This window comes from Mus caroli, unplaced genomic scaffold, assembly GCF_978045245.1.
Source record: "Mus caroli unplaced genomic scaffold, Mus_caroli_1 scaffold_18, whole genome shotgun sequence".
NCBI classification, from domain to species: Eukaryota; Metazoa; Chordata; class Mammalia; order Rodentia; family Muridae; genus Mus; species Mus caroli.
Genome location: NW_028227273.1, coordinates 18,424,655 through 18,713,012, shown reverse-complemented (window position 1 = coordinate 18,713,012; position 288,358 = coordinate 18,424,655).

Below are 288,358 nucleotides of genomic sequence, written 5' to 3'. Positions count from 1 at the left end.
GGAGTCTCTGGACACCCGCAAGGACCCACACAGGATCCCCCACGGGATCCTAAGACCTCCGGTGAGTGGAACACAACTTCTACCAAGAGGCAGGTTGGAACACCAGATATCTGGGCACCTTCCCTGCAAGAGGAGAGCTTGCCTGCACAGAGTACTCTGACCACTGAAACTAAGGAGAGAGCTAGTCTCCCCGGTCTGCTGATAGAGGCTAACATAATCACCTGAGCAACAAGCTCTAACCAGAGACAACAATAACAACTAGCTCCAAAGATTACCAGATGGCAAAAGGCAAACGTAAAAATCCTACTAACAGATATCAAGACCACTCACCATCATCAGAATGCAGCACTACCACCCCATCTAGTCCTGGGTTCCCGAACACAACTGAAAAGCTAGACGCAGATTTAAAAGCATATCTCATGATGATGGTAGAGTCATCAAGAAGGACTTTAATAACTCACTTAAAGAAATACAGGAGAACACTGCTAAAGAGTTACAAGTCCTTTAAGAAAAACAGGAAAACACAACCAAACAGGTAGAAGTCCTTAAAGAAAAAAAGGAAAACACATCCAAACAGGTGATGGAAATGAACAAAACCATACTAGACCTAAAAAGGGAAGTAGACACAATAAAGAAAACCCAAAGTGAGGCAACGCTGGAGATAGAAACCCTAGGAAAGAAATCTGGAACCATAGATGCGAGCATCAGCAAAGAACACAAGATATGGAAGAGAGAATCCCAGGTGCAGAAGATTCCATTGAGAACATCGTCCCAACAATCAAAGAAAATACAAAACGCAAAAGGATCCTAACTCAAAACATCCAGGAAATCCAGGACACAATGAGAAGACCAAACCTACGGATAATAGGAGTTTATAAAAATGAAGATTTTCAACTTAAAGGGCCAGCAAATATCTTCAATGAAATTATAGAAGAAAACTTCTGAAACCTAAAGAATGACATGCCCATGAACATACAAGAAGCCTACAGAACTCCAAATAGACTGGACCAGAAAAGAAATTCCTCCCGACACATAATAATCAGAACAACAAATGCACTAAATAAAGATAGAATATTAAAAGCAGTAAGGGAGAAAGGTCAAGTAACATATAAAGGCAGGCCTATCAGAATTACACTAGTCTTTTCAACAGAGACTATGATAGCCAGAAGATCCTGGACAGATGTTATACAGACACTAAGAGACCACAAATGCCAGCCCAGGCTACTATACCCAGCCAAACTCTCAATTACCATAGATGGAGAAACCAAAGTATTCCACAACGAAATCAAATTCACACATTATCTTTCCACAAATCCAGCCTATCAAAGGATAATAACAGAAAAAAAAAAAAACCAATACAAGGACAGAAATCACATCCTAGAAAAAGCAAGAAAGTAATCCCTCAACAAACCAAAAAGAAGACTGCCACAAGAACAGAATGACAACTCTAACAACAAAAATAAAAGAAAGCAACAATTAATTTTTTTTAATATCTCTTAATATCAATGGACTCAATTCCCCAATAAAAAGACATAGACTAACAGACTGGCTACACAAACAGGACCCAACATTCTGCTACTTACAGGAAACACATCTCAGGGAAAAAGACAGACACTACCTCAGAGTGAAAGGCTGGAAAACAATTTTCCACGCAAATGGTCTGAAGAAACAAGCTGGAGTAGCCATTCTAATATTGAATAAAATCGAATTCCAACCGAAAGTTATCAAAAAAGACAAGGAGGGACACTTCATACTCATCAAAGTTAAAATCCTCAAAGAGGAACTCTCAATTCTGAATATCTATGCTCCAAATGCAAGGGCAGCCACATTCATTAAAGACACTTTAGTAAAGCTCAAAGCACACATTGCACCTCACACAATAATAGTGGGAGACTTCATCACACGACTTTCATCAATGGACAGATCATGGAAACAGAAACTAAATAGGGACACAGTGAAACTAACAGAAGTTATGAAACAAATGGACTTAACAGATATCTACAGAACATTTTATCCTAAAACAAAAGGATATACCTTCTTCTCAGCACCTCAAAGGACCTTCTCCAAAATTGACCATATAATTGGCCACATAACAGGCCTCAACAGATACAAAAATATTGAAATTTCCCATGCATCCTATCAGACCACCATAGATTAAGGCTTATCTTCAATGACAACATAAATAATGGAAAGCCAACATTCACTTGGAAACTGAACAACACTCTTCTCAATGATACCTTGGTCAAGGAAGAAATAAAGAAAGAAATTAAAGACTTTTTAGAGTTTAATGAAAGTGAAGCCACAACATACCCAAACCTATGGGACACAATGAAAGCATTTCTAAGAGGGAAACTCATTGCTCTGAGTGCCTCCAAGAAGTAACTGGAGAGAGCACACACTAGCAGCTTGACAACACACTTAAAAGCTCTAGAAAAAAAAGGAAGAAAATTCACCCAAGAGGAGTAGATGGCAGGAAATAATCAAACTCAGGGGTGAAATCAACCAAGTGGAAAGAAGAAAACTATTCAAAGAATTAACCAAATGCGGAGTTGGTTCTTTGAGAAAATCAACAAGATAGATAAAACTTTAGCTAGACTCACCAGAGGGCACAGAGAAAACATCCTAATTAACAATATCAGAAATGAAAAGGGAGACACAACAACAGATCCTGAAGAAATCCAAAACACCATCAGATCCTTCTACAAAAGGCCTATATCCCTGAAAGAAATAGAAAAGAAAAGAAATAGAAGCAGTCATTAATAGTTTCCCAACCAAAATCTGCCCAGGACCAGATGGGTTTAGTGCAGACTTCTATCAGACCTTCAAAGAAGATCTAATCCCAGTTCTTCACAAACTATTCCACAAAATAGAAACAGAAGGTACTCTACCCCACTCATTCTATGAAGCCACAATTACTCTGATACCTAAACCACAAAAAGACCCAACAAAGATAGAAAACTTCAGACCAATATCCCTTATGAATATTGATGCAAAAATCCTCAATAAAGTTCTTGCTAACCAAATTCAAGAACACATCAAAACAATCATCCATCCTGACCAAGTAGGTTTCATCCCAGGGATGCAGGGATGGTTCAATATACGGAAATCCATCAATGTAATCCAGTATATAAACAAACTCAAAGACAAAAACCACATGGTCATCTCTTTAGATGCGGAAAAAGCATTTGACAAGACCCAACACCCATTCATGATAAAAGTCTTGGAAAGATCAGGAATTCAAGGCCCATACCTAATCATGACAAAAGCAATCTACAGCAAACCAGTAGCCAACATCAGAGTAAATGGTGAGAAGCTTGAAGCAATCCCACTAAAATCAGGGACTAGACAAGGCTGTCCACTCTCTCCAAACCTATTCAACATAGCCAGAGCAATTCGACAACAAAAGGAGATTAAAGTGATACAAATTGGAAAAGATGAAGTCAAAATATCACTTTTTGCACATGATATGATAGTATATATAAGTGACCCTAAAAATTCCACCAGAGAACTCCTAAACCTGATAAACAGCTTCAATCAAGTAGCTGTATATAAAATTAACTCAAACAAGTCAATGGCCTTTCTCTACACAAAGAATAAACAGGCTGAGAAAGAAATTCGGGAAACAACACCCTTCTCAATAGTCACAAATAATATAAAATATCTTGGTGTGACTCTAACTAAGGAAGTGAAAGATCTGTATAATAAAAACTTCAAGTCTCTGAAGAAAGAAATTAAAGAAGATCTCAGAAGATGGAAAGATCTCCCATGTTCATGGATTGGCAGGATCAACATTGTAAAAATGGCTATCTTGCCAAAAGCAATCTACAGATTCAATGCAATCCCCATCAAAATTCCAACTCAATTCCTCAACGAATTACAAAGTGCAATCTGCAAATTCATCTGGAATAAGAAAAAACCTAGGATAGCAAATTCTCTCCTCAAGAATAAAAGAACCTCTGGTGGAATCACCATGTCTGTCCTAAAGCTTTACTATAGAGCAATTGTGATAAAAACTGCGTGGTTCTGGTATAGTGACAGACAAGTAGACCAATGGAATAGAATTGAAGACCCAGAAATGAACCCAAACACCTATGGTCACTTGATCTTCGACAAGGGAGCTAAAAACATCCAGTGGAAGAAAGACAGCATTTTCAACAAATGGTGCTGACACAACTGGTTGTTATCATGTAGAAGAATGCAAATCGATCCATTCCTATCTCCTTGTACTAAGGTCAAGTTTAAGTGGATCAAGGAACTTCACATAAAACGAGAGAGACTGAAACTTATAGAGGAGAAAGTGGGGAAAAGCCTTGAAGATATGGGTACAGGGGAAAAATTCTTGAATACAACAGCAATGGCTTGTGCTGTAAGATCGAGAATTGGCAAGTGGGACCTCATGAAACTGCAAAGCTTCTGCAAGGCAAAAGACACCATCAATAAGACAAAAAAACCACCAACAGATTGGGAAAGGATCTTTACCTATCCTAAATCAGATAAGGGACTAATATCCAATATATATACAGAACTCAAGAAGGTGGACTCCAGAAAATCAAATAACCCCATTAAAAAATGGGGCTCAGAACTGAACAAAGAATTCTCACCTGAGGAATACCGAATGGCAGCGAAGCACCTGATAAAATGTTCAACATCCTTAATCATCAGGGAAATGCAAATCAAAACAACCCTGACATTCCACCTCACACCAGTCAGAATGGCTAAGATCAAAAATTCAGGTGACAGGAGATGCTGGCGATGATGTGGAGAAAGAGGCACACTCCTCCATTGTTGGTGGGATTGCAAGCTAATTTTCCACTCTGGAAATCAGTCTGGCGGTTCCTCAGAAAATTGGACATAGTACTACCGGAGGATCCAGCAATACCTCTCCTGGGCATATATCCAGAAGATGTCCCAACCGGTAAGAAGGACACATGCTCCACTATGTTCATAGCAGTCTTATTTATAATAGCCAGAAGCTGGAAAGAACCCAGATGCCCCTCAACAGAGGAATGGATACAGAAATTATGGTACATTTACACAATGGAGTACTACTCAACTATTAAAAAGAATGAATTTATGAAATTCCTAGCCAAATGGATGGACCTGGAGGGCATCATCTTGAGTGAGGTAACACAATCACAAAGGAACTCACACAATATGTATTCACTGATAAGTGGATATTAGCCCAAAACTTAGGATACCCAAGATAAAAGATACAATTTGCTAAATGCATGAACCTCAAGAAGAATGAAGACAAAAGTGTGAACACTATGCCCCTTCTTAGAATTGGGAACAAAACACCCATGGAAGGAGTTACAGAGACAAAGTTTGGACATGTGATGAAAGGATGGACCATCTAGAGACTGCCATATCCAGGGATCCATCCCATCATCAGCTTCCAAACGCTGACACCATTGCTTACACAAGCAACATTTTGCTGAAAGTACCCAGATGTAGCTGTCTCTTGTGAGACTATGCCGTGGCCTAGCAATCACAGAAGTGGATGCTCACAGTCAGCTATTGGATGTATCACAGGGCTCCCAATGGAGAAGCTAGAGAAAGTACCCAAGGAGTTAAGGGAATCTGCAACCCTATAGGGGGAACAACATGATGAGCTAACCAGTACCCTGGAGCTCTTGTCTCTAGCTGCATATGTATCGAAAGATGGCCTAGTCGGCCATCACTGGAAAGAGAGGCCCGTTGGACTTGCAAATGTTATATGCCCAAATACAGGGGAATGCCAGGGCCAAAAGAATTGGAATGGGTGGGTAGGGAAGTGGGGGGGGGTATGGGGGACTTTTGGGATAGCATTGGAAATGTAATTGAGGAAAATACGTAATAAAATAAATATTAAAAATTAAAAAAAATTAGAGACACTGAAACTTGTAGAGGAGAAAGTGGGGAAAAGCCTCGAAGATATGGGCACAGGGGGAAAATTCCTGAATAGAACAGCAATGGCTTGTGCTGTAAGATCGAGAGTTGACAAATGGGACCTCATAAAGTTGCAAAGCTTCTGCAAGGCAAAAGACACCATCAATAAGACAAAAAGACCACCAACAGATTGGTAAAGGATTTTTACCTATCCTGAATCAGATAGGGGACTAATATCCAATATATATAAAGAACTCAAGAAGGTGGATTCCAGAAAATCAAATAACCCTATTAAAAAATGGGGCTCAGAACTGAACAAAGAATTCTCACCTGAGGAATACCGAATGGCAGAGAAGCACCTGATAAAATGATCAACATCCTTAATCATCAGGGAAATGCAAATCAAAACAACCCTGACATTCCACCTCACACCAGTCAGAATGGCTAAGATCAAAAATTCAGGTGACAGGAGATGCTGGCGATGATGTGGAGAAAGAGGCACACTCATCCATTGTTGGTGGGATTGCAAGCTAATTTTCCACTCTGGAAATCAGTCTCGTGGTTCTTTAGAAAATTGGACATAGTACTACCGGAGGATCTAGCAATTCCCCTCCTGGGCATATATCCAGAAGATGTCCCAACTGGTAAGAAGGACACATGCTCCACTATGTTCATAGCAGCCTTATTTATAATAGCCAGAAGCTGGAAAGAACCCAGATGCCCCTCAACAGAAGAATGGATATAGAAAATGTGGTACATTTACACAATGGAGTACTACTCAGCTATTAAAACGAATGAATTTATGAAATTCCTAGGCAAATGGATGGACCTGTAGGGCATCATCCTGAGTTAGGTAACAAAATCACAACAGACCTCACACAATATTTATTCACTGATTAGTGGACATTAGCCCAAAACTTAGGATACCCAAGATATAAGATACAATTTGCTAAATGCATGAACCTCAAGAAAAATGAAGACCAAAGTGTGGACACTGTGCCTCTTCTTAGCATTGGGAACAAAACACCCATAGAAGGAGTTAAAGAGACAAAGTTTGGAGCTGTGACAAAAGGATGGACCATGTAGAGACTGCCATATCCAGGGATCCACCACATAATCAGCTTCCAAACGCTGACACCATTGCATACACTAGCAAGATTTTGCTGAAAGGACCCAGATATAGCTGTCTCTTGTGAAACTATGCCTATGCTGGGGCTTAGCAAACACAGAAGTGGATGCTCACAGTCAGCTATTGGATGGATCACAGTGCCCCCAATGGAGGAGCTAGAGAAAGTACCCAAGTTGCTAAAGGGATCTGCATCCCTATAGGTGGATCAACATTATGAACTAACCAGTACACAGGAGCTCTTGACTCTAGCTGCATATGTATCAAAAAATGGCCTAGTCGGCCATCACTGGAAAGAGAAGCCCATTGGACATGCAAACTTTATATGCCCCAGTATAGGGGAATAATACCAAGGCCAGAAGAATGTGAATGGGTGGGTAGGGAAGTGGGGGGTATGGGGGACTTTTGGGATAGCATTGGAAATGAAATTGAGGAAAACACGTAATAAAAAAAAATATTAAAAAAAAAAAGAAAACCTTGTGGTGTGGCTCACCCCTAGCACATACCTTTAATCCAGGAGCTAAATAAGATCCACCCTAGGTCAAGAGACAGGGTGTGTAACTAGCCTACAGGGCATGAATAGAAGTAAGTAGAAAGAATGGCCTTTGAGAAGAAGAGTGTTTAAGACAGTGTGGAGGAGGAGAAAGAGCTTTTTCCTTCTGGATGTTGGTGGAGTAGGAAGGTCATCTGGGTGCTTTCTCTGCTTCTCTGAGCTAGTAGGCTTTTACCACAGCATCTAGCTCCTGAGATATCCATTTGGTTAATCCAAAGTTTGGGATTATTTTTGTTGTTTTTTTTTTTTAAATAACACTTCTTTCTTCCCAGCTCCCCCTCCACCCACTTCTCTGTTATGTCCTCTCCTCCCTAGAGATATCATGGATATCAACCCTCCCTAGCATATCTAGCTGCAGTGGGACCAGGAGTATCCTCTCCTACTGAGCTAAGACAAGTCACACCAGCTAGAAGAACAAGATTGAAAGGCAGGAAACAGAGTCATAGACAGCCCCTGTTCCAGTGTCTAGGGACCCACATGAAGACAAAGCTACACATCTTCCATACACGTTCAAGGGGCCTAGGTCTTACCCATGCATGCTCTTTGGTTAGTGGTTCAGTCTCTGCAAGTCCCATGGTACCAGGTTAGCTGATTCTTTAGGTTTTCTTGTGGTGGCCTTGACCTCTCTGGTTTGTTCAATTATTCCTTCCTGTCTTCCACTGGATTCCCTGAGCTCAGCCTATTGTTTCAATATGAATCTTTATGCCTGTGCATCTGTTTCCATCAGGTGTCAGAGCAAGCTTCTCGGGTGACAGTTATGCTATGTTTCTGTCTGTAAGTATAGCAGAATATCATTAATAGTGTCAGGGGTAGGGTCTTTCTCAAGTGGGACTAGACATGGATTAGCCATTCTTATAATTTCTGCTCCATCTTTATCCCTGAACATCTTATAGGGAGGAAGAATTTAGAGTTGAAAGTTTTATAGGTGGGTTGGTGTCTAATTGCTAATATGAAATGTCTTGGTGTAACTTTGACAAAGCAAGTGAAAAACCTGTATGACAAAAATTTTTACATCTCTGCAAAAAAGAAATTGAAGAAGATGGAAAGACCTCCCATGCTCGTGAATCAGGACTAGCTTTCTAACAATGAGTAGCTTACCCAAAGCAATTTACAGTTTCAAAATAATTCCCATAAAAAGTCCAACACAGTTCTTTACAGACATTGAAAGAACAATACTCAAGTTTATATGGAACAACAACAGCGACAACAACAACACACACACACACACACACACACAAAACTAAACAAAAACAAAAACAAGAACAAGAACAAAGTACAGGATTGCTAACACAACCTTGTGTAATAAAAGAACTTCTGGAGTTATTACCATCCTTGATTTCAAGCTGTACTACAGAGCAATAGTAATTTTGCCTGGAATTGGTATAGAAACAGACAGGTTTCTCAATGGAATGGATGTGAGGACCCAGAAACAATCCCTCACACCTTTGGTGGATACTTGGGTTTTGACAAAGAAGCCAAAACTATACAATGCAAAAAAAAAAGAAAGCATCCTCAACAAATGGTGATTTTTTGTTGTTGTTGTTGTTGTTGTTGCTATTTTTGTTTGTTGGTTTTGGGTTTTTGTTTTGTTTTGTTTGTTGGAATTTCTAAGCACCTGATGCACACCAGGCAGGAAATAATGAAGCCAAGTTGGGAATGGTATGCCACCAGCAGTTCCTTCTAGCAGTGAATGGCAAGGGGAGGAGGCCTCCAAAGATTTTAATGGTAGAGCTCTTCAACGTACAGCTTTTTAGAAAACAGCTCTCTTAGACAACAGTCAATGAAACAGCTTTTGCTCTTTATTTGGGGTGAGCAAGGACTGTGTAACCTGAGTGTGAAGGGATTTTTCTTAGGGTGACATTTCATTGACTGAGGTTTAAGTTTCTGGGCGTACCTCCTTTTCATGGAGAGGCATTTCAGGAATTTGAACCTGTAATTTTGCAAAGGATTACATGACATTCTTCAGGTAGAGTGTAAGGATTTTGCTCCCCATATAGGGTAGAGAAGAGGAAGCTCTGCTAGGAAAGGGAATCCTCTGTTTTGCACCCAGCTCAGGGAAGCTGTCTGGACATGGGCAACTTGAACCTTAAGTAGCAGGGTTTCTCAACTATACAGGTCTAACTGCATGTTTGCTTGTAGAAGAAAGCAAATAGAGTCTATTTATCACCCTTCACAAAACTCAAGTACAAGTAGATCAAAGATTCAACATAAAACCAGATATACTAAATCTCAAAGAAGAGAAAGTGAGGGGTTGCCTTAAACACATTTACATAGGAGACAACTTCCTGAACAAAGTACCAACAGCTCAGGCACATCGATCAACAATTAATAAATGAGACCTCATGAAACTGAAAATCTTCAGTAAGGCAAATGATACCTTAAATAGGACAAAATGACAGCCTACAGAATGGGGAAAGATTGTCATGAGGCCTATATCCAAAAGAGATGATGTCCACATTCTTGTGGTGGGCCTCTTACTTCCACTTTCTAGAAAAAGATTTCTGTTAGCTACTGTAGGTTCTTAGCTGTCATGGGTGCTATAGTATCTGCTTCATAAAAGGCCTATTATTTTCTTAAATTGTCAAATTCAGCTTGAATTCATTGAATAGATTGCTCATTTTATGCTAATAAATCTAAGGGCTCCCAAGAAATCTACCAATTCTAAGGACATTTCAGTATAGGAAATAATTGTCCCTTTTTTCTCCTCTTATGGCTGTGATGAAAATTGTGTTCTTAAGTTCACATGGCTCCTGGGTACCTTTGTGTGTTTTCCTGGCAAACTTGCAAACCTGTATAGACATTAGCATGACACTAAGTGTGTTTTTAGATTTGTGGCCCTACATAATTCACAATAATACAGAAATATCCCCTAAAGGCAAGGTCCACCATTTTTGTCTTTCCAGAATTTGGAACAGTGCCTAATAGCAGATATTCTTAAGGAGTTGTAAAATGAGAGAGGTTTCATCTAAAGGCAGACTGCATTTTATTAACCCTTAGAACCATAGTATGGAGCACGGGCCTCTCAAGTGAGAATGTTTTATTATTTTTCTAAATGCAATTTTTCCTGTTCTTCTATGCTACTCCACTAGGACTTACAAACTTCCATACCAGTGTTCAAATTTCTAACAGCTCCTTTGACTCTTCTGCCATGTTCTTCCAGACTTCTTACACTGCTGCACAGCCAGAGATGATACAGATTTTTGTGACACTCCACATAGACTGTTTGTGATCTTCTTCATCCACAAAACACAGACTGAGAGAAGACATTTACCAGTCTACCTGTTTACCTGTTTTATGACAAGTAAGGGAAATGAAGTAGGGCAAATGATGTATCTTTTCTTACCATACCCAGGACACAGAGAACAATTCCCTTATTAGAAAAAAAACCATTGTTTTCTGAACTATGGGTTATGTAGATCAGAAGTCTAGAGATCAGTTTGTGCTTGAGACACAGTTGATTGCAAAGAAATGCCTTTATAGTAAACCTACATATTTTAATACCAGTGAATATCAATGCTACAATATGTAGAATTTGGAAATATGAAAAATTGTACATATGTCTATCTCTCTATCTCGATCTATTTATCTATCTATCTATCTATCTATCTACTATCTCTTTATGCTATATCACATTTTTTAGGAATGGAAAAAATATCACATATTAATTATAGCAAAAAGAGATCCAAAGGATAGAAAGTAAAATTAGAAAAAAAAAAAACAAAAACTGGATTTTGGGATTCACAGGTCTCAAATAGTAACTTAATTGTAAGCAGACTTTGGCTTGACTTTATACTTGCGTTTTCCTTCAAACCAGAGTTTATATGTGTGCATCTCAATTACTATATAAAGACAGGAATCCAAAACAAGCTATTGGATGCGGGGTAGGAAGAGGAACAATGAATGGAATGTAAGGTGAATAAATAAAAACTCAAAAAACAAAAACAAAAAAACCCACCAAATCAGCCAACAAACACAAATGAACAAACAAAGAAACAAAACAAAACAAAACATACTGACCAACCACATCTCAACTGTACCCATGAGTCAAAGATAGCTTTAAAGGATATTATATATTTCATTAAGTCTAATATTTTCACCTAAGTTATGGTTAGAATATTAAGTAAGGAAATACTTCACAGTATTTGTTTCATCCTGTCACTAAAATTATATCACTTTTATATAATGTAACCTTTTTATATAGTGACTTACTGGGGAAAAAGCAGAGAACTTCCCTACTACTTGAGATAGCACAAATGTAATCTCTCTTTTTCTTTCTGTCTCCTTGTCTCCCTGTCTCTGTCTTCACTTTGTTCTGTCTCTGTCTGTCTCTCTGTTTCTCTGTCTCTCTCTTTCTCTCTGTCTCTGTCTCTCTCTGTCTCTCTCTCTCTGTCTCTCTCTCTCTCTCTCTCTGTCTCTCTCTCTCTCTCTGTCTCTCTCTCTCTCTGTCTCTCTCTCTATATATATATATATATATATATATATATATATATATTTCCAATGATGTGTGTATGTGTGTGTGTGTGTGTGTATACTTTAAACTTGTCTTGATACATTTTTATTAGTACATACTCATCATCAATAGTAATTGGATTCATTGTAAGATTTTTATATATTCATCATTTCCCCCCTAATTTTCTTTCTTTTCTCAAATATAATCCTCTTGACTTTCAAGTCAAGATGCTACATGTCTTTTTGTCACTGGGATGGATCCTTGAGAGAAAGAAGTTGCAGAATGAAAGGTTTATTTTACTCATAGTTTTCAGGTATTCCATTCATGATGGAAGGGCATGGCAGAGCAAACAGCTCATAGTTTTGCAGCCTGGAGGCAAAGAGGAAAAAAAAAAAAGCCTTTGCAACTGGGATCTCTTCTTCTCTTCATTTTTATTTTACCAGCACCATCACTCACACTTTCAGTAAGAGTCTCAAGGCTAAGTTAATGCTTTGTGAAAGCACAGACACCCCTGGTGGCATCCTTTACTTATTTCTGATGCACATCTCAGTCTAACCAGGATTAACAATGTTTGACTCCTTTTATTTGACATGATCATCTCCAATTTTACTCACTTACCTGTAGATAACATAACTCTATTTTTCTGTCCATTGGGTAAAGGCACAATATACTTGATACGCAGAATTCGGGTAGTTGTTGAAGCTATATATACAACTCATCAAAGGTGGGATTGCTACAGATTTAATGTCATATATGAGGCAGTTTAGGAACACTGAAGCCCAATATCAAAACAAAAACAAACAAACAAACAAACAAACAAAATGATAAAATAAGCTATTGACCTGAAAGGGGCCAGAGTCACATCAACTCTAGATCATTCTGATCATTCAAAGGTCACTCTCTTCAGTAACAAAATTAGATTCTGGGAAATGTTGAAAGGTTTATTTAGGTTTGAAAAAGAAATACAGCATATCTTCAGTAACATGCCTTTTTGGAGAATGATAATGAAGTATTCAGTTTTTTTTAAATATCATATTATAATAAACGTGTTTTGAGTAAGAAATAGTAAAAAATGAAACAAAAGGTTTGAGAGAAGATAAATAGTTTTATAAAATAGTGACCATACAAAAAAAATCAAACTCGAATACTTCAAATTTTCATTTCAGGAAAAGAAAATATGAAGTTATGAGAATAAGGGTGTACTTAAACATAAATGATAAATTATAAATATATATTTGATACTTATATAATGTTTAATATCACCCTCTTTCATTTAAAAGACATTAGCTTATGCCTAAACTAATCATGGACACAATTAAATCTTCAAGGTTTTAAATTAATTTATGTAAATTGCCAAAACATGCAAGATATATAGAAATTTAGTCTGAGATATACAGTATGTGGAAAATTACCCTAAACTTTGGTTGCTTCCTCAGAGTGAATTAATCTCCCATATACAATGTGCATACGTAGGCATTTTATTCTGAGAAAAATTCACTGAGACAGATGGGCCAAGATCAGTTTCAGAGGGTGTTTGTCATTTTAATATAACTTACAATTTATAGAATCAGGATAATAGTTATTTTGAGTGGGTTGAGACATGGTAACTGAGAAGACATTGTTCCCTTCACTAAATGCTTATCTCTCTCCTCCTGTTTACAAATACCTCCAGGCTATACACTGGATGCAAACAGATTGGGAGGAAATTTGTGTTAATTGGGTAGAACTTTCTGCCGTTCTACAATGGGGAACTTTGGGGGAGAGAGCAGAGGCCTTCCTGGCTGTTTGAGATATTAAAAACTTTCAATCTTTGGGTTCTAAAGACCAATATGCTTAGATGAATCAAAAATAAGTACATTTGTTAAGTCACTTTATGTGTCAAACCTTTTCAAAACAAAATACAGACAGAGATTTTTACTATCACACCTGTCTGTTTTCTGCAGTTCTAAGTGAAAAGACATAAGTAGAGATATGTTTTGACTCATTGGGTTTGACTCTGCAAGTATATATCTAGCTGTGTCAGCCACCTCCTAACAGCAAACACTGTTCTTCATCTTTTTAAAAGTATTCAGTAACACCTACCTAGGATGAACTCAGGAATTTTAGATTAATCCATATACAGGAGTAATGCAAAATGAACTCTCCTCTGTTCATCTTACTCAAGGACTGTCTGAGTTCCAGAGTTCACTCTGTATTATCAATCTAAGGGATTGAAATGGGCACATTTTTCCAATGTCTATGGAAGTTAATGAGTAACTATGAAATCAAAATTCCACGACATTTTTAGTTTCTCTAAGAGCAGTCCATCAATGCATGATGGACTCAAATTAGTTTGAATAACAGGTGTATTTTATTTCTTTAACAGTTCAAAATTTTAAGAATGCAGTGATACAGTTACACTGTTCCAATAAAGAGTTATTTCTTGTGCCTACTGTGATTGGTTTTGTTTCCTTGATTTCTTTTTTTCCAAATGTCAGTTGAGTAAAGAAGTAGCTGACAGAATGGGAGAAAATCATAGCCAGCTATTCATCTGGCAGAATACTGACAAGATGAAAAGAAACTGAACTCCAACCAACCAACCAACCAACCAACCAACCCCAGAAAAACAGCCATTTGGATGGCAGCTGTGTTCACCACTATACCACCAACCAAAGAGTACACATGGAGGTACTCATGGCTCCAGCTGCTTATATAGTAGAGGATGGCCTTATCTGGCATCAATGGGAGGGGAAACCCTTGGTCCTGTGGAGACTCACTACACAGTTTAGGGGAGGAGAATGCCAGGGCAGTGATGGGGAAGTAAGTGGATGTGGGTGGGTGGAGAGCACTCTCCTTGAAGCAGGGGGAGTAGAGATGGGATACAAGGTTTGCAGAGGGGAAGGTTGGAAAGGGGATAACATTTAAAATGTAAACAATATATCCAATAAAAAGAGAAAAGAAAGGAAAGAATCGTCACTCAGGATGATATTTTCTAGTTCCATTCATTTGCCTGCAAAACTTAGGATGTCCTCATACTTAACAGATCTGTAGTATTCCATTGTGTAAATGAACCACACTTTTTGTATTTATTCTTCTGTCATAGGACATGTAGGTTGTTTCCAGCTTCTGGTTATCAAAAATAAGGCCACTATGAACATAGTGGAACACGTGTCCCATAGCATGATGGAGCATCTTTTGGGTATATCCCCAGGAGTAGTATAGCTAGATCTTCAGGTAGATCTATTTACATTTTTCTGAGGAACCTTGAGATTGATTTCTAGAGTGGTTGTACCAGTTTACAATCCCACCAGCAATGGAGGAGTGTTCCTCTTTCTGCACATTTTCTCTAACATGTTTTGTCAACTGAGGTTTTGATCTTAGCCATTCTGATTTGTGACAGGTGGAATCTCAGGGCCATTTTGATTTTCATTTCTCTGATCACTAAGAACTTTGAACATTTCTTTAGGTGCTTCTCAGCCATTCAAGATTCCTCAATTATGAATTCTCAGTTTAGTTCTATACTCCATTTTTGACTTGGTAGAGAGAAGAAGCAATCACAAGTCAGGAGAGAGGAAGGGATCTGGGAGGGAAAGTGGATGGGGTGGGGGGAGTGGAGAGAGTCGGGGGTTGGGGGAGAGGAGAACTTGATCTAGTATTAGGTGAGGGAAAATGACTGAAGCCCTGAGGGCTAGCAGAAAGAATGTAAAGAGGTAATCTCAGGAAATAGGAGGTTGGGGGGAACCTTCCCAGAGTGCAGAGGTGAGAGAGTCTCAGGACTCAAAGGGAGGACCTTAGATGAAATTTCCAACAGTAGGAAGAGGGAACTTATAGAGCCCTCCTCTAGCAGGAAGACAGGACATCAAATGAGGGAGGGGGTTGACATGACACAGTCACACCTTTGACTATAATTGTTCCTGTCTGAAAGAATTACAGGGATGGAAATGGAGAGTAGCCTAAGAAAAAGAAGGTCCAGCGACAGACCCAAAGTGGGATCCAGCTCAAGGGGAGGTCCTAAGGCCTGATACTATTACTGAGGCTATGGAGTGCTCACAAAAAGGGATCTATCATGATTGCCCTCTGAAAAACACAACAAGCAGCTGAAGGAGTCAGATGCAGATATTTGCATCCAACCAATGGACAGAAGCAGCTGACCCCTATTATTAAATGAGGGAAGGCTGAAAGAAGCTGAGGAGAAGGGTAATCCTGTAAGAGGACCAGCAGTCTCAATTAATCTGGATCCCTGAGATCTTTCAAACACTCAACCACCAAACAGACATCATACACCAACTAATATGAGGTCCTATCACAGTAGAGGACTTCTGGGTTTATGTTCATTCAGCGATGATGCACCTAACCTTCAAGAGAATGGAGACCCCAGGGAGTTTAGAGGTCAGGTGGGATGGGGGATGGGAACATCCAAGTGGTGATGGGGTTGGGTGGGGAGGAGTTGTGGCATGTGGAGCAGTCAGAAGGTGGATGGGGAGTGGGGAATGGAATATGGAATGTAAAACACGAATGAAAAATAAAATAAAAAATTTTAAAAAAGATTCTATCTCACTCTAGTCAGACTGACCATGATAAGTACAATATGAATGTCAATAAATGCTGGTATAGACTTGTAGAAAGAGGCACTTTGTGGAATTATAAGCTAATGTCACTACTTTAGAAATCAATGTGGCAGTTTCTCCAAAACCTGAGAAGAAGAATGACTTTATGACCCTGAAATACCACTCCTGAGCATGCACACAATGGACTTTAAGTCTTAGTATAGATATTCTTGCACTTCTATTTTCATTTTTTCTCACTTCACAATAGCAAGGAAATAGAATGAGCCTAAATACCCATTAGCTAACGAATGGGTAATGAAAATGTGCTACATATAAACAATGATCCCAGCCGGGCGTGGTGGTGCACACCTTTAATCCCAGAACTCTGGAGGCAGAAGTAGGCAGATTTCTAAGTTCGAGGCCAGCCTGGTGTACAAAGTGAGTTTCAGGACAGCCAGGACAATACAGAGAAACCCTGTCTCAAAAAACCAAAACCAACCAACCAACCAACCAACCAAAAACCCAATGATCCCCAACAAGAACAATCTATATCACTGGTTTTTTTTTTTTTTTGTTTTTTGTTTTTTTTTTTTTTTGGTTTTTCGAGACTGGGTTTCTCTGTGTAGCTCTGGCTGTCCTGGAACTCACTCTGGAGACTAGGCTGGCCTCGAACTCAGAAATCCACCTGCCTCTGCCTCCCGAGTGCTGGGATTAAAGGCATGCGCCACCACGCCCGGCTCTATATCACTTTTTGATTTGGTGTAGAACCTACTAAGATTCCATATCAGGGCACTCCAGGAGAACAATGAGGAACAGTGTCCTTTGTGTGTACTGTAGTGTTAGTCATGCCTCAGGCAGCCTTCAATGTCCTCTTCTGATTTTAATCACCATGTCTCTTTCTCCAAAACACTTTACCCACAGGACTTTAGTGCATTTCCCTTCTTCAGTGGTCCATTGTTATTCATCTGAGATGTGAGGGAGATGCCTACTTCTGTAACAGCATCTTTGGATTCTGAGTTGTATCTCTATTTATTCCTTAATGTTATTTCTTAATTTTGTAGTTCAATTAAAATTAAAATGTGCTTAAGTTGTCACCGAAATGACATTTTAATAATAAGATAATTGGTTTTTTTTTTCCTGTGATCACCTGCCAATATTTCCTGGAAAATCCTAAAGATTTGTAATTTCCTATTTCGACCATCCCTTCTTCTTCTGTTCTCAGATAAATATCTGAATTCCACGGTTTCTATGTATCCTATATAACCTTAAAAAAGAAATTAGAAGTGCACTGCAGTGTCAATGTCCTGTAATCTTCTCCACACATCAGAATGTCCCTGTACTGGTGAAAACAAATGCTGGTGCCTCAGTCCGTGCTCTTATTATTTCTCAACAAATCAGACACATGTGATTGACTTTATTTGGATTTGGAAAATTTTACATATATTTTTTTATAGATATTTTCAGTAACTTCTTAGACATGAAGGTGAATGCTAAAATACACGTGTTGTGTTGCATGCCTTGACTTCCCTATGTGAAAATTTGTAGTAGCTATAAGTTACAGTGCTAATACCATAGCACAGAACTATGTTTTAAAGTTCCTAAGTAGTAGACATTCTTTAAGGTTTAGAATAGAGACTTAGCCTTTCTGCCTCCTAAATGAGGTGAACTTAGCTTACGGCCAGCCCCATCCCCAGGCATACACCACTTCAGTATTCATTCTGAAGCTTAAACTTCCTCTTTCCTGTTCCTTGGGCAGTATCCAGGCAACAGTGAAGAAACCTGCCCTTTGTAAATATTTCAGTATTCGCCCAGAGTGTCTTCCAGTGACATACTTTATTCCTTTCATTATCCCCTGACTTCCTTCTGGCCTTGAGGATTACCCTCTATTTATTCTGGGTTAACTAAATCAAAGACACAAAGATAAAGTACTTGATCAGCTCACCCGGATCATCCCCAACTCTGCTTCCATCTCTCAAGTCTTTCCATATCTCATAGCCATATCCAGGTTTCCATATCATTGGTTGCATTTTCTCATTTCTGTTCTCTCTCTCTCTCTCTCTCTCTCTCTCTCTCTCTCTCTCTCTCTCTCTCTCTCTCTCACACACACACACACACACACATACACCAACATACACCACACTCCTCTCTTTATCATATTCCTTGCCATGCCAGTCTATCAACTTGTTCATTCATGTTTCTCTGAAACAAAAAGGTGACTCTGATTCTACCTTCATGCTCAGGAAGTCTTATTGTTCCATCACTATGGAAAGATTTCAAAAATGGTTTTATTTAGGTTTTCTTCACCTCTCAGTCAACTTGACTCCCATGTAGATTCCTATATCTAAAAAACTCACTCAGCCATCTATAGTAATTCTGCTACTGCCAAAGTGAAGGAGGTCTTGGGGAATTGTATTCTCTTTTCATTTCCCACCACATTCTAAAATTCTGCAGCTGAATGAAGTTCTCCGCTCACTTAGATCTGATGCTGGCAACAGCAGTTCCAATGTTTAAAAAATCCATAATGAGTATTTTGTTCCACCTTCTAAGAAAGACTGTAGCATCCACACTTTTGGATTCCTTCTTGAGCTTCATGTGGTCTGTGAATTGTATCTTGGGTATTCTGAGCTTTTAAACTAATGTCCACTTATCAATGGGTGCATACCATGTGTGTTCTTTTGTGGCTGGGCTATCTCACTTAGGATGATATTTTCTAGTACCATCCATTTGCCTAAGAATTTCATGAAGCTATTGTTTTTAGTAGCTGCGGAGTATTCCATTGTATAAACATACCACATTTTCTATATCCATTTCTCTGTTGAAAGACACTTGGGTTCTTTCCAGCTTCTGGCTATTATAAATAAGTCTGCTATGAACATAGTGGAACATGTGTCCCTGTTATATGTTGGAGCATCTTTTGGGTATATACCCAGGAGGGGTATAGCTAGGTCCTCAGGTAGTATGTCCAATTTTCTCAGGAACCACCAGACTGATTTCCAGAGTGGTTGTACCAGCTTGTAATACCAACAACAATGGAGGAGAGTGCAACTTTCTCCACATCCTTGCCAGCATCTGCTGTCACCTGAATTTTTGATTTTAGCCATTATAATTGGTATAAAGTGGAATCTCAGGGTTGATTTCATTTGCATTTCCCTGATGACTAAGGATTTTGAATATTTCTGTATTTGAGTTTCCTCAGTTGAGAATTATTTGTTTAGCTCTGTACCCTGTTTTTAATAGGGTTATTTGGTTCTCTATTTTATGAGATCCCATTTGTTGATTGTTGATCTTAGAACATAAGTGTCCCATTGGTGTTCTGTTCAGGAAAATTTCCCCTGTGCCTATGTTTTCTAGGCAAAGTGTGGAGCAAGGACTAAAGGAAAGGTCATCCAGAGACCATCCCACTTGGGGATTCATCCCATATACCAAATCTAGACACTATTGCAGATGCCAACAAGCACTTTCTGACAGGAGCCTGACATAGCTGTCTCCTGAGAGGCTCTGGCAGAACCTAGCAAACAGAGGCAGATGCTCGAAGCCAACCATTGGACTGAACATGGGGTCCCCAATGGAGCAATTAGAGAAAGGACTTAAGGAGCTGAAGGTGTTTGCAACCCATAGGAAGAACTACATATCAACCAACCAGCCCCCCTCCCCCACTCCGCTCCCCACAGCCCTCAGGAACTAAACCACCAACCAAAGAGTACACATGGAAGGTCCTATGGCTTCAGCCAATATGTAGCAAAGGAGAGCCTAGTCAGACATCAATGGCAGGAGAGGCTTTTAGTCCTGGGAACACCTGGGAACACTTGATGCCCCGATGTAGGGGAATGCCAGGGAGGAGAGGCAGGAATGGGTGGGTGGGTGGGTAAGCACCCTCATAGAATTAGGGGGAGGGATGATGGGATGAGTTTGTGTGTGTGTGTGTGGGGGGGGAAGCAGGGAAAGAGGACCACATTTGAAATGTCAATAAATAAAATATCCAATAAAAGATAAATACATTGTGACAAAAATGTAATTTCATTCAAAGCCCCAATCTCAAGCATGATAAATACTGAGATCGTTCAGAAACTCAGAGTCCCATGCAGACCTCTACTGAGAGAAATTCTTATTGAACCGTAGGAAGGACAACTTTACCTGCAAAGTTTTAGCTTAAGAATGACCACATATTTCCAAGGTCTCTGAGGTAACCAAGGAAAATAATAATAGCTTGTATTGCTTTGGAAGTCTCCTGTACCTACTGATTAACAATTTAAGGGAGATTTTTTTTTTCATGCATGGAACAGGGAGTTTTCTTAGACAGTGTGTGTGTGCTTCTTGGGGTGAAATAGTATTTCTGTGGCATAATCTATTAAAATATATAATACTTTATTTTCATTAAATTGAAATTATAGATTTTATTATTAAAATACAGAATCTTGTTATCATACAAATTTTAATGGAAGCTTGTATATTCATTCTGGCTTTTCCAAAAATCCTTAGCATTATCCTTCCTCCCTTCTTTTCCCCATTTAAAGTCATCCCCCATTTTTGTTATTTCCTCATTCATAACTTTCTCCCCCACCTTTTTTCATTGTCTAATTCCACCTCCCTGGATTGTACAGTCACATTGTGTTATATGTTCAAATCCAAAGATTTAGAGTCAGGATCCACCAATGAGAAGAATCCATGATGATTGTCTTGCTGGATCCTGGTTACCTGTGTCAACACAGTGTTTTTCAGTTCCATTAGTTTTCTAAAAATTCCATGATTTTATTATTCTTTATACCTGAATAGTATTCTACTGTATGTTTATAGCTTGTCAGTTGGTAGACAGTTAGGTTGCTTTCATTTCCTAGTTCTTGTGCATAGAGCAGTGATAACTATAACCCTATGGAAAGGTATCTTCTCCTTTAGGTATATGCCTATATTCGTTAGGGATTCTATTGCTATGATGAAACACCATGGCGAAAATACAAGTTGCAGAAGAAAGAGTTTATTTGACTTACACTTTTACATTATAGCCCATCATTGAAGGGAGTCAGGATGGGAACTCAAACAGCAAAGGAATCTAGAGGCAGAAGCTAATGTAGGGTCTTTGGCAAGGTTCTACGTACTAGCTTGCTCTCCATGGCTTGTTCAGCTTGCTTTTCCATATAAACTAGGACTGCAGCCCTATGCATAGCATGACCCATATTAAGATATTCCCTTCTCCATCATCATTAATTAAGAAAGTGCCCTATAGGTTTGCCTATAACCTTATATATGGAGCTGAAGGTCCCTCCTCTCTGACGATTCTTGCTCCTGCCAAGTTGACTTAAAACTAGCCAAAGCAATGTCAGATAATGGTATAGCTGGACTATGTGGTTGATATCTTTTTTGAGTTTTGAGAATTTCCCACACAGATTTCCATAATAGCTGTACCACTTTACAGTCCTACCAACAATTAATGAGGGTTGCTTTCTTTTCCTTACACCCTCTGCTTCCTAAAGTCTCATGTCTAGTTGAAGAGGTAAGATCGGTGACTAGAGAGAAAGAGAATCTATTTTTTCTCAATAACAAGCTCCATGATGTTTATCTTGAGCCTAAGTGGACATGCCCTAAACACATACCTATGAGCAACACTAAATAGACACTGTGGTATATATTTCATATTTTATATGTCACAATTGTATTGATGGAGCAATACTAGAGAAGATGTCATATATTTTAGACTGAGTTCAGGGGATAAGAGGAGTTGAAAGACAGAGAAAGAGGGCTCGAAATGTTGTAAGTATAGTACACTTGTATGACATTCTTTAAACTTATTAAATTATATTTTTCTTCTTCATGTAATTTATTATATTTTACTATGTCTACATTGTTCATTTCCAAAAGGAAGACTTTTTCTGAAGAATAAAGTGAGGTTCTATTAAAAACTAAGCTAGCGTAACAGTCATACAACAGCACAATGTGGGAGAATCATGATGAATGACCAATGAATATGGGTATCTAAAACTCAGTACGCCCCATAGAAGTAAACAAATCAAACTTTGTTTCAAATATATCTCACTCCTATATTCTGGTCATGCAGTAGTAGTATTCATTTAGTATGATGGTTTGAATAATTTGGCCCCAATTGTCTCATGTGTTTGAAAGCTTGATTCATAGAGTGTGGGACTATTAGAAGGTGTGGCTTTGTTGGAGTAAGTGTGGCCTTGTTGGAGAAAGTGTCACTGTAGTTGTGTGCTTTGAAGTTTCCTATGCTCAAGCTACACCCAACGTGGCACACAGTCTTCTGCTGCGTGCTATTGGCGGCTCCTCTAGCACCATGACTGTGGGCATGCTGCCATACTTCCTGCCATGATCATAATGGAATAAACCTCTGAAACTGTAAGCCAGCCCCTATTAAATGTTTTTTTTTGTTTTTTTTTTTTTTTTAATAAGAGTTGTCATCTTCATGGTCTCTCTTCACAGCAATCAAACCCTAACAAAGACAAATACTAATCACATAATGAAGAGCTAGCAATTCTGGCTTTGTTCCTCTTATTCCTTCTTCTCACTTCTAGAAGTCCATCTTATGAACACAACCATGCTATTTATCTCTCTCCATGTCTGCTCTCATTACTGAAGTACAGACTGTTATTGCTGGCCTGTAATTGCTCAATTGCTCTCCCAACAGACTTGTTCTTCTTCAACAAGCTGTCAGAATGCAGTCTTACTGCATCATGCTTTTGAGACCCCATTACTGTTTTCCTTCCTTTGAAACAGAATGCTCTTGTCATTTCTAGACAGATTGATATGTAGATAGATAGATAGATGATAGATAGATAGATAGATAGATAGATAGATAGATAGATAGATAGATAGATATAGATAGATAGATGGATAGATAGATAAAAACATCCCAAAGACAAACCTTAGTACACCTTGAGCTTCTAATACTGAAAACGTGTGAAATACATGGCAATATCAAGGCTAGTGTCCATTTGACCTAAGCTTTCAGACAAATTTCTAACTAGCTAATCAATGAAGATTTAAAAATATTGAAAGACAAATTAAGTTTCTTATGCTCTTTTCAACTTAATTTTGATTCCATATGTGGACTTTAAGATTGTATTAACTTATGGCCCTTTGAGGATCTCCTTCTTGGTTGAAAAACAGTTGCAGCCTTCCTGGCTTGCCACAGTAGACTTATGGTTCACCCCTACTCATCTGATAGCATTTGATAAATGTTTTTGCAAGAAAATACTTAATGAGGAGAAGCTTTAATTTTGTCAGTGAGATTTTGAGAGCTCTGGGTTCTTTCTAAATCTTTCTATTTAACACTGAAATTTTATTATAGAAGAAATACATAAAATATTTTAACTGATTCCAAGAAGTACTTGCTGATAGGAACCTGGTATGGCTGTTCCCTGAGAGCTTCTACCAACACTTGACTAATAAAGATGCAGATAATGACAGCCAACCTTGACCACATAGAGACACCAATGCAAGAGCTAAGGGAAGGACTGAAGGCACTGAAGGGAATTGCAATACCATAGGAAGAACAATGTCAACTAACCGGATCACCCAGAGCTCTCAGAGTCTAAACCACCAACCAAAGAATGTACATGAAGGGACCCATGGCTCCAGATACAAATGTAAGGATGTAATGTAAGGATGGCCTTATCTGGCATCAATGAGAGGGGAGGGCCTGGATGCTGTGGAGGTTTGATGCACCACCATAGGGGAATGCTAGAGCAGTGAGACAGGACTTGTAGTGAGGGTGGAGGAGTATTCTCATAGAAGCAAAGGGAGGGGTAATAGGATGGGGGGCTTATGGAAGGGTAACTGGGAAGGGGGATATCATTTGAAATATAAACAAATAAAATCATTAATAAGAAGAAATTTAAATGAATAAAATTACTAATAAAAATTCTAATTTCTACTCTATGAATCCTGTTGTCTGCTTTCTCATTTAAGCATCTTAGAATCTGGCTTTCTGCTCTGTGACTTACTCTCCACATCCTATCAAGTTTTACATTTTGTTAGTCCTCCACAGCACATGTACTAGAGCCCAGCTCTAGTAGCCCAGCATATTTTTCTATGTCCATCAAAATTTTTATTCTAACTTATTGACTGCACACTTACAGTCCTATCCTTCCTCGCATCTAAACAATTTGCTTGGCTTAGTTCTACTTTTTAAAATCTTATATTCCTCAAGAATCAACTGAAGTAACCCAGTAGAAGGCCCACTTGAGAACTTAAGCCAAATTAATTCCTCCCCTTCTGAACTCCTATAAATGTTTAGTGAGTCATGCAGCTTGTCACAGGTGGAAAGAGCATGATCCTTGAGCTGTAGATTCCTAGTTTTGAATACTGTTTCTGACAGTTATTAGCTGTGGGCAGATTATTCTATACTTCAAATCCCTCATGTGTAGAAAAATATGTAACTAAAAGTCTTGGTTCTACAATAAAATTCTACTTTAAAAAAAATCTTGCCTGTCTTTCTTATGAATTTTTTAAGTGTAGACAACATGTCTTACATTCTGACTCCATTGTCAGATTCAGTGCCTTCTCAGCAGTTGGCTTACTGATTGGCATTCATTTTCAGACAGAAAATCTACAGATTTTAAGCTCCCTTTCCAACTTCTTGAATAGGAGTAATATGTATAGATTAATTCAATTTCTTTAATATTCTCTGGTCTCTCAGAATTATGCTCATTGATTATGCAGACCTTGTTTCCTAGACAGCCCTTTCTTCTATTCCTATATACCTGTTAATATTTATAACTTTCATAATTACTACTTATCCTCATTTTCTCAGCAGTACCATACTATGAACAAGATCTTTTTTGACATTTGGATCTCTTATATCAAGTAGAAATCAGGCACTCAGTTGGCCACTATCCAATTATAGTGGGTTTTCCTAAATCAATTAACATTTCACATTTTTTTAAACTCAAGCTTTTGTTTGAGTAATTGGTATAAAGCAAAAAGATAGCATTAATAGATAGTGGTTTGAAAGTATTTCTTTGGCAACTAGTAGAAATTTAAGTACTATGAAGATGCATCATCTATCACTATGACAACCTATATAAAATAGAATACACCAGATTAATATTTATTGTTAAGTAGATATTCTCTCCTCTCCTCTCCTCTCCTCTCCTCTCCTCTCCTCTCCTCTCCTCTCCTCTCCTCTCCTCTCCTCTCCTCTCCTCTCCCCTCCCCTCCCCTCCCCTCCCCTCCCCTCCCCTCCCCTCCCCTCCCCTCCCCTCCCCTCCCCTCCCCTCCCCTCCCCTCCCCTCCCCTCCCCTCCCCTCCCCCTCTCTCTCTGTCTCCCTCCCTCCCTCCCTCCCTCCCTCCCTCCCTCCCTCCCTCCCTCCCTCCCTCCCTCTGTCTCTCTGTCTGTCTGTCTTTCTCTCTCTGTCTCTCTGTCTCTCTCTCTATGTGCATGTGTGTGTGTGTGTGTGTGTCTGTGCTTGTGTGTGTTTGTGTTTTTTGATGTCAACATAATTAAATCCTAAATCATATTTAGGAAAGAGTAAAACATTATGTCATTGAAAGAGGTGATAACGGGAAACAGAAAGCCAGGGTGAGACAGCTTTCAAATGTACTTTGGTACAAAAATAATAATAACAAAACAGCCTATATTCCTTGGTATAGTTTCTGGCACTTCTCTCAGGAGATGCAATTATTGTTTGCATTGATTTTCATTTGTAAAGTTTTCCTCTTCTGTGTCAATGAACAGACCCCAACTAGTAAATAATTACACATCACACAAAAGTACTCTTTGTCTTTTTGATGTACGCTTCATAGTCCCAAAGCAAATTAATCTTCTGATTATGTACTCTGTCATCTACAGTAAATGCATCACAAAATGTAATATAAAAATATAATGAGCCCTTTCTGACTGCCAGAGATAAACTGTGGACAAAGCAGTCTGATTATCATCAACTGCTGAGGCATGTTTGTGTTCCACAGTTAGAAAGCATACTTTAGAAAGACAGCACATGTCCAAGGTTGCCCACATTGTTGCTTCCATAAATCTGTCATTAGGGAATAAAATAATTTTAATAAAGGTATATAATTAATGTAGAAATAATGTAGTTCTTTCTTTCAAGCAGCTGAAAGAATCAGATGCAGATATTTGCACTCAGTCAACGGACAGAAGCAGCTCACCCCCGTTGTTGAATTAGGGAAAGGCAGAAAGAGGCTGAGAAGGGCGATCCTGTAGGAGGACCAGCAGTCTCAATTAATCTGCACCCCTGAGATCTCTCAGACACTGAACCACCACACAGACAGCATACACCAGCTGATATGAGACCCCCAACACACATACAGCAGAAGATTGCCTGGTATGTGCTCATTCAGAGATGATGCACCTAACCCTCAAGAGACTGGAAGCTGCAGGGAGTTTAGAGGTCAGGTAGGGTGGGGGGTGGGGACATCCACGTGAAGACAGGGGGAGGAGGAGGAGGTATGGGATGTAGAGCTGTCGGAGAGTGGACAGGGTAGGGGGGAATAAAATATGGAGTGAAATAAATAAATACATACATAAATAAATCCAAAAAAAGGAAAAAGAAAACGTCTTAGAGATAGCATACTGCCTTCATCTTTAGTACCAAGCATGAGTGTATAAAACATTCCTTTTACAAATTTAAATCAAGTTATGCTTTGGTGCAGACACTTCTTTTTTGTTGTTGTTTTTTCGAGACAGGGTTTCTCTGTATAGCTGGCTGTCCTGGAACTCACTTTGTAGACCAGGCTGACCTCGAACTCAGAAATCCACCTGCCTCTGCCCCCCGAGTGCTGAGATTAAAGGCGTGCTCCACAAAGTTCTTAAATCCCTGGGGCAGACAGATCCAAGTCAGCTGTCTGCCCTGGCTGTCCTGGAACTCACTTTGTAGACGAGGCTGGCCTCGAACTCAGAAAACTACCTGCTTCTGCCTCCCGAATACTGGGATTAAAGGCGTGCGCCACCACACCTGGCGGTGCAGGCACTTCTTAAAGAAAACTGTAAATGTACCCAAATAAACGTTTGTTGATATTCCAGGGACCCCTTGGTTGTGGACAGAGGCTGTGACACTTGATTCATGTCACTCCTTTCTTTGCTCATTTCCCATGAGCCACATTGCTCTTTTTTTTTTTTTTTCCTGAAACATGTCAAAAGATGCTGGAGTTGACAGTTTGTGCCTTGAAGCTTCATGTACTTACTTCTTGGCAAGCTTTTACTCAGCTTTACATGGGCCTGTTTAGCACAAATATGCCATTGTCAGGATTATCGAGGCTCCACTGTCAGAACAAACCCTCCGTATCCTTCCTTGTTAATCCTTAGTCTTTTCTCTTGCTTTAATTTATTTGTGGCACTTATCTGAACTCTAATGACTTGATTCTGTTGTCAGTTCATTCATGCACTGTTGTCTTTTTGTTTCTAACTATTTGTAAGCCAGAAGAACAGGGATCTTGGTCATGCTTTTTCTTACCTTATTGTGGTTACCTTAATCACTGTCTTGTACACTCATAGCTATAATGTGAGTGAGATGCCTAGGCTTTTTCAACATCGCTTCTCTCATGACATTTCTCTTCCTTTCTCATTAACTCTTCATTTTTGATAACTTTTAATGTTTATGCATCAACTGAATTCCTTCTTTTCTTTAGTCTAATCCAGAAAATGATACTGACAGTTGCATCCAGAAAAAGTTATGAAAATTTTGTTGAATTCCTTTGGATATCATTTTTAAAATGAAAATATTTCCACTCTAATGGACAAAGTGGGCTAGGAAGGAATGGGCTAGTTTGTGAAGAGTCAGAAGATTTAGTTTGTGATTTATAGAATCAATGAGTTTTAATCCAGTGAGGTAGAAACCAATGGTAGGAGTTATATATTAATTCTTTTTTTTTAATATATTTTATTACGTATTTTCCTCAATTACATTTCCAATGCTATCCCAAAAGTCCCCCATACCCTCCCCCCTCTCCCCCATTTCCCTACCCACCCATACCCATTTTTTTTTTTTTTTTTTTTGGCCCTGGCGTTCCCCTGTACTGGGGCATATAAAGTTTGTATGTCCAATGGGCTTCTCTTTCCAGTGATGGCCGACTAGGCCATCTTTTGATACATATGCAGCTAGAGTCAAGAGCTCCGGGGTACTGGTTAGTTCATAATGTTGTACCACCTATAGGGTTGCAGGTCCCTTTAGCTCCTTGGGTACTTTCTCCAGCTCCTCCATTGGGAGCCCTGTGATCCATCCACTAGCTGACTGTGAGCATCTACTTCTGTGTTTGATAGGTCCCGGCATAGTCTCACAAGAGACAGCTATATAAGGGTCCTTTCAGCAAAATCTTGCTAGTGTATGCAATGGTGTCAGCGTTTGGAAGCTGATTATGGGATGGATCCCTGGGTATGGCAGTCTCTAGATGGTCCATCCATTCGTCACAGCTCCAATATTTGTTTCTGTAATTCCTTCCATGGAAGTTTTGTTCCCAATTCTAAGAAGGGGTACAGTGACCCCACTTTGGTCTTCATTCTTCTTGAGTTTCATGTGTTTAGCAGATTGTATTATATATCTTGGGTATCCTAAGTTTTGGGCTAATATCCACTTATCAGTGAGTACATATTTTGTGAGTTCCTTTGTGATTGTGTTACCTCACTGAGGATGATGGTAAAAACAGAAAAAGTAGGGTAATTGTTTGATCGAAGCATAGGAAAACATTATATTATAACCCTGCTTTCTTCATTTGAGAACTTTTAAATGCACAGTATTAAAATAGAAGTCCAAATGCTGTTTGGGACTGTGAGAAAATTCACCCTGTATGTTTGTCACCCTTGGCCTCACACTTCTCACTATCGTTTTGGTATTTGTATTGCCCTACTTTGGGCAAAAAAAAAAAAAAATGGGGCAGATGGAGAGATGATCATTTCTTTAATATATCAGCTCAAGCAAGAATTAATATCAAATACAAATTCTCTAAATAAAATTGCATCCATTACACTGGTAGTTTTGTGCTAAGAAGAATACTTTTTGAAATGTAACACTTTAATAGGCAGATTTAAGGGAAAAGTTAACCTTGTGATTCGAATTTAAAATGGACAGTGAGTAATTGCTTTAGATATGCAAATTACCAAAACTAAATATTATAATGATAAATTCAAAGTACTTTAAGAATCATCATATTTATAGTTTTTAATTCTGCTGGTTTAAAAAAAAGAGAAGTTATTTTAATTTATCCAGAGTGCTTAAATAAGAAATTAACTATTTTAAATTTATGAATACAATTTAAAGCATTGCAAATATTGCTTTTATAAATGAGAGCATTGCTAAATTTAATGGAAATATAAATAGAATGAAATTTTGTATATTAGGTCTAAATCATAGATGTAAAAATGGTGTTTTAAATATTACTAGTAATTCACTAAATAAGTTTGACATCTTAAAGTTATTCCCTGGGGCATTTTCTTTAATGAAACAATGTAGGAATATGTTTATACTAAAATAAACAAACTGTCAAGTTTGAAAGCATAGTTGAGACAAAACAAATGTCATTGTTATGGGAAAGTATCAGCAAATAGGGACAGCAGATAGACTAATATACTATGAGATGTAGCTTTGGTTATAGCTTATAAACTCTGTGGTCTAGAGTTTGCTGTATGTCTCAAAACCATCTGCTATTGAGGAAGTGAGTCTCCATTTATCTAGAAATCATGTGTACATAGACATAGACATACAGACCCAGACACATAAGCCAACAGACATACAGACACACATAGAGAACCTTTATTCTGAAGGGAAATCATAATGTTACTAATATTAGCCTCATTTTTAAATAATTTAACATGATTAAGTGACTTGATTATGCTTTCTCCAGCATAGATGCAATGTGGCCAGCTGACTTGGGCTCAGTTTGCCTACCTGGCCATGATGCACTATTTTCAAACTGTGAGCAAAATAATATTTTCCCATAAATAAATAATAAAAATAAGTATTGTATCTAGGATCATCGCATAGATAGAACACAGAAAGAGTCATCAATAAAGCTCTCCTTCCATTGTTCTCAATTTTATCACCTTCTCCTTAGCTAATTGCTTAGTATATAGCTTCTCAGTGTATGAGTGAGTTGGCCACATATTAGATTGCACTTTCTTAGCTCTATATTTCTAGTTAACATTCAACTATACATCATTACCCTTTCAAATATTCAAAGTGGCACATATGATTATGTTTTGACCCTATCACAATTTAAATGTAAGTTGTGAAGCAGGGTTAAGGTTTCATGGACATGTGTCAGAGGAGACCAAGAAGAGGAAAAGGAGGAAGAAGAAGCTGCCATGGGATAAAAGGAGAAGGTGCAGGAGAGGAGAAAGAAGTGGCTATTGGTTAAGAGAGGAGAGTGTGTCCCTTAGAGCTGCCATATTGGAGCTAAGAGCAGCCCAGATGAAACATAGTAAGCAATAACTTGTGGTTATCAATAGGGAAATAGATTCTAACAACATGGAGGGTAGGCAGATGCCCAACTTTTGGGATGCTTAAGGCTTATATTTTTCAAATATATAGACTGTGTGTGTGTCATTCATCTGGGAACTCAATAAACAAAGGTGGGGAAGAAGACCAGGGCTGAGTTGTAAATAATATAACAATAAAAAAAGCCAAGTGTATAGAAAAAAGGAAGGATATTAAAAGCTGAAAGAAAAAAAAAGACAAGTAACATATAAAGGCAGATCTGTCAGAATTACACAATAGTGACATTAAAACAGAATTCTTAACAGAGACTTTAAAAGCCAGAAGATCCCGGACAGATGTTTTGCAAACCGTAAGAGACCACAGGTGCCAGCCTAGACTACTCTTCCCAGCAAAACTCTCAATCTCCATAGATGGAGAAACTGAGATGTTTCAAGACAAAGACAAATTTAAACGATACCTTTTTATTAATCCAGCCCTATAAAGGATAATAGAAGAGACACTACAACACAAAGAGGGTAACTACACCCAAGAAAATGTAAGAAATTAATCACTTCACAGAAAAACCAAAAGGAAAAAAAAAACACACTCTCTCTCAAACACAGTAATACCCACAACAACAAAATGACAGGAATTAACAATCATTGGTCATTAATATTTCTCAAATAAATAGACTCAATTCACCAATAGAAAGACACAGGATAACAGACTAGACACACAAACAGGATTCCTCATTCTTCTGAATAAAAGAAACACACCTCAGCAACAAAGAGACACTACCTCAAAGTAAGGAGCTGGAAAAAAAGTTTTCCAAGCAAACAGAACTTAAAAAACAAAACAAAACAAAAAAACTGGAATACCTATTCTATGATCTAATAAAATACAGTTCCAACCAAATTTTATCAAAAGAGATGGTGATGGACACTTTATACTCATCAAAGTAAAAATCAACTAAGATGATTTTTCAATGCAAAATATCTATGGACCAAATGCTCACATTCATAAAAGAAACTTTAATAAAGCTCAAATTACTCTTTCAACCCATTGAACCCAACACAATAATAGTGGAGAACTTCAACTCCCACTCTCATCAATGCACAACTCATTCAAACAGAAACTGAGTAAAGAAACAATGAAACCAAAAGATATTAATCAAATGAATTTAATATATATTTATAGAACCTTTTATCCAAAAGAAAAGAATATACCTCTTCTTAGCATTCCCTGGAACCTTCTTCAAAATTGACCATATAATTGGGCACACAGCAAGCCTCAACAGATACAAGAAGATGAAAATAACTTCTTGCATTCAATTAAATGATATCTAATTAAGTTTTTCCTTCAACAAGAACAGAAACAGCAGAAAACCCATATACTCATGGAAACTGAACAACTCTCTACTCAATGATTACTTGAAGAAAAAAAAAAAGATATTAAAGACTTTCTAGAATTCACTAAAAATGAAGTCACAACATACCCAAAATTATAGGACATAATGAAAGCAGTTCTAAGAGAAAAATTAGTAGCACCAGTGCCTTCATAAGAATATTGGAGAGTAACTTAACAGTAACTTAACAGCATACCTGTAAGCTTAAGAACAGAAAGAAGTAAAATACCCAAGAGGACTAGGCAACAGAAAATAATGAAACTCAGGGCTGAAACGAACCAATTAGGAACAAAGAGAACAATACAAAGATCAACAAAAATAAAAGCTGAATCTTTGAGAGAATCAACAAGACAGACAAATTGTTACCGAAACTAAAAGGCACAGTGACAATATCCAAATTAACAAAATCAGAAACAAAAGGGGAGAGATAATAGTAGACACTAAGGAAATTTTAAAAAGCACTGGATTTTTACTTCAAAAACCTATACTCCAAAAAAATTGGAAAATCAAAATGAAATGGGTGATTTTCTAGGCATATATCACTTACAAGCTAAATCAAGATCAGATAAACTAACTGTCCCATAACCACTAAGTAAATAGTAGTAGTCATTAAAAGTCTCCCAACCAAAAGGCCAGGGCCAGATAGTTTTAGTGCATAATTCTACCAGACTTTCAGAGAAGAGCTAATATCAGTACTCTTTAAACCATTTCACAAAATAGAAATGGAAGGAATACTACCTAATTCATTCTTTGAGGCCATAGTTACCCTGGTTCTTAAACCACACAAAAACTTAACAAAGAAAGAGAACTTCAAACTATTTTTTTTACTTCAGACTAATTTTGTTTATGAACATCTATGCAAAAAGACTCAATAAAATTCTTGCAAAACAAATCAAAGAACACATCAAAAACATCATTCACCACAATCCAGTAGGCTTTATCCTAGGGATGCAGATATGGTCCAATATACTGATATTCATCAACATGATCCACTATATAAACAAATTGAAAAAAATCACATGATAATCTCATTAGATGCTGAAATAGTCTTGGACAAAATCCTATACCCCTTCATCTTAAAAGTCTTGAAGAAATCAGGGATTCAAAGCAGAATTCTAAATATAATAAAAGTAGTATAGAGCAAGCTAATAGCTAACCTCAAATGAAATGGAGAGAAATTTAAAGCAATTCTTCTAAAATAAGAGACAAGACTCTGCTCACTCTCTCTTTATTTAATATAATACTTGAAGGTCTAGCTTGGGGAATAAGACAACCAAAGGAGATGAAGGATATTCAAATTGGAAAGAAAGAAATCAAGTTTCACTATTCATGAATGATATGATAGTATTCAAAAGTGATCACTAAAATTCTACCAGAGAACTCTTACAACTGAGCAAATTTAGTAAAGTGTGTAGAGAGAAAATAAACTCAAAGAAACCAGGAGTTCACTTTTATATAAATGATAAATGGGCAGAGATAGAAATTAGGGAAAGAACACCCTTAACCATAGCCACAAATAATATAAATTACCTTATTGTAACTTTAATCAAGCAAATAAAAGATCTATATTATAAGGCCTATAAGTCTCTGAAAAAAAGAAATTGAAGAAGATATTAAAAGATAGAAAGATCTCCCAAGTAGATCAGTAGAAATCACAATGAAAATGACTATCTTACCAAAAGCAACCTACAAATTCAGTGCCATTCCCATCAAAATTACACCACAATTTCTTATAGATGGTGCAAGAGCAATTCTCAACAGCAACTGCAACCCCCCCCCCCAAAAAAAAAAACCATGGACAGCTAAAATAATCCTTAATAGTAAAATAACCTCTGGAAGAATCACCATCCCTGACCTTAAGCTGTACTACACAACAATAGTGTGATTAAAAACTGCATGGGGTTTGTACAGAAACAGAAACATTGATCAATGGAATGGAATTAAAAACCCAGAAATACTCCTGCATGTAAATACTCCTGCATGTAAATACTCCTGCATGTCTATGGACATTTGATTTTTGAAAAAAAAAAAAGCCTAAAAAACAAAACCACACCATGGAAAAAAGAAAGTATCTTCAACATATGGTACTGGTCTAACTGGATGTCTGCATGTAAAGTATGTAAATAGAGTCATTTTTATCAGCCCTCACAAGATTCAAATCCAAGTGGATCAAAGTTCTCAATATAAAACCAGGTTATATTGAGCCTCATGTATTAGAAAGTGGAAAATACCCTTAAATGCATTAGTACAGGAGACAAATTCTAGAGCAGAACACCCATGACTCTAAGAACAATTGACAAATGAAACCTCATAAAAATGAAGGGTTTTTTTGTAAAACAAAAGAAGATGCTGTCAATAGGACAAAATGGCAGCTTTTGGATTGGGATAAGATCATCACTAACCCTGTATCTGACAGAGAGCTAATATACAATATATATATATATATATATATATATATATATATATATATATATATATATATAACTGAAGAAGTTAGACTCTGACAAACTAAATAATTCAATTTAAAAAAATTAGGTACAGTGCTAAATAGAGAGTTCTCAACAGAGGATTATAGAATGGCAGAGAAGCATCTAAAGGAATGTTTGGCATCCTTTAGTCAACAGGGAAATGCAAATCAATATGACTATGACATTCTGCCTTACACCAATCAGAATAACCGACATAAAACCTCAAGAGATGGAAAGGATGTGGAGTAAGGGGAACACTCCTTCATTGTTGATAGGATTGCAAACTGGTGCAACCACTTTGGAAATCAATCTGGCAGTTTCTCAGAAAATTGAAAATATTTCTACCTAAAGACCCATCTATTATAATGCCCCTAGGGATATACCCAAAATATGCTACACCATACCACAAGGACACGTACTCCACTGTGTTCATAGCAGCTGTATTTCCCTGTATTAGAAAAATAACCAGATGTTCCTCAACCAAGGGATAGATATAGAAAATGTGGTTCATTTGTACAATAGAATAATATTCAGATATTAAAATCAAGGACATCATGAATTTTGCCGGAAAATGGATGAAACCAGAAAATATCATCCTGAGTGAGGTAAACCAAACCTTCAAATGATAGGCATGGTATGTAAGCACAGATAAGTGAATATTAGTCATAAGTACAAAATACCCCACAGACCCAATAAACATAAACAAGATGGAAGGTTCAAGCATGTATCCTTGATCACACTTAAAGGGGGAAACAAAATTGCCATAGGAGACAGAGAGTAAACTAGATGGGAGAGGTGAAGCAGGGGTGGGGAGGATCAGGAATCGGGGTCAGGTATTGGGAGAGACAGGAGAGAGGACCAGAGGATCAGGAGAATGAATGGAAATCTGCAATCTCTAAGAGGTACTGTGTGGTAGGGCAACAGTTTTTAGGACATTCCAGAGCCATGTGATAAGGTAGGATCACAGGTGCCAATGTGGGTGACTTTATCTAAGATGCCTAACAGTGGGATCATGGAATGTGAAGAGGCTTCTGTAGCCAGGTAGACCCCTCAGTGGAGGGATAAAGACAACAATTTATCCAGGAAACTTTTGACCCCCAATTTTTCTTGTCCTCCATCTTCAGGGATGGAGCAGAGACTAAAGAAAAGACCAACCAATAACTGGCCCAATTTGAAACCAATCCCATGCTCAAGCACCAATCCCTGACATTTTTATGATGCTCTGTTATGCTTGCAGACAGGAGTGTAGCATAAGTGTCCTCTGAGAGGTTCTGCCCAGCAGCAGACTGAAACAGTTGCAGATACCCACAGCCATACAATGGACAGAAGTCAAACACATGGAAGAGTTGGGGGAAGAATTCATTGAAATGGAAGGGATCTCTTCAGGAAGATCAATAAAGTCAACTTAACTGGACCCTTAGGAGATCTCAGAGACTGAGCCATGAACTATCTGGAACATATGTAGCAGACTTGCGTCTTAGTCTCCATTGCTGCCTTGTTTGGCCTCAGTAAGAAAGAATGTGTCTAATCTGGCAAATATTTGATGTGCTTGGGGTAGCAGGGGATACCCAGGGGAGGTCCTACCTTCTAGGAGGAGAAGAGAACGGGAACAGGATGAGGGACTCTACGATGTAGGGACTGGGTGGGGGGGGGCGGCAGCCTTTAGGATGTAAATAAGTAAATAATAAATAAATAAATAAATAAATAAATAAATAAATAAATAAATAAATAGTTTAGTAAAAGAAGACCCACTTAAAAGGCTTGCAACCAGTTTTTTTTTCCTTTTGATTTCTTATTGTGAAAAATAAAACATAGTTTTGTTTTCTTTCCTGTTCGGGCTTCCAACATCATCTAGTTGTAGAAATCTGGTACTACATTCAGGCAGGTTGTAAACAAAAAATAAATGAAATGCTTTGCAAATCTTAAAATTGATAATGTTAAAATAGTGGGAAAATGTTACTTCAAACCTTGCATATCAAGTCTAGCGGCTGTTGTCAGTGACTTTTAAAGCCTTCTATATCTAATGACTTGTATAACACTATAGAGTCTGCATGTGGTTACCGAGACCCTTACCTCTGGATAGAGCATACAGACAGAACCATCTAGCCAAGATATCTGGGGTTGACAGCACTTAGTCAGACACCCTAGACTGTTCTCATTTCAATAATTTAACTATAATCAAATCTATGTCTTCTGTTATATTAAAAATTAATCTCAAATCAGGGATTTCTGCATTTGCCTTTGGTCATTAAGATCCCAGATAAAAGACACAAAAGTTTTATATTGTAATAAGCCTTAACAACAGTAGATCTGGGCAGATATCCACCCTCTAAGCTATTAGTATCTATTTCCTTATCAATAAAACTGAGTTATAACTTGACATGTTCGATCTGGAATGCTCTTAACTCCAATTAGCCAGCCCTCAGGGCCATGTTTTCATGACTCACCTACCCCATCGTTTCTGAACCTTTCTCTACTTCTGTTTTTCTCCTCTCATAGCCCTCCCTCAGACCCTAAGCCAGTGAACTCAAACCCATCTACCTCCCTTCTGCCTAAAGATACACTGTAGGCATCTTTACTGACCAGTAAGGGATGACTTGAGGGTCCAGCTTACATAACATCATTTGGTCTACATAAGGATTTTCTAGTCCCTGGGCAACCAGTGCCAGTATTTAGCATTATAATATAGTGCCGGATCAAACCTGAATAGTTTTAAATTAAGGAGCAAGGTTTGCACATAAAATCTGGTAAACATGAGGATTCACTTGTAGGCCTAGACCTTTGGGTATAGAATTTGGCATGATGATACATAGCAACAGACCAAATCTCAAGAATCTTTACAAGCAAAATGAAAAAGATTGCATTTATCTCACAGAGTGAGATAATGGATCTAAAATCACGGCATTTTGTGGAACACCTGAACTCTACCTAATGAAATCTGACGAAGACGAACCACCAACTCAAGACTCATGTAAAATTATCTGATCAATTATTTATAAAAGAGTTGTAATACTGTATTCCAACTAGACTTTCTTATGGTAGATTAATATTGTGAACCTCACAATTAGTGAAACTGTATTTTATTTGCAAACTTTTTTCCCCTCATTTTTTAGAAAATGTAACAAGCTGTTTTGCGCTGAGCTCCTGAAGAGACTTTAATTGCTATTGTTCTGGTTAATGAGCGTTTTAGCAACGATCCCTGAGTGCCAATGGAAGAGGACTGTTGCATAAAGTAGTGAGTTTCCTCACTTAGGTAGGCTTTGTAAGAATTAATGTTTCTGAGAAACAGAGAAATAAAAATAAATCTATATTTAGTAGGAGCCTGGATTCAATAAGCTTCGGACGCTTTCATCTAAGCTGTTCTAATCATGAAACTGAAACTTCACTGAATATTAAGCTCTGAGAGTTTGATATAATGACATCCCTGTGGATTGATGGGTGAAATAAAAGCCTGTCATTACCAGCATCATGCTTATGCATCTATCTACCTGAACATCACACTGCACAAAGGAAGACAGTGATTTCATTCCTTTGATACCGCCTTCCCATCATTATACTCATTTGGCACTTGTTCAAATACAATGTACATTTTACAATAGGTTTGTTTGCTAGTGCAATGGATAGTGCATGTATTATCAATTGCCATGACAACAGGTTTATGATTCTGCAGTCACATCAGAGCTCATTAATGCCAAAAGCACCCATAAGAATTTTCATACTTCAAAATGAAAATTTTGACTCTTCTTGATCCAGTTTTTTATATCTTCCCTATGAAGTGATTTTTCAAGCATATTTTTTTCTTCTGAAGATTCAAATAGTCTTCCTCTTCTTACTTGTATTATCCAGATTTCTATCAGAAACATTGTTTCTTCTCACAAAATCACAAGTGAATCTTATTTAGCAATGTTCAAAGTCAACAAATTAACAACAAATGTACATCCTGTATGATTCTAACTCTAGTCAGTCAGTAGTGGCACACAGTTAAAGGAGTGCATTCTGGGTGATATATTATTGTGCTGCTGTCCATCCACTTCAATAGAAATATAAAGTAAATCTTCATTCCTGAAAGTACTTCCTATAAGAGGATTTTGCAGTGCCTTGTGATCATTTTCAAGTGTCACCTTTGTTTTTCAATGAACTCACTCACTTTCTTTTATTGTTGTACCTTTCCTCTCATTGAGTACAAGCAAACCTCAAGGCAAAGTCTCATCTTGCAAGCCCATTCATCAGCAGAGGATGTACAAATGAAATTGCTTGCATCTTATTTCAACTCAGTGCAGGAAGCACTTTGACATGAGTTTCACTATGTGCTAAAGTGGGACCTATGGAAACAAAATGTGAATAGACCTTTTTCAGAGAATTTAGCAAGGATATGGATATGTAATAGAAGGAAAATACAAAATATTATAAACATTGGAATGTATCTACAGTGTATTATATTATATCTTATAGATGTTAAGCATGGTGGTTATTGGGTTGGCTTCAAACCCAGAATTGTCAGGGTTCATGCTTAACATTGGGACTTGTTAGGTATGTGACTTTGGACAAGTAATTTATCTTGTCTTTGTCTCACTTTTTAACTAGTAAAGTAGGCCAATATTTTGTACCCTATATACAAATTAGGTGATATTTATGAAAGCTTAATATAGTGTTGTTACATAGTAGATGGAAAGTAAGTTTTGATGGAGAGAAATAGAGGAGAAGCACTCAATACTTGGTAGGTGAAAGGTAGTACTAGTTGGATATTGGGAAAGGTGCTTCATAGTGCAGATATTATATCATAAGAGTGTCTGAAAGCTGGGTCTATAGTTTTGGTTATAATACTGAAGATCAATTGTACAGGAAGTCTTGATGGTATTGGTTTAGTTATGGAATCACTGTGGTGGTTACTATAATACTCTAGAAGATTTCCTGGACAAGGAGTATTAGACACCACTAATAGACATGAAATAAACCAGGGTGTATTATGATGAAGGTGGGAAAATTCTCGTGAGGGAAAGGACATGAGTTACTCTTCTCATCTCTGTGATAAATACCAGACAAAAGCAACTTAAAGGAGGAGAGATTTGTGTTCTTCTGTTTTCAGGTTGATCAGAACAGGGAAGGCATGCCACTGGAATAATTTTATTTCTGTTGATGATTCCACATTGTGGAAACATTTTTACATGAAAAAAAAAAAGACTGGAAGTAGAATTGTGACAAATGCTAAGACTTTTCCTAAAGAAAAATAAAATAGAATAATCTGTAAAATTCCCAAACATTTACAGAAATATGTGATTGAATGGAGACTAACACAGAGAAATTGCCTCCCACCAACCTAGCTAATTACCAGACCAAACAATTACATTTAAACCATTATTTATTTTATGCTCTCATATAAATATAGCCAGGGCTATCTATATTTTTAAAATAAAATGTTCTAACAAACAGGAGGTGTTTGGATTATTTTTTTCTAAATTTTTCTCCTTAAAAGAACTCTGAAATATAACTTAAGCCATGTCTGTTACTATTTCAAAGAAAAAAATGGCAAAAGACAAAGAAAACAGAATTGAGAAGAAAGTCTCCTGCATTGAGAAATGAGTTTAATTAGCATCTGCTAATTAAAAACAAAAAACAAAAGTCAAAAAACCAAACTCATGTTTTTGTGAAACATACACAAAATTTGTTCCATTCTCAAATTAAAGTTTAAAACTCAAATATAAGATAGCTGGGCATCAGAATGGCCATTTAATGGGCATTTAATACAATTAAAACCACTTGGAATTGGTGACTTTTGGAAAACTTACCAAGCCTCGGAGTCCTAACTAAAAGATGGAAATATTTGTCTTATAAATTTACTATGGATGTATAAAAAATATTTGTCAAAATTTTGTACAGGACTTGACTGCAATTCAGAATCAGGGCAAAGAAGTAAAATAATCAATGGCAGTCCTTTCAAGGTCACCCGTTTTCTTTACTGACTTAAGTTAGGAAAGTCTTTGTGGAGAACTCACACTTGATATTACAGCAAATCACACACACACACACACACACACACACATACACACACACACACACAATCACAAGCACATAATTGGTTCAAAAATGGATTTAGTGTCATGTACTATGTAAAATTTTCAAAGAAATGTCAGGCAATGTTGTATTGTATTTATGACCAAATAGTAGTTGAGCAGTATGGGGTACTTTTGGGATAGCATTGGAAATGTAAATGAAGAAAATACCTAATAATAATAATAATAATAATAATAATAATAATAATAAAAGAAAAATGATTTCAACCAATATGAATTGCTTATAAATATTAATAAACAATGCCACTATTGTCATATTTTAATAAACAAACAAAAACATGCTTCATATAAGACCAGTTCAAGGTTTATTCCTATATTTGGTTTGACAGATGAATATGAGATCTGTAGCTGCAGTTTCTCTGTTGAATTAGGTTGACAGTGGTGGATCATTTTGCATCATCTTAGTATGTAAGGATGAGGTTTAGCAAGTATGGGACCCTGGTAGTTATAACTTCTGGTTGCATGACAGTGTGACCAAGCTTCTGCAGTGCTTATGATTATGAATGATAAGAAATCAGAATTCTTGGAAGACTGTGAGAAATAATGTCATCCCAACATTATAGGTCCATTGCACTCAGTACAGATGTTGTCATTACTGGCACAAGATGTGAACAAGTTAAGCTCATCAACACTCATACATGAGATTATAAAGGGCATGTGGATATAGCTAAGAGGATACATGTGGTTGGTGGCCTGTAGGGAAGTCAAGTCCTCAGGGATATTGCCCATCCTTTAGTGGATGTTGTCCTGCACTCATCTACATAGAGGCATCACTGATTGGACTTAGTGAACTATCTGCAATAATAAGAAAAGTGACATGAAATTGGAAGGGAGACATAGGAGATCAAAGAATTGGTGGATGGTGCAAGGATGGGATTAATATGGTATAAATATACTGTACTTATGTATGGCATTAAAAAGAATCAGTTAAGGAAAGAATTATAAGAATGTTTGACATCTTTTGGACATATTTTACTTTTGAAGAAAATCCAAGTATTATACGATTAAACAAACAAACAAACCAAACAAACAAAAACAAGAGCAAGATTGAATTGGGAGGAAATGAGCTCATTTTGAGATTTTATTTAAACAAACAAACAAACACAAAATCTTAGACATCTCTAAACCAAACTACTGTCTCTAGCTATCTATTTTCAATTTGTTTACCAAAAGCCTTCCTGGCATCTCTTAACATTGTCATGGATTCATTGCATTCAAAACTGAAAAATTCCACTCATATTCTTTTACAAATGTCTTCAGGTCTACAAAAATATGCCAAACATTCTCAAAGAAAAGAAAATTCCCTAAAGTGCCTATGAGACAATACTAGGGTTTGTAGCATTAGTTATAATACTACACTGTCTATCTTAACTATGTAAAACTCAACCACCATATGTTTGTATGTATATCGGTCACAAAAATCTACCCTAGTACCCAGGCTTGATAAAACTGAGCCTCTGCTTGTTACTCATGAATGTATTATATGGTTACTCCCTTACATACCATTTTTCATTAGGCACTAACAAGTATACATGACTAGCAGTACTAGTTTTCCACTCATCACTCAACAGTTTTCATTTGAACACTAGCTACTGCCTTAGGTTCTGGGATGCTCTGTGAATTTCTGAAGACATGTATTTTATTTTTCGTTCACCCTAGAGCAGAGAGACAGTTTGGCACACCAGGGTTCTCAGTGCTCTTGACTTTGCATTAAATGTTCCCCATGGAGTTCTTTTTACATTTATATTTCTAACCTGTTCCTTCCTCACTACCACTCCATGGAGCTCAGAGAATTTCTTTCATACGTGTTTGAGAACCATAAAGTCAGGATGTTTGTGAAAGGTATGGCAACCATTTCTGAAAATGATACTAACAAATACTAGGCCAGTTTTCATTTTTTCTTATTACAAACCAGCAAAAATTTAGACTTGTGTAGTTACCCTACAAAATCCCTACTCTAGTCCTTACCTCGTGGTACTACTGAATGAGGAAAGATAAATGACACACTCTCTACTCCTGGTAAAGGAAAGTTATGTATAGAGTGGCAGAATAAGGATGTAATTTTTCAATTAATATTGAGAAATTTTACATGAGAGAAATGGGATCTAGGGAAATTAGCTCCAAGGTGAGTTGTCTGGAGATTTCAGCTTGAATTCAAGCTGAATTCTGGGGCTAACACCTATAGTTTAGTGGCTCTGAATCTCAGACTGGTCATCACATCTGAACTTCATAGAGATTGACGTTCGTAATTTAGATAAAGGTCTGTTTTCTACTGTACATAAAGAGATTGTTAATATCGTAAAATTGGTAAGATAACTTATATGGATTTTAGTTCAGGCTCCATGAAGTATAGCTTCCTGATCCTTACCTATCTATTGCTACAGTGAGAAGATCATGTGTTCAGTGATGACGTCTGCACTGGTTTGGAGCTATATCATTACATATTCAGTGCATATACAGTTCTTATCCTAGTGTGAGAGGCAAGTAAAATAAAAAGGAAGCTGCTGTTTCTGTCCTCAAATAGCATGGGATCTAGTTTTGAAGACAAGAAATATATATAAAAATAGTAAATAATGAATTCAGTCTCTTCTATTCCTAAGCATCTTACTAGTATTATGTCCCACAAGCTCGATATAGCCTTGTGATGGAACTAATGCCATCTAGATGCAAAAGATGGGAAAATGTCTAGGGAGGTTAAGAATCGAGTTTGGATTCGTATGAATGACTTTCCTTTCTCAAACAGATTTCAAATCTGTTAGCTTCCAAGATTAAGCATTCTGTCCAATGCTTTGTTGAGCTCTTCTCAAAGTCTGCAGCACTTGGTTTTTCAGAGAACTGGAGAGCCACAGTTAGACATAACTAGTATCTGAACCTTATGCAAGGATACAAATGTATAGCTTTTACATAGAAATCCTGTTTAACCACAAGTGATATCAACAATGCTGAGGACATGTTTGTAGCTCTCTACAATGTTCACCTGAATACTTTCCACTAATAGATGGTCAGGAATCAGGAAAGGAAAGCAAGGCCTTGCATCCTATATGATAATCCAGGGAATAAAAGCATGTCTTCACTTGTGAACAAGTCAGAACTTCAGATGCCTGGGCCCCAACACAGATGTAGGAGCTTAGATTCTGAAATGTCGACCGAGATCTGGCACAAAGCAAATCAATCTATTTATTTTCTTACTTATTACATATATTTATGTGTTCATGTATGTGCGCACACATACTTGTATGGGTACATATGAACCTGTTTGTCGATCCGGTTTGTCAGAATTTGACAGACCACGTATTTCTCACCTACTTTCTAGTTCTTAGGTTATGAAAGAAAATGGGGAGGTCTCATTGAATGGGGGGCTCACTGTTTAAGCTAGACTGACTGACCAGCAAGTCTCAGGGATCCTTCTGTACAGATCTCCCCCAAACTGGGCTCACAAGCTTATGATGTTGGTCATTTTCCATGGATTCAGGAACAGGTATTCCAGCTCCCTATACTTGAAGGATAATTGCTTTACTGACCAAGCTGTCTCTTTATCCCTATAAACTAATAAACGTATTTCAATGATACACACCAGTGCAATGGAATTTTAACTGCTGTTATATTAAGACTGAACTGACAGAAATAAGGAAATTTGCCCTTTCTAGGTGGCTATGCACACTCAGCTCTCAGACATGCATAAATTGCATTTTGTATTCTGATTCTTAATTCCCCACAGTTGGAAGGAACCCATAAACCTCCCAGTTTGCTTTTGACTGTCACTAGAAACTCTGCCCAAAATTACAATCTATAAAATTTGTTTTTTGTTTTTTTAATAGAAGGAAGGGTTCATTGGGGCTTATGATTACAGAGGGATGAGAGTCCATCCTCACCACAACTGAGTTGCAGGCATGGTGATGGCTGGACCAGAAAATAAAAGATCATATTTTAAACTACAAGCAGAAAGCATAGAAAATGCACTAGGAATTTTATGTGGTTTTGAAACATCAAAGCTCATGCACACTGGCATACTTCTTCTGGCAAGGCAACACTTTATGAACCTACACAAACCTATCTACAATCTGGAAACTAAAAAAGTATTCAAGTATCTATGACTAGAGTCTCATTTAAAACATCATAGCCACACATCTCTAGATTTCTGATAAATAGACACAAATTAGGGAAACAACACCATTCACAATGGCTACCAGTAATATAAAATTTCTTTCTTATAACTCTAAAAAAACAAGTGAAAGAACTTCAAGTCCCTGAAGAAGGAAATTGAAGATGTCCCATGCTTATGGATAGGTAGGATTAACATAGTAAAAATGCCCATCTTACTAAAAGCAGTCTACAGATTTAATACAATTCCTATCAAATTTCCTGTACAATTTTTATAGAACTTGAAAGAGCAATTCTCAACTTCATATGGGAAAACAAAAACCCAGTATAGTCAAAACAATCATGAATAATAAAAGAACCTCTAGAGGAATAACCATCCCTGACCTCAAGTTGTACTAAAGAACAATACTGATTACAAAACAAAACAAAACAGAAACCACTGCTTGGTATTTGTACAGAAGCAGACAATAGATTAATGGACTAAAGTCTAAGACCAAGAAATAACCCCCCACACCTATGGACATTTGATTCTTGAAAAAGAAGCCAAAACCATACAATAACAAAACAAATGCATTTTTAATAAATGCTGCTAGTCTAACTCGATGTGTACATGTTGAAGAATGCAAATAGATTTATATTTATTACCCTTCATAATGCAAGTTCAAGTGGATCAAGGACTCAATATAAAACCGGATACACTAAATCTCATAGAAGGAAAAATAGTAAATAGAAATGAACACATTGGTACAGGAGACAACCTCCTAAATAGAACACAAGTGGCTCAGGCTCTAAGATTAACAATTGATAAATGGGACCTCATAAAATTGAAAAGGTTCTGAAAGCAAAGGACAATGTCAATAGAAAAAAATGGCAGCCTACAGATTGGGAAAAGATGTTCCCTAACTATATGTCTGACAGATGGCTAATATCCAAAACACATAAAGAACTGAAGAAATTAGATTCCAACAAACCAAATAACCAAATTAAAAAAGGGGGGGTATAGAGTTAGAGAGTTCTCAACAGAGGAATCTTAGATGACTGGGAACCACTTAAGAAATGTCCCATGTCTTTAATCATCAGGGAAATGAAAATCAAAATGACCCTGAGATTCCACCTTACACCAATCAGAATGATAAGTTCAAAATCTCAGGTGACATGTAGGCAAGGATGCAGAGAATGAGGAACACTCCTGTACAATCCTGGGATTGCAAACTGATACAATCACTCTGGAAATCAATCTGGAAGTTCCTCATAAAATTGGCACTAGTTCTACCTGAAGTCCCAATGATACTACTTGTGGGCATATGTGCAAAATATGTTCTACCATATGATACAATAAGCACACATGTTCTGTTCAAAGCAGCTTTATTCATAATAGGAAGAAACCGGAAGCAACCCAGATGCCCCTTAACCAAAGAATGGACACAGAAAATGTGGTTCATTTACACAATAGAATGCCATTCAGTTACTAAAAACAAGGATACCATGAATTTCATAGACAAATGGATGGAACTGGAAAATATCATCCCGAGTGAGGTAATATAGACTCAAAAGGGCAAGCATGGTATGTACTCACCAGTAAGCAAATATTAGCCTTAAAATACAGAATACCCATTATATGCCCTTCTGACACAAAGAAGTTAAACAAGAAAGAAGGGCCAAGCATGGATGCTTGAAGCACACTTAAAAGGGGGGGCAGGCAAGAAGGTAAAGGGAGAGAGATAAGTGGATGGAAGAGGAGATGGGAAGGTGAATGTGTGGTAGGTGTGGAGAGAGACAGGAGACACAGGAGGCCAGGAGCATGAATGGAAAGCTGCATCTGTAGACGTGAGGATAGTGGAGGACATCTTCCTGAAGTCCCAGGGACCTAAGATGAGGGAGGCTCCCAGGTGTCAATGTGACAGATCTTAACCTAGATGCCTAAAAATGGCAACATGAAACTTGAAGAAGCCACCGTCTGTAGCTAGGAAGGACTCCCAGTGGAGGGCTAAAGTCCCCGGACTCACCCTCAAAACTTTCCACCCGTAAGTAGTTTTGTCTAAAAGAAATGAAGAGCCAAAGATGGAAAAGAGACTGAAGAAATGGCTGACCAATAAATGGCCCAATTTGGAACCCATCCCATTGCCAAGCATCAATCCCTGACATCATTAATGATACTGTTTTGAATGCAGACAGGAGCCCAGCATAACTGTCTCCTGAGAGTCTCTATCCAGCAGCTAACTGAGAGAGTCAAATATTGGATAGAGTTCAGTCAGTTTTATGGAAGAGTTGGGGGAAGGAATGAAGGCTCTAAAGGTGATGGGAACTCCACAAGAGGACCCTTATCTGATTTAGGATAGGTAAAGACACTTTCCCAATCTGTTGGTGATTTTTTTGTCTTATTGATGGTGTCTTTTGCCTTGCAGAAGCTTTGCAGTTTCATGAGGTCCCACTTGTCAATTCTTGATTTACAGCACAAGCCATTGCTCTTCTATTCAAGAATTTTCCCCCTGTGCCCATATCTTCGAGGCTTTTCCCCACTTTCTCCTCTATAAGTTTCAGTATTTCTGGTTTTATGTGGAGTTCCTTGATCCACTTAGATTTGACCTTAGTACAAGGAGATAGGAATGGATTGATTCCCATTCTTCTACATGATAACCACCAGTTGTGCCAGCACCATTTTTCGAAAATGCTGTCTTTTTTAAACTCAATGGTTTTAGCTCCCTTATTGAAGACCAAGTGACGATAAGTGTGTGGGTTCATTTCTGGGTCTTCAATTCTATTCCATTGGTCTACTTGTCTGTCTCTATACCAGTACCATGCAGTTTTTATCACAATTGCTGTGTAGTAAAGCTTTAGGTCAGGCATGGTGATTCCACCAGAGGTTCTTTTATCCTTGAGAAGAGTTTTTGCTATCATAGGTTTTTTTGTTATTCCAGATTAATTTGCAGATTGCTCTTTCTAATTTTTGAAGAATTGAGTTGGAATTTTGATGGGGATTGCATTGAATCTGTAGATTGCTTTTGGCAAGATAGCCATTTTTACAATATTGATCCTGCCAATCCATGAGCATGGGAGGTCTTTCCATCTTCTGAGATCTTCTTAAATTTCTCTCTTCAGAGACTTGAAGTTTTTATCATACAGATCTTTCACTCCCTTAGTTAGAGTCACGCCAAGATATTTTATATTATTTGTGACATTTTGAAGGGTGTTGTTTCCCTAAATTCTTTCTCAGCCTGTTTACTCTTTGTGTAGAGAAAGGCCATTGAATTGTTTGAGTTAATTTTATATCCAGCTACTTCACCAAAGCTGTTTATCAGGTTTAGGAGTCCTCTGGTGGAATTTTTAGGGTCACTTATATATACTATCATATCATCTGCAAAAAGGGATATTTTACTTCATCTTTTCCAATATGTATCCTCTTTATCTCTTTTTGTTGTCGAAATGCTCTAGCTAGGACTTCAAGTACAATGTTGAATAGGTTGGGAGAAAGTGAGCAGCCTTGTCTAGTCCCTGATTTTAGTGGGATTGCTTTCAGCTTCACACCATTTACTTTGATGTTGGCTACTGGTTTGCTGTAGATTGCTTTTATCATGTTTAGTTTGGGCCTTGATTTCCTGATCCTTCCAAGACTTTTATCATGAATGGGTGTTAGATCTTGTAGAATGCTTTTTCTGCGTCTAAGGAGATGATCATGTGATTTTTGTCTTTGAGTTTGTTTATATAATGGATTACATTGATGGATTTTCCTATATTAAACCATCCCTGCATGCCTGGAATAAAACCTACTTGGTCAGGATGGATGATTGTTTTAATGTGTTCTTGGATTCTGTTAGCAAGAATTTTAATGAGTATTTTTGCATCGTAATTCATAAGGGAAATTGGTCTGAAGTACACTATCTTTGTTGGATCTTTCTGTGTTTTAGGTATCAGAGTAATTGTGGCTTCATAGAATGAGTTGGGTAGAGTTCCTTCTACTTCTATTTTGTGGAATAGTTCATGCAGAATTGGAATTATATCTTCTTTGAAGGTCTGATAGAACTCTGCACTAAACCCATCTGGTCCTCGGCTTTCTTTGGCTGGGATGCTATTAATGACTGCTTGTATTTCTATAGGGGATATGGGGTTGTTTAGATCATTAACTTGATCCTGATTTAACTTCGGTACCTGGTATCTGTCTAGAAACCAACAGTTGTGCCAACTGTTTTTTGTAGAAGTATCTGATGGTGTTTTGGATTTGTTCAGGATCTGTTGTTATGTCTCCCTTTTCATTTCTGATTTTGCTAATTAGGATACTCTCTCTGTGCCCTCTAGTGAGTTTAGCTAAGGGTTTATCTATCTTGTTGATTTTTTCAAAGAACCTGCTCCTGGTTTGGTTGACTCTTTGAATAGTTCTTCTTGTTTCCACTTGGTTGATTTTGCTCCTGAGTTTGATTATTTCCTGCCATCTACTCCTCTTGGGTGAATTTTCTTCCTCTTTTTTTTTCTAGAGCTTTTAGGTGTGTTGTAAAGCTGCTAGTGTGTGCTCTCTCTAGGTTCTTTTTGGAGGCACTCAGAGCTATGAGTTTCCCTCTTAGAAATGCTTTCATTGTGTCCCATAGGTTTGGATGTGTTGTGGCTTCATTTTCATTAAACTCTATAAAAGTCTTTAATTTCTTTCTTTATTCCATCCTTGACCAAAGTATCATTGAGAAGAGTGTTGTTCAGTTTCCACCTGAATGTTGGCTTTCCATTATTTATGTTGTTACTGAAGATCAGCCTTAGTCCATGGTGGTCTGATAGGATGCATGGAAAAATTTTAATATTTTTGTATCTGTTGAGGCCTGTTTTGTGACCAATTATATGGTCAGTTTTGGAGAAGGTCCCCTGAGGTGCTAAGAAGAAGGTATATCCTTTAGTTTTAGGATAAAATGTTCTGTAGATATCTGTTAAGTCCATTTGTTTCATCACTTCTGTCAGTTTCACTGTGTCCCTGTTAAGTTTCTGTTTCCAGGATCTGTCCATTGATGAAAGTGGTGTGTTGAAGGCTCCCACCATTATTATGTGTGGTGAAATGTGTGCATTGAGCTTTACTAAAGTTTCTTTAATGAATGTGGCTGCCCTTGTGTTTGGAGCATAGATATTCAGAATTGAGAGTTCCTCTTGGAGGATTTTACCTTTGATGAGTATGAAGTATCCTTCCTTGTCTTTTTTGATAACTTTGGGTTGGAAGTTGATTTTATTCGATATTAGAATGGCTACTCCAGCTTGTTTCTTCAGACCATTTGCTTGGAAAATTGTTTTCCAGCCTTTCACTCTGAGATAGTGTCTGTCTTTTTCCTTGAGACGGGTTTCCTGTAAGCAGCAGAATGTTGGGTTCTGTTTGTGTAGCCAGTCTGTTAGTCTGTCTTTTTATTGGGGATTTGAGTCCATTGATATTAAGAGATGTTAAGAAAAAGTAATTTTTGCTTCCTTTTATTGTTCTTGTTAGAGTTGGCATTCTGTTCTTGTGGCTGTCTACTTTTTGGGTTGTTGAGGGATTACTTTCTTGCTTTTTCTAGGGCATGATGTCCATCCTTGTATTGTTTTTTTTCTGTTTTTATCCTTTGAAGGACTGGATTTGTGGAACGATAATGTGTGAATTTGTTTTTCTCATGTAATACTTTGGTTTCTCCAACTATGGTAATTGAGAGCTTGGCTGGGAATAGTAGCCTGGGCTGCATTTGTGGTCTCTTAGTGTCTGTATAACATCTATCGAGGTTCTTCTGGCTTTCATAGTCTCTGGTGAAAAATCTGGTGTAATTCTGATAGGCCTGCCTTTATATGTTACTTGACTTTTCTCCCTTACTTCTATTAATATTCTCTCTTTATTTAGTGCTTTTTTTGTTCTGATTATTATGTGTCAGGAGGAATTTCTTTTCTGGTGTAGTCTATTTGGAGGTCTATAGGCTTCTTGTATGTTCATGGGCATGTCATTCTTTTGGTTTGGGAAGTTTTCTTCTATAATTTTGTTGAAGATATTTGCTGGCCCTTTAAGTTGAAAATCTTCATTCTCATCAACTCCTATTACCAGTAGGTTTGGTCTTCTCATTGTGTCCTGGATTTCCTGGATGTTTTGAGTTAGGATCTTTTTGCATTTTTTATTTTCTTTGATTGTTGTGCCGATGTTCCCAATGGAATCTTCTGTACCTGAGATTCTCTCTTCCATCTCTTGTATTCTGTTGCTGATGCTGGCATCTATGGTTCCAGATTTCTTTCCTGGTGTTTCTATCTCCAGTGTTGCCTCATTTTGTGTTTTCTTTATTGTGTCTACTTCAATTTTTAGGTCTTGGATGGTTTTATTCAATTCTATCACCTGTTTGGTATTGTTTTCCTGCACTTCTTTAAGGGATTTTTGTGTTTCTCTTTAAGGTCTTCTCCCTGTTTAGCTGTGTTCTCCTGTATTTCTTTAAGTGAGTTATTAAAGTCCTTCTTGATATCCTCTACCGTCATCATGAAATATGCTTTTAAATCCGTGTCTAGCTTTTTGGGTGTGTTGGGGTGCCCAGGACTAGGTGGGGTGGAGTGCTGCTTTATGATGATGGTGAGTGGTCTTGATTTCTGTTAGTAGGATTCTTATGTTTGCCTTTCTCCATATGTTAATCTCTGGAGCTAGTTGTTATAGTTGTCTCTGGTTAGAGCTTGTTCCTCTGGTGATTATTTTAGCCTCTATCATTAGACCTGGAAGACTAGCTCTCTCCTTAGTTTCAGTGGTCAGAGTACTCTCTGCAGGCAAGCTCTCCTCTTGCAGGAAAGGTGCCCAGATATCAGGTGATGGAGCCTGCCTCCTGGCAGAAGTTGTGTTCCACTTACCAGAGGTCTTAAGAAACCGTGGGGGATCCTGTGGGGGTCCTTGATGGGGTCTGGACACTCCACGGGCAAGGAACCCCAGTGCTAGCATGGACCAGAAGGGACTTGTGCCCCTGATCAGGCTGGGTTTTCGGCTTCCCTAATTAATGCAGCCTCAGGTCCAGTGTGATTGGATTGGAGCAGAAGCTGTGTTCCACTCACCAGAGGTCTTAAGATCCCGTGGGGGATCCTGTGGGGGTCCTTGAGGGGGTCCAGAGTCTCTGTGGGCAAGGAACCCCGGTGCTGGAGTCAAATGTTTTATTTATTTTTTATCTTTTACTGTAGTTTTATGATTTTTTTTATTACTTTCATTTTTTACAGTCCATCTATCGATCCCTCCCACAGTTCCTTATTCGATCCTTCTACCCCTCTGTCTCCAAGAAGATGTCCCAGTCCCCCTTTTTTCCCCTAACCCCACCAGGCCTCCCCACTCCCTGGGGCCTCAAGTCTCTTGAGGGTCACACACTTCTTCTCTCACTGAGGCCAGACCAGGTAGTCCTCTGCTATATATGTGTCAGGGGCCTCAGACCAGTTTGTTTATGTTACCTGTTTGGTGGCTCAGTGTCTAAGAGATATCAGGGATGTGGGTTAGTTGAGACTGTTACTCTTCCTATGGGGCCACCCTCCTACTTAGCTTCTTCCAGTCTTTCCCTAATTCAACCACAGGGGTCCCAGGCTTCAGCCCATTGGTTGGGTGTATGAATCTACATCTGACACTTTCAGCTGCTTGTTGGGCAACTGGAAGGGCAGCCATGCTAGGCTCCTATCTGAAAGCACAACATAGCATCAATAATAGTGTCAGGCCTTGGAGCCTCTCCTTGAGATGGATCTCAAGTTGGGCCAGTCACTGGAATGCCTTTCCCTCAGTCTCTTCTCGATTTTTTCCCCTGCATTTCTTTTAGACAGGAACAATTCTGGGTCAGAATTTTTGACTGTGACATGGCAACCCCATCCCATCGTTTGACTCCCTGTCTTTTTATGGGAGGTGGACTCTATATGAGTTCCCCTTTTCCAATGTAGGACTGAGATTCTCTCATCTACCAGGTCTCTGGCACTTTCTAGAGGGTTCCCCCTCTCTCATCCTGAGAGGTTGAATATTTTCATTCATTCTTCTGGGCCTCAGGACTTCTTTCCTGTCTCTCCTCTCCATACCTGATCATGTTCCCCCTTTCGCCTCATCCTTTCCTCTCCCACTTAGGTTCCTGCCTTCCTCTGCCTCCATTGATTATTTTCATCTCCCTCCCAAGTACAATTGAAGTATATAGGCCCCCATGATTGTTAATTTGCTTGAGTTCTGTGGATTGTATCCTAGGTATACTCTACCTTTATAGCTAATATCTGGTTATTAGTAAGTTTATACCAGGCAGGTCCTTTTGGGTCTGAGTTACCTCACTCAGGATGCTTATGTATACTATTACATCACTTACTGATAATGTTACTTTGATTTCTTCCTTTCCAATTTGTATCCCTTTGATCTCCTTTTATTGTCTATTGCTCTAGCTAGAACTTCTAGCATTATATTGAATTGATAGGGAAAGAGTGGGCACCTTTGTCTTATCCCTGATTTTCTTGGGATTGCTTTTGTGTTTTCTCCACAAATGCCATTGTGTATGCTTTGAGTTGTCTTACCCTCATCCAGTGGGACTCTCTTGGAGAAAACAGATTCTTTTCATTTGTGAGTGGTTATCAATTTGACATAGCTTCTGGTTATGGCTGGGGACATGTGTCTACTTCTTCTTTCACTATTGGGACCCTATCTGGTGAAGACCAGTTCAGGTCAATTCATGCTGCCACAGTCTTCATGCTGTAAGTTTATATGTGCTTTGGTCCTGTTGTGTTTAGGAGACTTTGTTTTATGATGTCCTCCATCACCTTTGTCTCTTACAATCTTTCCTCTTCCTCTTCCACAGACATCTCTGAGCTGTGAGAAGGATTTGATGGAGACCTCCCAATAAGGATGGAGTGTACCCAAAGAATAAACAGGTTGAGAAAGAAATTAGGGAAACAACTTCACAATAGTCACAAATAATATAAAATACCTTGGTATGACTCTAACTAATGGAGTAAAAGATCTGTATGGTAAGAACTTCACCTCTCTGAATAAAGAAATCAAAGAAGATAAAAATCTCCCATGCTCATGGATTGGCAGGATTAATATAGTAAAGATGGCTATCGTGATGAAAGCAATCTAGAGATTCAATGCAGTCCCCATTAAAATTCCAACAGAATTCTTCACAGAGTTAGAAAGGGCAATTTGCAAATTCATTTGGAATTACAAACAAAACCTAGGTTAGCAAAAATTATTCTCAACAATAAAAGAACCTCTGGTGGAATCACCATGCCTGACATTAAGCTGTATTTCAGAGCAATTGTGATAAAAACTGCATGATACTGGTACAGTGACAGACAGGTAGATCAATGGAATAGAATCGAAACCAAGAAATGAACCCACACACCTATTGTCACTTGATCTTTGACAAAGGAGCTAAAACCATCCAGTGGAAAAAAGACAGCATTTCCAACAAATGGTGCTGGCAAAACTGGTGGTTATCATGTAGACTAATGTGAATTGAACCATTCTTATCTCCTTGTATAAAGCTCAAATCTAAGTGGATTAAGGAATTTCACATAAAACCAGAGACACTAAAACTTATAGAGGAGAAAGTGGGGAAAAGCCTCGAAGATATGGACACAAGGAAAAAATTCCTGAACAGAACAGCAATGGCTTGTGCTGTAAGATCAAGAATTGGCAAATGTGACCTCACAAAATTGCAAAGCTTCTGTAGGGCAAAAGACACTCTCAATACGACAAAAAGGCCACCAATGGATTGGGAAAGAATTTTTACCAATCCTAAATCAGATAGGGGACTAATATCCAATATATACAAAGAACTAAAGAAGCTGGACTCCAGAAAATCAAATAACTGAGTACACTTGAATGGCCGAGAAGCACCTGAAAAAATGTTCAGCATCCTTAATCATCAGGGAAAAGCAAATCATAAAACACTGAGATTAAAAATTCAGGTGATAGCAGATGCTGGTGAGGATGTGGTGAAAGAGGAATACCCCTCCATTGCTGGTGGGATTGCAAGCTTTTACAACCACTCTTAAAATCAGTCTGGCAGTTCGTCAGAGAAATGGACATAGTACTATTAGAAGATCCAGCAATATCTCTCCTGGGCATATACCCAGAAGATGTTCCAACTTGTAATAAGGACACATGCTCCACTATTTTCATAGCAGCCTTATTTATAATAGCCAGAAGCTGGAAAAAATCCCAGACGCCCCTCAACAGAGGAATGGATACAGAAAATATGGTGCATTTACACAATGGAATACTACTCGGCTACTAAAAACAATGAATTTATGAAATTCTGAGGCCAATGGATGGATTTTGAGGATATCATCCTGAGTGAGGTAACCCAATCACAAAAGAACTCACATGATATGCATTCACTAATAAGTGGATATTAGCCCAGAAACTTAGAATTCCCAAGATTCAATTTGCAAAATGCATGAAACTCAAAAAGAAGGAAGAACAAAGTGCAGATACTTCTTTCTTTCTTAGAATGGGGAACAAAATACCGATGGAAGGAGTTACAGAAACAAATATTGGAGCTTAGATGGAAGGAAGGACCATCCAGAGACTGCCCCACCCAGGGATCCATCCCATAAACAGCCACCAAACCCAGACACTATTGCATATGCCAGCAAGATTTTGCTGACAGGACCCTGGTATAACTGTCTCTTGTGAGACTATGCCAGTGCTTGGCTAATACAGAAGTGGATACTCACAGTCATCTATTGGCTGGAACACAGGGCCCCCAATGGAGAAGCTAGAGAAAGCACCCAGGGGGCTGAAGGTGTCTACAACCCTGTAGGAGGAAAAACAATATGAACTAAGCAGTTCCCCTCGAGCTCGTGTCTCTAGCTGCATAGGTAGCAGAAGATGGCCTAGTTGACCATCACTGGGAGGTGAGGACTTTGGTCTTGAGAAGACTATATGCTCCAGTACAGGGGAATGTCAGGGCCAGGAAGTTGGAGTGGGTTAGTTGGGGATCAAGGCATGGAGAGTGTATAGGGGACTTTGGGAATAGCATTTGAAATGGAAATGAAGAAAATATCTAATAAAAAATATATATGTCAATTTGGGGGGAGGGGAGAAAAAGGATGGAGTGTACCAGGATCTTTTATTCTGTGCACACTGTGAGTCTCAGTATTTGTTCTGGAGATATATTTATGTTGAAGATTGGTACACATTTAACAAATGGAACCAGATGAGTTATAGTAATAAAAACCCTACAAGAAAGGAAATGCAGATGCAGAGATTAAAAAAAAAATCAGGTATGCTTCCTGACATTCACTTTTTAGCAGTCAGTAAGTGTTTATTGGGACTGCGTACTGCAATAATGGTGGCTAATGCTGCATGATATAATGGAAAATGATTGAGAGATACTTTAGTGCTCTACTTCACATCTGAGTGTGTACAGATCAGCTTGGCTGCTTTTTAATATGCCCAATAATTACAGATAGTAAGCTAGCAGGTTTAGCTAAACATGGTTAATTATTGAAATAAAATGTAGCATGGGTAAATCTTTTTAAAACTACTACTACTTTCCCTATTAACATGCAACAATGACTTTGATATTCTTCAGTAAACTAATTTTCCTATAAAATGATGCTCATGCTATGCAACCGTTGCAATGGCATTCTATTAATTAATGAGCAATGAACTAACATCACTGTACACTAGGCAGAGTTTGCCACATTGTTCTGTACTATGGGGATGATACCTCATGGTAGGCCACTAAAACCCTACCCTGTGAGGCCACATAAAAGGAGGGTGGTCATCATTTTTATCTCTTGCTTTCTATAAAGTTGAATTGTGCTCTTAAAATTGAAAGTAAAAACGAGGCTGTTTATTATTCACAGGCCAGTTTCACTCATATTTAAATAAATTGTCCCCTCTTCTCTGACCTGTGATATATGTGTGCCTAAACTTCTTGACTTTACTCCTGCCAATAAACAAATCATCAAAAGAAAGAGTCCCAGAAGGTAGTCCTCTAAGCCAATATCTTCTGAATTACATTTGCCTAATGGCTGTCATTAAAATTGGATATTTAGTCTTTAGCAAATGTCTAGAACCTCAATGTATTTTAAACCTGTTTCAACATGCCCACATGTACACAGTGTACATGTGAAGTGATATATAACTGGATATAAAAATGAACACATATTTGACATATAAATTAAATTTACTTATGTGCATGCATTCTGATGACTTAGTGATAGAATAAAATTAACATATTTTCAATAGTACTGCTTTGGGTTAATGCTAAAAATATAAGTATCAGAAATGAGCAAAGAAAATAACTCCCTGCCTGGTTAGGGACTCTTTTTTCTCTCTCCACTCTATACCTAGGGTTGTATCAAATCCCCGCAGCTTCATGAATTAACTTTGATTTTTTTCAGTACTTTCAAGCTGAGTTAATAATAATTATACCTTTAAAATAACAAATCCCTTTTTAAAACTTCATTTCCTGCTTTGCCCACTCCTTGGGTGAACACCTTTGAAGTTTGTAATAAGTATATCTGTTAATAACCAAATTTAAACATTCCCAAGTGAATGGAAAGATCAAATGCATCATATATTTCAACAAAGTAATTGGAACTTTAATGGTAACTCTATGTTCTCTTGACATTTTCATGAGTAGACAAACTTTAATATGACTTTCTTTTGATTGTCTCAAATTCACAACTGACCAAAATATACAGCACTAAATCCAGGGAAACTTTTGTTTTGATCACCTGGAAGATTTATAGAAAGCCCCAATTCGTACACAAACTGCATGTGTTCTAAGACAGGTTTCTCTCTTTGGCATCATACAGAGCTGCTACAGGCTTTCTCACTCCTGAGACTGGATGACAGAAATGCTCATTCATGTTAAGAACTTACCAAAGTAGAATTCCTGGGTTAGATAGATACGCACTGTGAAATTTCTTTCCAAAACGATTGTATTAATTTGTATGCAGGTCCATAGTCCTGGAGAGATCCAGTTTTGTAATGCCCCCCAAAAGCACAGGTAATGTTTGTCTCATGGTTCCTTTAATTTATCCAATATTCACCAAAGACTTTGACAACATTCAAAGAAATTACTACAGCGTGTTCTTTCTTAAAGTGTTGGCTTGACTTTCTTAGGAAGTCCTTCGCTCTTTGTATTCATCTTCTTAGCACCACCATACCATCAGCATTTTGAGCCACCGTCCACACTAACATCTTCTTTTGAAGTTCCATGCCTGTTTAAGGGTTTTCCCCTCTTTTACACCTTCAATCATGCAGTATCTGTCAACGTGCTATCTCTATCCATGTATTATGTATAGCGGGGTGACAGAATTGATGGACTTGAGGAGATCAGATCTCTGGAATAGGTACTTCAGCCTGACCCTTAACTTCCTCGTTCCTTGTGGTCTTTGCATAGTAGTCATTTAGTGTTTCTTGGAAGGATTGGTTTGCTTTTATTTGTGCTTCACAGAATTACTCAATTATTTGTTCATTCTATTATAATTAGTGCACTTTCCTGGAAAACCATTCTTTGTATGTTTACCTGAAATGCCTTAATTTGTTGATTTCAATGCTTTCTATTTTAAATGACACACTTGGAGCACTCACTATTGTATGCTTCCTACAACACAAAACTGTACATAATGGTGACTAAGATGCAGCCCTGAGCTGTTTTTAGGAGACTCTAGAATAGCTGTATGGGCAGCGTCAGTTTTGAAAATTGTTTTGATGCTGTGTTGATTGGTGTTTTTGAGAGTGTTTGGTGAATATTGGTTAAAGAATCTTCATATCCATCATATAAAGAACTTTCTGAACCATTAATTATTTGTGAGAACTAATCATTAGAAAATGTGCAACACCCATGGAAGGAGTTACAGAGACAAAGTTTGGAGCTGAGATGAAAGCATGGACCATCTAGAGATTGCCATACCTGGGGATCCATCCCATAATCAGCCTCCAAACGCTGACACCATTGCATACACTGGCAAGATTTTGCTGAAAGGACCCTGATAACTATCTCTTGTGAGACTATGCCGGGGCCTAGCTAACACATAAGTGGATGCTCACAGTCAGCTATTGGATGGATCACAGGGCCCCCAATGGAGGAGCTAGAGAAAGTACCCAAGGAGCTGGGGGGGGATCTGCATCCCTATAGGTGGAACAACAATATGAACTAACCAGTACCTCCCCCCCACCCCGGAGCTCATTTCTCTAGCTGCATATGTATCAGAAGATGGCCTATTTGGCCATTAATGGAAAGAGAGGCCCGTTGGTTGTGCAAACTTTATCTGCCTCAGTACAGGGGAACACCAGGGCCAATAAGTTGGAGTGGGTGGGTGGGGGAGTAGGTGGGGGAGGGTGTGTGGGACCTTTGGGATAGCATTGCAAATGTAAATGAAATAAATACATAATTAAAAAAAAGAAAATGTGTTCAGGAAATTTGTTATCTCGAACTCTCTCATCATTTCTGTAAAATTATTATTTTGTACCAATAAGGACTAAATCTTAGAGTTTAAATATTTTGTTCATTTTAATTATGCCTTCTAAGTGAGGTTTTAAGTGGAAAATTTTTTCATTGCCATTATTAAAATACAAATGAAAGTATTTGATACTTATTTCCTTCCAAAATTAGAAATCAAAATTAACCAATCTTTTTAAAATTAATTGTTTTAAAGAAGTTAGCAAATGGCCATTGCTCTGGATCCTGAGACAGAAGGATTGACAGAAGTTTGAGACCATTCTGCGTTGCATAGTGAGTTATATACAAGCTCAGGCTATGAAATGAGATCCAGCCTCAAAACCAGAAAGGAAACAAAGAGTCCAAATATATGAAATTAAAATGTTAAGAAACATGCCATTTTTAAAGGTGTGAGCCTCCCTATTCCTATAGAAATAGAATTCTCAGTGATGCATGGTGAAGACGGTGAATTATCTTTCACAAGCACTCATTGGGGTCAGAAATTCTGATGATGTTGGTAGTTAGTCAAACATCTGCATTGCTGCCTCTCTGTTCTCCCCGTCACTGCACACATGTCTACGTTTTTTTCTTCTTCTTCTCACAATGCCATTCTGCTTCTAATAGGTTTTTGGATATGCTTCCCTTGTTATGAACAAGTTACACTGATGCACTCTTAAGTATTGACTCACCTTGGACCTATTTTAATGCATACCATGTCCTTCTGAGCCCTCTTTTTTGTAACTATGATAGAGCATGATGTTGATACCAAAAATTTCAGCTCAATTTAACCCTGTAGTTTAGCCTTATTTAAGGATTTATGTATTAGACCGAGGAAAACGTAATCATATTAAAAGTAAGTGGTGCTTCTATTAGGAGCTAAGGGAAGCTCAGATCATTGTCAGCTGAATTTTCTTTTTACATCATTTATTCCGTTAAATGCTTGTTTCCCTTCAATTTCAATGACAAACTTTCAATTTTTGTAAAGCTCAAAATGAATGGGCATTACTTACCTACCAGTCAATGAAGGGCAAATAGCATATGTCATTCCTCTCTGTGCTTGGGTATGGCCCTTGAACTTAAAAATGCCCAAAAGCTGTCAACATGCTGTCAACAAACAAATAGGAACTCAAAAGCTACTTGATTTACAATTTAGATAGAAGTTGCACTTTTCTAATTCTGGTAGAAAGAAGCCAAAATTCTAGCTTCAAAAACTTTCAGTACCAAATAGATGTGGTGGCCTTTAAAGATGGGGCAGACTACAGTGTAATTCTGTGTGCAACATTACTTTGGATTCAGTGTACTTTTATACACAAATGGAGCAAAGATAGCAAAGATCTGAGGAGACTGAGTTCAGAAAAACATGATTAGGAAAACATGTAAATAAACATCAGTAAGCACATACTAAATAGTAATATGGCAGTCCTTTCCCAGATCAGACCAATTTAAATATAATTGTTTGGCACACATAATAGGTTATATCTAGGAAAGCACAAAAGCAAGGCAGAAGACCATATTCATATTTAGAGTATACTGAGGATAGCACCCAGCGTATCCTTTCACCAGATTGGATTCTGTAGCTATGTTCTAACACCCATCAAGGATAACCAAGTTTTATAAATTGAATGTAGATGTTTGTAGCAAGAGGCATACAATTTTGTCCAAAAATTCTGGGGAATAAAATGCATCTGAAGTAAAAGATCTTCGGCCATTTTTCCTGGAGTGTCTTTCACAGTTCCCTAAGACATTGCTCAGCAAGCATCTTGATACTTGGTAAAAGGAGGCAGGCTGATGATCTCCATGAGTTCAACTCCATCCTCTCTACACAGTGACACCCTGCTTCAAGAAATGCAAGTGATTCTAGCAATGGTCAAAATTTAATGGCTAGCATTACTACATATTAGGTAAACTATAAAGGGTCTGGCAAATGATAGTACAAAATGTCTCTAATTCCATTGGTGAGTTTCTCATGTGATCATCTGCCATCTCTTCATTCTAAATCATTACCGAGCTTTTTCCTCTATCTCTTTATGTATCTGTGGCTTCTTTCAACTCAAGATGATTGGAGCATATCTCAGGCTTCTTAGATTACAGTCATCGTTCTTGGGGGTTATCCAGATGGAGTGATGCTCATATTTGATTCAATTTTCAGAGATGTAGTTTCTAGGTTCAAGTTAGGAATTAATTAGTTGTGTGTTGGAGACACAGTCATATCCTTTGTATCTTCCACTGAGTGACTGCTCCAAATTTTCCTGGGGAAAAATTAATTAGCGTTTCCAACATTAGATTTCATAGATTTTGAGCAAACTTTCAAATGTCTGTTTCATGTCATTTGTTAATTTTCTTTTCAGAACTAGATAGATGTTGGAAATTAAGCTTCTGATCATGGACTGAAGCTTTCCTTGGTCAAGTCTTTTGTATTCTTGAGCTTTTTAAACTTTCAGATTACTTTGAACTTGCATGTCCTCTGTGAGTTTAGGGCACGTGGTTGTCAGGTCCATTCCCCAATAGTGGCTTACATTAATAACTTATCTCTCCTGGTAGGATTTCAGGATAAGTGACATTATTTTCTACAGGAGTCAAGAGAGAAAAATCCTTAGTCATGCAATGGTAAGTTTTATACATACTTAACTTTTAGTAATAGGGCAGACAAAGCTGTACTATAGTCGTCAGATTGAGGCAGAAAAAAAAAAAACTGTTTTGGGAAGGTGACTTACAGAGAACATTTAACCAGAAGGTGAGTCATTGGTGAAACAGATTTTTCAAGTATAAAGAAGATACCAAGAATTGTCACCTAATAAGTTTAATTGCAGTTATGATTTAAAGCAATATATCTTACCAGGTAGAGAGTTCTGCAGCACAGTCCTATTCAAGTTTGTTATCTATTTCTGGCCAATTGTCTTATTGTCTCATTTTCTATTGTTTTCTATTAACATATTTCTCTTGTAGACAACAGTTTTCTTCATTATCACAAGACAGTGAACACTGGCATGATTTCTCTGAAAGCCTTATTCTTAACTGAATAGTTGAAGACTGAAAAATATTGTGCGAGAAGTAATACTGCTTGAGAAAATGCTTTCCACATAGACTCAGAATTCTGAGGGTCTTAATAGTTCTTAATACTCAATTTGATGTATTTTTTTGCTTGGTCCATTCAACTAAACCATTAACTCTTGGAATGCCTCTGTAATTGAAGTTTGGAAAGTAACTTTTTTTCGAAGTCTAGGAATTGCCTGGTTTCGGAGTACATACCCGTATTCCATCATTTGAGAGGTAGAGGCAGTAAGATCAGAAGTTCAAGGTCATCTTCAACTATATAGCAACATATATTTGGGCAAACCTGGTCTACATGAAACCATAAATCACATTCTGGAAAATATATTATTACAGTGTTATTTATTATTTTTACTTAGACAAAATGACATACTTTGATAAAAACCACATGTAATTTAAGTGTCTAGGAAGAGCTTGATATTTAAAATAAGTTCTTGAAAGGCAGTAATTTTCTATTGTGAGACTACATTCTTCACCCATAATACGCTGATTTAGCTTTTGTCTCTAAAATTTGTTCAGATCTTCAAATAGCTCGAAATTTTCTGTTCCTTTCGTTCACTCTTGCGATTCTTCCATTGTCTTCCTTCTGCCATAAACAGCATTTTGTTCCTAGAAAAAAGAGGGTTAGATTTACAGCCTTAGGGAAGAAAGACATCTATTTTGAAAAGCAAAATAAATATTGCATGGATACTGCCAGTATTTGTGTAACTCCGGGCAATAGCTGCAGTCTACTCCTGTGCTTGCCTCTGCAGACTGATTTCTTCCAGTACCTGGGACATCTCAACCAACCAAGAAAGCAACCAAGAAAGCAACAGTAGCCTGCCTAGTGGGTTAATAGGACACACAGGTAACAGTAGGAAAAAGTGTAATGAATTCTCTTAGGGCGTGGGAATTAGAACATTGGAACAGACACCCAAAAATTATCAGCTTGGGACTTAAAATTCTTTGAGATGTTTGAATTGACTTTGTCCAGTTGAAATGGTAGAAACTCACAGCACAATTGTAAACTATCTTACAAGACACAAGAAAACACAGAATTTCTCTCAGAATGATAATGAGTAAGTGATTACATAAGGAACGTGGAATGCTTATGTCAGAAGATGGCCTAGTCGGCCATCACTGGAAAGAGAGGCCCATTGGACACGCAAACTTTATATGCCCCAGTACAGGGGAATGCCAGGGCCAAAAAAATGGGAAAGGGTGGGTAGGGAAGTGGGGGGGAGGGTATGGGGGACTTTTGGCATAGCATTGGAAATGTAATTGAGGAAAATACGTAATAAAAATATTAAAAATTTTAAAAAAAACATTTAAAATCTGAAGAATTGATATGGACACAAGTGGACAAGAAAGCTTTTTGGGAACAGATAGAGCTTAAACTTGACCTCAAGTGATATTTGAGTTTCCTTATAGGTAGGATGGTAGCCAGAACATTGCAGGCACATGTATGAATCAGAAGATTATAACACTTGATAGAGACTCAGATAAGAATGTTTGCTTCTACTTGGTTAAGTGATATGGTTATAGATCTACCTCTTTTCTCTTTTGTACTGTGTTAAAGAAAAAAATTATGCTTTCCTTGTTAAGTAAGTCACATAAGCAGAGGTGCTTAGCTAAGGGAAAACACTAAAAGACAATTTTTGAGGCTTAAGTTGCTCTGATGGTTTGTCTGAGGATGCTCCATTGGTAAGATTCATTCTTGAAGCTATTCAGACCTCAAGATGTCATTTGGGTAAAACTGGATGAGATATAGACATTATCTAGAAGTTGAGACAGTAAAAATCCCAATACAGTTCGAAATATTTTACTAGGTAATTTATATACCTGAAATAAGGTCTTTATAGCAGCATTATAAGATATTTTGTATTTATAAATTAATATTTTAAGCTTAAAAGAAGTTATTTGGTTTGCCCGATGGCCTGCAACTACTGGGTAGTGTAAGGAGGGTCTAATACCAGAATGTACTGATTTTTCATTCACACTCTTTCCATGAATCTGGACTGCCTTGTCTCATGTTACATAAGAGAGAGAATTCAGATCACAGGGAATGATACTCTCAAAGTCTGTATATTTCCTTTGACAATTGTATCACACATATAAAATGAAGCCGGAAGAAGAGCTTAGAGAAGAACTAATTGAATGCTTTGCTGAAGTTCAGACTGTAAGGGATTATCAGTAGACCAACGGAATTCTCCCTGGAGTCTGTCTCATCTCATCAGCAGACGACAGGGCAGCTCCTGCTCTGCATATTCGTGTGGTTTACATGGCAATCAAAGTTTTAAAACAAGTTAAAAAACTCATTAATAAGAATATACACACTTAAAAAAAGAATATACACACTTTCCTACTTTATTAGGAAGAAAATCAGATTTGAGAGGTATTAAATGAGAGAATTAACCATCAATTCTTGTTTTTGTTACTATTTTAAATGACATAATAATTTATTCCCAAGTACTTCATGTCAAAGCTTTATAGTCATCCAGTCCTTGAACAGATGACTGGATGCACAGCTTGTGTTCTGCTAGCCATGAGACACCAGATTTTAATTCCCATGTGGTCATAGGGTTTTAAATATTTTGTATGTTGTGAAAGATGGCAATTCTGCATTTATGAGGAATTTTGAAACTAGAAAATTCACTACAGTTCTTTAGCTAAATTGGCCTGGAAACAAACTCCATTTTTAATATTTATGTTTATGTCTGTAAGCACATGTTACTCTCATCTTTAATCAAAGAAAATTCTCTTTGTGGTCAGTAAAGTTGAGTCCAGAGAGCTATGGCTGCTAAAGAAACTGAGAATAAGTGTAAGGTCAGTCCTTCACTAAAATGAAAATCCAATTCTATCCTCTCTAAGGCTAGACATCATTACACAGGAGAGAGATGACAACACAAGCCAGAGGATTGGAAAATGTGAATGTTGTGGGAGCATGAGATGGCTATGCAAACATGTTCTCAGAGAAAATGAAAGTGTTTGTGCTGGGCCTGCACAAGATTAGGCCTGACAACAGTCCATCATGGATCAGGGAGGAGTAAATGAGGCCCTCCCCCTTCTTGATGATATATGAGCTACAGATGGATTTGTAACGGGGCAGTGAGAGTTAGTCATTGTCATTGTCTGGTGTACCTACCAGTGAGACCACACTGTGCTAATGAATACTTTGAAATATTTGGTCTCACAAATGGTCCTGGTTAGAATCGGGTGGGGGGTGTGTGTCATGAAACAAAAGAAAAAGCCATAAATGTAGGGAAGGACACCATAGGAAGGAAGCATGGATGACAAGGGTGAGTGATAGAGAGAGAAATAAAAAAGGATTGAGGATGAGTGCAAATAGATTGTAACCTTGTAAATGTGTGAAATTGTAAAATAACCAATTCAATAGAAATTCAAAATTCAAACTATCTGTATATCCTGTTTCTCTTTGTAAGTTTAGTTAAGGCTGAGTTTTCACTGAATAATTTCATTTCTCTGAAAGAATGGAGAAGGGTAGACAGAAAGCCCTGATCTCCACATTAATATTTTTCCTTATGAATAATGATGCCATTTTAAAATAGGCAAGGTTACAGATCAGACTTTTACCTTGTTATGTAGATTCCGTCTTACTCTGAAGCCCCAGGACTCTCTTGAGGCACTTAGACCACCCTGCTTCTCTTTTCAAGCCTCTGTACCACATCAGCCTACCCACCCTGAGGTTTACTGTGCAGAACCATGAAGAGGACCCAGCTTGATCCGTCTGATTTCTCCCAGAAGATATCAGAGTCATCTAGGGTGACAGTCCCTCTCTGGCAAAGATAGCAGAGGGATTTTATCTTGCAGCCGTGCAAGTCTTTGCCTGCCTGGTCCTCTCATCTACATTTATCACTGTTACTCCTTTGTCAAGGGACAGACCTGAAGATAAAGCCAGAAGTGCTCCCCAGTCACATTCTGAAGTGGGAAGACTTTGGACTCGAGAGAGTAATGAAATACTATTGGAAGAAAAATGGGAGATGTACTGCAGCCATACTCAGCACTGACTACATGTAAATGCGTGCAGCAGCCTGGAACAGTTCTCAACACTAATAATAAAGTGAGAATTTTTTTTTTCAGTGAGAAAACTCCATTCTTGAATCTGAGATTAAATCAAAATAATTGAAAACAAGGGAGCAAAGGCAAGCTTTCCTGTGGCTCTGTAATATCACTGAGTTCTGTGTAATTGAAAAGGAAAAATAGAAACACAAAAGCAGTGTGTGCAGAAAGCACGTGAAAAATGAGCATCAAAGAAATCAACAGGAAAAATCACTTCCCCTAAGTATTATACCAAAGAAACACTATTGGAAAAAAACGAAATTCATCATCTCCCTCCCAGGGGGATATGTAAGAGAAAATGCAAGCATTTTGAAATGAGAAGAAACAGCACTGGGATTTAAAACAAAAATTAATCTAGCTGACAAAGAGCTATGGAAGGTGTTTATGTGTTCTGAGGGGGACATAAAATCAATGAAATATGAGCATATGCATTTATGAACAACACATGCTTTACGCTCTTTTTGCTTCAATATTTTACTTTTGTTATTCCAAATTGTCAATGACCCACAATCGTTCGCTAGTCTTCTCTGGAGGATGATGTAGAAGGATGATAATAACACGCTTCCCCTGTACTCTTTAGTATTTAATTTTTAAGTATATTCTTATTTACATGTATGTTTATGTTTGTGGGTGTCTGCCATGTGTCTGTGGATGACGAGGAAGCCAGAAGAGGATGTCAGATCTCCATTAACTAGAGTTGCAGGCAGTGTGAAGCAGTGGAGGCAGGCACTGAGATACAATCTTGGGTCCCCTGGAATAACAGCAAGAGCTCTCAGCCACAGAGCCCTCTCTCCAGCGTGAGGCCCAACAAGGAAGTCCAGCTTGGGAAAATGGATCCAATGGCAGGCAACAGAGTCAAAGAGATCCCTTCACTTTTAAAGGTATCATAAGAGAATTCTTAACAGAGTGGACCACCAAACTGGCTGATGCACAGCTGCAAGCCCAGGACACTTTCAAAAGTCCTTGAACCCTAAGTGTTGTGCTTAGCTCTCTGACAGTGCTCAGATGATTGGTTAACGGCTTAGAATATTTTCTGTCACTGAGTGTCTAGTTTACTTATATTAATTCCGTGGCTGTTTCAGTTTTTAACCATATGCGTTTGGTATAGTCCTATTCATGGCTTCTTCATTGATGTAATACAGAACATCACAGCATGACCTGACCTACCACGTAGTATAAAGCAACTAGCTCTCTGCGGAGTCACGTGGTTGATTGTTTACTTCAGAGAGCATACAAGTAGCCCTTGCTAAAGGTCCCCATCCTTTTCACTTAAAAAAAGAAAAAGCCTAACTTGTTACTGGGTGTTAGATGTAAACATAATTATAATATTTCACTTGCTTTGTGTTTTTAGTGTCCTAGAAATAAGCATTTTTCCTTAGAAATAAATTATTTTGCATAAAATATTAAGAAAAAATTTTTAAATTTTTTTGAAAATTGTGATTACACACATTTTCTTTTCATTGAAAAGCTGTCTGAAACAAACAGAGAACACACTAAACCTTGTATAATTAAATACGTCTGTGAAATATATGTTCTCTGTTTAAGAACAAAACAGTGAAAGTGGTGACCCGAAACCAGAAAGTAGAGACTAGAGACTAAAACAACATAACAGGTGAAAGAAACCAGGGAGGAATGAAACTCTGCTAGTACCGGGATTCATACAGAACAAGCTGAACATGTTCTGACCAGTTTGTAGAGGAAGCTTGGCAGTCCTTCCCCACCTGGGCTTCATCTAAGGAACACAACATATACAAGGAAAGCCCACCACATACAGAGGTGTAAAATACAAGCATAGGGTTGAGGTTTGTAGACATCAATGCTCAAAACTTTTGAGGATCTCCCCTCAGCGCTCTAGTCCCTTCCCACTCTTGGCAGTGTTTCCTTTCTTAATAAACTGCCTTCATTTCTATTCCTAACCACATAGTTCTGGTACAATCCTTTATCCTTAGAATATCAGAGATTGGAATAGAAGGTCTGAGAAGTCCAGTCCATGGCTGAGTATAAAGTACACATTTCCTTTTTGATTCCTGTGATTTTTTTGATACTCACTAAAAGTTTATATATGCTTTCCCTGATACTGTGGGCATTATTGTCATCTTTCTGAGCTCCATGACCAATTTACAAGTCATAATGTATGCTAAAGGGTTGGTTTCTAGTCTGTATTTTTAATAGTGGGGGATTTTAAGCTTGTTAAAGAAAGAGATATTGAGATTCAGCCTTCTTTTCTCTCACTTCACTTTCTGGCTATTGCAAACCCAGTAGTTTTTGTTGCCACATTAAAACAAACAAACAAACAAACAAACAACAAAAACAAAACAAACCCCACCCCCAGAAAAAAGGAAAAACAGGCCATAATACCTCACCATAGTTCCAAAATCAATTGGGCCAAATGATTGAGGACTGAACTCTTCAGAGCTGTGGTCCCAAGTAAACACTCCATCCTTATAAAGTGGTTATAACAGCTATTTGTTACAGTAACACAACTCTGACTGATAAAGCCTGTTGTTACTCTAGTCAGCAACTTCAGCTTAGTTCTAGAATTGGTCTGATTTGTTGGAGGACCATGATCTGATCTTTGTCCACAGGGAATGGAAGTCACTGTCTTATCCACATGCTCTGTGAAAGGATGGAGCTGAATGAGGTCCTCAGAATGTAGTGTCACCTTGTTCTTGGTATGGTCTTGGCTATGAACCTGGCTTAAAAACATGAAATTATGTAGCTATCCTTTCTGAAGAGAATATATAGCAAATTTAATTACAAAGTAGGAAGAGATAAGTAGGCAAGGAGAGTCGTCAGTACATTTGAACAGTGTCTACTTTTTCCTGGCTTTATTATCAGTTGAGAATATACCTGCCACTCCAGTTCTCCCAGGGAGTCAGTGGTATATTTCAGCTTATCTCTGATTTCAATAAGTCTGTTTTGTGTCTTATTTCTGAGTCCCTAACATTGTATTGCTCTTTTCTTCTGTCTTGTTGTGTCATCTTTATTCTTTTATGGAGTTTGAGTATAGCTTTTATTATTGTTTTCCTAGAATTCTTAAAGAAAGACAAAAGTAATCTCAGGTATTCAGTCTATTATCTAACACAAAATAGGTTCAAAACTGATTCTGTGGCAGATACAAAAGCTATGTAAACATTATGCATTTATAGATGTACATGTCTATGTACTTAAGTTCAGTATCTTTTGAAATATTTGTTATTATAACTTTTATATCATTACTGGTAAAAAAAATTAGAGATTCTTCATGTGTTCCAAAGTTCTTTGAAAACTGTTTTCTATGTTTTTCTTTTACTATATTGCCAGTTTCTTTATAGAAAAAAATCTGTAGCACTTTCCTCAATTTTCTGAAATATTACGACTTTTCACTAGTTCCATGAAATTATCCCTTTTCTTTCTTTCTCTCCCTCTTTTTCTTTCTTTCTTTCTTTCTTTCTTTCTTTCTTTCTTTCTTTCTTTCTTTCTTTCTTTCCTTTCTTTCTTTTCTTTCATTCTTTCTCTCTCTTTCTTTCTTTCTTTCTCTCTCTTTCTTTCTTTCTTTCTTTCTTTCTTTCTTTCTTTCTTTCTTTCTTTCTCTTTCTCTCTGTCTCTCTCTCTCCCTCTTTCTTTCTTTCTTTCTCTCTTTCTTTCTTTCTTTCTTTCTTTCTTTCTTTCTTTCTTTCTTTCTTTCTTTCTCTATTTCTTTTTTCTTCCTTCTTTCTTCCTTTCTTTCTTTTTTGTTAAAACTATTAAATGAAGAAGCCTAATCTCCAAATCCTACAATTAAGTAAGTAGCAACAGCAGGAAAGCTAGCATTTTGAAAATGATCATTGTTGTTTACTCAAATTTCACTTTTTGGCTCTATTTTTGGTAATTATAATAGAGTTGGCCTATTATACATTTTAAGTAAACAAAATTTTATGATATTTAATGTGTAGACCATATTTTTATATTATTATAAAACAAGTATAGCTCAAACTGAGAGGCAGTAACTGGCTCAGGAATATCAAAGGAGTTTTCTAGACAAGTTGTCTCTAATTCACCGAATATCTTTAGAGTGTCTTAGACATTATGGTTGAGCTTAAGATGTAGCTTTCACTCCATGGTCCTGCCATGTCGTATACCTTGGTATATTTGCCCACCTGGCATCCTATCATCTAGACCTTTTCCACAGATCTTAGGCTCTGCCAGAATGACAGTCTCAGAATCATCTGATTTTCTAAATAACATCTGAGTTCATCCAAAGAAAATATTCCTTGAAGGATGCATGCAGAGATAGAACTAGAATTTGACCTGAAAGATACCATGCATACCATCATCTGGGTTGCATTCCATTAGTTGTTCAGAGAACTTACAGAAACTACCCATAATCAGAGGAAGTGACAAGGGACCCATATCTCAAAGATGGGTAGAATGACAAATAATTTGCAGTCATCTGTTATCTGCTAACCACACATAAAAGCATATAGATGCATAATATATTCTACCTATATAAGTAGTTGCTTAATTTCAAGACCTAAAGCAATGAATGACACAGTCCTTTTCAAGCTGTCTAACAGATATTGCAAATACTGTTTGTACAGAAGTACCACAAACTCTCTCCTCTTCCATTTTGTTGTGTCTTAGTATATTTTTGTGAGAATTACTCAACTTCTACCGCAACTTTGATGGATACTACTTCTAACCCCAAAGCAGAAGCAACCAAAACTTCAGAGTGAAATTTCTCAGGGAACACCAAACTTCTTCCTTACAGAACAGGAATGGCCACACCATTGTACAGAAGATGCAGTTGTGTTTGGATCATCTCCACAGATAAAGAAGAAGGGAGAGTAGCAATAGAGGCGATCCCTGCCCATGGCATCCTCATGGAAAATAAACATGATTCTGCTGTAACTTTTCAAGCTCAAATAATGACTATATTTTCCATGATATATAATTTATTCATAAAATATATACAAGAATTCGATTTTCAACCATTGGTATAAAATGAAAAGGAATAACTTACCTTGAGTCACAATAACTGGAAAAAGAATTGGGCTCACTTGTTTTTGTATTATAATTAACAGAAGGAACACTAGAAATATATAGTGATATAATGAACTATAGAAGTAGTATAACTAAGTACTCATTATGAGAGTCAATGTTAAATTATATTAGGTTCTACATCATCCTTATAGAAGCATTGGCTATAAGTAAATTCAAATACTAATTAAAGTAAGAACAGTATGCTAGGATAGTATGAAAAATTCCCTTGGGACAAGCACTATACATTGCCCAGCCCTCCTTGTTGATAGCTTTGTAAATTGCTAAAGTCTATGAGATCTCTCAGTCACAATTACCAATAGATTGAGAGTGGTGCTTTTCTGAGAGTGGTTCTTAAGTCTCTCCAGTCCTGTCCTTACTTCTATTGGAACACTCAGCTTGTTAGGATAGGTGTCTGTTGCTAACAGCATCATAATTCTCACCATCTTCCTTCTTAGCTTTATCCTCACTTCACACATTCTTTCTTTTTTAGCTTTTAGTTGCATTTTATTCATATTGACACACATATATAAACACAATTCATTGTGAGTTGTATACATGTTACAACAGAAAAAAATAATTAATGTAATAGAAACAAATAAAGAAAACTTTGTCTAAGTCTTAAGCAATTCAAAGGTATTTCCAGGCACTTAGGGCACATAAATAAAAGGATAAAGAAAAATGATATAATACAGTTAGAAAGAGGGAAATCTGTGGATCAAAGATTACAAAATGCTAAATGCTACAAGATAGCAGAGATATTACATACTAGATACACTTTTCATTCAACAAAGAAAATATTTTTATTGGCTCAAGAGGTATAGCTCAGTTGTGGTCTACTCAGAAGATGTTCCAACTGGTAACAAGGACACATACACCACTATGTTCATAGAAGACTTATTTATAATAGTCAGAAGCTGGAAAGAACCCAGATGTCCTTCAGCAGAGGAATGAATATATAAAATGTTGTACATTCACACAATGGAGTATTACTAAGTTATTAAAAATGATGAATTCATGAAGTTCTTAGGCAAATGGATGGCACTAGAAAATATCAACCTGAGTGAAGTAACCCAATCACAAAAGAACACATATGGTATACAGTAACTGATAAGTGGATATTAGGCCAGAGGTTTGGAATACCCAATATACAATTCACAGACCTCATGAAGCTCAAGAAGAAGGAAGACTTGTGGATACTTTGGTCCCTCTTAAAAGAGGGATCAAAATACCCATGGGAGGAAATATAGAGACAAAGTATGGAGCAGAAACTGAAGGAAAGGCCATCTAGTGACTGTCCCACTTGGGGATCCATCCCATATACAGTTACCAAACACAGACACTATTGTGGATGCCAACAAGTGCTTACTGACAGGAGCCTGATATAGCTGTCTCCTGAGAGGCTCTGCCAGTGCCTGAGAAATACAGAAGTAGTTGCCCACAGCCATCCATTGGACTGAGCACAGGGCCCCCAATGAAGGAGCTAGAGAAAGGACCCAAGGAGTTGAAGGGGTTTGCAACCCCATAGGAAAAACAACAATATGAACTAACCAGTATCTCCAGAGCTCCCTGGGAGTAAACCACCAACCAAAGAGTACACATGGAGGCAGGGACTCAAGGCTCCAGCCGTATATGTAGCAGAGGATGGGCTTGTGGGACATCAGTGAGAGGAGAGGCCCTTGGTCTTCTGAAGGCATGTTGCCCTAGTGTAGGGGAATGCCAGGACAGGGAAGTGGGAGTGGGTAGGTTAGTGAGAAGGAGCAGGGAAGACGGGATGGGAGGAGGCATTTCAGAGGGGAAATGAGGAAAGGAGATAAAATTTGAAATGTAAATAAAGAAAATATCTAATAATAAAAAATAGAAAAGAGAAAAAATACAAAATCTAAGGTTAACAAACTGAAACTTAAGAATTTCAAAGGGACAAGTCCCTTCCGGACAGGACCAGCACCAGGGCACCTTGGGTGCAGAGTCTGCTGAAACCCCCAAGGTCCTCACAGGACTCTCCAAGGGATCTTAGGACCTCTGGTGAGTGGAACACAACTTCTGCCAGGAGGCAGGTTCAAACGCCAGATATCTGGGCACCTTCCATGCAAGAGGCAAGCTTGCCTGCATGAGTACTCTGACCACTGAAACACAGGAGAGAGCTAGTCTCCCAGGTCTGCTGATAGAGGCTAACATAATCACCTGAGGAACAAGCTCTAACCAGAGACAACTATAACAACTAACTCCAGAGATTACCAGATGGTGAAAGGCAAATGTAAATATATTACTAACAGAAACGAAGACCACTCACCATCATCAGAACACAGCACTCACACCCCACCCAGTCCTGGGCACCACAACAGACGAGAAAAGCTAGACCTGTATTTAAAAACATATCTCATGATGATGGTAGAGGACATCAAGAAGACCGTTAATAACGCACTAAAAAAAAAAAAAAAAAAAAAAAAACCAGGAGAACACTGCTAAACAGGTAGAAGACGTTAAAGAGGAAGCACAAAAATCTCTTAAAGAATTGCAGGAAAACACTACCAAACAAATGATGGAATTGAATAAAATCATCCAAGACCTAAAAAGGGAAGTAGACACAATAAAGAAAACCCAAAGTGAGGCAACCCTGGAGATAGAAACCATAGAAAAGAAATCAGGAACCATAGATACGAGCATCAGCAACAGAATACAAGAGATGGAAGAGAGAATCTCAGGTGCAGAAGATTCCATAGAGAACATCGGCACAACAATCAAAGAAAATACAAAATGCAAAAGGATCCTAACTCAAAACATCCAGGAAATACAGGACACAATGAGAAGACAAACCTACAGATAATAGGAGTAGATGAGAATGAAGATTTTCAACTTAAAGGGCCAGCAAATATCTTCAACAAAATTATAGAAGAAAACTTCCCAAACCTAAAGAATGACATGCCCATGAACATACAAGAAGACTACAGAACTCCAAATAGATTGGACCAGAAAAGAAATTCCTCCTGACACATAATAATCAGAACAACAAATGCACTAAATAAAGATAGAATATTAAAAGCAGTAAGGGAAAAAGGTCAAGTAACATATAAAGGCAGGCCTATCAGAATTACAACAAACTTTTCACCAGAGTCTACGAAACCCAGAAGATCCTGGACAGATGTTATACAGACACTAAGAGAACGCAAATGCCAGCCCAGGCTACTATACCCAGCCAAACTCTTAATTACTGTAGATGGAGAAACCAAAGTATTACACGACAAAACCAAATTCACACATTATCTATCCACAAATCCTACCCTTCAAAGAATAAGAACAGAAAAAAAACTAATACAAGGACAGAAACCACACCCTAGAAAAAGCAAGAAAGTAATTCTTCAACAAACCAAAAAGAAGACTGCCATAAGAACAGAATGCCAACTCTAACCACAAAAATAATAGGAAGCAACAATTACTTTTCCTTAATATCTCTTAATATCAATGGGCTCAACTCCACAATAAAAAGACATAGACTAACAGAAAGGCTACAGAAACAGGACCCAACATTCTGCTGCTTACAGGAAACCCATCTCAGGGAAAAAGACAGACACTACCTCAGAATAAAAGGCTGGAAAACAATTTTCCAAGCAAATAGTCTGAAGAAACAAGCTGGAGTAGCCATTCTAATATCGAATAAAATCGACTTTCAACCCAAAGTCATCAAAAAAGACAAGGAGAAGCACTTCATACACATCAAAGGTAAAATCTTCCGAGAGGATCTCCCAATTCCTAATATGTATGCTCCAAATTCAAGGGCTGCCACATTCATTAAAGAAACTTCAGTAAAGCTCAAAGCACACATTACACCTCACACAATAATAGTGGGAGACTTCAAAACACCACTTTCATCAACGGACAGATAGTGGAAACAGAAACTAAACATTGACACAGTGAAACTAACAGAAGTTATGAAACAAATGGGCTTAACAGATATCTACAGAACATTTTATCCTAAAACAAAAGGAAATACCTTCTTCTCAACACCTCATGGTACCTTCTCCAAAATTGACCATATAATTGGTCACAAAACACGCCTCAACAGATACAGAAATATTGAAATTTTCCCATGCATCCTATCAGACCACCATGGACTAAGGATGATCTTCAATGACAACATAAATATTGGAAAGCCAACATTCATGTGGAAAATGAACAATACTTTTCTCATTGATACCTTGGTCAAGGAAGGAATAAAAAAAAAAAACAAATTAAAGCCTTTTTAGAGTTTAATGAAAATGAAGCCACAACATACCCAAACTTTTGGGACAAATTGAAAGCATTTCTAAGAGGGAAACTCATAGCTCTGAGTGCCTCCAAAAAGAAACTAGAGAGATCACACACTAGCCCATGCCTAACATGATAAAAGCAATCTACAGCAAACCAGTAGCCGACATCAAAGTAAATGGAGAGAAGCTAGAAGCAATCCCACTAAAATCAGGGACTAGAAAAGGCTGCCCACTTTCTCCCTACCTATTCAACATTGTACTTGAAGTCCTAGCTTGAAAACACACCTAAAAGTTCTTAAAAAAAAAAAAAGGAAGCAAATTCACTCAAGAGGAGTAGACAGCAGGAAATAATCAAACTCAGGGGCGAAATCAACCAAGTGGAAACAAGAACTATTCAAAGAATTAACCAAACCAGGAACTAGTTCTTTGAGAAAATCAACAACATAGATAAACCCTTAACCAGACTCACTAAGGGACACAGGGACAGCATCCTAATTAACAAAATCAGAAATGAAAAGGGAGACATAACAACAGATCCTGAAGAATCCAAAACACCATCAGATCCTTCTACAAAAGGCTATACTCAACAAAACTGGAAAATCTGGATGAAATGGACAAATTTCTATACAGATACCAGGTACCAAACTTAAATCAGGATCAAGTTAACGACCTAAACAGTCCCATTTCCCCGAAAGAAATAGAAGCATTCATTAATAGTCTCCCAAACAAAAAAAGCCCAGGAATAGATGGGTGTAGTGCAGAGTTCTATTAGACCGTCAAAGAAGATATAATTCCAGTTCTGCACAAACTATTCCACTAAATAGAAGTAGAAGGAACTCTATCCAACTCATTCTATGAAGCCACAATTACTCTGATACCTAAACCACAGAATGACCCAACAAAGATAGAGAACTTCAGACCGATTTCCCTTATGAATATTGATGCAAAAATACTCAATAAAATTCTCGCTAACTGAATCCAAGAACACAATCATCCTTCCTGACCAAGTAGGTTTTATTCCAGGGATACAGGGATGGTTTAATATATGGAAATCCATCAACGTAATCTATTATATAAACAAACTCAAAGACAAAAACCACATGATCATCTCCTTAGATTCGGAGAAAGCATCTGACAAAATCCAACACCCACTCATGATACAAGTTTTGGAATGATCAGGAATTCAAGGCCCATGCCTAACATGATAAAAGCAATCTACAGCAAACCAGTAGCCGACATCAAAGTAAATGGAGAGAAGCTAGAAGCAATCCCACTAAAATCAGGGACTAGAAAAGGCTGCCCACTTTCTCCCTACCTATTCAACATTGTACTTGAAGTCCTAGCCAGAGCAATTTGACAACAAAAGGAGATCAAGGGGATACAAATTGGAAAGGAAGAAGTCTAAATATCACTTTTTGCAGTTGATTTGATAGTATATATAAGTGACCCTAAAAACTCCACCAGAGAACTCCTAAACCTGATAAACAGCTTCAGTGTACTAGCTGGATATAAAATTAACTCAAACAAGTCATGGCCTTTCTCTTCACAAAGAATAAACAGGCTGAGAAAGAAATTAGGGAAACAACACCCTTCTCAATAGTCACAAATAATATAAAATACCTTGGTGTGACTCTAACTAAGGAAGTGAAATATCTGTATGATAAGAACTTCAAGTCTCTGAAGAAAGAAATTTAAGAATATCTCAGAAGATGGAAAGATCTCCCATGCTCATGGGTTGACAGGATCAACATTGTAAAAATGGCTATCTTGCCAAAAGCAATCTGCAGATTCAATGCAATCCCCATCAAAATTCCAAGTCCATTCTTCAACGAAAGAGCTATCTGCAAATTCATCTGGAATAACAAAAAACCTAGGATAGCAAAAACTATTCTCAAGGATAAAAGAACCTCTAGAGGAATCACCATGCCTGACCTAAGCTGTACTACATCGCAATTGTGATAAAAACTGTATGGTACTGGTTAGTGACAGACAAGTAGACCAATGGAATAGAATTGAAGACCCAGAAATGAATCCACAGACCTATGGTCACTTGATCTTTTACAAGGGAGCAAAAACTGTCCAGTGGAAAAAAGACAGCATTTTCAACAAGTGGTGCTGGCACAATTGGTGGTTATCGAGTAGAAGAATGACAATTGATGCATTCCTATCTCTTTGTACTAAGGGCAAATCTAAGTGGATCAAGGAACTCCACATAAAACCAGATACACTGAAATTTATAGAGGTGAAAGTGGGGAAAAGCCTCGAAGATATGGGCACAGGGGAAAAATTTCTGAAAAGAACAGTAATGGCTTGTGCTCTAAGATCAAGAATTAACAAATAGGACCTTATAAAACTGCAAAGCTTCTGTAAGGCAAAAGACACCGTCAATAAGACAAAAAGGCCATCACCAGATTGGGAAAGGATCTTTACCTATCCTAAATCAGATAAGGGAGTAATATCCAATGTACATAAAGAAGTCAAAAAGGTAGACTCCAGAAAATCAAATAACCCCATTAAAAATGGGGCTCAGAGGTAAACAAAGAATTCCCACTGAGGAATACTGAATGGCTGAGAAGCACCTGAAAAAATGTTCAGCATCCTTAATCATCAGAGAAATGCAAATCAAAACAACCCTGAGATTCCATCTCACATCAGTCATAATGGCTAAGATCAAAAATTCAGGTGATAGCAGATGCTGGTGAGGATGTGGAGAAAGAGGAACACTCCTCCATTGTTGGTGGGATTGCAAGCTTGTACAACCATTCTGGAAATCAGTCTGGTGGTTCCTCAAAAATTGGTCATAATACTACCAGAGGATCCTGCAAGACCTCTCCTGAGCATATATCCAGAAGATGTTCCAACTAGTAAGAAAGACATACTCCACTACATTCATAGCAGCTATATTTATAATAGCCAGAAGCTAGAAAGAACCCAGATGCCCCTCAACATTGGAATGGATACAAAAAATGTGGTCCATAATCACAATGGAGTACTACTGAGCTATTAAAGAATGAATTTATAAAATTCCTAAGCAAATTGTTGTACCTGGAGGGCATCATCCTGAGTGAGGTAACCCATTCACAAAAGAACTCAAATGATATGTACTCACTGATAAGTGGATATTAGCCTAGAAACTTAGAATACCCAAGATACAATTTATGAAACACATGAAACTCAAGAAGAATGAAGACCAAAGTGTGGACCCTTTTTCCCCTCTTAGAATTGGTAACAAAACAGCCATGGAAGGAGTTACAGAGTCAAAATTTGGAGCATGAGACAAAAGGGTGGACCATCTAGAGACTGCTATGTCCAGGGATCCATCCCATTATCAGCCTCCAAACCCTGACACCATTGCATACACTAGCAAGATTTTGCTGAAAGGACCCTGATATAGCTGTCTCTTGTAAGACTATGCTGGGGCCTAGCAAACACAGAAGTGAATGCTCACATTCAGCTATTGGATGGATCACAGGGCCCCCAATTGAGGAGCTAGAGAAAGTATCCTACGAGCTAAAGGGATCTGCAACCCTATAAGTGGAACAACACTATGAACTAACCAGTACCCCGGAGCTCTTGTCTCTAGTTGCATATGTATCAAAAGATGGCCTAGTCGGCCATCAGTGGAAAGAGAGACCCATTGGTCTTACAAACTTTAGATGCTTCAGTACAGGGGAATGCCAAGGCCAAGAATTGGGAGTGGGTTGGTAGGGGAGGGGGGGATATGGGGGACTTTTGGGATACCATTGGAAATGTAAATGAGGAAAATACCTAATAAAAATATTTTAAAAAAGAAAGAAAACAAGCAAAGCTGGTGCTTTGTGAGGAATAGGAAATGACAGATTTTCTTGTTCCAAAAAAAAAAAAAAAAAAAAAAGAAAGAATTTCAAAGATAACATAAATATCTTGTTAGTGTTTAGTTTTTAAAATGTCATCTTTGACATTACTGAAACTGTGTTCTACACTCTAGGAAGTTCATCCCATTTATCTATATGAAACCAATATTTACCTGCTTGATATTTCCTTAACAAGTATTTTTACATATATTTGCATATATTGCATATAAAATATGTATATAAGTTTTGGAAAATAGTGTCTTGTGTTTATCTCTTCATTAGCACTTTCATTTTTAAATATGTTCATATGTAGGTACTTGAATGAGCATAGGGGCACCATGGACATGTAGGAGTTCACAGGGGTCAGAAAGGGGCACAAGATGAACAGGACTACAGTTAATGAAAGTTATGAGGTTTCATGTGAGTTCAATAAAGTGGACTCAGATTTTTTGCAAGAGTAATAATTGCTTTCAACAACTGAGTGATACCTCATGACACATTCTCTTAAAACTAATATAAAAATACATTTTAATTATTCTCTCCATATATACAATGAGGAGAGCTTTGTCCTTAGGAGTGGGTCCCCTGGTAGGTTGATTGTTTTCCATTGCATGATTTCACAGTTATGCAATATGGAAAGCACTAAACACACAGTAGGTTATTCAAAATAGTTTTAAGAACTGTGAAAGTTAAAGCATATTAAATAATAGATATTTTTCTTGAATCAGTTATTATTGAAGTAAGTAATATGCGCAGGCAGTGGAAGGAATTGGTGAGAAAGGAGACTTGAATGTTGGAAAGATGCTGTGAGAGAGGAGATTGAAGATGACTGGGGAAGGAAAAGAAAATGACCACTTCACACAGTTGAATTGCTCATGGATTTAAGAACAAAACCAAAAATATTTAAAACCATGGCTGCATGAAGATCTCTGCCACCACAATGGTGAATTCTTGATAATAATGCCTGAAATATAATGTGGTACAATATGTGAGCCATTTCAATCACTAGAAAAATGACCTTAGCCTACAAGGCCAGTTTGGTTCAGCATGCATTGTGTATGAGGGGCATAACTGGAATGACCCTGTGGTATAGACTGCCTCCCTCATCTGTGGTCCAGAATTTGTGTTCTTGAATTAGCACATTACTGAAAATGCTTTTCGCAGGAAGAGGCATTCACTTCCTAGATCCATAGCCAATATTCTACACTGCCACATTAGTCAATGTTTTTTTGTAATTTATGGAAAATAGTAAAAACCACTCTGAATATTAGGTCCTTTGGCTGATATTTATCTTACAGAAAATCCATATGGAAAAATTTGTAAATCTTTATTAATATCTATACTAAATACTTGATTCAATAATTAACCAAAATCAAATAACCTTTAATTTTAAAAGTTGCTTATTATTTTGAAGCAGATATTATAACACTGTCTTAAATAATTTATATATGTATTATTTAGAAAAAGAAATTCATCTAAACTATGACTTTTGGGAAGATAAGATATTTAAATAACATTCAGTGTCACAAAATATTCTAAGCAGTTAACGAGTCTTCTGAGTACTGCCAGAGAGCTGAACACAGCACTCAGCTTTCAAGGACTTTTGGAAGTGTCCTGGACTTGCAGCTGCTCATCAGTCAGTTCAGTGGCCCACTCTGCTAAACATTCTCTTATGTTAGCTTTAAAAGTGAAGGGCTCTCTCTGACTCTATTGTCTGCCATTGGTTCCATTTTCCCAAGCTGGACTTCCTGATCAGCCCTCACTGAAAGAGGATGTGCTTAGTCCTGCTTTGACTTGAAGTCACTAGGGCAGGGTGGTTAACAATGGAGGCTTCCCCTTCTCCTTAAAGAACGGTATGGAGTAATGTGGGGTGGGAGTGATTTGTAAGGGTGGATGCCTCCTGGAGAAGGAGGGGCTGAGATCAGGATACAAAGTATATAAATAAATTAATTAATGGGAAAAAAGAGTAGCCTAGCACTGGAGAGAGGGTTCAGTGGCTGAGAGCTCTCGCTGTTATTCCAGGGGACTCAAGAATGTTTCCCAGTGCCCGAGTCTACTGTTTCATACTGCCTGCAACTCTAGATCCTGGGGATCTGACACACTCTACTGGCCACCCAGCCATCCACAGATACATGGCAGACACCCATAAGCATAAACACGCATGTAAATAAAAATAAATAAAAAAAATATAGAACACCAATTAGACTGGACCAGAAAACAAAACCCTGCCACCACATAATTATAAAAATACAAAATCTATAGAACAACAACAACAAAAATGTATTAAAAGTGGAAAGAGAAAAAAGGCAGACAAGATACAAAGGGTGACCTATGAGAATTACACCCAACTTCTCAACAGAGACTCTAAAACATAGAATCGTCTAGACAGATATCTTGCAACGCCCCCCCAAAAAAAACCCCACAGGTGCCAACCTAGACTACTATACTCAGCAAAAAAAAAAAATAATAATAATAATAAAAATAAAAATAAAGGAGATCAAGGGGATAAAAATTAGAAAGTTAGAAGTCAAAGTATCGACTCTCGAGTATCGGGGTGCCTTGCCAGAGGAGTCTCCAGACACCCGCAAGGAACCGCACAGGATTCCCCACGGGATCCAAAGACCTTTGGTGAGCTGAACACAGCTTCTGCTCCAATCCAATCACGAGGAACCTGAGACTAGGTTAACAAGCATTAACTAGGGAAGCAGGCAACCCGGCCTCTGCTGGGGCACAAGTCCCTTCCGGTCCACTCCAGTATCAGGGTGCATTGTCAGAGGAGTCTCTGGACACCTGCAAGGACCCGCACAGGATTCCCCATGGGATTCTAAGGCTTCTGGTGAGTGGAACACAACTTCTGCCAGGAGGCAAGATCGAACACCAGATATCTGGTCACCTTCCCTGCAAGAATAGAGCTTGCCTGCAGAGAATACTCTGACCACTGAAACTAAGGAGAGAGCCAGCCTCCTATGTCTGCTGATAGAGGCTAACAGAGTCACCTGAGGAACAAGCTCTAACCAGAGACAACTATAACAGCTAGCTTCAGAGATTACCAGATGGCGAAGGCAAGTGTAAGAATCCTACTAACAGAAATCAAGACCACTCACCATCATCAGAACGCAGCACTCCCACCCCACCTAGTCCTGGGAACCCCAACACAACCGAAAATCTAGACCCAGATTTAAAATCATATCTCATGATGATGGTAGAGGCCATCAAGAAGGACTTTCATAACTCACTTAAACAAATACAGGAGAGCACTGCTAAAGAGTTAGAGGTCCTTAAAGAAAAACAGGAAAACAACCAAACAGGTAGAAGTCCTTAAAGAAAAACAGGAAAACACATCCAAACAGGTGATGGAAATGAACAAAACCATACTAGACCTAAAAAGGGAAGTAGACACAATAAAGAAAATACAAAGTGAGGCAACGCTGAAGATAGAAACCCTAGGAAAGAAATCTGGAACCATAGATGCAAGCATCAGCAACAGAATACAAGATATGGAAGAGAGAATCTCAGGTGCAGAAGAGTCCATAGAGAACATCGGCACAACAATCAAAGAAAATACAAAATGCAAAAGGATCCTAACTCAAAACATCCAGGAAATACAGGACACAATGAGAAGACCAAACCTACAGATAATAGGAGTAGATGAGAATGAAGATTTTCAACTTAAAGGGCCAGCAAATATCTTCAACAAAATTATAGAAGAAAACTTCCCAAACCTAAAGAATGACATGCCCATGAACATACAAGAAGACTACAGAACTCCAAATAGACTGGATCAGAAAAGAAATTCCTCCTGACACATAATAATCAGAACAACAAATGCACTAAATAAAGATAGAATATTAAAAGCAGTAAGGGAGAAAGGTCAAGTAACATATAAAGGCAGGCCTATCAGAATTACACCAGACTTTTCACCAGAGACTATGAAAGCCAGAAGAGCCTGGATAGATGTTATACAGACACTAAGAGAACACAAATGCCAGCCCAGGTTACTATACCTGGTCAAATTCTCAATTACCATAGATGGAGAAACCAAAGTATTACACGACAAAACCAAATTCACACATTATCTTTCCACGAATCCAGCCTTTCAATGGATAATAACAGAAAAAAAAAAAAAAACAATACAAGGACGGAAATCACACCGTAGAAAAAGCAAGAAAGTAATCCCTCAAGGAACCTAAAAGAAGACTGCCATAAGAACAGAATGCCAACTCTAACAACAAAAATATAAGGAAGCAACAATTACTTTTCCTTAATATCTCTTAATATCAATGGACTCAATTCCCCAATAAAAAGACATAGACTAACCGACTGGCTACACAAACAGGACCCAACATTCTGCTGCATACGGGAAACCCATCTCAGGGAAAAAGACAGACACTACCTCAGAGTGAAAGGCTGGAAACCAATTTTCCAAGCAAATGGTCTGAAAACACAAGCTGGAGTAGCCATTCTGATATCGAATAAAATCGACTTCAAACCCAAAGTTATCAAAAAAGACAAGGAGGGGCACTTCATACACATCAAAGGTAAAATCCTCCAAGAGGAACTCTCAATTCTGAATATCTATGCCCCAAATTCAAGGGCAGCCACATTCATTAAAGACACTTTAGTAATGCTCAAAGCACACATTGCATATCACAAAATAATAGTGGGAGACTTCAACACACCAATTTCATCAATGGACAGATCCTGGAAACAGAAACTTAACAGGGACACAGTGAAACTAACAGAAGTTATAAAACAAATGGACTTAACAGATATCTACAGAACATTTTATCCTAAAACAAAAGGATATACCTTCTTCTCAGCACCTCATGGGACCTTCTCCAAAATTGACCATATAATTGGTCACAAAACAGGCCTCAAAAGATACGAAAATATTGAAATTGTCCCATGCATCCTATCAGACCACCATGGACTAAGGCTGTTCTTCAATAACAACACAAATAATGGAAAGCCAACATTCACGTGGAAACTGAATAACACTCTTCTCAATGATACCTTGGTCAAGGATGGAATAAAGAAAGAAATAAAAGATTTTTTACAGTTTAATGAAAATAAAGCCACAACACATCCAAACCTATGGGACACAATGAAAGCATTTCTAAGAGGGAAACTCATAGCTCTGAGTGCCTCCAAAAAGAAACTAGAGAGAGCACACAATAGCAGCTTGACAACACATCTAAAAGCCCTAGAAAAAAAAGGAAGAAAATTCACCCAAGATGAGTAGACAGCAGGAAATAATCAAACTCAGGGGTGAAATCAACCAAGTGGAAACAAGAAGAACTATTCAAAGAATTAACCAACCGAGGAGTTGGTTCTTTGAGAAAATCCACAAGATAGATAAACCCTTAGCTAGACTCACTAGAGGGCACAGGGACAACATCCTAATTAACAAAATCAGAAATGAAAAGGGAGACATAACAACAGATCCTGAAGAAATCCAAAACACCATCAGTTCCTTCTACAAAAGGCTATACTCAACAAAACTTGAAACCCTGGATGAAATGGACATATTTCTGGACAGACAACAGGTACCAAAATTAAATCAGGATCAAGTTAACGAGATATACAGTCCCATATCCCCTAAAGAAATAGAGGCAGTCATTAATAGTCTCCCAGCCAAAAAAAGCCCAGGACAAGATGGGTTTAGTGCAGAGTTCTACCAGAACTTCAAAGAAGATCTAATTCCAGTTCTGCACAAACTATTCCAAAAATAAAAGTAGAAGGAACTCTACGCAACTCATTCTATGAAGCCACAATTACTCTGATACCTAAACCACAGAAAGATCCAACAAAGATAGATAACTTCAGACCAATTTCCCTTATGAATATTGATGCAAAAATCTTCAATAAAATTCTCGCTAACTGAATCCAAGAACACATTAAAGCAATCATCAATCCTGACCAAGTAGGTTTTATTCCAGGGATACAGGGATGGTTTAATATACGGAAATCCATCAACATAATCCATTATATTAACAAACTCAAAGACAAAAACTACATGATCATCTAGTTAGATGTGGAAAAAGCATTCGACAAGATCCAACACCCATTCATGATAAAAGTCTTGGAAATGTCAGGAATTCAAGTTCTCATACCTAAACACAATAAAAGCAATCTACAGCAAACCAGTAGCCAACATCAAATAAATGGTGAGAAGCTGGAAGCAATCCCACTAAAATCAGGGACTAGACAAGGCTGTCCACTCTCCCCATACCTATTCAACATTGTACTTGAAGTCCTAGCCAGAGCAATTCGACAACAAAAGGAGATCAAGGGGATACAAATTGGAAAAGATGAAGTCAAAAATCACTTTTTGCAGATGATATGATAGTATATATAAGTGACCCTAAAAATTCCACCAGGGAACTCCTAAACCTGATAAACAGCTTTGGTGAAGTAGCTGGATATAAAATTAACTCAAACAATTCAATGGCCTTTCCCTACACGAAGAATAAACAGACTGAGAAAGAAATTAGGGAATCAACACCCTTCTCAATAGTCACAAATAATATAAAATATCTTGGTGTGACTCTAACTAAGGAAGTGAAAGATCTCTATGATAAGAATTTCAAGTCTCTGAAGAAAGAAATTGAAAAGATCTCAGAAGATGGAAAGATCTCCCATGCTCATGGATTGGCAGGATCAACATTGTAAAAATGGCTGTCTTGACAAAAGCAATCTACAGATTCAATGCAATCCCCATCAAAATTCCAACTCAATTCTTCAATGAATTAGAAAGAGCAATCAGCAACTTCATCTGGAATAACAAAAAACCTAGGATAGCAAAAACTCTTCTCAAGGATAAAAGAACCTCTGGTGGAATCACCATGCCTGACCTAAAGCTTTACTACAGAGCAATTGTGATAAAAACTGCATGGTACTGGTATAGTGACAGACAAGTAGACCAATGGAATAGAATTGAAGACCCATAAATGAACCCACACACCTATGGTCACTTGATCTTCGACAAGGGAGCTAAAACCATCCACTGGAAGAAAAACAGCATCTTCAGCAAATGGTGCAGGCACAACTGGTTGTTATCATGTAGAAGAATGCGAATTGATCCATTCCTATCTCCTTGTACTAAGGTCAAATCTAAGTTGATCAAGGAACTTCACATAAAACCAGAGACACTGAAACTTATAGAGGAGAAAGTGGGGAAAAGCCTTGAAGATATGGGCAAAGGGGAAAGATTCCTGAATAGAACAGCAATGGCTTGTGCTGTAACATCAAGAATTGACAAGTGGGACCTCATGAAACTGCAAAGCTTCTGTAATGCAAAGGACACTGTCAATAAGACAAAAAGACCACCAACAGATTGGGAAAGGGTCTTTACCTATCCTAAATCAGATAGGGGACTAATATTCAACATATATATAAAGAACTCAAGAAGGTGGACTCCAGAAAATCAAATAACCCCATTAAAAAATGGGGCTCAGAATTGAACAAAGAATTCTCACCTGAGGAATACCGAATGGCAGAGAAGCACCTGAAAAATCTTCAACATCCTTAATCGTCAGGGAAATGCAAATCAAAACAATCCTGAGAATCCATCTCATACCAGTCAGAATTGCTAAGATCACAAATTCAGGTGACAGCAGTTGCTGGTGAGGATGTCAAGACAGAGGAACACTCCTCCATTGTTGGTGGGATTGCAAGCTTGTACAACCACTCTGGAAATAAGTCTGGCGGTTCCTTAGAAAATTGGACATAGTACTACTGGAGGATCCAGTAATACCTCTCCTGGTCATATATCTAGAAGATGTCCCAACCGGTAAGAAGGACACATGCTCCTCTATGTTCATAGCAGCCTTATTTATAATAGCCAGAAGCTGGAAAGAACCCAGATGCCCCTCAACAGAGGAATGGAATCAGAAAATGTGGTACATTTATACAATGGAGTACTACTCAGCTATTAAAAAGAATGGATTTATGAAATTCCTAGGCAAATGGATGGACCTGGAGGGCATCATCCTGAGTGAGGTAACACAATCACAAAGGAACTCACACAATATGTACTCACTGATAAGTGGATATTAGCCCAAAACTTAGGATACCCATGATATAAGATACAGTTTGCTAAACACATGAAATTCAAGAAGAATGAAGACTGAAGTGTGGACACTATGCCCCTCCTTAGAATTGGGAACAGAACACCCATGGAAGGAGTTACAGAGACAAAGTTTGGAGCTGTGACGAAAGGATGGACCATCTAGAGACTGCCATATCCAGAGATCCATCCCATGATCAGCATCCAAACGCTGACACCATTGCATACACTAGCAAGATTTTGCTGAAAGGACCCAGATATAGCTGTCTCATGTGAGACTATGCCGGGGCCTGGCAAACACAGAAGTGGATGCTCACAGTCAGCTAGTGATTGGATCACAGGGCCCCCAATGGAGGAGCTGGAGAAAGTACTGAAGGAGCTGAAGAGATCTGCAACCCTATGGGTGGAACAACATTATGAACTAACCAGAACCCCGGAGCTCTTGACTCTAGCTGCATATGTATCATAAGATGGCCTAGTTGGCCATCACTGGAAAGAGAGGCTTATTGGACATGCAAACTTTATATGCCCCAGTACAGGGGAACGCCAGGGTAGGGAACAAAATGGGAACGGGTGGGTAGGGAAGTAGGGGGGAGGGTATGGGGGACTTTTGGGATGGAGTTGGAAATGTAATTGAGGAAAAGATCTAATAAAAAATAAAATAAAATAAAAAAACAAATCAAAGTATCACTGTTTGTGGATGATATGATACTATGCATAAGCAACCCTCCAAATTCCACTAGAGAACTCCCATAGCTGATAAGCACCTTTAGCAATGTAATTGGATAAAAATATTAACTCAAAGAAATCAGTAGGTCTCCTTTATACAAATGATAAATGCCTAAGAAAGATATAAATAAACAACACTCTTTACATTTGCCATGAATAATATAAATTATGTTGGTATAACTCTAACCGAGCAAGTAAAAGTCCTGTATGATGAGAACTTCAACTACTTGAAGAAATAAATGGAAGAAGAGTTCAGAAGGTGGGAAGATCTTCCATGCTCATGGATAGGTATGATTGACATCGTGAAAATGACCATCTTACCAAAAACAATCTACATATTCAATGCTATGCTCATCAAAATTCCAACACAATTCTTTAGAGACCTTGAATGAGCAATTCCCTTGTAATTCATATGGAAAAACAAAATCCTAGGATAGGTAAACCATTCTGAACAATAAAAGAACATTGGGAGGAATCACCATTTCTGATCTCAAGCAGTACTACAGAGCAATAATATAAAATGATAAAAATTTTATGGCATTGGTACATAAACCAACAGGTTGATCAATGGAATCAAATTGAAGATCCAGAAATAATCCAACACATGCAAGGACATTTGATTTTCAACAAAGAAGCCAAACCCATACAATGGAAAAGAGAAAGCATCATCAACAAATGGTACTGGTCGAACTGGATTTCTACCTGTAGAAGAATGCAAATAGATCCATATTTATCACCCGGAAAAAACTCAGTTCCAAGTGAATCAAGGGCCTCAATATAATCTGGATACACTAAATCTCATAGAAGAGAAAGTGGGAAATATCCTTGAATGCATTGGTACTGGAGACAATTTCCTGAACCAAACAGCCATGGCTCAGGTTCTAAAATTACCTGCTAAATTAGGACCTTATGAAACTTAAAAGCTGTGAATGACAAAAAAAAAAACAAAACAAAAAACAAAAAACAAAAACAATGTCGATAGGACAAAATGGCCTACAGATAGGGAAAAGATTCTCACTAACTCTATAACTGACAGTGCTAATATCTAAAATATACAAAGAATTCAAGAACCAACAACCCACCAAAAAACCCAATTGAATAATTGGGTACAGAGCTAACCAGAGAATTCTCAACGATGGAATTTTAATGGCAAAGAATCCCTTAAAAAATGTTCAAAGTCCTTAGTTGCCAGGGAAATGCAAATCAAAATAGCTCTGAGATTTCATCTTCTACTCCTTAGAATGGCTAAGATCAAAAAAATCATATACTGGAGAGGATGTGGACCAAGATTAACATTCCTCCATTGCTGGTGGGAGTGCAAACTTGAACAATCTCTTTTGGAATAAATTTGGCAGTTTCTTTGAGAACTGGGAATAGTACAAACTCAAGACTCAGCTGTAGCACTCCTTGGCATATACTCAGAAGATGTTCCACCATTCCATAAAGACACTCAACTATGTTCAGAGCAGCTTTACTCCTTATAGCCAGAAACTGGAAACAATCTAGATGTCCCTCAGATAAAGAAATGTTGTAGATCTATACAATGAAATACTATTCAGCTATTTAAAAAATCATATCATAAGTCTTGCAGGCAAATTGATGGAATTTGAGAATATCATCTTGAGTGAGGTAACCCAATCTGCAAAGGACATGCATGCTATGTACTCATTTATAAGTGGCTATTAGCCATCAAGTACAGGATATTAATGCTATTCTTCACAGTCCCCAAAAGCAAAACAAGAGGACACAAACAAGGACACTTGAGTCTGACATAATAAGGGAAACAAAACAGTCATAATAGGCAGATAGAGGAGGGAACTGGGTAGGAGAAGGCACGGGGAGAGAAGTGGGTGTATTCAGGATCAGGTGTGAGAAGGAACAAGTCAGATATGGCTAGAAGGGCATGAAGATAAATGGAAATCTGCGACTGACAGTGGTAGGGATGTGGGGGCATCTCTTGCATGAAACAGAGAGAAACCACGGATAAGGGAGGTGCCCAAGAATCAATGGGAGTGACATTAGCTGTGACTTACAACACTGGGGAAATAGAAACTGAAGAGGCCACCTCTTGTAGCCAGGCAGCAACACCTGTGGAGCAATAAGGATACCAAACTACTTCCAAAATTTTGACCCCAAATTTATCCTGTCTACAAAAATTGCAGGTGTGAAAGGATTTTCCCTGTCCAATCACACTAAAATATTAGGGCAGCAGGAGGCCTGTGATTGGATAGGGAAAAGGGATGCAGAACTAAGCAGAGACACAGAGAGTCTCAGGTAAAGGGAAGAAGGCCAAGATGGAGGAGGATGGACGAGAGCAAGAACCTGATCCCCCATGGCTTTAGATAGCCACAGGTAGTTATGATATCATAATGTTAGAATAATTGGGATAAAGTTTTTTATCATTATCAATTGGTTTTGACATCATTTTATTGGCATCCTGTAAATTGAGAATTTAATAATACATAAATCTGATTGGTTAATTATAAGCTTCAAGACTTTTGATTTAATTGATTACTGGTGGAACCGCTGATTACAGGGGTTTATGGAGGAGAAGAAACTAGTGGCTCCAGGGACAAGCAAGCCAGAGCTGGGACCCTTGTGATCAGATGCTGTGGGGGCTAGCTGGAAAGAGTTGTTGGTCACAGGAGTGCAGGAAGTCTGCTGGCAGGAACTTGGAGAGTTGGTGGTTTCTTTTTAATATTTCCCACAACATGCAGAGGCAGGGGATGGAGCAAAGACTGAAGGAATAGTCAACCAATAACTGCCCAATTTGAGCCCTATCCCTGACACTATTAATGATACTCTTCTTAGCTTGCACACAGGAGTCTAGCATGGCTGTCCTTGATGAGTCTCCACCCACTAGCTGACTCAGATAACTGCACCACTCACAGCCAAACAGTAGATGGAGCTTGAGGGCTCTTATGGAAGAAAAAAGGAGTACTGGTTAGTTCATATTGTTGTTCTTCCTATCAGGCTGCAAAACCCTTCAGCTACCTGGGTACTTTCTCAAGCACCTTCATTGGGGACCCTGTGCTCCATCCAATATGTACTTCCAGAGCTCCCTGGGACTAAACACTAATCAAAGAAAACACATGGTGGGACTTGTGTCTCTAGCTCCATATGTAGCAGAGGATAGCCTAGTCTGTCATCAATGGGTTCTGTGAAGGTTCTATTCCCCAGTGTAGGGGAATGCCACTGCCTGGACAAGGGAGTGGGTGGGCTGGAGAGGAGGGTGAGGGGTGAGGGGATAGGGGCTTTACGGAGGGGAAATTAGGAAAGGGGATAACATTTGAAATGTAAATAAAGAAAATATCGTTTTTATTTTTTTTAAAGTGAACGATTGCAGGCTGGAGAGGATAGGAACACCATAGCAAGCCATCAGAGTCAACTAACCTGAATCCTTGGGGCTCTCAGAGATTGAGCCACTGACCAAAGAGCATAAACATGCTAGACCTAGGCCTTCCTATACATATCTAGCAGGTGTGCAGCTTGGTCTTCATGTGGGTTCTGAACATCTGGAGTGGGGGCTATTTCAAAAGCTGTTGCCTGTATGTGGCACATATTCTTCTAGCTGGGTTGTCTTGTCTGGCCTCAGTCAGAGAGAAGGTGCCTAGATTTGAAGAGACTTAATGCTCCAGATTGGGGCAATACCCAGAGGAGAAGGAGATTGGAATGGCGTGAAGGATAGTGAGAATGGGTGGCCAGGGTAGGAGTGCAGTAGGCTGGATATAAAGTAAGTATAAATAAATAAATAAATAAATAAATAAATAAATAAATAAATAAATAAAATAGATTTTAAAATGTAAGCAAAAATCTCACAGAATCAGAGAGAGAATCTTTGCCAGCTACATATCTGATATTTAATAGTGGAGTAATATCAATAATATCCAAAGAACTAAAAAAAAAAAGCAGAAACAAACAAACAAACAAACAAAAAAACAGGTTCAAGAAAAATAAATTAATCAATTACAAATGGGCTTGTTATCTAACTAATGAATTTTCAATAAAACAGCTAAGAAGTACCTCCCAAATGTTTATCGTTCATAGCAACTAGAGAAGTGAAAATTCATGCTAATGAGATAAGTTAGAATGGCTGAGATCCACAAAAGAACTAACAATAAATATTAGTGAGATAAGGGGATAGAGGAACCCTCATTCACTATTGGTGGAAATATAAATTTGTTTAGTCAGTCTGAAAAAAAAAAGGGAGATTCATCCAAAAAGTTAACTATAAAGCTATCCATGACACAATTATAGCACCCTTTGGCATGTGCTCAAAAGACTTGAAATCCTATTCCATAGATACTTAACAAAACTCAAGATGAAATTGTAGCATACTTTGGTTGAATAGCCACCATTCTTCAGCATTTTAGTTTTATTTTCTGGGTGATAAAATTTAACGGGTCTTATGATGAACTAGAGTATGTCTTGAATCATTTTAATAATGATGAACCTGTTTTGAGGCTGCCATAAAAATTCCATATCATGTAACAGCACTAGTAACACAAATTCAGAAGCTAGGCAAATGAAGAAAGTGGTGTGCAGCCATGATAAAGATTTGAAAATATATGAAGGGTTATAATACACATGGGAATTAATCTAGTTTTCTATGTCCAAACTGTAACCTTCCCCCAGCCTGAAGCAGGCTGAGCCAGACCTTGACCTTTCTGCCACTAAGGATACCTAGGATGAAGCCTTCCTAGATCACTTTATTGTTCAGCCACTGTTGCTGTTCCTCTTGAAGATACTGTTACCTGCTTGTCACCTGCAGCTGGACTCCAAGAATGAATTGGCAGGATTGCCCCCAACACCCCCTTATAAGCGCAGTTGCCATTAAACATTTGAGCCTTGATCAGGAACCTTGTCTTGGCTCCATTTTCCTCGAGACCGCCTAGTTCCCCTCTCTTTTCAGCCCCGGTTTGCCTCCCAGGTGAAACCAAGTTCATGTGAGCTGCGGGGCTGTTTCCAACACAAACAATAGGATAGGAACAATGGTTAAGTCGTAAACAATACATATTACCTTGTCATAAGTATCCATGATACATATGGCTATGTTTTTCATAGCTAGGTGAAATAACACATGTTCCTGCAGGGTTCATTTTAGAGTCATTGTGGGGATACAGTTGTGGGTTAGAACAAGTTTAGAGATACCTTAACATTTGAAGTCTCTTTCTTTTCTAGTTCTTATAGAAAAACAAAACAAAACATGAAAACCACAGTATTGAGTATTGGACTAAGAATTCTGAGCAGCAAGGGCAAGCTAGAGAGAACATAAAGTACCAGTTAGTCATAGAATAAGGGTTAGCAGAGGAGGAAATGTTGCAGAAAAAAGTCACTTTACTTAACACTACAAGAGAAAATCTGCAGACTCATGTTCTTTCTTTGGAACATTATTAACATGGGTGTCATCTCATTTGCATATTATTAATATGAATCAGGTATTCCTCATGCTCCTCATACCAGCTTTAAAAGGCAATTTTCTATTAGAAAAATGAGGAGAGGTATGGAAATGTAAGGTTGTGGAGTACAACATTAAAAATGTGCTGCAGTTTGTCTGTGCCTGGAGATGATCCTCTGCCACAGGGCTCTATCCCCAAATAGCGCCAGAGAGAGCGAGCCTCTCAAGTGTGTAGACAAGCCTGTGAGTGCAGGTAGGACCACCACTGCTACTCAGAGGAACCCACCTGGAGCACTCAGGACCACTCAGGACACAGGAACCAAGGAGCTGCCTGGGGCAGGAGTCTTCCAGTTTCTGTCTGTGCCAAGAGCAGATCCTGTGCCACAGAGCTACATACTCAAATACCTCCAAGAGAACTCTGATCTCCCAGGAGTGCCTACACACCTGTGAACACAGGTAAGACCACCACTTCTCTTCAAATTCCTGACCCAAGAAGGACATTCCCAGAGCCATCAGGATATAGGAAACAAGGATCAGCTGGGGACAGGATCCTTCTGGTGTCTGTCTGACCCCTAGAGCTGACTCTCTACCACAGCTCTCCATACTTAAATTCCTCAAAGAGAGAACTTGTCTTCCAGGAGTACTGACACACAGACTGGAAGGACAGACAAGCCACAGTCAGAGATAGCAAGATCAGCTAACCAGATGGTGAAAGGCAATTGCAAGAACACAAACAATAGAAACCAAGGCTAATTGGCATCATCAGAACTCAGTTCTCCCACCTCAATGAGACCTGCTTATCCCAAGACACCAAAAAGCAAGATTGATTTAAAATCAAATCTAATGATGATGATAGAGGATTTTAAGAAAAATATAAATAACTCCCTTAAAGAATGCAAGGGATCACAGGTTAAAAAAAAAGGTTGAAGACCTTAAAGAGAAGAATGCAGATTGATCCATTCTGATCTCCTTGTACAAAGCTCAAGTCAAAGTGGATCAAAGACCTTCACCTGAAACCAGATACACTAAAATTTATAGAAGGTAGAGAAGAGCCTCAATCATATGGGCACAGGGGAAATTTTCCTACATTGGATAGAGGGCTAATTTCCAAAATATACAAAGAACTCAAGAAGTTAGATTCCAGAGAATCAAATAACCCTATTAAAAATGGGGTACAGAGGTAAAAAAAGAATTTTCAACTGAGGAATAGCAAATGACTGAGAAGCACTTAAAGAAATGTTCAACATCCTTAATCATCAGGGAAATGCAAATCAAAACCACCCTGAGATTCCATCTCACACCAGTCAGAATGGCTAAGATCAAAAATTCAGGTGACAGCAGATGCTGGCAAGGATGTGGAGAAAGAGGAACATTTCTTCATTGCTGGTGGGATTGCAAGCTGGTAAAACCACTCTGGAAATCAGTCTGGAAGTTCCTCAGAAAATTGGACATAGTACTACAGGAGGACCCAGCTATACCACTCCTTGGCACATACCCAGAAGATGCTCCAACATGTAATAAGGACACATGCTCCACTATGTTCATAACAGCCTTATTTATAATGGCCAGAAGCTGAAAAGAATCCGGATGTCCCTCAACAGAGGAATGGATACAGAAAATATGGTACATTTACACAATGGAGTACTACTCAGCTATTAAAAACAATGATTTCATGAAATTCTTAGGCAAATAGATGGAAGTAGAAAATATCATCCTGAGTGAGGTAACCCCATCACAAAAGAACACACACGGTGTACACTCAGTGATAAGTGGATATTAGCCCAGAAGCTCAAAATACCCAATATACAATTTACAGACCAAATAAAGCTCAAGAAGAAGGAAGACCAAAGTATGGATACTTCATTTCTTCTTAGAAGAGGGAACAAAATACCCATGGGAGGAGATACAAAGAAAAACTGTGGAGTAGATACTGAAGGAAAGATCATCCAGAGTCTGCTTTACCTGGGGATCCATTCCATATACATTCACCAAACTTAGACAGCATTGTGGATGCCAACAAGTGCTTGTGACAGGAGCTTGATATTGCAGACTCCTTAGAGGCTTTGCTGCAGCCTGACAAATTCAGAGATAGATGCTCTAAGCCAACCTTTGGACTGAGTGTGGCGTCCCTGATGGAGGAGTTGGAGAAGGGACTTAAGGAAATGAGGGGGTTTGCAGCCCCATGGGAGAAGCAACAGTATCAACCTGCCAGACCCCTTGAAGCTCCCGGGGACTGGACCACCAACCAAAGTGTACATATGGAGGGCCCATGGTTTGGGCCACATATGTGGCAGAGGATGGCCTTGTTGGACATCAGTGGGAGGAGCAGCCCTTGAGCCTGAGGGTATTTTACGCCCCATAGTAGGAGAATTCAAGAGAAGATGGGAGTGGGTTGGTAGGTTGGGGAGCACCCTCATAGAGGCAGGGGGAGGAGAGATGGTATAGGGGGTTTCTGAGAGGGAAAGCTCAAGAGGAAACAATTGAAATGTAAATACAGAAAATATCCCATTAAATAATCAAAAAACGGAGAAAAAAAAAAAAAAGAAGTGTGCTGACCATTGGAAACCAGATTTGCTTGGATATTCCATGGAGGCACAAGACCCTTTAAGCCATCATAGTTATTCTTCTGTTAAAACAGATGTCAAGTTATAAGATCAGTACTTCTGTTATGGAATGGATAATGGTTGGCCGTCATGCTGAAGTCAATGATAGCAAGAAACTACATCAATGCTCTATGTCAACTAAATCACTGTCAGCTAGAGAGGTTCCTTATCTGTCACTCAGACCTGTTTTCACCATGCTGCCTTGCAAAACAACTTTCTCTTTGGAAGTTGATGATTTCTACTCACTCCAGTGATGGAGTGGGATTAACTCTCTCCCCAGCCCTCCTCGTGAGTACCTGCTCATTGACCTTCCCTTTACCTCTAGGGAGAAAGAAAACAAGAAGTATGCAGAAGGCAATCCTGAGTGGATGGGGAGCACTCTGGTAGGCAGTAGTGACTGATACTAATCTTAGATCTTAAAGACAGATACCTGCACTGTCTACAGCAGCAGAAATTGCTCCCAGATCATCTGAAACATGAAATCCCAAAGATGACTTCTGGCCAGGAACTGTACCTACCTAATGGAGTAAGGACAGATGGAAGCTTAGCTTCCAGCAGGAGCTTTCCCCATTCTTGATTTTGTGTCGTCTGGTCTCATATTGTTCTTAATCAGAATTTTGTACTTTATAATTTTTAATGAAAGAACACAACCATTGAAAACTGGCCCATTACTAGTCTTAGAGTTTCCGTTGCTGTGAAGAGACACATGACCCAAGCAACTCTTATAACTCTTCTCAAACATTTAATTGGGGCTGGCTTACCAATTTCAGGTGTTTAGTCTGTTATCAAAAAGAAACCAGGCATGGTGTTGGAGAAGGAGCTGAGAGTCTATATCTTCATCTAAAGGCAGAAAAAAATAAGTGACTTCTAGGCAGCTAGGAGGGGGGTCTCAAAGGCCAATCCCCCAGTGACTCACTCTTTCCAACAAGGCCACACCCACTCCAGGAAGGCTACACATTCTAATAGTGTCAATCCCTGGGACAAGGATATTCAAACACATGAGTGTATAGGGGCCAAACCTAGTCAAACCACTATACTACTCATCCTAGAGAAATTCTCCCAACTACTCTTTGGACAAGTGGAGTGCTACCTTTTCTGAATCCTCAGCACTGAGATTCTGAGTGCATATCATATCTGGGGGGGGTTCAATGTACTTGTATGCTAGGCACTTTGCTAACTGACCTATTTTCTCAATACACATGTATATACGTGCATACATACATATATTCATATGTATATATATATATATAATCTACTCCAATTGATTGAGTTTAGAAATGGAAGTGTTTTAGATTTTACTAAGAAGTCAACATTTCATCTCAAAGCTTGACAGTATCTTCAACCTTGTTCCTTTCTTTTGATTCATTTTTATTTTACTATTCTTTTTGACATCAGTTATCACTGTGTAGACCTCAACAACAATAACAAAAACAAAAACAAACAACAAAAAAACAAATATCAAAACTGAGTTCCCTTCAGTATCAACAACTGCATTCCAGGAGTCATTTTAGATGCTCTGACTTAAAGTCAGTTGACAATATGCCAGGACAGACAACTTATAGCATTTTCACTAAGAAATATCTCTTTGGTTAAAGTCACATATTATTTTAGAGTGACTCTCAGAATTGGGGTTCTTTATTTGCCATTTAAAAGTATTCTGTCATGTGAACTTCCTAATAGGATTTTAAAAAGAGTGAGTAATAATTAGTTCGTATTCTATTCTCTGTCCTGTACAAACTGAAACTGAGTACTTTTTGTTTAAGGAAAAAGAAAAGATGACAATAGCCTTTGTCTGCTAAATAATTCCACCACAATTAGGAAGACAAAAGAAATAGTTTTAGAAGATTATTAAAATTAAATGTGATACCAATTATGCTGTTGAGAAATGAATCTCACTGAAGTGAAGTCAGCAAGCTTTGACTATACTATTTATACAAAGATACTTAAAACTCAATTTGATCATCTTACAAAAACTAAAGGAGTCTAAATGGACTTGAATCCTTCCTCCCTTTGAGATCTATATAGCATACTCACTTTGTTTGCTTTTAGTGTTCTCTTTTCCAAAAGTTTCTTTAAATGTCACAATCCTCATTGGTTGAGACACAGTGGATGTGTTTCCAGTTACTGTTTCTTTTCTGTTATTGACTCAGAGAAACATCCTCATTAGGGATCTAAGGGTATTCATCTGCTTTTGGGGGAAAGCAACAAACTGATTCATTAAACTCTTGACATGAGGAATGAACTACCCTGGTAATTTTTTTTCTGTTTGCTCTGTTTGTTAGGACATTGTGAAAAATATAAATCCAAAGCACACTTTAAAGAGTCAATCTCCAAAAAAAAAAAAAAAAAAAAAAAAAAAAAAAACTGAAGGCAATATGCTATTGTTTTTCAGTATAATATGTTCTCAATCAAATTGTCATACTTTGCCTCTAAATAAATAGCCTCTCTCCCATAACATGGTTCCTTCCGTATGCCTGGCTGTTGCACAACCACCGATCAGATTGTTCTAAAAGAGATAGTCTTATGTGTCCTGTCACAAATTGTAAACTTACATAAAGTATTTTTCACAATTTTTAAAATACTAAATCAGTTGAACGTTTTTCAAGAGTGAACTTTGCAGACGACCTTGTCATGGCTCAGTGTCAAAAGGTTGAACATGACTTCTTGATTCCTTGGATTTTGCTGATAATTTTTCAGTTAGGTAAAAAGAAATGATACTGTGGAACACTGAGCTTGAAGGAACCTGCAGAGATCAGTATGGAGCATTCATTACCTTCTATGATAAAAAAAAAACAAGGAGAAAATGCCTTTCCAACTTGAAAAAAAAAAAAGCTGTTCTTTCAATCTGTGTAAGGGTACCAGATACCACAAATCGCCAAATACAGTACTTTGCTTAATAAGCAAACCCATAAGAGCACAGATACAACAATGCACGGGGTCTAGATGTCCACAGGTGACTATAATTTTAGTTCTAGTGTCTCCCCTTTTACATAAAAATCTGTATTTTTATCTGACAGAGAAAGATCTAGATTGTGAGCTTATTATTGTCTTTAATGGAACAAGTGAAGTGAGAAAGACCTTGAGATGATTAGCACACAGTCTGCTAATTAGTGGCCTGGTGTGTACCCTCCTTTTAATCATAAGAGATTTAGGTGAACAGAGTGCTTTCCAACCACTAGGAGAGAAAGAGTCAAACACTAAGGAAAATTTTAGAGTAGAAAAGAGATTTCATGTGTTGACCCTGTGCCTCTAGCATCTGTGAGGCCAGGTTGTAACTTCCCAATGCTGTTTCACTCCTCATCTTTGGAAGAGGATTATGCTCTGGAGAGGACCACTGAGGCATGGAATTGGTGAATAGTATCTGTATTCCTTGTGTATGGCACCACGGAGATAGTTTCTGCCCAATATAAGGAATAAAAAAGCAGAATAAAAAGAGGTCCTTAAAGATAACTGCTGATATGGAACCTGAAGATATATCACACTTATGTTCATTCTTACATAGGTGATACATACATGCTACAATTCCATATACTGGATATATGAAAGCTAAGAATCACTCCTTTAGAAAAGCAGCATCCAAACTACAAAATAAACACAGCACTTAGTATGAGAATGTTAGCCAACCATAGGTGACTTCTTTGTTCTATCTGGAATAATGTTGGTACTTTTAAGGACAGGTCAAGAGTCCTGTCTTTATACGAACATTTACCTACAGAGGTAAAAGATATGATACATAAAACAAAAAGGGAACACACACAAGAACTATGCCAAAAGAAAAGTGTAAAGTAACTTACACTGTGTGTGTTGGTAACACAAATGCTCAATATGTGAACTCGTGTAAAACTGTGATTTTAGAATTTGGCAAATTACCTAAAATTCTGAATAATAAATAGTTGAGATATAAGTACAATAAAGAAGAAATTCTCAAGATGGTATTTTCTTAGCACATTAAGAAACCTTCATTATTAACTAGACCAAATTTACCAAGTTTATCCAATCACCCAACTCATTCACTCTTTTCACTCCTTGACATATTAGGTAGTAGATATGCAAATTTGTTTGATATTCAAAACATATTTCTTCCAAATATAATTACAGAGAATTATATTCTATGAGTTTTCAGTTGTCTTTAAAACCAGCTGGGACCATTAGAGATTGAAAACAATTATTCATTTAGATTGCCCTTTGTCTCCCCTACCCCATAGTGCTAAATTGAAACAAAACAGGGAAACAGGGATGAGTGAATCTTCCAACAGGTTAAACTTAATCTCATTGCATCTGGCTTTTCATTCATTCTGCCTTAAATAACCACCGAGTCTGTCTATTCTACCATAGAAATACTATTTATCTCCTTTAAGGTTAGTTCAAACAGCACATTTTTGTTGACACTGAGATAAGTAGGTGGTGAGAGTGAGTAATGCCATTTTCTTTGCCTCTGCTAGGCTGAAGTATCTTTGGTAGTTCTTACTATATTGACCTTTAAGGATTTTTTTCAGCTAAGGATGGAGATTGAGTGCTATTCAATCCATTTGATTCGTACTTTATGTTTAGTGATTTCACCCTGCACTAATTCATTAGTAAAAATAAATGATTTTTATTAGTTCTGTTGGTGGAGTTAAATGTAATGAATGTATTTTCCCTCATGAGAGTCTTTTCCACAAATTCTTCTTTCATGAAATACCCTTTGAGAAGAGAATATAAGAATCATAATCATTTAAACATTACAAATATTTTAGTCAATGCTACCAAGTACTGACATTGTAAATTAGAATTTAATGGAAACTTCTATGATCAAAAGATTTTCAATGATACTTTGTGAAAAATTCATCAAAAATTTTAATATTATGCTAAGATTATTAATTAGCCAAGTATGAAATAGCTAATTTTTTAAAAAGAAGAAGATGTCCAATTAAAATAATTTTCTATTTCTTTGATTTTGACGTTTAAACCATCTATATATATGAAATCTCTGCCTATGCTTGATTTTATCAAATTAGTTATTCATTTATTCCCATATTTTTATAGTTCTAGAGGTTGAAGCCTAAATCTTACATAGATGAGGGAAGTTCTCTATTCTTGAAGTACATCACTGTGTCCCTTATGATTCTGTTAAAATGAATAAGAGACTTGATCTTTTCAATAGTCAACATTGACCATTGGCTTCCAAAGATACTCATGAAAGTCTCTATTAACACTCATCTGGGATGTGGTAGTAGTGTAGCTTAGCAGTCGAGTGTTTGTTCATTATACTTGGCTCTCTATTAAAAATTATTATCTGATAAAAATAATCCTAAACCCATTCTAATTTTATTGCCTTAGACTAGATTTCTCTCTCCCTCTCTCTCCCTCTCCCCCTCTCCCTCTCCCTCTCTCTCTCTCTGTCTGTCTCTCTCTGTCTGTCTCTCTCTCTCTCCTTTCCCAAGAACCCATCATAAATTTACTCTGACCTTCTAAAATCTCACCAAGATTATGTGAAGATGTGAAGGTGTTTATCTTGATAAAGATAAACAATAAACTCATCTTTCTCTTATCAACAGGGGATTTTAGCAATACTTATCCATTTAGTAAAAGATCACCACTTATTAGTAAAAAGTTTTAGTTTACACACACACACACACACACACACACACACACACACACACACACACACACACTGTGTCTTCTACTTGCCTACATGAGATAGGAGTTCGATAATTCTGGCTCAAGGAAAAAAGAAATAACTCTAAAAAGGCCCTACCTTAACAGAGTATAATAAAGACATTTTATAAAAGCTGAATAGTATTTGAAATTCTGAAGAAATATATCTATAAATATAAGAATATGCCCCCAAAGAGTTTCCTTTGATTATTGTGCAATTGGGGGTTTATATATGAATGGTTTCTTCCACTGTGCTAAAAAAGTAGCAATCTGGTCTTTCACCACCAGCAAGATAATAAGCGTCTAATCTTCAGTCATCTTAAATCATATTTGCTTCAGGAATTCCTTTATGAATACTGTGTTTTGTGATATAACCTATTTCTACTTGCTTCTATTGCACGGCATTTCTGAATACTGATATTTGGATCATTAATGCAGTTTAAAGTAACTGAAACATCAGTGGCTTTGGATGCAGAAAGACATAGATATCATTTTTCATTGTGCTCCATATTATCTTTGTTACCATTGAAAATTACCCAATCTTTCTTTGCTTCCATTTCTTTAAGTGCAAAATGAGGAAAATACTACCTAAGTCTCAGATTTACTTCCAGGATGCATTGGAATGGAAAATGTTAAGCAGTTATTACTTGGCCTGGAATGCAGGAGCTGTTAGTTCAATGTGCATTGTCAAATTGTAGTTATTTAATCTCTTACTAAGGGCTTGACTTTGATGACAGGGGTTCCTCTTGCTAGAGGAATCCATTTATTTTACAGTGTAAAGAATATATTTACCTTTGGTGAAGCCATACAACTTTGTTTTCACCTGATATGTAAATTGTGAGATAAATATACTGCCCAAATTACTATTTGATTCCATATTCTGAAAGCAGAGAATCCCTTCAAATAAAAAAGAATCGTAATTGTAATTATAACCATCTATTATTTAAAACCTTATGAGATTTTTAATTGCCAATCCCTATTTATTTTGATATTTATTTTCTTTAAATTTAGTATAGCAATATTCTTGAACTTCATAAATAATACATTAGTGTTAGATAGCTTATGATTGTGAATACAATTTCTGTGTCCTATTTCAGACTGTGCATGATGAAGAGCTGACTTCTACCTTTGCCCAAGCAAAGAGCCAGTGATAACTACCAAAAGCAAAAAGTCATGTTATGGCTAAATGGGAACTTCTGAGTAGGAACCAGTCAGTGGTTAGAACACTCTGAGAAGGGCTCACTGCTAATTATTATTTTTCTCACATGTCTCAAAGCATTGTGCCTTTTCTGCATGTGAAAATATCTACTAATCTACTGCATATGGGAATTTTCCTTTGGTGAGATAAGATTCATAGATTTCAAAGGAAAGAATTAAAGATACTTTGAGGTTGAGATAGTCCATCTACCTCAAAAGCATCCCAAACCTCAAAGACTCATACAAGGTCATACTGTCCATTAATATGAGAGTCATCTATCTGTACCGCTCAGCTTCTTTAACTCCCAGAACAGTGCTATTTCCACTTTGCCTTGGAATTGGTTTGATCCATGTTCTTTCTCACTGTCTTCACCTTGATTAATGACATACATTTGTGAGATGGATGACCCTGGCTACTGTCATTTTTCTAAAGAGATGTCCATCTACCCTCCTCAGCTCAACAAAGCCCATGCAAACATTCTGCTTGATGTCTCCTTTATTTCTGTCAAGTGCTAAAACAATGTGAAAAAACGTCAGTAGCAGATGTTGCATTGATCCCATTGAAAAGCCTTTTCATCATAAATAAAAGATGGTTGCTGAACACTCACTGTGCTCACAGTGTGTTTTATCATCTGCTTTTTTACCCCCTCAATTTGCTGTATGTCAACTTCTCACTCTAAGCATTTTTTATGTGGAATTCTTCCTGGTTAAGATTATTCTCAGTTCTCTTGGGCTTAAAGAAATCCCTGGCTTGTGAGCCTTGTTTTCTTTTCTTTTCTTTTTTTTTAATTAGGTATTTTCTTCATTTACATTTCAAATGCTATCCCAAAAGTCCCCCATACTCTCCCCCCTCACTCCCCTTCCCACCCATTCCCACTTCTTGGCCCTGGCATTCCCCTGTATTGAGGCATATTAAGTTTGAAAGACTAAGGGGCCTCTCTTTCCAATGATGGCCTACTAAGCCATCTTCTGATACATATGCAGCTAGAGATGCAAGCTCCAGGACTCCAGAAAATCAAATAATCCCATTAAAAATGGGACTCAGAGCTAAACAAAGAATTCTCCCCTGAGGAATACCCAATGGCTGAGAAGCACCTGAAAAAAATGTTCAACATCCTTAATCATCAGGGAAATGAAAATCAAAACAACCCTGAGATTCCACCTCACACCAGTTAGAATGGCTAAGATCAAAAATTCAGGTGACAGCAGATGCTGGCGAGGATGTGGAGAAAGAGGAACACTCCTCCATTGTTGGTGGGATTGTAAGCTTGAGCCTAATTTTCTGTTCTAGTATTTCCTTCTGGAAGACACAAACATCATGCTTCCATAGAAGCAAGATAATTAATCTATTCTCTAAGGTTGTATTTTACTTAACATGCATAAAACATCTCTGCACCTATATTAGTGTGTGTGTGTGTATGTATGGTGCTATAGATATTTGAATGCATGTATGCGTGTATAGGGAGGGTTGTGGATGCCTAAGTATACATCTATGCAGCCAGTTCTCAATATTGGGTGTCTTCCTCAATTACTCCTCTCTGATGCTTTTGAGACAAGGTCATTAACTGAAACTGGAACTCTTTGGTTCATTCTTTAGTGTGGCTGACCTGTGAAGCTTGAAATCATTCACTCTTTACTTTCCATCACTTGGATTATAGGTTTGATGTTCCATACTTGCTATACTATTATTTTTCTGTGGAGAAGTAACATTCAAATCAAGAGCTTACTAAGTTCATGTGACTACAGTAAGGCAAATCTAGGTTGCAGTCTGGGTAAGAAGTGTTTTTATTTTGATATAATGACCGGAAGGGAATAATGGCATTGTAGTTTGTGAGAAGTACATGGATTTGAGAAAATAAGTTTAAAAAAGTTTTGCTGATGGGCTCAGTTAAGGATATAGGAGAAAAAAAACTCACAATTGTCATGTCTGATTTAGATTTTTAGTCAGTGTGCAAATCATAGTGTTTATTACAATGATAGAAACAAAAGCATTGGGTTGGCAAGAATTCTAAAACACTTAAATGCAGAAATCAGGTTCACATGGGAAGATTTGAGGAATGTATATGTGTTAAGGCATATTATAAAAGTCAAGTAGTTAGAAAAAGTTAAACAGGAAAAGTTGAGGTGTGGGAAAGGTAAACTTCTCTGAACCTGGTTTCTGCATTTAAATACATTTAAACATTTCAGAATTCTGACCATCCCTGTGACCAGTTAGGTACCACCAACATCAGTTGGTTTGGATACTGAGTGATTGAAGATACTGAGAGATTGAAGATACTGAGAGATACATCGAGGAATGTCCATTGGGTTAAACAACTTACAGTTCTTTGGTGACTTTCTCCCTACAGCACTTGGGAACAAATACAGAGTCTCACAGATATACAATGTGTAGAAGGAGAGAAAGCTCAGAATACACAGCACTAAACAAGAATCTTCATTCAAACCCTGCCCTCAGAGCTCAGAGAATCTGTGGAAGATGAAACAGAAAGAGGGTAAGAGCAAGAGGGGATGAAGGGAATAAGATCTTATAGACACAATAGCCCTGGGGCACATATGAACTCAGAGACTGAGGCTGCAATCACTGTGCCTGCATGAATCTGTACCAGATGGGGTTCTAAAGCTGAAAGGGGAGGTGGACCCAAACCCCATTGATTTTTTTACTCCAAGATACTTTATTTTCACAATGGGTCACATCATAAGCTTCTGGCTCATTCTGCCAATGTACAAGCTACAAGTGCTTGCTCAGAGGTGAGGGGCACTCATTAGTATCGTGTCTGAAAAGTGAATAAAAATCCATATAAAACAAATATTCAAAGTCTCTATAGGAACACAGTAAGTGTGATGCCCATCTCCTAACCTTCCAAACTCCATTCTTAACTGAGAAGATACCTCCAATTTATAACCACTTATAAATGAATATTTAGTTTTCCTCAAGGGAGTCTCACTTGAGAAAGAAAATGTCCTTAAATGGAGGCCACCTGCCCATACAAAAGAAAACAAACTCAAAGATATCTTTGAAAACTCCTTATCTCATAAGATAATGCCATGTCAGGGTTCCTTCCCCCTTCCTTTAATTTTCCAATTTTCTGAGGAACCTATAGATTGATTCCTAGAGTAGTTGTACCAGTTTCCAATCCCACCAGCAATGAAGTAGTGTTCCTCTTTCTCTACATCGTCTCCCACATGTGCTGTCACCTGAGGTTTTGATCTTCGCCATTCTGATTGGTGTAAGATGGAATCTGGGGTTGTTTTGATTTGCATTTCTCTGTTCACTGAGGACTCTGACATTACTTTAGGTGTTTCTCAGTTATTTGAAGTTCCTCTGTTGTGAATTCTCGATTTAGTTTGTTACCCCATTTTTTGATTGGGTTGTTTGCTTTTTTTTTTTTTTTGGTGGTTAGCTTCTCGAGTTCTTTATATATTTTGGATATTAGCCCTCTATCAGATGTGAAGTTAGTGAAGATTTTTTCCCCATCTGTGGGTTGCCGATTTGTCTTATCGACTATGTCTTTTGCCTTACAGAAACTTTCCAATTTCATGAGGTTCCATATATCGGTTCTTGATCTCACAGCATGCACCATTGGAGTTCATTTTAGAAAATTAAGGCCTTACACTATCATTGAGACTATGGAGCCCTCACAAAAAGGGACCCATCATAGCTGCTCTCAGACAGACCTAGCAAGCAGTTGAAAGAGTAAGATGCAGATATTTTCACCCAACCAATGGACAGAAACTCCTGGCCCTGTGGTTGAATTAAGGGAAAGCTGAAGAGGAGGGAAACCCTGTAGGAGGACCAGCATTCTCAATTAACCTGCACCCCCAAGACTTCTCAGACACTGGACTTCCAACCAGGCAGCATACACTAGCTGATATGAGGCCCCCAACAAATATATAACAGAGGACAGTGGGGTCTGGGTTTAGTCAGAGAAGATGTACCTAACCCTCGGTCTGGTGGGGAGGGGGATGGGGACTGGGAACATCCTCATGGAGACAAGGGACTGGGGCAGAAGTATGGGATGTGGAATAGTTGGAGGGTGGACCAGGAGCAGAATAAAATCTGGGGTTTAAAATAAATAAATAAATAATTTTTTAAAAAGGACTCCCTAAATTAAGTGGCTGGTGAAGTAAAGAAAGGACTGAGTAATGATGGAAAAGAATATGGAATTCAGAAATTGGATCCAGTTTGTGTATTTGCTAACCCCAGAGATATGTTTAGTGGGTCTTTGAAATCTTTAGGACTTCAGGGCCAAGTTATGCCCACAAATTCCCTAGATGAACATCCTGAAATAAAACTAGGAATTTGTATTTACTTTTATCTGAATGTTGGAACATTAATAAAAATATTTTGTATTAAGTTATTGATCAAAATAAAGACAAAAGAATAGGAACCAAATCTAAGCCCTCTGTGATTCAGCTAGAAAGAAACAAGTCTTGAAACAGTTTGTATCTAATGCCAAATATTTTAAGCACCCTAAAGTGTAAATCATAAATGTAGAAAGCTAAAAAAGCAAATGAAAACTCTCTCTGAAGGGATAATATTAAATTAGACTTAAATGGTACGGAGAAAAGTGTCCAAATGGTCCCTCCATCATGGAAAGAAAAATGGGACAAGGGAGAAAAGACACAGTAATACAAACAAGTGAAAAGTATAATAGCCTCACAACATATTAAACGGATATTTATGACTCTTGAATAGGGGACAGAAAAACTAGACTTTTCTTAAGAATAAGAACACAACTTGACAATAGTATTAGTTTAGATCTATGTAACATAATAGTCTAATTTTAAAGAAACAGTTTGAGAATGAATAGAAATGTTAAACCATAAGTTTCATTAAAACTCAGGAAATAGATTTAGAAAAAGGCCACAGACAGAATGTAGGAATAAAAGAAAACTAAGAAGATAAAATCAAAATGAGGCAAAGGAGATAAAATTTAGTATAGTGGCTTGAATAAAAAATGACCTCCATTGTCTCTGGCACTTGAATACTGGGGTCCCAGTCTGTGATGTCTTTGGGTATGAGGTCTGGTTGGAGCAAGTATACTATGCAGAATGGGCTTTGATGATAAAACGCCCCACTTACTTCTAGGTTGCTCTCTCTGCTATAAAATGTAAGCTCCCAGCTTACTGCTCAAGCCACTATGTATCTGCAGCTTGCTGCTGTGCCTCTCAGCTACAGTTGACCCATAGCTCTGGAACTGCAAACCCAAATAAACACTTCTTAAACATTGTGTTTTATCATTACTATAGACAAACATATGCCAAATCCAAAATAGAAGGCAAATTATGTAGAGAATATCGTCAGACAGCTTAATTTGTTGTTAATTTGTTGGTGGTAGTTATGCATGTGTTGAATCTGTTCTTTTCTTCTACCTTCATGTAGGTTTCAGGGATTGAATTCATGTTCCAGTCTTGTATGCTTTTGAGTATTCTCTCAAACCTAAGTCCCATTTGATTTGAACTAAAAATGTGAGGGCTGAACATTTTAGTACAATTTGTCTGTCATACTGCTAAAAAAAAAATCCACATGCTACAGAATCAATACATTTGAAATCATTCATGATTCCCAAACCATGTTTGGAGTTACATCTAAAATTACTAAGAATGATGTGTTTCATATATTGTTTATGTTTTGCTTTTCTATAAAGTATTTTCTTTATGAACCTGTTTCAGCAATGAAATGAAAATGATTACAACTATGTAAATGCTATCAAATATTGAAATCTAATATTGTCTAAATTTCATAGTTAGTTTAATAATGAAAGTATCATCTATAACTACTGTTATATCAGGCTATATACTTTATATAATTTTTTCATGTAGTTTTAACATGCCAGTAAATCAAAGAAAACAAACCACCAATCTTTAAGATTTGTTCTTTATTAGTTTTCTTTAGTGGACATATGGACAGGTTGAATAATGTAGGAGCAGACAGAAAGACCTTCAGTCTTCTGTATATGTGCCATCAAAGATTTTAATTAAGAATGACTGTCATCAGCATCTGCAGGTATTGCCATATGTTGGGAGACAGAATGTAAATGACAAGATTCCCCAAGTTCTTATTAATGCACCTGACTTTAGGCACTCACCATGATAAAAGTCCTTTCTAATTTTGAGATGAAGCTTCCAATTACAGAGTGCCATGGTCCTCCTTGAGCTGTAGACACCTGACAGTAACCTCACACATTTTTCACTAGAGGCTTAAACAGGAGTCAAGTGATGAAAGGAAATAAAAGAATTCTTGGCTGATTCTTCTGAAATAACTTCCTGTCTGACACAGGCCCATATTCTGCTTCAAAGCAATCTTCAGAGAAATCTGGGGAAATGAGCCAAGGGAGACTGTACTGCAGGGCTGCAGAGAACTTGAGATAGATTGGGGGATTTCAGAGCAGAAGGCAGTAGGGATCTGCTGAATTTTACTGATACTTATCACTTCTGCTGACATCAATTAAGCATGGTACAGGAAAACACCTTCCCTTCTTCATGAACAACAGACACCATTTGTTCAATATAGCACACAGGATGTGGATGGTACAAACTAAATAATAATAATAATAATAATAGTAATAGTAATAATAATAATAATGAATTACTATTATCTTTTAATAAAAGGTATTCCTGTTTCTCTCAGAGGCAGGGGTAAAAGAGGGGGCTTCCTAGAATAAGGACATGAGAATTAGGAGGCAACTAGGACAAAGAAGGGCAGAAATAAGCAGCGTATAAATAGGGCAAAAATAAAATGGTAAAAATAAAAATAATACCAAAAGAAATATGCACTGAATACCAAATTAATACTGGATAATTACATATGCTTCTTGAAAATACTATAGAGTATAGAAACACACTCAGAAAAAAACTCCTTCCCTCTTTTTTATACTCCCTTCTTCCCTCCCTCACCCCTCTGTCCTCCTATCCATCATTCCTTTGTCTCTCTCCCTTCCTTCTCTTAAATATCCTTTTAAAAGCCATCACTTTAAAAGAACTGTGAAATCTCATAGACATTTGGCAAAACACCATTTTATTCTATCTTAGGATATTTAAGGTTTGGCTCATGTAAACTCTTTATAGTCTTCTAAAATATTTAATATTCCAAGATAAGGCTTTAATGTTTAAAACCCTACAGAGCTCTGAGAAACTCCTCCAAGTTTCCCAAAGCTACACATAGTGAAATTTCTTACAGACTTAAAATGATAATGAAAGAAAGCAGCCTTGAGGTATGTCAAAATGCAAGGGTTACTTTATGTTACATAACCTGTGATGTTCCAGAAGAGTCTTTGTTTTTGAATTAGTTCTGCTTTCTATTGTAAATGGTACATTACTGATTACTAAGTTATAGCAAAATGAAATTGCCTTGCCTCATAGTTCTGATCCAGGACCTAGTTCTGTTGTATTTAAGGATTCTTGCTATTACAGGAAGAGATTGTCTCTTGGTACAAATGAGGGAATACATATATATGGTTTATGTCCAATTTTCTTATATTTGATTAGTTAACCAATGATTTCATCTGACATTAGTCAACTTCATTAGCCTGAAAATTAGAATTTTCTATAATTTTATAGTTAGAATAGTAATAATATACTGTACTATTAATCTATAATTAGTATTGTGGCTAATGACTCCCAAATGAGGGAGAATTAACCTCTCTCAGGAATGATATCCCTAATTAGTTATTCAATACAAATATTTGATTGATAAAACCATACCCAGGTTATATTTATATATGTATTCATGAATATATGTATGTAAATATGTATATATGTATGTATGTATCATCTGTCACCATCGTTTATTTATCTGAGTTCTATCTATATATAACAACAATAATAAATGAAAGAGGGGCTCTCAATTAGAGAGGAATGAGAGGAAGTGACAGAAGGAACATGGGAGAGTTGGAGAAAGAAAAGAGATGAAGAGAAAGGATATAAGTATATGTTAACCAGCATTATATTTTTAACTAATAAGAAACATATCTATAGATTGAAAAGATGATGCCATGTGTGGTATAGACAAAGACAATTCCAGAAAAAAAACGGGTATTAGACATGGCCAGTACAGCAAACTAGTTAAGTTGAAAACATGTCTTCAGAGCAGGGGAATGCAAAGTTTGTGTCATTTGAAGGGAACACAACATAATTAGCAAGTCCTTGGTGAATCATTGTCATCAGAAAAGAGACTTCAAAGCTTTTTTAAATGTTTAAAAAATTAGTTAAATTTTAAAAAATTATACTATATATTTACACTCCAAATATTGCCTTCCTTCCCAGTTCCCCCTCCCAGAATTCTTCACCCCATCTCCCATACCATTTACCTCTGAGAGGGTGTTTCCTACCATTTCCCTATATAAATACTCCCACAAGCTCCCCCTTCACCACTGGCATCCCCCTTCCCTGGAGCATCATGTCTCTTCAGGATTAGACACATCCTCTCCTACTGAGGATAGACAAGGCAGTTCTCTGTTACATATGTGCCAGGGGCAATAGACCAGCCCGTGTATGCTGTTTGGTTGGTGGGTTAGTCTCTGGGACTTACCAAGAGTGCAGGTTACTTGATATTGTTGGTATTCCTTTAAGGCTGCCAACCTCTTTAGCTCCTTCAATCCTTCCCCTATCTCTTTCAAAGGGGTCCCGGACCTCAGTCCAATGGTTGCATGTAAGTATCTGAATGTGTCAGTCAGCTGCTGGTAGGGCCTCTCAGAGGATAGTCATGCTAGGCTCATGTCTAGAAACATAACATGGCACCAGTAATAGTGTCAGGGTTTGGTGCCTGCCCACAGGATGAATTCCAAGTTGGCAGGTCACTGGATGGCCTTTCCTTCAGTCTCTGCTCCATTTTGTTCCTGCAATTTTTGTAGACAGAAAGAAAATTCTGGGTCAAAATATTTAAAGGGTTGTTGGTGACTCCATCCCTTTGCTGGAGATATTCAGGTTCCATCTCCCTTCTGTTGAGCATTTTGGCTAAAGTCATTCCCACTGAGTCCTGAGAGCTTCTCACATCCCAGGTCTTTGGAACTTTAGAGACACAGCAGATTTCCATACATACTTCTGGCACTCTGGGCTTCTCTCCTCTCTCCCCCCACACCATACCTGGTTTTTGCCCCCCTTCCCCTCCTTCTTCACATCCTTAGTCAACAGGGAAATGCAAATCAAAACTACCCTAAGATTCCATCTTACACGTACCAGTCAGAATGCCTAAGTTCAAAAATTCAATTGATAGCATTTGCTGGTGAAAATATGGAGCAAGGGAACACTCCTCCATTGCTGATGGGAGTGAAAACTTGTACAACCACTTAGGAAATCAATTTGGGGGTTTCTCAGAAAACTGGCAATAGTTCTACTTCAAGATATAGCTATACAACTCCTGGGCATATACTACAGGGATACTTGCTCAACTATATGTTCATAGCAACTTTATTCATAATAGTCAGAAACTGCAAACATCCTATATGTCCCTTGGTTTAAAAATGAACAAAGAAAATCTACCCAATGGAACACTCTTCAGCTATTAAAACCTTGGACATCATATATTTCGCAGGTAAATGCATGGAACTTGAGAATATCACCCTGAGTGAGGTAACTCAGGTTCAGTAAGACATGCATGGTTTGTACTCATTTATTTGTGAATATTAGCCATAAAGTGCTACAATCCACAGACCCAAGTACCTGCATAATATGAGGTCCCAAGAGAGAATGTATGACTCTCAGAAGGGGAAAGTAGTCATCTGACCTGTCCAGCAGGTCCAGTTATTCGAGGGTCTCGAGGGGACCTTCTCCTAAGAACCAAATGAGGGGTAGAGAGAGACGAGAACCTTGTGCAATGAATGACACACAGAAGCATTCTGAGTAGCATCAAGGTCTCACTGTATTAGCAAGGCTCAAGGTTTAAACACATAAGAAAAGGGGGAAGTACTTCTCAGCAGGAGGAATGGGGTAGTGGAAATGCACCTCAGTAGGAGGGATGGGGCAGTGGAAAAAGAGGAAGTACTTCTCAGCAAGAGGGATGGGGCGGCAGAAATTTTTCTTTTGGCGACTACACGAGGAAGCAGGAACTTGGCGGTATCAGGGTACATCTTGAGGTCAGGACATCCAGCGCTGACTTAGGGCTGGAACAATCTGTGGTTGTTCTCGGAGTGGTGTGTCGGTGGCCCGCTTTTGACCCCCTTTTCTTCTCGGGGGGGGGGGAGGCCAAATTCAGAGATCAGGACAACAGTGTTGTCTTAATAGCTCCCAACAGTCATCTGAGGTGGATGGAGAGAGAACTGGGTAAAAGTGGTATGGGGAGGAAGAGGGAAAGTGAGTAGGTATGGGGAGAGAGGCAGCAAGAGGGCTGAGGATGAGAATGGAAATCAGTGTGGGGGGAATCTCTGGTGACTAGCTGGTGGCCTGGGACTTAGCAGAGGAATCTCCAGTGGCTAGCTGGAGGCCTGGGACTGGAGAGAACACAGGAATTTTATGAGGCTGACCCTAGCTAAGATTCCTACCACAGAGAGAGATATAGAGATTGAAGTTGTCACCTCCTATAGCCAGGTAGGACTTCCAGAAAAGAGAGAGGGATATCAATCAACCCACAAATCCTTCAACGCAAAATTTGTTCTGTCTACAAGAAGTGCAGAGATAAAGATATAGCAGAGACTGAGGCAGTGGCAGACCAATGACTGGCCCAATTTGAGACCTATTCCAAGTGAGAGAGTCAACCTCTGAGTACTAATAATTTTCTGCTTGCCAACAGTAATCTAGAATAACTGTGTCCTGAGAGGCTTCATCCAGCAGCAGATAGAAGCAGATGCAGAGACCCACAGCCAAACATTAAGCTGTACCTGGGTAAAGAGTAGGCAACAAAAGTGAGCAATTCAGAGGAGTCAAACACCACAAATAGACCCACAGAGTCAACTAATCTGGAACCATTGTGGCATGAATGTACTGACCCTAGAACCCCTACACATTAGTAGCAAATGTGCTCCTTTGTCTTTATGTGGATCCCCTAACAAGTAGAGCAGGCACTGTCCAGTTCTCTGATCCTAGCCACCGGATCCCCTTCTCTCCCTACCAGGCTTTCTTGGTTGGGCCCCAGTGGGAAAGGATGTGCCCAATCCTGTCTGGACTAGGTGAACCAGGGTGGGGTACTACCCAAAGGGGGGGGGGGGCTCATCTTCTCTAAGGAAAAGAATAGGAGGCAATTGAGGAAGGGATTTGTATGGGTGGGACTGGGAAGAGAAGAGGGAGAGGGGCTGTGATCTGGATGTAAAGTGAAAAAAAAAACCAATGAAAATTAAATAATTTGTACACATATCTAAACGTTTAATCTAATTCTTTCAATATGTTAATTTTTATATGTCCTTTAAAATAGTCTTCAAAATAAATCTTTTTATTATCAAACAGAAGAAAAAGAATCCAGTGAAGGTCTTTAAGATCAAGCATTGAACACAGCATGACTTTAAGCAATCTGTGTTGACGTGATTAGATTATTCACAATTAGAGGTGGAAGCCACCAACATAGCGGGAGTAAAGATCAGACAGGATCTCTGGTTGTGAGACCACCATTTCACATTAATTAAAGCATAGTGAGAAACAATGCTTGCTTAAGTATCTGACTTTTAACTTCCTGTTATTAGGTCACTGTTCCCAAAACAAATTACAGGGAGCCCAGTGCGCGGGACTCAGAAGTGTTGACCAGTTTCCTCGCCTTGTTTTACCTTTGTGATACAGTTCACTGATGTTCTCAGTGTTTGCATTTAATGGAATTTGATTCTTCTAGAGGATCAAGGCTGGGTTTAAAATGCCTTTTCTGATGTCAATGATTCATCAAGGTCTTTTTAATTATTATATGGTCTCTTCAAATTACACATTTCGTTACCCCTGCTCAGTAGGTCGTACTTTTATCTGAACACATTTGCTGTGGTGACCATATCTAATTTGAAAGAAATACATTTAAAAGAAATCACTTGTGCTTTTGATTAGTAAGCGTATTAGATTTTGCTCCCATGACCTCCTAATCAAAGATTTATCTTCTATTGGCTTACAATGAAACATATATTAAAATACCATTGTTGCCTGGTTTTCTGTCTCTAAATGCTTTCTATAAATGACCCCACTGATCTTAAATTTCTGAAATTGCATACTGATGAATATGTGGTAAAATGATTAAAATAAGAAGCCAACCAATTTACATTTAGATTCCTTAAATTGTATTGCCTGGAGGATACTTGGATTTCATTTGGGGCAAATAAAACTAATCCAATAATATATCATACTCAAAAATTCTGCTATTGAACTATTTAGACCTTATAAGCTCATGGGAGGATATTACAACTATGGATTTCTATCACATAGAATTTTAAAATTCTAATTATTTAATCTCAGTTTTAATTGGCACAGTTTTTCAAAATTGTGGTATTGGCTTTTAAAATAGAGTGATTTTGGTCACATTAAATTTTTTTACATAAAAAGTAGCAATAAGAGACACAAATTGATGAGCTTGTAAGAATAAAAGTATTACTGCTGATAATATCTGAAATTACAAAATTGAGGACTGAATGTGTTCTTCTGAATTATGCATAAATTTTAGATATTCATGAATTTCTTTATGATGTGAGTTTCTCAGTTACAGTGGTTTTAAATCTATCCTCTTGAAAAACAGTTTTTTTTTAATATTTTTGTGTTTATGAATATTTATTCTTTTTATTTATTTATTTTTTATTATTTGGGTATTTATTTCATTTATAATTCCAATGCTATCCCAAAAGGCCCCACAACCTCCCACACCCACTCCCCCACCCACCCACTCCCACTTCTTGGCCCTGGCATTCCCCTGTACTGAGGCATATAAAGTCTGCACGACCAACGGGCCTCTCTTTCCACTGATGGCCGACCAGGCCATCTTCTGATACATATGCAGCTAGAGACACGAGCTCTGGGGGGGTGGGGGTGGGGGCGGGCTACTGGTTAGTTCATATTGTTGTTCCACCTATGGAGTTGCAGATCACCCCAGCTCCCTGGGTACTTCCTCCAGCTCCTCCATTGGGGGCCGTGTGATCCATCCAATAGCTGACTGTGAGCATCCACTTCTGTGTTTGCTAGGCCCCGGCATAGTATCACAAGAGACAGCTATATCAGGGTCCTTTCAGCAAAATCTTGCTAGGGTATGCAATGGTGTCAGCGTTTGGAGGCTGATTATGGGATGGATCCCCTGGTATGGAAGGCTCTAGATGGTCCATCCTTTCGTCTCAATTCCAAACTCTGTCTCTGTAGCTCCTTCCGTGGGTGCCTTGCTCAAGATTCCAAGAAGGGACAAAGTAAACACACCTTGGTCTTCATTCTTCCCGAGTGTCATGTGTTTCGCAAATTGTATCTTATATCTTGGGTATTCTAAGTTTCTGGGCTAATATCCACTTATCAGTGAGTACATATCATGTGAGTTCTTTTGTGATTGAGTTACCTCACTCAGGATGATGCCCTCCAGGTCCATCCATTTGCCTAGGAATTTCATAACTTCATTCTTTTTAATAGCTGAGTAGTAGTACTCCATTGTGTAAAAGTACCACATTTTCTGTATCCATTCTTCTGTTGAGGGTCATCTGGTATCTTTCCAGCTTCTGGCTATTATGAATAAGGCTGCTATGAACATAGTGGAGCATGTGTCCTTCTTACGTGTTGGAACACCTTCTGGATATATGCCCAGCAGCGGTATTGAGGGATCCTCCAGTAGTACTATGTCCAATAATTTGAGGAACTGCCAGACTGATTTCCAGAGTGGTTGTACAAGCTTGCAATCCCACCAACAATGGAGGAGTGTTCCTCTGTCTCCACATCCTCTCCAGCAACTGTTGTCATCTGAATTTTTGATCTTAGCCATTCTCACTGGTGTGAGGTGGAATCTCAGGGTTGTTTTAATTTGCATTTCCCTGATGATTAAGGATTTCGAACAGTTTTTCAGGTGCTTCTAAGCCACTGGGTATTCCTCAGGTGCGAATTCTTTGTTTAGCTCTGAGCCCCATATTTTAATGGGGTTATTTGATTTTCTGGAGTCTACCTGCTTGAGTTCTTTATATATATTGGATATTAGTTCTGTATCTGATTTAGGATAGGTAAAGACCCTTTCCCAATCTGTTGGTGGCCTTTTCATCTATTGACAATGTCTTTTGCCTTACAGAAGCTTTGCAATTTTATGAAGTCCCATTTGTTCATTCTAGATCTTATAGCACAAGCCATTGCAGTTCTATTCAGGAATTTTTCCCCTGTACCCATATCTTCGAGGCTTTCCCCACTTTCTCCTCTATTAGTTTCAGTGTCTCTGGTTTTATGTGGAGTTCCATAATCCACTTAGATTTGACATTAGTACAAGGAGATAGGAATGGATCAATTCACATTCTTCTTCATGATAACCGCCAACTGTGCCAGCACCATTTGTAGAAAATACTGTCCTTTGTCGACTGGATGGTTTTTGCTCCCTTGTCAAAGATCAAGAGGCCATAGGTGTTTGGGTTCATTTCTGGGTCTTCAATTCTATTCCATTGGTCTACTTGTCTGTCACTATACCAGTACCATGCAGTTTTTTTTTTTTTGTTTTTTTTTTTTTTTTTTTTTTTTTTTTTTTATCACAAATGTTTTGTAGTACAGCTTTAGGTCAGGCATGGTGATTCCACCAGAGGTTCTTTTATCCTTGGGAAGGGTTTTTGATATCCTAGGTTTTCTGTTATTCCAGATGAATTTGGAGATTGCCCTTTCCAATTTGTTGAGGAATTGAGTTGGAATTTTGATGGGGATTGCATTGAATCTGTAGATAGCTTTTGACAATATAACCATTTTTATAATGTTGATCCTGCCAATCCAAGATCATGGGAGATCTTTCCATCTTCTGAGATTTTCTTTAATTTCTTTCTTTAGAGACTTGAAGTTATTATCATACATATTTTTCACTTCCTCAGTTAGAGTCATGCCAATGTATTTTATATTATTTGTGACTATTGAGAAGGGTGTTGTTTCCCTAATTTCTTTCTCAGCCTGTTTATACTTTGTGTAGAGAAAGGCCATTGACTTGTTTGAGTTAATTTTATATCCAGCTGATTCACTGAAGCTGTTTATCAGGTTTAGGAGTTCTCTGGTGAAATTTTTAGGGTAACTCATATATACTATCATATCATCTGCAAAAAGTGATATTTTGACTTCTTCCTTTCCAATTTGTACCCCCTTGATCTCCTTTTGTTGTCGAATTGCTCTGGCTAGGATTTCAAGTGCAATGTTGAATAGGTAAGGAGAAAGTGGACAGCTTTGTCTAGTCCCTGATTTTAGTGGGATTGCTTCCAGATTCTCACCATCTACTTTGATGTTGGCTACTGGTTTGCTGTAGATTGCTTTTATCATGTTTAGGTATAGGCCTTGAATTCCTGACTTTTCCAAGACTTTTATCATGAATGGGTGTTGGATCTTGTCGAATGCTTTTTCTGCATCTAACAAGATGGTCATGTGGTTTTTGTCTTTGAGTTTGTTTATATAATGGTTTACATTGATGGATTTCCGTATATTAAACCATCCCTGCATCCCTGGAATAAAACCAACTTGGTCAGGATGGATGATTACTTTAATGTGTTCTTGGATTCGGTTAGCAAGAATTTTATTGAGGATTTTTGCATCAATATTCATAAGGGAAATTGATCTGAAGTTTTCTATCTTTGTTGGATCTTTCTGTGGTTTAGGTATCAGAGTAATTGTGGCTTCATAGAATGAGTTGGGTAGAGTTCATTTTGCTTCTATTTTGTGGAATAGTTTGTGAAGAACTGGAATTAGATCTTCTTTGAAGGTCTGATAGAACTCTGCGCTAAACCCATCTAATCCTGGCCTTGTTTTGTTTGGGAGACTATTAATGACTGCTTCTATTTCTTTAGGGAATATAGGTCTGTTTAGATCATTAACTTGATCCTGATTTAACTTTGGTACCTGGTATCTCTCTAGAAATTTGTTCATTTCTTCCAGGTTCTCCAGTTTTGTTGAGTATAGCCTTTTGTAGAAGGATCTGATGGTGTTTTGGATTTCTTCAGGATCTGTTGTTATATATCCCTTTTCATTTCTGATTTTGTTTATTAGGATGCTGTCCCTGTGCCCTTTAGTGAGTACGTCTAAGTATTTAGCTATCTTGTTGATTTTCTCAAAGAACCAGCTCCTCATTTGGTTGATTCTTTGAATAGTTCTTCTTGTTTCCCCTTGGTTGATTTTGCCCCTGAGTTTGAATATTTCCTGCCTTGTACTCCTCTTGGGTGAATTTGCTTCTTTTTGTTCTAGAGCTTTTAGGTGTATTATCAAACTGCTAGTGTGTGCTCTTTCTAGTTTCTTTTCTGAGGCAGTCAGAGCTATGTGTTTTTCTCTTAGAAATGCTTTCATTGTTTCCCATAAGTTCGGGTATGTTGTGGCTTCATTTTCATTAAACTCTAAAAAGTCTTTAGTTTCTTTCTTTATTCCTTCCTTGACTCAGGCATCATTGAGAAGAATGATGTTCAGTTTCCACGTGAATGTTGACTTTCTATTATTTATATTTTTATTGAAGATCAGCCTTAGTTTATGGCGATCTGATAGGATGCATGGGACTATTTCAATATTTTTGTATCTATTGAGGCCTGTTTTCTGATCAATTATATGGTCAATTTTGGAGAAGGTACCATGAGGTCCTGGGAAGAAGGTATATACTTTGTTTTAGAATAAAATGATCTGTAGATATCTGTTAAATCCATTTGTTTCATAACTTCTGTTAGTTTCACTGTGTCCCTGTTTAGTTTCTGTTTCCATGATCTGTCCATTGATGAAAGTGGTGTTTTGAAGTCCCCCACTATTATTGTGTGAGGTGCAATGTGTGCTTTGAACTTTACTAAAGTGTCTCTAGTAAACGTGGCTGCCCTTGAAATTGGAGCATACGTATTTAGAATTGAGAGATCCTCTTGGATGATTTTATCTTTGATGAGTATGAAGTGCCCCTCCTTGTCTTTTTTGATGACTTTGGGTTGTAAGTCGATTTTATTCGATATTAGAATGGCTACTCCAGCTTGTTTCTTCAGACCATTTGCTTGGAAAAGTATTTTCCAGCCTTTTATTCTGAGGTAGTGTCTGTCTTTTTCTGTGAGATGGGTTTCCTGTAAGCAGCAGAATGTTGGGTCCTGTTTGTGTAGCCTGTTTGTTAGTCTATGTCTTTTATTGGGGAGTTGAGTCCATTGATATTAAGAGATGTTAAGGAAAAGTAATTGTTGCTTCCTATTATTTTTGTTGTTAAAGTTGGCATTCTGTTCTTGTGGCTGTCTTCTTTTAGGTTTTTTGAAGGATTACTTTCTTGCTTTTTCTAGGATGTGGTTTTGGTCTTTTTATTGTTTTTTTTTTTATTTTTTTTCTGTTATTATCCTTTGAAGGGCTGTATTCGTGGAAAGATAATTTGTGAATTTGGTTTTGTTTTGGAATACTTCGGTTTCTCAATCTATGGTAATTGAAAGTTTGGCTGGGTATAATAACCTGGGCTTGTATTTGTGGTCTCTTAATGTCTGTATAACATCTGTCCAGGATCTTCTGGCTTTCATAGTCTCTGGTGAAAAATCTGGTGTAATTCTGATAGGCCTGCCTGTATATATTACTTGACCTTTTTCCCTTACTGCTTTTAATATTCTATCTTTATTTAGTGCATTTGTTGTTATTATTATTATATGTTGGGAGGAATTTCTTTTCTGGTCCAGTCTATTTGGAGTACTGTTGCTTCTATGTTCATGGGCATCTCTTTCTTTATGTTTGGGAAGTTTTCTTCTATTATTTCATTGAAGATGTTTGCTGGCCCTTAATGTTGAAAAATCTTCATTCTCATCTACTCCTATTATTTGTAGGTTTGGTGTTCTCATTGTGTCCTCAATTTCCTGGATGTTTTAAGTTAGGATATTTTTTCATTTTTCATTATCTTTGATTATTGTGCCAATGTTCTCTATGGAATCTTCTGCACCTGAGATTCTCTCTTCCATCTCTTGTATTCTGTTGCTGATGCTCACATCTATGGTTCCAGATTTCTTTCCTAGGGTTTCTATCTCCAGCGTTGCCTCACTTTGGGTTTTCTTTATTGTGTCCACTTCCCTTTTTAGTTCTAGTATGGTTTTACTCATTTCCATCACCTGTTTGGATGTGTTTTCCTCTTTTTCTTTAAGGACTTGTAACTCCTTAGCAGTGTTCTCCTGTATTTCTTTAAGTGAGTTATCAAAGTCCTTCTTTATGTCCTCTACCATCATGATGAGATACACCTTTAAATCCGGGTCTAGCTTTTCTGGTTTGTTGGGGTGCCCAGGACTGACTGAGGTGGAAGTGCTGGGTTCTGATGTCAGTGACTGATCTTGGTTTCTGTTAGTAAGATTCTTATGTCTGCCTTTCGCCATCTGGTAATCTCTGGAGTCAGTTGTTATAATTGTCTCTGGTTAGAGCTTGCTCCTTTCGTGATTCTGTTAGCCTCTACCAGCAGACCTGGGTGACTAGCTCTCTCCTGAGTTTCAATGGTTAGAGCATTCTCTGCAGGCAAGCTCTCCTTTTGCAGAGAAGGTGCACAGATATCTCTTGATTGGATTTGCCTCCTGGCAGAAAATGAAGGCTCGAATCAGGGCCTGTCCCAGAAGCTGTTAGCTTCTGTAGTCCATACTCTCACCTGTGCAGACTAGTCTTCGCAGGATTTGGGAACCAAGATGTCTCTGGCAGATGTTCTGGCAGTGGCTTCCCCGGCCAGGCTGACGCCTCTCCTCTGGCAGGGAAGGTGCCCGGATGTCATGAACATTTATTCTTAAGCAGTCCTCTCCTTCTGACATAAAATGAACTGAGAATTTTGGTAAAATTAATTTTTGGCAGATTTTGTTTATCTGGGCAATTTGTATAGACAAGAAATCTGAGAGTCATGGGCAGAGACCTGACTCAGTCACAGTTCAAATGAGTTGGATGGCCAGATTTCACATCCATTTGCATTGCCTTGGTCTCTTTACTGCATTCTTACTTGTAGGAAAATCAGCTCTCACGATGTTTCTGATATTCCCAGCTTTTCCTAGCATCTTTGTAGGAGGAAATCAATCCTTTGGTGCCAATAGTGATACAGTTATAACCTGTTGCTTGATTAAAGAACGGTACTATAACACATGAGATAACATGCACACACTGCAAAGTATGCATGATTTAAAAAAAGGTAAAATTGATGTAAGCAGCATGAAGATTAAATTAAAGTTTCTGTTTTGATGGATGGAGTTTTGATGTAGTGTATCTAGAAAAAATAGTATCTGTTTGATAGAAAATATGCATAAATTAGCACATTTAAATTTTTGTGTAACTCATTTCCCCATTTCTGAGTAACAAACAATAATATGAAATACATGATTAAGATCTGAACATGTGACTTTTTTTTTTTAAGTAGTTACTGGTGTTTTACAATAGCCAATTTCAAGTGATTTAGCTTCAAAATATATTCTAATTATTTTTATTTATTGCAGTTCTTTCAGTCACTTAATACCATTTTCTTTGAACAAGTTTGCATTACTTGTTGAAATGTACCTGAATCAATCACTGTCCTTAAACTATGGCTTTGATGTACTATGGTGTTCACTTAAACACAAGCAAGCAAGCATGTGTAGTATGCTTTCATTTTATCAGGCATAGATTGCATAAAACAAGCATGTATGCTGTTACTAGCATATATACCACACCCTGAGTTGTGCAACCTTTGTTTTAACTGTCTTGATGAAAAAGTCTCACTGGCCTTTTGATATGGGCTCTTAAGATACACACCCTTGAGTACTTGATAGATGCTCTACTCTTGGCAAATAATGAATGCAGTCCAATCAGTTCCAGGCAAGAAATGGAATCATGGGATTGGACTGCTAATAAGATTAGCAAATTACATAAATTCTCACACTCAAAATGACATTTTTTCAATGAAAAGATATGATGACTTGTGGGAACATGAAAGACAGTCTGTGTTCTGGTTGAGGGAATCTTGCTCCAGAGACCCAGTAGAAATCACTACATGGGACAGAACAGTGATCCAGCTACAGGCACCTGATCATGGAGCCCCCAACTCCATAATCCTGTGACTATCAGTCACATAGACAATGTCTCAAGCTCCTAGTATTCTGGTTAGACTCTACCCCCACAGTTAACCTGCCAATAGCCAGGTATGTTCTGCCCTACAGTTACCTGGCAACAACAAGGTAGCCCAGCCCACTATAAAAGGAGCTGCTTGGCACCTCCTCCTCTCTCTCTAAAGCTTTTACCTATCTTATTCTCATCTCTAGCTCTCCTTCTCCCCCTCCTTTCTCCCCTCTTTCCATGTGGCCATGGCTAGTCTCTCTCTCTCTCTCTCTCTCTCTCTCTCTCTCTCTCTCTCTCTCTCTCTCTCTCTCTCTCTCTCTCTCTCTCCTACATCAAAACTTTAAAACCATGGACCATCTCTGCTAATCAAGGCCTGCTATGCTAAAAAAATGGAATAGGCCTTCCCCTAAAGAGTCATGTCTAATCTCCTGCAGGAAGGCCTCCCAGTCTTTCCAGCCACCAGATCAGACCAAGGACTCTTGCCTGCGTGGGAACTGCCCAGCGACCCCTCTCCCTCTACCCTGTTCTCCTTTAGGCCCTGCAGGTAACTGAACTGAACCCAGGGCCCTCACTTTGTTCTCAGCTCTTCCATGGTGTCCAACAATGTTCTCCGATTGCCCAAGAACTAGAGTCTGTCATCTCTGGCCTCGGTGAGGCCCAGAGAACCTGGACTGCTCCCTTTCTACCCCCCATGGACTGGTGTTCTGTGGCTTCCCACAGCCAGATGCTTGGTCCACGCACGCAGACCATGTGGAGAGCGTGCGGCAATCCCCCAGAGTCTACCCGCCCAGAGTCCCAGATCTCTGGTTCTCTCCAATCCCCTTTATTTCCCTGCCTCTGCTGGTCAACAATGACTTTTCAACAGTTTAAATGAAAATCTGATGGGATGTGTTAGCCTTGTTATCACTTGAGGTTAACAATATAACATGGAAAAGGTGGAGGGGTGCTGTCCAAACACATATGAGTCCACATAGATCAATGTGAGCACAAAACTATAGAATTCTTGGGAGTATGTGGAATGACTTTAGGTAGTAATAATATTTTTATATAGAGAGATTGTCATAGAGAAGACAATACTAGCTTTGTTATTCCTCTGAGCAATGTTAAAGGACTTTGTGATAGACATTGGATCAAGATAGGAACAACTTAAATTAATCAGCTTTGTGCTAAGGAGGAGGATTGGTAAGGTCAAGAACATGGAGTTAACAGGTAGAAACATAGTAGAAAGCTGTAGTTGTAGCCTGAATAGGATAAATGATTCTCTTTTACAGAGGCAGCTCTGACATGTTTGAATCATGACAGAAATTGAGCTCAGTAATGTGTGATTTCCCATTTTTTTAATCTAAAAATTTAGTTTGAAGTAATCAAGATTATATACTTAAATTCATTCATCAAAGTAGACTGTGCCATGCTAAGGTGTTGATGATTTCCTAAGAAATTTTTCATTTTAGTCATAACCTTTTCTGAAAAATTCATGTGAGGGAAACACTCTGGACAGTCATACTCAATTTTGCAGGAAATTCTATTCTCATAACTAAGTGGGCTAACTTCCAAGCCATTCAACAGACCTCTAAAGAAGGTTTTTTGGGGGAATGGTGAATTTAACTAAGCTGTTAACATTTGAAAATGGTATTCTGAGCACAAGGAAAGTATGCAAGATACAGGCTATTATTCTTTTAATGTTTGGCTATGACATAGGGCAACAGAGGTAAGAGTGTATACTTATAAAACTCGACTTCAAATATTGTGCCATTGATCTTGACACTCAATGAGGTGTAATACTTTAAGTTTTCACTTTGTGTTAAGGAGGAGGACTCCTGAAATCAAGAATACAGAGTAAAGTTAATGGGTGGATGTGATAATGCTAATTAACAACTTGACAGACTCTGGAATATTCCTCTCAAGGATTATTTTGCATCTGGTTACACCAGTGGTGGTGGTGGCAGAGGGGTGGATGTTCATTTTATCTTGATTAGGTTAACTGATAAATCTAGGGAGGAATGCTCCCTTTGTGGATATCTTAGATGATATGAAACAAAGTGACTGATTACAAGTATCTATTGTTCTTCTTTTAGCAGACATAATATAATTAATCAGCTGTTTCAAGTGCCCACTTCCCCTCTGTAATGAACTATACTCCTAATTGAGATTCAAAATGAATTGATCTTTCCAAAAGTCAGAGAATTTCATCATAGCAACAGTAAACTAAAACAATTGACTTTTAAAAAATAAATAATGTGTCCACAGTAATCTCCCTGGAGTCTCAAACAACAAATAACAATGGACTTTAAAGGATATCCACTCCTAGTGACAAAAGGATTATTTTTGTAGGTAGAATATTCTTATCACTCCTGGTTCATTTGAAAGAACTTAAGAGCATATTTTCAAAAATAATGTCAAATATTTAGTGTAAGAAATTAATAGAAGCAGAGCATTTTAAATCTTACCAAAATCCCATGATTCTATTAAGAACATTGCTAGATGAGAGAAATAGACATGTTTCAGTATTTAAAATAACTTTAAACTATATTTAAAATAACTTTATTTTAATATTTAAAGCAAATTCAAAGCCAGTTTCTCTACTAAATAGGAAGAAGCCTCCTTAAGAATAAATGTTATGACAATTATGTTAAGGTGAGTTTTGTGAGGTCCTGGTAAAGTTTTTATCTCACCATGAATTGATGATCGAGAACACAGAATATAATTATATTCATTCAGATATCAGAGAGAATATGACAAAGCACATAGTCCTGCCCATTTAGGCTTCTCCAGTCAAAACTGTCAAATAATGTGTACTCGTCTTTCTGGATTCTGGTAGGAATAATTTTGATGATTATAATGTTAATTATTAGGATATAGTTACCAACATTTGTCTCTCTACTTTCAAATCCAGAGTCTAGAGCTATTATAATATGATGATTAAAAAATCAACTCTATGTAATTTGTGGCTAAGCATACTTGGGAGACTAGTACACACTCTAGACATCAAGCTACACCCAGATGAGAACTCCCTAGAAGCACACTATTTTATGCTTCATGAGAGGCAAGTTTTTCTCCGACACTACAGTATTTTCAGAGTAGCTTCTCTCTGGAAGTTTTCCTTGGTGCTGCTCACTTCCATTCTGGAATTTTCTTTCTGGATCCAAAGTTTGTTGATCATAATTTGTTATAGTGATATGTTCTTTTTTATCCAGGCATGTTTCTATAATTCGTTGTGTCTTGGTTGCTTGAGGTGAAAATGACCACAGAGTTTCTCACTTCTCAGTCAAACAAAAAGCTGGGATTATTATGAGTTGCTTATGTTTCCTTCTCATCTCTCTTGGAATGAAGTTGCAATGCAGCTCTTTCTGATTTTTCTACCCTGTGAAGCATAAATATCATGCTGTGTTTTCTTTTTCACTAAAATCTGCAAGCCTTCTCTAATGTTCATCTTCCCATGGGTCCCACAGCCAGTGAACTTTGACTACTGCGATGTCCTATGCTTGCATGATTAAGAAGACAAACAGAACAAGGCAGGAAGAGGTTCACTCTGTTGACTTTTATGAAGCAGTGGCATTTAACAGCTCAAGTTGTAACTGAACACAACAGACATATCACCATCTGCTAGAATGTTAGACACCCTGTATTTAGCCTTTATTTATAAACACACATGTTAGACAGAGGGTCAGGCACACATATTTGGAATAGTGGAAACAGCTATGAAAAAGCTAAATCTGGGCAAGCTTTCAGTAGTAGATTCCATGACCAGGTTCTGAGGAAAAATTGGAGAGTTGAGCCACCAAGTTGAAGAAATTAGAGATGGTGAGCAGAAATTAGTGAGCACAGTGGAAGTTGAAAAGCAAAAAGAATAAATGATTTCCAAAAGAAAACTGAGACTTGGATATAGAGGGACACATAATTCAGGGTGATGTCACGATCCTTAACAGTTCTGAAAAGGATTCCTTTCTTTAAAGGATTCCTTTTCATTTTCACCTGAAAATCACATGCTAAGCCCTGATCACAGACAGAATTATCATGATTAAACTTCTGTTGTTCTTTAAATCTATCTGCTAACCTGCTGTCACTCTGTGTATGTTGCAGAGTCCTACACTACATGATTTTTACCTACATTCATTTGTGATGGGCAACTTGACTTGATTGAATCTGGCTAGGTCCGTATATTTTCAGTGATGGTTCTTTGGAGTATTGTTACAAGCAGTTGGTCACAATTCACTCACCTTGCCTCTATGTTTTTTTTTTTAAATCAAATTCTAATTTTCTTCATGTAACTTAGTGCCTTTTAACCTCCTGCTGAACACAATTATGCTTTATATGTTATAATCAGATATAGTTGAGTAAAACAAACACAACCTGATTTTCCCAGTTGTAGGGAACAAATAAAAACATGGCATCTGACTACTAAATGCTGCCCCCAAAGGAGTTAATCTATGACAACACTTTTCTTCTCTTTCTTGTTTTTTTTTTCTTTTTTTTTTTCTGACCCTGAAATAGGACTATCAATTCTTTAATGGAAATTTATATAACCAAAATGTGACTTTTCCATATCCCACTTAAATTTCACATAAAATTTGGTATTAATAAATCATGTTACAACAGTGTCTATATCATTGCTCAATTTTGTTTGTTATGTCAGCTAAATATGCAGTGTACATTGTCCAAATAATAAAAAAGAGATGGTCCTATTAAGAAACAGATCAGCAGTTCCAGTTCTTCATTAATAAAATCACAAAAACTTAACTGTGAGCCCCACTTCCCTTTCATACTCCAGTTGCCAGGATGTGACTGCCCATTACAAGGCATCTGCCAGCTCATTAGCATAGTCACCAAAGGGAGGAAAGGACCCAGAGGTGTAAGTAAATCCTAACAATAATTCAATTTCTCTCTAGCCATAGCAAATTCTGTAGTGGCATAAGGGTTCTATAAAAAGAATGAAAATGAAAAATGAAAAGCCTTTTGAGACCTCAGTGCCCATGTGTGATTCTCTATTTTCTCATAGTTTCAGCAACCTGGGGTGTCACAGAGCCACTTAAGATGATATATAACTATTTAATGATGCTATTTGGACTTAACCAAGTTGCACAAATGCAAATATTATATTATATTTATATTATAACATAAAATTATTACATTGAAGATATTTTGTGGACAACTCCTCTCTTAGAACACACTATTGTGTGACCTTGGAAAATCTCAATTTTTCTAATACGTTTTGATGCTTTATTTAAGAATTCTTCCTTTTCCCAGAGCACACACTTCATATTATTGCCAAGTAGAACCAACTGTTTTTTAACTCCAGCTTCAGAATATTAACTTTCTAAGTTACTGGTCCATGGTAAGATAAACTTTATTTTCAAAATGGCTAACAGATATTTTCATAATTCAAGATGTTACTACAAAAAAAAGTACAATGTTCATGTCTGTTTGCTTGTTTGTTATGTTTTATAAGACAGGGTTTCTCTGTGTAGCCCTGACTGTCCTAGAACACACTCTGTAGACCAGGCTGGGTTCTGCCTGTCTCTGCCTCCAGGGTCCTGGGATTAAAGACGTGTGACCACCACTAGACTTATATTCTCAAGTTATAATACTAGGTAAGATTTATATTTATAATATGAATATATTCACTTAATAACCTTCCATTGCAAATGTTAACATTAAAGACATTTTATTTTATGTGTAGCTCTATGCAAGCTACAACTCCAACTTATGTGCAATAATAAATAGTAAGACTACATCTAACACTAAGACAAACTTTCAAGTGTGAAAAACTCTCCAGATTGCTTGTATCTTTTATTGAAGCTTTGCTAATTGAGCAGAAGAAAGATTGCTGTATTTTATCACCTTAATTCTGTCCTTATGTGGCTCTTGTTTTATTTCTCATCTATTAGGAAGCAAGTCTGAGGTCATAGCTTAATGGTATAAAACTTGCCTAATGTGTTTGAGGCTCTGGGTTCGATACTCATAACTAAAGGAAGTAATATGATACCCTTTTTCCATCAACTCATTATTAATATAAATATTATCACAATTCAACTTCAGAGATATAAGAACAATGATAACTTTCTCAATAAAAATAGTTTTAGGCTATAAACACAAAAATTGTAATACACCTCTGACTTTTAATATAGTTATAATTCCTTACATAGCTGTGCAAATTTATAATACAGTAGTTAAATAGGTTAGAAAATGGATAAGCCTGGATTTTTAAAATGTATGAATAGTTCTATTGTTTTGACTTAAAATATAACAATTGGTCAAAGATATACGTTAGTGGTAAAACTATTGTCTTTCATGTGCAAAGCTTTGGATTCAACCCTAATTCTGAAAATTACAAATATATATTTGGCCCACTTCTAAGAGTTTGATGTGTTTCCTACAAAGCAGCTGAAACTCAAACTATGTTTAGTTTAAGAATAAATGGGGGCTAGGTAGAAAGAATTACCAACCAAAGAGCAAGCATATATTGGACCTAGGTCCCCTAGCAAATATGTCACAGATGTGCAGCATGGTTCAGTCTTTCAGAGCACTTAGGGGTCCAGATCAGTTGACTCTGTTGGTCTTCTTGTGAGTTCCTGTCCTTTTCAGGTCCTGTAATCTGTCCCTGGAGTCCTCCACAAGTCTCCATGAGCTACATCTAATGTTTGGCTGTGGGTTTCTGCATCTTTTTTCATCAACTGTCAGTTGGAGCCTCTCAGAGGACAATTATGCTAGGATCCTGTCTACAAGTATAAGAGAGTATCATTAATAGTGTGAGGGATTGGCTCTTTCCCATGGCATAGGTCTCAATTTGGGCCAGGCACTGGTTGGCCATTCCCTCTGTCTCTGCTCTAAATTTGTCCCTGTATATCTTGTAGACAAGAAAATATTTTAGGTCAAAGGTTTTGTGACTGGGTTGTTGTTCTTATTCCTCCACAGGGAGTTCTGCCTAGGTACAAGAAGTGGCCACTTTAGGATCCATATCTCCTACTGTTAGAAGTCTCATCTACATATGCCCCCATAGCTAACCTGGGGCCTCCTCCTGTCCCAAGTCTCTGGCACATCATAGAGATACTCCCATAAAGCTGATACTTCTCCCAGATCCATGGTGGAATGTTAATTGATTTGGTTTGCTTAGGCAACTGCAGATGTTGTTACTTCATGAATGTAGATGTCTTGTATTGTACAGGAGACAGATCCCCCCATGCTATACTCCTCTGACCTCTGGCTCTCAAAAGTCCCTCCAAAAGAGGTGGCTTTCCACATCTTACTCTCCTATGGTACTCTCCTCTTAATCCTTGAAGCAAGAGGTATGATATAGAGGTCCCATTTAAAGCTGAACATGCATAGACAAATATTCACTGTACTTTATCCATCATGTGTTTCTGCATTAATAGATGATTGCTACTGAAAGACACATAAGTATGAAAGAACTCCTAAACCTGATGAACAACTTCACTGAAGTAGCTGGAAATAAAATCGACTCAAACAAATCAGTGGATTTCCTCTACACAAAAGATAAACAGGTTGAGGTAGAAATTAGGGAAACAACACCATTCACAATAGTCACAAATAATATAAAACACCTTGGTGTGACTCTAACAAAGGAAGTGAAAGATCTGTATGATAAGAACTTCAAGTCTCTGAAGAAAGAAATCAAGGAAGATCTCAGAAGATTGAAAGATCTCCCAAGCTCATGGATTGGTAGGATTAACCAAATTGGTAGAATTTAACCATAGTAAAAATGGCCATTTTCCTGAAAGCAACCTACAGATTCAATTCAATCCCCATCAAAATCCAACTCAATTCTTCACAGAGTTAGAAAGAGCAATTTCCAAATTCATCTGGAATAACAAAACAAACAAACAAACAACAAAAAAAAAACCAAAGCCCCAAAAACCAAAAACCAAACCAAAACAAACAAACTAACAAAAAATCAAAACTCAAAATAGCAAAAACTATTCTCAACCATAAAAGAACTTCTGGGAGAATCACCATCCCTGATCTCAACCAGAGACACTGAAACTTAAAGAGGAGAAAATGGGGAAGATCCTCAAACTTATGGGCACAGGAGAAAACTTCCTGAACAGAACACCAATTTCTTTGCTGTAAGATCAAGAATCGACAAATGGGACCTCATAAAATTGCAAAGCATCTGTAAGGTAAAGGACACTGTCAATAGGACAAAAAGGCAACCAACAAATTGGGAAAAGATCTATACTAATCTTACATCTGATAGAGGGCTAATATCCAATATATACTAAGAACTCAAGAAAGTAGACTCCAGAGAATCAAATAACCCTATTAAAAATGGGGTACATTGGGAGACAGAGGCAGGCAGGTTTCCTAGTTCAAGGTCAGCCTGGTCTACAAAGTGAGTTCTAGGACAGCTAGGGCTATACAGAGAAACCCTGTCTTGAAAAACCAAAAAAAAAAAAAAAAAAAAAAAAAAGGGGGGGGGGTACAGAGCTAAACAAAGAATTCTCAACTGAGGAATACGGAATGGCTGAGAAGCACCTGAAAATATTCAATATTCTTAATCATCAGGGAAATACAAATCAAAACAACCATGAGATTCCACCGCATATCAGTCAGAATGGCTAAGATCAATAACTCAGGTGACAGCAGATGCTGGCAAGGTTGTAGAGGAAGAGGAACACTCATCCATTGCTGGTGGGATTGCAAGCTGGTACAACTACTCTGGAAATCAGTTTTGTAGTTCCTGAGAAAATTTGGCACAGTACTACCTGAGGAACCAGCAATACCACTCCTGTGCAAATATCCAGAAGATGTTCCAACTTGTAATAAGGACATATGTTCCACTATGTTTATAGCCGCCTTATTTATACTAGTCAGAAGCTGGAAAGAACTCAGATGTCCCTCAACAGAGGAATGGATACAGAAAATATGGTACATTTACACAATGGAGTACTACTCAGCTATTAAAAACAATGAATTATGAAATTCTTAGGCAAGTGGATGGAACTAGAAAATATCATCCTGAGTGAGATAACCCAATCACAAAAGAGCACACATGATATGCACTCATTAATAAGGGTTAGTAGCCCAGGAGCTCGAAATACCCAAAATCCAATTCACAAACAACATGAAACTCAAGAAGAAGGAAGACCAATGTGTTGATACTTTGTTCCTTCTTAGAAGGGGAAACAAAACACCTGTGGAAGAAGTTACAGAGGCAAGGTGTGGAGCAGAGACTGAAGGAATGACCATCAAGAGATTGCCACACCTGGGGATTCATTCAATAGACAACCACCAAAACCAGACACTGTTGTGGATGCCAACAAGAGCTTGTTGACATGAGCCTGATATAGCTGTCTCCTGAGAGGCTCTGCCAATGCTTGATAAATACAGAAGTGGATGCTCAGAGCCATCCATTGGATGGAGTACAGGGTCCCCAATGAAGGAGCTAGAGAACATATCCAAGGAGCTGAAGATATGAACTAATCAGTAACCCTAGAGTTCCCAGAGACTAAACCACCAACCAAAGAGAACACATGGTGGTACTCATGGCACTAGCTGCTTATGTAGCAGAGCAGGGCCTAATCAGACATCAACGGGAGGAGAGGCCCTTTTTCCTGTGAAGTCTTTATGCCCCAGTGTATTGGAATGCCAGGGCCAGGAAGCAGGAGTGGGTGGTTTGGTGAGCAGGGGAGGAGGGAGTAGATAGAGAGAGCAGATTTTTTGGATGGGAAACCAGGAAAGGGGATAACATTTGAAATGTAAATAAAGAAAATATTAAATAAAAATAAAATATAAAGCCCCAAAGCACTGAAGAAAGGCCAACAGTTAAAACTGTATATGGTAATTTTAACAGAACAGGACATAATCTACTATGGGAGGGCAAAGAAACTGAAAACAAGTATCCCACATTCCTCTGTGAACTGCATGACATTTCTAAATAAAATTTAAGGAGCATGACAGTGATAATGTTTGATGTTCAGCATGGAATTGGGAATTATTATGTGACTATGAGAAAGGAGGTAAAGCCATTGGCTCTGCTTTTATTCTAGACATCAAGGCTCTAAATAAAAGACTGAAATAAATACTTTATATAAAAGTAACAGCAGTAGCAGCCCTATGAGTGAGAGTCCAAGGATTTATGAATTCTATCTGCTTTTCTTTATAGACACACCCAAAACCTTCATTAGCAATGTTCTCATGGAAATCATGAAGACAATTTTTTTTGACTTACTAAAGGAACTTGTAGTTAGTCAAAGGAAACCTCACGATATATCCCTAAATTTTTCCAATAAATTCATGGTCATCACTATGGCTATTATCCTTTTGCCTATGCAGTCCCAAGAAGAATTTCTCTCATCTTTCTACTGGAACAGTTGATTTCAGAATCTCCTACCGCATTGACTCTGCTGAGAATCTAACCTTAGACTTTAAGGTACTTTAAAAAATATTTATTTGTTAAGCTTTTACTTAATTTGTTATTTGATAAGTTAGTAACTGTATACAGTTCATTTTGAATAGTACATTTCCCCCATTCTCTCTAACCTTTCTACCTCTAATACTGCATCCAGAAAGGCTTTCTCACAACTGTCAACTTTGTGGCTCTTTTTTTCTTTTGATTTGGTTTTTGCTTTAGAGGCTCCCTGAGTTAAGCCAGGATCATCTGTGCAACTGTGGGTTTACAATTATCCACTGGGGACAGTGGTTGTACAACTGAATAGTTATTGCCTCCCCAATCAGAACCCAACAGTACTTCATAGTTCAGTAGACAGGTGAGGACCCTAAGGGACCTGTAGTTCTATGTTTGACTGGACAGCCCAATGTTGTGTAAGACCATTGCAGGCAGCACAGATACTGTTATGTCATAACAAAATTGCTTTAATGTGGCCAGAAGACAGCATTTTACAGTTCCTTTCCTTATTTCAATTTTTTACTTTCCTTCTGCCACTTCAGTATTAATCACTGAAGTTTGGGGGTGGGGTATAAATGTCCTTCTTAGGACTTAGCACTGCAGCAACTTAAACAGTCAGTATTGCAGAGAATCTTCTCTGATTCTACCCATTCATCTACACATATTGAAATAGATATTTAGAGGCCAGTTTTGGTAACATGTAGCTAAAGGACTCATCAGTTCACCCCTTGAGTGAAACATCCTTAGCAATGGAATTCTGACTGAGATATAGTACCAGGTATGAATTGCCTATTATATAGGGGGCCTCATATCCTTAATCAGCGACTGATTGACTCTTATATAAAAGTCATGTTTCTGTTTTATCAGTGCACCTATCTTGCCTAGGAGAGTGAAAGTATAGTTCATATGCTCCATAGCTGTGCATGAAATTGCTGTTTCTTCTGCCCTAGCAGCCTGTATTTATATCTTCTGGGAATCTAGGAACGGGGGAGAATGCTTCCACATCAGGTCCACATTGATTTCTCCATATGTCATAGCCAAGGTTTGTTGTAAGTTCAGCAAAACGGTAATATCAGCAAGTTATATTTAGCAAGCAGAAGGAATAGCAAGAGACTATTTTGGATGGTGGCAGGGTTTCTGGGACATTTTTTTTTAAATTCACAACTGATAAGGAAATATCTTGTACCTGGCAGTGGGATTTTTAGCTTAATAGCTTTGGCTTTCAGAAGTAGCATTCTCTGGACAAACTGGGTTTCTCCCTTTTCACTCTGTACTTTTAAACTTACATCTTAAAAATGGCTTAGGAAACAGTGAGTTTGCACCTGGAAATTCTATCATATTTAATTTGATCAACCTAGTCTCTCTCTCACTTCCTGTGATTGCCCTCTCTATCTACCATCCCTGCTTAAAATTTTAATCCCCAGATAGAAGTCTTTCAGTTTGTCTTTCACCTATGTTCTACTTCCCACATCCTTATGCCTCTCCACTCTAATTTCCCCTTTCTGGCTTCACAACTTCTATAGGTTTACCAAGGAAAACGAACACCTCTGAACAGTTGAAGCTAAGGCTGGATATGAGAGAGCATGTTCACTTTTAATCTCCCTGAGGGTTAGTACACTCAGATACCTGACTGGATCACTAGAACAGAGACACAAATGTAGAGCAAGAATGAGCCTCTGGTAGCACAAAACAATTCCACTTCCTTGCAGAACATATTTGACTTGGCTGCATAAATAGCATAAAGTGAAAGTTAGCACAGATTTTAGTATAATGATCAGATAATATTTTTAAAGACACCTTAAAGTTGAGGCATTTAGAAACATTTAGCTATTTCTCTTCACTTTTGTCAGGTTTGGTTTCTTACTTACTGTTCAGATGTAAATGCCAAGTCAAGGTGGGGTGGTGCTAACTTCTTAACCTTGAACTTGACCTTGCATTCACCTGCCTTCTGTATTTCCTTACCTTATGTAGTGCTTAGCTATTCTGTTTAAATTCTTTAAGAAATATGTCCTTCTCACTCACAGCCTTAAATCTTTGTATAATTCAAGATTCCATAAAAGAATGAGCAGAAATCCCACATTTCTCACACCCTTTGTTCTTCTCTACATAGAAAGTCATTCATTACCAAACACATACAGTATACACACAATTTCTACCATTATCAATATCTGGCTAAACACAGAACATCCAACACTATTAGTATCCAGTACATAAGTGATAAATTTTAAATCATGAACTTAAATTCCCTTTATCTAAAATAGTCTTCACAGCTTACATTAGGGTTTATTGTTCTTGATATACATTCTAAGAATATTGTATAGTGTAATATATATAGTGTTCCCATAGCTGTCCCTTTTCAAGAATGTCACATAGTCACAGTGTTTGCATTAGTACTTTACAATTAAAGTGTGTTCCTGAACCTTACAATTTGCTAACAGAATATTGATAAATGATAAGTATAGTAGTGAAGGCCAATATTATCAGCACTGGAGGAAATGAAGATAGAGGATTCTAAATTTGAGCTAGTTTGGGATTATGGTGAGTCCTTGGTTAATTTTTTTAAGTAAACAAGTAGCTATATAAATGTGTAATGAAATGAACTTTAGAAAGATAAGTGGGAGGAATCAGCTTAACTCTTAAATCCATTTCATTTTATAGTCACTACCCTGCTCTGTTTGTGGAAATATATTTTCTAGATCTGATTTGTACTACCGTATGATAAAATGTGCTGTTTAAAGGATGGAATGCTCTGAAGTAAATCCTATTAGCTTTTAAAGATAAGTAGAAAAATGTGAATCATCTATGCTACTTTTTAAAAATTTATATAATAGCAACAGGCTAAAACTACAACATTTTTAATATTAACAAATGGCTTTCAAATGTACACATACGAATGAGTTTTATTCCATAGTTATTGATAAAAGCCTTTGGAAATTTGATATTCTGAATTTGTAATACATCTTGGGCACTTGTTATGTGTGTGTGTGTGTGTGAGGGAGAGGGAGAGGGAGAGGGAGAGGGAGAGGGAGAGGGAGAGGGAGAGGGAGAGGGAGAGGGAGAGGGAGAGGGAGAGGGAGAGGGAGAGGGGGAGGGGGAGAGGGAGAGGGAGAGGAGGGAGAGGGAGAAGGAGGGAAGTCAGAAAGCCAACAGAAAGTTAATTTACCTGCTATGGAGTCTTTTATAAGAACTAAACAGTGGGGTGGGGGTCCTTATGAAGAGAACACTTCCCAGCTTGAGAGGTAATGTCACACCACCTTCCTCCACTTGATTCAAGGGAGGACGTCTTGAATACATCTCATCATGTGGTATGGCAATTCTCATTTCTCAGAAACATGTGACATCTCTCTTTGGAGCAACTGATCTGGATGGAGCAAGCAGGTCATTTTCATAGCATTCTTCTCAGGAGGACTGACTTCCTGTTTCTCAATAAAGCACCAGCGTCTCTACAGAGGGCATGCTCAGTCACCTGATCTCAGTCACCTGAATGCCTCTCATTGGCTTTATCTCTTAAAGTTTCCAACCACTGTCAGTCCCTGTACCCAAGGTAAGTTTTCAACAGATGACCATCGAGGAAAAACCAAACACAAACTGTAAGAGGGCTAGTTAAAAATAAAGGAAAATATCTTAAATGTCATCTTGCTTATCTATGAAGTAACTTACTTTAACAGGATGGATGACAAAATGTAAAAATCAGTATCTTTTTTTTCCTGTAGGAGATCTCAGAATTCATTAGTTAAACATTCACATGTGTCTATGTCAAGAGAATACTAATGATAGAATTATCTTTGGGTTAAATCTTTATTTTTCTTATTTAACTGACATGTTAATGTTACAAAGAGATGTTGGGAAAGAAAAAGATGAAAAATAGGATGCTTACATCGCTATTCAATTACCAAACCAGACTATGGACAAAACACTAAGGAAAACCAATTAATTTGAAAATAATATGCAGAAATTTAAAATAGTTCACTTTTCAAACAGCTTGCAGTTTATATAATAGTTCACATTTATTTAAAAACAAAACAAATATTTATAAAGTAAATATAATAATAAGCAAATATATTTGTATTTGAGGTGTATTACTAATAAAGCCATATGTGCATAGATTTAGTTACATTAATTTACTACATTAACTCATAGACTGAACAAAGTTGGCAGTTTCCATATGTATAATTTATTTTACCAAAATAAACTAACCCTGGAAATATAAAAACGGTGATTCCTAAAGAAGTCTTTTAATTGAACGTGGAGTAAATTTCCAGAGACTCATTTCAACAAGCCTGAAATCAGGAAATAAGGAGCAAGACAGATTATTTAATCAGGCATACTATACTGGCAGGATTGGGCAGGGGTGGCTTTGCTGAGGTCAGAAACTCCATGGCAAACCAGTTAAGAGTGTGCAGAAAACGATGGTGGTGTGGCCCCACAGATGTACAGATGAGGGTGTGGCCCCACAGAGGGAGAGAAAGTGGTCTTTGCTCTTGCCAGATTCATTTAATTTATTACATTAGCTCATAGACTGAACAAAGCTGGCAGTTTCCATAGGTATAATTTATTTCGACCAAAATAAACTAACCCTGGAAATATAAGAACCAATCATTGTAACCGGACTACAGTCACTCTTGTGACATTCTAAGTGATAACATTTATTCATTTACTCTCCCTTTAAATCATACCTTTATTGAATGGTTTTTACTTCAGAGACTTGAAAATAGTTTTGCTTATTTTCAAAGAGTTGTTACTTAAAATGCACATTTTTGCATGTGGTATTGGAACTAAAGTATAAATAATTTCTACCAATAAATTTCTCTTCTAATATCAGCCACAGAATGCATGACTTGCTTATTATGTATATCAGTATGTTAGTTAAAATACAATTTCATTTTTAAAGATATTTTGGAAAAATCATGAGTAAAGTTAAAATCAATCATTGATAATGTAATTAACATATACATGCAAAAAATTAGAATGAACTTAAGAGATGAAATTGATTATATACCTGTGATATACCTGATGGTGCTATTTACTCTTTCTGATATTAATATCTCAAATAACCTAATTGACATATTAAGAGCTTAACAAGTGGACCAGTTCCAATTCACAAATATGATATTCAGATAAAACCACACACTATCTATTAACTAAACAAAGGAATGCTTTTTTTTAAAAAAAAAAAAAGCTAACAAAACACATTTTTGAACATTAAAAGAGAAAAATTTTAAATAGACATTGTTTTAAACAAGTGATAGCTTTGTCTTTTTCAGATGACACATTCCAGTGTTGTCATTTTCTCCTTTGCAAAGAAATTAAAGATACTTACAAAACAGAAGAAAAGAGATTTTTTTATGTGTGTTTGTCTGTACATGTGTTATGCCAGTCAATAGTGGAGAACTAAAGTCTGACTGGACTAAATAATTGAGTGGTGTGTGTGTGTGTGTGTGTTTCTTACAAAAATATACTTGTATATATTTGAAAAGATGCTAATTGCATTATTAAGCATGCTATGTAGCATTCCAAAGACAATTTAGCTATTAATTGTAGGAGATTATTTTGGAAGTTTGAAAGGTTACACTGTAGGTTTCGGGAGAGTTGCCACATGATAATGGAAAACATCACAAGAATCGGCACACTCTTCAATGTATGTCTATAGATAGATAACACATATAGATCAACTATATAAAATTTGTATAAATTACAAATATAAAAGATAATCCAGAATGATTGAGTTGGGTATTGAATTGTAGACATTTTATTCACGATATATCAATATTTCTATAAATTAAAGGTTAATAAATAACTTCATCCACGATTAATGTAGCCGTTCTGCAATTCATTAATTAGTAGACATTTAATTTTTTTGTGAGTGCTTGTGAACTCTGAGGTCAAAATATAATTCAAGTATTCAAAAAGTGGAGCTGAAGCTATTCTATATGATCTAGGACTGAGAGAGTGTTTAAAGTAATTTCAACCAGAAAAACAATATGATAATGTTATTCATGGCACTGACAATGTAGAACCATCTGGGTGTGTGTATCGTCGTCAGTGAGAGTCTCTCTAAGATCATGCTTTTCGCTATTACACATCTGTTTATCTACCTATGGATGAAATGAAAAGAAACACATTTGTTTCAGTAATAATATTTGGGTAATAAAATTTTAATTATATTTCTTTCGCGGTGACTTCAGAGTTCGTAGTCTTTAATGAGCTGCCAATATCACCTCCTTCAGAAGAATCGAGGAAGGACAAGAAGAGTATGCAAAATGGTGTCCTCTGGCCAGACAGGGTCGTTAGACTCAGAGTTATTGCAACCCTGATTACTTGCATAAAGCATAAAACCTGAACTGGATTTGGCCGGTCATCATTTACCAGGCATTGGAGAGGGCCTGCTGATTTTCCATGTCATGCTGAGGGACAACAGACAGTTAATGGTTGCTAGGGTAGAGGTGTCATTTTCTTCAGTGGTATAGCTACTCTAAGTTGTTCGTGTTCCATTAACTACCCAGCCCTACTCCCCACATCTGCCCCATTAATTCACTTGCAAGACACTATAATCAAGCCCAGTGGTACACACATGCACACACACACTTACACACATAAACACAAACACTCAAGAGTGGGTCAGAAGGGGCAGGGAGAGGATAAGATATAGTAACATGGCTGGAAATGGTAAAAATTTATTAAAAACTGTACACATGCAAGGAATTAAAAGGTAGTTTCTAAGGCAGACTTTGAGGCTGATAGGCATGCTGTGCTTTGGTAGTAATGGGGGCATTTGCTTATAATTGAAAAGGCAACAGTAGGCACTGGTTGAAAAAGAGCTTGTGTGGGATTTTAAAGTGCTACAAAAAGGTCATTTTTAACTGCAACACAATTAATCCAGCTGCTTGCAGCATGAGCTCTTATTGCATTCAGGCTGTTATAGTCCTATGAAGGTTTTTTTAAAAGCTGTTAATGACATATCCATCAGAATAATGGAAAGCATAATTTTTCTTACAGTGCCTGGTGACATTGAAACCTGTATTTGGAGTTACATAATGGCAGATAATTGCTGCTACTGTATTGTCTGGGCAAATATAGCTCCTCAAAAATTTACTTTATTTTAATTAAGCATATCTAAAACTTTCAAGTTTGGCTTACTGTCATAACCAAACACATTTTCTTTACCTGTCACAATGCTCACCTCTCCATCCAGGGGTTCAACTCTAGGCAAAGTGACCTCATCCCACTCAGGGAAAGAAACCATACACAGCGTAAAAATAAGTGATTGGCTGATCAGTTTTCTGGTGGAACTGATTATAAAACCAAACATAGATGTTATTGCAACATCATTTATAATATTGGGTTTTCCTACTCTGAAATGGTCTCATGAGGTAAACAAACAAACAAACAAAAAACAATAAGCAGTTCAAAACCATCTATGATTAATACACCTCAGAGAGAGGATAGCAATAAAGATAACTACAAAAGCCCTTTATTAAAGCTGTCACACTGAGGTCATCTCTGTAGGACCAGCCACAGGGCTTTACAGGGCAACTGATAAACCTCCATCTATTCCTTTCACACAGAGGGGTATACACAACTGGATTCTCTTGGCTTTTCACTTCCCCCAAAGATCTCTTGTACATATGGTCACTACTCTGTCTATGTGCTTGGCATTCAGTCATAGAAGCATCCACGAACGTTTGGTGAATTGCATGTCCTTGACTTATTTCTTGAGGTCCCCTGAGCAACTGAAATGAACATTCAGGTGAAAAAAAAAATAAATTAAGAAATAGAATAGGTAAATCTGAAAGTCCATTTACATCAAACTAACCCATCATGAGAAATCGTGGTCAAACATACTGGACATCAGGCACTATACAGATCTAGAACTGCAGTTTATGGGCAAGAACACATCACAGGCAGAAAGGTCAGGAGCAAAGCAGAGTTCAGTGAGAAGCAATGCCAAACATTACCCTTCCTCTTTGAGGGCACTCACCCACCTTCCAACCCCCCTCCGCCCCTACTACTCCTGCCTCAGTGCCCTAGCATTCCCCTACACTGAGTCATTGAGCGTTCACAGAGCCAAGGGCCTCCCCTTCGATTGATACCAGATAAGGTAATACTCTGCTACATACCCAGTTGGAGCCATGGGTGGCCCCATGTGTACTCTTTCATCCTCCTGTCAAAAGGAAATGCAGGGACAAAGAGTGGAGCAGAGATTGAAGGAAAGGCCATCCAGAGACTGCTCCATCTAGGGATCCACCAACACCAAACCCAGACACTATCGCTGATGCCAAGAAGCGCTTGCTGACAGGAGCCTGGTATAGCTGTCCCCTGAGAGGCTTGGCTAGAGCCTGACCAGTACAGAAGAGGAGGCATGCAGCCAACCATTGAACTGAGCACGGTGTCCCCAATGGAGTAGTTAGGGCAAGGACTGAAATGAATGGGTTTGCAACCTCTTAGGAAGAACAACAATATCAACCAACCAGCTCTCCCAATGCTCCCAGGGACAAGTATTCAAATATAAGCACCGTTTTAAAATCTTGACAGAAAGAATTTCCTTCTTGCTTATTTGTGTTTTCCTCTTAGCCCTTCCATTTCTTCCCCAACCTAAACCTCTGTCCTGTGCTTGTGTTGTGTAAAATGACTGTTTGCTTTTAGCCAAGCCCTGTGTTCTCTCAGCGCCCCTTCTGCCCATTCTGCCCCTAATAGGTATGTTCATTCTATGTCCTATATAGAGGACTCTTCGTGTCTCTCCAAAGCACGTGACTGCCTCTGCTCCTCATGTCAGATCCTTCTTTTCATATCATTTGCCTTTTGAATGTATATTTACTCACTCAACTTTCCTCCAGATTTAAGGCCGAAATCAAATGCCATGTTTAAGAAAAAAAAATCCTCCTTATTCATACTTAAGCACTGCAGCTTTTAATCAATTTTTTATACCCTCTCATAAAACAGATATTCTGGAGCAGTGAAATGGCGTAGAAGGCAAAGGCTCTGGTCACCAAGGCTGCTGACGTGATACCCCCTTCCCCCCCCCCCCCGCCGCAAAAAAATAATGTCGGGAGAAAAGAATAAAGTCAAGGTTTCCTCTGACCTTCACATGAACAAAACCATGGTGTGTAAGCCTCTCTCCTACAGGAATGAATTAAAAACTGACTAATTCAGCCGGGCGGTGGTGACACACACCTTTAATCCCAGCACTTGGGAGGCAGAGGCAGGCAGATTTTTGAGTTCGAGGCCAGCCTGGTCTACACGGTGAGTTCCAGGACAGCCAGGGCTATACAGAGGAACCCTGTCTCGAAAAAAATAAAAACAAAACAAAACAAAACAAAACAAAAAAAAAACCAAACAAACAAAACAAAAAACAAAAAACACCTGACTAATTCGTAACAGTTGAGGAAAAAAAAATAGAATCAAATATTGCAATTTTTAATAATTGTTCATGTGCTTATTTTACATGTTGTCACTTACTATTCACACATTGTGTTGATTATAAATTGTAATAGTTATAAGAAATATCAATTAAAATAGGTAGAATTCTTTCTACTTAAAGCAATTCACATATAGAAGAGACTTCTAAGTGTTTTAACCCATTAGTCCTGGGCATACTAATTATAAACAAATCATTTAAAAATAATGGATGGACCTGGAGGGCATCATCCTGAGTGAGGTAACCCAATCACAAAGGAACTCACACAATATGTACTCACTGATAAGTGGATATTAGCCCAGAAACTTAGGATACCCAAGATATAAGATACAGTTTGCTAAACACATTAAACTCAAGAGAACGAAGACCAAAGTGTGGACACTTTGCCCCTTCTTAGAATTGGGAACAAAACACCCATGGAAGGAGTTACAGAGACAAAATTAGGAGCTGTGATGAAAGGATGGACCATCTAGTGATTGCCATATCCAGAGATCCATCCCATGATCAGCTTCCAAACGCTGACACCATTGCATACACTAGCAAGATTTTGCTGAAAGGACCCAGATATAGCTGTCTCTTGTAAGACTATGCTGGGGCCTAGCAAACACAGAAGTGGATGCTCACAGTCAGCTATTGAATGGATCACAGGGCCCCCAATGTAGGATCTAGAGAAAGCACCCAAGGAACTAAAGGGAACTGCAACCCTATAGATGGAACAACAATATGAACTAACCAGTACCCCGGAGCTCTTGTCTCTAGCTGCATATGTATCAAAAGATGGCCTAATAGGCCATCACTTGAAAGAGAGGCCCATTGGACTTGCAAACTTTATATGCCCCAGTACAGGGGAACGCCAGGGCCAAAAACGGGGAGTGGGTGGGTAGGGGAGTGGGGGTGAGTGGGTATGGGGGACTTGTGGTATAGCATTGGAAATGTAAATGAGCTAAATACCTAATAAAAATGGAAAAAAATAATTTAGCTAACATTCTGAGGATAAGATTGTTTAGATTTCAACTACAGAAGGTAGAACAGTGAACAGTGAGAGATATCCAGAAATATTTTTCCCACAAGTTGATAAGAGAACCTATGCTATTTTCTTTGTACATATTGATTACACAAAACTGGATGGTTGCTTTAGTCAAATTTCCTACAAGAGATGAAAAATGGTAGAATTTTGCACTAAGTTGTGCACAGCCCAATTTCCTGGGAAATAGGAGCTAGAATGTGGGAGGAAAGAGTGGTTGCAGTCCAAATTATATTTCCTTATAAGGAGGGAGGAAGAGATAAATAAGATGAATATGAAAAACAATGTCATTCTATTTTTGGTTTTAAATATTTTTAATTAGGTATTTTCTTCATTTACATATCAAATACTATCCCAAAAGTCCCCCAGACCCACCCCACCACTCCCCTACCAACCCATTCCCACTTCTTGGACCTGGCATTCTCCTGTACCGAGACATATAAAGTTTGCAAGACCAAGGGGCCTCTCTTCCCAATGATGGCCTACTAGGCCATGTTCTGATACATATGCAGCTAGAGACACGAGCTTTGGGGGGTACTGGTTAGTTCATATTGTTGGTCCACCTATAAGGTTGCAGACCCCTTTAGCTTCTTGGGTACTTTCTCTAGCTCCTCCAATGGGGGCCCTGTGTTCCATCCAATAGCTGACTATGAGCATCCACTTCTGTGTTTGCCAGGCCCCGGCATAGCCTCTCAAGAGACAGCTATATCAGGGTCATTTCAGCAAATTCTTGCTGGTGTATGCAATGGTGTCAGTGTTTGGAGGCTGATTGTGTGATGGATCCCCAGATATGGCAGTCTCTAGATGATCCATCCTTTCATCTCAGCTCCAAACTTTGTCTCTGTAACTTCTTCCATGTGTGTTTTGTTCCCAATTCTAAGAAAGGGCAAAGTGACCACACATTGAATTTCATGTGTTTTGCAAATTGTATCTTGTATCTTGGGTATTCTAAGTTTCTGGGATAATATCCACTTATCAGTGAGTACATATCATGTGAGTTCTTTTGTGAATGGGTTACCTCACTCAGGATGATGTCCTCCAGGTCCATCCATTTGCCTAGGAATTTCATAAATTCATTGTTTTTAATAGCTGAGTAGTACTCCATTGTGTAAATGTACCACATTTTTTGTATCCATTCCTCTGTTGAGGGGCATCTGGGTTCTTTACAGCTTCTGGCTATTATAAATAAGGCTGCTATGAACATAGTGGAGTATGTGTCCTCCTTACTGGTTGGAACATTTTCTGGATATATGCCCAGGAGAGGTTTTGCAGGATCCTCCAGTAGTACTATGTCCAATTTTCTGAGGAACCACCACACTGATTTCCAGAGTGGTTGTACAAGCTTGCAATCCCACCAACAATGGAGGAGTGTTCCTCTTTCTCCACATCCTCGCCAGCATCTGCTGTCTCCTTAATTTTTGAACTTAGCCATTCTGACTAGTGTGAGATGGAATCTCAGGGTTATTTTGATTTGCATTTTCCTGATGATTACGAACATTAAGCACCTGAACATTTTTTCAGGTGCTTCTCAGCCATTCAGTATTCCTCAGGTGAGAATTCTTTGTTTAGCTCTGAACCCCATTTTTTAAAAGGGTATTTGATTTTCTCGAGTTTACCTTTTTGAGTTTTTTATATATATTGGATATTAGTCCCCTATCTGATTTAGGATAGGCAAAGATCCTTTCCCAATCTGTTGGTGGCCTTTTTGTCTTTTTGAAAGTGTCTTTTGCCTTGCAGAAGCTTTTCCAATTTTATGAGTCCCATATGGGGATTCTCAGACTTATAGCACAAGCCATTGCTGTTCTATTCAGGAATTTTTCCCCTGTGCCCATATCTTCCAGGTTTTTCCCCACTTTCTCCTCTATAAATTTCACTGTCTCTGGTTTTATGTGGATTTCCTTGATCCACTTAGATTTGACCTTAAGGAGAGGAGATACGGATGGATCAATTCACATTTTTCTACATGATAACCACCAGTTGTGTCAGCACCATTTGTTGAAAATGCTGTCTTTTTTCCACTAGATGGTTTTAGTTCCCTTGTCAGAGACCAAGTGGACATAGGTTTGTGGGTTCATTTATGGATCTTCAATTCTATTCCATTGGTCTACTTGTCTGTCGATATACCAGAACCATGCAGTTTTTAATCACAATTGCTCTGTAGTACAGCTTTAGGTCAGGCATGGTGATTCCACCAGAGGTTCTTTTATCTTTGAGAAGAGTTTTTGATATCCTAGGTTTTTTGTTATTCTTGATGAATTTGCAAATTGCCCTTTCTAATTCAGTGAAGAATTGAGTTGGAATTTTGATGGGGATTGCATTGAATCTGTAGATTGCTTTTGGCAAGATAGCCATTTTTACAATGTTGATCCTGCCAATCCATGAGCATGGGAGATCTTTCCATCTTCTGAGATCTTCTTTAATTTCTTTATTCATAGACTTGAAGTTCTTATCATACAGATCTTTCACTTCCTTAGTTAGAGTCATGCCAAGATATTTTATATTATTTGTGACTATTCTGAAGGGTGTTCTTTTACCTATTTCTTTTTCAGCCTGTTTGACCTTTGTATAGAGAAAGGCCATTGTCTTGTTTGAGTTAATTTTATATCCAGATACTTCACCGAAGCTCTTTATCAGGTTTAGGAGTTCTCTGGTGGAATTTTTAGGATCACTTATATATAGTATGATATCATCTGCAAAAAGTGATATTTTGACTTCTTCCTTTCCAATTTGTATCCCCCTGATCTCTTTTTGTTGTCAAATTGCTATGGCTAGAACTTCAAGTACTATATTGAACAGGAACGGAGAAAGTGAGTAGCCTTGTCTGGTCCCTGATTTTAGTGGGAATGCTTCCAGCATCTCACCATTTACTTTGATGTTGGGTACTGGTTTGCTGTAGATTCCTTTTATCATGTTTAGGCATGGGCCTCTAATTCTTGATCTTTCCAAGACTTTTATCATGAATGGTTGTTGGATTTTGTCAAATGCTTTTTCAGCATCTAAGGAGATGATCAGGTAGTTTTTGTCTTTGAGTTTGTTTATATAGTGCATTACGTTGATGGATTTCCACATATTAATCCATCCCTGCATCCCTGGAATGAAATCTAATGGTCAGGATGCATGATTGTTTTGATGTGTTCTTGGATTCAGTTAGCAAGAATTTAATTGAGTATTTTTGCATTGATATTCATAAGGGAAATTGGTCTGAAGTTCTCTATCTTTGTTGGGTCTTTCTGTGGTTTAGGTATCAGAGTAATTGTGGCTTCATAGAATGAGTTGGGTAGAGTACCTTCTGCTTTTATTTTGTGGAATAGTTTGTGAAGAACTGGAATTAGATCTTTGAAGGTCTGATAGAACTCTGCACTAAACAAATCTGGTCCTGGGCTTTTTTTGGTTGGGAGATTATTAATGACTGCTTCTATTTCTTTAGAGGATATAGGACTATTTAGATCATTAACCTGATACTGATTTATCTTTAGTACCTGGTATCTGTCTAGAAATTTGTCCATTTCATCCAGGTTTTCCAGTTTTGTTGAGTATAGCCTTTTGTAGAAAGATCTGATGGTGTTTTGTATTTCTTCAGGATCTGTTGTTATGTCTCCCTTTTCATTTCTGATTTTGTTAATTAGGATGCTGTCTCTGTTCCCTCTAGTGAGTCTGGCTAAGTGTTTATCTATCTTGTTGATTTTATCAAAGAACCAGCTCCTCCTTTGGTTGACTCTTTGAATAGTTCTTGTTTCCACTTGGTTGATTTTGCCCCTGAGTTTGACTATTTCCTGCAGTCTACTCCTCTTTGTTGAATTTGCTTCCTTTTGTTCTAGTGCTTTCAGGTGTGTTGTCAAGCTGATAGTGTGTGCTCTCTCTAGTTTCTTTGTGGAGGCACTCAGACCTATGAGGTTTCCTCTTAGAAATGCTTTCATTGTGTCCCATAAGTTTGGGTATGTTGTGGCTTCATTTTCATTAAACTCTAAAAAGTCCTTTTTTTCTTTATTTCTTCCTTGACCAAGGTATCATTGAGTAGATTGTTCAGGTTCCACGTGAATGTTGGATTTCTATTATTTATTTTGTTATTGAAGATCAGCCTTAATCCATGGTGATCTGATAGGATGCATGGGACAATTTCAATATTTTTGTATCTGTTGAGGCCTGTTTTGTGACTAATTATGTGGTCAGTTTTGGAGAAGGTACCATGAGTTGCTGAGAAGAAGGTATATCCCTTTGTTTTAGGATAAAATGTTTTGTAGATATCTGTTAATCCCATTTGTTTCATCACTTCTGTTAGTTACACTGTGTCCCTGTTTAGTTTCTGTTTCCACAATCTGCCCATTGATGAAAGTGGTGTGTTGAAGTCTCCCACTATTATTGTGTGAGGTGCAATATGTGCTTTGAGCTTTGCTAAAGTGTCTTTAATGAATGTGACTGCCCTTGCATTTTGAGCATAGTAATTCAGAATTGACAGTTCCTTTTGGAAATTTTTACCTTTGTGAGTACGAATTGCCCCTCCTTGTCTTTTTTGATAACTTTGGGTTGGAAGTCGATCTTATTTGATACTAGAATGGCTATTCCAGCTTGTTTCTTCAGAGCATTTGCTTGGAAAATTGTTTTCCAGCCTTTCATTCTGAGGTAGTGTCTCCCTTTTTCCCTGAGATGTGTTTCCTTTAAGCAGCAGAATGTCGAGTCCTGTTTTTGTAGCCAGTCTGTTAGTCTATGTCTTTTATTGGGGAATTTAGTCCATTGATATTAAGAGATATTAAGGAAAAGTAATTGTTGCTTCCTATTATTTTTGTTGTTAGAGTTGACATTCTGTTCTTGTGGCTGTCTTCTTTTAGGTTTGTTGAAGGATTACTTTCTTGCATTTTCTAGGGCATATTTTCCTTCCTTGTATTTTTTTTTCTATTATTTTCCTTTGAAGGACTGGATTTGTGGAAAGATATTGTGTGGATTTGGTTTTGACATGGAATACTTTGGTTTCTCCATCTATGGTAATTGAAAGTTTGGCTGGTTATAGTAGCCTGTGCTGGCATTTGTGTTCTCTTAGTGTCTGTATAACATCTGTCCATGCTCTTCTGGCTTTCATAGTCTCTGTTGAAAAGTCTGGTGTAATTCTGATAGGCTTGCCTTTTATGTTACTTGACCTTTCTCCCTTACTGCTTTTAATATTCTATCTTTATTTAGTGCATTTGTTGTTCTGATTATTATATGTCGGGAGGAATTTCTCTGGTTGAGTCTATTTGGAGTTCTGTAGGATTCTTGTATGTTCATGGGCATCTCTTTCTTTAGGTTTGGGAAGTTTTCTTCTATAATTTTGTTGAAGATATTTGTTGGACCTTTAAGTAGAAAATCTTTATTCTAATCTACTCCTATTTTCCTTAGGTTTGGTCTGCTCATTGTGCCTTGATTTCCTCAATGTTTTGAATTAGGATCCTTTTGCATTTTGCATTTTCTTTAATTTTTGTGTCCATGTTCTCTATGGAATCTTCTGCACCTGAGATTCTCTCTTCCATCTCTTGTATTCTGTTGCTGATGTTTACATCTATGTTTCCAGATTTCTTTCCTAGGTTTTCTATCTCCAGTGCTGTCACATTTTGGATTTTCTTTATTTTTTCTACTTTCCTTTTTAGGTCTTGTGTGGTTTTGTTCAATTTCATTACCTGTTTGGTTGTGTTTTCCTGTTTTTCTTTAAGGACTTCTACCTGTTTGGTTGTGTTTTCCTGTTTTTCTTTAAGGACTTCTACCTGTTTGGTTGTGGTTTCCTGTTTTTCTTTAAGGACTTGTAACTCTTTAGCAGTGTTCTACTGTATTTCTTTAAGTGAATTATTAAAGTCCTCCTTGATGTCCTCTACCTTCTCCATGAGATATGCTTTTAATTCTGGGTCTAGCTTTTCGGGTGTGTTGGGGTATCCAGGACTGACTGAGGTGGGTGTGCTGGGTTCTGATGATGTTGAGTGGTCTTTCTGTTAGTAAGATTCTTACATTTGCCTTTAACCATCTGGTAATCTCTGGAGTTAGTTGTTATAGTTGTCTGTGGTTAGAGATTGCTCCTCCAGTGATTCTGTTAGCCTCTATCAGCAGACATGTGAGACTAGCTCTCTCCTGAGTTTCGGTGGTTAGAGTACTCTCTCCAGGCAAGCTAACCACTTGCATAGAAGGTACACAGATATCTGGCCTTCGGACCTGCCTCCTGTCAGAAGATGAAGGCCCTGAAACAGGGCCTGTCCCAGAAGCCGTGCTGCTTCCACCTGTCAGAGAAACTGTGTAGCTTCTGTAGTTGGCACTCTCACCTACACAGTCTAGTCACTGAGATATCCAGGACCAGAGATGGCTCCCTCCGGTGCTCCTGCAAAGCCCTTCCAGGTGAGGCAGACACCTCTCCTCTGGCAGGGAAGATGCACAGATGTCTGGAGCCCAAAATGGGGTCTGCCCCAGAAGCCATTTGCCCTCCGCCCATCCCAGAAGCTGTCAGCTTCTGTAGTCCACACTCTCACCTCTGCAGACCAGTCTCTGAGGGATCCAGGAACCAAGATGGCTCCCCTAGGTGCTCAGGCAAAGCCCTCCCAGGTGGGGCAGGCACCTTTCCTCTGGCAGGGAAGGTGCCTGGATGTCTGGAGCCCGAAAAGGGGTCTGCCCCAGAGGCTGTGTGGTTTCTGCCTGTCCAAGAAGCTGTCAGTCTCTGAAGTCCACACTCTCACCTGTGCAGACCAGTCTCTGAGGGATCTGGGAACCAAGATGGCTCCCTCAGGTGCTCTGGCAAAGCCCTCCCAGCCAGGGTGGACACCTCTCCTCTGCCAGGGAAGGTGCCTGGATAAGATCAGAAACAAATGTCTAAAAACTCTTAAGAAATATGATCAAAACAATGACAACATTAGAACCATATTAATTTCAAATGTGTATTTTATTATGCTATAAATAATTATCTCTTTTATTTATTACATTTTCTACATTTTCCCCTAATTTTTATATGATCACATTCATAGCATGGATATCCAATTTACTTTGGAGCCATAAAGAGATTTTAAAACGTCCTTTAAGGTTCTGTCACTGACCATCAAGGATCTTCTATGGTAATCTCCAGAATTTGAACCTTAGTGAATTTTAGCATAAAGAATAAGAAACATCACTCACTGTCAGTCTATTTCTAGCCTAGATGACAAGGTAAACAGAGGCCAATAGTCATTGGTAATAATGAAATCAAAGTTTTTGAGTGAAAAATTGAACATTTATACTTGTACTTGTCACTGAGTGTGACAACATCCCGACTCATGAAGACTTTTATGATGAGATAATGATAGAAATAAACAAGATTAAGAAACACAAACACATAAAAACACACATAAACAGCCATACACACAGCAACAACACACACACACTCACACACCCAGAGCAACACACACACTCACACACAGACACTGCATACACAGACACACACAGACACAAGCATACCCTTATTATTTGTTCCTGATGCAGAACTAAATTCCTTGTCATTTTGTGCATGATAGAAATGCTATCAGCATCTTTTGTTCTATCAACTACTTTTTAGTCATTTTCTAAATTGTACTTTTATTAATTATTTATTATTTCTCTCATGTATTTTATCTTAACTATAGTTTCCTCTCCTTACTGTCCTACCAGTTTTTCTCAAGTCCTTTATCCATCATTTTTTTTCCTTTCCTTTCAGAAGGGCAGACCTTCCATGGATATCAACCAAACATGGCATATTAACTTTCTCTATGACTAGGCCCCTCCACTCGAATTAAGGCTGGCCAGGCAACCCAGTATGAAAAATAAAGGTTCCCTTAAGCAGACAATAGTGTCAGGGAAAGCCCTTGCTCCCACTGTCCTATAAGAAGACCAAGCTACACAACTGCACCAGATAGGAAGAGGACCTAGGTCAGACCTGTGCAGACTCCCTGGTTATAGGTTCAGTCTCAGTGAGCCACTATGAATCCAGGTGAATGTATCCTGTGGGTCTTCTTGTGGTGTCCTTCAGCCCTCTGGGTCCTTCAATCCTTCATGTCCCTCTTCATCAGGATTCCCCAAGCTTTGCCTAATGTTTTGGCTGTAGGTCTCTTCATCTGTTTCCATCACTTGCCACATGAAGACCCTCTGATGACAACTGGGTTAGATTATTGGGCCAGGATTTTGCTTTACAATACAAAGCAAAAGACCAAACCTCAACAGAACCAATCATGGATTGGTCACTCCCACAATTTTTGCACCACAATTTTTGCAGGGCAAACTTTAGATAGAAGGTTTCATGGCCAAGTAGGCATCCCCATCACACTTTCATCACCCATTTTTTTTGTCACCAATCTTCCCATATCTGTGCACACCTATATATTTACCCAGCTTTCTGTCTTCTTCCTCTAGTTTGTTTTTTTTTTGTTTTGTTTTGTTTTTTGTTTTTTTTTCTTTTATTGGGTATTTATTTCATTTACATTTCCAATGCTATCCCAAAAGTCCCCCACAAGCTCCCCCACCCACTCCCCCACCCACCCACTCCCACTTGTTTGGCCCTGGAGTTCCCCTGTACTGAGGCATATAAAGTTTGCACAACCAATGGGCCTCTCTTTCCACTAATGGCTGACTAGGCCATCTTCTGATTCATATGCAGCTAGAGACATGAGCTCTGGGGGGTGGGGGGGTACTGCTTAGTTCATATTGTTGTTCCACCTATAGGATTGCAGATACCTTTAGCATCTTGGGTACTTTCTCTAGCTCCTCCATTGGGGGCCCTGTGATCCATCCAATAGCTGACTGTGAGCATCCACTTCTGTGTTTGCAAGGCCCTGGCATAGTCTTACAAGAGACTGGGTCCTTTCAGCAAAATCTTGCAGTGTATGCAATGGTGTCAGCATTTGGAAGCTGATTATGGGATGGATCCCAGGATATGGCAGTCTCTAGATGGTCCATCCTTTCATCTCAGCTCCAAACTTTGACTCTGTAACTCCTTCCATGGTTAAATAAATCTATTGAGTCTAGTTTCTGTTAACATATTCTGGATCATCATCAAGTTACTGATGGTTGATCATAACCCTAAAAATCTCCTCCTCTCCCAGAAGCTACCTCTTGCCAATAGCTTCTTAGCTAGAGGTAGGAAGGTAAAACTTCATACTCACTTCCCCTACTCATGCTGCCACTGTGTATGTCTTGAGCTTGCACAGATCATGTGAGTGCTGTCACAATTTCTATGAGCTCATGTATACAACTGTGCTGTTGTGTCAGAAATATAGTTTCCTTGATGTCATCCATAACTTCTTGCCTTTAGTCTTTACATCTTCTGATGGTGCCTGAGCTTTGGAAAGACACAATATGATATAGACATGATATGGTAGCCCATTTAGGGCTAAGAACTCCTAAATTTCTTATTCTCTTTCTTATTACCAGTTCTGGGTCTCTGTTAATCACTATCTGTTGCAAGAATCTTCTCTGAAGGAGTTTAGGGAATGCATTAATCTTGGTTGCCCCAGTTTTTCATCCAGAGCTTCTAACTTCCCTGATATTTTAGGAAGGGATAATAAAAACATTTTTATAATACATTGGTTCTCAGTTTGTTCCTGGATAGGAAACTAAAACAAGTAAGCCATGATTAAAGATTTTGAACTTCCATCTCTGTGTCCCAACCTGCAGGTAGAATTTGAGGTGGATTTGAGTTACTGATCAGTCTTTCCTACCTTAAGAAGTAGTGGAACAAACTCCTAAGTTCAAAGTTCAGAGAGATTCTGTTTATTGACTGCTTTCATTGGAAGGTGTCAGCTCATTTACATCAATTACAACATGCTTTACAATAAATCAAGTAGGCTAATAGGTATTTCTGTGTTTTTTGAGTACTCATAATAAATGTATGATAAAATGTGAGCAAGTGTGTGTGTGTGTGTGTTTGAGAGAGATTTCAGGAGTAAAAACTGAGTAGTTAAAGTCACGTCTGTGAATATTAAATATCTATGTGTCTGACTCAATAAAATCCCTAGATATCAAGGCCCAAAGAGCTTCTGTTTCCTAGTCAGGTTTTAATTGAATGTGTTACCATCCATTGTTACTGCTTGAGTTGGGAACAACTTGATGTAATTCTGGTTAATGAATGCTTTTGTTCTTAGGGTTAACAAAAATAATAAAAGTGAAATATACTAACTTTTGGAAGAATTTCAAAACTCTTACCAGTTTCCAAAAGGATAACGGTTGGTGCTGCAAAACCCTGTATAGAAAACAACAATAATAACAACAACAAAGACCATCTAAGGCTCCCATGTCAAAAGCTTGGTGTTCATTGTAGCAGGTTGAATGGTTTTGAATAAAGCAGAGATATATGGTGTTTCCAGGTTTTTCTTTCATACTGACTTGCTACAGAATAAAGTTCTCAGAAACTTTTTGGTTCTGTCTTTGAATCTCATTAGGCAATTCTCAGCATATGGCCTCTGCTTTCTGCTGTACAAGCAACAGTCTGCCTGAATGCTCACCACCCATGCATGCATTTTGATTTATCAATCACTTACACAGCATGGATTTTATAAATATTCTCTCTCACACATACATAAACACATATTTGCACACAGTAATTTTTGGTGGGAAGCTAAGGAATTTAAGTCATATTTTTAAAGGACTTAGAATAATTTAGAATGATCTACAGGATCTAACAAGTTTACTGATAAACCTCGTTCTTTCAACAAAATTGCTACATTTTAGATCAACTCAAGGTATAGGTACAAGCATTTTCAAGGGCAGTAAGCTGTAGTTTTTGCCTCAAGAGGGCTACTTTTTCAATGTAACTGCACCTGTTCAGCTCACTCTGTTGAAGAACTGAGACTTAATGTATAAGTTAAAGAGATGAACTTTGGGAAAATATTAAGAAATGGAATGTGTTACAAAAACTTACTGTGTAAGCTAGTGAGAAATTTGAGTTGTCTTTAAAAGAGAAAAAAAGGGAGAGACAAGAAGCAATAGTGACAAGAAGAGAAATATAGAAACATATTCAGACAGAACATGTGTACACATTATAAAGAAAGAGAAGAAGGGAAGGATGTGATCTGGAAAGGGGATTGATTAGATTTAGCAAATGATGCAGCTCTCTGGCATCAAGGATTTTCCTAATACTCGGGAAGGAAATCACTATGAATTATATTATACAACATTTTAACGGAACTGTTTTGATAAAGGTTGGTACCAATTGTATCCATGATTAAAAACTTTCCCTCAAATCACATAGTTAAAATTTATAACTGTTATCATTATGTTTAGAATTCCACATCCTCCATAAAGAGAATATGCCTGGAGAGAGAAAGAGAGAGCTCAGTAACAGAATTTGCCAGTTTATGAGCCTCTGGGTTGAATCTCTAATCACACCCCCAAGATTCCTGAAAAACTGTAGTAATTTTTCATCCTTCAAGAATTTATTTTGAAAAGTTATGTCCTGCTGACTTTTACTTATACTCTATATAACATTTCTTCATCCTTTCTCCCCAAGAATGCAAGCTTTATATATATCCTCTAAAAGTCAAACAGAGAAGTTACAAGTATTAAGTAATTGTAGATGAAAACAAAATAGAGTATAGTAACACCCACACACTTATTAATTATGGCCATACAATTATCCAAAACGTGTAAGTTGACAAAACATATATAGTTCCTATACTAGTGCTAAGGTATATTTTTGCCTAAGATACTAACCTTTGGCAACATCAGTTCCTATCACTGTTAAATTGGGAAAGGCAGGTGAGAGTGTTGTTACTGATTTCCTTGTCCTGGCATGACCATCACCCACTATAATGTAGCAGAGATTGTTGTAGTGACCCTCAGAAGACCTTGGCCCTCAGTCATGTCAATCAAAGTAACTAAAACAATAAAAATAGTCAATTCTATCCTAATGTTAATGGAGCTATTCATTGTATCTTCTCAGAGAAGTCTCCAGACCTTCATCAGAGAATCTAATTGCCTTTTCTTCCTGTCCGTAAGATGTACTTGAGATTGGAGGGTGTCCTAAAGAATGGAGGAATTAGAGTGCTTGAAAAGAGTTAGAGTCCCAAGGATGCATTTTTCCAAGACTTTTTTCCATGGTGGAGTAGGAATTTTCAATGGTACAGCTGCCTATTGATTGCTGTTGGTCGTAGGTGTGACAGTAGAGAGAAGCTCACCAAGATACTAAGCCTTCATATCCTGAAGGAGCAGAGGGCTTCAGCTTTCATAGAAAAGACTGACATCCAACTAGCTCACTCTGGTTACTTTATCCAAACATCCTACAAGGGGAATTGGAGCTGGGAAATGATGCAACTACCGAATGTGTCTTGCCCTTTCTCACCATGAGTACAGACAATGCATAAACATCTCAGTTCCTTTTACAATGGCTAGCTGTAATCAAAAGTAAGAACACCAGGTTTGCCACGAGTGTCTTAGCACCAAGGTTGGTTCAGCTGCAAATTCTCACAGAGCACTGAGCACATATTCTCTAGAGAGAACATTTCTTTAAGTTTCAAACAATCTCAAAACAATTTCTTAATATCTATGGATTAGCTCAAATATAGCAAACACTTTGCTGAAACTTTTCACTCAAAACCAGACACAAATGGTAAATTTTATTAAATTCAGACATAGGGCTTTACTATACATATTACTACAGCTGACCATCTAAGTAACTCAATATATTCTCACATACCCATGTAAGCTACCAAATGAGTTCATTGGTTCACAGTGAGAAATGTAAGTAGGAAAATTTCTTCTGCTTACTGTGCACCAGCTAGGGCAACTGATATTTGATTGCTCAAGAAAGCCTCTATAGAGATTTAAAGAAGGAGTTGGCAAAAGTGAGATACCAGTTGGGTTAGACTGACAAATAAAGAACATAAAAAAAGTAAAGAGAAGGAAAGTTCTATAAACCCTAAAAGAATTGAGAATGAGAGGAGGTCCCACATTAAGACTCGAAAATGTTCATATGAGGTGAAATGTGAAAGTCGGGGTAGCCGGTGGCAGGATTTCCAATGTTTCCATGAATAAATGCCCATTAAACATGTATTTATTAATGAGTGTTAGAATAACACAATAATAAAAAACTCCTTGCCAAATATTGGTAAGAATGAAATAAGCAAATATAGAATGACAGCAGAGAAAAGTATAGAACCTGAAAATCACCAGACAGACTAAAAAGGACCCTGCACACATCATCTCAAAGTCTTTAAGAACATTTGTCACATTGGTGAGAGAAGACAGTTATAAAATTCAGATTAGTGATTGTCAAATCTAGGAAATAAAATTAAGTAGGATTTGTTCTCAGTGACTAAATTTGGAGGCTATTTTCTGTGTTGTTAGTATTACTTATAATTTACTAAAGGCAGGAGTTGGAACACAGTGCAACAATTGAACGTTTTTGATTTTATGGATTTCTTTCCTTGTGCATGAATTTTGACTTTACAATATTTCCAGGGAAATTTAATGGACCTGTCATGAAAAAGAAAAAAAGAAAACAAATATTAAAAAAAAGAAAGAAAAGATAGGAAAAGGAAGGATCTTGTTTGTCTGTCTAGGGAGAATGGCAGTAATTCTATATCAGAATGAAGTATATAAAAATGAAGTGCATTTCCCATGACATCAGCCAGAAAACAGCTATCTTGGAAACAGCAGAATTCTATAAAGCAGGCTTATCCATGATATAATAAACAAAGAAGTAGGACTCTCTTCCCTCACAGCTAAAGAGGAGTTGGCTTACTCTTTATGGCTCTTGGAATCAGGAGTGTCTTCTAGATGTCTTTTGGAAGTAGAAGTGGCCTGTATGAGTCTTCTAAGATCAACTGATCCATGAAAAACAGTTTTGAGAGAAGAAAAGAGAAAAGCTTCATACCTATTTTCTCTCAGAGTCACTCTGATTGTATCTAAATAGATACTGACAAAATAATTTAACTCAATTTCAAAGGTACACACTGAGCATCCCAAGAAAAGAACATAAACAAAATCACTCCCTATTTTAGAAACATGACAAGAGTCTATCATAATATAACTAATTATTAGGCAGATTTGAATGGATCACTGATTAAATAAGCCTCTGAATACAACTTCAAAGTCATACAAGACTATTAAAAATTAGTCTGCAGGATGGCTGTTGGAGCAGAGTCTCCATTAATGCCATTGTTCATTTCTGGACTTAAGATACATTCTTTTGTGATGAGAATATGGTAGAGTATTTTGCATCTAGGAAAATAATTTCATCTTATTAAATTAAATACTAAATGGCCTTTCAGATTCCTAGTTAGCATCTGTTACCTATAATTAATTTTCATCATTAATGAGACCAAAACACTCGGCAGAATGTAAGTCGTTCTTACACACACTGCAGTGATGCAGAGTTTTCATATTTTGGTCCTTCCTGAAAGGAAATACTGCAACAGATGCTGCTGAAAGATGCCCTCTGATGCCATGTGTCTGGTCTAGATGTTGCCTATAGGTCTCTTACTCCTGGGTGCTGGCTGAATTTGAAGGGAACAGGTGGTGGTTGTGGTTTCTGGATGTTCAGTGGGATTTCCTTTAGTTGCATCAAATACTTGAATAGTGTCTTCATTTAAGGTTTGTCCTTCTACTAAGGACACTTTAAAATTAGATATAGCACAACTCTTTAAAGGCTTCAATTAAAGTGCAAGTTTAACTCAGCTTTTTATCCTAGTATTTCCTCTCTCACCACACTCTGCCTCCCCTTATGAACACCAAGAAACATTATATAAGTTTTGAAAAGAAGAAAGACTGATAATGTAGGAAGTGTTAGAAGAATTCATGGACATGGAAACAAAACAAGTTTCTTATCCCTATCCCAGCCCCATCTTAAATATTCATTTTAAAATACCAAGACTAAGTACATTGCTCAAAAACTGTGATTCAGTAAACACACCACGCTTGTTTTCACTGACAGAAGGAACATTTGAAGCTCTAATTTCTAATAAGAAATCTTGTTAAAATTTTATGACATTTCTTCCATAAGAATAATATCCAACTGTGGCATGAACTTCTTTTTGGCGTTACAGTGACTGGGGAAAAACTTATAGTAAGATGAACCCAAGATAGAAAAACTGAGTAGGGTCATTAGAATTGCAGAGGAACCACAAAAAGTCAATGCTAGTTATAAAGGAAGAACAATCATTTAAAAGGAAGAAAAAGTTTAAAGATTCATTATTCAGCCTTAAGGCACTGTACTGGCTGGCTTTGTGTGTCAACTTGATACAGCTGGAGTTATCACAGAGAAAGGAGCTTCAGTTGAGAAAATGCCTCCATGAGATCCAGCTGTAAGGCATTTTCTCAACTAGTGATCAAGGGGAAAAGGCCCCTTGTGGGTGGGACCATTTCTGGGCTGGTAGTCTTGGTTCTATAAGAGAGCAGGCTAAGCAAGCCAGGGGAAACAAGCCAGTAAAGAACATCTCTCCATGGCCTCTGCATCAGCTCCTGATTTCAGACCTGCTTCAGTTCCAGTCCTGACTTCCCTGGTGATAAACAGCCCTATGGAAGTGTAAGCTGAATAAACTCTTTCCTCCCCAGCTTGCTTCTTGATCATGATGTTTGTGCAGGAATAGAAACCCTGACTAAGACAGGCACCAAAGACAAGGATGACTGCATGATGCTGGATATATAGAAAGTGGATGCTGAGACAGGATTAGTTGTGTAAATATTTTAATGAAACAATCAGTAGAGGTAGAAGACTACCAGGTCTGAAAGAGTCTTTTTTTTTTTTTTTTTTTTTTTTTTTGGTTTTTCGAGACAGGGTTTCTCTGTGTAGCCCTGGCTGTCCTGGCACTCACTTTGTAGACCAGGCTGGCCTCGAACTCAGAAATCCGCCTGCCTCTGCCTCCCGAGTGCTGGGACTAAAGGCGTGCGCCACCACGCCCGGCTAGGTCTGAAAGAGTCTTAAGGCCTAAATACAATGCCATCCTTGGTTACATAGGTAGCTGGACATTGATCAGAGATAGAGGTCTGTGATATATAGTTTTATGTCAACTTGACAGAATCTAGAGTCTAAGATTAGAGGAGGAGACTAATTGAGAAATTGCCTCCACAAGACTGAACTATAGGTAAGCCTAAAGGGCATTTTCTTATTTAGAGATTGATATGGTAGGATCCAGTCCATTGTGGGTGGGGATAACCCTGGACTAGTGGTCCTGATGCTATAATACAGAAAGCTGTTTGAACACATCATGGGAAAGAAGGCACTAAGCAGTGATTCTCTGTGGCATTTCACATCAGTTCTTATCAACAGGTTCTGGCTCCCAAACAGGCTTCTCTCAGTAGACGGTGATTAATGTTACATAAACCAAACAAAACCCCCTTTACTCTCCCCAAGTTTCATCACGCCATATTGTCCTAAGACAAGATGACCTTTTTTTTTTAAAAGATATTTTTAAATTTACATTTCAAATGTTATCCTCTTTCCTAGTTTCAGACCACTCCTGCTTCCTGGTCCTGGCATTCCCGTATACTGGGGCATAGAACCTTCACAGGACCTAGGGCCTCTCCTTTCATTGATGATTGAATAGGCTATCCTCTCTACATATGTACCTAGAGCCATGAGTCCCACCATGTGTTTTCTTTTGTTAATGGTTCAGTCCCAGGGAGCTCTCGACATGCTGGTTAGTTAATATTGTTGTTCTTCCTATGGGGCTGCAAACTTCTTCAGCTCCTTGGATATGTTCTCTAGATCCTTAATTGGGTACACTGTACTCCATCCAATGGATGGTTGCAAGCATCCACTTCTGTACTTATCAGACACTGACAGAGTCTCTCAGAAGACAGCTATATCAGACTCCTATCAGCAAGCTCTTGTTGGCATCTGAAATAGTGTCTGGTTTTGGTGGTTGTGTATTGGATGGATTCCTCAGGTGGGGCAGTCTCTGGATGGTCATTACTTCAGTCTCTGCTTTAAACTTTCTCTCTGTAACTCTTTCCATGGGTATTTTGTTCCCCCTTATAAGGAAGAACGAAGTATCCACTCTTTGGTCTTCCTTCTTCTTGAGTTTCTTGTTGTTTGTTAATTGTATCTTAGGTATTCCAAACTTCTGGGCTAATATCCACTTATCAGTGTGTGCATATCATGTGTGTTCTTTAATGATTTGGGTTACCTCACTCAGGATTATATCTTCCAGATCCACCCATTTGCCTATGGATTTCATAAATTCATTGTTTTTAATAGCTGAGTAGTACTCCATTGTGTAAATGAGTGGATACATTTTCTGCATCCATTTCTCTGTTGAGGGACATCTGGGTTCTTTCAAGCTTCTGGCTATTATAAATAAGGCTGCTATGAACATAGTGGAGCATGTGTCCTTATTACATGTTGGAACATCTTCTGGGTATATGCCCAGGAGAGTTACTGCGGGATCATCCAGTAGTACTATGTCCAAATTTCTGAGGAACCACTAAACTGATTTCCAGAGTGGTAGTACCAGTTTGGAATCCCACCAGAAATGGAGGAGTTTTCTTCTTCCTCCACATACTCACCAGCATATGCTGTTACCTGAGTTGTTGATCTTAGCCATTCTGACTGCTGTGAGGTGGAATCTCAGGGTGGTTTTGATTTACATTTCCGTGATGACTAAGACTGTTGAATATTTTTGTAGGTGCTACTCAGACATTTGGTTTTCCTCAGTTGAGAATTTTTTGTTTATCGATATATCCCAATTTTTAAATAGGGTTCTTTGATATTCTTGAGTCTAACTTCTTGAGTTCTTTGTATATATTGGATATAAGTGCTCTATCAGATTTAGGATTGGTAAAGATCTTTTCCCAATCTATTGGTTGCCTTTTTGTCTTATAGACAGTGTCCATTGCCTTACAGAAGCTTTGCAATTTTATGAGTTCCCATTGTTCATTCTTGATCTTACAACAAATCATTGGTTTTCTGTTCAGAATTTTCTTCACTGTGCACATATGTTCAAGGATCTTCCTTTCTTTCTCCTCTATGAGTTTCAATGTCTCTGGTTTTATGAAGAATTCCTTGATCCACTTAGACTTGATCTTTGTACAAGGAGATATGAATGAACCACTTTACATTCTTCTACATGTTAACTGTCAGGTGAGCCAGCACCATTTGTTGAAAATGCTCTTTTTTCCACTGGATAGTTTTAGCTCCTTTGTCAAATATCAAGTGACCAGTGGTGTGTGGGTTCATTTCTAGGTCTTCAATTCTATTCCATTGATCTACCTATCTGTTGCTGTACAAGTACCATGCAGTTTTTAATCACAATTGCTCTGTAGTACAGCTTGAGGTCAGGGATGGTAATTCCACCACAGGTTCTTTTATTGTTGAGAATGGTTTTTGCTATGGCATGTTATTTTTGTTATCCCAGATTAATTTGCAAAATGCCCTTTCTAACTCTGTGAAGAATTGAGTTGGAATTTTGATGGGGATTGCATTAGATCTGTAGATTGCTTTTGGGAAAAATAGCCATTTTGAGTATATTAATCCTGCCAATCCATGGTCATGGGAGATCTTTCAATCTTCTGAGACCTTCTTTGGTTTCTTTCTTCAGAGACTTGAAGCTCTTATTATATAGGTCTTTCACTTGCTTAGTAAGAGGCACACCAAGTTATTTTATATTATTTGTGACTATTGTGAAGAGTGTTGTTTCCCTAATTTCTTTCTCAGCCTGTTTATCATTTGTGTAGAGAAAGTCCAGTGATTTGTTTGAGTTAATTTTATATGCAGCTACTGCACTTTATAAGGTTTAAGAGTTCTCTGGGGGAATATTTGGGGTTGTAAATGTATACTTCATATCATCTGCAAATAGTGATATTTTTACTTATTCCTTTCTAGTTTGTATACATTTGATATCCTTTTGTTGTCTAATTGCTCTGGCTTGAACTTAAAATGCTGTATTCAATTGTTAGCAAGAGAGTAGGGACTCTTGTCTAGTTCCTGATTTTAGTAGGATTGTTTCAAGTTTCTTTCCATTTATTTTGATATTGGCTATTGGTTTGCTGTATATTGCTTTTATTATGTTTAGATATTGGCCTTGAATTCCTGATTTTTCCAAGACTTTTATCATGAATAGGTGTTGGATTTTGTCAAATGCTTTTTTAGCATCTAATGAGATGATCATGCGATTTTTTCTTTGTGTTTGTTTATATAGTTGATTATATTGATGGATTTCCATAGGTTGAATTGTCCTTGCATCCCTGGGATGAAGCCTATTTGATCATCATGGATGAACACTTTAATGTGTTCTTCGATTCAGTTTGTAAGAATTTTATTGAGTATTTTTGTATTGATATTCATAAGGAAAATTGGTCTGAAGTTCTCTTTCTTTGTTGGGTATTTGTGTGGTTTAGGTATCAGAGTAATTGTGTCTTCATAGAACAATTTGGGTAGAGTACCTTCTGTTTCTATTTTGTAAAATATTTTGAGGAGTAGTTGTATTATGTCTTCTTTGAAGGTTTGATAGAACTCTACACTAATCCCTTCTAGTCCTGGGTTTCTTTTGGTTGGGAGACTATAAATGATTATTTCTATTTCTTTAGAGGATATGGGACTGTTTAGATCATTAATCTGATCCTGATTTAACTTTGGTATCTGGTATCTGTCTAGAAAATTGTCCATTTCATTGAGGTCAGGCCCATTAACTTGGAAATATTCACTCTTTTCTATACCTATCATCCTTAGGTTTAGGCTTTTCATTGTGTCCTATATTTCCTGAATGTTTTTAGTTAGGATCTTTTTGCATTTTGCATTTTCTTTGATTGTTGTGTCAGTGTTTCTATGGAATCTTCTGCACCTGAGATTCTCTCTTCAATTTCTTGTATTCTGTTGGTGATGCTTGCATGTATGGCTCCTGATTTCTTTCCTACATTTTCTATCTCTGAGTTGTATCTCTTTGTGATTTCCTTATTGTTTCTACTTCCACTTTTAGATCATGTATGATTTTGTTCAATTCCTTCACCTTTTTGGTTTTGTTTTCCTGTAGCTGTTTAACGTATTTTGTGTTTCCTTTTTAAGGGCTTCTACCTGTTTACCTGTGTTCTCTTCTAATTCTTTAAGGGATTTTTGTGTTTCCTCTTTAAGGGATTGTACCTTATTAGCCGTGTTCTCTTGTATTTCTTTAAGGGAGTTATTAATGTCCTTCTTAAAATCCTCTACCAGCATCATGAGATATGATCTTAAAACCAAATTTTGTTTTTCTGTTGTGTTGGGTTATCCAGGACTTCCTGTGATGGGAGTACTGGATTATGGAGATGCCAAGTAGTGTTGGTTTCTGTTGGTAAGATTCTTGTGTTTGCCTTTTGCCATCTGATAATCCCTGGTGGTAGATGTTCTCACTGTCTCTGGCTTGTTCCTCCTGTGAGTCTGTAAGGCTATGTCAACACTCCTGGGAGACCAGGTCTCTCCTGGCAAGAACAGTAGACAGAGGGCTGTGGAACAGTCCCATCTCCTGTGTGCACTTATAGGCCTGTAGGACCCTTCCCAGCAGCTCTGCTGATTCTGTGGCCTGTGTACTCCTGTGTGGATCCAATTTAGAAAGTCACAGGAGTGAAATGGTGATCTGACCTGAGTCCCATGGTCAGACACTTCCTGGAGGCAAGCTCTCCTCTCACAGGGAATGTACACCGTAGACTGAGCCTAAGACAAGACTTTACCACAAAATGTATAGCATGTACATGTGCCTGTATAAGCATGTGTGTGTGCTCACGTGTGTGAGCATGGGCATGCATACAGAGCCACATGGTTGTGCACGCGCGCACACACACACACACACACACACACACACACACACACACACACACACTGTGGATTGAGAAGCAAAGAGAGACAGAGAGCAAGAATGAGCATAAGAGAGAGAAAGAGTGAGGAGAGAGAGAGAGAGAGAGAGAGAGAGAGAGAGAGAGAGAGAGAGAGATTTCATCATGAACTTGGCTCTCCATTTTTGTACTCCTTTTCTTCCTTCTGTTAAGCCAAGAATGGCATGTCTGTTCCATTGTAACTTCCTCCCCATCATTCCCAGGTCACTAAATAGAAGGATTTTATCATCTTCTTGCACCTTATACTTTGAAAAAATATACTCAAGATAATGAGTTCTTGTTTATCCAATCACATGTTTAAATTTTGTAATCAAGCACATCAAATTTCATCCCATATAGAACTCTCATGTTCTGAATATGTGTGTGTGTGTGTGTGTGTGTGTGTGTGTGTGTTTCTACCCATATAGCTGATTTATCAAAATGAATAGCTCCATCACCATTGTGGTCCCTAGTGCTCAGTCATCCCTGAAAGCTGTCCGCAATGTTTTCCTTATAATTTAATCCCAGCTGTTGATTTGGCAAAGATGGACTAGAGCATAGAGTGGAGGCAGTTTCTGATGAGATTTGTGCTGCCTGGATGGGGAGAATTTTTTATAGTAATTTTCACATTTCTCCTGAATACTAGAGTCTTGGTAAACCCAGAGATCAGAACTAATTTTAAATGGAATTTATCCAGAAATTCTGGTTCTCCAAACCTTCATATAAGAAGTACTATCTCCTAAGCTCAATGGACATCTCATAATGGAGCATCAAGAAGATAGAGCCCAGATAATAGGGACAAGGCCACAGAATAATTTCTTATGAGCATGAAATGTGTATTGAAAACAGTATCTCATAATAGCTGCAGTTGTATATACTATGAATGAACAAGGTAGTCTTTCAGCAGCTAATCATGGTTCATTGAGAAGTTCATAGGGCCTTTCCCTTCCTGCTGAACTATTGACTACTGTTAGATTCTGGTGGGGATAAGGATACTTCATTTAGATTTGTCTTAAAAATTCAGTACCTCTAGGCCAGGTGTGGTGGCGCACGCCTTTAGTCCCAGCACTCGGGAGGCAGAGGCAGGCGGATTTCTGAGTTCGAGGCCAGCCTGGTCTACAAAGTGAGTGCCAGGACACCCAGGGCGACACAGAGAAACCCTGTCTCGAAAAACCAAAAAAAAAAATTCAGTACCTCTAGTAATTTTCAGGTTCAGGAAATAACCCAAACTAACACAGGGTAATTTTCATGGTATCTTCCTCAATTCTGTGAGGGTACTTTTAAAAACCTAATGCCAGGTCTTCTTAGGATAGGCTATGTTATGACCTGTTCCATGGCGATTTTGAATAATGTTTCCAGGTAGTTGCCTGACTACTAGCAGGTACTAATTATCTATGATAATATTAGTTATCTATAATAACATTACCTTGGAATGTGATTGTCTAGTCAGTAGAGAACCTGTTAAAGTTGAATTTCAGATATAATCAATATTGTTTTCTTTTATTATGCATCAACTCTCCATCTCTGTGGTTACTTACCTAAGACCTACACAAGACATTAATTTGGCAGTAGATGGGGACGAATTCATACCCCATCTAGTCTAGAAGATGTAATGGCAGGGATGCTGAAAGAGAGGACGTCTTTGTCTTCAGGGATGGAATCACTGACAAGTTATGTTTCTACCAGTGGATATTTTCATACCCATGATCACATAGGTAGCTCTAGTCAAGCTCAGTAAGTTACCAAGCAAATGCAAAGACAAAACAATATCATGAGAGTGGGATGGAGTAGAGTATTGTGAGTTTGGGCGGCAGAAAGAAAGGAGAGAGGAATTAGAGTGAGCAGTTAAGTCCATATATGAAGGTGTCAACAAACTGAATAAAAACAATTTCCAAGATAAGACCAACAGATATACTTTCGTGCAGTGTGTCACTGGAAAATAGAGGGGATGGAAGAGAACCCACGTCCCACCAGAGATTCGGGACTCTGGGCAGGTGGATGTGGGGAACTGCCTCATGCTCTCTACACTGCCCAGGTGAGCATGTGGGAAGCCATGGAACTCCAGTCTGCAGGAGTAGAGAGGGAGCGATCCAGGGTCTCTGGGACTCATGGTGGCCAGAGACTACAGTTCTCAGTTTTGGAAGAGCTGAGAAAAAAGGGGGACCCTGGGGGCAGCTCGATCAGCCCCAGGGCCAAAGGGAGAATGGGACAGAAGGGAGAGGCACTGGGTGATTTCCATGCTGGCAAGAACCCTTGAAGCAACATTGGCAGTTCATGGCTGGAGCACAGGAAGGCCTTCTGGCACGAGGTTAGACAAGGCTCTTTAGAGGAAAGCCCACTCTTTTGCCCCAACATGATGAGTCTCAATGAGCATAGATGGTCCATGGTTTTAGAGCTTTATTGTAGAAAGGCAGAGAGAAAGAGAGAAGGTAGAAAAAGAGAGGCTAGCCATGGCCATGTTGAGAGAGGGGAGAAGGGAGGGGAAGAAGGAGAGCGAAAGATGAGAATAAGAGAGGTAGGAGCTTAAGAGAATGAGGAGGGGCCAAGCAGCCTCTTTTATAGTGGGCTGGGCTATCTTGCAGTTGTAGAGTAGCTGTGGGGAGGACCATACCTGGCTGTTGTCAGGTGACTGTGAGGGTAGAGTCTAGCTAGAATGGCAGGAGCTTGGGACTTTGTCTGTGTGACTGATAGTCACAGGATTATGGAGTTGGGAGCTCCATGGTGTCAGATGCCTATGTCTGTCTGGGGGCATGGCTCACTGTTCTGTCCCTTGTAGACTTTCTACTGGATCTCTGGAGTAAGTCTTGCTCGACCAGAAAACAGGCTGCCTTTCACAGTTCCACAATACACAAAAAATTAAAATTTAAAAATAAATATTATTGGTCAGAGACATAATTTATTTTATATATGTGAGTACACTGTAGCTATCTTCAGACATATCAGAAGAGAGCATTAGATCCTATTACAGATGGTTCTGAGCCACCATGTAGTTTCTGGGAATTGAACTCAGGACCTCTGGAAGAGCTGTCATTGCTCTTAGCCACTGAGCTATCTCTCCAGTCCCAGAGTTATATTTATATAATATGTATCTATTGATGAGGAATGAATTAAGGTACTTTTGTGCTTGAAAAAGGTTTTTGATCGTGAACTCATGATTCTGTTGCCCTACTGCAATCATACCTGGCTATACTAAGTTTTTTTTTTTTTTTTTTTTAACTTTTTTTTATTTATTTATTTTTTTTAATATTTTTATTACATATTTTCCTCAATTACGTTTCCGATGCTATCCCAAAAGTCCCCCATAGCGCCCCCCACTTCCCTACCCACCCATTCCCATTCTTTTGGCCCTGGCATTCCCCTATATTGGGGCATATAAAGTTTGCGAGTCCAATGGGCCTCTCTTTCCATTGATGGCTGACTAGGCCATCTTTCGATACATATGCAGCTAGAGACAAGAGCTCCGGGGTTCTGGTTAGTACATCATGTTGTTCCAACAATAGGGTTGCAGATCCCTTTAGCTCCTTGGGTACTTTCTCTAGCTTCTCCATTGGGAGCCCTGTGATACATCCAATAGCTGACTGTGAACATCCACTCCTGTGTTTGCTAGGCCCCAGCATCGTCTCACAAGAGACAGTTATATTTGGGTCCTTTCAGCAAAATCTTGCTAGTGTATGCAATGGTGTCAGCGTTTAGAAGTTGATTATGGGATGGATCCCTGGATACGGCAGTCTCTAAATGGTCCATCCTTTCATCACCTCTACGAACTTTGTCTCTGTAACTCCTTCCCTGGGTGTTTTGTTCCCAATTCTAAGAAGGTGCACAGTGTCCACACTTTGGTCTTCATTCTTCTTGAGTTTCATGCGTTTAGCAAATTGTATCTTAAATCTTGGGTATCCTAAGTTTTGGGCTAATATCCACTTATCAGTGAATACATATTGTGTGAGTTCTTTTGTGATTGTGTTACTTCACTCAAGATGATGCCCTCCAGGTCCATCCATTTGGCTAGGAATTTCATAAATTCATTCTTTTTAATAGCTGAGTAGTACTCCATTGTGTAAATGTACCATAATTTCTGTATCCATTCCTCTGTTGAGGGACATCTGGGTTCTTTCCAGCTTCTGGCTATTATAAATAGGGCTGCTATGAACATAGTGGAACATGTGTCCTTTTTACTGGTTGGGACATCTTCTGGATATATGCCCAGGAGAGGTATTGCTGGATCCTCCGGTAGTACTATGTCCAATTTTCTGAGGAACCGCCAGACTGATTTCCAGAGTGGTTGTACAAGCTTGCAATCCCACCAACAATGGAGGAGTGTTCCTCTTTCTCCACATCCTCGCCAGCAACTGCTGTCACCTGAATTTTTGATCTTAGCCATTCTGACTGGTGTGAGGTGGAATCTCAGGGTTGTTTTGATTTGCATTTCCCTGATGATTAAGGATGTTGAACATTTTTTCAGGTGTTTCTCTGCCATTCGGTATTCCTCAGGTGAGAATTCTTTGTTCAGTTCTGAGCCCCATTTTTTAATGGGGTTATTTGACTTTCTGGAGTCCACCTTCTTGAGTTCTTTATATATATTGGATATTAGTCCCTTATCTGATTTAGGATAGGTGAAGATCCTTTCCCAATCTGTTGGTGGTTTTTTTGTCTTATTGATGGTGTCTTTAGCCTTGAAAATCAAGTGTTGTAAATTCAGTTTGAGAAATATAGTGATAGGAAATTAATGTTAGAATGGTTTTAAAATGGCAACATTGATTCTACCAATACCACATTCTTACCTTATTGCTGAATAACTGCTTTTAATATTTGTATTTTCTTAATAAATTTCTACACGATAAACTTGATCATTGTTGGCCAACGCAAGCATCAGACTGGAACCTGACATCCTTGCCAATGTTGCTTTTTAAAATGAAATGCAACAAATTCTCTAACATTTTTCCTTTCCATCTTCTAAAGTTACTAGGAGTTTAAAGTAGTCCTAAGGCTTTGTGAGTTACCAACAAGATGTTATATTCTTGCTGCTAAAATTTTCATCAAACCTGATAATGATAACATTTTATTTAAAAAGTTTTAATCAACTACATATAGTTGTTTGACTATTGTATATTTATAATGACAGTCAGATTTCACCAATGAGAAATGTAAGCCCTAGAACCCAGGAAACAAGAAGCAATTTTTGTTCTTTTAGTATTTAACTTTAATTTATTTTTAGAATAAGCAGAGCATGATTATTTTTAATAGAAAGGAAATACACCTTAAAAGATACTCTCCTTCTCAAACTTTTATGATCTTAATATTCTTTAGAATTATGGTGTCTCCAAAGTGATTGATTAGTAGATGAACTGAACCTTGTAAGTCAATGTTATCTTGAAGTGCAAACACAATGGATAAGTAGAACCACCAAATAACTTCAAGGAAGTTGTAAGGAACAGTTCAGGAGAATCACAAAAGCCCCTGTTAGATTTGATCTGTGTCATTATGCCTGTCTTTTCTAATTAAAATCATTGTTATGTAACATTCTTCATCATAAAGTAATATTGATACCCAGAAAGGATGTTCAGAGAAGCCAATACAATGAAATCAGGTTTACGGGGAGGAAACTGGAGTTGTACTACAAAGTCAGTGGTCAAGGACAGGAACATAAAGCCAGAGACAGACTCTGCTAAGCACAACTGACTGAGATGGGGATATTTCTAGACAAAATGAAGAAGAAATGACTTGGTAATTAGATGGTGAGGAGAGAACATTTATAGGTGTGTAAATGGGCTTCATGCCATCCACCTCTAACATTTCTTGCTTTTAGAGGAAAAACATTTTATGTTTTATATAAGAGGGTTTTTTTAATGAGTTCTTGAAAATAAAAATAAAAAATAAAACTATTGAATGTGTATGTTTACTTCTTTTGTGTGTGTGACTATCTTTGCAAAGCTGCTTTCAAACTGTTGACTGGATTTGTGGGATATTTTTCTGAAAACAAACCCCACAAATACATACATACATACATACATACATACATACATACGTACATGCAAACAAACAAGCAACTCAATTATTTTGTTTCTTAGGTATAGATTTCTAGGTATGCCCAGGGTTTAGGTTCTTTCATATTTGTTCTCAAAGGAAAGAGTTTGCAAAACCTGATGTTTTAAAATATACTCAAGGAATATTTAAAATATACTCAGGGACACAAGAGCATGTCCCTTAGATGATTTGAACTTAGAAGTATGGCCTTTTCTAAGTTTCTGTTCTACTGTCAAGCAAAGCCAGAAACATTTTCTGAATGTTTCCCTCTAATTTTCATCTGACTTGGAGTTCTCACTGTGGGCACTGAGCTACCAAGCGAGATGTCAATGCAGAGCGTTACCTTCAGAAACTCAGGGTTAGAATTCTCTCTAGCCCACTCATTCTGTATCTTCAAGTGATACAGACCAACTGATGCTGTCTTTGTCATACTTCTCCCTGTTTGGCCGGACATATGCGCTTTATATTCTTAAACTGCATTTATGTGTGTTTTGGGAGAGAATGCAAGAAACAGATGCTATAGCTATCATGTGGAAATCAGAGCACTGTGTCTTTCCCTTTTCCTCTCCCCTTCCTTTTTCTTTCCACTCTCTTCTTTCCCCAAGTAGCTCTCAGAGGTGGAGTGCAAATCATCAGGGATGGTGGAGAGTGCCTTTTCTTAATAAGCCATTATGTAGGTTCCGTACAATCCTTTTACAATGCTTATGTCAAAGATATGTTTTTTTTAATTAATTATTTATATATTTATTTTTAATTAGGCATTTTCTTCATTTACATTTCAAGTCCCCCATGCCATTCCCCCCGATACTCCCCTCCCCCCACTCCCATTTCTTGGCCCTAGCGTTCCCCTGTACTGAGGTATATAAAGTTTACACGACCAATGGGCTTCTCTTTCCACTGATGGCCGACTAGGCCATCTTCTGATACATATGTAGCTAGAGACACGAGCTCTGTGGGGGGGTTGGGGCTGTACTGGTTAGTTCATATTGTTGTTCCACCTATAAGGTTGCAGATCCCTTTAGCTCCTTGGGTACTTTCTCTAGCTCCTCCATTGGGGGCCCTGTGATCCATTCACTAGCTGACTGTGAGCATCCACTTCTGTGTTTGCTAGGCCCTGGCATAGTCTCACAAGAGAGAGCTATATCAGGGTCCTTTCAGCAAAATCTTGCTAGTGTATGCAATGGTGTCAGCGTTTGGAGGCTTAAGAATATGAATATCTGTTTTGTTTTTTTCAATATTAGTTTTAAATTTTAAGGGGAAGCTAAGGTCCTAGAATTGATTGATTAATTGATTGATTGATTGATTTTGTGTGTGTGTGTATGTGTAATTTATGGGGTGGTAGAGGGCAACACTGGGTATGGATTCTCACCTTTTACCTTGCTGGAGGACAATGTCTTTGTTGGTTTCTTGATGCATAAGCTAGGCTTGCCCAGGAGCTTCGGGAAATCCTCCTATCTCTAACTCTTGTCTCTCCATTGGAGTGCTGGCTGTGGTTATAAATACTTGCACTGTGACTCTGCCATTTGCATAGGTTCTGGGGATTTGAACTCAGGTCATTGTATTTGTGAGATAAGAACTTTATCCACCAAACCATCCCTCAGTCCTAATTATACAACACTTAAAGCCATTTTCTATAAAAATGAATAAATAAATGCATAAAATAAAAATTTAAGAAAATTAAGAATATACAAAAAATTTCCCTGAGTATGAAAAGCATTTATATTCCTCTTTTCAAGTTTATCTGCTATAAGTATTTGCCATGCACTTTATATATTTTTTACTCTCTCTCCACATAGAGGCATTATATTTTTTAAAAGTTATTTTCATATGAATAAAATGAATTTTTTAGAAGTAATACAAAATTTAATTTAGGAGGAATAAGGTCAGGAGGCTGATATTGCACTGTGAAGTAACTACAGCTAATATCTATGTTCTTGAAAACTGTAAGATGAGTGGTTATTAAGTTCTTGCTGGAAAAAAAAGATAACTATGTAAGGTAATATTTGCTCCACAACACATCATGTAAATATAGTAAATAGAAATAATTTCATTAGTAAATTTAAGTAAAGAGTAAATAGGAAATGTTTAATCTAGTTTTAAGCTTAAAACTATATATACATGCAAGTTTAACATATATTATTGCCAATACAATGTATGTATCCAATTATATATAAAATCTCAATTTCATGATTACAATTATTCATATATATGTTTGATTAATTGCTTCCTTACTTTATGATATGTGAAGATGTTCTGCTCCACCTAAAGAAACACCATCTCAACGCAGTTCTATCTTCAGTTAGTAGAGAATGGGTCAGACAATGATTTGAGCAGTCATGATCACTACTTCTGAGGTGCCTTTGTTTCAGGTCAATTTCAGCCAACAAAATGAGAAAATACATATATTTAACCTATATGCATTAAAACATATAATATATAAATACATATAATAATATAATACATACATATATATTAGTCATATTAAATATAAAACTACTAATACAATGTTCAGCATTAGTTACTTTCACAACCTTTGGTTGCATGAGCCTCAGTATTCAGTAGATTATCATGTTAGTCTTTCATTTCTGTATGATGCTAAGTTTTTACTCGCATTTTCTAGTTTGCTGTTGCTCTTTCATCTTTAAGGATTACACCTTTATTTGTTCATCTCATTTTGTCCTAGAACCAGCATATCTTTTTAACTTGATCTTTGAATGCCACAGGTTCTAAAATTCCATTGTGCCTGAAGGTTGTGACTCACATTTTTGAGTTTTATCACTTATTGTTTCTGCATTTGCTTTCTATATCATTTGTGCTTCATCTGTATCCTTTGTTTTCCTTTATTACTGCTCACTGTGAATTCCTATCTTTTCCCCTCTCTTTGCATGCATATATTTGGAGCATAGACCCAGGAATTAGTGAGAGACCCATTGGAATGTATTTTCTATTTTCTGAACTTATAGGTGGGTTTAAGCTTTCCTGTAACTCAATAATATCAGGATTATTTCTTTCATGAAGTTTACTTAATGGTTGATTTTTATGGGATGTCATTGTATTTGGGAGGGGAGAGTCAGTGGATTTTGTGTTCTATTTTATTTTTTTATTAATCATTCCATTCTTTTACATCTCAAATAATATCCCATTTACCAGTTACCCCTCCACAAACCTCCCATCCATATCCACCTTCTCCCCAATCCTCTTTGCCTCTATGAGGGTGCTCCACCCCCTCTCCTGCCTCACCACTGCAGCATTGCCCCTATGACAGGCCATCAATATTTCCACAGGACCCATTGCTGTCAGGCAAGGCCATACTCTGCTTCATATGTATCTGGAAGCCTGGGTACTTCCCTGTACACTCCTTGGTTGGTGGTCTAGTCTCTAGGAGCATTGGGTAGTCCAGCAAGCCCATGTTGTTCTTCCTATGGGGTTGCAATCTCAGTCAGCTCCTCCAGTCCTTCTGCCATCTACCCCACTGGTTCCTTGAGCACGGTCTAATGGTTGACTCCAAGCATCCACATATGCATTGGTCAGTTGCTGGCCCCCGGACCTCCCAAGGACTTTTGTAGTCTCTTGACTACAGCAACAGTGTAGGGTTTGGTGTCTGCAGACTGAATGGTTCCCCAGGTGGAGCAGTTCCCAGATGGCCCTTCCTTCAGTCTCTGCTCCATTTTTTTTGTCCTCTTTCTTCCTTTGGACAGGAATACTTCTGGGTTAAAAACTGAAATGTCTGAGTTCCCCATCCCTTGACCAGGGTCTGTACGTATCTGCTGGAGGTGGTCTCTATAGGTTACATTTCCCATTTCTCTGTGCATTTCAGCTAAAATCATCCCCATTGGGTCCTTGGAGCCTCTTGTTTCCCTGGTGTCTGGGGTCCTCCAGTGGCTATTCCCAGTTCCTCCTTCCCGACCTGCTACATATTTTTATTCAATTTGCTGACCCTTTGTACCTCTCTCCCATTCCATCCAGTACCTGATAATTCTCCTCTTATTTCCTCCCCTCCCCTCTCCCCACAGGTCCTCCTCTCCCTCCACCTCCTGCAATGATCCCATTTCCCCTCAAGACAGGACTGAAGTATCCACACCCTGGTCTTCCTTGGTCCTAAGCTCCATATGATCTGTGGGTTGAATCATGGGCATTGTGAGGGTTTGGGCTAATATATGCTTATCAGTGAGTACCTACCATGTGTGTTCTTTTACGTCTGGGTTACATCACTAAGGATGATATTTTCTAATTCCATCCATTTTCTTGTGGATTTCATGAAGTCATTGTTTTTAATAGTTGAGTAGTAGTCCATTGTGTAAATGTACCACCTTTTCTGTATCCATTCCACTGCTGAGGGACATCTGGGTTGTTTCCAACTTCTGGCTATTATACATATGGCTGCTATGAACATAGTGGAGAATGTGTCCTTGTTATGTGTTGGAAAAAATTTTGGGCATATGACCAGACATAGTATAGCTGGGTCTTCAGGTAGAACTCTTCCCAGTTTTCTCAGGAATGGCCAGATTGATTTCCAAAGTGGTTTACCACCTTGCAGTCCCACCAGCAATGAAGGAACATTCCTCTTTCCCCACACCCTTGCCAACATCGGGTATCACCTGCATTTTTGATCTTAGCCATTCTGATTGATGTGAGGTGGAATCTGTGTCCTATTTTAAAATAGGAAACATCCATTTTTCTCCAAACCTGAACTTTCCACAGTCATAATATTTAAATTTGAAATACTGAATTTCTTTTTTTCTTTTTTTTAATTAGGTATTTTCCTCATTTACATTTCCAATGCTATTCCAAAAGTCCCCCATACCCACCCCCCAACTCCCCTACCCACCCACTACCCCTTTTTGGCCCTGGCGTTCCCCTGTACTGGGGCATATAAAGTTTGCAAGTCCAATGGGCCTCTCTTTCCAGTGATGGCCTACTAAAAAGGAAAGGGAGTAGGTCTGATCATAATAACCATGAAATTGTTTGTCAGGTTTGAAGGGGGTGGACATGGGTGGGTATTGGGGAATTACAGATGATGGGATGCAAATATTTCTCATCCTCTAGGTTTTGAAATACATGAGATTCAAATTTGGGTTTAAATTTCAAAGCAAGGGTTAATGAAATAATGAAAATTATCACTGAGATAAAATAGACCAAGTGACATGAATTCCTTGGACACTAATTTAGGTACCCGGAAAATCATGTTCTGAGAACCACAAGTATCTTAGTCAAGAGAAAATTTTCATTCCTGAGTTTTAGAAGCAATCTTGGAATTCTTTCAACAAGTATATTCTGAAACTTTCAGGTTTTTGTTGTTTTTATTGTATTTTTGCTTTTCTTTCTTCTATATTTACAGGAACACCTCTTTTTATATCTCTGTCTGTATTAGTAATACTTATCATTATATTCTTACTTTAAAACTCATCAATGGACAAATGACTATGAAGTATACTATTCTTTAGACCTTATAGTGGCTATTCCTTGTTGTCAACTTGACTATGTCTGGAATAATCTATAATAGAGGATTAGAAAGATCACCTGTGATCCTAATCTAGAGACGAGAAGATACCAGTTTCTGACATGGATGTTCACATGGAGATCTTGAGATGCAGTGGCTATGAATCCCAGAAGATTAAGAAAGGGAGATACCTGTGTTCAAGGTCATCTGGGATAACAAGTCCCAGATCCAGTCGTGGTGGCACACACCTTTAATCTGGGCCACACCTTCTGCTGGAGACCTACATAAGGACATTGGAAGAAGGAAGATTTGTTCTCCTTTGCCTGCTTGCCTTGTGGGACTGATCAACTGGTAGATCCTTGGACTTCTGTTCACAGATGCTGCTGACCATTGTTGGGGAGCTGGACTACAGACTGTAAGTCAACAGCAAATTAATTTACTATATAGGGACTATCTATAAGTTCTGTGACTCTAGAGAACCCTGAATAATACACCTTAAATAAAATATTTGAGGGAAAGCAAAGATGAATAAAATTTATATTAGGAAGAATCTAGAATCACAATTTGGTGTTTGGGGGATATTTTAAACATACTAAAGACATGTTATGAAATGTTTCCATAAGATGGTCATTTATCTTTAAATACTGTGTAACTGAAATGTGGGCTAGATGCTGTTATTTCACTAATTCTGAGGAGTGAACAGAAGGTCAGAAATGAAAATGAACCAGGTGGTAAATTTGAGTAGCATAGCCAAATGGCTGAGGTTAAGTGCCACAGAGATGATATAGGAGTGCAGAAAGTAATGGGCTGAAAAGCACTGAGGAGCTGGAGTATTCTGGATTATCTTCCAAACCAGGGTTTTCAGAAAATCAGCAACAATTTTCATAATTGAGCTGCTGGGTAAATGACTCCTTAAACAAGAGCCAGGTGGAGGGACTATTCAGTAAACACCTGTTGCATAAGTGAGACAAGTCAGTAGTGAATAGTCAGATCAGAGAGGAATAAAGTAATGTGGAGAATGATAAAAAGAGCAGGGATGTGACAATAGGAGATGAACTGTCCTGAAGTTTTATCAATCATATACAAATTTGCCCTGGTGTGGGAACAATGATTTCTATAGTAAGTCTAGAGAACAGCAGAGCATCTTAGTAGGAAGCATTGTTTCCTTGGAAGTTGTTGAGGAAAACCCTGGCAGACATGACAAGTTGATTCCAAACCTGTGTGTGGGCTGATAAAATTAGAGTTAAATATCCCAATGGAGGTAAAGTTGATTGTTCATGTCTAATGTCAGCACTGAGAATGTAGTGGCCTTCTTTAATCCCTTTGATGATTCTCTATGAGTTCTTAATTTATCTTCACTCCTTTTTTGAAATTACTTTTTCTATTTATTACTCCCACTTTGAAAAATTTCCCTAAGTTTTAACATCTAGACAGTAAATTTCCATATTAATTAATTAGTTAATAGCCAAGAAAATGTTGCTATGAAGTTATATTGACCATATGAATGAATGTTGGTATGTTTTGCTCTTCATAGTTTTGTTACTAAGGTTTGCATGAGAGCATACAGATATCTTTTATACATGTTCTGCCATCTGGCTGACATTCACAGAGGCTGACATAGATGGTGAATTCTCTATTATTAATTTTATTTGAAATTAAGTACAGAATACCCAGTTAAATTTCAATATTTAGATATAGATTGTATATTATTTTGAATGTAAATACATGACAAATAATATATTTATTATGATGATCATATTATATTTCATTTAGTGTGTTAGGCAGAAAATATAAATAGAAGTAGAATTTTCTCCACTACATCTTGACCATATTTTTCCATTTTCCTACCTTCTTTTGCACATTTTCTATTACAACTATGTCATAAAATGAAAAAAGAGATCTCATGTGCTGAATCAGGAAGTAAAACATTCTCTAGTTAGATCATTCCAGGTTAGCATCATGTGCCCACTAATACAAATATTTTAAGCAGTTTACATTATTTTTTCTTTCCTTTTTTCCATTTTTTATTAGGTATTTAGCTCATTTACATTTCCAATACTATACCAAAAGTCCCCCATTACCCCCACACACACTCCCCTACCCACCCACTCCCCCATTTTTGGCCCTGGCATTCCCCTCTTTGGGGCATATAAAGTTTGCAAGTCCAATGGGCCTCTCTTTCAAGTGATGGCCTATTAGGCCATCTTTTGATACATACGCAGCTAGAGACAAGAGCTCCGGGGTACTGGTTAGTTCATATTGTTGTTCCACCTATAGGATTGCAGTTCCCTTTAGTTCCTTGGGTGCTTTCTCTAGCTCCTCCATTGGGGGCCCTGTGATCCATTCCATAGCTGATTGTGAGCATCCACTTCTGTGTTTGCTAGGCCCTGGCATAGTATCACAAGAGACAGCTATATCTGGGTCCTTTCAGCAAAATCTTGCTAGTGTATGCAATGGTGTCAGAGTTTGGAAGCTGATCATGGGATGGATCTCTGGATATGGCAATCACTAGATGGTCCATCCTTTCGTCACACTTCCAAATTTTGTCTCTGTAACTCCTTCCATGGGTGTTTTGTTCTCAATTCTAAGAAGGGGCAAAGTGTCCACACTTTGGGCTTCGTTCTCTTGAGTTTAATGGGTTTAGCAAATTTTATCTTATATCTTGGGTATCCTAAGTTTCTGGGCTAATATCCACTTATCAGTGAGTACATACTGTGAGAGTTCCTTTGTGATTGGGTTACCTCACTCAGGATGATGCCCTCCAGGTCCATCCATTTGCCTAGGAATTTCATAAATTCATTCTTTTTAATAGCTGAGTAGTACTCCATTGTGTAAATGTACCACATTTTCTGTATCCATTCCTCTGTTGAGGGGCATCTGGGTTCTTTATAGCTTCTGGCTATTATAAATAAGGCTGCTATGAACATAGTGGAGCATGTGTCCTTCTTACCGGTTGGGACAACTTCTGGATATATGCCCAGGAGAGGTATTGCTGGATCCTCTGGTAGTACTATGTCCAATTTTCTAAGGAACAGCCAGACCGATTTTCAGAGTGGTTGTACAAGTTTGCAATCCCACCAACAATGGAGGAGTGTTCCTCTTTCTCCACATCCTCTCCAGCATCTGCTGTCACCTGAATTTTTGAACTTAGCCATTCTGACAGGTGTGAGGTGGAATCTCAGGGTTGTTTTGATTTGCATTTCCCTGATGATTAAGGATGTTGAACATTTTTTCAGGTGTTTCTCTGCCATTCGGTATTCCTCGGGTGAGAATTCTTTGTTCAGTTCTGAGCCCCATTTTTTAATGGGGTTATTTGATTTTATGGAGTCCACCTTCTTGAGTTCTTTATATATATTGGATATTAGTCCCCTATCTGATTTGGGATAGGTAAAGATCCTTTCCCAATCTTTTGGTGGTCTTTTTGTCTTATTGACGGTGTCTTTTGCCTTGCAGAAGCTTTGCAAATTTATGAGGTACCATTTGTCTATTCTTGATCTTACAACATAAGCCATTGCTGTTCTATTTAGGAATAAATATGGGCACAGATCCCTGTGCCCATATCTTCGAGGCTTTTCCCTACTTTTTCCTCTATATGTTTCAGTGTCTCTGGTTTTATGTGGAGTCCTTAATCCACTTAGATTTGATCTTAGTACAAGGAGATAGTAATGGATCAATTCGCAATCTTCTACATGATAGCCAGTTGTGCCAGCACCATTTGTTGAAAATGCTGTCTTTTTTCCACTGGATGGTTTTAGCTCCCTTGACAAAGATCAAGTGACCATAGGTGTGTGGGTTCATCTCTAGGTCTTCAATTCTGTTCCATTTTTCTACTTGTATGTCACTATACCAGTACCATGCAGTTTTTATCACTATTGCTCTGTAGTACAGCTTTAAGTTAGGCATGGTGATTCCACCGGAGGTTCTTTTATCCTTGAGAAGAGTTTTTGCTATCCTAGCTTTTTTGTTATTCCAGAGGAATCTGCCGATTACCCTTTCATTCGTTGAGGAATTGAGTTGGAATTTTGATGGGGATTGCATTGAATCTGTAGATTGCTTTTGGCAAGATAGCCATTTTTACTATATTGATCCTGCCAATCCATGAGCATGGGAGATCTTTCCATCTTCTGAGATCTTCTTTAATTTCTTTCTTCAGAGACATGAAGTTCTTGTCATACAGATCTTTCACTTCCTTAGTTAGAGTCATGCCTAGGTATTTTATATTATTTGTGGCTATTGAGAAGGGTGTTGTTTCCCTAATTTCTTTCTCAGCCTGTTTATACTTTGTGTAGAGAAAGGCCATTGACTTGTTTGAGTTAATTTTATATCCAGCTACTTCACTGAAGCTGTTTATCAGGCTTAGGAGTTCTCTTGTGGAATTTTTAGGGTCACTTATATATACTATCATATCATCTACAAAAAGTGATATTTTGACTTCTTCCTTTCCAGTTCGAATCCCCTTGATCTCCTTTTGTTGTCTAATTTCTCTGGCTAGGACTTCAAGTACAATGTTGAATAGGTAGGGAGAGAGTGGACAGCCTTGTCTAGTCCCTGATTTTAGTGGGATTGCTTCCACCTTCTATCCATTTTCTTAGATGCTGGCTACTGGTTTGCTGTAGATTGCTTTTATCATGTTTAGGTATGGGCCTTGAATTACTGATCTTTCCCAGACTTTTATCATGAATGGGTGTTGGATTTTGTCAAATGCTTATTCAGCATCTAACGAGATGATCATGTGGTTTTTGTCTTTGAGTTTGTTTATATACTGGATTACATTGATGGATTTCCGTATATTGAACCATCCCTGCATCCCTGGGATGAAACCTACTTGGTCAGGATGGATGATTGTTTTGATGTGTTCTTGTATTCGGTTAGCAAGAACTTTATTGAGGATTTTTGCATCAATATTCATAAGGGATATTGGTCTGAAGTTTTCTATCTTTGTGGGGTCTTTTTGTGGTTTAGGTATCAGAGAAATTGTGGCTTCATAGAATGCATTGGGTAGAGTACCTTCTGTTTCTATTTTGTGGAATAGTTTGTGAAGAATTTGGATTAGATCTTCTTTGAAGGTCTGATAGAACTCTGCACTAAACCCATCTGGTCCTGGGCTTTTTTTGGTTGGGAGACTAATAATGACTGCTTCTATTTCTTTAGGGGATATATGGCTGTTTAGGTCATTAACCTGATCTTGATTCAACTTTGGTACCTGGTATCTGTCTAGAAACTTCTCCATTTCATCCAGGTTCTCCAGTTTTGTTGAGTATAGCCTTTTGTAGAAGGATCTTATGGTGTTTTGGATTTCTTCAGGATCTGTTGTTATGTCTCCCTTTTCATTTCTGATTTTGTTAATTAGAATGCTTTCCCTGTGCCCTCTAGTGAGTCTGGCTAAGTGTTTGTCTATCTTGTTGATTTTCTCAAAGAACCAGCTCCTCGATTGGCTGATATTTTGAATAGTTCTTCTTGTTTCCACTTGGTTGATTTCGCCCCTGAGTTTGATTATTTCCTGCCATCTACTCCTCTTGGGTGAATTTGCTTCCTTTTGTTCTAGAGCTTTTAGGTGTGTTGTCAAGCTGCTAATGTGTGCTCTCTCTAGTTTCTTTTTGGAGGCACTCAGAACTATGAGTTTTCCTCTTAGAAATGCTTTCATTGTGTCCCATATGTTTGGGTATGTTGTGGCTTCATTTTCATTGAACTCTAAGAAGTCCTTAATTTCTTTCTTTATTCCTTCCTTGACCAAGGTATCATTGATAAGAGTGTTGTTCAGTTTCCATGTGAATGTTGGCTTTCTATTATTTATTTTGTTATTGAAGATCAGCCTTAGTTCATGGTGATCTGATAGGATGCATGGGACAATTTCAATATTTTTGTATCTGTTGAGACCTGTTTTGTGACCTATTATGTGGTCAATTTTGGAGAAGTTACCATGAGGTGCTGAGAAGAATGTATATCCTTTTGTTTTAGGATAAAATGTTCTGTAGATATCTGTCAGATCCATTTGTTTCATAACTTCTGTTAGTTTCACTGTGTCCCTGTTTAGTTTCTGTTTCCATGATCTGTCCAATGGTGAAAGTGGTGTGTTGAAGTCTCCCACTATTATTGTGTGAGGTGCAATGTGTGCTTTGAGATTTGTAAAGTTTCTTACTGAATGTTTCTGCCCTTGTATTTGGAGCATAGATATTCAGAATTGATAGTTCCTCTTGGAGGATTTTACCATTGATGAGAATGAATTGCCCCTCCTTGTCTTTTTTGATGACTTTGGTTTGGAAGTCAATCTTATCAGATATTAGGATGGCTACTCTGGCTTGTTTCTTCATACCATTTTCTTGGAAAATTGTTTTCCAGTTTTCATTCTGAGGTAGTGTCTATCTTTTTATCTGAGATGAGTTTCCTGTAAGCAGCAAAATGTTGGGTCTTGTTTGTGTAGCCAGTTTGTTAGTCTATATCTTTTTATTCGGGAGTTGAGACTATTGATATTGAGAGATATTAAGGAAAAGTAATTGTTGGTTCCTGTTATTTTTGTTATTAAAGTTGGCATTCTGTTCTTGTGGCTGTCTTCTTTTAGGTTTATTGAGGGATTACCTTCTTGTTTTTTCTAGGGTGAGGTTCCCATCCTTGTATTGGTTTTTTTCTGTTATTATCCTTTGAAGGGCTGGATTTGTGGAAAGATAATGTGTGAATTTGGTTTTGTCGTGGAATACTTTGGTTTCTCCATCTATGGTAAATGAGAGTTTGGCTGGGTATAGTAGCCTGGGCTGGAATTTGTGTTCTCTTAGTGTCTGTATAACATCTGTTCAGGCTCTTCTGGCTTTCATAGTCTCTGGTGAAAAATTTGGTGTAATTCTGGTAGGCTTGCCTTTATATGTTACTTGACCTTTTTCCCTTACTGCTCTTAGTATTCTATGTTTATTTAGTGCATTTGTTGTTCTGATTATTATGTGTCGGGAGGAATTTCTTTTCTGGTCCAGTCTATTTGGAGTTCTGTAGGGTTCTTGTATGTTCATGGGCATCTCTTTCTTTAGATTTGGGGAGTTTTCTTCTATAATTTTGTTGAAGATATTTGCTGGTCCTTTGAGTTGAAAATCTTCATTCTCATCCACTCCTATTATCCATAGGTTTGGTCTTCTCATTGTGTCCTGGATTTCCTGGATGTTCTGAGTTAGGATCTTTTTGCATTTTCCATTTTCTTTGATTGTTGTGCCGAAGTTCTCTATGGAATCTTCTGCACCTGAGATTCTCTCTTCCATCTCTTGTATTCTGTTGCTGATGCTCGTATCTATGGTTCCAGATTTCTTTCCTAGGATTTCTATCTCCAGCGTTGCCTCACTTTGAGTTTTCTTTATTGTGTCTACTTCCCTTTTTAGGTGTAGTATGGTTTTGTTCATTTCCATCACCTGTTTGGATGTGTTTTCCTGTTTTTCTGTAAGGACTTCTACCTGTTTGCTTGTGTTTTCCTGTTCTTCTTTAAGGACTTGTAACTCTTTAGCTGTGTTCTCCTGTAATTCTTTAAGTGAGTTATTAAAGTCCTTCTTGATGTCCTCTACCATCTTCATGAGATATGCTTTTAAATCCAGGTCTAGCTTTTCGGGTGTGTTGGGGTGCCCTGGACTGGGCAAAGTGGGAGTGCTGGGTTCTGAGGATGGTGAGTGGTCTTGGTTCCTGTTAATAAGATTCTTATGTTTACCTTTCAACATCTGGTAATCTCTGGAGTTAGTTGTTATAGTTGACTCTGTTTAGAGATTGTTCTTCTGGTGATTCTGTTACTGTCTATCAGCAGACCTGGGAGACAAGCTCTCTCCTCTGAGTTTCAGTGGTTAGAGCACTCTCTGCTGGCATACTCTCCTCTTACAGGGAAGGTGCACAGATATCTTGTGTTTGGACCTCCTCCTGGCCTAAGAGGAAGGCCCAAAACAGGACCTTTCCCAGAAGCTGTGTTGCTTTGGCAGGTCACAGAAGCTGTCACTTCTGTGGTGCACACTCTCACCTGTGCAGACTAAGTTCTTAAGTTCGGCGGAGTCCCGGAACCAAGATGTTGCCCGCTGCTCCTGAGGCAGAGGGCTTCTGAGCCAGGTGGACATCTGTCCTCTGCCTGGGAGGGTGGCCGGATGTCTGCGGCCCGAAAAGGGTGCTCCCTCAGTGGTTCTGTGGATCCCGCCTGTCCCAGAAGCTGTCTGCTTCTGTGGTACACCCTCTCTCCTGTGCAGACTAAGTTCCTAAGTTCGGTGGAGTCCTGTAACTACATTATATTTCAGATCAGTGGTTTAATTTTCAAAATCTAACTCTAGGCTATATTTTAAAACTACATTTGAATTAAAAATAAAGGAGTTCTAGATGAAAAGAATACACACACACACACATACACACATAAGTATGTTTCTTTGTGATAAGATCTTATGACAATAGACCTAGTCTCAAACTATGTTAACGAAACTTTTATTGAATTCATGATCTTTGTACCTCCACCTCTGAGTTCTAGGATAAAAGACATGTAGTAATATGCTTCTCTGTCTCTCTCTGTCTCTGTCTCTGTGTCTCTCTGTCTCCATTTCTCTCTGTGTGTGTATGTGTGTGTGTGTCTGTCTGAATGTCTGTCTCTGCCTGTCTCTCTGTCTCTGTTTGTCTCTCTCTCTTTTTTATTTTGGTGGGGTTATTTCGAGACAGGGTTTCTCTGTATAGCCCTGGGGCTGTCCTGGAACTCACTTTGTAGTGAGTGACCTCGAACTCAGAAATCCGCCTGCCTCTGCCTCCCGAGTGTTGGGATTAAAGGCGTATGCCACCATGCCCAGCTTCTCTGTCTCTCTCTTATTCTCTCTCCACACACTCTAAATTAGGTATGAGAGGATGAATGTATGACTACTGAGAATATACCACTAGATTAATTAAACAGGATAAAATAGTATCCAATGTAATGAATATAAAAACAGTTTCTTAAAGAATGCATTAGTCATAAATTTATCACAATATAATGGTTTAAAATCTAAAAAGAAAGAAATGTGATTGTTGCTATGAACTATTCTGACACTGTTCCACTGTTTTGTCAAAGGTGCTGTAGAGTGAGAATGACTCTCAGGTTCTGATGGAAATGTGGCAAGCCCCTAGAAAGTCAATTGGGTTGTAGCTATTAAAACTGAACTTTCCAAAAAAACTTTGACCCAGCTATCTCATTACTGGAAATCTTTTCCAAGAACAGAAATGCATCAGTATAGAACGTTAGATGGGCTAGATACTTATGCAGTATTGTGAATAATATAAAAGAGATAAAAATTAAATTAGTGTCCCAGTATAGAATTATTTGGATTCTCTTTCCAAATTTATGTGTGTGTCAGTTGAAATGGAATTACAGAAATTTTTAGCTAAGTGAAAATCTTTAGATAGACAAATATATAGCCTATGATCTTTAGTTTATCATGTATACCACTAAATATACACATTTGTGTAAGGTCAAGTAAATAGAATTCAAAATAAGTTTATTAACAAAGGTTCTATTTACTATTTCCAGTAGGATGAAGATAATATTAAAGAAGATAGGAAGCATAAAAGAAGAAGAAGGAAAGGAAAGTGCTTATTAGTGAATAAGTTTACTATCTATCTATCTATCATCTATCTATCTATCTATCTATCTATCTATCTATCTATCTATAACTATCTATCTATAGATGGTTAAGTAATTAAGATGATTGGCTAGTTTGGAAATCAGTCTTTAGATTCCTCTCCAATGTATGTACATTAAATGAATATCTTAATTTTATTCAATGACTTCAAGAACATGTTTTTCTCTATTCCATTATGTATGGGTTTTTTTTGTCTATAACAAAAGTTGCCATCTTTAAAATTATGAGTTTGAAGTAGGAAGATACTTGTCAGCTCTTTATTTTTTCTTTACTTTTCTCATGCCTCTTTGTGAAAATAAATTATTCCAGATGAAATATATTTTTGACATATTGCAAACTGGTTATTGGGGGAAACTGCAGACTCAGTAGTCACAGGAATGAGCCTGAGAAGCTGTCATTTCAAGGTAATTACATTTGCCTACATTAGAAAATAGTAAATGTTATCTCTACTTTACATCCCCCTATTGGAAGCTTAGATTTTACAAAACCCATTTTAATGAGGGTTTTTGAATGTTTTAACCTCTCTTCTATTCCACCACCCATCAAAGGTAGTTGAAAGGGAAGGTTAATAGACCAAAGTGGGACCTGTTTAGAAATTGTTCTTTAGGGCAATTCAAATCTTTGTTGTCAGGATAACAGCAGTTTGGTTCCCATGGATCAGCAGAGGTATTTCAATTCACTTGCAAACACCATTCACAAATCACCAATGGCAGTGTGATGGAGAAGAAACCATGAAGTTCTGTCAATCACCTGGAGTCCACTGCGTGAACACCACCAGAAGTCTTTGGTACATTTCTATCTACAAAGTCACAACAAATGATGATCAGTGAAGAAGGCAAGGCAAACCATTGCCATTGTGTTATCATTGAAGATCACCATAAGCAAAGCCCAACAATGACCAGCAAAGAGTGGCAAGGTGAGCCAATGCCACAGCATTATCCACCATCTGTGGCTTGTCTTTATGTCCTTTCTAAATATCACGTGGTCTCTCAAGCATCATCTCAAGCAAAACATTACACAGAATTTTTTCCGGAACCTTCCAGAAAACACCACATGTCAGTTCTCAGCAAAACATCCTCCCACATGTCTGCCTCAGCAAAAACATCCTCTCATAAGACAGCTTCCAGCAAAAACATCACATGACATAACTTAGTCTGCAAAAATCCCAGAAATTTCTACTTCACCTATCTTCTTGGATTGTTCATGGTAAGAAAAGATGAGAGTCTTACAAGATTACCAAGTGATTGTTCACAGAGATTCCTCATCTTCACACAAGAAACATTTTCTTTCTGAGTCTATGCAGTGCTATAGAAAGAATTTATACATTTCACTCATGTAATTTCTCTCATGCTATAAAATCCCATGTTTACACATTAATACATTTCTGTTAGCTTTATTCTTTTAGTATTTGTTAGTTTTGTAAAGGGAATCTTTACCCTTATGCCTCCCTCTCAGGCATTCCCTCCACCACAATGTTTAAGTGCCTCCAATTCTAGATTAACTCACCAATCTAGAAACTTCTTTTCAGAAATACTCAGAGATTTGTTTCTTAGATGACTGTAGATACTCTCAAGTTAACAAACAATAGCAAACACTATAGTGGGTAATTAAAAATTTCTTCCTACTTAACAGAGAGGAATGAATCAAAGGATAGCAGTATGTGCCGGATTAATTTTTATGCTTCTATAATAGAAATCTGAAAGAAGATGGAAAAGGTGCAGTACCTGTTTGTTATTGTAAATGTAAGATTATTGTTAAACATTCATGAATAGGTTCTGCCAAGGGAGCAGAGATAGAGTTTTCAGTGATTTATAGAAAAAAATTGCAGGCAGTTTTTTTTTTTTTTTTTTTTTGAAAACCAGAGTTACTTATTTGTCCCATTCTGCAGTAGATTTTGAAAATCCAACAAATGCACATTGTTTTTAATTGATTTTGCTTGTGTGAGTGATACTAACTACTTGATTCATCTACACAGGGAGTCTGAAGTTTCCAAGTTTCAGAAGGTTCCTTCAGAACTGAAAGAAAGTTTCAGTTAGTGACGAACAAACAACAAATGAAAGGAGTGGCATGGAATGACATTGACAGAGAGAAGGTTAAGTAAGAAACAAGACATCTCCTAGCTCATGAGGGACTTAAAAGCTAACTAACTTCCCCCAACTCATAAGGGACTAAATGCTAATCAAGAGAGCCAGAGAATAGTTATACTAAAATAATACTATACAGACGAGCATAGAAAGGTAAGAAGAGGAGAGCTTTCTGCTCTCATAAGAACTTAATATCTCTTTCAGTTTTCAATCTTCATTACCCAAGAACAGTGACACCAGGCCATAGAGTCTAGTGTGAAGAACATACTTAGGTTTCCTTGTATAAATTCCTTTACATAAGCACCAGGATCACATGTTACTATGTGGTTGATGCATGTCTCTTTCATCTTTCCTGAGATACTCATCTAAATCAGAGGCAATGAAGCAAAGGTTGTCATGTTATAACTGGTGCTGAGCTATAACCTCCCTAAGAATCTTGCCCTAGATATATTAGCATCACAAAAATGCATATACATGCACACACACACACACACACACACACACACACACACACACTATACTCATTTGGCTGAAGAGGCCTGGATAATAAGCCTCTGTAATATTTTTGAAGAGAGGGTTTCTTCCCAATGAACATGTCACTTAGTCATTCTTTGAATGGAGCTAGAGAAGGGAGAGAAACCCATTCTTGGGTTTAGGTCAACCATTGTTTCAATAACAACTGATACATATATTTCATTAATCATACAACAAGGTGACCAGATTATTTCTTAGGAAGCTTGCCTCTGTTGTGTTTACAAGTTCACATCTATGGAAAAGAATATTTCTGCAAAAAAAGCAATTTTTATAACCTCTTTTTGTTTTATCGTTATTTTTCTCTAGACAGACTAATTTAGGTTAACCTGTTAAGTATGTGGAGACAATTGCATGGAGTGTCTCACCTCTGTTGGGAGGGTGAGATGCATTGGAAGGTACTTGTGAGTTTTTAATTAGTGTCAAGCACAGTGCTGAGTATAACAAGTACAGGATAAATGGGTCACGTCAACCCTTAGGCTCAGCTGGAGAAGGTGTTCTCCCTCCACTAATCAACTCAGGAGATGCCAGCATTCGGTCTTTGATTATCATTACCTCACCCTATTTCCTTCCTCTTCATTTTCTAAAAGTTGATTTCTATGAGGTCAGGATTTGGAAAAGAAGAATGGCTATGAGAAATCCTTGAGGGTTTCTATGAGTGGCTCTCTGTAGGCACATGAAAAAGAAGAGAGGTGTGTGGGAGAAATCCTTTGAAATGTTTGAATTTATCAAGAAGTCTTATAGAGTTGGATAATTTTAAGCAGTTCAAAAGAATGGGATTAGAGGATTTAAGAATGAACACAGGGAGTAGGGAACCCAAAATAACATAACAGTAGATTATTATTTTAATAAGAAGTTGTCAAAATAATTTTTATAGGAAATTATGTGTAATTAAATAGTTTTAAGCACTATATAGTCTTTATCCATTCTGTGCCACTGTAATCAGCCAGGAGAACATGTGGTTTGCAATTAATTAATTTTTATTTCTCTCTGTCCTAAGGCCAATGAGTATAAGATTTAAAACCAATTTCTGGTGAGATGCTCTTCTGCACCATTTCTTGGCAGACATGGAAGGGAAGAGTGGGTAGGCAGTACAAGCAAACAAGAATACACTCTCTGATGTTGAGACAGTGGTATTTATACATTGGTAAACACAGACCTTCAATATCTTCAAGATACCATCTCTCAGTCTCTTCATATCTAAAGTCAAATTTCTGACAAATGAACTTTGGTTTTTCGAGACAGGGTTTCTCTGTGTAGTCCTGGCTGTCCTGGCACTCACTTTGTAGACCAGGCTGGCCTCAAACTCAGAAATCCGCCTGCCTCTGCCTCCCAAGTGCTGGGATTAAAGGCGTGCGCCACCACGCCCGGCGCAAATGAACTTTGAAACACACATTTATACTCTAGCAAATATGGTGCCTTAAAAACATATTCCTAGATTGATGCTTCTCCCATTAAAAGGAAGATTCTAATTAACCTCACTTTGGTGTGGACTATGATGGTCATTTTTACAGAGCAAAAAGTGCTAGGAGTACTTGGTAATTTATGTCTGAAATAATAATAATAATAATATATACATATATATATATATTCAATCTTTTCCTTGCTCTCTCACTAACATTTTACTCCAGTCTTATTAGATGGCATACTGTAAAAATACTGTGGCACCATTCAGAAAGGCCTATTACCAGGAAGTGAGTTTTGCTAGTGACACTCTTAAGTGTAAACCACTAGTGGACCATCAAAAGCCAATTAAGCCTGAAGATAGGTGTGGCTCTAACCAACATCATGATCATGATCTACTGAAACAGCCTTGAACAGGTAATGAATTACCTGTGTATTCCCAATCTTCAAAAGTTATAAATGTTTGCTATTGGATATGAATAAGTTTAGGGAAATTTTCTGTGTATAATTGTTCAAAAAGGAAATGATTCATAACATCCATCTTTAAGTGTCACTGGGGAATCTCAAAGAATATGATGACTGTGAACCTGGAAGGGGATCCTCATCCAGTGTCTCTAGGTTATGCTTGTTGCACCCACAGCTATGCTAAAAACATAAAGTTATGAATGTATAGATGGAACGATATTATTTAAGGAAGAACAACTTTTTCCATGGAGCTTAATACTTTGTGTTAAAAGCCCATACCTTTTAATTCTTATCACTTTTTCTGAAGAGATGACAAATTGGGTGTATAATGTGTGTGTGTCTGTGTGTGTTTGTGTGTGTGTGTGTGTTATATTTCATATGCTAATTTGTTAACTTGATTAGTTTGGAGCAACAGAGAAGGAACACACAGCACTGCTTACTCTCATGATGAGAAGGCTCTGCAGCAATGGTTCTCAACCTTTCTGATGCTGGGAGCCTTTAATACATTTCAGGTAACCTCCAACCATAAAATCATTGTCATTGGTACTTTGTAACTGTAATGTTGGTACTATTAGGTGTAGTAATGTAGGTAACTGAGTTTTCCAATGGTCTTAGATGACCCCTGTGTTTCACCAAATACAGGTTGATATTTACAGCTCTATAGGAAAAGTAAGCATAGAGAACGTGTCTTATAACATTTTAGTCTTAATATGTTTAATGAAGAAAAAAGGAACTAAATTGAGGAAGTGAAATAAACAGAAGAATGTTGGTCTCATTTCAAACAGATTTTGATCATGAAAGATTGGTTGCCTGGTAAGGGCCAAACATAAGGCCAGGATGTTGTCACTTTCACTTGATTACTTCTTGTGACAAAGAACCCATTATAATTCTAAGCATTTTAATTCTCTGTCAACCAGTTCTTTATTCTATGTTGGTGGTGATAGAATAATTCTGCATGGAATTTTCCTGTTCTGTTTCCTTGCCCCTTACTTTAAACTGAAACTGTCAACCTTTCTTTCCATATCATCCCCTTTTAAAATACATAATTTCATTTGAGAAATGTTATGGAAAAAAATGTGGGAAAATTGATGTTGATCAATCTAGGTACAGGTCTAATGGATTCTTAAGAGACTGTCCTTTAAAGCACTTTAAAAATATTTGAGTGAGTGATTGAGTGTGTCTGTGTGATGGGCACATATGTTTGTCATGACAAGCATATCCAAGTCAGAGAGTAAGTGTGATGTTTTGTGTATGCTTGGCCCAGGAAGTGGCACTATTGGGACGTGTGACCTTGGAGTAGGTGTGTCAGTTTGGGTGTGGGCTTTAATACCCTTGTCCCAGCTGCCAGTGAGCCAGTCTTCTGCTAGCAGTCTTCAGATGAAGTTGTACAACTCTCAGCTCCTCCTATACCATGCTTACTTGAATGCTGCCACACTCCTGCCTTGATGGTACTGGACTGAATCTCTGAACCTGTAAGTCAGCCCGAATTAAATGTTGTCTTTTATAAGACTTGCCGTGGTCATGGTGTCTGTTCACAGCAGTAAAACCCTAACTAAGACAGTAACTTATTGATGTCCGTTCTTTTCTTTCATTATGTGGTTGGTTCCTGGGCATCAGATGAGGTTTTAAGACTTGGCAATACTCAAAATACTCAAAATACAATTTGCAAAACACATGAAACTCTTGAAGGAAGACCAAAGTGTGGATACTTCTATCCTTCTTAGAAGGGGGAAGAAAATACCCGTGGAAGGAGTTACAGAGACAAAGTGTGAAGCAGAGACTAAAGGAAGGACCATCCAGAAACAGCCCCACTGGGAATCTATTCCATATACAACGACCAAGCCCAGACACTGTTGTTAATGCCAACAAGAGTTTGCTGACAGGAACCTGATATAGCTGTCTCCTGAGAGGCTCTGCCAGTGTCTGAAAAATACTGAAGTGGATGCTCACAGCCATCCACAGGACAGAGCACAGGGACCCCAATGAAGACGCTAGAGAAAATACCCAAGGAGCTGAGGGGGTTTGCAGCCCCATAGGAAAAACAACAATATGAACTAACCAGTACCCACAGAACTCCCTGGAACTAAAGCACCAACCAAAGAAACCATATGGTGGGACTCATAGCTCTAGCGGCATATGTAGCAGAGGGTGGCCTAGTTGCTCATCAATGGCAAGAGAGGCCCTTGGTCCTGTGAAGGTTCTATACCCCAGTATATCGGAATGCCAGGGCCAGGAAGCAGGAGTGGGTGAGTTGGTGAGCAGGGGGAGGGGGGTAAGGGATAGGAGGAGGGGATTTTTGAAGGGGAAACCAAGAAAGGGGATAAGATTTGAAATGTAAATAAAAAATGCCTAATAAAAATTTTAAAATAGATAAAAAACAGTTTTTAAAAAAACTTGGCAATAAGTGCCTTCCCCTACTGAGCCATCTTGCTGGCCCCAAGACTATGATTTTTAGAAGAACAAATTACTATAATCTTCCCAGATGTAGGAATAAAATCAGCAGCTACTCTTTATTGAGCAGTGGCTATGTGGCAAGTGTTCATTTAGAATCTTCAAAGTGACATAATGTAATTAGCTCCATTGTCACACATATGGATTAAAGGAATAAGTAAGGTGAAACACAGACATGTCACTTATGAATGATGGGGAAATCTTCACTTATAAATCTATGTTCTATTTCTATAAAATGGTGAATTAACAAAATAATTACAATCACTTACTGTAGTGTCACACCTAGTTCTTGCACTCCTATAGGTTTGACAATAGCACAGTGGTATTATATCCATTTCTCCTTTAATAAAATATTCCGATTTACATTTTGGCTGATGTTATTTTCTTTCTTCCATAGTTGTGTAATTGTTGTGATTAATGATTATTCATAATTGTGTTACCAAAATTAACTTTACATGAATTAATTTTGAAATTCTGACATTTTATTTAAATGCCTCAAATAATTATTTTATATAGACTGATTAATTAAGCACATATAGAACTTTTTTTGAGAGTTGCAATCCATTTAAACTGAAATTATTCAATGAAGTATTTTAATTAGTATTATTCTATTATCACTGCACTTGAGGGGCCTTGAACAAAGATCTTAGTAAAATAATGAAAGAAATTTTTAATAAGACTTCAAAGCCAAGGCAAATTAAACTACTAACTAAATGCATAATCTATGGTCATAATTCCTCTGTGTCTTCATAGGAATCAGGAGAGAGTATGCTCCCCAAAGAGAAAGGGCCAAGATAAGAGGCAGAGGTACTAGGTGCATATTGATTAACAGTGTTCGTACTGATAAAGTAACCATATCATTAAAGTCTGGGTCACTGCTGCCTGTCTAGCCAGCCATTTTATGCTGTTACTACTGTTAAAAGGAAACTTTCTCATGTACTGCTACTAGGGAACTTTCTCATGCCTGAGTTGACTGCATATTCTGTTATGTTCTATGATTTTGGTGTTCTTGGAATCCAATCACAGTAGAGGTCAGTTAGATTAGCTTTGTATAGGTAACCACAATAAACTTGGACCTGAACTAGCCACCCAGCAGCACTTCCTGTACCTGTGCATAATAAGCTGCTCCTGAGATGGACCCCAACATAAGAAAGACATCTATACCAATATAAGAAGCCATTTGGAATACAACTTCCATTTTGAGTAGGGGTTGAATGAAGTTTAAGTTCCCAAGACCTCCCTAGATAACTGACATCCTGTTTGGCAGAAGAAGACATATAAATGGGTAACTGATATCCTGGTTGGCAAGTGGAGGCATGAATGCTTGTCAAATCACAGTTGAGTAACCCAACCAATGAGAGGAGGATAAAAGTACTGCAAAGACACATTCCTAAAGAAATTCCTATCTCTAAATACTTATTGGTGAAATAACTTGGTATAGACTTTTATGGATATCAGGCCTAAAAGCTCTATAGGATTTTTGTGGAGGGCTGCAATTTAGCTCTTGAGTCTATACTTTGTCCCTGATTGTGGTTGGCAGTCAATAAACCTTCCCTGTTTGTCTGAGATCTGTGTCCAAAGGATTTGTGCAGCCATTCCCAGACCTCCACACATACCAATCACAGTGATATACTCTGGAGCAAAAGAGAAACTAAAATAAGTTAAATATGAATATAAATATATAATTTTACACTGCAAATATAATGTACATGTAAAAATATTAATTTGTAAAAATCTTAATTACATGAGTTATTTTTTAAGGAAAAAATTTAAAACCACAATTCTTTCTTTAATTGGAAAGAAGTTAACATTGATTTCCAAAACCTAGAGAACCAGTACAAAGTTTTTATTAGATGTATTCTAATATGTATATAGAAATGTCTTAATAGGTTTCAAATTCATACACTTAGCTTATTTCTTAGTTTTACCTGGTCCTATATTTCTTCCTCAGTTTTTCAAAATTAATGAATACCATTTTAAGTAATATTTTTATTTTACTTTAAATGTTATTTTATTAATAAAATACATATATTTTAAGTAATATTTACACTAATACATAATGTTTATATATAAATGTATTTACCAACAGCCACACAAACACACACATATACACATACATACATACATACATACATACATACAGAGTTCATTTTGAACATATCCCCACTGCTGTCTCATTCCATCTTCCATTGGGATAATCTAACACATCTCCATACTAAATTCAGGCCCTATATGTGTGTTTTTAAATTAATAACCCACTGAGAAAATTACTGCTGTTCATAGGGACATGAGTGTAGGGGACTATACACTGATGCATAGCAATCATTGCCTACCTAATGATAAGAAAATTTCCTTCAGTAGCTGCTAGAAGTCAATAGCTTCTCAGATGAGAGAAGGACTTCAACCTTTATTCTCCAAGGATTATTTTTTAATAAAATATTATCTTCAAAGTTCCACTTAATAATCCATGTATTTCAATTATGTAAAATCTTATACATTCAGTTAATTTTTTGATAAAATTGTTATTTAAAAATAGAATAGTCAGTTAATATTGTTGCTACATGTTTTTATAACTGTTTGACTTATCCTTTATATTTTATTATAATTTATTGATTAATAAAGGAAACTTTTGAGCTGGTGCTGTGTCAATCCTCTGTAATTCCAGAAATTCCAAAAGGCAGGCCGAAGGACAAAAATTCAAGGTTATTCTCTGTTATGTGAATTTATGAGTTTGAGGCCAGTTTGAGCTACCAAGATCCTATCTAAAAATACATAAAAAGAAAACAAAGATTTTACCAAATATATAAATATTCTTGATGTGGTCACAGGATACAGAGGAAGGAAGTGGAATAGACAGACTTTTTTTCTTAAATCATAATCATCAAGGAACAAAAATATAAATATATTAAGGGAAATTTATAAGAAAAATAATACTAGTTTCTAGAATATGTGTTATTTTATTTACAATAGTCTTGTGGAGTTAGTAGCAGATACTGAACCCATTTTGTACTCTATACTTCTAGGACTAGAGCAACTTTTCTGACTGAGTCACATACGTAGTAAGTATTAGACTTAGCCATGGGACATGCCCAGTACTATAGTGGTAGTACCCCAGTGTGCACATACATGGTCTATAGCTGCATCTTAATGGCATTTAATAAACTAAATTTGTACATGAGGCCAAACAGATTGTGTGTTGGAGAATAAAACATGTGTCACCATAAAACTTGCCCTTTCTGGGTTCCCAGAAGTGAAGTGTTGGAGGGTGTCGTATCTTAGCCAAATTAAAATTAGTAGTGACCAAAATATTATCTGTTGACCCTGTATATATTGCAAAAGCAAAGATTAAGTCATAAAATAAAGTGGTCTGAAGTACCTTTTACAAATAGAATTATCTTTGCGGAAAAAATATGTGGTTTTCTCAAATTCCAATGATCTTTATTAAATCATGACCTATATGCACCTGAACTGCCATTATAATGGCTATAAATTCAAAATCTCTTTTTATTGCTTCCTTGGAAAATTAATGTGCTTAAATGTCAAAAAAAGCTAGCTCTGTAAATTGGCTACCTTTTTACAGAAAATGCCAGCCTGTACATATCCACTTTTGAGAGAGGTTAAGGAAAAGACAAAGTTCTCCTTTTTGCCTTCCTCTTGTGTGTATGTGTGTCATCAATTGTAAACTTTTATCAATTGTAAATTGTAACAATTGTAGGAGCTTTTTCAGCAATGGTCTCTTACACAGAGACCTTGGAACTGAAGGAAATTTGAACTCCCTTAGGTTTCTTTTGCTAGCCTAGTGATTAGGCGATTGCCCTTAATTCTTCAAATAACTATGTCAGTGTTTTCTAGAAAGTGAAGCCTCCATTCAGAGCTCTTTTACACTGTGTCCACTGTCTTCCTTTATGAGTTTTGGTTGCTTATACTATTATCTTGGCACCATATGTTTGTTCATTTTTCTGTGTACTCCATTTCTTCTCACAGAAGGTGCTTTGAAACTATTTTTCATGTGTAGCCTTTGTTTGGCCCTGGCTATTCTAAGATCAGATGAGGTGAGAGGACACATGTCAGTAAAAACTTAAAATGAACTCATTTGCTCCCACTCTGAGCCCTGCAAAGGTTGAAGAGTTTAAGAAAAATGGAAACTAAGGCAATAGAGGATAGTGAATTTCAGCATTTCCACTGGTCAAAGGATGTGAGCCTCCTCCCAAGGCAATGCATTCTTTACAGGCTGCTCAAAAACAATTAGTGCTTTGTGCATAATACCCACAAAATGTTCACTCTGTAGGAAGCTTCTTGTTTTCATTATTTTCCTGGCCTCTCAGCACTTACAATCATACTGTCTTGATAGCATGTATTAAGATGAAAAGCATACTGAGAAATTTTTTTAGTGGAATCAAGATGTTGAGTTCATTTCAAAATAAATAAATTCTATTGTTCTAAATAGGGATATTACTGTTAGACTTAATAGTATGAAGCACCTAGTTTTTTAAAGTCATGTTTTTAAAGTAATAATGGTTCTGTATTTTTAATTTATAGCTATATATCTAAAATTGCCCTTTTTAGAAGAGGTAGACTGTGACCACGGTCTTTGCAGAGTGAGAATAGCAAGTAGTCCCAACCTTTGTCAATATTAGAGTGAAGACTCGTTTATGTAGTATAATTAGTTTCACTGTCAAACTCATTTTACAGCAAAGAAAAGGTAATTAGCAGTCTAAGAGATTCATAGCATCATTAAATAACATCAAGAAAACATGGGCTGGTGAGCAGCTCAGTGGTACCCATGTTTATAGTATGAGAGGACTTGTGGTTGATCACCAATTCTGCAACATTGACTTAGAAAGCCTATATTGACTTAAAAGTAAATATCATGAAAACATCTTTTAGTGCATTCAGTTATATAACATACTCCAGAGACCTGGAGGAATTTTCATAGCTGAACACTAAGTCTATATTTGGTCATAATTTGTATGCTTTGGGAAATAAACAGGGGTCATTTTCTCAGGCATTGCCTAATATCCTAATTTCAAAAGCCGAGACAAATTTTAGAAAGCACTATGAACTCCTATGAAAATCTAAACATGACCTAAAACAACATTACTCTATATGTTTAATAACTGTGTTAGTTACCATACAAAAAATAAAAACCTGTCCAATGAGAGATTGTACACTTGCCCTTCATTTCCCTGTTAATGTAATGTTTTGTGCTTTTCTTTAGTAAGCCAATCCATTTCTGGGAATAACCTAAAGATCTTCCTTACAAAGTCTTCATTCACAATCATTGAGTTGCCACTTACAGTACCATCTTGGTGGCATCAGTTTTCTTCACAGACTTTTGTTTTGCTGTGTTTTCTATTGGGTAGTGAGAGTCTTCTCATAGTTCTGGAAAAACAAGTTTTGTGACTATTTACATATGTGGATCTTGTTTTTTGCTCTGATCTTCTTGGAAGACACTAGAGTACATGGCAAAATACCCATGTAAATTTAGCGTAGAGGATGGAAATTGGAGTACTGATTCAAAAGTTCAAGATAATCTTTTCTTGAAAATTTTATTGTTAATTGTGTGTATGTGCATGTGTGTAGGTGTGTGAATATGTAAAGGCTGTGGTTTTGTGTAGGGGTGTATGCATGCATGTGTGTATGTGTGTCCTGGGGCCGTGAATTTATGTGTGTATGTGAGTGTGTAGGGGCTGTGAGTTTGTGTGTATGCACATGTGTGCATATGCTCATGTGTTTGTGTGTGAGTTGGGTGACTAGACTGTGAGTTTGTGCGTGTGTGTGTGTGTGTGGGGGGGTGCTCAACTTTCACTAAAGGTCAGAGATATCTTATCTCCCTGGAGATGAAGTTTCATGACTTTCTGTTTCATTCTACATAGGTGTTTGGGTCCAAACTTGGATCCTTTGGAAGATCAGTACTGGTGCTTAACCTTTAAACCATTTTGTTAACCCCCAATTCAGCTAAGCATACTGACAAAGAATAGATGCTATGAAAATTATAAATTGATGTTTTTATTAATTTTTCTTTTAACGATGCTACCTTTAGAAAAAATGGTAAGAGTATAATCGATTAACATTTATATTTCGTGATCACAAATATTACCTTTTGTTAATGAACTACACTATTTTACATGAATGGAACAGACCTTTGTGTGAATATGAGTTTATGGCCATATATTCATAATGTCAATGGATGGGGCAAATATGTTCTTTGGGCTGTTATTGGAACAGGTACTATCACTCAAGTTGCTGATCTTGCCTTTGTTAATTGCTTAGCCGGCATTGCTGAACATTTCTTCATGTTCATAGACATTGTCCTTAATATCATGATCACACATTTCACAGCTTGCTAAAGCTAGAGGTAAACTGCTTAATTCTGACCATTGAATTTAAAAACGAATCTCTTGACTAACCACAAAGTTTTAATTTCTCTCCTTCATCCATGTTTTGATTTCTCTTTTTCTGTCTTTTATATTCTACACAGAAAGGTGAGATGAAGATGTAGATGGAGCATCCATTTCTAGACCAGAATGAGCAAGACCATGCTCTCTGGCTGTCAGAACAGAAAGATAAAATAGCCTTAGGCACTGGCAGCCTCAAAGCTAGTCTTAGAGGTCTGCATCTAAGATTTCTAGGTATGTGACAAAAAGATATAATAATAACCCTTTACTTATTAAAGCAACTGTGAGACACATTCATGTGCACTTTGGTCATGATGTTATAAGAACCGAGGAAAAACACATCAGTTGTTGTTTGGCAAAGTATGAATCATCCATAGAGAATTTTAGAAATATGAAAATACAATGGTACACAGACAAGAACTCAAATGTTTTGGGACTCTCCAGGGAATTATGTCTGAAAAGGGTGAAGATGAATTGCATTCTATAGTCCAATTTCAAAGACAGGGATGTCTGTCAGGAGTACTTCCTGAGGGAGTTGTCTGTGATGGTAATTAATAATATAAGTTAAGGATGTGAAGAGAGGATCAATATTTGGAAAGAAGAACAAAACCCAGGAAGAAGAAAAGCATGATAGTTAGAACAAGTGTAATTCATAATCACAGGGGCAAAGACTAGCATGGTGGAGAAGGCTGGCCTTACCAGGACAATCTCCATAGGGATTTTGTACCTTGAGGTTTTAGCTGAAATTTTTCATAGCAGAATTTTAAACCAGGAAATATTAAATTGAAGTTTTTTGTAGGTTACAGAACAGAGGCTGGAGGTTGGTTGGAGAAAGCAAGTCACAGAAAAAATTTCCTGGAATGAAAAAGATGGTGATATCACTGAGATATGACAGAACTATGAAGATGATAAAAATCATCTTCAACTTTTGTGTGTCTTCTCAAGTTTGCCACAAGTTGGCCATGTAGCGGAGAGAGAGAGGTGGTTAAGGGATCTCACTAAAGGTTTAAAACGTTTATTCCAGATCATTACGTTTAACTATAGCAAGGCAATGGTTATTTCAAATAAAAAATATACAGAAATAATCTACCAAACAAATTGACAGACATCTTGAAATGAAAATTTAAAGGAAATCATCATTATTTTGTAAAAATAAAAATACATGATTTCCTTTCGTAGGTAATTGATCAAACCAGCTACATCACTGTACTGGAGTATTACTTGGCAATAACAATAAATGACTTACCAAGGCATAAAAAAATGTTGAGGAAAGACTTACAAGTACATCATTTAGTTTAAAAAGTCAACTGATAAGGATGAAGGTAGGCTGGGGGACTCCCATTATTCAACATCCCCAGTGTGGTATAAGCAAAGAGCTTTAAAAATGTTAGTGATCACCAAGGCTTCAGGAAGAAGGCAGGGGGAGGAGCTGGAGTTCAGGGCATACTTAGCTCAGTGGAATTTCTCAGAATAACATGTCTGTGGATTCACTTGGCAGCCTATGTTTTTTCCTTAATTACTTCTTCAGAAACATACACAACGTATTGTAATCATAGTCACTCTCCATTTCCCTCTCTCTTCTGCTGAACTCTTACTTTCCAAATAGCACTCATCTTCTGTCTGTTTCTCTGTCTGTCTGTCTGTCTGTCTGTCTGTCTGTCTCTGTCTCTCTCTCTGTCTCTCTCTGTGCATGTGTGTGTGTGCATGCATGTGTATGTATGTATGTGTGTGTGTGTGTGTTTGCATGTGCATTTGTATATGTGCAGGCCTTGAAATGTAACTACAGCAGCTATATGTTTATCTATAAAACAGCTCCCTCATAGTATCCAGAATAAAGCATTTCATCATGCTTCATGTCATCCTCTGCCTCCCACAATTCTTGTCCCCTCTTCTGTGAGCAGCTTCTATAGAAAACACAAAGAAGGCAGCACAATATAAATGTCAGTTCTTAATAACTAGTAATATTTCAGTATTGGCTCATCAATAGAAACAAATTTACAAAGATGTTAGCAGTATAGGAAGAAGTGGGGACTAAGTAGTAAATTTATAATTCCTATGTAAATTTTATGCAATTGAATTGACATAGTTTATTAACGAGAATAAATAACTGTCTCTTCCAAATTCTGAAGACTTTTTTCCAAACAAGAATATTTTTTATTATTACCTTCTTTGCAATAAACCACCTCCCTCTAAGACCTTCATCACTTTATTTTCTCCTTAGAATGGAGCAGAGGCTCCTCCGGGCTTCTTCATCTTTGCAGGAGGGAAGTTATCATCAGGTCAATGGTTATTCTGCAGAGAGATCAGCTGGGGGCTCTCTGTCTGGCATTGGATCTTTCCTTCTGTTTTATGAATGCTTCAAGATTTTCAGAGCTATGATTGGGCCTCTCCCTGAGGAGCTTGCAGTTCTATTGTCAAAATCCTCCAAGCTTTTGTTACACTGTCATATGCAATATAAGCTCCCAGATGTTGCCATGACACCAGGTACCATTCAAATCCAAAGACTAGGGAAACTAACCCACAGGGAAGGTGACATTCCCTTCATAAAAAGCATTCTCTAACAGGTATCATGTGGACTATTGTATTGATCGCCACTAACAGTGGTCCTCTGCTGATAATTTTCAAGACTTAGATGATTAGAGTCTTCACTGTTTGCTTCTAGTATAGCCAGAATTAATTGCTTCCTCTGCTAATAGACAAATGATATATGTATGAGACACCCTGAAAATCATGTGTAAAAATTTCTACAAAGGAATTTTTTTTATTTTAAATTCTTATTAATGTGTGTGTGTGTGTGTGTGTGTTGTCCTTAATGTATGGGAGAAAACTTGTGTGAATTTGTTCCCTCCTACCATGAGGGTCTTGAGGATGAAATGCAGGTTGGCAGCCTTGGTGGCAACTTTCTTAAAACACTGTGCCACCCCACCAGCTCCAAAGCAATAACTTTGAATGATGGCTTAGTCTAAGTTAGCGTTTTACCTTTGACACTCCTACTCAGTTTGATTCTTTACTGACATACTTTCTTTCTACAAAAATCATTATATATCAGTGCAATACAGACAGTTTGACTAAGTCATCCATCTGCTAGATACAATTCTAAATGAATTAATTATTCAGAAACGAAGCATATCTTTAAGGTGAGAAAAATGTGTAGAATAGTCAAAAGAACTTTGTATGGGTTATTATGAATTACTATGGTAATTCTATAGGAATTTTAAATCATTGATCCATGGGAACATTGTTAAGTTGTTCTCAGGTATCCCATATGTGTTGGGATTTAAATCTATTTTTCTGTTTTTGTGTGTTACCATGCTAATAATTATGCTTCCCTGTCTTTCTACCATAGTAAAAATGTTACCAAATCAAGAATTACATTGCTATTTTCCCCAGATAATTTGCTTCCTCCACCTTATAAAGGATATAACAAAAATGCTAACCATGAATATAATTAATTTTAGTTAAAAGGTACTAATGTTCCAAATACTTTTACATTATTTAGGTATGTCTCATTGCCTGCCACTAATTTCATTTATCATGAAGGAACTAAGTACAAAATGTAATCAAGTGCACCCTGCTTTAGTCCTTGTAAAGCTATCATATGGTTAGCACTTTCACAAAATTCTTCACCAGAGCTGTGGCAACAGCTGATAGGTGTTGACAGTTGTCACTCAGAAAGATGAAAAGTCAACCTCAAACAAGACAACAAGCAACCCCACTAACACAGTGAATGGCATTTTAACAAATCTACAAGCTACAAGTCAGAAAGTAACTAGCCACTTCAGAAAGTAACAAAACACTCCTTCCACCTATGTCGGATAGAAAAGGTAGGAAGGCAGGATAGGATATTGTCCTCCATAATTCTCTAATAGGCTTGCTTGAATTCTTCTCAGTACAGTCACTAGCCTTAACCAATAAATCAAAGTATTCAAATAAATTTGAATCTGATTTCATCAGCATAATTTATACTTTGAGTGTTACACAGGACATGCATCATCACTATTATTTATTTTTTTTTAAACTCTTAACAGAGTACCCTTGATTTAAATGACAACACTATCTCCTGGCACTATAAAGCCAAAAGCTTTTATCTGATTTCCATCACGCTGCAAAAGGTCATGCAGACCAAGGTGTCATAAGGTGTCATATATAACCTGAGCAAGATTATGTGCTGGTTCATGAAGACAGGTTCATTGGCCTTGAACAGGGGTTGTGAACTTTGAGCGACTGAAATGTGTGAGGCTGCAGAGACACTCAGTTTGAGCACAGTAGGAAAGAATTGAGAGCAATGACTTCTGATTGCAGGTTATTGCAAAGTGAAATGTTTATCTATTGACAGTAATGAGCTTAGATTGTGCATGAAGTGTGTGTGTGTGTGTGTGTGTGTGTGTGTGTGTGTGTGTGTGTGGTGAAAGAAAGAGACATAGAGACAGAAAGTAAGACATAGGAAAACAGAGAGAGACAGAGAGACAGAAAATAACACAGAAAATCGAGAGAGAGAGAAAGAGAGAGAGAGAGAGAGACTGCAGTGCAGGTTCACTTGCTCTGTTTATACACATACTATTCAGTCCAAGGAAATAATGAAGACCAATACTTTCCCCCAATAAGTACCTTTACCTTGGTTTGGTTTCATAATGACCCGCCTGCACATAGTATGTTCTTAGTAACAGATTCTTCACAAATATCTATCAGCCTTGTTGGGTTACACACATATCAACACAGAGGGCATTTAGAAGTTTGTTCTGACACTGTAGTTCACTTTTGATGCAAATCATGTGCTACAAGATGAGTTCAGTAGCCTATGGCAGGTCCTCAGGTATCTGTTACTTGGGTCATTGTCCAGCTCAGGAGTTAGGAGCTCATGCTAGCTATCTAGAATCCTCCTTCCTTCCTGATCACCCTTTTATATTATAAGTGAGTTATTTTATCAGAAGTTTCAAAGTGCATGCATAAAATGTGATGGGTTATCTGCTTTCAGTAAACAGTAAGTCCATCTGTGTGTCCTCCATATCTTTTTTTGCTATAACATGGGTTGGCACATTCTTTTGTTTTTATTAAATAATGACAATGCAAGATTATTCATTGTGAACTCCAGTTTGTTTCTGAGTATGGCTACCCCTGATTCTGACTCAGCATATACTTTTCAGAGATTTGATTACAGCAAGTTTTTTGGGTGTGATGTGTCAGCTCAGTCTCACGTGTCTAGTTTACTGGTGGAATGGTTGGAATTTTCTGCCTACAGAGATTTCTCCGAAGCAGAAATCTCTAGGCGTGGTGGCGCACGCCTTTAATCCCAGCACTTGGGAGGCAGAGGCAGGCGAATTTCTGAGTTCAAGGCCAGCCTGGTCTACAGAGTGAGTTCCAGGACAGCCAGTGCTATACAGAGAAACCCTGTCTTGTAAAAACAACAACAACAACAAAATAAATAAATAAATAAAAATAGGTCTACATTAAAACCTATTCTTGTTTTTTTTCTGTGACAATGTTAATGTTGTCGATTTTATAAGAACTCTTCTAACTAAGCTTCAAACTCATAACTGAAGACCAATAAGTACACTAAAAAGTACAGTAGCAAGTGCATAGTTCTCTCTTTTGAATATGGAAAGAAGAAAGATTAAAAACTAAGTATAGTGAAATATATTCTGAAAACGTCATGATGAAGTCCGTTTTTATATGCTAAATCTTATAGAATAATAACAACAAAATAAAACTCTAGTAAATGAATTTTTACTGAATAAAAAATCTTTATACTTTGTTGTAAATAGAGGATATTAAAGATCTGTAGCAATATGTTTGTGTCTTTAGGTATTCTAGAAAATTATGAAAATAGATCTGAATGCTGACACTTGGGCTATGCTTACTCAAGAATTCTGCACAGTCAAAGCTAACTATCAATATCTTCTTCCTGAATGGTAGCTAATAGTCTTCTACTGTCCAGAGATGAGCTCAAGTCCAAGTTGGGTAATTTCAATTCAAATATGTTTTTATCCTGCTTTGAGTAAACCTCTTTTTGACATACCTGGGCAATTCCTACATGGGTAATTTACATGCCATACCTTTTAAGCAGAGCCAGAATGTCTCACATTTTAAACACACTTTGATAGGATACGTTCTTTCTAATGTTACCCACTTCTTCAACAAATATCACATTTTCTGTATCTAACTTTTTCAATGTTATATAGCTTTCTCTTTTATATACTTCTTCCTTTATTTTCTCCAAATCAAAATTTCATCAATGTGTGACCCAATTGTATAATTCCAATACAAAATTAACGTAAAAGATGCAAAGTTACTTTACTGATCTGTACCCTTTTAGACCTCAATTTAATTAGGTAGCACCAGAAACCTGTGTACATGCACAAAATTATTCCTCAGAACTTGTTGTGTATTCATTTCATCTACTGCTCGTCCTTTCCTGGTATTCAAAGAGCCCAGTGGCAACATGCTTTTGGAGACTTCCTAAGCAGTTCTTCTCTATCAGACTGATTTAATTGTTATTTCCTCTTTCTTTGTATGTCTACACTGGTTTACTATCCTACTTAAGTAATCATTCGAAAGGTCCAGATTAGGTGACAAATGAAGGCAATATGAGTGATCTCAGAGATCATTTGTGGGATTGAAAACAGTCCCACAGTTGAGTCAAATTATTATATCCACCATTGTTTCTTTGAGTAAAGAATACATATCTCTAGTCATGTCCTCAAATCTTATGTAAATTAACATCAAAGTGACCAAAACTCTTCTGTGTTCACATATAGGGACAAAAGAATATTTACAGCAAGATTCCCAAAAAGTCATCAGACTTTATATTGTTCCAAATGTCATATGTCCAAATGTCATCTTTATGACATTGTTCCAAATGTCATCTTTATATTGTTCCAAATGTCATAGTTGATATCACCCCAAACTGTGATGCGATTAAGCCTACACTTATATTTTCTAGTCTAAGGGTATGCAGATATAATGAATATATAAAAATGAAGTACTTAGATCACCATTTCCTTATTGTGGAAATGAAATGCACACACATCACTGACAAAACAATCATAGAAGATGCAAAATATTTTAATTAAAAGTCAAAGTTTTCATCAGTTCAAGACAAGTGTTACTACTACATTTAACTGCTAAACATTGTTTTCTGCACCCATCACCCATGACTCCTTCAGTAGCAGAAGTGATGGCATCGTTCTTTTTCAAGATTAAGAGCCACTTCTGTCACTGCAATCAGCCCTCTGTGCCCTTGCAGGACTCGGTTGCCTTCTCTCTCCATCACACATGCTTGGCAAGTATTGATTGCAGCTAAGTCAAGTTCCCAGGGCAGCCTTTACTTAGCCCCCTAACAGCTTGTTGATAAAGGATGCAACACCATGCTGCCAACGGATCTGACCTTAAATGGACTCCCAGGATTCTTCAGTGCATCTTCAAACTGTCTAGAATTCCTGTTACATGTGCCCATTTAATAGTTCCTCTCTATCTCTTTTATATAGCTTTTACCTTCAAATTTTGCCATTCCTTTCCCTTGTCCTCCCTTTCAATAGAGGACCTTGCGTTTTATCTCTTTTGGAAGTGCAGCAGTCTGGTGACATTGTCCTAATTTCCCCACCACTACCTTGCCTCTGTGCACAAGTCTGTATGGGTGTTTTCTACTTTCTTTACTTCTCACTGGACAAGCTCTCCCTCTTCACTCAGTACACCTTCAACGAGGGTATCATTCTTGTCTGAAGACATCCTTACCTTTGTTCATTCTGTCTGGAACATATACATTGTTTTCTAATTTCATCCAAATTTTAGCCCGCCTTATCAAAAAAGAAAATAACATTCTTATTCCCTGGGATAACACTCTTTTGCCTATATGTCATTAGTGGAGGCTATTTAAACCTAGAGCCTTCATTTCATGGATTTATATCTTATTTTGCTGTTATAGAACAATAAAATGTAAAATTCATATGATCTGGTCCTCTATTCCATAAATCTAATTAATCTTCAAAAAACAAACAAAAACAACAAACTACAGGATCTGACACATACTGAAGTGGCTAGGACATATTCATAAAATACACAGTGATTGTCCATACTGGCTGGAAAAAATGTACCATTTATCTGGAAACATTAATACTTTTGTCCAGACTACTGCAAGCTCATGATATAAATGTTGTGTTTTTAAGGCCAAAATTTTCTTATGCCATTGTTGGAAATAAGAAAAATATTTTCTTACTTAATGTAGTATTGGTAGTCTAATTCTCAGTATGTAGACTAGAACTGGTTGATATGTGAAAGTTGTCTAGGAAATGAGTCAGTGGGAAGTGACTCCCCACTTCAGCTTAAGGCTCTGGGTTAGCTTCTCACTGACATTCTCTTTATCATTGTTGATAAGCTCTAGTTCACAGTTTCCATGGACAGTGTTTCATGAAACAAAAGAATGCAGTAATCTACCTGTGAGTGTGTTTGTGTATGTGTGTATATGTATATGTATGTGTGTGTGTGTGTGTTTGTGTGCATGAGCACATATGTGTGTGCATGTGGGTATGAGTTAGTGTATGTGGTGTGTGTGTGTATGCACACATGTGTGTGCATGTGTGTATGCCTGTATGTATGCATATGTGTGTGTAGGTTTGTATGGTTGTGTGTGCATGCATCACACACACACACACACACACACACACACACTGCAGTAAGTCACTGATTTGGATGATAAACATGCTCTTCATCTATTTCCACTCTCACTTTATATCGATGTGTTTCTAAACCATTGTCTCTTAACCATGCTAGTGCTGTGACCCTTTAGTACAGTTGCTTATGCTGTGGTGACCCCTAGAAATATAATTTTGCTGTTACTTTATAACTTTGATTTTCCTACTCTTATGAATGGTAACCTATATATCTGTGTTTTCCAATGTCTTAGGCAACCCCTGTGAAAAGCTCATTCAACCCCCGTGTTAGAGAAAAACTGTTCTAAACTGTTAGGTAGTCACTTTCAGCAAAATGAATATTAGCACTATCTTATGTTTTATATTTTTATGTGGAGGAGGGTTATAATATAGGGATTTCGTTTCCTAATTTACATAATTATGTTGCCTTTTATAACTCCCATCTTCCATAGTCACAGGAATGCTTTCTTTTCTTTTTGACTTTAAAAATCTCAGGATATGAGATAATAAAGCATAGAGTAACTGGGAAAAAGAGTCCAGGCTTTGCTCAACTTACAAGGATTTTTTTTTGTCATTTATAGAGTCGAGGAACTTTTAAAAATGTATTTCTGCTTCAGCAGTTCACTCAAAATAATGAAATTTGGCATATTTATTTGGGAATTCTCGATCACCTCATCTGGACCCTGCATGGAAAGGTATAACTTGTCTTTTCTTTTCTTTAATTATTCTAGGGAAACAATGAACAGAGAGTGTATTTCAGAGACTTGGTGAGTTTTTACCTTGGTGTTTTACGGAAGATGTAACTAAGCTTTAGATTTAGCAAGAGTGCTAGTAACCAGGCACTAGGGCTGGCCTTATACCACGTGCACTGCTAAGCACGTTATCACAATTCACTCATTAAAACTCACAGCAAGCTTGTGAGACATGCAGAAATTGTATCACATTTAGTCGATCATGAACCTGAGTTTCAAAGTCTTTTCAAAAGATCCTCAATGTCATATTACAAGAGCTGGAATGTTTACAGTCCAAAGAGAGAAGCTGGTACTATTGTATCATTCAAACAGGTCTTAAAGGAAAAATAAAGGGATAGAGAAATAAAAGGTAGCTGGCAACTTGAAAACACTGGAGAGGAATGAAATACTATTGTTTCTTCAGCCTTATTTAAGGTTTGTAAGTATCTTGATATCTGAGAATGTTATTGGTGCCATTACTGACTTTCTTTGGTTATGCAGAATCAGCCACATCTGGAAAAACAAGAACCAAATTTTTTATTAGAGACCTTGGATGGCTTAGGATCTAGGATAATAAATACAGACAGATGCTCTTTAGAATCACAAGGCAGAAATGGATGAATGAATTATTCTAAGGCCAATGAATATTTGCCAGGCTGCCAAAAGCAGAGGCAGTGATCATTTCCAAGTTGACAGATTTTGGTGTGTATACTCAAAGGAACAAGTCAGTGGATTCACAGGAGAATAGAGCTAAGCAGTGCACATGCAGATACAAATTTACATCAGATCCTCTATCAAGGTTGGTCACTATATGTTGAAACCCAGGAAATGATTAGAACAAAAGGGGTAGGAACCAACTGTAGGGTTGTTCCATATAAGAAAGTATGAAAAAAAACAACTGACCTCATAAGAACAGCGCATACCTCATTTTCATGAAAGGGTGTATATGCACATATGCAGGTGTGTGTGTGTGTGTGTGTGTGTGTGTATGTGTGTGCGCGCGTGCGCACGCATCTGTCTGTCTGTGTATATGAGAAATGTTCTTAGTATCTCACATTTCCCAAACAGCATTATATATCCCAAAGAGTAACAGATGATAATACAGATAAAGCTCAGAGGTAACTACAGCTAAGTTTAAATGGAGCAAATGAGGAGGAGGCAGGTGGGTCTTTAGTCAGCTTAATCTGTCATGAGAGCCATTTCTGGCTTCATGGCCTCTGTCACTTGTATTAATAAACACATCCTTAGTAGCATGACCTTTCAGCCAGGAAATGACAGATTATTTCTTTCCTTTTGCCCCATTCTATGCTCTGTATCTCTCATTTGTTACTAAAATGTCTGATGTTGACATTTTGGGTGGATACAAAAATTGTTTTGGCGTTTGACCTGGACTGTGGCTAAAGATTTTATTTAAAATAAGAGTGCTGAGAACCATAATTAAGTATTTAATCCTGCCAAATAAACTCATGAGAAATCAACATTTAGAATAAAGTTATTAGAAGACTAATAAAACTCTACTACTATGGAATATGCCAAATAGTAGAGAAAAAAATACTGACCTGGTGAATCTCATTTCCAATATGCATAATACATGTTTTCTATTTTAATGATATGTATAAAAAATCTTAGAGCTGGAGCATATAGAATTATATGCAAGATATTTATATAGTTATAAACCCTAGAAAATATGGAAAAAGGTGAAGCTACTTCAAGTCATCCAAAGATTAAAATAATATTTGCAAGAAGCTAATGAATGCTTAGCAAGGAGGGGCTCAGTCTATCTCATTAAAACAAGTCTCAGATAAGCCAGGTGACTGCATTGTACATGTGTGCATGCATTCCCACCTCTGTGCTTGTGTTTGTGTGTGCTTGTGTATACATGCATAGCTGCATATATCCACACATATGTCTAATGTATACATGTGAGTGTATGTGTATTCTTGTGTGTACATGCACATCCATAATACGGTAAGCAGATGGTAGATTAACAGTAAAATTGTGGTAAAAATGTAATCTACTCATTGTGCCTTTTTATGGAGAATGATATAAAACACTGAGATAAAATGTTATGTTGAAGACGAGATCATTATGAAATTTCAAAGGCAAAAATCTTTGACATACACTGAAGAAATATTTAAGGAAGAAATGAGGTAAAACTCACAATAAGGTGGTTGGTGGGTAGACTTCTTGGGAAGGAAATAGAGTTCTTAATGGCTTCTGAATCTTTAGCTTAGATGAGTAATGAGTCTCAAGAAAACTTTGTGCCAGCAAGAAGGAGAAAATACATGGAGGAAATAGTGAAAAGAAGAGGCGGAAGGCTTTGGCATTGAGAGCAACATGAAAAACATTTTCCATGTATCCTGTGATGGTTTCACAGGTGACAGTTGGACTTTGACTTCAGAAACATGTTAATTACAACAGTCTTAAGTTAAGGTCTGTCCAGAATACTTAATGAGAGACAATTCAATTTACGTTATCTGACCACATATTCTCACATAAAAAGAATGTTTACCTCTAAGAACTGACTCAAGTCAGATTCCTTGAGGAAAAAGACTCTCCTGGAGAACAACTTGCAATGAATCTGTGGTGCTAACACTTAGCACTCTCCTCTTTAGCTTCTTGTTTTCATACTCCTCTATCAGAATATGTTTCAGACCCTCTGCCTATCTGTCTCTGCTATTATGTCTCTGTCTGTCAATCTGACTTTTTCTTTAGTTTTCTGGTCTTTTCTGGAAGGCAAAAGATAAGAAAATATTGATATGCAATGTGTAACATAAAGTGACATTAAAAATAAAGCCATTTTAACTGCTTTGAGGGACTGCATGTCATGGTCATGAGCTAAATAAGCAGCTGAAGGGAATGGGTTATATCAGTAACCCCAACAACTGCGAGGCTGAAACTGTAGATTGCTGAGTACAAAACTGATTACAAGATCAACCTGAGCAGCATAGAGAGATATAGACCATCTACACTTCACTGTATAAGTCTTCCAAACAAACCAAGGTAACAAAAACTGGGGTGCTGTGAAGCTTGGGGGGAGTAATAAAAGGGTTATTTCAATCATTTTAAGGGATAGTTCACCGTGGGAAGAATGGTCCAAATCTAGGCTATTTTAGAAACAGAACTGATAAGAAATGGAAAATGTTAGAAATGAGGTTCAAGAAAAGCAGATGTCAGACTTTACTCAGTTTCGGGTTAATCCACTAAATGAAGAAAATACTCAGGTTTCAAGATGAAGATATAATCAGAAGGATATATTTATGCATTGGGTATCAATTATAAACAAGAGAATTCAGCAAAGTTTATAATAAACAAGAGAATTCAGGTAGAGTTTATGTCATTCTGCTTGAAGGAAAAACATTCAGCTAATGGATTCAATACACTTGACAGATTGTTCTTGAGAGAATGACATAACACTCTACCAATTTCTTCCAGTCTTTTTGTTTAAGAATTTCATGCATGCCTCTAAACTCACTGGGGCTATCTGGTTGGGTGGGTGGTGGGTGGTAGGGACATTCTCATGGAGACAGGGGGTGGGGAGGAGGTAGGGGATGCGAAACAATGGGAGGGTGGATCAGGAAGGGATAAAATCTGGAGTGTAAATAAATAAATAAATAAATGACAAAAAAAGAAAAAAGAAGACAAAAAGAATTTCATGCATGCACATGTGCTTTGATAATGTCCACCAAGCATCTATCCCTTTATGTTCCACAGTACTATCTATCCCACTATTCCTTTTTATTCTCTCTCTCTCTCTCTCTCTCTCTCTCTCTCTCTCTCTCTCTCTCTCTCTCTCTCTCTCTCTCTCTCTCTCTCTCTCCTTTCTCCATTCTTTATTTTTTTTTTAATTATGAGACAGGATATCTCTATTACATAGTCCAGGCTGTTCGGGAACTTACATAGACCAGGCTGCCCTCAAGTTCAGAGATCTGTCTTCTATGTTTCCTTATTGCTGGGGTTAAAGGTATAAACCACAATGTTCATCTCATGTGTCCTTTTTAAAGTGATGTAAAGATCATGCTAATGATCTGAGAGTGTGTGGTGCATAAAGGGCAGTTGAAAACAAGGATTGGCTAGTTTCCTTAGAGTAAGTAAGCAATGTAGTGGTGTAGTGGGATTCTTAATCAAATATAAGGACATATCTAAAGACCCCTTTTCCCTGTGGGAGGGAAATCCAACCAATGTGAAATTTTACCTAGCCAGTCAGGAAAGTGGACATATTGAATTAACTTAAAGTTGAGATTTCAAAGGTTGTATTAAGTAAGGAAATATCTAGAAAATAATTGAGGCTGATATGCTCATATTTAGCTAATGGGAGAGAGAAAGCATGAGTCATGAGGTTTGGGCATTTTAAGAATCTTTCCTGTGCTGCCAATCTTAGTTGAGGTTCATTATAGAATTTTTACAGCTGAACACCTACAAGAAAAGATGCAATCAGAGGCCTGCTTCTCCTCATCATAGAGTAAGTACAATTTAAACTTATCCCATCCCCTGCCTTTCTCTTGACACTGAGGCCTCTTGGACATAGTAGTATTAAACTTCCCTTATGACTATAGTGAGATGCTTGCTACAGCAGATCTAGTACAGCAAGGCCTCAGGTAATTCAGCTCTTCTAAGACAGTATGTATGTGTGCTGACTATTGTATGGTTGATCTTTACCTGGGAAGATACTACACACATGTCTACTTACCCCAGACAGGGGACAGGCAAAATTATAAACACAGTCAAAGTCTGACCTAAGGAGTTTTTTTGGGGTTACTTACAGGAATATTAGTGAGGGGTTTCTTAGAAGAAAAGATAGGACTCAGAAGACAATTGCATCACCAAAGCCCACATGGAGAACAGCTCATAAAAGCTGGCAATCGGGAGTACATTACACAGCCTATGGACAGTTCAACAGATTGGAGAGTGTTCTTTCCCCCATGACAAAGTCGGTGTAAATAAAAGTCTTCCAGGTAGATGCACTGCTGTTTCTTCAAGTAGTCTCAGTCTTCTTTGCAACATGATGGAGAAAGACTTTCTATATTTATTGCACACTCTAGCAAGTAGGGCCCTAAGGAATCTGGTCAGTTTCAGGGACTTCCTGAAGCTATTCTGAGTTGTTTACCTTTCTATATAAGGAACTTTCCTGCAGAATGGAATGTTTCAATCTTGGAGGGAACCATTACACAACACCAAGCAAAAGTTCACTAACATGCTGGTGCTGCTCATGAACGCTGATATACAACCTCAATGTACTACTCCTTCTGTTGAATGCTTTATATCCTAAAGCTCCAACATGTGCTAAGTCTGCTTTCATTCCTTGTTCATACACGTGTTTATAGTCTCCTCTTAAAGGAAAAACATATTTTAAAGCTTGCACTTGATCAATACTTTAGCTATAGCTCTTCCATCCATCTTGAAAGTGCTATTACAATTTTCAAAGTATTAATCTTCCCAAATGATAGCTTGTCACTTTCTTAGTTTCTCTCTGTAAATTAATGCATTTATCTCCGAGGAATTCTTCAAAAGTGAGTCCCATTATAACTTTTGTGTCCAGATGAGAAAGCTAAAACTAAAGTCTGTGACATTTAGGCTCTAACCTCCTTCTCCCTTGTGCTATAATCCCTCTCCTTGTGCCTTCTTCATTTCTCCTGAGATGAAATATTAAAGTATCCTTACAAGAATTTTATACAGTCACCCCACCCTAGTGCCTAGTGAGTGGTATCACTGCATAGCCATACCATGACCGAGAGCTGGCTCTTATATGCTCTTGAAAAAATGAAAAGGATAACAAGGGAATAGTAAGGATTTAATAAACCCTAAAGATCTACATAAATGTTAGTAAAGCCTTACTAACTTTAAAAGCTAATTAGATTTTATAGAACCTCATGCATGTTTTACTTTTCTATTATGTGATATATGCTATATGTATATCATATATTAGAAACATAAAAATCATTAGGCTGTGAGCGAGAAAAATCTATGATTTGTACAATCATTTGTTCAATGTAATTTCCTTTTTGCTCTACAGTTTTAGTGGGAAACTTGCTTTTTATATGCATAGCTCTATTGAATTTCTGTCTACAACCAAAAAAAAGTAAATGGACAGTTAATTATAAGGATTCCCAATATTGCTCTTTGCATTTTTTGAAAAAAAAGTCGTTGTATTCACCAGTGTGCAGGTCTCAGTCTATCGATGTACTCCCAAAGAAGGCTGAATCATAAAGAATTCTTGATTATATAATATTGCCTAAATAATTTCAATGACTTCCTTTTATAAAACCTGCTTTTCCTTTATCCTTCTGTCCTTTCTGCACATCTAGCTTTTCCTTTAAGATGATCCTATCAAAGGTACTATGAGAGGTATAGAGAGAGTATCAGTGTCTGCATTTTTTTAAAAAATTACTTCTTATCTTTATTTTAGGGAGAAACCAAATCCCAGCAATCTGCTGGTTGATATGTGCACCCAGGTGAGTGGAACTGGTATTGACATACAGGTAATTTCACTCCAAGTGCATGCAAAGGCTTCCCAGGGTCTGTCCTATCTTGATCTGCTTTGGAATTGGTATGCTTCTCATCAATGGTAAAACAACTCCCCATGTGGGCCCCAGATATGCAGGCTAGTTCTTCAATTTGCTCTCATCACCCTTACTGCTTTTCATTCTTCCTTTACCAATTTAAAGATCAAAATGCACCTACTTACTGTGTGTTGATCCTGGACTTTCTCTACCCCTGATTCAATGTGTCTTATATCCTGCTTTTCAAATGAAATGTACATATATGTACATTATATTTGCATATGTGGGCTACATGTCTGTGTCTACATGCCCATATATCGACATGTGGAAACTTGGAGTTGGCATTAGATAATTTTCTATGTTTGTCATTTCATTAGCAATTAAGGCAGGGGCTCTTCATTGAACCCAGAGCCAGCTTGCTGTAGAGAACCTTGGTCTCTATTTTCCAAGGTCTAGAATTACAGGCAGGACATCTAGATCACCTGGCCTTTAGGTAAGTTCTGGATCTCTGAACTCTAGTCCTTATGTTTGAAACACATATGCTTTAACCACTGAGATATCTACCAGTGCTGTGTTTTGTACTATTTACACTATACACCCTATTACATGTGTCCTTATTTCTACACTTTTAAATTTCCCTTTGAACACTAATTCTAGAAATAAATATTATTAATATTTCTATTTTTTATCAGTTTATCATTATCCCCCCCCCCCGTGTCTCTTCTTTCTCTTTTGAATCTTCTTTCTAGATTATACCACCTAGACACATTGTTATTCTACACATAAGCTTCCAGCTTACCCCATATAAGTGGTTTATATTTTTTCAATGATAATTATGTAACTTTAGCATGAAAGAACATATAACTGTTATCAAAAGTCTCAGATTATATTTAGGAAATGTCAAATTCTGAAATGGGTACCATTTATGATATTATTAAAGATAAAGAGGAGAGCATCTTCCTGCCCAATGAAAGGTTGAATAGCATAATCAGAGTTCAGAAGGGCAGTTCTGGAAGCTGATTCCATAATAGAACATGAATCTTCAAGAAGAGATCTTGCAATCTTGGTTTTTGTGGAGCTGTCTAAAGTCAGTAAGTTTTGTGCTGAAACAGACTAAGGACAAGACATATACATTAATAGACACCTACCTTGTGACTGTTGTAAAATATTACATGATGTGTTTTATATATAAATAAAAGTTTGATGTCATTGTTTTAAAATGATATCACTGGATAAATAATATAAACTAAAATTCATTAAGGAAATAGAAATTTTCACATCTTAAACCTACTTACAGTCTGGAAACCAGAAATATAACTGCAGCTTTGACATTCCCACAAGGTTAAGGTAATATATAAGCTGAACTTAAGGCATAAAACAGTTTATAAATGAAAGCATATATTATTTCTCAGTGCAACAAATCATAAGTCAATCTTTTCTTTAATAGAATATTTTTGTTCAGTTCACAATATATGCACCATACATCATGTACCATATTGTAAATGTCTTCATCATTTTAAAATGTTTTGCTAGTAATGCATGGCAGTGGCTTTAGCATGGGAACCAAATGAGGATATAGTGCTATGCCTACCCTGGATACATCTTCTGTGACATATTCCTCATGTCTTAACTTTCTATGGCAGCAGACATCAAGGAGTCATCCTTTACTTCTTCAATGGAACACAAGCTAAAAATAAAAAAACATATTTTTTAAAAAAACTGTCACCTTTAATATGCTGCTAATATATTATAATGAAAACTAGATGTATCAAATGCTCAAGAATTTACAATAGAAAATTCACAGCAATGTGAACACAAATATATAAAAGATACACTGTCTATTTAATATATGCCATCTTTATTACTTCCCTGGGATGTAAGAAATCATTTTTTGTCCAACAAGCACTATTTTGTTTCTGTCACAGTCATGGAAAGGTGAAGAATTAAAAGAAAGTACCATTACATCATGAGTAGAATAGCAAATTTTTCCTATAGACTTGGTTATTCTATAGGAATTTACTACTGCTAAAATGGTAACTGATTGCCACAGAATTCTCCCAATTGGAACAAAAAGTCCAAAAACAAACAAGCACACCAATTGCTCATACAAATAGTACATGATAATAGATGATTGAGCACATTTAAAGGACCATAGATATCCTTTGGTAAAATATCCTAACCATTGAGCAAGTGGAGTAGCTGGAAACAAATTGTTCCTCTAAAAGAATGCAAAAATAAAACTCCAAACAAACAAGCAAGCAAACAAAAATGAAACAAAATCATGCAGGTACTAGTGAGTTCAGGAGAGAAATTAAAACAAAGAATGAATTTAAAGATATAGCCCAGAAAACATAAGAATGAGTTCATAAGATCAAACCCACACAGAATGCTCATTCAGTTTGGTGAGGGGTGTAACTGTAGAAAACATGGTTTACTTCAAATTTCTTTTATTAATAACTAGTTATGAAGTGACAAGCCCTATAAATATACCTAATTATGCTAACATAATAAAAGCTGGATTGTTACTCCTGCAGGAGTCTACTTCTAGAAAACCAATTAGCAAATTAAAATGGATCACAGTCATTCAAGCCTACAGCTCTTGCTGCTTCTGACATGCTGGTATAGATAGTACTGAAGTGTATCCCAGGATTTACTACCTTCTTACAGTTCCTGGAGAAAGTCATGGGAACACACTTCAAACACGCCAGGCTCAGAATGAGCAGACAAGAGAAAGAAGAGGGTTAGCAAAGTTAAGTTTCAAGCTCATCCCAAAATAAAGATATTCAATATGAAATCTCCTATGCAAAGTTAGAAACTATTCAGAAATAATTGATATTTATGAAAAATTATGTGCTGTTACCTTAGTGGAAAAATGCTGTTTATTCAAAAGGGCAGAATGTCATGATTGTGAAGATGATTATAAAAGAAGAGAGTTTATTTCCCAGCATTCAGTATACAGTCTGCTGACAGGAGTCTTAGTCAGCTGAAGGGATTTTTAGCCTTATGTTGGCTTTTGTTTTATCCATACATCTGGAGTCAGGTAAGCAAAAATTTCGCATAAGCTTTATGATCTAGTATTAAATTCTAAACCTCTTTCCAGACTGTCCTTTCATTTACAGTCTCACCTATTATAGTCTAGTGTCTATATCATTTTGCTTCTTATATTCCGTGTGCATTTCTTATTTTGTATTCAGAATTGAGGCTTGGACTAAGTGTTAAACATTCTTAACTAGGCAAAAGCTTTGATTTTAGTTTCCCACACAGAGCTTGGTATAAGTCTACCCACTGTCTTGCTACTTAAAGTAAGTAGACAGCTAAGCCCTCTACCCCTCCCCATGATTTGAGGCAAGGAACTGTGGAAGAAAGGGGCTAGATAGGAGGAAGAAAGGGAGGGAGGGAGACACACACACACACACACACACACACACACACACACACACACACACACAGAGTTCCCCCTTGAGAATATGTATTGAATCTCCATGGGTATCTGCTCCATCTTTCCATCTTTTAGTGCACCGTGATTCACTATACACTTCAGGATCATGGTCATGGTCAAATAACTTAGCAAACCTCTCAATATTTTACATGCTTTTTTTTTTTTTTGAAGGTTACAGGGCAGAATATTTTAAGTAGGTTAAATTTTTGTAATACCTTGAGAATTTCAAATTCTTTTGATTACCATTTCCAGCTCTTCCCAGCTCCGCCCAGCTCCGCCCAGCTCCTCCCAGTTCCCACACTCCCATCTGTGTCTCTTCTACTTTCTGTTCTCTTCCTTTGCTTTGTTTTTAGAGAGGACAATCTCTCAGCACATTTCATGGTTCTCTGGCTCACACAATCTTTCTACTCCCACTTCCAAAATAATCTGAGCTTTGGAAATAGGGCTTGCGCTGTAAATATATTAAGGACTTTAACATAATGGCTTATATGCTTTTATTTTGAGATTAGTATAAGTACATCATTTTTTTTCCCATTTCTTCACTGCAGTCCCGCCCCCATTCCCCTCTTTGCTCTTTTCCAACTTCATGGTTTCCTTTTCCATTAATCGTTGTTATATATACACATACATATTCCTAAATATTATCTGGCCAGTTTGTATGATGTTACTTGTATGTATATTTTCAATGTTATCCGTTTGGTATTGCATAACCAGTTGGCACACTGTTCCATGTGAAAAACGATTTGTTCCCCTTTTAGCATCCTTTATTTGCTGTAGCAGTTTGTGTAGGGTTGAGGCTTCATGGTCTTTCCCTATCCACGTTAGCAAGTCCATTGCTCAGCTAATATTTGGGAAGTCATGTTAGTGACACTTTACGATGTAGTATCTGATATTACTAGGAGATAGTGTCCCAGAAAACTCTCTGATCTTCTGATTCTTGTAGTCTTTCAATTCCCTCTTTAACAATGATCTTAGAGCCTATGTGTGGGATTTATTCATAGAATTATTCAATGGGAACGAGTTTCTAATTTTCAGAAAGCATACAATGTATGTCATAGTCATTAATATATTATTCCTTGTAACCCACTCAAAGGTAAATATTAATGGCAAATGTTTAATTCATTAAACTTTTCTTGTTTTAACTATTTATGGTCCTATTGGCTGTTTTAAGAACACCCAAACATTCTAATGGCTTCACTTACTTTAGTGCACCCTGGCCCTGAAGACATGCACACAATATTTGCTGCAGGTGTCCAAGACAGACTTTGTAAGTTAGTAAGTTCTTTTGAAGGAGTTCAAAAGAAAAACGTTGCATCTGTGGCATTCAGATGCCTCACAATATCATCCCGATGCTTAGAAAAATCTTTGACAACAGTAGTAGCTCCTTGGTACACATTGTGTTCGGTAAACCTAGCCTCTATGACAACAGAGAATTATGTTTTTTAAAAAATTTCCAGTCTCAGAATTTAGCTACCTCATCTATATTCTCAGGTATTATGCATATTATAATGATACAACCCAAGGAAATTATTTAACTGAAACCTTTCAAAACTATAAACAAAGAAGTGGCTTTGTTCAAGGAACTTCTGTTTTTCAAACCTTCTTCTGAGAGCAACTAGGAAACTTAGATTTGATTTCCACACACTTCCTGAGGGAATCACAGGCAACAAAGAGAGTGTAAGTGTGAATAATGTCTAAATCAAGACAGGTGCCAAGGCAGGTAAAGGAACACTTCAAATGACTCTCTCCCTTGATCTGACTGCTGACTGTTCAGAGCTCAAAGAGATAAACAGAGCTTTCTATAGATGTCTAGAAATAAGTGAAGCAAAATTCAGGTTCAGAACCTCACTTAGTAGGAAGAATCCTACAGAACCAGTTCACTCTTAGCAATAGAGATAAATTTTGGCTTCTGTCAGTCTCCTGACTGAGATGACCCTCCTTGTTTTTCTGGATGGTTCCAATCTAGCTATGTAAAATTTTACTTACAGTTTGTACTCATTTTATCAATAATAACCAGGCATACAAAGACTAATTTAGATCCAAAAAAATCGAAGTCTTTTATTTAAAGACATGTAGGACAGACACTAAATATGGGTATTTTATATCACTGTCAAGATGCTATACCATTATTATTTTAAAGATAGGACTAGGAATTGTATTATGTACCAGGAAAATATTTAAAACACAAGACCTCAATAACTATGCCCATTTAGGCCACTACAACAGGGCATCTAAGTGCTGGTGGCATATATACCACAGAAATTACTTTCTTAGTTCTGGAGGCTGCCAATCCAAGATCCAGACCCAAATATTTGATATCCATATTTTTATCACTTGATATCTTAGAAACTTACAGTTTCTAAGTGTCCATGTTTCAGCATATTCTCACATGACTGAAGAGAAAATTGAATGGTGGTAGAGTCTCCTATAGAAGGAAAAATGTACCATTTAGGAAGCCCCATCAAAAAAATCTACACATCTAAACACATTATTCTGGAGACTAACTTTCAACGTATAAATTTTAGACAGGGACATGAATATTCAGACCGAGAAAACCAAATCATACAATAATTGAAATGATAAACAGAGATAAACAGAGCTTTCTCTAGATCTCTAGAAATAAGGGAAGGAAAACTCAAGCTCAGAATGTCAGTTACTGAAATGACTAAAAAGCATAATTGGCATATCATGACATTCTGGTGGATTTGTGAAGCATGAGACATGTCAGAAATATAAATAGAAATAAGTATACAACTAGATTAGAAATTGCTAGAAAACAGGTACATAATAAAAATGTGATGTTAGAAATGTGGTAAAACATAGTTTATGTTTTAAAAAAAGTCAAAAACTAATGCTTCAAGCGGTTTTAAATCATGGCTAGAAGTATTTTGTTGCTATGGTGTTGAATTCCATGATCACCCTAAACCACAACTTGCATACAGAAAAAGGCAACAAAACTCTTTAACTCTTTATGCATGTTTGTTTGTGAAGACCATGTTGACAAATGAAATACATAAGATATTCATGCTTACTTTAAACCTTGATATGCACGTGCACACACACACACACTTGCCATGAAGAGGTTATTTTCTGTCCTGAAGAAAGGGGAAAAAAACACAAATAAAATCAGTTCATCATTAAAGAAAAATGCAGTCACTCTAAAATGTAACTTGCAACTTGTTAATAGACACTTTCAGAAACAGAGTTATCTTGATGTTAGTAAAATTCTGAAGAAATTTGTCTGAGAGATATATCAAAGAAGGCAAAGCAAAAAAAAAAAAATAGGTAGGGAACAGTTTTGTAAATGTGTTATTCAACTAATGTTAGATTGCCTGTTAAAGGGTGGGATGGCAGGCAGGAGAAATATGTTGACAGGGTGGGTGTGAAAAGCCAGGAAAGCAATAATGTTAGAGAAACTGTTTGAGGGATTGGTGGTCAACCAGTTAATTAGCTGCTGCAGAAGCATGTGCAATTGCACACCACACAAAAGAGAAATGTGTAAATGTGCAAGGGATGCGTCATCCACCGGCAGCCAATGCAGCCGTCCCACAGCGAGGGAAGCTCTGACACAGTCAAGGATGAAGATGCTTACTGGGTGCTGTGCCAAACACATGAAGCAAAATCTGTCTACAGAGAACTAAATGGGAGAGCCTGGAATACGTCTACACTTCTAGTTACAATGTGATTATCATTTTTTTCTTTTTTATTGGATATTTTATTTATTTACATTTCTAATGTTATCTCCTTTCTCCGTTTCCTCTACAGAAACCCCCTATGCAATCCCCTCTCCCCTGCTTCTAGGAGGGTGCTCCCTTGCCTACCCACCCACTCCCTGCCCTGGCATTCCCCTATTCTGGGGCGTAAAACCTTCACAGAACCAAGGGCCACTCCTCCCATTGGTGTCCCACAAGCCCCTCCTCTGATAGATATGTAGCTGGAGCCATGTCTCGCTCCATGTGTACTCTCTGATTGGTGATTTAGTCCCTGGGAGCTCTGGGGAATCTGTTTGGTTGATATTGTGGTTCTTTCTATGGTGTTACAAACCCCTTCAGCTCCTTCAGTTCTTTCTCTAACTCCTCCACTGGGGACCCAATGCTCAGTCCAGTGGTTGGCTGCAAGCATCTGCCTCTGTATTTGTCAAGCTCTGGCAGAGCCTCTCAGGAGATAGCTATATAAGGCCCCTGTCAGCAGGCACATCTGCAATAGTGTCTAAGTTTGCTGTCTATATATGTCTATATATGGGATCCCCAAGTGGAGCAGTCTCTGTATGGCTTTCCTTCAGTCTCTGCTCCACACTTTGTAATTCATCCCATGAGTATTTTGTTTCCCCTTCTAAGAAAGAATAAGGAATCCACAATTTGCTCTTCCTTCTTCTTGAACTTCCTGTGGTCTGTGAGTTGTATCTTGGATATTCCAAGTTTTGGGGCTAATATCCACTTATCAGTAAGTGCATGCCCTATGTGTTCTTTTGTGACTGATTTGCCTCATTCAGGATGTTATTTTCTAGTTCCATCCATTTTCCTAAGAACTTCATGAATTCATCGTTTTTTAATAGATGAGTAGTACTCCATTGTATAAATGTACCACATTTTCTATATCCATTCCTCTGTTGAAGGTCGTCTGGATTCTTTCTACCTTCTGGCTATTATAAATAAGGCTACTATGAACATAGTGGAGCATGTGTTATATGTTGGAGCATCTTTTGGGTATATGCTCACTCACACACCTATGGTCACTTGATCTTTGACAAAGGATCTAAAACCATCCAGTGTGGAAAAAAATCCAATATTTCAACAAATGGTGCTGGTTCAACTGGTTGTTAGCATGTAGAAAAATGGAAATAGATCGATCCATTGTTATCTCCTTGCATACAGCTCAAGTCCAAGGACCTCCACATAAAACCAGATACACTGAAACTAATAGAAGAGAAAGTGGGAAAGAGGTTCGAACATATGGGCACAGGGGAAAATTTCCTGAACAGAACTCCAATGATTTATGCTCTAAGAACACCAATGGACAAATGGGACCTCATAAAATTTCAAAGCTTCTGTAAGGCAAAGGACACTGTCAATAGGACAAACAGGCAACCAACAGATTGGAAAAAGATCTTTACCAATCCTACATCTGATAGAGGGTTAATATCCAATATTTACAAAGAATTCAAGAAGTTAGACTCTAGAGAACCAAATAACCCTATTAAAAACTGGTGAGTGGAACACAGCTTCTGCTCCAATCCAATTGCGCGCGGGACCTGAGACTGCATTAGCTAGGGAAGCAGAAACCAGCCTGAGTAGGGCCACAGGCCTCATCCGGCCGGATAAGCACCTGGGTAGCTAGAGCGCAGGGTCTGCTGACACCCGCCAGCTACCCACGACCCCCGCCACAGGATTTTGAGACTGCTGGTGAGTGGAACACAGCTTCTGCTCCAGTCCAATCACGCAGGACCTGAGACTGCTTTGGTTGGGGAGGCAGAAATCCGGCCTACGTAGGGCCACAAGCCTCTTCCGGTCAGAAAAGCACCGGGGTAGCTAGGGCACAGGGTCGGCTGACACTCGCCAGCTACCCACAACACCCGCCACAGGATCTTAATACTTCTGGAGAGTGGAACACAGCTTCTGCTCCAATCCAATTGTGCGCGGGACCTGAGACTGCATTAGTTAGGGAAGCAGAAACTGGCCTGAGTAGGACCACAGGCCTCTTCCAGCAGGACCAGCACCGGGGTACCGCCAGCTACCCACGACCACCGCCACAGGATTTTGAGACTGCTGGTGAGTGGAACACAGCTTCTGCTCCAATCTTTAAACAGTGACAACGACAACAACTAACCCCAGAGATTAACAGATGGCGAAAGGTAAACGTAATAATCTTACTAACAGAAACCAAGACCACTCACCATCATCAGAACCCAGCACTCCCACTTCGCCCAGTCCAGGGCACCCCAACACACTGGAAAAGCTAGACACGGATCTAAAAGCATATCTCCTGATGATGGTAGAGGACTTCAAGAAGGACTTTAATAACACAATTAAAGAAATACAAAGGAACACTGGTAAACAGGTAGAAGACAGTAAAGAGGAAGCACTAAATTCCCTTAAAGAATTGCAGGAGAACACTGCTAAAGAGTTACAAATCCTTAAAGAAAAACAGGATAACATAATCAAACAGGTAGAAGTCCTTAATGAAAAACAGGAAAACACATCCAAACAGATGATGGAAATGAACAAAACCATACTAGACCTAAAAAGGGAGGTAGACACAATAAAGAAAACCCAAAATGAGGCAACACTGGAGATAGAAACACTAGGAAAGAGATCTGGAACTATAGATACCAGCATCAGCAACAGAATACAAGAGATGGAAGAGAGAATCTCAGGTGCAGAAGATTCCATAGAGAACATCGGCACAACAATCAAGGAAAATGTAAAATGCAAAAAGATCCTAACTCAAAACATCCAAGAAATACAGGACACAATGAGAAGACCAAACCTACGGATAATAGGAGTGGATGAGAATGAAGATTTTCAACTCAAATGACCAGCAAACATCTTCAACAAAATTATAGAAGAAAACTTCCCAAATCTAAAGAAAGAGATGCCCATGAACATACAAGAAGCCTACAGAACTCCAAATAGACTGGACCAGAAAAGAAATACCTCCCGACACATAATAATCAGAACAACAAATGCTCTAAATAAAGATAGAATACTAAAAGCAGTAAGAGAAAAAGGCCAAGTAACATATAAAGGCAAGCCTATCAGAATTACACCAGATTTTTCACCAGAGACTATGAAAGCCAGAAGATCCTGGACAGATGTTATACAGACACTAAAAGAACACAAATTCCAGCCCAGGCTACTATACCCAGCCAAACTCTCAATTAACATAGATGGAGAAACCAAAGTATTCCACGACAAAACCAAATTCACACATTATCTCTCCAGGAATCCAGCCCTTCAAAGGATAATAACAGAAAAAAACCAATACAAGGACAGGAACCACGCCCTAGAAACAACAAGAAGGTAATCCCTCAACAAACCTAAAAGAAGACAGCCACAAGAACAGAATGCCAACTTTAACAACAAAAATAACAGGAAACAACAATTACTTTTCCTTAATATCTCTTAATATCAATGGACTCAACTCCCCGATAAAAAGACATAGACTAACAAACTGGCTACACAAACAAGACCCAACATTTTGCTGCTTACAGGAAACTCATCTCAGAGAAAAAGATAGACACTACCTCAGAATAAAAGGCTGGAAAACAATTTTCCAAGCAAATGGCATGAAGAAACAAGCTGGAGTAGCCATTCTAATATCTGATAAGATTGACTTCCAACCCAAAGTCATTAAAAAAGACAGGGAGGGACACTTCATATGCATCAAAGGTGAAATCCTCCAAGAGGAACTATCAATCCTGAATATCTATGCTCCAAATACAAAGGCAGCCACATTCATTAAAGAAACTTTAGTAAATCTCAAAGCACACATTGCACCTCATACAATAATAGTGGGAGACTTCAACACACCACTTTCACCAATGGACAGATTATGGAAACAGAAACTAAACAGGGACACAGAGAAACTAAGAGAAATTATGAATCAAATGGATCTGGCAGATAACTACAGAACATTCTATCCTAAAACAAAAGGATATACCTTCTTCTCAGCACCTCATGGTACCTTCTCCAAAATTGGCCATATAATTGGTCACAAAACAGGCCTCAACAGATACAAAAATATTGAAATTGTCCCATGCATCCTATCAGATCACCATGGACTAAGGCTGATCTTCAATAACAAAATAAATAATAGAAAGCCAACCTTCACGTGGAAACTGAACAACACTCTTCTCAATGATACCTTGGTCAAGGAAGCAATAAAGAAAGAAATTAAGGACTTTTTAGAGTACAATGAAAATGAAGCCACAACATACCCAAACTTATGGGACGCAATGAAAGCATTTCTAAGAGGAAAACTCATAGCTCTGAGTGCCTCCAAAAGGAAACTAGAGAGAGCATACATTAGCAGCTTGACAACACACCTAAAACCTCTAGAACAAAGGAAGCAAATTCACCCAAGAGGAGTAGACAGCAGGAAATAATCAAACTCAGGGGTGAAATCAACCAAGTGGAAACAAGAAAAACTATTCAAAGAATCAACCAATCAAGGAGCTGGTTCTTTGAGAAAATCAACAAGATAGATAAACCCTTAGCCAGACTCACTAGAGGGCACAGGGAAAGCATCCTAATTAACAAAATCAGAAATGAAAAAGGAGACATAACAACAGATCCTGAGGACATCCAAAACACCATCAGATCCTTCTACCAAAGGCTATACTCAACAAAACTGGAGAACCTGGATGAAATGGAGATGTTCCTAGACAGATACCAGGTACCAAAGTAGAATCAAGATCAGGTTAATGATCTAAACAGCCCTATATCCCCCAAAGAAATAGAAGCAGTCATTAATAGTCTCCCAACTAAAAAAAGCCCAGGACCAGATGGGTTTAGTGCAGAGTTCTATCAGACCTTCAAAGAAGATCTAATCCCAGTTCTTCACAAACTATTCCACAAAATAGAAACAGAAGGTACTCTACCCAACTCATTCTATGAAGCCACAATTACTCTGATACCTAAACCACAAAAAGACCCAACAAAGATAGAAAACTTCAGACCAATATCCCTTATGAATATTGCTGCAAAAATCCTCAATAAAGTTCTTGCTAACCGAATCCAAGAACACATCAAAACAATCATCCATCCTGACCAAGTAGGTTTCATCCCAGGGATGCAGGGATGGTTCAATATACGGAAATCCATCAACGTAATCCAGTATATAAACAAACTCAAAGACAAAAACCACATGGTCATCTCGTTAGATGCGGAAAAAGCATTTGACAAGATCCAACACCCATTCATGATAAAAGTCTTGGAAAGATCAAGAATTCAAGGCCCATACCTAAACATGATAAAAGCAATCTACAGCAAACCAGTAGCCAACATCAAAGTAAATGGTGAGAAGCTTGAAGCAATCCCTCTAAAATCAGGGACTAGACAAGGCTGTCCACTTTCTCCATACCTATTCAACATTGTACTTGAAGTCCTAGCCAGAGCAATTCGACAACAAAAGGAGATCAATGGGATACAAATTGGAAAAGATGAAGTCAAAATATCACTCTTTGCAGATGATATGATAGTATATATAAGTGACCCTAAAAATTCCACCAGAGAACTCCTAAGCCTGATAAACACCTTCGGTGAAGTAGCTGGATATAAAATTAACTCAAACAAATCAATGGCCTTTCTCTACACAAAGAATAAACAGGCTGAGAAAGAAATTAGTGAAACAACACCCTTCTCAATAGTCACAAATAATATAAAATATCTTGGCGTGACTCTAACTAAGGAAGTGAAAGATCAGTATAATAAAAACTTCAAGATAGAAATTATAGAAGATCTCAGAAGATGGAAAGATCTCCCATGCTCATGGATTGGCAGGATCAACATTGTAAAAATGGCTATCTTGCCAAAAGCAATCTACAGATTCAATGCAATCCCCATCAAAATTCCAAATCAATTCTTCAACGAATTAGAAAGTGCAATCTGCAAATTCATCTGGAATAACAAAAAACCTAGGATAGCAAAAACTCTTCTCAAGGATAAAAGAACCTCTGGTGGAATCACCATGCCGGACCTAAAGCTCTACTACAGAGCAATTGTGATAAAAACTGCATGGTACTGGTATAGTGACAGACAAATAGACCAATGGAATAGAATTGAAGACCCAGAAATGAACCCACACACCTACGGTCACTTGATCTTCGACAAGGGAACTAAAAACATCCAGTGGAAGAAAGACAGCATTTTCAACAAATGGTGCTGGCACAACTGGTTGTTAACATGTAGAAGAATGCAAATCGATCCATTCCTATCTCCTTGTACTAAGGTCAAGTCTATGTGGATCAAGGAACTACACATAAAACCAGAGACACTGAAACTTATAGAGGAGAAAGTGGGGAAAAGCCTTGAAGATATGGGCACAGGGGAAAAATTCCTGAATAGAACAGTAATGGCTTGTGCTGTAAGATCGAGAATTGACAAGTGGGACCTCATGAAACTGCAAAGCTTCTGCAAGGCTAAAGACACCATCAATAAGACAAAAAAAACACCAACAGATTGGTAAAGGATCTTCACCTATCCTAAATCAGATAAGGGACTAATATCCAATATATATAAAGAACTCAAGAAGGTGGACTCCAGAAAGTCAAATAACCCCATTAAAAAATGGGGCTCAGAACTGAACAAAGAATTCTCACAGGAGGAATACCGAATGGCAGAGAAACACCTGAAAAAATGTTCAACATCCTTAATCATCAGGGAAATGCAAATCAAAACAACCCTGAGATTCCACCTCACACCAGTCAGAATGGCTAAGATCAAAAATTCAGGTGACAGCAGATGCTGGAGAGGATGTGGAGAAAGAGGAACACTCCTCCATTGTTGGTGGGATTGCAAGCTTGTACAACCACTCTGGAAATGAGTCTGGTGATTCCTCAGAAAATTGGACATAGTACTACCGGAGGATCCAGCAATACCTCTCCTGGGCATATATCAAGAAGATGTCCCAACCGGTAAAAAGGACACATGCTCCACTATGTTCATAGCAGCCCTATTTATAATAGCCAGAAGCTGGAAAGAACCCAGATGTCCCTCAACAGAGGAATGGATACAGAAATTATGGTACATTTACACAATGGAGTACTACTCAGCTATTAAAAAGAATGAATTTATGAAATTCCTAGCCAAATGGATGGACCTGGAGGGCATCATCTTGAGTGAAGTAACACAATCACAAAAGAACTCACATAATATGTATTCACTGATAAGTGGATATTAGCCCAAAACTTAGGATACCCAAGATATAAGATACAATTTGCTAAACGCATGAAACTCAAGAAGAATGAAGACCAAAGTGTGGACACTGTGCCCCTTCTTAGAATTGGGAACAAAACACCCAGGGAAGGAGTTACAGAGACAAAGTTCGTAGCTGTGATGAAAGGATGGACCATTTAGAGACTGCCGTATCCAGGGATCCATCCCATAAGCAGCTTCTAAACGCTGACACCATTGCATACACTAGCAAGATTTTGCTGAAAGGACCCAAATATAGCTGTCTCTTGTGAGACGATGCCGGGGCCTAGCAAACACAGGAGTGGATGTTCACAGACAGCTATTGGATGTATCACAGGGCTCCCAATGGAGAAGCTAGAGAAAGTACCCAAGGAGCTAAAGGGATCTGCAACCCTATTGTTGGAACAACATGATGTACTAACCAGAACCCCGGAGCTCTTGTCTCTAGCTGCATTGTATTGAAAGATGGCCTAGTCGGCCATCACTGGAAAGAGAGGCCCATTGGACTTGCAAACTTTATATGCCCCAATATAGGGGAATGCCAGGGCCAAAAGAATGGGAATGGGTGGGTAGGGAAGTGGGGGGCGCTATGGGGGACTTTTGGGATAGCATTGGAAATGTAATTGAGGAAAATATGTAATAAAAATATTAAAAATTAAAAAAAATAAATCCAAAAAAAAAATTGGGCAAATGTTTAAACAAAGAGTTCTCAAAGGAGGAAACTTGAATGGCTGAGAAGCATCCAAAGAAATGTTAAACGTCCTTAGTCATCAGGAAAATGTGAATCAAAAAAACCCTGAGATTCCATCTCACACAAGCAAGAATGGCTAAGATGAAAAACTCAGGTGATAGCAGATGCTGCTAAAGATGTGGAGAAAGAGGAACACTCCTCCATTGATGGGATTGAAAGCTGGTACAACCACTCTGGAAATCAGTCTGGCATTTCCTCATAAATGTCATCCTTTATAATGATCAAAAAATCACCAGCCCCAATCACCTCCTGGGGTGGGATCTGCCTTCCTGAAGTGGTAGCTGGGGATATGAGGAAGGAGTTACAATGAAATCAGTTCTATCCTTGTGTGTTAGGATACCTTGGATTGAGATTGAGTTTCTAGATTCACACTGTCTTGTCTCCCCTTCTTGTTTTTTTCAGAAACAATTTTCCTTTATATGAAATCACCTGTTTCAAGCTCTTACACTCAACTTCATCATAGGGCCTAGTGATCATTGCTTAAATGTCTGGGGCTTCCTGTTTTTTGTCTTTCATTCCTTCTGCTTCATCATTTAAAATCATTTTTTTCAACTCTGAGTACTTTATATTATCTAGTCTACCACTCTGTGTCCACCCCATGCCGCTGATTGACTAGGAGTACAACCAATTTGGACTTTATCAATCTCTTATCCTACCTATATAGCTTTTTCTTGGTTTGACCTGTGGGAAGTATAGACACAAGACTAGAGAACTGGAAAGGAAGAAATAAGACTCTCTCTCTCTCTCTCTCTCTCTCTCTCTCTCTCTCTCTCTCTCTCTCTGTGTGTGTGTGTGTGTGTGTGTGTGTGTGTGTGTGTGTGTGTGTGTGTGTACAAAGCCAACATTCTAATTCTATGCTAATTTTATTCTTGTGTAAAAGCCCTGACTCTCCTTAGGCTAGAAATCTTTTTTTTTTCTTTTAATAATAAATCATGGGGCTGTGTATTTTCCCATCATTTATTTTGTAGTTTCATTGAGCCAATATGCAATATCATCCTTCTTTATTTCTTTCATTTTGCTGGCTTACCTTCAATGCTCTCTTCATTAGATATGCTTTACTTTTTTCTCTTGAGAATGGCCACAGTTATTCAGATGTGAACTGTGTCTCAGTTCTCCCTTTAGGAATTGGTACTGTTACCCCATTATGTTTTAGGCATAATCATCACAGCTACTGCAATAGGTTTAAAACCTTAGATACCAGCCTTCAATGCATTAAAAATAGAATTATTTTTCTTTACTTTTGAGGCTTTCTGTTACAACTTGAAGACAGAAAATTAACTTTCAAGCTGAGATCCTTCTATTCGCAGAGAGCAGAGTCAGATTTAGAGGGAGTTTCTGAAAACCAGATCCAGTCAGTCAATCTGACTGGACCGGGGCTGGGTCATCATCTGTGTGCATATTCATAATGGACTTAGTGTTAAAGGACAAGCCATTTCTGTCAGCAGACAGCCTTCAGCTAGTGCCATCCTCTCCAAGGTTATGACTTTTCTGAGTCTGCATATATTCCATGACAACTGACTATTGCAAGACCGGGTCTCATGCATTTTGGTCATGACATTTTAAAAGTTGCATCATGAGGTTAGCCTAGGCCTGGGTTGACCATCTATCAAAGTTCCATTGTCTATGTAGTCCTGACCTGTTACTCCACACACTTCCCACAGGTGTCAATCACAAGGGCACTTCCTCGTAACCTTCTAGAAGCTAACCTACATTTCATAGCCCTACTGCAAAAGATGACAACCTCCAGGAATGCCTTTTCTTTGCCCCTGATTCTCATTTCCACGTTGCAGCTGTGCTGTTCCTTCCTCTACCCTCTGACCTTCTCCCCTTCTTCCATTTGGACCCTGTTGAATATATATTTCTATGTAACGTTGTTACCACACACTTAGCTGCAGAAAATCATTCACGGTCCTTGTATGGCATCTACTGTGAACTAAAACGAGATTGTATTGTTTAGTTCTCATTGATTCCCTAACCTGAAACAAGGTGTCAGCCCTTGATCTGAGACTTGATCTGTGTCTAGATGTAGAAAGAGCTACTACATCCATGCTTATGGATACTAGAAGAGTTCATTCCCCTTTTGGTTGTTGAATACTCTTGCTAACTGACCTCTAGAGGCCCCACACAAATACTTCTTTCTTGAGAAAGAGATGCAGAAAGGCACCACAAAATATTAGAAGGAGCAAAGAACTATTATAGGAGAGATGGAGGAAGGATTGAGAGATCCAAAGAGGAGGGGGACTCCACAGGAAGAACAACAGATTCAACTGAGTTGGAGACTTTGGGGCTCCCGGAGACTGAACCACCAACCAAAGAATGAGGATCTAGCCCCACCCACCCCATATATAGCCTATGTGTCGCTTGATTTTTCATACAGGTCCTCCAACAACTGGAGCAGGGTCTGTCCCTGACTCTGCTGTCAGCCTGTGGATCTTGTCCCCCTAACTGGGCTGCCTTACCTCAACTTAGTGGAAGAGGATGTGAGAATGCACCTAATCAGTCCTGGAGTGATTGGATATGCCTAGGGTAGGGGACTGGGTGGGGGTGGGGTTGGGTAGTGATATTGGGGTGGTTTCCCTTGCTCATAGAAGAAGGGTAGAGGAATGGAGGAAGTCTATGCAAGAGATGGTACTGGAAGGAGAGAAGTGACTGATATTGAAATATAAATTGAATAAACCAACCAACCAACCAACAAATAAATAAAAATTGTTAACTTTAGAAGCTATATTGGAAAATATGTTCTCCTAAACGCTGTCTTCTCCAAAGGGAATGTGTGTGTCAAAGAATTAGACACCTTCCCTTTCCCAGAAGATTTGTATTTGATTCTTGAGGCATAGTGTCGCTAAACACAGATTCAAAGAAATTTATTAATTTTATCTTATTTTCTGTTACAGAGTGGTAACACATGGTGCCAAAATTCAGTGTATTAAAAGCAATGCTGGCCTCATAGCCACTATACTCAAGACATAATAGTTCTGCTAATCAAAATTTCTGTTAAGAATATGTTAACTTTATTCATAGAGAAAAAAGAAAGCCTAAATTAAATCTCCTGTAAAAGAGTTATAAGAAATGGGAAGAAAAGGAAGTTTGGTGGAGTGAGAAGCAGAAAACAAAGCTTATAAAAGGTTATAAAGTACAAATTGACAATAGTTAATAACTCACTTAGGAGAGTAAGGATATTTCCTTCCTGGCGAAGTACAACAAGTACCACCATGTGAACTGCAAATGTGTACTCATCATATGGCCATTCCAGAACATTGTTTGGACAATGATGGCTGAGCTAGTGCCCGGAGAGCTTGCTTTACACTGGTAAACTTCAAATAAGAAATTTCTCATGCATTTAAGACACAAAGAAACACTCTGAATCCTGGGGGCTTAGGATGTGATAATTGTTACTCTCATAGAAGACCCAAGTTCCGTTTCCAACTCCCAAGTCAGGTGGTTCACAGCTGACTACATTCTCAGACTCAGGGGACCCACCAGGTACGAATTGTGCTGTCAAAAGGAGGCACATGGCAAGTAGAATGGGAAGTAGATAAGGTAGTATGGGAAATGGCCACATTTATAAACGAAAGTCAAATTGGAAGTTTTCTACACTCCTTTAACATATGCATGTTTTTTTACACAGACTTGCTCTGTTAGCTTTCTGAACGAAGTCAGTTTCCCATTTTTTTCTCTCCCCAGCAATGAATTTTCCCTTGTTTTTTGTTTGTGTCCTTGAAAACTGAAAGCAGTGTGACAGCTTACCTATCTTTCCAGCCACTATCTCCAAATATGAATCAGTCTGAGTTGCCCTTCAAATGCCATACACGGACTTCATGAAAAACAAACATTTTTCTAATTCCTGACACATACCATTTATTCCTAGAAAAATATTGTAAGATTTTCTTTCTGTGTTTACTATTCCAACAACTCTCACAGAACTTTATGTTGATACTGACTGTACTCTCTGAACAAAACTTCACTTCTGTTATTTATTGAATCATAAGCATGAACGCGCTACATTCTTGGTATCTGCATTCATTTTGCATTCTGAAAAATATGCTCAAGAATTCACTGAGTGACAGACCACATTTAGTCTTTTCATTCATCTCCCCTAAGTGAACACCATTATGGCTAGAAGGCTTTGTGGCGACATAACTACGTTCCCTAGTGAAATGTGTCACCATTAGCATGCAACACAGAAGAGTGAGGAATGGCATTATTCATTAACAGCCCCTGATTTGCCACTGGTGTTGTAAGTCAGAGCATAACTTAGTGACTACTGGAGGCATAGGGACCATTGGCTAGGTGGAAAACATCAGAAAAAGAGAGAGCTCTGTTATTTTTCTGATGGGAAAGCTACAGTATATACCCTAATTATACAATTTTTTTTCTCTTCAGGAAATGAACATTTACAAAAGAGTTGTACAAATAAAATAACTTACAAATATTTTTTATTGAAGAACTAAATATACTTGAATGAAAAGATTATTTTTATTCCACAAAACATATTTAGGCACACCAAGAAACTCTACATTATTACTGTATATGTCTATGTAATTAAATACAAGGACGAGAGAATAGCTGTGTAATTAAGACTGTTTGATGCTGTTTTTGAGAATCAATGTCATGTCCACAGCACCCACACGGCAGCTTACAACTGCCTGTAACTTTTCTTCCAGGGCATCTGATACCCTTTTCTGACCTCCATGAATACTAGTCTCATACACAGTGCAAGCAAAACACATGAAGACATAAAATAAAATAATTAAATCCTTAAAAATATATATAGTGTAAATTCTGAATGTAGGGAAAATTTTGGCAAAACTATAATAGACTGAAAAACTACTCAGCAATTTCTTTACAGACATGTTTTTCTCTTAATTTCTTATACGAGCAATTATCTCTTATTTTCTATCTTGCCTGTCTCTCTGCCCTTCCTCCTTCACTCCCTCCCTTCTTTCCTTTGTTTTCAATTATATTTTTAAGGGAACTTCCCTCCAAATTCTTCTATTAACACCATCTCCTTGACTCTGAAGGTGATAGCCTTTTTTTTTTTGAAAAATTATATATATGTGTGTGTGTGTGTGTGTGTATGTGTGTGTATGTGTGTGTGTGTGTGTTGTTCATGCCTGACTTCTCTGGATCAGCTAACCAATAGTGGAAGCTCATCCCTGCGAAAGGCTGATAATCTTCCCAGGAGTCATTAATTGCTAGTTGTTCTTTATTAATAATTATATTAATTTAATAATATTAATTGTTTAAAATGTCATGAGGATCAAGTATACTCCAAATTTCTTAGTATATTTACTTGGACTTTAATACAAGAAGGGTAAAATTCATTGCTATAACTAACGTAAAATCATGATTATTTCTAAATAGAATTAAGATAAAAGATATTTTAATTTAGTAAGGAGAATGGAAGTAGCTTCAGATATATGTATTCTGCTAGAATTGAATAGATTTTCAAACAGTATAGATGGCTGGCAAAGGAAGGAAATACCCACTATTATGCCTCTTTTTACAGATTTTTAACAAATTCCGTGTGTTTTGATTAATGTTTAATATTTGATTTATGTGTGCTTCATGTTTTTCTGCCTTAAAAATCTAACAATTTATGTGTAAATATCAGAATTTAAAAACAATTAGTACATGTAATGACTGTATTAAAAGATTAAAGTAACTTCAATAAATGATAAAAATATATACTCTGTACTGTTTCAACTTAGAAATTCTTGGCCATAATAATTACCTTAAAGGGGGACTTTTGGGATAGCATTGGAAATGTAAATGAAATAAATACCTAATAAAAAAAAACAAAATAAAAAAATTACCTCAAAAAATCTTACTGCAGAGTTTTTCCAATAGGGAAAAATGTTTTTAAAATTTTAGAATGTCTTAATTTGAAAGCAAAATAACCCATACATATTCATAATAATTACTTGCAAATCTCAAAAATTTTTTCTGTCAAAAGACGTTGCTTTCTTATGTCAGAGCATTGATTTGGGTTAGCATAATGATGTTTTAGCATCATGAGGAAGAGTTCCAGTAAAAATTACCTAATGCAAGCTCCATAGAAAAGAACACCTTTATCTTCACTGATGTGGAATTGTGTTCTCATGGAGTCGGAAAAGGTCCAACTCATCTGAGTGTAAGCTTAGCTATTGTTGCCCCTACTTCAGAGTGCTTATGTTGTAAATCTAAAGCACAATGTGATTTGCCCCATGACAACCACGTGATCTCCTAGCTGAGCAGGCGATTGTGGTCATCTTCATTTTACAAGTGAGAAAACTAAGACTCAGACAGATACTTCATGGTGAGATAAAGGATTTCCATACACGATGATGATGTAGCAGATATGGCCAGACATTCCTGACATCTCCCAAAGTTGCTTTTCCCAAGGTGGAGGGGTGACATGTCTTAAGGAAACAAATGTCTAATGTCTTTTATTACCACTTTTTCTTTTAAATCTTCAACGCCCAGTATACCTTCTCCCTTCAAAATGCCTCAGGACTCTGGTGGAGACCCAGGAATAAGTATGAACATGTGTGGTTTTTGTCACCTATTACATGGCAGTAAATGAGAAACCACACAAGATTTTACTTGTCAAACTCCCACAGTGATTTTTACAGAAAAATAATAGAGGCAGGGAATGTGAGATGGTCCCCACATTCCCTTTCAGTGCTCACAATCTATGATGCTACCCATCCTGACAGCAGAATAAATACAAACAGCACTGGAACAAATTAACCCACCAGAGGAGAGCGAGTTCTGTTTTGGGACTGACAGTGTGCTGTTGCTGACAGCATTCCTCACACATTTTCACAGACAGATGCAATGCTGAGAAAATTAACTGGAATTTGCCTGTTTTGCTGTATTAATAATTCTATAGTCACATTTCTACAGACTTTATGGACGATAACCAAGGGATGGAAATGTACCTTAGCTGTCTGTGCATCCACTCAAGACCTCTTTCAAGTTCAGTCTTCTGCTAGCTTCCCTGATTTTCCCAGAGCACCACAGGGATGATTGCTTAAGGGCAAAAACTAACTAGCTGACATTTATATTTTAAAAGCCTTTCAGAGGCTATACTGCACAAGGCTGAAGAGCTGTAGAAAGTTTGATCTGAGGTTTTAAGGAAAGGCTTTAAGGAGATGCAGGATCACAGCTTGAAAGAGGAGTCATAGACACTCTCAGGAGGGTGAGGAAGAATTGCAGAGACGGTGAAGATGGTGATGTGTAGTAAGCAAGGATATGCCCGCAGAACGGTAGTAGCTTGTCTAAAGTGATGAGGAAAACAAAAAAAAACAAAGCAACAACAACAGCAACACAAAACAACGCAACCAAGTTGAAGTGTGCAGAGGATATCAGGTGATGGTTTGATTACTGTTGTTGCTTTGCTTTGTTCCTGCTGCCTTTGGGCAGTTAGTCTTTCTAGCCTTTTCCTGAATGGGAAGAGTCAGATAGAGTGGAAGCAGAGGTTACTGATTGCTCATCTAAAACCCTACCCATACCTTCTCCCTATAAAAATGGAAAGTTGCAAACTGGGTCTATGATGTACCCTGGCTGGGGCAAGTACTTTTCAAGGATGCCTACAAGGTGGATATTTCTCCCCTCCTCTCCATGCCTGAGAATTCTACATGAGGCTTGTAATCCAGAGTCTGGCACATTGGTCTGGAGTTCATAAGCCTGGGAAATATCTGTTAACTCTTTGTATGACAGTGGGTAAACTGGAGGATTGTCTACTATGTGGTAGTTGAAAATCTTGAAGGAAGTGGAGTTGGTTTATTCAATAAATTTTTTCACTCAATGATTTAATGAAATTATTACGAATTTTAGTTCATACTATTTGGATTATGTTTTCTTTCTTCATGTTACAATTCTTTAAATAAAACAATATGGCAAATACATGATAAATCATTATGAAAATTTAAAGGTTCATGTTTCTAATACAATTTTTACATAATATAACAGTCTATACAATTGTTCATTATTACATCTTTATGAAACATAGTCATTGCAGGAGTATATAATTGTACACATAAATTATAACAAATAACATTTTTGGATAAATTAGGGAATATAATTTTTTTTGTTTTGGTTTTTTGTTGTTTTTTTTTTGTTGTTGTTGTTTTTGGTTTTATGAGACAGGGTTTCTCTGTGTAGCCCTGGCTGTCCTGTAACTCACTCTGTAGACCAGGCTGGCCTCGAACTCAGAAATCTGCCTGCCTCTGCCTCCCAAGTGCTGGGATTAAAGGTGTATGTCACCACACCCAGCTACGGGAATATAATTTTTGTGACCAAGAACACTCACTTTAGTGTGACTGCTTAATTGTAATGATTTGTACAGTGCCTTAAAATGTTTACCATTCTATAACTATAGTGTAAAGTTCAAATTAAATTGAATACGGAGTTATAAATACTATAAATACTGAGTTTATGTGTTGATATATAAATAATTACTGTTGACCCAACACACTAAGACAGAAGGCAATTTCAAATAAATGTTTAGTGCCAGATATTTAGTGTTCAGTCATAATGGGTTGCTGTGAGGCCTTCTACACAAATGGAAACAAACAGACGTTTATGCAAATAGCTTCCAAGACTGAATGGGAAATATGATCCCATCCCTGAGTTTCCCTTCATTCTTACTTCAAACCTTTCCCCTGTGTTAGGACTGTTTTCTATGCTTTACCTTATCACCATAGTTAATGTATAAATTATTTGTTATTATCATATTCCAGATGCCATGAATATGCACCTTGCTACCTGTGATGGACAGAAAGTAGCCAGTGCCACTTGGGTGGGTCCCAGAGAACTCTGTGTTTCAGCCCAGGAATGGTGACACCTTCACAAGACATTGTGTATTCAGGGTATTGAGAATCTTGTATGATGGTCTTCCCTTCAGAGTGTCTATCAGAGCTTTAGGAAGGCCTCCATCCTCCGTGAGAAGGCAATTCCCTTGAGGATGCTTTCTCGAAGCCCTTGTCACTTTCTTGTAGTCCACGATCATGAAAGAACCTCATGCTCAAGTTGTCACCCACTTCCCTCAGCAGCTGCTTTGTTCTCTATCTTCTTGCTTTATCTCTGATTGATAATTGCTTTTTATCCTGTTGGAAAGCCAATAAATAAATGTTTTAGTGTTGCTAATTTATGCAACTAGCTTCAGAAGAGTAGGTTATTGTGTTGGCACAATCACGCTGAGATGATTAAAGAGTCTATCAACTGACTTGTAGAATCAGACTGACCTTATGAATTCGAACTCCCTAGTATTGTGACATTGAAGGTGTGAAGAATACATTCAATTCTTTTGTAAAGTAGAAATATGTTATGCAAGCTTCTCTGTGTGTGCTCTGTGTGTGTGTCCATGAATGTTAGATAAAATGTTATAAATGAAATAATTATAATTGTCTATGACAAATATAACTAGTAAATATGACTGCATTTTTATAATCATCCAAACTTGTATTCCTATCTCTCTTACATGGTGAGAATGTTGTTTTAGTAGAGTAATGGAGCTTTAGGGAATATAAGTGTGCAATTCATATACTACTCCTGCCACTATGTAGAAAATTGAATTTGGACTATTTTTTTAATCTTGGAGTCTCAGTCTGAACAGAGACACACCGAAGTTATAAGTAAGAACTTAGTATCAGCATAATGACAGAACACATAGGTATATGGCATTATTATGGATGGACCCATAGTGATTACTTGCAGATAAGAGTTTGCCTGGTAATTCTGTGTTCTAACTACCTTTCTGTTTGACTTTGGGCAACCATAGGATGCCCTCCTATATTTCATAAAACCTTTAGTATGATCCTTTTAATTTTCTTTTTCTTACTGTTGTACCATGATTTTCATGTAATGGACTTCTATGTATGCTATATTAGCTAACAGAATTTGGACTCCAAATTTATGCTAGACCTTAAAATTTTAAATTGTTATTTCTGAGCACTGGAACTTCAGCTGTTTTTCACCTTCCTTGTGACCTCTACACCTCAATTCCCCACATATTCCTAAACTATTCAGAGTTCATATAGTTTCCTATTTTGCTTCAGCCTCCATTCTGAACAGAATTCAATACTGAACCTACTTGGGACTGAAATTTTGTTTGAGGGGATGGCTTTTAATCACTATTTTGATGTTTCTTCTAGTGTTGTGTGGACACTTTATGTTATGTCTTTCAAAATGACTACACTTGCATTTTTTAAAGAATATATTCATTTTATTTGGAGACTTGTTTTTATGATGCTTTTTATTATTTAAACATGTTTTATTTCAATAGAATTTGTAGTGATATCCTTTCTTTTATTCCCAGGATTGTTCGTCCTCTTTTTCTTTCTTTCCCTTTTCTATGTTTGCTCCCCACATTTATCTTCTAAGATAGAAGTTATCATTTAAATTAATCCTTCTAGAGGCTCACTATCTTTGCCTGTTTTTTTTTCCTAATGGTTATTTGAGTATCATATTCCTGATCTTGTCATTAAAAGCATCTCCTACCCCATTTCTTTGCATCCAGTTACACTATAAAGAGTATATTTTATGATAGCCATTCTTCCAGGAACAATGTTCTCACAATTTCCTTAAATTTGTAAAAACTATATTCATTTGCTAAGTTGATTACCACCCCTGTATACTCTGGGAAAAGCCTCTCAATTTCCTGATTTGATGTGGTGCTTTATTACTTAGAATTGCCAAATGTGATATTGGATTTTACTTATATGCTTGATATCATTGACATTACACCATTGCTGGTAAGTTTCTGAAGGAAGAAAATGTGGCTTAAACATTTTTTCACTACTTAGGATATTGACCAGATGACCAAAAATAGTCATAAGTACAGTTAATATCATTATAGGACTGTGCTGTGAGATTTTGACTTCAAAATTAAATTCTATCCCCTAGCTTTGAGTACAGTCTCCCATACATTTCTAAGACTCTTAAAATTACTTGAAAGTACATAAAATTACTGAAAATATACAAAGTTCCTTAATTATTCTTTTCTATATGGGGCAAATTCACTTCTCTAAAGTGATAGAAAGAGAAGAATTAATATTAATAAATAAATGTTACTGGTTTTAGCAAGTGATTTTTCTCTAAGCCTTGTTCTGTTTTCTTTCTCAGCTCTGATCCTCTGCCTTCCTAAGGAAGAAAACTGCCGACAGTGGTGAATTCACCCCAGCTATTATCCATCATATTCTAATGGGAAGTCCACATATCTTTGGAAGAGTCTACACATACATCAAATCCTATTAGTATTTTTTTAAGTTTATAAGCTATTCTGTAAAGACAGTACTTTGAGCCTTCTGAGATGGCTAAAGTGGCATTCAGCCTACCCCTTATTTACCATGACCAATCCAGAGGTATTGTGCTTCCTTGCAGATATATACCACAAAGCCGTTTACATCAAACTTTAACACGGTGGGAAGATTTTAATGTAAGACAATGAATCATTATTGCACACTTCTGGAGGAATCCATGTTTTGTTAAGAGATTGATTATTGAACTTAGCCTAATCTTGATAATGGGGGATTATCTGCTCCAAATTATTTTATTACTCTCTTCCCATTTCTTCCCATAATGTATACCCTATAAATGGGCAGAAATATTTTATTTTCTTAGTGTTTTAATGTTATGGAAAAAAAGAGCAGTATTGCAAAGCTTCTCATTATAAAATTCAATTTCGAGAAGCAGGCTATAGGAAGAGGATTATGAATAACAAGGAGATGGGAAAGGAGAAATTTGTGGAAAAAAAAAGAGTCATTTCCCAAGGATTGTAAAATAATTCAAAATGCTACAAATCAATACAGCAGATAAATGTGTGAGACAAAGAATTGTTGGGGAGAATATATAAGTTGTACTTTTGTTAGTAAATATGCTCTGAGAGAACCCAGGAGAAACTAAATGTTGGCGAATCTCCTGTGAACTAGAATGAACATCTATTTGTTCCATGCTCAGCGGAACTGAATGCCTCTGCCAGAAGCATGCTGTCAGGATTCTATACCACATTTTGTGATCTCTGGCCTGTGGGAAAATTTAAATGTGCCATGTTTTCCCATTGCCATCTCACAAGTGTAATTCTAACTGTGAGATTAGTGTACATACAATTTCGGATGCATATGTTAACACTGTGATATCACTTAATAAAATAATTTATAGAGCTTCTAGAAATCAGCACCTTCAGGATTCTCATAATTTTTCACCTTCCTCTTCCTTTGTTTTTTGGATATTTTCTTTGTTTGCATTTCAAATTTTTTCCACTTTCCCAGTTTACTCCCCTCCCAGAAAACCCCTATCCCATCCTCCCTTCCAATGCTTCTATGAGGGTGTTCCTCCACCAACCCACACACTCCCACCTCTCTGACTTAGATTCCCCTACACTGGGGTATCTATTGAGCCTTCATAGGACCAAGGACCTCTCTTCCCATTGATGCCTGAAAAAGCCATCCTCTGCAACCTATGCAGCTGGAGTTATGTCTACTATTTTGTTGTTATGACTTAGTCAGGGGGAGTTCTGGGGACACTGGTTGGTTGCTATTGTTCTTCCTGTGGGGTTTCAGTCCCCTTCAACTCCTTCAGTCCTTTCTCTGATTGCTCTATTGGGGATTCCGTGCTCAGTCCAATGGTTGGCTGCTAGCATCCACCTCAGTATTTGTAAGGCCCTGGCAGCTCCTCTCAGGAGACAGCCATATCAGTCTCTTTTCAGCATACACTTCTTGGCATCCACATTAATGTTTGGGTTTGATAATTGTAAATGGAACGAAACCCAAGGTGGGACAGTCTCTGGATGGCCTTTCCTTTAGCCTCTGCTCAACACTTTTTATCCATCTTTGCTCCTGTGAGTATTTTGTTCTCCTTCTAAGAAGGACTGAAGCACCAACACTTTGGTCTTCCTTCTTGAGCTTCCTGTTGTCTGTGAATTGTATCTTGGTTATCTGGAGCTTTTGGAGTAACAGCTGCTTATCAGTGAGTGCATACTATGTGTGCTGTAGAAAGATTCCTTTCTTGCTTTTTCTAGGGTATAGTTTCCCTCCTTGTGTTGTTGTTTTCCATCTATTAACCTTTGTAGGGCTGGATTTGTGAAAAGGTATGTGAACATTGGTTTTGACATGGAATATCTTGTTTTCTTTGCCTATGGTAATTGAGAGTTTTGATGGGTATAGTAGTCTGGGCTGGCATTTATGTTCTTTTTGAGTCTGTATGACATCTGCCCAGGATCATCTTGCTTTCGTAGTCTTTAGTGAGAAGTCTGTTCTAATTTTGATAGGTCTGCATTTATAGGTTACTTGACTTTTTTCCCCTACTGTTTTTAATATTATTTCTTTGTTTAATTCATTTGGTGTTTTGATTATTATGTGATGGGGGGAATTTCTTTTCTGGTCCAGTCTATTTGGAGTTCTGTAGGCTTATTGTATATTCATGGGCATCTATTTCTTTAGGTTAGGAAAGTTTTCTTCTATAATTTTGTTGAAGATATTTACTGGCCCTTTAATTTGGGAATCTTCACTTTCTTCTATACCTTTTATCCTTAGGTTTGCTCTTCTCATTGTGTCCTGGATTACCTGGATGTTTTGGGTTAGGATCATTTTGCATTTCACATTTTCTTTGATTGTCGTGTCAATGTTTTCTATGGTATCTTCTGTACCGGATTCTCTCTTCTATCTCTTGTATTCTGTTGGTGATGCTTGCATGTATGGCTCCTGATCTCTTTCTTTATTAGTTTTTTTTTAACTCTAGGATTGTTTGCCTTTGTGATTTCTTTATTGTTTCTATTTCCACTTAGATTCCATTATTGGATGGTTTTGTTCATTCGCTTAGTCTGTTTAGTTGTGTTTTCCTGTAGTTCTGTAAGGAATTTTTTGGTTTCCTCTTTAAGAGCTTATACCTGTTTACCTGTGTTCTCCTGTATTTCTTTAAGGGGTTTATATATGTCCTTTTTAAAGTCCTCTATCATTGCCATCAGAATTAATTTTAGATATGAATCTTGCTTTTCCAGTGTGATGGTGTATCCAGGACTTGCTATGGTGGGAGAATTGGATTCTGATGATGCCAAGTAACCTTGGTTTCTGTTGCTTATGTTCTGACACTTTCCTCCCACCATATGATTATCTCTAGTGCTACCTGCCTTTACTTCCTATAATCCTGGGTGTGTCAGATCTCCTCAGATTTTTCCTGTCTCAGTGATCCTGTAATTCCAGGATCCTGTGATCCTGATATTCTAGGATTGTCAGAATTCCTGGGAGTCAAGCTGTCTCTGGGACCCTGAGATCCTGGTGTGACCAAGTTCCTGAAATCCTGGGTGTGCTAGAGAGCCTGGGAGTGAAGCCTCCTCTTGCTGCTGTGGGACTGGCTGCATAGTTCATGCCCAAGGTTCTTTCTTCTTCCTTAAGTAAAAACTATACACTTCAATAATACGTGACTGGTAGATTTGTAAATGAACATATAATTACTTTAATATATTGTTTACTATTATATAGGGATTTTAAATATATTATCCATTTGCAGAGAAAAATAGCTTCCTTATTTCTTTTGTACAGTTTGTGTACTGAGAGGACAGAAGGTAATGACAAATGAAACGCAGTTACAGGCAGAGACTTACATCTGATTTGGTCCACTTGTTCTCTGCTCACAATTGATTGCTTAGTTCCAGCAAGGCAGCACAGATGCTGCTCAAAGACTTCTCTATTCAGTCTCTTTAGCAGACTTCAAGTAGAGGCAGTCTTCCATTTGAAGTCTTCTTAAAATGTGAGACCCTGCTTTTCACATTACTGGTGGAGTTGCTGAAAGATATTTTAGGGCAGTCCTTTTCTATATGAGAATGTAAAAGTTTGAGGACAGGTTGCATAGGAAGTTGGTGGTATTCCAGCAGCCAGGAACAGTGGGGGCATGTCTCAAAGTCTCTCTTTTTTGTTTTGTTTTGTTTTCTTTTGGTGATATGAAGATTGAGTCTCCAGTCTTTCACATGCTAGGGAAGTGTTTTTTCATTGAGTAGGCCTAGATTCTCAAGGTTTCTTGTGTCCAGTGATATCTCTGACTGAATATGTGTTAGGTTGCAAACTGCACCATAAAACACCTGTTTATTATTGCACACATAGACATTGCTCTCTCAAAGTGTATGAATATATATTTTGATCTATCTATCTATCTATCTATCTATCTATCTATCTATCATCTATCTATCTATATCTATCTATCTATATCTATCTATCTATGTGTATTTGTTCATATATATTCTGATTTTATACATATATATTTATTTCAATATATATGTACAAATATATTTACATACACATATATGTGTACATATACTACACACACATGTGCATCTGTACACACACACACACACACACACAAACTTATTTTAAATATACACTAATACAGTGAGCCCACTAAGTTGACTAAGTTTAGTAACTTGGTTTACCTAAAGGCTCTTTTATCCTCTTCAGACCTCTGATTTTCCACTGAATCATGTACTTGGAGACATAAATGATACTGCAAGGCTTTGCTAAGTGTTCACTGCGATTTTCAACATAAAGGAGACATTCTATGTACTTGTTCTTCATCATATCCTATCCTTTTCCCAATTTATTTAGCTGTCATATCATCACCAAATACATGTACAATTTAAAATTGCCAGTAACATAGGGGGAAAAGTGTCACATAAGAATTTTGATATAAGGTATTATAGCCTGTTTGGAACCACTATAAACCAGTGCCATAAATAAGGTGGCTTATGAACATTGTACATTTATTTTTCTCACCTCTGCACACAGATAATTGCAATGTTAAGGTATTGGGATGTCTACTGAAAAGTTCTATTTTACAAATGCTGTCATCTCACTGGGTCCTAACATGGTGGAAAGATCCAGTTCTCTGTACTTCTATATAAGAGCACTAATTGCTGACAGTACTGCCTTGTGATCTGTTTTCCCAAATTTTCTACTTCCTAATGCCTTTGTGTAGGTATCTACATTTGCATATAATTTCAGATGTACACAGATATCCAGACTATTACATCAGATTGAAGGTTGGTAATGTTCACTAGAAAGGGGAAGGCAAAAGGTTCAGGAGTTTAAGGGCATTCTCATCTACACAATGAGTTCAACTCTACACTCCACCACGTACGATTCTGTCTCAAAGATAAACAAAATATATTATTAACGTTTAAGAACCACTGTATAGTCTTAAGCTGAGAGAAATACTACTGTAGGAGCAACTAAAAATGAGAGAACAGAGATTCACATGAGCAATTTTCAAGAGGATATAGGAAGGAAGATGTATAGTTGGACTCAGTCTCTCTTCCCATTTTGTTTTTGGACACCTGATTTGGTAGGAGTCTAGAGAAAAATGAATACCTCACACTGCCCATTGATTTTCTTCTCATGTCCAATGTAATACTAATACAAAAGCCAGGCCTTGTTGTGCAGCATATTATTTGATGATGTTGTGCCTCCATACTCCTTACAGTTTTCTTATTTACATTTGGTCTGTTTTCAATCCCTTACTCCCTGCCGTGTGCTGAATTTTTTTTAAACTTTATTATGTGTGTCATCCTTTCATCTGGTGAGATTTTTTAGCTTTGCCAATAAACAATGTCTAGAATAGGATATGTTTAGGAAGGCTTTAGTATATGAAGTAAAAGGAATGATAGAAAATATACCATCCTGTTCTGTAGTCCCAGAAAACACTCAGCATGTGAAAGGGACATGGACTTGTCCTCATTGTCACATTTCAGAATGGATTAGACTTCTTATGAATACCTATCTTGTTCTCATACTAATTTCTATTCAGTTTACATTTTGATTCTTTTACATGCATTCAGCATTGGCAAATAAAATTATGTAAATATCTATTGCTTTCTTAGGTATTATAGTTAGATACTTTGATTCCATGAAAAGAATATAGGCCTATTAATCTGCAGCCTAAAAATATATTAGTAGCAATATTAACATGGCATTTTATACATTTTTACTCATAGAATCTCATTTTATTTGACCACTGTGGCATTTGTGGAAAATGAGGGTCATAACCGACATATGCCATAAAGAAAGAAAAGAACATTGGGTGGTAAAATTTTGTAAGCTCCTTTGTGCTAAGAGACAAGCCTTGAGTAGTAAATAGAAAAAAAAATCAAGTTTGCATCTTCTATAAAATGAAACAATCATTACATTAAAGTAATATCATATGACTAAGAACAACTGCTTTCTCATAAGTATTGGCATCATTTTGATTAACATTGTACTCATAACCCATCAAGAGAAAAAGAGAGAGAGAGAGAGAGAGAGAGAGAGAGAGAGAGAGAGAGAGAGAGAGAGAGAGAGAGAGAGGCAGGCATACAGTGCAGAGAATTGATGTAAAGGCTGTTTGACACTCTCCATAAAATATTATTGTTGTTCCTCAGTCTTTTCCCAGAGGAATAGTTAAATCAAAGAAGCACTAATTTATATGTCAGACCAATAGCACAGTCTAACAGAAGATCAATTTAAATAGACATTTATTCATTGAGTTTTATTTTTAAAGAGACACAAGTAGAATAAAAACCATTTCATAAAAGCAACAGCCATCTCTTTCCTCACTCCTCTGACTTGTGCTATGATCCACTTTGGCTTAACACAATGGCAGAGAAATATTTCAATATAGCTTTGTCATTAGTTGGAAGTATTGCCATTCCTCTCACTTTGAAAAGCCCAGCACCGTGTTTTAGTTGATAAATTTATGTACATGGAATTCATTGGTTTTTTATCTCTTCTTACTCCATTGGGTACATGGACGGATGCTCACAGTCCTAGCACTTTTTTCTTACCTTCATGCAACATTTAATGTTTTAACCACTTCTAGTCTCTTGACTTCACTCTTTCCCTGAGTTACATTCTGCATTGTCTTATTTTCTTCCTGTCCCCAATTCTCTCATCATTTTGTGATCTATGCTCTTAAATATACCATTACCTTGAAGTTTTATCTTTCATCCTATAATGACGAATTTCATCTTCTGATATTATATCCATTTTCATGATCTTATCAGTTGCCTATTGCAAATGACTTCTTAAATTGCATATTTAGTTGAATTCTCCATTACAGTCAATTCACCTACATACCTGCTAGGTACTGTCATCTTCCACATTATTACTGATAATTCAGTGTCTTAAGGACTGGTGATCTCATTTAACCTTTAAATTTACTTCACACAGTGTAATAGACTCTCTTGAATGATAATCTTCCCAACCCTCCAATCTTGAAACTCAGATTTGAACCTACATTCTTCTTCTGTACTTTTTTTTTTTAATCTTTTTAACTGTTTCTGGGCTATGGCTGCTGCATTTGTAAATTTTCAATGGTTTCTTTGTATCATTCACAGTACGGTCACCAAAAGGTATATTCCCTTCCCATGGAATTTAATATGGTTTCTATGCCTCCTCCTTATCATTCTGTGACCATGAGCAAAAGCTATTAGTATCACCCAGAATATCAAAGGTCTGACAGACAAGTCAGGGTGAAGTGTTTATAGCCACCTACTCATTATTTCAAACTACATTTCATATCAAAGACCACATTTGGTTTAGACATCTTTTTCAACAACAACTCAATATTTCATGTTGTTTGCTCATAAGTACCTTCTCTTTTCAACTTCATAATAAAAGCTAATTTTATTTCTTGTATTCTGTGTCAGTTATTACTGAACACCCAGATCTCTTTTGTATGTTTTACCTTATGAAGTAACTTTACTTTCTTTAAATAGTAAACACATTTCTATTGTCCTTTGTACCTGTTATAACATGACTATTTTCATTAGTTTATGAACTACTTATTTTCTAGAGTCATGAATTATCTCTTCTAATAGTTGCCATAATGATTATTCTAAGTCATTATACACTCAATAAATAACTGAATGATTGCATATAAACAAAATAAATGCTTAATGTAAGTTATTTTTATATCAGTAAGATGTGTACTCATGGTTTTAAACATCATTAGCAAAGAATGTGCTTTGTGATCATACCTCATGAGTGATTTATAATCAATTCAGACACTCGATAAACTGAAAACAAACGAAGATCAATTAATCATCCTCATTTAGTTTGGCTGTGGATCAAAGCCCCAAACAGATGAACAAAAATACACTGATCCCTGTCTGGCCCTCTAATCCCAGACAACTTTATCTAGGCTGAATTCAATTACACAGTTTCTCTGAATATGAGACAAGTATCAAGGATCTTCCAACTTGATTATATTTGGAGAGAGGTAAACAGAATTACAAATAACACAAATTTAAAGGCATACCTCCTGTGAGAGTTGAGCAGCAGCGGTGGTGGGCTAGTAATATTGCATTGTATCTACGGGGACAATGTATTTTAATTAGAGTGTCTCACTGACCACAAGTTGCCCATTTTATTTGAACAATTTCTTGTTTTTCTCATTAGTCTGTCACTGTGGAGAAGAAGAACTGTTCTTCATTTAGTTTAACATCCTCAGCTCCTTTCAGTTTTGTATATACATTTTGGGTGCATTACATTCACTTATAATATTTCCCAAAATATAGAAGTGCATCAAGGTCTAGGGCAGGGGAAACATTACTGTGATAATTGACACAGCTAGCATTAGGTAACACTGTGTTTACATGAATATGTGAATCCCAGGAGGAAGAGAAGGAACCCTCACTTTTACACAGATTTTCCTTCCTTACTCCTTCTGCTATTACATATTTATTAGATGTAAAAGTAATTGTTTGAGTTCTGAGACAGTTCATACTGACGACCTGAGTAGTGTCAGTCTATGACTTTTTAAAGACCAAATATGGAACTAAGCTCTAACACGTGTAATAATGGTTCCTACCACCATTATTTTATTGTACCAAGAATCTCTTGTGTACTGTATAGATACATCCATCATCCATCAATAGCACATTTATGGCCTATAGGAAGGGATGGAATAGAAGGTAGGATGTCCATTAGGCAGAAAGGATTCTGGGATACAACCAAGCAAGGAACGATTTGCCCCAGGACCTGGAGGATATACAAGTAAAAGCTTAGCAGAAGTAACAAGCCCTGTGGCAAAACTTAGATTAGAATAAATGGGATAATAAGTTATGAGCTATTTGAATGAGCCAAAGCTTATGACCAAGGTGTTTATAAATATAATAAAGCCTCAGAGTTTTTATTTCTGGAAAGAGACGTGTAGTTTACCATAAACACCCCACCATATAATGGTGCTTTACATTGGGTGCCAAATTTTAGCGCAATTTTAAAATTAATAATCTTATCTTTATTCTGGCCTGCTCCCAAATAAAAGAGAGAGGCTATAAGATTTATTTAAGTATGCTTCATGGAACAGTAGCTGAAAAGTTATTAATCTATACTAATTCTCTAAACTAACCTGGATACTTCCCAGCCAACATCCATAAGATACTTACATTTTAGTATTGGTCTGGTTCTCTCTGATTCAGGTGTGTTCCCATGGTGTCTCGTGTACCCTTTTCCTCGTGATGAATGCCTCTCCTCTCTCTACCATGTACCTGACTGGGATCAGCAGTTCAGCTTAATTCTCTCTTCTGCATAGCCATTAGGTTCAGTTTTCATTGACAAGTCACAGAATAAATGGGGAGCAAGATTTAAACAACACTGAGACAAAAGAGTCTTAGAATAAGCATTACAATGCCATGTCTGGATTGCAACCAGATATGGAAGCAGAGAAGTCAGTATTTGAATAATACAAGAATAATCTTACAAAGTGTACAATATTATGCTTAAATTGTCTTATGTTTTCTACTGCTGTGATATATCGCCATGACCAGAAGCAATTTGGAAAGAAAAGTTTTTATTTGGGTAATGCTTCCACGTGTCAGTCACTGAAGGAAGTCATGGCAGAAATTCTACTGGGCAAGACCCTGAAGGCAGGAATTGATGAAGAGGTCACAGATGGGTGCTTCTTACTGGCTTACTCCTCGTGGCTTACTCAGTCTACTTCCTTACAAAATCCTGAAACATTAACCTAATGATGATATCACCCATAATGGCTTGAGGCCTTCTCACATCAACACTAATAAAGAAAATGCCCTGCATCCAAGCCTTATGGCAGCATTTTCTTGATTGAGGTCCCTTACTTTCAGATAACTTCAGATTATGTCATGAGGATATAAAACCAGCTAGTACAATCATCTTCAAAACGAATTGCCATTTTCATTACAATCAAGAACTATGAAAAACACAGGAAAAGAGCAGTAGGGGAAATCTTCAGGGCACCATTGAAGAATACCAACTCCACTCTCTTTCTTCCTTTTGCCAAGATCACATTAATTTCTTGCTACCCACAAAAAAAAGTTTATTCATGATGCAGCCTGTTTCATGTCATATGCAAACTACTTTTATTTTAGGGTATTTTGAGTTGCTTACATATGATAAATGGACTCCAACATTCCAATCTCTGTAATATTCCCATTGTTTACTCTACAGACATTGTATACAGTAAGTCTTAGCACTATACTTTAAGCTGGTCTAGCCCTTAGTATGGGTTCCAGGCTTCGCAATCTGCCAGAAACACTCAGAGATATTTTATCTAATGCACTGAATCAGAATGTCTGGTTAGAATACTTGTATCACAACTAGTCAGGGATCAAATTTCTCTTTTCCCATCACTATTCTTATTTTCTATTAACTTTATAAAATTATCTGTAAGTACTTAGTGATATAATCCAGCAAAACATAATTCTGTTTGTGTGTACTCATGTGCACACAAATGTGCATGTGTAATGATTACACTCTTATCCTCAAATTATGTTTGAATTTGATTCTACTTATCTTAATCAAGAGTATATAGACTCTTAAGCAGACCAAAAATTCATTTGAAAATTTCTTTATAAAACAAAACATGTTTTATTTTTTTTTATTACATATTTTCCTCAATTACATTTCCAATGCTATCCCAAAAGTCCCCCATACCGACCCCCACTTCCCTACACTTCCCATTCCCATTCTTTTGGCCCTGGCATTCCCCTATATTGGGGCTTATAAAGTTTGCAAGTCCAATGGGCCTCTCTTTCCAGTGATGGCCGACTAGGCCATCTTTCGATAATATGCAGCTAGAGACAAGAGCTCCGGGGTACTGGTTAGTTCATCATGTTGTTCCAACTATAGGGTTGCAGATCCCTTTAGCTCCTTGGGTACTTTCTCTAGCTTCTCCGTTGGGAGCCCTGTGATACATCCAATAGCTGACTGTGAGCATCCACTCCTGTGTTTGCTAGGCCCCTGCATAGTCTCACAAGAGACAGCTATCTTTGGGTCCTTTCAGCAAAATCTTGCTAGTGTATGCAATGGTGTCAGCGTTTAGAAGCTGCTTATGGGATGGATCCCTGGATACGGCAGTCTCTAAATGGTCCATCCTTTCATCACAGCTCCAAACTTTGTCTCTGTAACTCCTTCCATGGGTGTTTTGTTCCCAATTCTAAGAAGGGGCACAGAGTCCACGTTTTGGTCTTCATTCTTCTTGAGTTTCATGCGTTTAACAAATTGTATCTTATATCTTGGGTATCCTAAGTTTTGGGCTAATATCCATTTATCAGTGAATACATATTGTGTGAGTTCCTTTGTGATTGTGTTACCTCACTCAAGATGATGCCCTCCAGGTCCATCCATTTGGCTAGGAATTTCATAAATTCATTCTTTTTAATAGCTGAGTAGCTCCATTGTGTAAATGTACCATAATTTCTGTATCCATTCCTCTGTTGAGGGACATCTGGGTTCTTTCCAGCTTCTGGCTATTAAAAATAGGGCTGCTATGAACATAGTGGAGCATGTGTCCTTCTTACCGGTTGGGACATCTTCTGGATATATGCCCAGAAGAGGTATTGCTGGATCCTCCAGTAGTACTATGTCCAATTTTCTGAGGAACCGCCAGACTGATTTCCAGAGTGGTTGTACAAGCTTGCAATCCCACCAAAAATGGAGGAGTGTTCCTCTTTCTCCACATCCCCGCCAGCATCTGCTGTCACCTGAATTTTTGATCTTAGCCATTCTGACTGGTGTGAGGTGGAATCTCAGGGTTGTTTTGATTTGCATTTCCCTGATGAATAAGGATGTTGAACATTTTTTCAGGTGCTTCTCTGCCATTTTGTATTCTTCAGGTGAGAATTCTTTGTTCAATTCTGAGCCCCATTTTTTAATGGGGTTATTTGACTTTCTGGAGTCCACCTTCTTGAGTTCCTTATATATATTGGATATTAGACCCTTATCTGATTTAGGATAGGTAAAGAACCTTTCCCAATCTGTTGGTGGTTTTTTTGTCTTATTGATGGTGTCTTTTGCCTTGCAGAAGCTTTGCAGTTTCATGAGGTCCCACTTGTCAATTCTTGATCTTACAGCACAAGCCACTGCTGTTCTATTCAAGAATTTTTCCCCTGTGCCCATATCTTCAAGGCTTTTCCCCACTTTCTCCTCTATAATTTTCAGTGTCTCAGGTTTTATGTGAAGTTCTTTGATCCACTTAGACTTGACCTTAGTACAAGGAGATAGGAATGGATCGATTCGCATTCTTCTACATGATAACAACCAGTTGTGCCAGCACCATTTGTTGAAAATGCTGTCTTTCTTCCACTGGATGTTTTTAGCTCCCTTGTCGAAGATCAAGTGACGGTAGGTGTGTGGGTTCATTTCTGGGTCTTCAATTCTATTCCATTGGTCTATTTGTCTGTCACTATACCAGTACCACGCAGTTTTTATCACAATTGCTTTGTAGTAAAGCTTTAGGTCTGGCATGGTGATTCCACCAGAGGTTCTTTTATTTTTGAGAAGAGTATTTGCTATACTAGGTTTTTTGTTATTCCAGAAGAATTTGCAGATTGCACTTTCTAATTCGTTGAAGAATTGAGTTGGAATTTTGATGGGGATTACATTGAATCTGTAGATTGCTTTTGGCAAGATAGCCATTTTTAAAATGTTGATCCTGCCAATCCATGAGCATGGAAGATCTTTCCATCTTCTGAGATCTTCTAGAATTTCTTTCTTCAGAGACTTGAAGTTCTTATTATACAGATCTTTCACTTCCTTAGTTAGAGTCACGCCAAGATATTTTATATTATTTGTGACTATTGAGAAGGGTGTTGTTTCCCTAATTTCTTTCTCAGCCTGTTTATTCTTTGTGTAGAGAAAGCCCATTGATTTGTTTGAGTTAATTTTATATCCAGCTACTTCACCGAAGCTATTTATCAGGTTTAGGAGTTCTCTGGTAGAATTTTTAGGGTCACTTATATATACTATCATATCATCTGCAAAAAGTGAAATTTTGACTACATCTTTTCCAATTTGTATCCCTTTGATCTCCTTTTGTTGTCGAATTGCTCTGGCTAGGACTTCAAGTACTATGTTGAATAGGTATGGAGAAAGTGGACAGCCTTGTCTAGTCCCTGATTTTAGAGGGATTGCTTCAAGCTTCTCACCATTTACTTTGATGTTGGCTACTGGTTTGCTGTATATTGCTTTTATCATGTTTAGGTATGGGCCTTGAATTCCTGATCTTTCCAAGACTTTTATCATGAATGGGTGTTGGATTTTGTCAAATGCTTTTTCTGCATCTAATGAGATGACCATGTGGTTTTTGTCTTTGAGTTTGTTTATATACTGGATTACATTGACGGATTTCCGTATATTGAACCATCCCTGCATCCCTGGGATGAAACCTACTTGGTCAGGATGGATGATTGTTTTAATGTGTTCTTGGATTCGGTTAGCAAGGACTTTATTGAGTATTTTTGCATCAATATTCATAAGGGATATTGGTCTGAAGTTTTCTATCTTTGTTGGGTCTTTTTGTGGTTTAGGTATCAGAGTAATTGTGGCTTCATAGAATGAGTTGGGTAGAGTACCTTCTGTTTCTATTTTGTGGAATAGTTTGTGAAGAACTGGGATTAGATCTTCTTTGAAGGTCTGATAGAACTCTGCACTAAACCCATCTGGTCCTGGGCTTTTTTTGGTTGGGAGACTATTAATGACTGCTTCTATTTCTTTGGGGGATATAGGGCTGTTTAGATCATTAACCTGATCTTGGTTCAACTTTGGTACCTAGTATCTGTCTAGAAACTTGTCCATTTCATCCAGGTTCTCCAGTTTTGTTGAGTATAGCCTTTGGTAGAAGGATCTGATGGTGTTTTGGATGTCTTCAGGATCTGTTGTTATGTCTCCTTTTTCATTTCTGATTTTGTTAATTAGAATGCTTTCCCTGTGCCCTCTAGTGAGTCTGGCTAAGGGTTTATCTATCTTGTTGATTTTCTCAAAGAACCAGCTCCTTGATTGGTTGATTCTTTGAATAGTTCTTTTTGTTTCCACTTGATTGATTTCGCCCCTGAGTTTGATTATTTCCTGCCGTCTACTCCTCTTGGGTGAATTTGCTTCCTTTTGTTCTAGTGCTTTTAGGTGTGTTGTCAAGCTGCTAATGTGTGCTCTTTCTAGTTTCTTTTTGGAGGCACTCAGAGCTATGAGTTTTCCTCTTAGAAATGCTTTCATTGCATCCCATAAGTTTGGGTATGTTGTGGCTTCATTTTCATTGAACTCTAAAAAGTCCTTGATTTCTTTCTTTATTCCTTCCTTGACCAAGGTATCATTTAGAAGAGTGTTGTTCATTTTCCACGTGAATGTTGGCTTTCTATTATTTATTTTGTTATTGAAGATCAGCCTTAGTCCATGGTGATCTGATAGGATGCATGGGACAATTTCAATATTTTTGTATCTATTGAGTCCTGTTTTGTACCCAATTACGTGGTCAATTTTGGAGAAGGTACCTTGAGGTGCTGAGAAGAAGGTGTATCCTTTTGTTTTAGGGTAAAATGTTCTGTAGATATCTGCCAGATCCATTTGATCCATAACTTCTGTTAGTTTCACTGTGCCCCTGTTTAGTTTCTGTTTCCATGATCTGTCCATTGGTGAAAGTTGTGTGTTGAAGTCTCCCACTATTATTGTATGAGGTGCAATGTGTGCTTTGAGATTTACTAAATTTTCTTTAATGAATGAGGCTGCCTTTGTATTTGGAGCATAGATATTCAGGATTGATAGTTCCTCTTGGAGGATTTTACCTTTGATGAGTATGAAGTGCCCCTCCCTGTCTTTTTTGATGCCTTTGGGTTGGAAGTCAATCTTATCAGATATTAGAATGGTTACTCCAGCTTGTTTCTTCATACCATTTGCTTGGATAATTGTTTTCCAACCTTTCATTCTGAGGTAGTGTCTATCTTTTTCTCTGAGATGATTTTCCTGCAAGCAGCAAAATGTTGGGTCTTGTTTGTGTAGCCAGTTTGTTAGTCTATGTCTTTTTATCGGGGAGTTGAGTCCATTGATATTAAGAGATATTAAGGAAAAGTAATTGTTGTTTCCTGTTATTTTTGTTGTTAAAGTTGGCATTCTGTTCTTGTGACTGTCTTCTTTTAGGTTTGTTGAGGGATTACCTTCTTGTTGTTTCTAGGGCGTGGTTCCTGTCCTTGTATTGGTTTTTTTCTGTTATTATCCTTTGAAGGGCTGGATTCGTGGAGAGATAATGTGTGAATTTGGTTTTGTCGTGGAATACTTTGGTTTCTCCATCTATGTTAATTGAAATTTTGGCTGGGTATAGTAGCCTGGGCTGGAATTTGTGATCTTTTAGTGTCTGTATAACATCTGTCCAGGATCTTCTGGCTTTCATAGTCTCTGGTGAAAAATCTGGTGTAATTCTGATAGGCTTGCCTTTATATGTTACTTGGCCTTTTTCTCTTACTGCTTTTAGTATTCTATCTTTATTTAGTGCATTTGTTGTTTTGATTATTATGTGTCGGGAGGTATTTCTTTTCTGGTCCAGCCTATTTGGAGTTCTGTAGGCTTCTTGTATGTTCATGGGCATCTCTTTCTTTAGATTTGGGAAGTTTTCTTCTATAATTTTGTTGAAGATGTTTGCTGGTCCTTTGAGTTGAAAATCTTCATTCTCATCCACTCCTATTATCCGTAGGTTTGGTCTTCTCATTGTGTTCTGTATTTCCTGTATGTTTTGAGTTAGGATCTTTTTGCATTTTACATTTTCCTTGATTGTTGTGCTGATGTTCTCTATGGAATCTTCTGCACCTGAGATTCTCTCTTCCATCTCTTGTATTCTGTTGCTGATGCTTGCATCTATGGTTCCAGATTTCTTTCCTAGGGTTTCTATCTCCAGTGTTGCCTCATTTTGGGTTTTCTTTATTGTGTCTACTTCCCTTTTTAGGTCTAGTATGGTTTTGTTCTTTTCCATCATCTGATTGGATGTGTTTTCCTGCTTCTCTTTAAGGACTTCTACCAGTTTGGTTTTGTTTTCCTGTTTTTCTTTAAGGACTTGTAACTCTTTAGCCATGTTCTCCTGTAGTTCTTTAAAGTCCTTCTTGATGTCCTCTTCCATCATCATGAGATATGCTTTTAAATCCAGGTCTAGCTTTTCAGGTGTGTTGGGGTGCCCTGGACTGGGGGAAGTGGGAGTGCTGGGTCCTGATGATGGTGAGTGGTCTTGGTTTCTGTTAGTAGGATTCTTACGTTTACCTCTCGCCATCTGGTAATCTCTGGAGTTGTTATAGTTGTCTCTGTTCAGAGGTTGTTCTTCTGGTGATTCTGAGTATCGTCTGTCAGCAGACCTGGGAGACAGGCTCTCTCCTCTGAGTTTCAGTGGTTAGAGCACTCCCTGCTGACAAGCTTTCCTCTTAAAGGTAAGGTGTACATATATCTGGCGTTTGGACCTCCTCCTGGCCAAAGAAGAAGGTGCAAAACAGGACCTTTCCCAGATGCTGTGTTGCTTTGGCAGGTTCAGAAGCTGTAGGCTTCTGTGGTGCACTCTCTCAGCTGTGCGGACTAACTTCCTAAGTTCAGTGGAGTCCTGGATCCAAGATGTGCTCCCTGCTCCTGAGGCAGAGGGCTCCTGTGCAGGGCAGACCACTGTCTTCCAGCTGGGAGGGTGCCAGATGTCTGCGGCCCCAAAAGGGTGCTGCCTCAGCGGCTCTGTGGCTCCCGCCTGTCCCAGAAGCTGTCTGCCTCTGTGGTCCTCACTCTCACCTGTACAGACTAAGTTCGGTGGAGTCCTGGAGCCAAGATGGCGCTCCCTGCAGGGCAGATCACTGTCCTCCGGCTGGGAGGGTGCCGGATATCTGCGGCCCCAAAAGGGTGCTGCCTCAGCGGCTCTGTGGCTCCCGCCTGTCCCAGAAGCTGTCTGCCTCTGTGGTCCTCACTCTAACCCGGAGCCAAGATGGCGCTCCCTGCTGGGCAGATCACTGTCCTCCGGCTGCCAAAACATGTTTTAATAGTATGTATTTGTTGTATATAATAATTCACTCCATAAAGATATTTTCAATCATATTGAAGACACACGTTAATGAAATTAGAACTATACTTTTTTTTCAGTTTTTCCCTTTATTGAAAAGATTATTTTTGCATATATTATATCCTCATTATACGTTGTCTCCCTCTACTCCTTCCAGTTTCCTTCACTTCTTCTCCCATCCAGATCCATTCCATTTCTGTTCCTCATTAGAAAAGATTGTGCTTAAAAGAGATAACAACCAAATATGGCAAAATATAATATAATATAAGGAAGCAAAGACTATCATATTGAGGTCAAACATGGCAACTGACAGTAGGAAAAAGTCCTAAGTGCAGGAATAGGAGCAATAGAGCCAATCATTCTCATAGTCAATAAATAGTCTCATAAAAATACAGCTTTAAAAGCTTTAAAGCTGTACTTCATACACAGAAGACCTTGTGCAGACCCATATAGACCATATGTTTGCTGCTTCAGTCTCTCTGAGCTTTTGTGCATTTGCTCTAATTGATGCAAAAGGCTTTGTTCTCCTGGTAACCTCCATTCTTCTGGCTCTTACAATTTCCACAGGTTTCTCTGACCAGTAAGAGAAGCAGTTTGATGACCTCTCTAGATAACGTCTGGTTGTGAGTCTCTACATATGTTTTCATCTGGTGTTGAAAGAAGCATTGTTGGAGTGCATCACTATGGGGGTGTTTTGAGGGCTTCTCAAACTCTGCCTCCAGTGGGATACATTCTCCCCCTGGCTGCAATTGGATCAAGGTGCAGAATTCCCAACTCTTTCTTTAGCACCATGTCTGCTTTCAGACTGCCCTGATTTCTGCCATGATGATAATAGACTGACCTCTGAAACTGTAAGCCATCCACAACTAAATGTATGGCTGTATAAGAATTGCTTTGGTCATAGTGTATCTTCACAGCAATGGGACCCCTAACTAAGATACCCACTATCAAAGTGTGAGGGTCATATGTGAATTAAACTGGAGTAATATTGGTTTTTTGTTTTTGTTTTGTTTTTGGTTTTGTGTATTTATTTGTTTATAAATGTAAATACCCTTGTACTTGGGGCATAGATTTAAGAATTGAAATGTTAGCTTGGTGGAATGTGTCTGGGGGAGCAGATGAAGAAGAAAGTGTGTGTGGGTAACCAACCTGGTTTTCTGGCAGGTATTGCTATACTATAATTCCAATTATTACAAAAAATATATTGGGACACTAAATATTTAAATTTCTACTCTCAAATCTATTACCTTCTGAAAATCAGGATCAGAACACATTTTTGTTTATGTTTTTGTTTTTTTATAAATCAATTTAATTATTGTAATACCTTGGTTTATTCTGAGGCAGTATATAATTTGAGATGTTTGCATATATATGGGCCCTAAATGTTCTGTGTTCTTTAATCCAGACATACCTTTTATATTGGAAAATAATTCTCTTGTTTAAGGTCTATTATGTTTGAGTTTTTATCTTAGGGCAATTAAGGTGCTTCTACAACTGACAGATGTGCTATGTTTGACTGTGACATTTGAGCTTCTTTTGCCTAAATAAAGGGAGGTAACCACTTTTCACCGAATATTTTAGAATACAGATCCTCATATTAACATTGTTATATTAACGGTTTCAGCTGGGAGTACTTTGTCCCATGGGAATCACATAGAAAGACACTTTTCTGATTGTTACAAAAGGTACGTGTCCCTGTTTATGTTTATATAGTGAGAATATCATGGCTTAAAATTATGTGGAGCTCATGCTAGCCCCACCAGGAATTATCTGGTTTGGTAGCAAATTTTGAGCCTGGGGCTCAATACTATTTACAACCACACTTTGTGTTCTGACACATAAATCAAGCACTCTCAAAATGTCAGCATGTTCTTTAAATAATTACTTTATTTCCCTGTAATTCAATTACATAAAAAAATATAGTAGGTTTACAGAACATTCAATTAAACCATTCAGTATTTTACCCTAACATATATGATTCTTGTTGATATGAAGTACTTAAAATGAGCTCCAGGGAGTACCAGCATGGCCTCCTATTACTGGCAAGAAGCAGCTGGGGTTAACACCCTCTGCATCTAGCCAAGGCTGACAGGCTTGTCGGCTCCATTGTCAAGGCGTCTGCCTACACAATTACAGCATGTAGTCTGCTTTAGTGTCCTACAAAAGAGGTATTGTAGCAGATAACTGCTTCCAGCATCCCTGCTGGCAGGGAAAATAAGCAACTTATGACTCCTCTCTGGCCGCACTACAGAGCATGCTGAACGGTGCCTACCACGGTTTCTCTCTGGTAAATGGTTCAGCTAACTTTTGACTTTATCTTATGTCATGTCATATTGATTCCAGCAAGAAGTTGCTGATGAGAGACAAGCCTGTTCCCCTCCTACTACAGAACTTCATATTATGCTTGATAGGTGAACAAGCTCTAAATCATTGATTTGGAGTAGAAGAGCATGTCCTATGGACGTGTGTACTGATTCAGGTACCATCAAGAGGGCATCGTGCAGGTTCAGAGTCCCTAATATTACTGTGCCAAACATGCGCACTTCACTGATGCCTAGTTCCACTTACAGCCAGCAATACCTCCTTCATTGGCCCGAGTTAATGAGTGCTAGCCTTAATTCTGGTTTCTGTTCCGTAATAGCTTTTCTTAGCCCATTGCCTTCCCCTATTTCATTCTTATTGTCCTCTTTATATTTAGTTAAAGCACTGAGAGCCTTTGTTTCTCAAATTGCAGATGAGTTCAATGTTTTGGTCTTTTCAATGGCATCCCTTAATTTCCTTCTAATCTGCCTTCTCCAAACTGTGTCTGGTTTTCTTTTGAAAACAACTCTCCCCAAACATTACCTTCTTATGCATTCAACCCATACATGGTCCTCTATTACCAGGCAAACACAATCCAAAGTCCTGATTGACATTTAGGAATTGTCATAATCTGAATCCTACCACCCTTTACTGCTTAGTGTATTTTCTCTCTGGTTTCCTTAAGAAACTATAGTTTTTCTCCCAGGTCCCTCCCTCACTCCCCATGAGTAATTGCTTTCTTCTCTCTCTCAAGTGGGACTGAGGTGTCCTCATGTAGGCACTTCAGCTTGTTGACCTTTTTGAGTTCTGTAGTCTATATCTCGGGTATTTCGCATTTTTGGGGGGTGCTAATATACACTTATTAGTGAGTACATACCATGTATGCCCTTTTGGTGCCGAGTTACCTCACACTGGATAATAGGGGGGTCAGGGGAAGAGGGGAATCTGATCTGGTATTGGGTGAGGGAAAAGGACTGAAACCCTGAGGACCAGCAGAAAGAATTGAAACAGGCAACCTTGAGAGACAGAAGGTTGGGGGGACCCTACAGAATGTACCAGAGATGATGAACCTAACCATCAGAGATTGGAGGCCCCAGGGAGTTGAGAAATCAGGTTGGGTGGAGGTGGGTAGGAACATCCATGTGGAGATAGGGGGTGGGGAGGAAGTATGGGATGTCAGAGGGTGAATGGGGGAGGAAATATGAAGTATAAATTAATTAATTAAATAACTAATTAAAAAACTAGTTTTCCTTGTTAAAGCACAGTCTTTCACATATTTGATTTTCATGGCACACTTCTTTACATGGGGTTTACGTCACTTTTCCTCCTCCTCCACCAAATAATCTTGCATTAACAATGAAAAACAAATATTAAATCATAAAATGTATAAGAAGTATTCTTTGATCTACCTAAACCCCAAAATAATAAGACAGTTCCTCCACAAAGCAGACACTAAGACAGATTTTCCCAGGGTCAGTTTATTAAGTCTATTTTCTTAGAACCTGTGTCTGTGTGGATAGGATATCAGCAATGAGGCAGGACTGACAAGACAGAACATCATGTTATGTAGCAGGTAAGCAATAAAGACCTAATTTCGTTCTGCAAAGAGGTCTATAGCTATCCTGATCTTCCATATTTATCTTGGATTTGTGACAATTGACTCTGGGCAAGCTGTCCACAGAAGGTCCTGTGTTGTTGTAGAAGAGCTCCACGTTCTGAGAAACTGTCCCTTACAGAACAAATGCGACATTTTGATACTTTTCTGGTTTAGTTTTTATGTTTTTCTTTGGGACAAAATCTGACTATATTCTTTGCTGTGTGCTAATCCTAGGTAATCTATGTTGGCCTCAAACTCATCATCTTCCTGGTTTCGATGCTTAAGTACAAGTTATAGGCATGCATATTATACCTGGTTATGCTCCATGCTTTTAAAAGCATAAACTAGGGACGTCTCTAGTGAGGACCAGAACATCTGAACAGACTTTTGCATACTTTGGGCTCAGAAATTTATTATAAGACTATACAGTTTGCATAACAACTGTGCGGCTCCATCTTTCTTTCCACCAAAATAAGCTAATGATTTTAAAGGGAATATGTGTGGGACTTGAGTTCATGGATCAAGGGAGAGTGAAATACACAATTCACTGCACTCAACCTCATTGCACAGCTCTTACTCATTAAGTGTGATAAGGTAGCTATTTTCAGACAATCAATGGACAGCATTGACCTACATATTCAATTTTTATTTTTAAATGAGTTTGATTTCTATTTCACTATAATTAAAATAATGTGATTAAAATCCTACAGAGCATTCAATAGATAATATTTATGTTTCTCATTAATAAAGGAATTGCCTTTTTAAAACATCAATAGCATGTCACTGTATTTTATGAGAGGGCAAAACCTTGTCATAAAGCACCCCTATCAAATGAATGAAGAAATAATGGATGAAATTATTCATTTCTAAAACATTACTGAGGCCCTGCTTCAAAAAGAGCAAACTTAATATTAGCTTTTCTGCTTGGCAATATGTTTAACATTCATTTTTACTTCTAAAAGAAATCATTATTACAATATCACAGACATTGAAACAAAGAAATTGTGACCTTTGTATGTAGCTCATTAAAACTGTTCATTAGATGATAAAATATAATTAGTTCATCATTTTGAATGGAACTATTCAGCAAACGTTATAGAGGGAGTTTTCTAACAATATATTTAGCATAGCATGTAATTATTCATTTACGGCTTACACTATTCATCATTGCTTCGCTGTTGTCAACACTATAATTTCATTTTGAATATTGTCTGCCTTCTCTTTGTGTAACAGGTTATTCAAAAATTAAATTCTTTATGATTTCTTCCTAATTATTACTCGTCTCATACTTTTAAATGCAAGACTATAATGGAGACAAAAAAAAAAAAACTTTTCCCTTTCACTTATCTTTAAAGGCACATAGAAGATTTTAGGTGTCAGTTGTTTCATCTGTCTATCTGATGCATATTATTATGAAATTCTTAGTAATCAGAGTATTTATAATCTGGAGAACAGAGATAATTTTGGAAATCAAGAGTATACATTTATTCTGTTGCTAATGTCTTGGTACCAAACCTAGGTGATCTTTAAAGAAGAGAGGGTTGTTTGAGCTCTAGACCAAGGTCTAATGGCTATATTTAAGATCACCTTACTATTGTCAAATTCCCCAGATAACACACGAGGAAATATAGCCCATTTTATTTTATATGAGATAGCTCATTAATCTATTAATCTCTTAACCACATGGATAGATTTATCCACTCAAGAAAACAAAACCCTAAGTATGCTTTAAAAATACCAGTTGGTGTTATTCCTTGTTATCCCGATACCTTTTTGAACTGTTACTTTTTCAAGGTTTATCAAAATTTGATAAGTCACTATCCTCATCTGAGATAGCATGTGTTTATAACCAAGAGGTCAACCAGTCACGGTTTGACAACCTATGTGCTCTGTTGCAGTGCTCCATTATGTAGCTTGACTGACTTACAGACTGTCTCCTTCTGGCCTGGGTGGCTTCTTATAAAAATGACAATCTCAGTAGGAATGAACTGGGTACAGTGCAGAGAAGAACCAGGAAGGTAAGATTGCTCTAAGAAATACAGCTGGGCACAGGTCTGACCCTTAGGCCTTATGCCACCTACCCTGGATTGAACATTTGCACAGCTATCGCTCGCTGAAGCCAGGCAGAAAAGGTATAGACTTTATAACCAGACTCCAGAGAGTCTTCATGACCAAATTAAAACAAAAATAGAAAGAAGCTATGGGTTTAAAGACAAGGAAGCTGAAATTGTAAGCTGTACCTATTTATCCATAGGGACATTGAAAGTTATTTTTTGTCTTTGATGTTATGATTCAATCCATTCACTCCTCTTTCTACATTGGTTAGGAAGACAGTGGACGTCAAATAGGAACACAAGTAAAATCAGTATTTATAAAAATGTATTTGTACTCATCATAAAATATTTTCTCCTTGAACCTTTTTTGAAGTTAATATGCAGATAAGGAGGGCCTTTTGTACACAGCATATTTTTATCATCATATTAAATCTTAATAATAACCTCATATTAAGTCATCAGTCTATTTGCTTAGGCAAAAAATGTGGCATAAGTGTGGGGAAAATGGGATGAATTATTAAAATTTGGGCCAGTTTTTGAGCAAAGGCAGCAATTTTCATAAATATACTATGAAAGCAGGTATAAGCTGAGACTTTTCTAGCAAAGCTGAATATAAACTTACCATTGGAATCATGAAGATTGCCATGTTTATTTTAAGCTGAACACTATTCTTAAACCTAGCAAGAAGTCAAAATTACCTGAGATAGCAGCTACAACTTAAGGGAAAAAAGTTATCTCTGAGAAATGGTTTGTAGAAGTCACTTGTGACATGAGGGTAAGAGGAAAAGAGTAGCATATGAGAGAGACTAGAAAAGAGTCCCTCTAGTGCTTCCTGTAAAATCAGAGCTAACACGAACCAGCCATAATTGGCATTGAGATCAATCAAAAATGTGGCCCTCTCAGCAGCTGTCTATGTGGTGAAGTCCTTGCTAACTCCCTCAAGCACAGCTGGCCTTATAGGTCTTTTCTTTTCTTAAATTCTTTTATTCGCACCTATTTTAGAGACCTTGATTGATAACATTTGAATTCTTTGGATAGATTCCTCATTTAAAATCAGTGAATTATTTTATCATTTTGCCAATTTCTTGGAACAGTGTAATAAATAGTTATTCAGCTATTGAAACAGCAAACAGTGAAGAGAAAGGATGTTATAGGCAGTGGATGGGTACAAAAGTGTATAGACTTACTGAGACTAGAAACAAATACATACCTACGACATAGAAAATCATGTCCATATTAGTTTGAAACTGTTTATTTAAAATTTGGGATTCCAGAGAGACAGAGAGACAGAAAGACAGAAACAGAGACAGAGACAGAGACAGAGACAGAGACAGAGACAGAGACAGAGACAGAGACAGAGACAGAGACAGAGACAGAGACAGGGACAGGGACAGAGACAGACAGACAGACAGACAGACAGACAGACAGACAGACACAGAAAGATGTGGGGGAAGAAGAAAGTGAGAGGAGAGACGGCTGTGAGTGTACAGAAAGTAGTAGATGCAATGTCAATGAATAGCAATGCCAGTGCAGAATCCTGACCTGTGATAGGGTAATCCTCCCAACTTAGAATATTAATGGGTTACAAAGACATTAAGACCTCACTCCCTGAAGCTTTGCTTCAGTGGAGTTGGCACTGTGACCCTGACCCCTGCAAAGCAGCCTAGCTGGGACTTACATGCCCAAGGCAGCCAGAGCTCACATAAACAGGGGATGTGATACACTCAGGTGCCCTGGTTCTAAGAGAATCACAGAAGAGTGTCTTAACTCTGTGGGGGGTTGTTCTGATATACTTTTGACTTTCATCCTCAATATTCTAGCACTGTCATAATCAGGAGGAATTCCTTAGGATATGCAAGAGTCTGACTTTAAAGTTAGGTGGAAGTGAGTTCCTGAAGAAAAGAATGATGTTAGATAACTAATAGCCAAGTTCTTTAAGTAAAGCAAAATAAGTAAAACCAGAACCTCTTCTGCACCAAAATACATAGACATTTTACATATTATATATTGATTTACATAATTCTGTCTCCACAGATTTGAACTTCTCCTACCCAAGGCATATGCACACACATGAACACACACACACACAAACACACACAAATACCACTCCACAAAATAAAAATAAATCAAAAAATAAAATTTGGGATTCTCAATTTTAATAACAATTATATCTTTATGAAGAGAGCAAAAGCTTAAACAGTGTTCAGTATAGACTCCTTTAATATAGCTTCAAACTGCCTGGATACTAAGAACCACAGTCATGCTATTGTAACTTGATGCTCCACCATCTTCATTCCTACCAGTTTTTGCTTAACATGACTGTGAACAGCATTTTAATGTAAAAGTTACAAACCAATTGCCTCATCCCAGATAATATTGACAGTTGATGCCCAAGATGTCTGATTCCTTTCCTCTTCAAACATTACCCTTGCTGAGAACTATTTCATGACTCTTCATTACAACTTTGATGACAAAAACCAAACCAAACCAAACCAAACCAACCAACCAACCAAAATCCACTTCCAACAGAATTCAAAATTGCAGTGAGTCAAACATGGTCCTTTTCATTTCAGTGCACATGAGACCATATAAAAGTTATATTACCAGTAGACTCAGCTAACTTTATCTAAAAGAATACAGGAAGCATCTTGAAATAGTTCTCAGCAAGACTTCATACTCACGGACTCTCTCTAGGGCTTAAGTGTATCTCTCTCCTTATTCTGCTGAGGATAATGTCATCCCACAGTTGCATTATAAGTAGAAGGTAGAGATGGGATTTGAATCCAGATCATCTGTCCCTACAGCCAATATAGTTGCAAGACATTATGGCAGTGATTTAAAAATCTGTATAAATTATTTAATTTGGATCAATTTCAGAGCATCAGAATAAATGAAAATACTTTTTAAAAGGCAAATTAAAATGCAACATTTTAACATCATTTACATAAATGAATCAATTACTTCTCTATTCATACTCAATGTAGGCTTTCTGCATTTAAAGAAGCAATGATAAGCATGCTGACATTTTCAATAGTCACGATATAAGAGAAGTATCTTAATTCCAGAAGACTTTACGGTCTTTGAAAAAATAACCATTGCTTTTATTAGTTCTACATGACTGTGATATTTTTGCATGAATTTCAATTTGAAGCCGAACTTCAAGAGGATGAAAATGATTTGTTAAAAATTTACTAATGTTGCTTCTTTCAATTAAATGCAATGGGTAACCTATTAAAATAGAATAAAGGAAGCTTCAGAGTTTTAATAGAAATGACCATAGGTGGAGGACTATGAATTTCATGTGAGAATATGGTAGGCTAAACTGTCTCAATAATTAAGATATTAAGAAGTTTGTAGTGCCTTTGACTGGCTTGCTAATGTTATCTGTGTATCACTCATGTGGAGAAATCAACAAATGTTTTAAATTTTTTGGTAAATGATTTTTGTTTGTTGTTTGATTTTGTATTTTTTCATTGTTTTGTTTTTAATACAATAGATGGGAGTAACATCTTTTTTTTAACAATGTTTTTATTAGATATTTTCATTTACATTTGAAATGCTATCCCGAAAGTCCCCTATACCCTCCCCCTTCCCTGCTCCCCAACTCACCCACTCCAGCTCCCTGGCCCTGGCATGCCCCTGTACAGGGGCATATAATCTTCACAAGACCAAGGGCCTCTCCTCCCATTGATGGCCTACTATGCAACTGCTACATATGCAACTAGAGACACGAGCTCTGGGGATACTGGTTAGTTCATATTGTTGTTCCTCCTATAGGGTTGCAGACCCATTTAGCTGCTTGGGTACTTTCTCTAGCTCCTTCATTGGGGGCCCTGTGTTCCATCCAATAGATGATTACGAGCACCACTTCTGTATTTGCTAGGCACTGGCATAAGTATCACAAGAGACAGCTATATCAGGGTTCTGTCAGCAAAATTTTGCTGGCATATGCAATAGTGTCTGGGTTTGGTGGTTGTTTCTGGGGTGGATCCCTGGGTGGGGCAGTCTCTGGATGGTCCTTCCTTCCATCTCATCTCTGAACTTTGTAACTCCTTCCATGGGTATTTTGTTCCCCATTTTAAGAAGGAATGAAGTATCCATAATTTGTCTTCCTTTTTCTTGAGTTTCATGTGTTTTGCAAATTGTATCTTGGGTATTTGGTAAATATTTTTAGTGTCTCAACCTATCATTGAGTGAACAAGATGATATAATTATCTCTTTAACACAGGTTTAGAAAGAACATAGATGATTTTTCTGGAGTAGTCTGTGTGATAGCTATATATAACAATCTCTAACTAATCTTCTATTTCTTTTCTATTTCTAAGAATTTTCTATTTTCTATTTCTACTTCTATTTCTTAATCCAGATGGCTATCAGAACAAAATGATTGATTCAAAGTATATATTGAATCCTTAGGACCTTAGCATTTAGCCATCCCTTACCTGATATATCTGCCAGTTACCAGCACATGCATTTGGCTGCTATCTAGATAGTTCTCTCTCTCTCTCTCTCTCTCTCTCTCTCTCTCTCTCTCTCTCTCACACACACACACACACACACACACACACACACACACACACTCACTCACACATTCACATGCTTGTGCCCATAATAAAGGCCAGATAAAGAAAAAAGGACAGAAACCTGAAGTGTGGGCCTATCACATACTTTTGACATAGTGTGTTGTTCTCTGCATCAGAACTGGCAGATAAAAAGCCAATATGTTTTAATTATCTGATGTGTCCCATTATTCCTTATCTCTGTTACATTTAGGTTGAATTGACCAAGTTCAGCTTTGGAAAAGGTAGCTGGCTTCATGTGTACTGGACATTTGATCATAATAGGATTATTATTGTCCCAGGAATTACTTCATTCTGTGTCGTGACTGCAGTACTAATAATGTTACCTATGCCAGTAAATAAACTCAAAGAGGGACACCTGACCATGCCTGGCACAAAAGGAAACTGCAATTTTAACATGTGGACATCACCATTTCATACTCAATATTCAGATGCTAAAATGTTGCCAAAGCAAGCTGTTTTGTGGAGATTTAAGAGGAAGCCATTTTTTTCATTTTCATCAAAAATATCTAAAATTTTCAATTGCCATGTATTCATTTCATCTTCAAGGATCAGTTTTGTTTCTGATTTTAAAAGATGAATTTCCTGTGGTTAACATTTTCATTTTCCTGTGGTTAAGGATGTGGTGTCATGTATAGCTATTTCTTTGATAATGTTTCTAGGCAAATATTTGGTAATTTTTTTGGTTGTCATTTGTGTGTGCCATATATGTGTGTATTTGTGTGAAGGCCAGAAGTGGGCATCTATCAAGGATCTATTATAACACTATCCATTTTAGTTTTGTGACAGTGTTCCGATGAACATGGAGATTAGTGATTGACTAGACTGGCTGGCCAGTAAGCTTCTAGTACATTCCTGTCTCCATCTCACAGAAATGGAATTTCAGACTTCATAGGTGAGCAAAGTTCTCTATATACACACTGGGCATTCCACTCTTGTCCTTATGTATGTGACACAAGCATTTTATTTGCTAAGTCATTGCCTCAACTTCTTTGGTAGTTTGAATTGGATTGCATACTATCAGGCTCTGGCTAGCCTCTACATTGTTTGAATGAAAGTCCATTGTTGAATATAAAATTTGTTACATTTCAGTCAGTAGTTTGCATTTATTATTCTAACAAAAATTTCATACTGCAAATTAAACAATAAAATTATTTTTAATTAATAATTGATAAAACCTAAATTATATGTACTTTTATATGTTGTTTTTGAGAGTTTTTAATCATTTAAATTTTTTCCTACAATGCATTCTTATTATAGTTTCCCCTGCCTCTGCTCCTTTCAGTTCCTCTCAACTTTCACTCTCATTAATGTTCAGCCCCTCTCTGTCTCTCATTAGAAAGCCAACAGGCATCTAAGGGATAATAATAAAATATAATCAATAATATAAAACAAAACAAACAAACTGGGATGGTAAAACAAACATACAAAAGAAAAGAAAACAAAACAAACAAATAAAAATCCCAAAACAAAACAGAAGGAAATGAGGCCAAGAAAAGGCAGAAGTAACAGAGAGATTCAGATACATTCTCTTTTGCATACTCAGAAATTGCCTAAAAAGACAAAAACAAAAGGTATAATGTATATGCAAAACCTTCGGAGTAAAAATAAATAAGTAAATGTAAAATAAATATGACCTGATGGTCAGGATAAAAATCTTTTTGTACATTGTGTGAAGATATGTCTTTGTCTTTCTTCATCTGCCTAAAGCATCTTCTATTGTTTTTAATAAAGAGATGAGTGGCCAGTAGTTTGGCAGGAGAGGATAGGTAGGACTTCTGAGAGAGAGGAACTCTGGGAAATAGTCAGAGGCAGGAAGATTTTCAAGCCAGACATGGAGGAGTCAGGCATATGGTACTGAGGAGAGGCAAGAGTCATGTGGCAGAAGGCAGATTAGCATAAATGGGTTAATATAAGTTATGAAAGCTACATGGGAACAAGCCAGCTAAGACCAAACTATAATAATTAATAAAAAGTCTCCATGTCATTACTTGGATGACTGGTGAATCGAGACAGTCCAGTATTACCTGATAAAGCATTATGAGACAAGGAATCTCCAAAGATGCCATTGAGTTAAATTTCTGTTGGCCATCACTGGGCATGCAGTGTACCCTAAGTTTGATTTCCTAGGAAGTAAACTTAGTTTCTGAGAAAACTAAGGGACCTTTTTATTTACCAGTGGTTTTCAATTGAAATAACTTCTTGGCTAGTGATGGGGGCACCAGTGTATTTCTTTCACTTCTAGGACCCCATCGGATGGAGACCCTTTCAGGTGCTATGCATGCCACCTAAGTCACTATGAGTTCTTATGTGTCTTGGCCTTGCTGTGTTTAGTAGGTCTTCTTTCCTTGGTGTTTTCTATCCCAGATGGCTCTTGCACTCTCTTCCTCCTCCACTTCTGCAGGATTCTTGTGCCCCAGGGGAGGGATTTAGACATCCTGTTTAGGGCTGAATGTTCTGAGTTCTTTTATTCTCTACATATTTTCAAGCTTTAGTTCTCTGCATTTTTTTTTCAGTTGAAGCAGGAAGAAGCTTCCCTGGTGAGAGCTGAGCAAGACACTGAGGTATGAGTATAATCAAATGTTCTTAGGAGTTATTTTATTGCTTTGATTGTTTCACAGAACAGTGACTTTTGGCTTTTCCCTTAAGTCCCTGGGATATCTCATTTCAGGTTCTTGGTAATCAAAGCAGTGTTTGGTATGGGTTCTATCTCATGATGTGGGCCTTAAATAAAACTGGGCATTGGTTGTATCATCCCATAAACTTTGTGCCCCTATTGCAGTAATTTATCTTGCTGGCAGGACACCATTGTGGATCAAAGCTTTTGTGGTAGGTTGGCGTTTACATTTCTTCTATGGTGGAATGCAAATTGCCTTCTGGTACCAAGCACACTATCTCCTAGTGGTGAGGCTCTTGGTGAGCACCTGCTATACTTTTCTGTACTCACTGGGTTGTGGAGTGTTATTTTCAGCTACAGGCCCTTGCTGTTTTGGGAGAGCAACCTAAAACCTTTCCAATAGACTGGGAGGTTTCAGGGTTCCCATGAGAACCCTTTGGCAACCAGCTAAATTTAGTTTGGTGATAAGAGATAGTGTCTAGTTGGGGCTCCACCTTTCCATTACTTGGTGACTTCATTTTAGGGTTATTCATGTTTAGTATTATATCATCTGTAAATAAAGGTAGTTGACTCATTACCACCCAATATGTTTCCCCTTGATACCCTTCCATTTTCTTTTTGTTGGAGATATCAAAAGATATCCCTGTGTCTCTGGGATAATGTCTACCTGACCATAGTAAATGATCTTTTTGATATATTGTTGGATTCTGCTTGCAAGTATTTTATTGAGCATTTTTGAATCTGTGTTCACAAGGTAAATTGGTTTATAATTCTCTTTCTTTGTTGAGTATGTGGTTTATGTATCAGGTAACTGTGGCCTCATAAAAGAAATTGGGCAATATTCCTTTTATTTCTATTTTGTGGGATAATTTGAGGACTATTAGCATTATTTTTTCTTTGAAGTTCTGGTAAAACTATACCCTTATCTATCAGTCCCAGGGCTGCTTTGATTGGGAGACTTGATTACTGCTTCTAATTAAGTAGGCATTATAGATCTGGTTAAACTGCTTATATGATCTTTAGTTAACTTTGGTAGTTGGCCTGCATTGAAAAAGTTATATACTTCTTGTAGGCTTAGATTTTTCAAAATCTACTTTCAATAAGGGTTCTTAAATACTTTAACATCCTATATAGCCCACCATTTACCAGAGGTAGTAGAAAGGAAATGTTAATACAGCAAGGAGGATGTGGGCCTGTTTAGAAATATTTATTTGGAGCAAATCTAATCTGTATTGTCAGGATATTAGCAGTTCAGTTTACCCAAATCAACAGTGGCAGCTCTATCCACTTACAAACACCACTTATGAATCAGAAACAGCAGGATGTGCAAATACCATTTAGGAATCAGCAACTGTAGGTTGATCTAGAAGAAGCTGCAAGATTCTTCCAAATAGCCAGAGTCTGCTTGAATGGCAAGAAGCAGCCAAAACACCACCAGAAGTGTCCTGTTGCATTTCTGCCTATGAAATCACAACAAACAATGATGAACAAAGAATGGTAAGGCATACCAATACCATCCAGTATCGTGCACTTTCCATGGGTGTACAGTTATACCCTTTCCAGACATCATGTGTTTTTTCTCAAGAATCAGCTCTAGAGCAAAACATAACCTGCCCTGTTTCCACCATGTGTCTCTTCTTAGCAAAACATCCTGCCACATGTCTGCTTCAGCAAAAACGTCTTCGCATAAGGGAGTTTCCAGAAAAAAAAATTACATGACACAATTGAGTCTCCAAAGGAACCCCAAATTTCCATTTCAGTTTCTTTTATATTTTACAATTTGTAGGGGTTTAGGTTTTAAAAGTTCTTATGGTTCTCTGGATTTCCAGGGAATCTGTTATAACCTCCTTTCATCTAACTTTGTTAACTTGGATGTTCTTTCTTGAGCTTTTCATCAATTTGGCTAAGGATTTTTCAATCTTATTGATTTTCTCAAAGAAACAGCTCTTTGTTTTATTGATTTTTTAAATCATTTGTTTGTTTATTTGATTCTAGTCTCTTGATTTCAGGTCTAAGTTTGATTAGTTCTTGTTCTCTACTCCTTTTATGAATAATTTCTTCTTTTTGTTTTAGACCTCTCAGTGGTGTTGTTAAATTACTAGTATGAGATCTCTACAATTTATTTTTGTTGTCACTTAGTGCTATCAATTTCCCTCAGGGAACTGCTTTTATTGTGTCCCACATATCTGGATATGTTATATTTTTGTTTTCTTTCAGCTCTAGGAAGTTAGTATTTTCTTTCTCAATTTCTGTCTTGACCCCCTTTTCATTCAGAAGGATAGTTCAGTTTCCATAGTTTGTAAGTTTTATTTTGTTGCTGCTGCTATCCAGATTTAATCAGTGGTAGTCAGATAGGATGCAAAACGTTATTTCAGTTCTCTTATAGCTGGTGAGAAATTTCTTATGTTTGAATGTATGTTCGATTTTGTGAAATTTCTGTGATGTGCTGAATAGAAGGTACTTTCTTCTGTGTTTGCGTGAAATGTTCTGTAAACACTGTTTATGTACTTTTGGTTTATGACATCAATTAGCTTCAACATTTCTATATTTACTTTTGTCTGAATTGCTGTGTCTATTAGTAAGAGTGGGACATTGAAGTCTCCCACTACAATATATCCCACTATAGTAAGAGTCAATATATGACTTAAAATACAGTAGTATTTTATGAACTTGGGTGTCCTTGTGTTTAGGGCATAGCTGTTAAGAATTTCAAAGAAATCTTGGTGAAATGATGTTATTACTTTGATGAGTATGTATGCTCTTACATATCTCCTTATTAGATTTGGTTTGAAGCATATTTTGTTACATATGAAACTGGATCTACCAGCTTGCTTCTTAGGTTCATTTTATGGGAAAATCTTTTTTCATCCATTTACATTGAGGTGATGTTAAGGAGTACTTCTTTGATGGACCAGCATGGATTTTGCTTTTCCATACATTCTTCTTGTTGTGATTTTTATTGGAATATCTTTCCTTCTACATCTATTGTGATTGAAAGTTTTGCTGGGTATAGTAGCCTGGACTCTCATCTGAGGTCTCTTAGCACTTGTAGAAAGCCTTTCCAGGTCTTTCTGAGTTTTATAATCTCCAATAAGAAGTCAGGTGTGATTTTAATAAACTTGCCTTTATATCTCATTTGGTCTTTTTCTTTTGTAGTTCTTAATATTCTTGTTTGTTCTGTTCATTTAATATTTTGACTATTATGTACTGAGTATAATTTCTCTTTCAGAATATTCTTTTTGGTGTTCTGTATGCTTCTTGACATTGAAAGACTTCTCATAGTTTCATTTAGGAAAATTTTCTTCTATGATTTTGTTAAAGTTATTTTCTGTAACTTTGACCTGGATATTTTTTCTCTATTCCTAATATAATTAGATTTGTTCTGTATAAATATTCCAGATTTCCTGGGTGTTTCAGGCCTAATGTTTTTAGATTTAACATTTTCTTTGACAGAAATATCCATTTTTTTCTATCATGTCTTCAGTGCCTGAGATTCTTTTTTTCTGTCTTGCCAGATTCCATCTCTGGAGGGTACAAAACCTAAAGCAGATGTGTAGATTCAGCAAAAGAAGACTATGACCAATAAGTTCAGTTCACATACTCTGGCACTGAGATAACTCATGTCACCTTTATTTATACATCTATTTTTAGCAACTGAAAAGGTTTTACATTCAATTTTTCATGTACAATGACTTTAAATAATTTCTTCCATTTAACAATAATGGACACACTGTCCCTTTTCCATTCCATCTCCTCCTGAGTCTATCCCCTAAGTTTCCTTTTATATCATGAACTATATAAATAAAGAGTAAACAGCATCAGCAAGCAATTAATATCTAACCAAGCACATTGGTACTTAACCATGTGAGCAGCAATTGCATTTACAATATAGATAAAAGTTAGACTACCTACCCAGGAAATTCTGATTTAATTTTTGGCACCTAGCATTTCTCCACACCCTGAACAGGTTATCTAATTCTTCTAATGCCCAGGGCTCTTGGCAAATTATTAGCATGAGTCAGTTCCTCATCCTTGTTTGGCTCATCTATGCATTGTTTCAGTTAAGTCTTGGAAACAACAATCCAGCAAGACCTTCTTAAAATTCTGATAATCATCTAGCTATAGTTTGGAACAGTTCAATGGGCAAATTGTTGTCAGAACCAACTTCCCACAGGAAGAAAACATTTGAACATCAGATGATATACTCAATACAGGCTTTCAAGTTGATTCAACCATATTAACCCTATTAACAATCAGAGGAATTTTCATCTGTTCCATTCCCATGATTCTCAGAGACAAACAAAAATCAACCATGTCCCAAGCTTTTTTTTTTCTCTTTCCCTAATTACGGGGAAATATTTGTCACAGACAAAGTGAGAGTAACAACTTCCAATAGCAAAGCCAAAATGTTCAAGTGCAAGGCAATAGTGAATCAAGAAATTCCCTTGGGAAAGGCCAGGAGATACTGCAAGAATATCCCCACAGATGCTTGCCACTTGGAACCCAACTGCTCAGGTCTTGCCATAAAGAGTGTCATCTGCATTATACTCTCAGGCCTTTCTGGAAGAGGCTTGGCCACTGCCACCATTTCTTCTATTGTCTTAGTAAGGCATTGGTTCAACGGTTCCTCTTCAAGTTCCTAGATCTTTCTTTTCCAAATTTCTAGATTTTCCTAAGTTTGGATTTTCTTTATTAATTCTATTTCCATTTTCAGATCTTGAACCATCTTATTCAAATTCTTCCACTCTGTTTCTTTTTAAGGAGATATAGATTATGGATCTATAGATATAAATGATATAAAGATAGTGACATATACTCATTAACTCATATGTTAAGGTTCTTGTCTTCTGGTTCAACTATGCTGCCTTTATCATTATCTACTGTGGTAGAGTTGCTGGACTCTAGTGGTGACATATTGTTATGATGTTTATTGGTTGTATGCTTATACTGATGTCTAGTTATCTGTAATTGGGGTAATTATAATTCTTGGTACTAATGTCTGTTTTTATCTTTATTCAATTGGTATTTTATTCCTTGGTTTCTGTTGTCCTCTCTGGTTTTTTGGAGAGTAGTATCAATTTGTTACCTAGTAGTTAAATTTTCAGAGATCTAGCTAGGTATATCCACTAGAATTAACTAGGAATTGGGATGAACTAGATGGGGGTGTATGAGAGTACCATGAGAGGGGAAAACAGGTTGTTCCACAAGAATCTGTTTAGTCCCCTGGAAATGGGGGCAGAGAGTAAGGAGTGGGCCAAAGAAGGTTATTTGCTACACAACTGGGGATGAGACTGGAGGACTGAATCTGGCAGAGGAGGGAGAGTGAGGATCTGAAACTTGCCTACATGGCGTTTTGCTTGATTTGTTTGTCTGGTAGGATGGGCTGGTGGATTCCCAGGGACTGCTTGCTAGAGATGGGGGCTGAGATGAGGAGATGAGATCAGAGCAGGATCAAGTTTGGAGGAGAAGAGATGTGTGATCTGGTAGAGATTGAGCAAATGTGGCAGAAGCAGGTGGAAGGTTTAAGCAGTTAGCCTGCCTCAGAACTGAGGGATGAAACTGGGGACTGGATTGGCAGGAGAGGAGGAAGACATCCTATGTGAACCTCTAGTATCCATGTGTTGGAATGCAAATGTGTTTGAGTACCATCATGTACATGTGCACAGTTGTTTGATACATAAATTCAAATAGCACATACACACATACACATACATACATACATACATACATACATGCATACATACATACATATATGGACACACACACAGCCACATGTATACTTGTGTTTATGTGTGTATTTGTGTATATGTGTGTGTGTGTGTGTGTTTGTATGTAATATGAATTCTATTGTTTTTTCTAGCAGCCTACATATCATCTATATCTATCTATCTATATCTATCTATCTCTATCTATCTATCTATCTATCTATCTATCTATCTATCTATCATTATCTATCATTATTTATCTATCCATTCATCCACCTGATAAAATAAGGCCAATCTAGTATATAGCTCTCTGAATTTATAGATTCTTTAGGACTTTTTAGCTAGATAATAATAACTTCTGTTATGAAAAAGGGACACTTTCATTTTCCCATTTCAGATCTATCTGTTATTTATTTCCTTTTTATCACTTACATTTTTTTTAGCAAAGATAGTAACAGTAGTTTTAACAGTGAACATTCTGGTTTAGAATTAAATAGGTGACTTAAAACATGTATTGATTCCTTTTAACAGATTAAGAGAGTTCACTTGTACCTCAACTTATTTAGAAATTTATCACAAAGTAGAGTTACTGAGTTCCTCTTGTTTTGATCAGAATATGTTTATTGATACATATACACACATAAGTGAAAGATGTTTGAAGTGCAAGTGAATAGTTGTGCTTCACAGTTAAATAGTAGAAATTCACATTTACTGTCTTGAATGTGAAAATATTTGCCTGCTATTTTGTATTAGACTAGTAAAGTACCTGACTGAATATTTTTTCTATAAAATGATATACTTACTACATAATATATGTCATTTGGATAACTGGGGATGATACCACACGAGCAGCTTTCTCTCTGTTACTTTCTTGACTAAGCTTGTAACTTCATTTTATACAAAACTATCTTCGAAAAAGAATGAAAAGCCAGGTAAATGCAATAATAAAAAATGATATAGGTGATACATATATCCTTAATCCTTTTCTCAAACAATTGAATTTCTGGACAAAACATATTTATATTGTAGTCTGTAGCATTAATTGAAAAACATAGTGTGATGTTTTCCATGTCCTATGGGCCAATGATTTTTTTAAAAGTCAATTTCTCTGTCTGTGGCTAAGTGAACTCACTATTTGCAATGATCTTCCCTTACTCATCTTGAAGAGAGTTAATAACTTGTTTTTATGGTTCTCCAATGTATTCAAATATTTTAATATTCATATCACATGATGCATACTAAACAAGACTGCATCAGCCATAACTTGCTCCAGACTGTAACTAAAGGCACTTGTGTTGCTCTATAAACCCCTTCATTTCTGTAGTTCCTGTTGTGTGAGAAATCACTGATGTCCTAAGAAGTCTTAGAGTAAGGGAATCTAGCCAACACTCTCCTGCTGCTATTGTCTGAAATATACTTTGAGAATTTGTTGGCACTTATTGGTGTGACCTCATCAAAGGAAGGTCTTGTCTGCTCTGCCTGGAAAATCAATATTTGGTTTCTCAGTAGCTGACATGAGGTTCACAGGATCTAGATTTTAGGTTGATGTCTTAAAATTTTATAGCAGACTTTGCAAAGCATGCACTATAAATGGCAATGTCATAGGAAATTTCTTTTTAATGCCTTTATAACCTATTTGGCCCTGAAGGAATTCACAGAAGATCACATTTTTAAAATTAAACAAATATGAAGATGGTTTAAGAAAATGTAAGACTTGGCACAATTAAGAGTTCAGCTGAAGGACTGGATTCTATATATTCATTTTTATTAGAGAGAATTTCATTTTATGGGTTTTTCTTGGTCTACACATCTCTGTCCATGATGTTCTATTTAATCTATTTCTCTCCATAAAAATACTAACTCTGCATTACTATACAGAGCTGTTACATTGTTAACAATATAATCATCCTATATTTGTTATAAAATTTTTCAATCCAGGGTCTTTATAATTGCAGTAAAATATCAATGCATCCTGCTACAATGCCTTCCTCTAACTCTTTGCTCAATAAATCAGGAACTCATTTAGCTACTTACCTATTTTAGCCTTATTTATAGAGAAATCCACACAGCATACATTACAAACTGAAGTTTACAAATTTTCAAGTTATAAATTTTCAAACATGATCCACCATTTGACACAGTAAACAGAATATTGAACTCATTAGAAGTACTGGCTACTTTTGAAAGTAGTAGAGTGATCTGGACAAACTGGATTATTTTGGCTTTATTTCTGTATTGTAAAATAGGAAACACAATACATATTTTAAAAATATATTAAATTAGGCTAATTATTTAAAGCCTTAAAAGTGATTAAATAATTTTAAGATTTTTAATGTATGGTGGTTTCTATTGACTTTGTTGGCAATATTTTGTGGGTAAAGGACTTTTCCTCATTATATTTCTACTTATAACCGAGTCTACAGACATGTAATTAATTAATATGAGTAAAGTAATTCTACAATGCAAATGAAGTTAAACCAGTTCATCTGCTTCTAGGTCATTAGAATTAAGGTTTGCTTCTAACACTGCTTGCAGGAATGCTCCCTTCTCTGTCCCTCAGACTCTCTGCTTCTTCTCTTCAGCAGCACTCCTCAGTGTTAAGAGAGAGAATTCCAGACTATGATAAAGAACAAATGAAAAGAAGCAGGAGAAAGTATAATAATAATAAAAAAATACAATGGTACCTCATAGCATCCCATAGCAGGATATGTAGCATTTTTGTGATTGTGTCTTTGTGATTGCAAATGATTGGTTACTTCCCTAGTCACCATTATTTAGTTATACAGCTTGCTGTCCAACTTGGGTGATAATATGGGACCATCATCAATGTTCCTGTTTCTGCCTAGCAGTCCTTCCTATCTGCATTTTGCACAGTTTTCACTGTTGGTCTTATAGCTTTTCTCAGCTCTCTTTAAAAGACACATAAACTCCTGTGTTACAAAATGTTTTCATCACATTCATCTTACACTATTCCGAGATACATCACTTCTCCTTGCCTGCACCTCAGCAAGTGACAGGACTAAAGAAAGATCCTGGCTTACACCATAACAAGCAGAAAGTCTCCCTTCTTCCCTCCACATAATGGTAGACTGGAATTCTTATCTTGTTCTCCTATAATGATTAAGTTAATTTTGTTTTTTTCTCTTCAGGTCTTTAACTCTGTTACTGCTACCATGAATCTTGGCATAAGATATTATCATTGTTTTGCTAAAATATATGCAAGTCTTTAAAGAGTTAATGATTAAATTTCTGAACTCAAACTAAATCCAAGCAAGCTTATACTCTAATGATTCTTCTTTTATCTTTATCATCTACTTGTTGTTTCCGAAATTATGTACTATTATAAACTTTCAATCTCTGCTTTTTTCTGTGGTGGGTCTTCTCATTAATATTTACATATGTGACCAAAAGACTTCTATCTTAAGATCACAAACACAGTCCCCTTAGTATCACTTCCTTTGCCATATTACACAGATGGGAGTGTTGACTGACTGCATTTTTCAATTCCTTAATCCATTCTGTTTTTTATTAAAAAAACAATGAGTTCACAAAAAATATAGATTGCTAGGATGAACTATGATTTCTATTGTGTGAAATCCATTGAGTATTTTGCTAGGCCCCCTCTTAATAGAATTCCTAGAGGCAATCAATAGTATTGAAAAAAATCTATGAACATATTTTTTTCATTTTCATTGCACTGTTTCCTCCAGTTAATAATTTTCTTTTTAAATATTCTGATTTATTGTACTTCACTTCTGAATCACTACTTTCTATCAAGCTTTTGTGTTTATATAACTTGAAAACCTCAAAAGCGATAATGCCCTTCCAATAGACCTTATTGGTTTACTATTGGTTTTAGATTAATTCTTGACCTCTCTTTTGCATTCAGCACAAAAGAGCACTGCCCTCAATTATACCTTTTCTGTTCCTGCCTTTTTTTGTCAACATGCATTTTCCTGTCTCAGGTGAAGCACTCATCCCAGGGTTTTTGGTTAACCATCTGTTTAGAAACTCTGCTATATTTCACCATATTTAGTTAACTTTGCTTATACTCCTCATTCAGAGACTCTCTCTACATTGTTGTCCTCACCACTCAAAACATTCCTTATTGCAGAACCTATTAGATTCTTTTCCCTAAGCAAATTCTCTTTAAAACCTTGTAATTTTTTTAGAAGAATTAATAATGGTGAGAGTTAATGCTTTATAATTCTTTGGATAATGTCTTGTTTTCTTGTGGATTAGAAGTGCCATGAAGTCAGGAGCTATGGGATTTGTTTACCATTTGATTTTCTCAGGAAATATCTAGCAAATCCTTAGGGACTAATATGCTGTTGGAGTGTTTTTAATGCTATCCATCCTTCAGTTAGAGTGGATACATAGAAAAATCATCCCACTTTCCCATTTTTGTACTTAATGATTTGAAAGAGATTCTATGCTCATTTGTGTTTATTCAATAACTATGCAAATTTTTATTTCAATTTTTTACTCAAAGCAAATATAAACACACAAAATGGAAATAAAAAGTTTCTTCTTGAATATTGAATACCAAAGACTTTCTATTTTGGGAAGTCTTCTAAAAACTATTGTAGGGTATATTTTTGTATCTACTATGATTACAAAACCCACTAACAACTAATTGGAGGGAAAAATGCCACGGATTCACAGTTTCAGAGTACTTTGTTTCAGAAATGCCAGGAGAGGCATCCGGGCTCACAGTTGTGGAAGAGTGTTATAGGCATTCCTCATATTCCAGCCAGCCAGGAAAAGGCAAGCCCAGCAGGAAACAGGAGGCAAACTGAACCATTGACTGGGCTGTCTCTAGTGAGCTACTTCATGTATATGGTGACCTTTTGTCCTTCAGGAACTGCTGTCTGCTCCCAGGAATGCCTTGTTTTTATTTAAGCACAGTAGTTACAGAGAACAGAAGTCTTATGACAATAGGAAGAGCCAACTTATGACAACCTATGAGCCTCATAACGTCAGTGATTGCTCTTTTCTCCTCACAATCTCAAAATTGGGATGTTCTCTGAAACTCAGTTCACAGAAATGTAATACAAAGCTACTGAATATAATGGAACTTTCTAGATATCATGGAAAGACCAGGTGAGTTAAGCTGAAATTAATTACAACCCATTCATTTTGTTCTTCCTTTCTGACTGATTAAAGGCCACCTTAAGAGAAAGCCAAGACAGACACGATAGATGCATACACTTTTCTTTGAAAGAGTTCTTTTCATTTCTCACTAAGTTATCATGACAAAGTCTAGAATGGGAGAAAAATTCGCACAAATTGAAAGTGAGAGTGGAAAGATCATTTTGCCAGTTGTAATCAAGCTATTTATTAGTAAAGTGGGTTTGACTGGAATATCTGAAATATGGTTCCTACACCCAGATTTTATAATTTCACCTCTGTCGTTCATCTCTAGGCATTCAGTGTCTGTTGTTCTTCCTCATAATCCCTCCTTTATCTTTATCTGTTTCCCATTTAATTCTTCCTTATCAGTTTCCTCTTTATTCCTTTGTAACATTATATTCTATTTCTCCTTCTTTCTTTCCTATTGGTGCCTTACCAACTATCTAACCTCTGTGAATATTCTAAGCAAAACACACGTGTATAAAGTGTAAAAGCTAAGATCCACATATAAGAGAAAACACGTAGAGTTTCTCTTTCTGAGTCTGGGTAGCCTCACTCAGCATGATTGTTTCTATATCTACCCATTTACCTGCAGTTTTCATATTTCTTAAATTCTTATCACATTTTCATTATAAACTAATCACTAAAGGATATATATGCTATTTCCAATATTTGGCCACTGTAAATAAAACAGCAATGAACATGGCTGAGCACATACCTCTGAAGAATGATAGGCAAACCTTGAGGTGTATCCTCCTGTGTTGTGGAGCTAGATTTTGAGGTAGATTGATTCTCAACATCCTGAGGTATCTCCACAATGATTCCCATAGTGGCTGTACCAGTTCGCACTTCTACTAGTAATAAATAAATGTTCCTCTGTTGCGCTTGCTATTTAATCCTGCTTAAATTCACTCTGTGGTAGAGGGGTGTTCCTTGCTACCCACCCCAATGTTCTGAGTTCCTGAATGAAGAACACACACACACACACACACGCAACCTTATTTTAATATGCCTTAAACAGTTCAATGGCTGAATCACACCCAAACCTCCACTTGGCTAGCACCTCCCCTCCGATATTCCTGAGTTATTACTTACTAAAATCTATATTCCATTGTTGGTGCCTAGACCCAATTGTGGAGTGGGCTGGGGCTGCTCTTCCCTGGCTCTTCCATGATTGCTATTATTGCTCTTCTGTACCTCTCAGGCCTGAATCTTACTCTTTCCCCAGCATGGCGGTTCTATCCCCTTGGTCCACTTGCCTGGGAAATCTAAAGTCCCACCTCTGTCTCCCTGCCCACCTATTGACTGCCAGCAACTTTATTTACAAATCAAAACCAACTAGGCAAGGGGATCCTGAGCATCTTACGGGTGGATTACTGTGTAATTTTGGGTACCTAATTAACATAAGTAGCATTAGACTATATCCACATCATCCCTCTTTTCTTGCATCCTTGCCAGGATGAGCTATCATTTGTTTTATTTATTATGGCCATTCTTTCTGAAGTAAGATAAAATTTCAAAGTAGTTTGAATTTGTATTTCCACAGTGGATAAAGATATTGAATATTTTTAAAAAGTTTCTCAGTCATTTGTGTTTCATCTTTCGATAACTCTCTGTTTAGTATATTTTATGCATCTTACCTGCTGTAAACATTGCCTTCCTGATTATTTCTAGAAAAATTTTTGGTATGTGTTGTATTTCATAGGTATACAAACTCTATATTAATTTCAGATTCTGTGCTTCCTATTTTAATTTATTGGAGAGCAACTAGGACATTAGATATTAGCTCCTACAGTATAGCACAGTAATTTTTTCATACCCTAAGGAAGTTAAAGGGGTTAATATAGTCTACTATCACTACTCCACAAATTGCAGAAAAAAGAAATGCAATTTAGTCATGCAAAGGCTTGCTTCAGTACCAGAAACAAATATATTTTTCTCGTATATCCAACTTCTTTAAAGCTGCATTTCCTTCCTTGTCAGGAAGTGCTTTCTGTATCTGAATAGTTCATTCTGTTTCCTTTTGATTGTTATCCAGGTTGGATTCATTTCACTTTATTTTCTTAGCTTTTGGTGCATGACTTTTGCTTGCACATAATAATATAAACCCTAAGCAAGGAGGTTATATAATCATTCCATGTGTGCAACCTATAATACAATAATTGCAATAATTATTTTTAGACAAAGACAGGGCTATATAAAGGAATAAAACAGGTTTTCTAATTGTATTTGACTTGGGATTCAAAAACTGAATATCTGTTGCTATATTGAAATATGAGGCACACCTTTGTTAGATTCTATAGAAATGATATTCTTCATTAAGGGGAAAGGGGATAAGAAAGAGTGTTGATTATAATAATTGGTGTAGTAACTGTAGTTTCCAATAATCAGAGGCAGCACCAACTCTATTTTATGCATGGCAAGGAATTTAGTTTAGGAACTACAGTCAAGCTCCCATGTTAAGCTCAGTCTGCTTTCCTATGAAGGATTGGCAGGCTTCATTCTATGTTTATGTCACACCTATGATATAGTCTTCATAAATTTAAGTTGATGTATGATTTTATAATTTAGTTTATTAAATAAGTCAACTCAGAATGAGTTATGCATAATGTGTTTCATAAATAATAAAAAACACATTTTCTACACCACGTGGGATAACGGCTGTATTAGAAATTTTAAAGAAAGCAAGGCAAGATGAAGAGGAACAGCTCAGTAGGACTGTTAGAGACAATTCTCAGGTTCAACCACTGTTTCTCATTGTGAAACACAGATTAACAGAGTTTGGGCCATCTTGAAAGAGTGTGGTAATGACTCCCCTGGCTGTGAGGTTAGGCATTGATCTCCTACTCTGCAACTTAACAACATCCACAATAACCTCAGAAGAGGAAACCTCATGTAAACAATTGCATTAATCACTTTGGCCAATGCTTCTATCTGTGAGGAATTATCATGATTGAATAGTTAGATATAATGACCACACTCTGTCCAGTAAATCCTTAGCTCATTGGACCTGGGTTGATTAAGAAAGCTAGATGGGATATGTTCCTGCCTCTGAGACTCTGCAAAATCTTGAGTTCCTGCCCTGACTTCCCTCAGCAACTGACTGTTACTTGGAAGTATAAATTAAACCCTTTTTTAAAACTATTTTATTAGATATTTTCTTTATTTACATTTCAAATGTTATCCCCTTTCCTAGTTTCTCATCCAGTATAACACCCTCCCCCCTAACCCCTCCCCCTGCTCACCAACCCACCCACTTCAGCTTCCTAGCCCTGGCAGTCCCCTATACTGGGACATAGAACCTTCACAGGACCAAGAGCCTCTCCTTCCATTGATGACTGACTAGGTCGTACTCTGCTGCATATACAGCTAGAACCATGAGTCCCACCATTTGTTTTCTTTGGTTGATAGTTTAGTCCTAGGGAGCTCTAGGGGCACTGGTTGGTTCATATTGTCATTCCTCCCTTGAAGATGCAAACCCCTTCAGCTCCTTGAGTACTTACTCTAGCTCCTTCATTGGGGACCCTGTGCTCCGTACAATGGATGGCTGTAAGTGTCCACTACTGTACTTCTCAGGCACAGGCAGAGCCTCTTAGGAGACAGCTATATCCTGCTTCTGTCAGCAAGCACCTGTTAGCATCTGCAATAGTAAATAAACTCTTCTTTACTTTCCTTACTTAAGTTGATTCCAGTCATGGTGTTTACCATAGCAATAGAAAAACTAGAAAAGTATCTTGGCTGTGTGAAATTGAACAGATGAATAATTTTCATGTGAGGCTTGTGCTTCAAAACACAAAGTTACCATTAGGCTAGACTTGGGGTTCCATTGCTTATTTTCCTTATCATCAAGTCATTTTTCTCTTCCTTCCTTCCTTCCTTCCTTCCTTCCTTTCTTTCTTTCTTTCTTTCTTTCTTTCTTTCTTTCTTTCTTTCTTTCTTTCTTTCTTTTTATATATGGATGGATGCAAATATATGGATTGGGAAACGTTGAAGTTCCTTTCTACAAAATATGTTTCTATATTTTATGAGGTAGCCAGTTACATCACAGGTAGACTTTATCTTGAAAGGTATATGGTAGGGCACAAGTCCCTTCCAGTCCACTGCAGCACCGGGTTTCCTGGCCCGGGGAGTCTCCGGACACCCGCAAGGACCCACAGAGGATCCCCCACAGGATCCTAAGACCTCTGGCGAGTGGAACACAGCTTCTGCCAGGAGGCAGGTTTGAATACTAGATATCTGGGCACCTTCCCTGCAAGAGGAGAGCTTGCCTTCAGAGAGTACTCTGACCACTGAAACTAAGGATAGAGCTAGTCTCCCAGGTCTGCTGATAGAGGCTAACATAATCACCTGAGGAACAAGCTCTAACCAGATACAACTATAACAACTAGCTCCAGAGAACACCAGATGGTGAAAGGTAAAGTAAGAATCTTACTAACAGAAATCAAGACCACTCACCATCATCAGAACGCAGCACTCCCACCCCACCTAGTCCTGGGCACCCCAACACAGCTGAAAATCTAGACCCAGATTTAAAAGCATATCTCATGATGATGGTAGAGGACATCAAGAAGGACTTTAATAATTCACTTAAAGAAATACAGGAGAACACTGCTAAAGAGTTACAAGTCCTTAAAGAAAAACAGGAAAACACATCCAAACAGATGATGGAAATGAACAAAACCATACTAGACCTAAAAAGGTAAGTAGACACAATAAAGAAAACCCAAAGTGAGGCAACACTGGATATAGAAACCCTAGCAAAGAAATCTGGACCATAGATGTGAGCATCAGAAACAGAATACAAGAGATGGAAGAGAGAATCTCAGGTGCAGAAGATTCCATAGAGAACATCTGCACAACAATCAAAGAAAAGGCAAAAGGATCATAACTCAAAACATCCAGGAAATACAGGACACAATGAGAAGACCAAACCTACGGATAAGAATTGATGAGAATGAAGATTTTCAACTTAAAGGGCCAGCAAATATCTTCAACAATATTATAGAAGAAAACTTCCCAAACCTAAAGAAGGGCATGCCCATGATCATACAAGAAGCCAACAGAACTCCAAATAGACTGAACCAGAAAAGAAACTCCTCCCGATACAAAACAATCAGAACAACAAATGCACTAAATAAAGATAGAATATTAAAAGCAGTAAGGGAGAAAGGTCAAGTAACATATAAAAGCAGGCCTATCAGAACTACACCAGACTTTTCAACAGAGACTATGAAAGCCAGAAGAGCCTGGACAGATGTTATACAGACACTAAGAGAACACAAATGCCAGCCCAGCCTAATATACCCCTCCAAACTCTTAATTACCATAGATGGAGAAACCAAAGTATTCCACGAAAAAACCAAATTCACACATTATCTTTCCATGAATCCAGCCATTCAAAGGATAATAACAGAAAAAAACCAATACAAGGACAGAAATCACACCCTAGAAAAAGCAAGAAAGTAATCCTTCAACAAACCAAAAAGAAGACAGCCACAAGAACAGAATGCCAACTCTAACAACAAAAATAAAAGGAAGCAACAATTACTTTTCCTTAATATCTCTTAATATCAATGGACTCAATTCCCCAATAAAAAGACATAGACTAAAAAAACATTCCACAAGATCCAACACCCATTCATGATAAAAGTCTTGGAAAGATCAGGAATTCAAGGCCCATACCTAAACATGATAAAAGCAATCTACAGCAAACCAGTAGCCAACATCAAAGTTAATGGTGAGAAGCTTGAAGCAATCCCACTAAAATCAGGGACTAGAAAAGGCTGCCCACTTTCTCCCTACCTATTCAACATAGTACTTGAAGTCCTAGCCAGAGCAATTCGACAACAAAAGGAGATCAAGGGGATACAAATTGGAAAAGATGAAGTCAAAATATCACTTTTTTCAGATGATATGATAGTATATATAAGTGACCCTAAAAATTCCACAAGAGAACTCCTAAACCTAATAAACAGTTTCGGTGAAGTAGCTGGATA